At 50.7% G+C, this 227,744-nt stretch overlaps 1 protein-coding gene across 9 annotated transcripts; it reads left to right on the plus strand.

The window, feature by feature from the left end:
• Nucleotides 1-22,002: 22,002 nt before the first annotated feature.
• LOC146019720 (uncharacterized) lies at nt 22,003-143,812 on the plus strand. 9 transcript variants are annotated; one of them, XM_083152218.1, is made up of 38 exons: nt 22,003-22,081; nt 30,615-30,674; nt 39,330-39,383; nt 45,949-45,996; nt 47,873-47,920; nt 50,195-50,233; nt 50,829-50,870; nt 51,148-51,174; nt 51,862-51,903; nt 52,433-52,480; nt 53,328-53,354; nt 53,678-53,944; nt 55,485-55,526; nt 55,657-55,704; nt 56,008-56,034; nt 58,780-58,818; nt 59,291-59,350; nt 65,679-65,738; nt 69,278-69,337; nt 72,877-72,936; nt 81,318-81,377; nt 96,243-96,269; nt 97,733-97,780; nt 111,810-111,836; nt 111,912-111,944; nt 112,211-112,237; nt 112,331-112,357; nt 112,746-112,772; nt 117,890-117,919; nt 119,425-119,481; nt 119,782-119,862; nt 119,946-120,008; nt 120,467-120,523; nt 125,843-125,872; nt 126,128-126,211; nt 140,204-140,248; nt 141,215-141,268; nt 143,591-143,812. In XM_083152218.1, the coding sequence occupies exons 1-38, from the start codon at nt 22,027-22,029 to the stop codon at nt 143,608-143,610; spliced, it is 1,950 nt and encodes a 649-aa protein (XP_083008344.1). In that variant the 5' UTR covers nt 22,003-22,026; the 3' UTR covers nt 143,611-143,812. The 9 variants fall into 9 exon arrangements, with proteins under 9 accessions (XP_083008344.1, XP_083008349.1, XP_083008345.1 ...); XM_083152223.1 differs by lacking the exon at nt 126,128-126,211; XM_083152219.1 differs by lacking the exon at nt 112,746-112,772.
• Nucleotides 143,813-227,744: the final 83,932 nt, after the last annotated feature.

Below are 227,744 nucleotides of genomic sequence, written 5' to 3' on the forward strand. Positions count from 1 at the left end.
AAGCCCTCCATGGGATCCCCATGGACGAGTACAACAAGAAGACCATAGTAGAGTGGACTATGGCCCACCAAGATGTCATCAACAAACTCAAAGAGACCCTCACCCCCTTTCTCACTTACCCAGACTACAGCATACCTTTCCAGTTATACACTAACACGAGCAAGCAGGGGCTAGGAGTGGTATTGGCCCAGACCCAAGGTGGACAGGAGAGGGTCATCACCTATGCCAGCAGATGTCTGAGAAGAACAGAGTGAACGGGTAGACCCGAAGACACATTGCTGCGATACCAAGTGGTTATTCCCAGATAAGCCATCAGCGTCATTCTGCAAGCATTCCACGATCATTCAGGACACTTCGGGAGCCAGAAAACCGAGAACAATCCAACAAGATTTGGAGGAATGGTGCAGAGCCTGCGTGAACTGTGTGGCTCGAAGACCAGAAACTGTGCAAAATAAATCCCCACTCACTCCCATTGTTAGCAGCCAACTGTTGGAACTAGTGGAATTAGACCACGTGAAACTGGAGTCCAGTCGGTCCAGGTACAACTATGCCCTTACGACCATGGATCACTACACGAAGTTCGCAGTGGTACTTCCTGTCCGTGACCTCACAGCTAAAACCTCTACCGAAGTATTCTGACGAGCTTTTATCCGATCATATGGCTTCCGGCAACAGATCCTGACAGACCAAGGGCCATCATTCGAGTCAACACTCTTCCAGGAGTTGTGCCACATATACGGGTGTAGGAAGATTCAAATTACCCCATACCACCGCTAAGGAAATGGACTGTGTGAACAGATGAACCAGACATTCATAAACATGCTTAGGGCTGTATCAGCGGAAAGACAAGCCAAATGGTCCACACTACTGGAAGAACTGATGTTTATCTACAACAACACAAGTCACTGCTCCACGGGATATTCCCCGTACTTCCTCCTGTCCGGACGCCCTGGGAAGTTGCCAGCTGACCTACGCCAGAAGGTCCCAGTGCTTACCCACTCAGGGCAATACAAACACCTTGGGTACAAGAACACCAATCCAAACTAGAAGACGCAAGGGCATTGGTCAACCAGAAGTTGGAACAAGCAAGGAACTGCCATAAGACTAATTACAAGAATGCACAAGGCGATCCTATACCCATCGGCACCACAGTGTTCAAAAGAAACAACCGCTCCAAGAGTAAGTTAGATGCCAAATGGGAACCAGACCTGTATGTGGTGGCAGAAGAACTGCAGACCACGCTAGCAGTTTAACGCATAGTAAAACATGACAGCACCCACTCCCAACCAAACAAACTACCCCTTGAAGTGACAAGCAAAGAAAGTGATAACAACGAAGGGAACCCCCCCCTCAAGAATGTGCCAAAGCCAATTGGAACTATTGCTGAAAGTCGGTTGGCCCATGCCGTCCCCACCAGGTGCAACACCACAAGTCAGCCATGAGACCAGAGGAGACAGCCCTCCACCCTGGGAAGAGACACCACCAGTGGCTGAGATGAGATGCACGATCAGAGTACACAAGGTGTACTGCTGTTACAGTACAGGGAATAGAGCCACACATGCAAAATATCATTGTACCCATTAAATAATATAGTCTTGTAGAGTATGTAAGGAATACAGGTGGGCGTGGTTGCAACCGACACCTGATGTGAGTTAAAACCTGCATTAATGTATTGATTACGGACTAATAAGAAGCCTGAGGACAGGCATCCTTCAAGTAGGGGGATGTGTGGCACCCAAATCCTGGTTGCCCCCACCTTGTGGGATATGGGGACAGAGGAGAGACAATGTACGTGGCGGGTGCTGGGGACCCGGCCGTGACCTTGTTGTAAGGCAACTGCTACACCGGGAAAGCAGGAAGGGGATGCAGGACACTGACAGCACGCTTCCCTCCAGAATAGTGCGCAGAGAGAAGGGCGTGAACAGAGAGAGAGAGGCGGTGTGTGTGTGACACCTGAGTGGAGCTACGGGCTGGCACATGCAGGAAACAGCCCCATCTTGTGGCCTAAAGACAAACTGCAGAAGGCTGTTCAAAGTGTGAGAAGATATTCTCAATCCTTCTCCAGCATCCCAAAGGACAACACCCTCGTTACTTTCAGCCCCGGCTGCAGGAATCTAAAAACACTTGGGATTGTTATAAATACTTGAAAAACTGCCACAAACCCTGTGAACAGATGGGCCAACGGGGACTGTAGTCACGTGCACATGCTTTAGTGTATATTTGATGTTTGTTATTTATGTTTGAATCATTACTGAAGTAACTGCCTTGCTGACATTGTGGAGTGAGGTTTCGTGTATAAAGAAAGGGGTGCAGAGCCTAGACCCGGGTACGGTTGGTAGTGGGTACCCCTCCTGATGTACAGTTAAAGGGAAACTCAGCGTGTGGTTAGCACCTGGTTCTAATTTACTTACAGTACAGCAGACCCCTGATAGGAGGGCAAGAAAATTGATTAATTTGTGTAGTGAAGCCAGTGAATTAAAGAAGAATGGTTGTGTATCTTTTGAAAGTTGATTACAGAAACTGTGAATTCTGTCTTGAGTACTGAGGGCCCTGATGTAGTTGCGGTACTGTGGAATGTCCTTGACTATGACCGAGTATACGCTCAAGGAATGCCATCTGGAATTGATGGGAATTTCTTTGGAGTTCCCCTGCTTTAATGCTCCTGCATGGATATCACCTGAGTCAAAAATTTATTTTGCATAGTGTCCCGGGCCTTCAGAAATCTATCTAGAGTAGTATCTTCTTGTGCAAACATTGCAGCGTCCATTTCCTGCAATTTTTCACCAATGACATTGGCCATAACTCTGGCCATTTGTTTATTTTTATTCACTCACTTTCTTCTTGGTGGAACTGTATATACTAGAAAAGGGAAAAACAAAAAAGGACCATTATAATCGGCAGTAAACTTATATGAAATAGTAGTGGAGATAGCAAAAACGGGCTTGTGGTCTTTTCCCACCTGCTCAATAGCTACACTGCAAAAGATTAAAGGTATTTATGTGTTTTTTTTTTAAATAAAGGATGGAAAAGTGTGTGGTGGAATATTGCTATATGTGTTTGTGTTCTCTCTCTCTCTCTCCCTGTATATATATATGCCTGGAATCAAACATTGATGTGATAGCTATGTGTATTGTAGCCATTTTCAGCGATAGTGTTAGGACCTGCAGAAAAGTGGGGTCCCTTGAAGGGGGCTGCAGGCTTAAATGCATTGATCAATTCATGAACCAAATCTCCACTATTTATTATCAGTTAATTTAGTGTGTGCAGAGCCCATCCAATGTCTGTTTAAACAATGTGGTCACAAGCCATAGGGCACCCCAAAACTAGGAAAGGTGAGTGCCGATGTTAAGTGTATTTATTGTTTATTAGATGAATTTTATTAATTAGTCTTATTGTGGTCACATTCTCTCATGCACCCTGGTTTTAACTAAGATTCCATAGCTTATGTTAACCATTTCCCTAGATGATTAGTGACAGGTGTGTTGGTAGCTGCTCACCTATAAAAGCACAGTCTGCTGTGAGCTTCAGACCAGATAGCATGCCTGGTATCAAACATTGATGTGATAGCTATGTGTATTGTAGCCATTTTCAGCGATAGTGTTAGGACCTACAGAAAAGTGGTCCCTTGAAGGGGGCTGCAGGCTTAAATGCATTGATCAATTCATGAACCAAATCTCCACTATTTATTATCAGTTAATTTAGTGTGTGCAAAGCCCCTGCAATGTCTATATATATATATATATATATATATATATATATATATATATATATATATATATATATATATATATATATATATATATATATTGTGACAAGAACACTGGAGTAGTGTTTGAGGGCAGGTATATTTCTCCCAGGTTCTTGTCCTACACCTTTTAGAAACAGGTGTTTTGCCTCACAGAGGGCTAATCAGCAAGCAAGCTGTAAAAAGGCTGCCAGAGAGCAGTGTGAGGGGATTGCCTGGGAGATTGCAGAGTCTCTGTGTGAGAAGCAAACCTGCCTTTTACAAGTGAGTCCCCAGTGTTGACTGGGAAACTTTGTATTTTTCTTTAGTGACAGTTAGGAGCATCCTGTGTATAGTTAGTGCCGGACAGGCAAGGTATTTTCTTTTTATGTTTATTTTGTTTTCTGCTGAAATAAAACTGGTTGCGGCCAGTTGTACCACAAAGACTGGACTGGTGTGATTACTCAGCTGCTGTTGGCTGCCTTCTACCCCAGGAAAAGGCATCCAATTCCCCTACAGTGTTACAACTTGGTGGAGAATGCGAGCACTCCGTTCTGTGCATAAGTGAGAGCCGCAGCTGTGTGAGCCCTGCAGAAAACAGTGGTTTATGCAGATACAGCCTAGTGTGAAGTTGCTGAGAATTGCCTGAGGATTTTATATATGTCCTGGGTGAAAGCAGCTACAAAGCCACCTGAAAAATCTGTCAACATGGAGGAACTGCTTAAAGCCTTGCTGCAAGCTACAGCGGTACAGCGGGAGGCCACAGCAGCTCAGCGGGAGGCCACAGCAGCTCAGCAGGCGGCAATGGATGAACTTTGCAGGCAACAGCATCAGGATAGAGAGGCCTTAACCGAAGTGGTGCGAAGCCTGGCAACACGGATCGGTGATGTGGCCGTCAGTGCTCCAGCCAGCTCTAGTTCTATCTGGGCCAGTCACTTCCTGCAGAAAATGACAGAGACTGATGATGTGGAGGCCTATCTGACCACGTTTGAAAGGACTGCTGAGCGTGAGAACTGGCCGGAAGCACAATGGGCCAGTCTGCTAGCACCTTTTCTCTCGGGTGAGCCCCAAAAAGCATACTTTGATTTAAGCCCTGCAGATGCTCGGGACTATGACAAGTTAAAAACTGAGATTCTAACCCGCCTGGGAGTCACACTGTCCGTAAGAGCCCAACGGGTGCACCGCTGGGTATATGCCCTGGAGAAGCCTCCTCGCTCACAGATGCACGACCTTATTCAGCTAACCAAAAAATGGTTACAGCCAGAGACATTAACTGGTCCCCAGATGGTGGGAAGAGTCGTCATGGACCGCTATTTGAGATCCTTGCCTGTGGTCCTGCGCAAGTGGGTGAGCCATGGAAATTCGGATACTGCTGACCGGTTAGTGGACATGGCAGAGAGGTATTTGGCGGCAGAGGAATTACTGATGACCACCCAGCACCCCACAGATCCCCGACAGCGCCCTTCAGTGAAGACTGGTAAGACTGTTCCGTGGGAAAATGTTGCTGGGCGGTTAAGAGAGCGCAAGGCTGGAGAGACTGTAAACAGTGGCCCTGTAGACAGGCCAATGGGACTAGAAAGGTCTATGCTGCCCAAACGGGTTGATAATCGTGTGATTAAATGTTTCAGGTGTGGAATGCCAGGTCATGTTATTGCTAATTGCCCAGTTATGCAGGAACCCATGCAATGTGATGCTGCCTTTGAAAATCGCAGAATGTCTTTCTTTGCTAGATTAGCCTGTACTGTGGTGCCTTCTCCTAAGCTCGAAAGACAAATGTGTGATGTGTTCTTAGAGGGTAACCGGGTAGAGGCTTTGCTGGACTCAGGAAGTTTGGTTACCCTTGTGAAAGCTGGATTAGTGAATCCCTTAAAGGTCCAGCAAATACCTATTGGGGTTACTTGTATACATGGGGATACCCAACATTATGCCACTGCTGAAGTACATATAGAAACTTGTTGTGGGACAGCAATTGTGAAAGTAGGACTGGTCCCCTCTCTGGTGCATGAGGCCATAATAGGGAGGGATTTTCCTCATTTTTGGAAGCTGTGGGAATCTTGTTTAGCCACAGATGGGAGAAGTGAAGAGCCAGTAGTTAATGCCAATGATTTTGTGGATGTATGTGGGTCCTTTGAACCTTCTGACCCTTTACCTTTTGCTAGTTTGGCTGGGGAGGGGACAGATGGAGAGTCCAGTGAGGACCCTCTTGCTGGAAACGGAGAGGTAGTAGTGCCCGATCTGGAGGTAAAGAAGGATTTGTTTATGTCTGAACAGTTAAAGGACCCTACTTTATTGAAGGCCAGAGAAAATGTTAAGGCTGTTAATGGGGAACCCGTGGTACCAGGTGCCAAGATTTCTTATCCCCACATGGCTATTTGTAATGAGCTTTTGTACCATGTTGTCAAAAAGGGTGAGGAAGTGGTGGATCAGCTGGTAGTTTTAACCTTATAGGAGAACGATACTAGGTTTAGCCCATAGTCATGTTACAGCAGTACATTTAGGGGCAGAAAAGACCACTGAAAGAGTTTTACAAAGGTTCTTTTGGCCAGGGGTGTCTGAATATTGTTCTTCCTGTCCTGAATGCCAGTATCATGCCCCTAGACCTCATTTCAGGAGCCCACTAGTTCCCATGCCTATTATAGAGGTCCCATTTGACAGAATAGCCATGGATCTCGTGGGGCCCTTGTTAAAATCCGCTCGGGGCTATCAGTATATTTTGGTAATAATGGACTACGCCACTCGATATCCTGAGGCTGTCCCTTTACGCACTATCACCACCAAAGCGATAGCTAGGGAACTGGTGCAGGTTTTCAGTAGAGTGGGAATACCAAAAGAAATTTTGACTGACCAAGGTACTCCATTTATGTCAAGGGTCATGAAAGAATTGTGCAAATTGTTTAAGGTCACCCACCTCAGGACGTCTATCTACCATCTCCAAACTGATGGGTTGGTGGAAAGATTTAATAAAACGTTAAAAAGTATGTTGAAAAAGGTTGTTGACAAAGATGGGAGAAACTGGGATTGTTTGTTGCCCTACTTGTTGATGGCCATCAGAGAAGTTCCACAGTCCTCTACTGGGTTTTCTCCGTTTGATTTGTTGTATGGTAGACACCCCAGAGGGCTGTTGGACATTGCCAAGGAGACATGGGAAGGACAACCCACCCCTTATAAAAGCGTTATTGAACATATATCACAAATGCAGGATAGGATTGCAACCGTGGTACCTATTGTCAGAGAGCACATGGAACAAGCCCAAAGTGCTCAACAGAGGGTATATAACCGGAGTGCCAAGATACGGGAATTTGCTCCGGGGGATAGAGTTCTTGTGTTGGTGCCCACTGTGGAAAGCAAGTTCCTAGCTAAATGGCAGGGACCATTTGAGATTTTGGAAAAAGTGAATGAGGTCAATTATAAAGTATACCAACCAGGTAAGAGAAAACCTGAACAAATCTACCATGTTAACTTAATCAAACCTTGCATGTAAACAGAGGTCAGAATGCTCGGGGAACCAGATGGTTTCTAGCATTACAGGATTTCAAGTTTAAGGTCGAACATAGACCAGGTTCACAGTTGGCCAATGCAGATGCATTGTCCCGCACCTTCTGTTTGGGGGCTACAAGTGTTCCGGCCCCTAGGTCGAAACAGGGGAGGGGGATATGTGACAAGAACACTGGAGTAGTGTTTGAGGGCAGGTATATTTCTCCCAGGTTCTTGTCCTACACCTTTTAGAAACAGGTGTTTTGCCTCACAGAGGGCTAATCAGCAAGCAAGCTGTAAAAAGGCTGCCAGAGAGCAGTGTGAGGGGATTGCCTGGGAGATTTCAGAGTCTCTGTGTGAGAAGCAAACCTGCCTTTTACAAGTGAGTCCCCAGTGTTGACTGGGAAACTTTGTATTTTTCTTTAGTGACAGTTAGGAGCATCCTGTGTATAGTTAGTGCCGGACAGGCAAGGTATTTTCTTTTTTTGTTTATTTTGTTTTCTGCTGAAATAAAACTGGTTGCGGCCAGTTGTACCACAAAGACTGGACTGGTGTGATTACTCAGCTGCTGTTGGCTGCCTTCTACCCCCAGGAAAAGGCATCCAATTCCCCTACAGTGTCGGCGTCCACGTGTGACCGCGGTCCCTGCTTACAGCATTTGGTGCTGCACTACAAATAGAGGTAAGCTCACTCTTTTCATTTGTGTAAGCTGTTTTTTGATAAAAGCCCTGAAGGGCTGAAACGTCACTGGTCTTGGCTACGAGTCGTTTGTCAGTTTGAATAAGTCCTGAGTGCCGCTGCTATCCCCCTCTTATATATATATATATATATATATATATATATATATATATATATATATATATATATATATATATATATATATATATATATATATAGTGTAAGGATCACACTCTCCTCTAGATAACATCAACTGCTGGGGTGTCAGCCCAGGAGTCCAGTTCACCAATATAGCAAAGAATATGAGGACACTCACCGGTCTTCTTGAATAAACAGTTTTTTTAATCCATCTTACCAATTCAGTTTGAAGTGCAATGTGCATGACAGTGGGCCACTGACATGCACTTTGCACTTTAAACTGAATTGGTAAAATGGATTAAAAAACAGTTTATTCAAGAAGACCGGTGAGTGTCCTCATATTCTTTGATATATATATATATATATATATATATATATATATATATATATATATATATATATATATAACGGAAATAAGTGGAGTCACTCACCAGTCTTCAAGTAAATCACAGTGGGTTTAATCAGGCAGCATGGCAATAGCGGTGGGCATAGACCTTTCCGTCCGCCTCTGGGACCTTTTTCAAGATAACATACAGGGGCTAATGCCTCACTATTTATGCCAAACATGACCCGGAAGTGCTTTTACAGATTCAATTAATAATTTAATGTTTAAAATGCATACCACTAACTGTTTTATGTATATTGTTAGTGTGTGACACAAAGACATACTAGCGGGGAGTTCAAATGTAAAGTGCAAGTGCTTATTTGTAAAGTTTAAGGTGCTAAGAATCATAGTGCAGTGTAAAAACATACCTATGGTCCGCATGCTTGAAACGCACGCTACCGGACCCGGAAGTGACGTGTAGAGGTGAAAGTGCCGGCTCACGTGATGCACAGCATCAGTGTCTCCGGTTGCTATGGTTTTAGCTTGTGTAATGGTTACAATGTATGTGTATACTCCGTGGCCCGCATGCTTGAGACGCACGCTGTCGGACCCGGAAGTAACATGAAAGGCTAGCAGTGCTGGTTCACGCGATGCTTTGCTATAGGGCGGTATTCAATGTGAATACCGGCGACGTGCAGCGAATCCTGTTTAGGATTCGCTGCACATTCACCACTGTTCGCCGCGTTCCGGAGCCTCGCTGGCTCCGGTATTCAACGAGTCAGGGGCTCGCTGCCCCTGACCGCCGAATTTGAGCTCCTGCGGCGAATGCCGCAGGGAGCCTGAGGACGGTGGCAGGCAGGGAGATGGAAGTCTCCCTGCCTGCCCCAGAACGTTTGTGGGGGGGAGGTGGGCTCCCCGGGAGCCAGGCAGCACAGGCTGCCCCCCGGGGGTGCCAGCAGGGGACCGGGTATATTCACTACACCCGATCATGAATATGTAATGATCGGGTGAAGTGAATATATGAATATCTAATGAGCGGCTCGGCTCCGGCTCCGGCCCCCTGCTGGCTGGTCTGTGTAAAAAAAAAAATATATATATATATATATTTTTTTTTTAATTAAATATATATTCATGTGCTTACAGCACATGAATAAAAATAGCATACCCCTCCTCAGAATAAAATTCCTGATTTTTTTACACCAATTGTAAAAAACAAAACACTTTATTTTAAAAGTTCACCTTCCACTTCACCATAAAAAGATAGCGATTGCTACTCGGTGAATCATGGCGAAAAAAACCTTGAAATGTATTCGCCATCTGGTCATTGAATAGGGTGATTCACCGTTTTAGTCAGAAATTCGCCTTACAGCACAAAATCGCCATAAAAACCTGGCGAATCAGCCTCATTGAATACCGCCCATAGTGTCATCTTGTGTTAGATCTATCTCTGAGGTCACGTGTCGCGCCTCAGGAACTTCGTGTTATAGTGCTAATCAGGATCTATTTAGGAAATGTTTGTGGTACATAATATGTTATAGTGGAATAAAAATATTATGATTTGAACTCCATAAAAATGTCTATCATGTAATTTCAAATAGCATATGGTTTATATCAGCATATCAGGGGTCAATGGTTGGCATAGATATTGCATTCATATAAGCCATGTAGAATTACCTAAATAATAAAGTGTAATAATAAAAAGAAAAGGAAACTTATAAAATTGTGAAAAAAGGAAACTGATATAAAATAATAAAAATAATAATAATAATGCTAAATCAACATACATAATACACATAGGGTGACATTCTATGCTTTGAGATAAATGCGCATGTTTTTTTAGCGCACCACATCGCCGCTATTCGCACTTTTTCAAATCGCACTTTTCAGTCAAAATTCGCATATTTAATGTGATGCACATTGGAGGCTGAAAAGTGCAAAGAGGTGCGATTTGCGGCGAAGTGGTGCGATTTTAAGTACCAAAAAAGTGCGAGTTCTTCCGCCGGTCATGTGCGAGTTTTGGACCAACCGGAGTGCGATTTACAAAACTGTCTCCGCATGAGTAAGAACCCCACAACCTATTGGCCCACCTGTGTCCCCTCCATTATGCATCACACCCCCTATATAAAGGGGCATTGGCGCCATTTCACTCTTTGATAGGAAGTAAGGAGCATGGAGAGGAGCAGTGGCAGTGTGAGTACAGGAAGAGGTGTTGGTGGCAGAGGGAGCAGTGGCAGAGGGAGCAGTGGCAGAGGGAGCAGTGGCAGCAGCCAGCCAAGTGGGAGACCCAGCAGTGTGGCAGGCAGCATGGCCACAGCAAGGGCAGCCCCACACCAGGCCCAGGGCGTCCAGCCCCAGCAGGAGGAGGTGGAGGATCTGCTGGCATCCCCATCCTACAGCCAGGACCTTGACCATACCCCACACCAGCTGCAGGAGGGCCACATGTCAGAGGTGGAGGAAGATGGTGGTGAGAAGGAGGAAGACACTGGCATGGAGGAGGAGGGGTACATGGCTGGAGTTGAAAATGAGGAGGAGGAGGTGGAAGCTCTCCGCACAAAAAGTGGCCGAAAGGTCCGCTTTTCATATGAGGAAAATGCAGCACTTGTCCGGGCTATCCTGCCAGTGTTTGAGCGTTTGCTTGGCAAATCTCACCACAAGACCACTGCACAGCGCAAAAGGGCTATGTGGAAGGACATCACCCAGGCGGTGAACGCTGTCAGTCAGCACAAGTGCCTGGTCCGCAATGTGAAAAAGAGATTTAACGACATCAAAAGGCAGTTGAAAAATAAAATGGCCATGGAGTTGAAGGAGGCCACCAAGACTGGAGGAGGAAGCCCCACCACTGTGTGCTACAATTCATATGAGGTGAAGCTGAAGCGCATCATACCCCCTGAGGTCCTGCCTGGCATGCACATGGCGGATACCGATAGGCCGCAAACGCCATCTAGAGCTGGTAAGTGTGACTCCATGCAATGTTAAACATACATGCCAATGTTTTATAACTATAATGTTCACTTGTATTGTTATGCTAAGTAAAGTGCTGCTGTGGAACTACATAGCCCAGCAAGCTCATGCACAAGAAATTGGCTGCTCCTACTTTTAAATTGCTGATAATGCTGGGCCTTGTAGTTCCACAACTGCTCCTATTGATTAACACTGTAACTTTCTTTCTAGCAGCCTAACATGTATGTGGCCAAAAACCCAGAGGTGTACTGGTGGTTTAGCTGCCATGCCTACATAGCACAGATTATCCAATAGTTGTCATGTGTACAATAGTTTAATAATAATCTTAAAAAAAAATCTTTGCCTTTAAAAAAAAAAAAAGGTGGTGAAGAAATAATGCAGTCCTTATCCAAAGGGTATTGTCCATTATTGTCATTTCAATGCATGTTTGCAGAAAATGCTTAGCCATAGCAAGGTCCATAATGGCTGCCCATCTTTCCTTGCACAGATTGTCCATCCTGAAGTGCTGCGGCATCCAAGACCAGAAGGCCCGTTGCTGCAGAATCTGCGGAAGCAGGTAAATGATGCCAAAAAACGCCATTACACATACAGTACACACACCCATGTCACATGAACAATATCTCACACTACATTCATCTCCTGCTGCTACATTGCAACGGAACCTTTGTACCACCTCTTCTGCCCATTCCTCAGCATTCTGTACCTCTGTGCCCATTCCCCAGCAATCTGTGCCTCCTCCTCTGCCCGTTCCTCAGCGATTTGTATCTCTGTGCCTCCTTTTCTGCCCGTTCCATGTTTGGTTCCATACCAACACAGCTGGAGCATTTTTAGGGTGCCAACATCCATCCCATGAAGTTTAATACAGGGATACCAGGGCGCCGCAATGTTATGTGAGGAGGAATGGAGATCACCATAGTTTGTGGGTAGAATGATTACGGCATGGCACAGGCAGGACTGGCATGGGATCGGGTATATAGACAGGACTGGCATGGCATCAGGTCATTATCATGGGATCGGTGTCTATATCATGGGATCGGGGTCTATAGACAGGACTGACATGGGATCGGGGTCTATAGACAGGACTGACATGGGATCGGGGTCTATAGACAGGACTGGCATGGGATCGATATCTATAGAATGTACTGGCATGGGATAGGAATCTATAGATAAAACTGTCATGGATCGGGTTCTATAGACAGGACTGCTATGGGATTGGGTCTATAGACAGGACTGGAATAGGCATCTATAGACAGGACTGGCATGGGATCGGGGTCTATAGACAGGACTGGCAAGGGATAAGGGTCTATAGACAGGACTGGAATGGGATCAGGGTCTATAGACAGGACTGGCAAGGGATAAGGGTCTATAGACAGGACTGGCATGGGATCAGGGTCTATAGACAGGACTGGAATGGGATCAGGATCTATAGACAGGACTGGAATGGGATAGGGGTCCGTAGACATGACTGGCATGGAATAGGGGTCTATAGACAGGACTGGCATGGGTCTATAGACAGAACTGGCATGGGATAGGGGTCTATAGACAGAACTGGTATTGGATAGGGGTCTACAGACAGGACTGGAATGGTATAGGAGTTGATAGACAAGACTGGCATGGGATAGGGGTCTATAGACAGGACTGGCATGGGATCGGGGTCTATAGACAGGACTGGCATTGGATAGGGGTCTACAGACAGGACTGGCATGGGATAGGGGTCTATAGACAGGACTGGCATGGGATAGGGGTCTATAGACAGGACTGGCATGGGATAGGGGTCTATAGAATGGACTGGCATGGGATCGGGGTCTATAGACAGGACTGGCAAGGGATAAGCGTGTATAGACAGGACTGGAATGGGATCAGGATCTATAGACAGGACTGGCATTGGATAGGGGTCTATAGACAGGACTGGCATGGGATAGGGGTCTATAGACAGGACTGGCATGGGATAGGGGTCTATAGAATGGACTGGCATGGGATCGGGGTCTATAGAATGGACTGGCATGGGATCAGGTTCTATAGACAGGACTGGCATGGGATCGGGGTCTATAGACAGGACTGGCATGGGATCAGGTTCTATAGACAGGACTGGCATGGGATAGGGGTCTATAGACAGGACTGGCAAGGGATAGGGGTCTATAAACAGGACTGGCATGGATAGGGGTCTATAGACAGGACTGGCATGAGATAGGGGGTCTATAGACAGGACTGGCATGTGATAGGGGTCTATAAACAGGACTGGCATGGAATAGGGGTCTATAGACAGTACTGGCACAGGATAGGGGTCTATAGACAGGACTGGCATGGGATCGGGGTCTATAGACAGGACTGGCATGGGATCGGGGTCTATAGACAGGACTGGCATGGAATAGGGGTCTATAGACAGGACTGGCATGGGTCTATAGACAGAACTGGCATGGGATAGGGGTCTATAGACAGAACTGGTATTGGATAGGGGTCTACAGACAGGACTGGAATGGTATAGGAGTTGATAGACAAGACTGGCATGGGATAGGGGTCTATAGACAGGACTGGCATGGGATCGGGGTCTATAGACAGGACTGGCATTGGATAGGGGTCTACAGACAGGACTGGCATGGGATAGGGGTCTATAGACAGGACTGGCATGGGATAGGGGTCTATAGACAGGACTGGCATGGGATAGGGGTCTATAGAATGGACTGGCATGGGATCGGGGTCTATAGACAGGACTGGCAAGGGATAAGCGTGTATAGACAGGACTGGAATGGGATCAGGATCTATAGACAGGACTGGCATTGGATAGGGGTCTATAGACAGGACTGGCATGGGATAGGGGTCTATAGACAGGACTGGCATGGGATAGGGGTCTATAGAATGGACTGGCATGGGATCGGGGTCTATAGAATGGACTGGCATGGGATCAGGTTCTATAGACAGGACTGGCATGGGATCGGGGTCTATAGACAGGACTGGCATGGGATCAGGTTCTATAGACAGGACTGGCATGGGATAGGGGTCTATAGACAGGACTGGCAAGGGATAGGGGTCTATAAACAGGACTGGCATGGATAGGGGTCTATAGACAGGACTGGCATGAGATAGGGGGTCTATAGACAGGACTGGCATGTGATAGGGGTCTATAAACAGGACTGGCATGGAATAGGGGTCTATAGACAGTACTGGCACAGGATAGGGGTCTATAGACAGGACTGGCATGGGATCGGGGTCTATAGACAGGACTGGCATGGGATCGGGGTCTATGGACAGGACTGGCATGGGATAGGGGTCTATAGAATGGACTGGCATGGGATAGGGGTCTATAGAATGGACTGGCATGGGATAGGGGTCTATAGAATGGACTGCTATGGGATAGGGGTCTATAGAATGGACTGGCATGGGATAGGGGTCTATAGACAGGACTGGCATGGGATCGGGGTCTATAGACAGGACTGGCATGGGATAGGGGTCTATAGACAGGACTGGCATGGGATCGGGGTCTATAGACAGGACTGGCATGGGATCGGGGTCTATAGACAGGACTGGCATGGGATCGGGGTCTATAGACAGGACTGGCATGGGATAGGGGTCTATAGACAGGACTGGCATGGGATCGGGGTCTATAGACAGGACTGGCATGGGATTGGGGTCTATAGACAGGACTGGCATGGGATAGGGGTCTATAGAATGGACTGGCATGGGATAGGGGTCTATAGAATGGACTGCTATGGGATAGGGGTCTATAGAATGGACTGGCATGGGATAGGGGTCTATAGAATGGACTGGCATGGGATAGGGGTCTATAGACAGAACTGGAATGGGATAGGGGTCTATAGACAGGACTGGCATGGAATCGGGGTCTATAGACAGGACTGGCATGGGATCAGGGTCAATAGACAGGACTGGAATGGGATCGGGGTCTATAGACAGGACTGGCATGGGATTGGGGTCAATAGATAGCACTGGCATGGGATCGGGGTCTTTAGACAGGACTGCCATGGGATAGGGGTCTATAGAAAGGAGACCACCTGGGGCCTCCGAGCCTCTCATCACACACATACCAATATACAGGATGTCTCTCACATCCCCTGAGCGGGGTCTCTCATATGCTCTATGTACACATAACACGTGAACGTCACATTCCGTGACCGGCATCTGTCTGGCCACGTGTGAATACACACACACAGAAAGGGCTCACTAATAAGCCAAAGAGAGATCTGATGTCACAGGGTGGGGGGTCCGGAGCTGATCGCAGGACCAGTGAGAGTACAACAGGGGCTCCACTAGGTAGGGATGGCCATCCGTGTGGTTGCCATCGATGGCAGCATACTATTCGATGGTTTCACCCATCGAATATCATCCTTTTCTATGACCAATATCAGAACATGGATTTGGTGGGGCTCCATAGGTGTCAGGGAAGGAGATATGCTCCGTGCGAAGGGGAAGGGGTGTGTGTGTGTATGTGTATGTATGTGTGTATATATATATATATATATATATATATATATATTTATATATATAATATATGCCATCGATGTAGGTAAACTGTCTGGTTCTCCCTCATCGATGGCAAAAGTAATCTACATCAACCAAAAAATGTTAATTATGAATTATCGGTGGTCAATGGCCTGGGTCTGGGGAAGAGCACACTACTGGGGTAATAGGGGCACATATCAGAGTAGGGAGAGCACAGTACTGGGGTAATAGGTATTGGACTAGGGGAGAGCACAGTACCGGGGTAATAGGGGCACGCATCAGAATAGGGAGAGCACAGTACAGGGGTAATAGAAGCACGTATTAGAGTAGGGAGAGCATAGTACCGGGGTAATAGAAGCACGTATCAGAATAGGGGAGAGCACAGTACAGGGGTAATAGGGGCACGTATCAGAGTAGGGAGAGCACAGTACTGGGGTAATAGGTATTAGACTAGGAGAGCGCACAGTACTGGGGTAATAGGGGTACGTATCAGACTAGGGAGAGCACAGTACCGGGGTAATAGGGGCACATATCAGAGTAGGGAGAGCACAGTTCTGGGGTAATAGGGGTGGGTATCAGAGCAGGGAGAGCACAGTACCGGGGGTAATAGGGGCATGTATCAGAGTAGGGAGAGCACAGTACAGTGGTAATAAGGGCACGTTTCAGAGTAGGGAAAAGCACAATACAAGGGTAATAGGGGCATGTATCAGAGTAGGGAGAGCACAGTACCGGGGTAATAGGGGCATGTATCAGAGTAGGGAGATCACAGTACAGCGGTAATTGGGGCACGTATCAGAGTAGGGAGAGCACAGTACTGGGGTAATAGGGGCACATATTAGAGTAGGTAGAGCACAGTACAGGGGTAGTAGGGGCACATATCAGAGTAGGGGAGAACATAGTACAGGGCTAAAAAGGCCACGTATCAGAGTAGGGAGAGCACAGTACAGGGGTAATAGGGGCACATATCAGAATAGGGGAGAGCACAGAACATGGGTAATAGGGGCATGTATCAGAATAGGGGAGAGCACAGTACCGGTGTAATAGGGGCACATATCAGAGTAGGGAGAACATAGTACCGGGGTAATAGGGGCAGGTTTCACAGTAGGGAGAGCACAGTACTGGGGTAATAGGTCCAGGTATCAGAGTAGGGAGAGCACAGTACAGGGTAATAGGGGCAGGTATCAGAGTAGGGGAGAGCGCAGTGCTGGGGTAATAGGTATTATACTAGGGGAAAGAGCACAGTACTGGGGTATTAGACTAGGGGAGAGAGCACAGTACTGGGGTAAAAGGTATTAGACTAGGGGAGAGCACAGTACTGGGGTAATAGGTATTAGACTAGGGGACAGCACAGTACCATTGTAATAGGTATTAGACTAGGGGAGATCGCAATATTGGGGTAATAGGTATTATACTAGGGGAGAGCACAGTACCGGGGTAATAGGTATTATACTGGGGGAGAGCGCAGTACTGGGGTAATAGGTATTAAATTAGGGGAGAGAGCACAGTACAGGGGTAATAGGTATTATACTAGGAGAGAGAGCATAGTACTGGGGTAATAGGTATTAGACTAGGGGAGAGCACAGTACCATTGTAATAGGTATTAGACTAGGGGAGAGCGCAGTACTGGGGTAATAGGTATTAGACTAGGGGAAAGAGCACAGTACAGGGGTGATAGGTATTAGACTAGGGGAGAGCACAGTACTGGGGTAATAGGTATTATACTGGGGGAGAGCGCAGTACTGGGGTAATAGGTATTATACTGGGGGAGAGCGCAGTACTGGGGTAATAGGTATTAGACTAGGGGAGAGCGCAGTACAGGGGAAATAGGTATTTGACTAGGGGAGAGCACAGTACTGGGGTAATAGGTATTAGACTAGGGGAGAGCACAGTACAGTGGTAATAGGTATTATACTGGGGGAGAGCGCAGTACTGGGGTAATAGGTATTAGACTAGGAGAGAGCGCAGTACAGGGGTAATAGGTATTATACTAGGGGATAGCACAGTACTGGGGTAATATGTATTATACTAGGGGAGAGCGGAGTATTGGGGTAATAGGTATTATACTAGGGGAAAGAGCACAGTACTGGGGTATTAGACTAGAGGAGAGAGCAGAGTACTCGGGTAATAGGTATTAGACTAGGGGAGAGCACAGTACTGGGGTAAAAGGTATTAGACTGGGGAGGGTGGAGTAATGGGGTAATAGGTATTATACTAGGGGAAAGAGCACAGTGCTGGGTTAGACTAGGGGAGAGAGCACAGTACTCGGGTAATAGGTATTAGACTAGGAGACAGCGCAGTACTGGGGTAATAGGTGTTAGACTAGGGGAGAGAGCGCAGTACTGGGGTAATAGGTATTAGACTAGGGGAGAGAGCACAGTACTAAGGTAATAGGTATTAGACTAGGGGAGAGCACAGTACTGGGGTAAAAGGTATTTGACTAGGGGAGAGCACAGTACTGGGGTAATATGTATTATACTAGGGGAGAGCGGAGTATTGGGGTAATAGGTATTATACTAGGGGAAAGAGCACAGTACTGGGGTATTAGACTAGAGGAGAGAGCAGAGTACTCGGGTAATAGGTATTAGACTAGGGGAGAGCACAGTACTGGGGTAAAAGGTATTAGACTGGGGAGGGTGGAGTAATGGGGTAATAGGTATTATACTAGGGGAAAGAGCACAGTGCTGGGTTAGACTAGGGGAGAGAGCACAGTACTCGGGTAATAGGTATTAGACTAGGAGACAGCGCAGTACTGGGGTAATAGGTGTTAGACTAGGGGAGAGAGCGCAGTACTGGGGTAATAGGTATTAGACTAGGAGAGAGAGCACAGTACTAAGGTAATAGGTATTAGACTAGAGGAGAGAGCGCAGTACTGGGGTAATAGGTATTAGACTAGGGGAGAGCACAGTACTGGGGTAATAGGTATTAGACTAGGGGAGAGCACAGTACTGGGGTAATAGGTATTAGACTAGGGGAGAGCACAGTACTGGGGTAATAGGTATTATACAAGGGGAAAGAGCACAGTACTGGGGTATTAGACTAGGGGAGAGAGCACAGTACTCGGGTAATAGGTATTAGACTAGGAGAGAGCGCAGTACTGGGGTAATAGGTATTAGACTAGGAGAGAGCGCAGTACTGGGGTAATAGGTATTAGACTAGGAGAGAGCGCAGTACTGGGGTAATAGGTATTAGACTAGGGGAGAGCACAGTACTGGGGTAATAGGTATTTGACTAGGGGAGAGCGCAGTACTGGGGTAATAGGTATTAGAGTAGGGGAGAGCGGAGTATTGGGGTAATAGGTATTATACTAGGGGAAAGAGCACAGTACTGGGGTAATAGGTATTAGACTAGGAGAGAGCGCAGTACTGGAGTAATAGGTATTAGACTAGGGGAGAGCACAGTACAGGGGTAATAGGTATTAGACTAGGAGAGAGCGCAGTACTGGGGTAATAGGTATTAGACTAGGGGAGAGCACAGTACTGGGGTAATAGGTATTAGACTAGGGGAGAGCACAGTACTCGGGTAATAGGTATTAGACTAGGGGAGAGCGCAGTATTGGGGTAATAGGTATTATACTAGGGGAAAGAGCACAGTACTGGGGTATTAGACTAGGGGAGAGCACAGTACTGGGGTAATAGGTATAAGACTAGGGGAGAGCACAGTACTGGGGTAATAGGTATTAGACTAGGGGAGAGCGGAGTATTGGGGTAATAGGTATTATACAAGGGGAAAGAGCACAGTACTGGGGTATTAGACTAGGGGAGAGAGCACAGTACTCGGGTAATAGGTATTAGACTAGGGGAGAGCACAGTACTGGGGTAATAGGTATTAGACTAGGGGAGAGCACAGTACTGGGGTAATAGGTATTAGACTAGGGGAGAGCACAGTACTGGGGTAATAGGTATTAGACTAGGGGAGAGCACAGTACTGGGGTAATAGGTATTAGACTAGGGGAGAGCACAGTACTGGGGTAATAGGTATTAGACTAGGAGAGAGCGCAGTACTGGGGTAATAGGTATTAGACTAGGAGAGAGCGCAGTACTGGGGTAATAGGTATTAGACTAGGGGAGAGCACAGTACTGGGGTAATAGGTATTAGACTAGGGGAGAGCACAGTACTGGGGTAATAGGTATTAGACTAGGGGAGAGCACAGTACTGGGGTAATAGGTATTAGACTAGGGGAGAGCACAGTACTGGGGTAATAGGTATTAGACTAGGGGAGAGCACAGTACTGGGGTAATAGGTATTAGACTAGGGGAGAGCACAGTACTGGGGTAATAGGTATTAGACTAGGAGAGAGCGCAGTACTGGGGTAATAGGTATTAGACTAGGAGAGAGCGCAGTACTGGGGTAATAGGTATTAGACTAGGGGAGAGCACAGTACTGGGGTAATAGGTATTAGACTAGGGGAGAGCGCAGTACTGGGGTAATAGGTATCAGAGTAGGGAGAAAAAAAAGGGGGGGTTATACAGCGCTGGGTTTTTCTGAGTATAACAATGAAGAGAGTACTCTCTAAGAAAAAAAATTTTTTCTTAGAGAGTACTCTCTTCATTGTTATACTGTACAATAAATGTATTTTGTATTTTCATAAACCAAGTGTCTAATCGTCATCATTCAGAAAAACCCAGCGCTGTATAACCCCCCCTTTTTTTGCTCTATATTCTATACGGGGAGACTTACACCCTCCCTCATACAGCAGCTTTAATTGACTTTGAGGTTCACCTTCTTCTTTCTATCAGAGTAGGGAGAGCACAGTACAGGGTAATAGGGGCAGGTATCAGAGTAGGGGAGAGCGGAGTATTGGGGTAATAGGTATTATACTAGGGGAAAGAGCACAGTACTGGGGTATTAGACTAGGGGAGAGAGCACAGTACTCGGGTAATAGGTATTAGACTAGGAGAGAGCACAGTACTGGAGTATTAGACTAGAGGAGAGAGCGCAGTACCGGGGTAATAGGTATTAGACTAGGAGAGAGCGCAGTACTGGGGTAATAGGTATTAGACTAGGGGAGAGCACAGTACTGGGGTAATAGGTATTAGACTAGGGGAGAGCGCAGTACTGGGGTAATAGGTATCAGAGTAGGGAGAGCACAGTACAGGGTAATAGGGGCAGGTATCAGAGTAGGGGAGAGCGGAGTATTGGGGTAATAGGTATTATACTAGGGGAAAGAGCACAGTACTGGGGTATTAGACTAGGGGAGAGAGCACAGTACTCGGGTAATAGGTATTAGACTAGGAGAGAGCACAGTACTGGGGTATTAGACTAGAGGAGAGAACGCAGTACCGGGGTAATAGGTATTAGACTAGGAGAGAGTGCAGTACTGGGGTAATAGGTATTATACTAGGAGAGCGCAGTACTGGGGTAATAGGTATTAGACTTAGATTAGGGGATAGCACAGTACTGGGGTAATAGGTATTATACTAGGGGAGAGCGGAGTATTGGGGTAATATGTATTATACTAGGGGAGAGCGGAGTATTGGGGTAATAGGTATTATACTAGGGGAGAGCGGAGTATTGGGGTAATATGTATTATACTAGGGGAGAGCGGAGTATTGGGGTAATAGGTATTATACTAGGGGAGAGCACAGTACTGGGGTATTAGACTAGAGGAGAGAGCAGAGTACTCGGGTAATAGGTATTAGACTAGGGTAGAGCACAGTACTGGGGTAATAGGTATTAGACTAGGGTAGAGCACAGTACTGGGGTATTAGACTAGGGGAGAGAGCACAGTACTCGGGTAATAGGTATTAGACTAGGAGAGAGCGCAGTACTGGGGTATTAGACTAGAGGAGAGAGCGCAGTACCGGGGTAATAGGTATTAGACTAGGAGAGAGTGCAGTACTGGGGTAATAGGTATTATACTAGGAGAGCGCAGTACTGGGGTAATAGGTATTAGACTTAGATTAGGGGATAGCACAGTACTGGGGTAATAGGTATTTGACTAGGGGAGAGCACAGTACTGGGGTAATATGTATTATACTAGGGGAGAGCGGAGTATTGGGGTAATAGGTATTACACTAGGGGAGAGCACAGTACTGGGGTATTAGACTAGAGGAGAGAGCAGAGTACTCGGGTAATAGGTATTAGGGGAATTGGCTATAGGTACACATCTGAGTCTGTGGGCAGCATACTTGCTGTCTGGCTGGGGGTAGCTGACAGTGATACATTACACATCAGGAGGAGTATGGGTGGGTGGGACTACAGGGGGGGGGGTATATCTAGGTGTCAGGGACCCTGTTGCGTCCCTGCTCCCTGCACACTACTCTGTCTCTCCATGATGCTGCGTCTCCTCCTGATCCTGTGTGTCGTGGGCTGTAGCTTACAGAGAGGTGAGTGGGGTCTCCCCATGTGTGTGTGTGTGTATATATACATATATATTGTAATACACCAAGACTATATATATATTACACCAAGATGCTATATGTGTGGTGTGTGTGTATGATGAGAACTGGACGGTATCCAGTTTGGAACAGCTGTCGGGTCAGCTGAGATGTGTAGAGCCAATTGTTATTATGCTGTAAAACAACTTCAACTTTAACTGAGTGCTGGTCTACCTCCTTTCCCTCTGCAAGGTTGGGTAAGCAGTAGCGCACGCAGGGGGGGTTTCTGAGTACCCAGAAACCCCCCCAGGAGTCTAAGGGCCCTAGGCTGAAAGCTGAGGGTCCCCTCTTTCCATGGATACAAGAATTTTAAAAATCGTCCCTTGGGATCCGGAGATATCTGACTTCAAAACAGTGGTCCCCATCCAAGCCTGTTAATTGCTCTTCCCAGTCAGATATTTCAGGTTCTGTCTGACTTAGTGTTTTTCTGAGGCTATATTCCAAAAGCTGGGACTCTCCCCCTATGATGGACACTAGTAGCTTGTCTCTACTGTGCCCAGAACCAGAGATATCAGCCTTCCAGCAGCTGGTTACTTCTCCAGCTCCACACACCTGGTATGTAGTTTTATATTCTCGTTGGCAGATTGCTCTGCCTCCTGAACTCTGATCCCCTAGTCCCCAATACCATTTGGTAGGTGGGATTCTCTAGTTTTAATTCCATTATAATCTAAGAAATCTATTTCTGGGAACTGGAGATATCTGCAGTCAAGCAAGCTGTCCTCCCACCAGATAATTATGAATAATAAGCCCACTCCACTATACACCCCTCCTCTGCATATTAAACATCCTCTACCACCCTGGAAGTTATGTATCAGGGCCCCTTCATTCAGCCCAATGCCTTCTCACACCCCATCTCCCACCATCTGTGCAGTAAAGGGGTAATTAGTGGAAATTACTGATCCAGGCCCTACATGCTAAGCGGTTGATATAATAACCCCTACCAGTCACGGGACATCAAAACTTCCCCCACCCCTACCGCTGGAGGATCGTTAGGGGCCCCAATACATTGCTATGCCCAGGGGTCTACACTGCTGGTATGTATGTGTGTATGTGTGTATGTATGTGTGTATATTATTATTATTATTATTTACATACATTTGGTCTATCTATAATACTTTAACTGACCCGGCATATACTGGGTCACCTAAGTGTCCAACTCCGTGCTTTGCTCCGCCCCTCTGGAAACCCCCTTCTGAAAATCCTGCGTTTGCCACTGGTAAGTGCTACTATATACAGTACAGGTGGAGTATCCCGTATCCAAAATGCTCGGGACCAGGAGAATTTTGGATAACGGATTATTCCGTATTTCAGAATATTTTTATATTTCAATGATGTATCGGGAGGTATCTTGCATTTATGCTGTATAAACACATCAACCACATAAAATGCACACAAATATATTTTATTTGTTCAAAAAACAAGATTTCAAAACATGAAACAAAATTTGTGTCCTACCTCTGATATTGAATTTAAATGCAAAGCAATCATTGTCTTGCACATATGTAGTGCCAGTTACATATCATGTCCTCAGTAGTGCCAGTTACATATCATGTCCTCAGTAGTGCCAGTTACATATCATGTCCTCAGTAGTGCCAGTTACATATCATGTCCTCAGTAGTGCCAGTTACATATCATGTCCTCAGTAGTGCCAGTTACATATCATGTCCTCAGTAGTGCCAGTTACATATCATGTCCTCAGTAGTGCCAGTTACATATCATGTCCCCAGTAGTGCCAGTTACATATCATGTCCTCAGTAGTGCCAGTTACATATCATGTCCTCAGTAGTGCCAGTTACATATCATGTCCCCAGTTGTGCCAGTAACATATCATGTCCTCAGTAGTGCCAGTAACATATCATGTCCCCAGTAGTGCCAGTTACATATCATGTCCCCAGTAGTGCCAGTTACATATCATGTCCCCAGTAGTGCCAGTTACATATCATGTCCCCAGTAGTGCCAGTTCCATATCATGTCCCCAGTAGTGCCAGTTACACATCATGTCCCCAGTAGTGACAGTTACATATAATGTCCCCAGTAGTGCCAGTTCCATATCATGTCCCCAGTAGTGCCAGTTACATATCATGTCCCCAGTAGTGCCAGTTACATATCATGTCCTCAGTAGTGCTGTTACAGATGTCCCCAGTAGTGCCAGTTACATATCATGTCCTCAGTAGTGCTGTTACAGATGGCCCCAGTAGTGCCAGTTACATATCATGTCATCAGTAGTGCTGTTACAGATGTCCCCAGTAGTGCCAGTTCCATATCATGTCCCCAGTAGTGCCAGTTACATATCATGTCCCCAGTAGTGCCAGTTACATATCATGTCCTCAGTAGTGCTGTTACAGATGTCCCCAGTAGTGCCAGTTACATATCATGTCCTCAGTAGTGCTGTTACAGATGGCCCCAGTAGTGCCAGTTACATATCATGTCATCAGTAGTGCTGTTACAGATGTCCCCAGTAGCGCCAGTTACATATCATAGCCTCAGTAGTGCCAGTTACATATAATTTCCTCAGTAGTGCTGTTACAGATGTCCCAAGTAGTGCCAGTTACATATCATTTCCTCAGTAGTGCTGTTACAGATGGCCCCAGTAGTGCCAGTTACATACTGTATGATGTCATCAGTAGTGCTGTTACAGATGGCCCCAGTAGTGCCAGTTACATATCATGTCATCAGTAGTGCTGTTACAGATGGCCCCAGTAGTGCCAGTTACATATCATGTCATCAATAGTGCTGTTACAGATGGCCCCAGTAGTGCCAGTTACATATCATGTCATCAGTAGTGCTGTTACAAATGTTCCCAGTGAGTTTTTAGCAAAAAAAAATAGTTTTTGTCACTTTCTGAAGTGTATGGTTTTCGGAATAATTCAGATAACGGATATTTGGATCTATACCGGCAGGAGTATACGGTATAGATGTACAGGAATACCGTATACTTCTGCTGGTATAGATGTATGGGAATACCGTATACTCCTGCCGGTATAGATGTACGGGAATACCGTATACTCCTACCGGTATAGATGTACGGGAATACCGTATACTCCTGCCGGTATAGATGTACGGGAATACCGTATACTCCTGCCGGTATAGATGTACGGGAATACCGTATACTTCTGCCGGTATAGATGTACGGGAATACGTATACTCCTGCCGGTATAGATGTATGGGAATACCGTATACTCCTGCCGGTGTAGATGTATGGGAATACCGTATACTCCTGCCGGTATAGATGTACGGGAATACCGTATACTCCTGCCGGTATAGATGTACGGGAATACCGTATACTCCTGCCGGTCTCTCTGCAGTTATGGGACTGTGCTGCTGATTATCGATCTGTGCTCGGAGGTGCGGCGCTGGTCTCTGGCTCCGATGTCAAGATGAAAGCGTTATATTATCTCTAGCTGCTAATACTAAGTGGATACAAACTATGGATGTAATAGGGGGTCACAAATCAATTGCGGTTTCTGGTGATTTTTTAGTAATGGGAGTGTGGGATTTTTTAGTAAAAAAAAAAAAAAAGGGGGGACCCCTTTATTGGGGGAGTCCCCACCTCCCACAGGTACCGCATCCTCATGTTCTAAAATAATCACACCCTATTACTTCTAGCCCTATATGATTGGTTAACGATATGGACCATAATGATAATAACGATCACCCCTATATCATTACAGTTATATGTAGTGACTGCACTAATGTGTGTTATATATCACCCAGGTGTATACGGCCACTACATACTGTATCTTCCAACTGTCATTGGTAAGAAATCGGAACCAGTCGCATCCAGTGGGCATGGCTTCGGGCTGAGTGGGCATAGCCTAGTGTAGCGCCCCCATTTTTGCCACTTTAGGGGCATGCCCAGCATTTCCCTAGCAGCTGGCAACCCCCTTGCCTGCCCTACCTCCTTGCTGCTTGCTCCCACAACATCTCTTCAGTGATCAACGGCTGCTCTGATTCTCTGATCTCCGGCTCCCCCCAACTGCCCCCACTCCCCCCACCGGGACATTGTCACACATGGGAGGAACAGTGGGACGGTCTCCAAATACCAGGACTGTCCCGCTGTATATATGTAACATTAATCACTGACAGACCCTCTACACCAAGACAGACCATAGCCTAACCCTAACCTAACTACACAAAGACAGGCCGTATCCTGACCCACAGAACCCCAAACCCTCTACACCAAGACAGACTGTAGCCTGACCCTCACCCCAAACCCTCTACACCAAGACAGGCCGTAGCCTGACCCTCACCCCAAACCCTCTACACCAAGACACACCATAGCCTGACCCTCACCCCCAAATCCTCTATACCAAGACAGAGTGTAGCCTGACCCTCACCCCAAACCCTCTACACCAAGACAGGCCGTATCCTGACCCTCACCCCCAAACCCTCTACACCAAGACAGACCATAGCCTGACCCACACCCCCAAACCCTCTACACCAAGACAGACCATAGCCTGACCCACACCCCCAAACCCTCTACACCAATACAGGCCGTATCCTGACCCTCACCCCCAAACCCTCTACACCAAGACAGAGTGTAGCCTGATCCTCACCCCAAACCCTCTACACCAAGACAGGCCGTATCCTGACCCACACCCCCAAACCCTCTACATCAAGACAGACCATAGCCTGACCCACACCCCCAAACCCTCTACACCAAGACAGGCCGTATCCTGACCCTCACCCCAAACCCTCTACACCAAGACAGACCATAGCCTGACCCCCCCCCTTAAACCCTCTGCACCAAGACAGACCATAGCCTGACCCACACCCCCAAACCCTCTACACCAAGACAGACCATAGCCTGACCCTCACCCCAAACCCTCTACACCAAGACAGACCATATCCTGACCCTCACCCCAAACCCTCTACACCAAGACAGGCCGTATCCTGACCCTCACCCCAAACCCTCTACACCAAGACACACCATAGCCTGACCCTCACCCCCAAATCCTCTATACCAAGACAGAGTGTAGCCTGACCCTCACCCCAAACCCTCTACACCAAGACAGGCCGTATCCTGACCCTCACCCCAAACCCTCTACACCAAGACAGACCATAGCCTGACCCTCACCCCCAAACCCTCTACACCAAGACAGACCAAAGCCTGACCCACACCCCAAATCCTCTACGCCAAGACACACCATAGCCTGACCCTCACCCCCAAATCCTCTACACCAAGACAGAGTGTAGCCTGACCCTCACCCCAAACCCTCTACACCAAGACAGGCCGTATCCTGACCCTCACCCCAAACCCTCTACACCAAGACAGACCATAGCCTGACCCTCACCCCCAAACCCTCTACACCAAGACAGACGCCTGAGCCTCACCCCAAACCCTCTACACCAAGACAGACCATAGCCTGACCCTAACCTAACTACACCAAGACAGGCCGTATCCTGACCCTCACCCCAAACCCTCTGCACCAAGACAGGCCTTATCCTGACCCTCACCCCAAACCCTCTGCACCAAGACAGGCCTTATCCTGACCCTCACCCCAAACCCTCTGCACCAAGACAAACCATAGCCTAACCCTAACCTAACTACACCAAGACAGGCCGTATCCTGACCCTCACCCAAACCCTCTACACCAGGGCTGGGCAATAGTGGCCATCCAGCTGTTGATGAACTACACATCCCAGGATGCTTTGCATTAGTTTTGCTATGTGGCCATGCTGAAACTGATGCAAGGCATGCTGGTATGTGTAGTTCATCAACATCTGGAGGGCCGCTATTGCCCAGCCCTGCTCTACACCAAGACAGGCCGTATCCTGACCCTCTCCCCAAACCCTCTACACCAAGACAGACCATAGCCTGACCCTCACCCCCAAACCCTCTACACCAAGACAGACCGTAGCCTGACCCTCACCCCAAACCCTCTACACCAATACAGACCATAGCCTAACCCTAACCTAACTACACCAAGACAGACCGTATCCTGACCCTCACCCCAAACCCTCTACACCAAGACAGGCCGTATCCTGACCCTAACCCCAAACCCTCTACACCAAGACAGGCCGTATCCTGACCCACTCCCCAAACCCTCTACATCAAGACAGGCTGTATCCTGACCCTCACCCCAAATCCTCTACACCAAGACAGACCGTAGCCTGACCCTCACCCCAAACCCTCTACACCCAGACAGACCGTAGCCTGACCCTCACCCTAAACCCTCTACACCAAGACAGGCCATAGCATGACCCTAACTCTCTACACCAAGACAGGCCGTATCCTGACCCTCACCCCCAAACCCTCTACACCGACACAGACCCTATCCTGACCCTCACCCCCAAACCCTCTACACCAAGACAGGCCGTATCCTGACCCACTCCCCAAACCCTCTACACCAAGACAGGCTGTATCCTGACCCTCACCCCAAATCCTCTACACCAAGACAGACCGTAGCCTGACCCTCACCCCAGACCCTCTACACCCAGACAGACCATAGCCTGACCCACACCCTAAACCCTCTACACCAAGACAGGCCATATCCTGACCCTAATCCTAAACTCTCTACACCAAGACAGGCCATAGCATGACCCTAACTCTCTACACCAAGACAGGCCATATCCTGACCCTAACCCCAAACCCTCTACACCGACACAGACCCTATCCTGACCCTCACCCCCAAACCCTTTACACCAAGACAGACCGTATCCTGACCCTCACCCCAAACCCTCTACACAAAGACAGGCCATATCCTGACCCTAACCCCAAACCCTCTACACCAAGACAGGCCGTATCCTGACCCTCAGCCCAAACCCTCTACACAAAGACAGACTGTAGCCTGACCCTAACCCCAAACCCTTCATACCAAGACAGGCCGTATCCTGACCCTCACCCCAAACCCTCTACACCAAGACAGGCCATTTCCTGACCCTCACCCCAAACCCTCTACACCAAGACAGGCCATATCCTGACCCTAACCCCAAACCCTCTACACCAAGACAGGCCGTATCCTGACCCTCACCCCAAACCCTCTACACCAAGACAGGCCATAGCATGACCCTCACCCCAAACCCTCTACACAAAGACAGGCCGTATCCTGACCCTAACCCCAAACCCTCTACACCAAGACAGGCCGTATCCTGACCCTCACCCCAAACCCTCTACACCAAGACAGGCCATAGCATGACCCTCACCCCAAACCCTCTACACCAAGACAGGCCATTTCCTGACCCTCACCCCAAACCCTCTACACCAAGACAGGCCATATCCTGACCCTAACCCCAAACCCTCTACACCAAGACAGGCCGTATCCTGACCCTCACCCCAAACCCTCTACACCAAGACAGGCCATAGCATGACCCTCACCCCAAACCCTCTACACCAAGACAGGCCATATCCTGACCCTAACCCCACACCCTCTACACCAAGACAGGCCATATCCTGACCCTCACCCCAAACCCTCTACACCAAGACAGGCCGTATCCTGACCCTCACCCCAAACCCTCTACACCAAGACAGGCCGTATCCTGACCCTCACCCCAAACCCTCTACACCAAGACAGGCCGTATCCTGACCCTCACCCCAAACCCTCTACACCAAGACAGGCCGTATCCTGACCCTCACCCCAAACCCTCTACACCAAGACAGGCCGTATCCTGACCCTCACCCCCAAACCCTCTACACCAAGACAGACTGTAGCCTGACCCTCACCCCCAAACCCTCTACACCAAGACAGGCCGTATCCTGACCCTCACCCCAAACCCTCTACACCAAGACAGGCCATATCCTGACCCTCACCCCAAACCCTCTACACCAAGACAGGCCATAGCATGACCCTCACCCCAAACCCTCTACACCAAGACAGGCCGTATCCTGACCCTCACCCCAAACCCTCTACACCAAGACAGGCCGTATCCTGACCCTCACCCCCAAACCCGCTACACCAAGACAGACCATAGCCTGACCCTCACCCCCAAACCCGCTACACCAAGACAGACCATAGCCTGACCCTCACCCCAAACCCGCTACACCAAGACAGGCCATAGCATGACACTCACCCCAAACCCTCTACACCAAGACAGGCCATAGCATGACACTCACTCCAATTGTACTCTATGATGTAGCACACGCTGTCTTCTCACAAGGAATGTCTGAGGGGAGGGTGTCACTTCGCACCTTCCTAGCAGTCTTCCTGTTGGTACATCCATAGGCCTTCTTAGGATGCAGGTGAGAAAACACACAGCAGAGAGACAGGAGGAGAACAAGAGACAGCAGGAGAGACCGCAGTTAGAGACTTCCCATCTCCTGGCTTTGTGATATAGGTTATATTATATGAGGAACTATCGGGGACTGAGTGTCCATGCTGGGACTACTGCTTCTCCTATATACTGGCACATATGGTTTATGGGACCTCTGAATCTGTCTAATAAGTGACTATAGGTGGGCAGACTGGTACACCGGGCATGTCTGCCAATGCTTGGCCAGCTCTTGTGTCTTACTGATATCTTATATCATCTTCTGTGTACCCAGGTGTGAAACCTCAGAAGAGCGCAGGAGGGAATCCGCTGTACCCATCCGAGTATGCCAGGGGTAAGAACACACCATGCCCACCATTCATATATTACCCCCATCCTGGCACTTAAACCCTCAACCTAATACTATACTGCCTGATTCCAACATTATTCCCTGCCTAATACATAATGTACACTAATTATTATTTATTTATTAACAGTTTCTGATATAGCGCACACATATTCCGCAGCGCTGTACAGAGAATATTATTACCAGTTATTATATAGCGCACACATATTCCGCAGCGCTGTACAGAGAATATTATTACCAGTTATTATATAGCGCACACATATTCCACAGCGCTGTACAGAGACTATTATTACCAGTTATTATATAGCGCACACATATTCCGCAGCGCTGTACAGAGACTATTATTACCAGTTATTATATAGCGCACACATATTCCACAGCGCTGTACAGAGACTATTATTACCAGTTATTATATAGCGCACACATATTCCGCAGCGCTGTACAGAGACTATTATTACCAGTTATTATATAGCGCACACATATTCCGCAGCGCTGTACAGAGAATATTACCAGTTATTATATAGCGCACACATATTCCACAGCGCTGTACAGAGACTATTATTACCAGTTATTATATAGCGCACACATATTCCGCAGCGCTGTACAGAGAATATTACAGGTTATTATATAGCGCACACATATTCCACAGCGCTGTACAGAGACTATTATTACCAGTTATTATATAGCGCACACATATTCCACAGCGCTGTACAGAGACTATTATTACCAGTTATTATATAGCGCACACATATTCCGCAGCGCTGTACAGAGGATATTATGACCAGTTGTTATATAGCGCACACATATTCCGCAGCGCTGTACAGAGACTATTATTACCAGTTATTATATAGCGCACACATATTCCACAGCGCTGTACAGAGACTATTATTACTAGTTATTATATAAGGCACACATATTCCGCAGCGCTGTACAGAGACTATTATTACCAGTTATTATATAGCGCACACATATTCCGCAGCGCTGTACAGAGACTATTATTACTAGTTATTATATAAGGCACACATATTCCGCAGCGCTGTACAGAGACTATTATTACCAGTTATTATATAGCGCACACATATTCCGCAGCGCTGTACAGAGAATATTATTACCAGTTAGTTTATAGCGCACACATATTCCACAGCGCTGTACAGAGAATATTATTACCAGTTATTTATATAGCGCACACATATTCCGCAGCGCTGTACAGAGAATATTATTAACAGTTATTATATAGCGCACACATATTCCGCAGCGCTGTACAGAGACTATTATTACCAGTTATTACATAGCGCACACATATTCCACAGCGCTGTACAGAGCATATTATTACCAGTTATTATATAGCGCACACATATTCCGCAGCGCTGTACAGAGACTATTATTACTAGTTATTATATAAGGCACACATATTCCGCAGCGCTGTACAGAGACTATTATTACCAGTAATTATATAGCGCACACATATTCCACAGCGCTGTACAGAGACTATTATTGTTAATTAACATGGAGAAAAAAGAAGACTCTTTTTTGGGGGCACTCTTAGACAGTTATTTGCATATACATGTATGCAAATACAGATATACCTGTAAATTACCAAAATATGTGGAAAAATGTATTGTTGTATGTATTATTATTACTTTAAAAACTTAGCTTTTAATATTCTTAATTTTTAATATAGGTGGTAATACACACAAATTATGACAATAAAGTTAAAAGATGCACTGTGACTCACTGGTCGCGTCTGGGAAACCGCTAAATTTCGCTCAGGATTTGGGCGAAAGGGTGTAGCCTACTGCATATATCTTCGTATCACCTGTTGTCCTAAGTTGCGTCAACTACCAGGACTTGGTGTATGTTGTAGCTCTACGGAGAGAGGTAAAGTAAACTGAAAAATAGTTTGCTGGTGTCTATACCTCACCCAGATTTCTATAATTCACCATCATACATTTAGAGGATGGTGGTAAAGAAAATATGGGGAGAGCCTCCGCAAATGAAAGATAGAAGATTGGCCGTAGTACCTTCTGCTGCTCGTTCAGTCGAGCCGTATATTCACTGTTGCTAGATTCAGCATTGCAGTGCAGATATGCGGGCGATTTTGCGAGTGAGAGGATTAATTATCCTTTAGTAGGAAGTTTTAGAGAGTTTAGAGAGTGTTGCTAGAGAAAGAGAGAGATAAAGTAGTAAAACCAGATAGATTGGCAGTGTCTATACCTCACCCAATTTCTACTGTTCCACCATCACAAATTTGGAGGATGGTGGATGAGAGAGTCGGGGAGAGCCTCTGCAATAGAAATATAGTAAGAGATTGGCCAAAGTGCCTTCTGCTGCTCAATTGGATCCGGCTGCTCACTCACTGTTATTCAGTTGAACATTGCAGTGTCTTGATGCTGCCAGTTCCTGAGAGTGAGAGAGGCTGAATTACCCCAATTGTAGGGATTTGAGGGTTAAAAAGAGAAGGAGGAGGTAGGTGGAATATGGTAGAGATAATTTCACTATAAGAGGTGTTCTTAGTAGCGAAAATATGTGGTGTTCTAATGCATATATACGAAAACACCAACTCTTATGTGGGTTATATTATTTGCTAGCCCAGGATTTCATTGCAGGGTCCAATATTGCTTATTTTTATGTATCGCGCTCTATGCACACGGAGCAGATTTTTAAGAAAGTGGCTACACAGTCTCTACAAAGGCCACTGGACCGTGGCTACAATGAGGGGACAGTTATTATTTGTTTACCCACAAAAAACATGCTGCGTAGCTGAGCTGCAGACATATATACCACTAGTATCTTTCCAATGAAAATTTTTTTTTAGTGGTTTACAGACATGGTTTACAGCAAAAACTTTTTTTATAGTAGCTAGAGAGGACCTGCGGTTATAATATGCTGCCCCAACAGGGGTTCCACATAGGCAGAGAAACTTTTATAAGAGTAAACATAGGTGCATTATGAGCACTGTGCAGAGGGATAGAATAATAGACACACTGTGTCCCGTTTTTAAGGTTTATGTTGCCATAATACGTGCATTTAGCAACAAAATTACACAAAGGTCGACACAGAGCAGAGAAATGTACCAAAGAAAATAATAAATACACATTAGCATGTTTTTTGTGGGTAAACAAATAATAACTGTCCCCTCATTGTAGCCACGGTCCAGTGGCCTTTGTAGAGACTGTGTAGCCACTTTCTTAAAAATCTGCTCCGTGTGCATAGAGCGCGATACATAAAAATAAGCAATATTGGACCCTGCAATGAAATCCTGGGCTAGCAAATAATATAACCCACATAAGAGTTGGTGTTTTCGTATATATGCATTAGAACACCACATATTTTCGCTACTAAGAACACCTCTTATAGTGAAATTATCTCTACCATATTCCACCTACCTCCTCCTTCTCTTTTTAACCCTCAAATCCCTACAATTGGGGTAATTCAGCCTCTCTCACTCTCAGGAACTGGCAGCATCAAGACACTGCAATGTTCAACTGAATAACAGTGAGTGAGCAGCCGGATCCAATTGAGCAGCAGAAGGCACTTTGGCCAATCTCTTACTATATTTCTATTGCAGAGGCTCTCCCCGACTCTCTCATCCACCATCCTCCAAATATGTGATGGTGGAACAGTAGAAATTGGGTGAGGTATAGACACTGCCAATCTATCTGGTTTTACTACTTTATCTCTCTCTTTCTCTAGCAACACTCTCTAAACTCTCTAAAACTTCCTACTAAAGGATAATTAATCCTCTCACTCGCAAAATCGCCCGCATATCTGCACTGCAATGCTGAATCTAGCAACAGTGAATATACGGCTCGACTGAACGAGCAGCAGAAGGTACTACGGCCAATCTTCTATCTTTCATTTGCGGAGGCTCTCCCCATATTTTCTTTACCACCATCCTCTAAATGTATGATGGTGAATTATAGAAATCTGGGTGAGGTATAGACACCAGCAAACTATTTTTCAGTTTACTTTACCTCTCTCCGTAGAGCTACAACATACACCAAGTCCTGGTAGTTGACGCAACTTAGGACAACAGGTGATACGAAGATATATGCAGTAGGCTACACCCTTTCGCCCAAATCCTGAGCGAAATTTAGCGGTTTCCCAGACGCGACCAGTGAGTCACAGTGCATCTTTTAACTTTATTGTCATAATTTGTGTGTATTACCACCTATATTAAAAATTAAGAATATTAAAAGCTAAGTTTTTAAAGTAATAATAATACATACAACAATACATTTTTCCACATATTTTGGTAATTTACAGGTATATCTGTATTTGCATACATGTATATGCAAATAACTGTCTAAGAGTGCCCCCAAAAAAGAGTCTTCTTTTTTCTCCATGTTAATTAACATTTATTTCTGACTCTGGGGAGCACCTCCAACCTATAAATATAAAAGGATCTTTCACCCCTTTTCTCCTTTGAGAAAAGGAACTCCTTTTGAGATATCAGTGTGATAGGATTTGGATTTATATTACAATACTCACTCCACGCATTAAAAAATCTTTTCGACATTTTAAGTTTATACAGTGGAGTATCCAGTGCGGGACCCAAACAAAAACGTATCAGACTATTATTACCAGTTATTATATAGCGCACACATATTCCACAGCGCTGTACAGAGACTATTATTACCAGTTATTATATAGCGCACACATATTCCACAGCGCTGTACAGAGACTATTATTACCAGTTATTATATAGCGCACACATATTCCACAGCACTGTACAGAGAATATTATTACTAGTTATTATATAGCGTACACATATTCCGCAGCGCTGTACAGAGACTATTATTACCAGTTATTATATAGCGCACACATATTCCACAGCACTGTACAGAGATTATTATTACCAGTTATTATATAGTGACCACATATTCCACAGCGCTGTACAGAGATTATTATTACCAGTTATTATATAGCGCACACATATTCCACAGCGCTGTACAGAGATTATTATTACCAGTTATTATATAGCGCACACATATTCCGCAGTGCTGTACAGAGACTATTACCAGTTATTATATAGCGCACACATATTCCGCAGCGCTGTACAGAGATTATTATTACCAGTTATTATATAGCGCACACAAATTCCACAGCGATGTACAGAGAATATTATTACCAGTTATTATATAGCACACACATATTCCGCAGCGCTGTACAGAGACTATTATTACCAGTTATTATATAGCGCACACATATACTGCAGCGCTGTACAGAGACTATTATTACCAGTTATTTATATAGCGCACACATATTCCGCAGCGCTGTACAGAGACTATTATTACCAGTTATTATATAGCGCACACATATTCCACAGCGCTGTACAGAGAATATTATTACCAGTTATTATATAGCGCACACATATTCTACAGAGCTGTACAGAGACTATTATTATTAGTTATTATATAGCGCACACATATACTGCAGCGCTGTACAGAGACTATTATTACCAGTTATTATATAGCACACATATTCCGCAGCGCTGTACAGAGACTATAATTACCAGTTATTATATAGCACACACATATTCCGCAGCGCTTTACAGAGACTATTATTACCAATTATTATATAGCGCACACATATTCCGCAGCGCTGTACAGAGATTATTATTACCAGTTATTATATAGCGCACACATATTCCGCAGCGCTGTACAGAGACTATTATTTCCAGTTATTATGTAGCGCACACATATTCTGCAGCGCTGTACAGGGACTATTATTTCCAGTTATTATATAGCGCACACATATTCCGCAGCGATGTACAGAGGATATTATTACCAGTTATTATATAGCGCACACATATTCTGCAGCGCTGTACAGAGGATATTATTACCAGTTATTATATAGCGCACACATATTCCGCAGCGCTGTACAGAGGATATTATTACCAGTTATTATATAGCGCACACATATTCACCAGCGCTGTACAGAGAGTATTATTACCAGTTATTATATAGCGCACACATATTCTGCAGCGCTGTACAGAGACTATGATTACCAGTTATTATATAGCGCACACATATACTGCAGCGCTGTAGAGAGACTATTATTACCAGTTATTTATATAGGGCACACATATTCCACAGCGCTGTACAGAGACTATTATTACCAGTTATTATATAGCGCACACATATTCCGCAGCACTGTACAGAGACTATTATTACCAGTTATTTATATAGGGCACACATATTCCGCAGCGCTGTACAGAGGATATTATTACCAGTTATTATATAGCGCACACATATTCCGTAGCACTGTACAGAGACTATTATTACCAGTTATTTATATAGCGCACACATATTCCGCAACGCTGTACAGAGATTATTATTACCAGTTATTATATAGCACACACATATTCCGCAGCGCTGTACAGAGACTATTATTACCAGTTATTTTATAGCGCACACATATTCCGCAGCGCTGTACAGAGTATAGTTGAACATTCACATCAGTCCCTGTCCCAGTGGAGCTTACAGTCTATATTCCCTACCACATGTACACGCACACATAGACATTCTAGGGTTAATTAAACCCACGCAAACATGAGGAGAATATACAAACTCCACACAGTTAGAGCCATGGTGGGGATAGAACCCATGACCTCAGTGCTGTGCGGCATTAATGTAACCATTACACCATCCGTGCTGCCCTGTATATATAACACATGGTGGGGATAGAACCCGTGACCTCAGCGCTGTGAGGCAGTAATGCTAACCATTACACCGTCCGTACTGCCCCGTATATATATAACACATGGTGGGGATAGAACCCGTGACCTCAGCACTGTGAGGCAGTAATACTAACCATTACACCGTCCGTACTGCCCCCTATATATAACACATAGTGGGGATAGAACCCATGACCTCAGTGCTGTGAGGCAGTAATGTTAACCATTACACCCTCCGTACTGCCCTGTATATATAACACATGGTGGGGATAGAACCCGTGACCTCAGCACTGTGACGCAGTAATACTAACCATTACACCGTCCGTACTGCCCCCTATATATAACACATAGTGGGGATAGAACCCATGACCTCAGCGCTGTGCGGCAGTAATGTAACCATTACACCGTCCGTACTGCCCCGTATATATAACACATGGTGGGGATAGAACCCATGACCTTAGCGCTGTGAGGCAATAATGTAACCATTACACCATCCGTACTGCCCTGTATATATAACACATGGTGGGGATAGAACCCATGACCTCAGTGCTGTGAGGCAGTAATACTAACCATTACACCATCCGTACTGCCCCGTATATATAACACATGGTGGGGATAGAACCCATGACCTCAGTGCTGTGAGGCAGTAATGCTAACCATTACACCGTCCGTACTGCCCCGTGTATATATAACACATGGTGGGGATAGAACCCATGACCTCAGTGCTGTGAGGCAGTAATGCTAACCATTACACCGTCCGTACTGCCCAATATATATAACACATGGTGGGGATAGAACCCATGACCTCAGTGCTGTGAGGCAGTAATGTAACCATTACACCATCCGTACTGCCCCGTATATATAACACATGGTGGGGATAGAACCCATGACCTCAGCGCTGTGAGGCAGTAATACTAACCATTACATCATCCGTACTGCCCCGTATATATAACACATGGTGGGGATAGAACCCATGACCTCAGTGCTGTGAGGCAGTAATGCTAACCATTACACCATCCGTACTGCCCTGTATATATAACACATGGTGGGAATAGAACCCATGACCTCAGTGCTGTGAGGCAGTAATACTAACCATTACATCAACCGTACTGCCCCGTATATATAACACATGGTGGGAATAGAACCCATGACCTCAGCGCTGTGAGGCAGTAATACTAACCATTACACCATCCGTACTGCCCTGTATATATAACACATGGTGGGGATAGAACCCATGACCTCAGCGCTGTGAGGCAGTAATACTAACCATTACATCATCCGTACTGCCCTGTATATATAACACATGGTGGGGATAGAACCCATGACCTCAGTGCTGTGAGGCAGTAATGCTATAACCATTACACCGTCCGTACTGCCCCTACTATACTGCATAGTACCAACACTGCCCCCTACACTATTCCCTGCCTAATACATACTGTGTACTATACTGCCTGATACCAACACTGCCCCCAGCCTACCCCTATACTATCCCCTGCCTTATACATATACTGCCTGATACCAACACTGCCCCCAGCCTGCCCCTTTACTATCCCCTGCCTTATACATATACTGCCTGATACCAACACTGCCCCCAGCCTGCCCCTTTACTATCCCCTGCCTTATACATATACTGCCTGATACCAACACTGCCCCCAGCCTGCCCCTTTACTATCCCCTGCCTTATACATATACTGCCTGATACCAACACTGCCCCCAGCCTGCCCCTATACTATCCCCTGCCTAATACATATACTGCCTGATACCAACACTGCCCCCAGCCTGTCCCTGCACTATCCCCTGTCTAATACATACTGTATACTATACTGCCTGATACCAACACTGCCCCTGCACTATCCCCTGTCTAATACATACTGTATACTATACTGCCTGATACTAACACTGCCCCCAGCCTGTCCCTATACTATCTATATTACACATGTATAATATTTATTTGTAATGTGCAGGAGCAGCGTCCCCACAACAGGGTGTACCCGGACCGCTGGCAGCCAAAGCTGGAGGTATGTGGGTATATCCTCACTAGCCGCACCCTCTTTAGACCCCTGTGCCAGCCTCATCTCCTTCTATACTCAGCGTCTGTGCCCCATGTGGTTGCCCTGGATGTCTGTGCCCCGTGTTGCTGCCATTGGCATCTGTGCCACATGCGGTTTCCCTTGGCATCTGTCAATGTGCCACATGCATTTGCCCTTGCAGTCTGTGCCCCGTGCAGTTGCCGTTGGTGTTCTGTGCCCCATGCAGTTGCCGTTGGTGTTCTGTGCCCCATGCAGTTGCCGTTGGTGTTCTGTGCCCCGTGCAGTTGCCGTTGGTGTTCTGTGCCCCATGCAGTTGCCGTTGGTGTTCTGTGCCCCATGCAGTTGCCGTTGGTGTTCTGTGCCCCATGCAGTTGCCGTTGGTGTTCTGTGCCCCATGCGGTTGCCACGGGTGTCTGTGCCCAGTGCGGTTACATAGTAACATAGTAATTAAAGCTGAAGTAAGACGTTAGTCCATCGAGTCCAACCTATGTAACATGTAGCTACTGACGTGAGTAAGTCATATCTATAGGATTCCCTTAGTAGCTGCATCCAGTTATAGTCATATCTGTAGGATTCCCTTAGTGGCTGCATCCAGTTATAGTCATATCTATAGGATTCCCTTAGTGGCTGCATCCAGTTATAGTCACATCTATAGGATTCCCTCAGTGGCTGCATCCAGTTATAGTCACATCTATAGGATTCCCTCAGTGGCTGCATCCAGTTATAGTCATATCTATAGGATTCCCTCAGTGGCTGCATCCAGTTATAGTCACATCTATAGGATTCCCTCAGTGGCTGCATCCAGTTATAGTCACATCTATAGGATTCCCTTAGTGGCTGCATCCAGTTATAGTCATATCTATAGGATTCCCTCAGTGGCTGCATCCAGTTATAGTCATATCTATAGGATTCCCTTAGTGGCTGCATCCAGTTATAGTCATATCTATAGGATTCCCTCAGTGGCTGCATCCAGTTATAGTCATATCTATAGGATTCCCTCAGTGGCTGCATCCAGTTATAGTCATATCTATAGGATTCCCTTAGTGGCTGCATCCAGTTATAGTCATATCTATAGGATTCCCTCAGTGGCTGCATCCAGTTATAGTCATATCTATAGGATTCCCTCAGTGGCTGCATCCAGTTATAGTCACATCTATAGGATTCCCTTAGTGGCTGCATCCAGTTATAGTCACATCTATAGGATTCCCTCAGTGGCTGCATCCAGTTATAGTCATATCTGTAGGATTCCCTTAGTGGCTGCATCCAGTTATAGTCACATCTATAGGATTCCCTCAGTGGCTGCATCCAGTTATAGTCACATCTATAGGATTCCCTTAGTGGCTGCATCCAGTTATAGTCATATCTATAGGATTCCCTCAGTGGCTGCATCCAGTTATAGTCACATCTATAGGATTCCCTCAGTGGCTGCATCCAGTTATAGTCACATCTATAGGATTCCCTCAGTGGCTGCATCCAGTTATAGTCACATCTATAGGATTCCCTCAGTGGCTGCATCCAGTTATAGTCACATCTATAGGATTCCCTTAGTGGCTGCATCCAGTTATAGTCACATCTATAGGATTCCCTTAGTGGCTGCATCCAGTTATAGTCATATCTATAGGATTCCCTCAGTGGCTGCATCCAGTTATAGTCACATCTATAGGATTCCCTCAGTGGCTGCATCCAGTTATAGTCACATCTATAGGATTCCCTCAGTGGCTGCATCCAGTTATAGTCACATCTATAGGATTCCCTCAGTGGCTGCATCCAGTTATTGTCACATCTATAGGATTCCCTATAGTGGCTGCATCCAGTTATAGTCATATCTATAGGATTCCCTCAGTGGCTGCATCCAGTTATAGTCATATCTATAGGATTCCCTCAGTGGCTGCATCCAGTTATAGTCATATCTATAGGATTCCCTCAGTGGCTGCATCCAGTTATAGTCACATCTGTAGGATTCCCTCAGTGGCTGCATCCAGTTATAGTCACATCTATAGGATTCCCTCAGTGGCTGCATCCAGTTATAGTCATATCTATAGGATTCCCTTAGTGGCTGCATCCAGTTATAGTCATATCTATAGGATTCCCTCAGTGGCTGCATCCAGTTATAGTCACATCTATAGGATTTCCTTAGTGGCTGCATCCAGTTATAGTCACATCTATAGGATTCCCTCAGTGGCTGCATCCAGTTATAGTCACATCTATAGGATTCCCTCAGTGGCTGCATCCAGTTATAGTCATATCTATAGGATTCCCTTAGTGGCTGCATCCAGTTATAGTCATATCTATAGGATTCCCTCAGTGGCTGCATCCAGTTATAGTCACATCTATAGGATTCCCTTAGTGGCTGCATCCAGTTATAGTCACATCTATAGGATTCCCTCAGTGGCTGCATCCAGTTATAGTCATATCTATAGGATTCCCTCAGTGGCTGCATCCAGTTATAGTCATATCTATAGGATTCCCTATAGTGGCTGCATCCAGTTATAGTCACATCTATAGGATTCCCTTAGTGGCTGCATCCAGTTATAGTCACATCTATAGGATTCCCTCAGTGGCTGCATCCAGTTATAGTCACATCTATAGGATTCCCTCAGTGGCTGCATCCAGTTATAGTCACATCTATAGGATTCCCTTAGTGGCTGCATCCAGTTATAGTCATATCTATAGGATTCCCTCAGTGGCTGCATCCAGTTATAGTCACATCTATAGGATTCCCTCAGTGGCTGCATCCAGTTATAGTCACATCTATAGGATTCCCTCAGTGGCTGCATCCAGTTATAGTCACATCTATAGGATTCCCTTAGTGGCTGCATCCAGTTATAGTCATATCTATAGGATTCCCTCAGTGGCTGCATCCAGTTATAGTCACATCTATAGGATTCCCTTAGTAGCTGCATCCAGTTATAGTCACATCTTTAGGATTCCCTCAGTGGCTGCATCCAGTTATAGTCATATCTATAGGATTCCCTTAGTGGCTGCATCCAGTTATAGTCATATCTATAGGATTCCCTCAGTGGCTGCATCCAGTTATAGTCATATCTATAGGATTCCCTCAGTGGCTGCATCCAGTTATAGTCATATCTATAGGATTCCCTTAGTGGCTGCATCCAGTTATAGTCATATCTATAGGATTCCCTCAGTGGCTGCATCCAGTTATAGTCACATCTATAGGATTCCCTTAGTGGCTGCATCCAGTTATAGTCACATCTATAGGATTCCCTTAGTGGCTGCATCCAGTTATAGTCATATCTATAGGATTCCCTCAGTGGCTGCATCCAGTTATAGTCATATCTGTAGGATTCCCTTAGTGGCTACATCCAGTTATAGTCATATCTGTAGGATTCCCTTAGTGGCTACATCCAGTTATAGTCATATCTGTAGGATTCCCTTAGTGGCTGCATCCAGTTATAGTCATATCTATAGGATTCCCTTAGTGGCTGCATCCAGTTATAGTCACATCTATAGGATTCCCTTAGTGGCTGCATCCAGTTATAGTCATATCTATAGGATTCCCTTAGTGGCTGCATCCAGTTATAGTCATATCTATAGGATTCCCTTAGTGGCTACATCCAGTTATAGTCATATCTGTAGGATTCCCTTAGTGGCTGCATCCAGTTATAGTCATATCTATAGGATTCCCTTAGTGGCTGCATCCAGTTATAGTCACATCTATAGGATTCCCTTAGTGGCTGCATCCAGTTATAGTCATATCTATAGGATTCCCTCAGTGGCTGCATCCAGTTATAGTCATATCTGTAGGATTCCCTTAGTGGCTACATCCAGTTATAGTCATATCTGTAGGATTCCCTTAGTGGCTACATCCAGTTATAGTCATATCTGTAGGATTCCCTTAGTGGCTGCATCCAGTTATAGTCATATCTATAGGATTCCCTTAGTGGCTGCATCCAGTTATAGTCACATCTATAGGATTCCCTTAGTGGCTGCATCCAGTTATAGTCATATCTGTAGGATTCCCTTAGTGGCTGCATCCAGTTATAGTCACATCTATAGGATTCCCTTAGTGGCTGCATCCAGTTATAGTCATATCTGTAGGATTCCCTCAGTGGCTGCATCCAGTTATAGTCATATCGGTACTCTTTACCTAGAACGGCGCCCGTCGTGCTGATCGCGGGTACATTTATGTATGGCCGCGACGCGACCGACGCGATGCCCGCGATTTCCCATTGAAACCAATGTTAAACATGAAAATCGTGTCGGTCGCGTCGCGGCCGGCCATAAATGTACCCACGATGCCCGCGACGCGATGCTCACGATTTCCCATAGGAATCAATGTTAAAAGGCGCGATGGACCCGATTTTAATGTTAAATGCCTCAATCCACCCGATTTGGCGATAGGAATCAATGTTAAATGGGCCACAGAGCCCATTAACCCTTAAATGTCCCCCCCAATTTTTAACGCCACCCCACGATCCACGCCAACCCGAAGCGTGGCGAGCGCAGCGAGCCCGCGAGGGGCGGCGGTACGCGTCCTCCGACCTTTTCATGCCCTACTATCCACGTCGGCGTGGTGTGAGAATATAATAGTGTGGCGAGCGCAGCGAGCCACCGAGCCCGAAGCGTGGCGAGCGCAGCGAGCCCCGCGAGGGGACGCGGATACCTTCACAGTTATGCGCGTCCCCTCGCGGGCTTCACAGGTGTCCGTGGCGACGCGGACACCTGTGAAGCCCGCGAGGGGACGCGTCTACCTGTGAAGGTATCCGCGTCCCCTCGCGGGGCTCGCTGCGCTCGCCACGCTTCGGGCTCGGTGGCTCGCTGCGCTCGCCACACTATTATATTCTCACACCACGCCGACGTGGATAGTAGGGCATGAAAAGGTCGGAGGACGCGTACCGCCGCCCCTCGCGGGCTCGCTGCGCTCGCCACGCTTCGGGTTGGCGTGGATCGTGGGGTGGCGTTAAAAATTGGGGGGGACATTTAACGGTTAATTGGCCCTATTTGGGCTGTGTGGCCCATTTTACATTGATTTCTATGCCCAAATCGGGTCCATTGAGGCATTTAAGTGTAAAATCGCGGTCAATCAGGCTTTTTAACATTGTTCCCTATGGGAAAATCGCGGTCATCGCGGTCATCGCGGCCATCCCGATTTACCCGCGATGCCCGCGATTACCGCGATGACCGCGATTTTTACCCACGACGACCGCGATTTCAATCGCTGGCGCCGTTCTAGGTAAAGAGTACCGTCATATCTATAGGATTCCCTTAGTGGCTGCATCCAGTTATAGTCACATCTATAGGATTCCCTCAGTGGCTGCATCCAGTTATAGTCACATCTGTAGGATTCCCTTAGTGGCTGCATCCAGTTATAGTCACATCTGTAGGATTCCCTTAGTGGCTGCATCCAGTTATAGTCACATCTATAGGATTCCCTCAGTGACTGCATCCAGTTATAGTCATATCTATAGGATTCCCTTAGTGGCTGCATCCAGTTATAGTCATATCTATAGGATTCCCTTAGTGGCTGCATCCAGTTATAGTCACATCTATAGGATTCCCTTAGTGGCTGCATCCAGTTATAGTCATATCTATAGGATTCCCTCAGTGGCTGCATCCAGTTATAGTCATATCTATAGGATTCCCTTAGTGGCTGCATCCAGTTATAGTCATATCTATAGGATTCCCTTAGTGGCTGCATCCAGTTATAGTCACATCTATAGGATTCCCTCAGTGGCTGCATCCAGTTATAGTCACATCTGTAGGATTCCCTTAGTGGCTGCATCCAGTTATAGTCATATCTATAGGATTCCCTTAGTGGCTGCATCCAGTTATAGTCATATCTATAGGATTCCCTTAGTGGCTGCATCCAGTTGTAATCATATCTGTAGGATTCCCTTAGTGGCTGCATCCAGTTATAGTCACATCTATAGGATTCCCTTAGTGGCTGCATCCAGTTATAGTCACATCTATAGGATTCCCTCAGTGGCTGCATCCAGTTATAGTCACATCTATAGGATTCCCTTAGTGGCTGCATCCAGTTATAGTCACATCTGTAGGATTCCCTTAGTGGCTGCATCCAGTTTTGATGTATATTCAGTAACAGTAGTTGCTGTAATCTCCCCACCGGCAATGAGTTCCAGAATGTTACTGCTCTAATGGTGAAGAATCCTCTTCTTAATTCAGTACGGAATCTCGTTTCCTCGAGCCTCAGTACATGCCCGCGTGTCCTAAGTATAGGCCTGTTACTGACCAATCATCTCCCAGTTCCATATCATTCCCAATCCTGTATGTGAACCTTAGGGCCTGTGCCCTGTGCGGTTGCCCTTGACGTCTGTGTCCCGTGCGGTTGCCCTTGGCGTCTGTGCCCCATGCGGTTGCCCTTGGCGTCTGTGCCCCATGCAGTTGCCCTTGGCGTCTGTGCCCGTGCAGTTGACCTTAGCATCTGTGCCCCATGCTGTTGCCCTTGGCTTCTGTGACCCATGCGGTTGCCCTTGGTGTTTGTGCCCTGTGCCGTTGCCCTTGGCGTCTGCGCCCCGTGTAGTAGACTACTGCTCTAGCTGCTGAATAATAAGTCTGTTATTTCTGCACACAGGAAAGTACCCCCAATACCCAGCTCAGGGGTATCAGCAGGGTCCAACTGGTAAGTAGCACACTGGGTCCCAGTAATACATGTGCAGATTATAGGGCGGGCAGACTGGCTCCCAGTTATACACGTGCAGATTACAGGGCGGTCAGACTGGCTCCCAGTTATACACGTGCAGATTACAGGGCGGTCAGACTGGCTCCCAGTTATACACGTGCAGATTACAGGGCGGGCAGACTGGCCCCCAGTTATACACGTGCAGATTACAGGGCGGGCAGACTGGCCCCCAGTTATACACGTGCAGATTACAGGGCGGTCAGACTGGCTCCCAGTAATACACGTGCAGATTACAGGGCGGTCAGACTGGCTCCCAGTTATACACGTGCAGATTACAGGGCGGTCAGACTGGCCCCCAGTTGTACACATGCAGATTACAGGGCGGTCACCCTGGCTCCCAGTTATACATGTGCAGATTACAGGGCGGTCAGACTGGCCCCCAGTTGTACACATGCAGATTACAGGGCGGTCACACTGGCTTCCAGTTATACACGTGCAGGTTACAGGGCGGTCAGACTGGCCCCCAGTTATACACGTGCAGGTAACAGGGCGGTCAGACTGGCTCCCAGTTATACACGTGCAGGTTACAGGGCGGTCAGACTGGCTCCCAGTTATACACGTGAAGGTTACAGGGCGGTCAGACTGGCTCCCAGTTATACACGTGCAGGTTACAGGGCGGTCAGACTGGCTCCCAGTTATACACGTGCAGATTACAGGGCAGTCAGACTGGCTCCCAGTTATACACATGCAGGTTACAGGGCGGTTCAGACTGGCTCCCAGTTATACACGTGCAGGTTAGAGGGCGGTCAGACTGGCCCCCAGTTATACACGTGCAGATTACAGGGCGGTCAGACTGGCCCCCAGTTGTACACATGCAGATTACAGGGCGGTCACACTGGCTCCCAGTTATACACGTGCAGATTACAGACTGGCCCCCAGTTATACACGTGCAGGTTACAGGGCGGTCACACTGGCCCCCAGTTATACACGTGCAGGTTACAGGGCGGTCACACTGGCTCCCAGTTATACACGTGCAGATTACAGGGCGGTCAGACTGGCTCCCAGTTATACACGTGCAGATTACAGGGCGGTCAGACTGGCTCCCAGTTATACACGTGCAGGTTACAGGGCGGTCAGACTGGCTCCCAGTTATACACATGCAGGTTACAGGGCGGTTCAGACTGGCTCCCAGTTATACACGTGCAGGTTAGAGGGCGGTCAGACTGGCCCCCAGTTATACACGTGCAGATTACAGGGCGGTCAGACTGGCTCCCAGTTATACACGTGCAGGCTACAGGGCGGTCAGACTGGCTCCCAGTTATACACGTGCAGGTTACAGGGCGGTCAGACTGGCTCCCAGTTATACACGTGCAGATTACAGGGCAGTCAGACTGGCTCCCAGTTATACACATGCAGGTTACAGGGCGGTTCAGACTGGCTCCCAGTTATACACGTGCAGGTTAGAGGGCGGTCAGACTGGCTCCCAGTTATACACGTGCAGATTACAGGGCGGTCAGACTGGCTCCCAGTTATACACGTGCAGATTACAGGGCGGTCACACTGGCTCCCAGTTATACACGTGCAGGTTATAGGGCGGTCAGACTGGCTCCCAGTTATACACGTGCAGATTATAGGGCGGTCAGACTGGCTCCCAGTTATACACGTGCAGTTTACAGGGTGGTCAGACTGGCTCCCAGTTATACACGTGCAGATTACAGGGCGGTCAGACTGGCTCCCAGTTGTACACATGCAGATTACAGGGCGGTCAGACTGGCTCCCAGTTATACATGTGCAGATTACAGGGCGGTCAGACTGGCTCCCAGTTATACACATGCAGGTTACAGGGCGGTCAGTGATCATGTCGTCTCCTCCTCAGGTCTCCGTAATGGGTATGGAGGATTAGGTGTCAAACCCAGGAAGTCAGGTGAGTCTCATTTTATTGTCGCCCCATATTATTGTCACCCCATATCAATAGTGCCCCATATTATTGTCACCCCATATTATTGTCACCCCAGATTATTGTCACCCCATATTATTAGTGCTCCATCTTATTGTCACCCCATGTCATTAGTGCCCCATCTTATTGTCCCCCCATATCATTAGTGCCCCATATTATTGTCACCCCATATTATTAGTGCCCCATATTATTAGTGCCCCATCTTATGTCACCCCATAATATTAATGCTGCGTCTTATTGTCACCCCATTTTATTAGTGCCCTATTTTATGTAACCCCATTTAATTAGTGCCCCATCTTATTGTCACCCCATTTTATTAGTGCCCCATCTTATTGTCACCCCATATTATTAGTGTCCCATCTTATTGTCACCCCATATTATTAGCGCCCAATTATCGCCTTATTATCACAACATTTTATGATTGCCGCATATTACCTGTGGTTACCTGCTCCCCTGTCACACCCGTCTCATTGCTGTATTGTGATGTCATGTTACCTGCTCCTCTCTTACACCCGTCTCACTGCTGTATAGTGATGTCATGTTACCTGCTCCTCTCTTACACCCGTCTCACTGCTGTATAGTGATGTCATGTTACCTGCTCCTCTCTTACACCTGTCTCATTGCTGTATAGTGATGTCATGTTAACTGCTCCTCTGTTACACCTGTTTCATTGCTGTATAGTGATGTCATGTTACCTGCTCCTCTGTCACACCCGTCTCATTGCTGTATAGTGATGTCATGTTACTTGCTCCTCTGTTACACCTGTCTCATTGCTGTATAGTGATGTCATGTTACCTGCTCCTCTGTTACACCCGTCTCATTGCTGTATAGTGATGTCATATTTCCTGCTCCTCTGTTACACCCGTCTCATTGCTGTATAGTGATGTCATATTTCCTGCTCCTCTCTTACACCTGTCTCATTGCTGTATAGTGATGTCATGTTAACTGCTCCTCTGTTACACCCGTCTCATTGCTGTATAGTGATGTCATATTTCCTGCTCCTCTGTTACACCCGTCTCATTGCTGTATAGTGATGTCATGTTACCTGCTCCTCTCTTACACCCGTCTCACTGCTGTATAGTGATGTCATGTTACCTGCTCCTCTCTTACACCTGTCTCATTGCTGTATAGTGATGTTATGTTAACTGCTCCTCTCTTACACCTGTCTCATTGCTGTATAGTGGTGTCATGTTACCTGCTCCTCTGTTACACCCGTCTCATTGCTGTATAGTGATGTCATGTTACCTGCTCCTCTGTTACACCCGTCTCATTGCTGTATAGTGGTGTCATGTTACCTGCTCCTCTGTTACACCCGTCTCATTGCTGTATAGTGATGTCATGTTACCTGCTCCTCTGTTACACCCCTCTCATTGCTGTATAGTGGTGTCATGTTACCTGCTCCTCTGTTACACCCCTCTCATTGCTGTATAGTGATGTCATGTTACCTGCTCCTCTGTTACACCCGTCTCATTGCTGTATAGTGGTGTCATGTTACCTGCTCCTCTGTTACACCCCTCTCATTGCTGTATAGTGATGTCATGTTACCTGCTCCTCTGTTACACCCCTCTCATTGCTGTATAGTGATGTCATGTTACCTGCTCCTCTGTTACACCCGTCTCATTGCTGTATAGTGATGTCATGTTACCTGCTCCTCTGTTACACCCGTCTCATTGCTGTATAGTGATGTCATGTTACCTGCTCCTCTGTTACACCCGTCTCATTGCTGTATAGTGATGTCATGTTACCTGCTCCTCTGTTACACCTGTCTCATTGCTGTATAGTGATGTCATGTTAACTGCTCCTCTGTTACACCTGTCTCATTGCTGTATAGTGATGTCATGTTACCTGCTCCTCTGTTACACCCGTCTCATTGCTGTATAGTGATGTCATATTTCCTGCTCCTCTCTTACACCCGTCTCATTGCTGTATAGTGATGTCATATTTCCTGCTCCTCTTACACCCGTCTCATTGCTGTATAGTGATGTCATGTTAACTGCTCCTCTGTTACACCTGTCTCATTGCTGTATAGTGATGTCATGTTACCTGCTCCTCTGTTACACCCGTCTCATTGCTGTATAGTGATGTCATATTTCCTGCTCCTCTGTTACACCCGTCTCATTGCTGTATAGTGATGTCATATTTCCTGCTCCTCTGTTACACCCGTCTCATTGCTGTATAGTGATGTCATATTTCCTGCTCCTCTCTTACATACATCTTATTGCTCTGTATACCCATGTACAGGTCAAGGACAGATCCCTCAGTCTGCCAAGCAGAAGACAGGTAACTATATGACTTTACATCTGTATGTCCTTCCTCTGTATATGGTAGGGATAAATCTGCACCTCTACACTGTAGGAGTCATAGGCACCAGAACAGGCTTGGTAGCCTGCAGCTGATATAGAGATGCCAGGGAATCTGGTAACCTTAGATGGAATTACAATAGCGCTTGTGGTTCCAGGGTACAAAGTGTAAATGTTATGTCTCTAGGCAATGTCCACCTCACCATTCTCTTATCCCCTGAGCCTGGGTCACCCATACTTATTCCCCTTACCCTGGTGCTGTGTCACCCACCTTACAGGTGGCCACATATGGTGAGATGCTGCAACCATTATTATGGAACCGATGTAATCAGTAGCACGATTTGTCTCAAATGATGGGCAATCTTATAAAATTTGCCTTTTTTCGGAAGATTATTCTCACATTTTTGGAGCCAATTACACGGCTTTCATCACCCTGATGCCGGATTATTATACCCCTTCATTATCATCCCCATGCTGAATGCCCATGTCACCTCTTGGCGCTCATTCTGTACATGCACCCTATATGGTTTTATCTTCATGCTGCTAAAGCCTTGTGGTGTTTACATTCCTTCTAGGTTACGCAAATGGAAATTACCCCAGAAACATTCTTGGCCAAGGTAAGATCAAGAAGTCAGCAGACACTGGGGCAAGTAATTCACCAATAGTACATCCCACCGAACATACACTCCAACTAACCTATCCTGGTACCATACTATTACACCCAATACAGACATAGATCTATATACATGAGAGGACTATAAAGTTCTATTAACCTTCAGCATATTCAACAGCCTGTCAGTCCTGTCAGCATCTCCTGTATGTTATGTACAAAATAATTCTATGTGTGTGTGTGTATAATTCTAACTGCTATATATATATATTGATGTGTTACAGGATTAGGAACAAAGCAATACAAAGCAGGTATTAGCCCTTCTTATGTCTCCTATGTCTAGCCAAGTAGTCTCTGTAGCGGTGATACAGCAATGGGACATGTCTTTGTGCCTCAATAGGCTACATTTCTGGTGGTACAGAATTGGGACACATCATTGTTCCTCAATAGGAGAGATTTCCGGTGGTATTTTAATGGACACATTAATGTGCCTCAAAAGGGGAGGTTTCTGGTGGAACGGCAATGGGACTCTTTACTATGTCTCAAAAGGAGAGATTTCTGGTGGTAAGGCAATAGGGCACAATATTGTACCTCAAAATGAGAGATTTCTGGTGGTATATCAATGGGACACATCATTGTGACTCAAAATGAGAGATTTCTGGTGGTATATTTATGAGACAGACCAACATGCCTCAAAAGGGAAGATTTCTGTTGGTATGGCAATGGGACACAATATTATGCCTTAATAGGGGAAATTTCTGGATGTACGGCAATGGGACACATTATTATACCTAAATATGATAGATTTTAGTCAGAACAGGATTGCTGTAATGTTATAAAATCCAGATGATATGGTCACAACTCTATCGAGCCAGCAGAAGGTATTTTGGAGTAAAGTGTCCTGCCGGTGTCCTTTACCCCTAGGTGCAATGTTTTGTCTTATTGCTGCCTCTCTCTTCCTCACCTACACCCCTCTCATTCCCACACTATCTCTGCAGGGTACGGAGCTGGAGGATACCCAAACATGGCAGCACAAGGAGGTAATGTCCCAGCTATGGACTTGTTCTTCTCCATCCTGCCTCCCAACCCATCATACATAGCCATATGTAGTTGGTGAGGGTCACCAATAAGCCACTGAGCCCACAAACATTCCAGCCTACCATGTACTGTATAGACTATACTAGGCTTTAGGGTTTATACAGTGGCGTAACAATAGTGCCGCAGACCCCGCAACAATGGGGAGGAGCTGACTAAGTGTGGGCACCGGAGATCTGCGGGGCTATTGTTGCGCTGCCACCTGCCGCCGTATCTGTGGTGGTGGCCTCCTCTAGCATTCTTAAAAATAATCTGCTATTAGGGGGCGGACATTTTGTGAGGGACATTTTTCATAAGGAGGCAGGAGGAGCGCTGTGACGCAGACTAGTAGATCTGCGTGTCCCGGCCACAGACCAGACGCGGACGGGTAAGGCATAGATGGGTCTTAACCTGGCGAGAGGGAGCTAAATTTGTTTAGGCTACTGGGCTTATATAAACTGTGTATATGTTATTTACTTTCTTTTGCCTCTGTAGGATATGGGAATGGAGCTGCCAAGTATCCCAGTAACATCCCCCAGCAAGGTACCATTCTGCATAATACACACATTAATATATACTGTATATATATATATATATATATATATATATATATATATATATATATATATATATAGTTGGTGGGGTTGCGGCCTGGCACTCTCCACAACGTGACAACTGCCCCGGTGCCTTCACACAATATAGATATCTGAACAAAGTACAGGCGGCACTCGGAGGTCTTTGGCAAAAAAGTGTATTTGGAAAAATAAAGCTGACGTTTCGGAGCAGCGCTCCTTCTTCAAAAGCTGGTAGGTGAGATGTCTCACCTACCAGCTTTTGAAGAAGGAGCGCTGCTCCGAAACGTCAGCTTTATTTTTCCAAATACACTTTTTTGCCAAAGACCTCCGAGTGCCGCCTGTACTTTGTTCAGATATATATATATATATATATATATATACAGAGTACAACAACACTCACCATCCCTGCGAATGGGGTGCAAGCAGCACTTACCATTCCCAAGTTGGGGTGAAGTGGTCTGTGACCACATGCTCTAATAAATATAAATACAGGGACTCAACACTCTCCATAATGAACTAACTCACCTTAGTATACAATTAATCAAATAATCAAATAAATAATGGGGTTTTAGTTCATGAATTGATCAATGCATTTAAGCTTGCAGCCCATCGCCAAGGGACCCCATTTCACTGCAAGTCCTATACTAACAATTGTCTCTCAAGGGCCTCAATATATATATATATATATATATATATATATATATATATACACACAAACGGCGGGACATATAATATTATATAATCATATGGCTAGATCCTTTATGTACGATTATTGATTTTAGAAATGATTATAATTACAATTATTGTACTTTTAGGTTATGCAGGAAAACCCCCCAAGTCAGGTACTGGTATAATGGTTACTTCTTTTTGTATCTTCCCCCTATTTGGGTTCCGTGCATCCTGTCCAACCATTTCTCTCTAACCATCTATATGATGTCCTATAGAGTCTGCCTGACGAGCAGTACTAATGATCCTGTGTATAGCACAAAGGTGGTTATAGCACCGTATTCTAATTCCAGGGGAAGCAACCACGAAGGCTTCAGTGCCGCTTTCTCTAGTTATTTTCAGATGTGCTACTGACATTTGGGAACATGTATGACTCATGTGGCCCTCTCTGTAACCTTCTTTACAACCTATTCTCATCAGTCTGACACCCCCTCTTCAGGTTTCGGAGCCGGGAGCTATCCTCAGTTTGGAGCCCAGGCCGCAGGTTACGGAGCGGGGAGCTATCCACAGTATGGAGCCCAATCTGCAGGCTATGGAGCGGGAAGCTACCCACAGTATGGAGCCCAAGGTGCTGGCTATGGAGCGGAGAGCTACCCACAGTATGGAGCCCAAGCTGCAGGCTATGGTGCCGGGAGCTATCCACAGTATGGAGCCCAAGCTGCAGGCTATGGAGCGGGGAGCTATCCACAGATTGGAGACCAAGCAGGTATTGGGTCAAGTCTTCCCATTCCTTCAGTAACTGCTCTACCAACCACTGCATCTGCTCTCCGTGTGCCAGGCCAGTGGCATGCCATGTCCAGGTGAAGCCGAGAAATACAGTACAGATGGAGAGCATCTCATTGTTGCCTGGCTGGGCAGCGGGTCCCTGCCCGTCTCCGCTTTAGGGAGACAGAGACAGGCAGGGTTAGGGGGGGGGGGGTCAGGGCAGTGGTGAAGACCGGCTCTGTTGGCGGGAAAGGCAGCGGATGGCAGCGGGGAGCTCCGTCGTCACGGGGTGGGAGCTGGCAGGGGCTGGTGATAGTTTCGCCAGCCCCTGCAAGAACAAGGCCGGCTCCATCTGTATGTCCATTTGCAAAATCTGGGGACTGGAGGAGAAAATGGGAGTTATGAATTTCCTGCAGGGCCGGCTCTACCACTAGGCAGCTTTAGGCAGCTGCCTAGGGCGCCAGGTTCTAGGGTGGCGCCACCAAGTCTGCCTATCAAAAAATCAAGGATTTCTGTGAGGATCCTTGTTGTACTTAATGCAGGTGGTTCATGTGGAACCTCTACAACCTCACCTCCATACTTTCTCATGAGACATACTTCCTATGTTGCTGCCCTCTCTTCCTGTACTCTGTTGTGGGTGGCAAAGGGGAGGGTGCTGGGGGCCTCCAGAAAAAGCATGGGTTTTGCCCACCTACATGGGGGCTGGGAGGACCACTGAATTTTGGGAGGCTCCCTGCCATTCCAGAATGTTAGGCAAGCATGTATTAAGGGGTTGGAAAATGGTTATTGGTGGCAGTATGGGGGGGGGGGGGGCAATAGGTCGAAGTTTTGCCTAGGGCGCTGAGAAGCCTTACACCGGCCCTGATTTCCTGTGAGAATGGTCTTCATATAATCCCAATGGAACCATTGGAGATTTCCAACTAGACAGGTGGAGAGAGTGAATGTTGGAGATGGCTGTACATGGGGGAGAGAGATGATGGAGAAGGGTGTGAGAGGGGATATTACTATGTACTACCAACATGTAGAGAAAGGAAGTGACCTGGTATATGAAAGGATGAATGAGAGGAAGGATGGTGGCAGTAGCTTCATATGTAATTGGGGTCTGAGAGAAGTTCAGGGTCTCTGCATGGGTGGCATTGATGGGTTACGTATGAGTGAGGTGATGGTGACACATCCATTAACTCATAAGAACTGGTAAGATGTCTGGTGTTTGCTGAGAGATGGAAGCGGCGGTTCTGGAACCTCTTCCTCTGCCCAGCTCTATGTGGTCTGTGTCTGTGCTCTATGTGGTCTGTATCTGTGCTCTATGTGGTCTGTATCTGTGCTCTATGTGGTCTGTGTCTGTGCTCTATGTGGTCTGTGTCTGTCCTCTATGTGGACTTTATCTGTGCTCTATGTGGTCTGTGTCTGTGCTCTATGTGGTCTGTGTCTGTGCTCTATGTGGTCTCTTTAGTTAATGTATTATATACTTAGAGGACAACCTGACATGACACCACGTGTTACTGCTTTCATTGACCTCTGTTATGACTCTGTGTTGGCAGGTTATGGAGCAGGAAGCTACCCGCAGATTGGCGCCCAAGCTGGTACTGTCCTTGTTCCTTTTTCTCCTCTCTGGTCCTGTATCTGTAGTTTACTTTCTCCAACCTCGCTGACTCTTCTTCCATCAGCCATTCTTACATATGACAAGCAACTTTCATATCTTTCTGTCTTTAGGGTATGGAAACGGAGGTGGACAATACCCCAGCAATGTGCAGCAACCAGGTACCAGTCTTCTCACACTCTGCCATGCCTGGGTCACGCCAAGCACACAGCTCTGCATAATTCTGTGCCATTGATCTCAAATAACCTCTGACCTGTAGTTCACTAATTTGCTAGATGCGGGTGATTGGGGGAATCAGGCAAAGCTCATGTATATTAGGAGATCCCGCTGTTACAAGAGGTTATATCCGTGTTAATGGGAGAACTGACTACTCCTAAGATGTCAGTCTAAGATCATGTACTCTACAGACTCCATCTTCTCAGGGTGGATGGTGCCCTCACTGATTACATGTCTCTCCATTTTAGGATATGGGGCAAAACCTTCCAAAGCAGGTATAGCATGTATACTCATATAGAGTATCTACCATCTACGTCTGGGGAACCCTGTCCTTCCTCATCCCTCTCCATGTGTGTCACTCCCCTCACCTGCATATGACCCTATCTACCATCTCCCTCTGGTGTACTCTGACCTTCCTCATACCTCTCCATGTGTGTCCCTCCCCTCACCTGTCTATGGAGCTATGTACCATCTCCATGTGGGCAACCCTGTCCTTCCTCATCCCTCCCCATGTGTGTCATTCCCCTCACCTGTCTATGGAGCTATTTCCCATCTCCCTCTGGGGAACCCTGTCCTTCCTCATCCCTCCCCATGTGTGTCCCTCCCTCACCTGTCTATGGAGCTATTTCCCATCTCCCTCTGGGGAACCCTGTCCTTCCTCATCTCTTTCCATGTGTGTCCCTCCCTCACCTGTCTATGGCCCTGTCTACCATCTCCCTCTGGGGAACCCTGTCCTTCCTCATCCCTCTCCGTGTGTGTCCCTCCCTCACCTGTCTATGGTCCTACTGTATCTTCCATATCCTTCTGGTGAACCCTCTCCTTCCTCATCCCTCCCCATGTGTGTCATTCCCCTCACCTATCTATGGCCCTATTTCCCATCTCCCTCTGGCAAACCCTGTCCTTCCTCATCCCTCCCCATGTGTGTCCGTCCCATCGCCTGTCTATGGCCCTATTTCCCATCTCCCTCTGGGGAACCCTGTCCTTCCTCATCCCTCTCCATGTGTGTCATTCCCCTCACCTGTCTATGGAGCTATTTCCCATCTGCCTCTGGGGAACCCTGTCCTTCCTCATCCCTCTCCATGATTGTCCCTCCCTCACCTGTCTATGGTCCTATCTACCATCTCCCTCTGGTGTACTCTGTACTTCCTCATCTCTTTCCATGTGTGTCCCTCCCATCACCTGTCTATGGAGCTATGTACCATCTCCATGTGGGCAACCCTGTTCTTCCTCATACCTCTCCATGTGTGTCCCTCCCTCACCTATCTATGGCCCTATTTCCCATCTCCCTCTGGGGAACCCTGTCCTTCCTCATCCCTCCCCATGTGTGTCCGTCCCATCGCCTGTCTATGGCCCTATTTCCCATCTCCCTCTGGGGAACCCTGTCCTTCCTCATCCCTCTCCATGTGTGTCATTCCCCTCACCTGTCTATGGAGCTATTTCCCATCTGCCTCTGGGGAACCCTGTCCTTCCTCATCCCTCTCCATGATTGTCCCTCCCTCACCTGTCTATGGTCCTATCTACCATCTCCCTCTGGTGTACTCTGTACTTCCTCATCTCTTTCCATGTGTGTCCCTCCCTCACCTGTCTATGGCCCTATTTCCCATCTCCCGTCCATCCTCATCTCTCTCCATGTGTGTCACTCCCCTCACCTGTCTATGGTCCTATCTACCATGTCCCTCTGGGGAACCCCGTCCTTCCTCATCCCTCTCCATGTGTGTCCCTCCCTCACCTGTCTATGGCCCTATTTCCCATCTGCCTCTGGGGAACCCTGTCCTTCCTCATCCCTCTCCATGTGTGTCCCTCCCTCACCTGTCTATGGTCCTACTGTATCTTCCATATCCTTCTAGTGAACCCTGTGCTTCCTCATCCCTTCCCATGTGTGTCATTCCCCTCACCTATCTATGGCCCTATTTCCCATCTCCCTCTGGGGAACCCTGTCCTTCCTCATCCCTCCCCATGTGTGTCCGTCCCATCACCTGTCTATGGAGCTATATCCCATCTCCCTCTGGGGAACCCTGTCCTTCCTCATCCCTCTCCATGTGTGTCATTCCCCTCACCTGTCTATGGCCCTATTTCACATCTCCCTCTGGGGAAACCTGTCCTTCCTCATCTCTCTCCATGTGTGTCACTCCCCTCACCTGTCTATGGTCCTATCTACCATATCCCTCTGGGGAACCCTGTCCTTCCTCATCTCTCCCCATGTGTGTCCCTCCCTCACCTGTCTATGGTCCTATCTACCATGTCCCTCTGGGGAACCCTGTCCTTCCTCATCCCTCTCCGTGTGTGTCCCTCCCTCACCTGTCTATGGTCCTACTGTATCTTCCATATCCTTCTGGTGAACCCTGTCCTTCCTCATCCCTCCCCATGTGTGTCCGTCCCATCACCTGTCTATGGAGCTATATCCCATCTCCCTCTGGGGAACCCTGTCCTTCCTCATCCCTCCCCATGTGTGTCCGTCCCATCACCTATCTATGGCCCTATTTCCCATCTCCCTCTGGGGAACCCTGTCCTTCCTCATCCCTCCCCATGTGTGTCCGTCCCATCACCTGTCTATGGAGCTATTTCCCATCTCCCTCTGGGGAACCCTGTGCTTCCTCATCTCTCTCCATGTGTGTCCGTCCCATCACCTGTCTATGGAGCTATGTACCATCTCCATGTGGGCAACCCTGTTCTTCCTCATACCTCTCCATGTGTGTCCCTCCCTCACCTGTCTATGGAGATATTTCCCATCTCCCTCTGGGGAACCCTGTCCTTCCTCATCCCTCCCCATGTGTGTCACTCCCCTCACCTGTCTATGGCTCTATCTACCATCTCCATGTGGGGAACCCTGTCCTTCCTCATCCCTCCCCATGTGTGTAACGCCTCTCACTTGTGTATTGCCCTAAGTTCCATCTGCCTCTGTGTGTCCCTTCTCTCACCCTCCCGATGCCAGATCCTCCATTAACCATGCATGGTTCTACACTGACCTTATCGTTTACATTGTACCTATCAATGTATTGTAGTAATTTCTGTGTCTGTAGGTCACGGAGCTGGAGGTTACCCAAATAATGCTCAAGGAGGTACGCCCCACCCTGTGCCCCTCACCCCTTTTCTATTTTCCCTCCAGTCTGTTACATTGTCTCAATCTCTGCCTGTAGGTTCTATGCTTCGGCCAATCCTCTTCTCCCAGGATATAGTGGCTAAATTCTAGTTTAGTAAAAGTGTGGAGCTGACACAGGAAGTAGCGCAGTACAATTGCAGATGATAAATTAACGGGCATGCATCCAGCTCTCAGCGTCTCTGTAGTCTCTCCTCGCCCATTCAGTACCAAGCCATGGGCACACACGCTCCCACTATTGCCCCAGTGCAGCTACAGAGCAGACTGCCTGTGTGGCACCCCACTCAGGGACATCTGATAGGAGCACTCATTCCGAGGGGGCATTGCCTCAGTCTGTCACTGTGTACATTTCGCACCATCCCCTTGCGCTGTCTGCCTCCCTCCCCTGTCCCGTCTTCCACTACAGTATTCATAGACTTGTGTTTCTCCTGCAGGCTACAAAAATGGAAACGTGGGTTATCCCAATAACGTCCAGCAGCAACAACAACAACAAGGTAACATTCCTGTTATGTGCAGTGTTATCCCATCACCGTGTAATACTCCGTGACCACAAGATGTCACACTCCTGATTCTGTATCAGGAACACATGTGCTGCACACATCCGCATGGCTGACCATATTATTAACCCTCTGAGTTCCAAGGGAATTTGTCAAAATAGGTGTGAAAAGTGGCAAGCAAACCTTTTTATTAAACTCTGAGTGTCAATGTTGCTGTAAGAGATCCTCAAAATATCCATTAAAAATGCCAGCATTGCTCGGCTGTGCTCGCAGGCTTACACTCTATAGGGATTAGTAATGCAGTATTATTTGTGCAATCCCAACAGAACAGTCAGGAAGGTTGGCGGTTACTTACTTTCTGCAGCGATTCAGTATTGTGAGGGGATAAATGCTCCGGCAGCCGTCCACAACATCCCCTAACACTGGTAAATGCTCCGGCAGCCGTCCACAACATCCCCTAACACTGGTAAATGCTCCGGCAGCCGTGCCCATCATCCCCTAACACTGGTAAATGCTCCGGCAGCCGTCCCCATCATCCCCTAACACTGGTAAATGCTCCGGCAGCCGTCCTCATCATCCCCTAACACTGGTAAATGCTCCGGCAGCCGTCCACAACATCCCCTAACACTGGTAAATGCTCCGGCACCCATCCTCATCATCCCCTAACACTGGTAAATGCTCCGGCAGCCGTCCCCATCATCCCCAACGCTGGTAAATGCTCCGGCAGCCGTCCCCATCATCCCCTAACACTGGTAAATGCTCCGGCAGCCGTCCCCTTCATCCCCTAACACTGGTAAATGCTCCGGCAGCCGTCCTCATCATCCCCTAACACTGGTTAATGCTCCGGAAGCCGCCCCCATCATCCCCTAAGGCTGGTAAATGCTCCGGCAGCCGTCCCCATCATCCCCTAACACTGGTAAATGCTCCGGCAGCCGTCCACAACATCCCCTAACACTGACAAATGCTCCGGCAGCCGTCCTCATCATCCCCTAACACTAGTAAATGCTCCGGCAGCCGTCCCCATCATCCCCTAACACTGGTAAATGCTCCGGCAGCCATCCACAACATCCCCTAACACTGGTTAATGCTCCGGCAGCCGTCCCCATCATCCCCTAACACTGGTAAATGCTCCGGCAGCCGTCCTCATCATCCCCTAACACTGGTAAATGCTCCGGCAGCCGTCCTCATCATCCCCTAACACTGGTAAATGCTCCAGCAGCCGTCCACATCATCCCCTAACACTGGTAAATGCTCCGGCAGCCGTCCTCATCATCCCCTAACACTGGTAAATGCTCCGGCAGCCGTCCTCGTCATCCCCTAACACTGGTAAATGCTCCGGCAGCCGTCCCCATCATCCCCTAACACTGGTCAATGCTCCGGCAGCCGTCCCCATCATCCCCTAACACTGGTAAATGCTCCGGCAGCCGTCCACATCATCCCCTAACACTGGTAAATGCTCCGGCAGCCGTCCACAACATCCCCTAACACTAGTAAATGCTCCGGCAGCCGTCCACATCATCCCCTAACACTGGTAAATGCTCCGGCAGCCGTCCACAACATCCCCTAACACTGGTAAATGCTCCAGCAGCCGTCCCCATCATCCCCTAACACTGGTAAATGCTCCGGCAGCCGTCCACAACATCCCCTAACACTGGTAAATGCTCCAGCAGCCGTCCTCATCATCCCCTAACACTGGTAAATGCTCCGGCAGCCGTCCACAACATCCCCTAACACTGGTAAATGCTCCGGCAGCCGTCCCCATCATCCCCTAACACTAGTAAATGCTCCGGCAGCCGTCCCCATCATCCTCTAACTGCTCCGGCAGCCGTCCCCATCATCCCCTAACACTGGTAAATGTTCCGGCAGCCGTCCCCATCATCCCCTAACACTGGTAAATGCTCCGGCAGCCATCCTCATCATCCCCTAACACTGGTAAATGCTCCGGCAGCCGTCCACAACATCCCCTAACACTGGTAAATGCTCCGGCAGCCGTCCCCATCATCCCCTAACACTGGTAAATGCTCCGGCACCCGTCCTCATCATCCCCTAACACTGGTAAATGCTCCGGCAGCCGTCCACAACATCCCCTAACACTGGGAAATGCTCCAGCAGCCGTCCCCATCATCCCCTAACACTGGTAAATGCTCCGGCAGCCGTCCCCATCATCCCTTAACACTGGTAAATGCTCCGGCAGCCGTCCCCATCATCCCCTAACACTGGCAAATGCTCCGGCAGCCGTCCTCATCATCCCCTAACACTGGTAAATGCTCCGGCAGCCGTCCCCATCATCCCCTAACACTGGTAAATGCTCCGGCAGCCGTCCTCATCATCCCCTAACACTGGTAAATGCTCCACATCATCCCCTAACACTGGTAAATGCTCCGGCAGCCGTCCTCCTCATCCCCTAACACTGGTAAATGCTCCGGCAGCCGTCCTCATCATCCCCTAACACTGGTAAATGCTCCGGCAGCCGTCCCCATCATCCCCTAACACTGGTAAATGCTCCGGCAGCCGTCCCCATCATCCCCTAACACTGGTAAATGCTCCGGCAGCCGTCCCCATCATCCCCTAACACTGGTAAATGCTCCGGCAGCCATCCTCATCATCCCCTAACACTGGTAAATGCTCCAGCAGCCGTTCCCATCATCCCCTAAGGCTGGTAAATGCTCCGACACTGCTGTCCACATCATCCCCTAACGCTGGTAAATGCTCCAGGAGCCGTCCCCATTGTGAGGATACGAGTTCTTCAATCACTCAGACACCGAGCAGATGAAACCAAAATATGGTTTATTTTTATCACAGCACACACAGGTAGACAAACACAGGAACAAGAGGCAAATGTAGCATATAAACGTTATCGGGTAGCAGTCCAATGGCAGTCCTTGTAGCAGCAGTTCCAAATCACAAAACTATCACTCCTCCACACAGCAGTGATAGCAGATAAGTCCACACGATACCTAGACAGAGTACAACCTCTTAGTCCAGGACAGTCCATCAAATCTCCCTCCTGGCTTGTGTGCAAGTCATTTTAAAAACTTCTCAATTCCCACGGTGCACAAACCAAAAGTGGGCTTGCAGTGGATCTTGATTGGTGGATTCAAGAGTCAGGCATATCCCCCTCCCAGCTACTGCTGCTGCCCCCCCCCCCCCCTGCTGGGGTCGGTTCCAGTAAGTCTGCTAGTGACCAGAGATATGCAAGGGAGTATCAATACAACGAACAATAACCAGCTGATTACGTTGTGTGGTGGTCACCCCCTGTGGACAACCTTCTTGTTGATAGCAGGGGAATTGGATCACCCCCTGTGGACATAACATATGGGTGAATCCATGCAATGTTCTTTCCTGGCTATTTCCTGTCAGACCATATTTGGGCAAGAGCGATCTGATCTGGAAATACACACAGCTATGGGGAATATAGACATATATGGAGAACAAGAGGGTACCGACGGACTAAAAAGTACATTAATCACTACACCTACTAAAATATAATAATTACAGATTTACAGTGAGTCTGATAACCTCACACCCATCATCCCCTAACACTGGTAAATGCTCCAGCAGCTATCCTAATCATCCCCTAACACTGGTAAATGCTCCGGCAGTCGTCCCCATCATCCCCTAACACTGGTAAATGCTCCGGCAGTCGTCCCCATCATCCCCTAACACTGGTAAATGCTCCGGCAGCCGTCCACAACATCCCCTAACACTGGTAAATGCTCCGGCAGCCGTCCTAATCATCCCCTAACACTGGTAAATGCTCCGGCAGTCGTCCCCATCATCCCCTAACACTGGTAAATGCTCCGGCAGTCGTCCCCATCATCCCCTAACACTGGTAAATGCTCCGGCAGCTGTCCACATCATCCCCTAACACTGGTAAATGCTCCGGCAGCCGTCCCCATCATCCCCTTACACTGGTAAATGCTCCGGCAGCCGTTCCCATCATCCCCTAACACTGGTAAATGCTCCGGCAGCTGTCCACATCATCCCCTAACACTGGTAAATGCTCCGGCAGCTGTCCACATCATCCCCTAACACTGGTAAATGCTCCGGCAGCCGTCCCCATCATCCCCTTACACTGGTAAATGCTCCGGCAGCCGTTCCCATCATCCCCTAACACTGGTAAATGCTCCGGCAGCTGTCCACATCATCCCCTAACATTGGTAAATGCTCCGGCAGCCGTTCCCATCATCCCCTAAGGCTGGTAAATGCTCCGGCGCCATCCCTATCATCCCCTAACGCTAATAAATGCTCCGGCAGCCGTCCCCATCATCCCCTAACACTGGTAAATGCTCCGGCAGCCGTCCCCATCATCCCCTAACACTGGTAAATGCTCCGGGAGCCGTCCCCATAATCCCTTAACACTGGTAAATGCTCCGGCAGCCCTCCCCATCATCCTCTAACACTGGTAAATGTTCCGGCAGCCGTCCTCATCATCCCCTAACACTAGTAAATGCTCCGGCAGCCGTCCCCATCATCCCCTAACACTGGTAAATGCTCCGGCAGCCGTTCCCATCATCCCCTAACACTGGTAAATGCTCCGGCAGCCGTCCACATCAACCCCTAACACTGGTAAATGCTCCAGCAGCCGTCCCCATCATCCCCTAACTCTGGTAAATGCTCCAGCAGCCATCCTCATCAACCTCTAACTGCTCCGGCAGCCGTCCCCATCATCCCCTAACACTGGTAAATGCTCCGGCAGCCGTCCCCATCATCCCTTAACACTGGTAAATGCTCCGGCAGCCATCCCCATCATCCCCTAACAGTGGTAAATGCTCCGGCACCCGTCCACATCATCCCCTAACACTGGTAAATGCTTCGGCAGCCGTCCCCATCATCCCCTAACACTGGTAAATGCTTCGGCAGCCGTCCCTATCATCCCCTAACACTGGTAAATGCTCCGGCAGCCGTCCCCATCACCCCCTAACACTGGTAAATGCTCCGGCAGCCGTGCCCATCATCCCCTAACACTGGTAAATGCTCCGGCAGCCGTCCACAACATCCCCTAACACTGGTTAATGCTCCGGGAGCCGTCCCCATAATCCCTTAACACTGGTAAATGCTCCGGCAGCCCTCCCCATCATCCCCTAACACTGGTAAATGCTCCGGCAGCCGTCCCCATCATCCCCTAACACTGGTAAATGCTCCGGCAGCCGTTCCCATCATCCCCTAACACTGGTAAATGCTCCGGCAGCCGTCCACATCAACCCCTAACACTGGTAAATGCTCCAGCAGCCGTCCCCATCATCCCCTAACTCTGGTAAATGCTCCAGCAGCCATCCTCATCAACCTCTAACTGCTCCGGCAGCCGTCCCCATCATCCCTTAACACTGGTAAATGCTCCGGCAGCCATCCCCATCATCCCCTAACACTGGTAAATGCTCCGGCAGCCGTCCTCATCATCCCCTAACACTGGTAAATGCTCCGGCACCCGTCCACATCATCCCCTAACACTGGTAAATGCTTCGGCAGCCGTCTCTATCATCCCCTAACACTGGTAAATGCTCCGGCAGCCGTCCCCATCACCCCCTAACACTGGTAAATGCTTCGGCAGCCGTCCCCATCATCCCCTAACACTGGTAAATGCTTCGGCAGCCGTCCCTATCATCCCCTAACACTGGTAAATGCTCCGGCAGCCGTCCCCATCACCCCCTAACACTGGTAAATGCTCCGGCAGCCCTCCCTATCATCCTCTAACACTGGTAAATGTTCCGGCAGCCGTCCCCATCATCCCCTAACACTAGTAAATGCTTCGGCAGCCGTCCCCATCATCCCCTAACACTGGTAAATGCTTCGGCAGCCGTCCTCATCATCCCCTAACACTGGTAAATGCTTTAGGTTACCCAAATATTGCTCAAGGAGGTACGACCCACCCTGTGCCTCTCACCCCTTTTCTATTTTCCCTCCTCTCTGCAGCCCAATCTCTGCCTGTAGGTTCTATGCTTCGGCCAATCCTCTTCTCCCAGGATATAGTGGCTAAATTCTGGTTTAGTAAAAGTGTGGAGCTGACACAGGAAGTAGCGCAGTACAATTGCAGATGATAAATTAACGGGCATGCATCCAGCTCTCAGCGTCTCTGTAGTCTCTCCTCGCCCATTCAGTACCTAGCCATGGGCACACACGCTCCCGCTATTGCCCCAGTGCAGCTACAGAGCAGACTGCCTGTGTGGCACCCCACTCAGGGACATCTGATAGGAGCACTCTTTCCGAGGGGGCATTGCCTCAGTCTGTCACTGTGTACATTTCACACCATCCCCCTGCGCTGTCTGCCTCCCTCCCCTGTCCCGTCTACCACTACAGTATTCATAGACTTGTGTTTCTCCTGCAGGCTACAAAAATGGAAACGTGGGTTATCCCAATAACGTCCAGCAGCAACAACAACAACAAGGTAACATTCCTGTTATGTGCAGTGTTGTCACACACCGTGTAATACTCCGTGACCACAAGATGTCACACTCCTGATTCTGTATCCGGAACACATGTGCTGCACACATCCGCATGGCTGACCATATTATTAACCCTCTGAGTTCCAAGGGAATTTGTCAAAATAGGTGTGAAAATTGGCAAGCAAACCTTTTTATTAAACTCTGAGTGTCAATGTTGCTGTAAGAGATCCTCCAAATATCCATTAAAAATGCCAGCATTGCTCGGCTGTGCTCGCAGGCTTACACTCTATAGGGATTAGTAATGCAGTATTATTTGTGCAATCCCAACAGAACAGTCAGGAAGGTTGGCGGTTACTTACTTTCTGCAGCGATTCAGTATTGTGAGGGGATAAATGCTCCGGCAGCCGTCCACAACATCCCCTAACACTGGTAAATGCTCCGGCAGCCGTCCACAACATCCCCTAACACTGGTAAATGCTCCGGCAGCCGTGCCCATCATCCCCTAACACTGGTAAATGCTCCGGCAGCCGTCCCCATCATCCCCTAACACTGGTAAATGCTCCGGCAGCCGTCCCTATCATCCCCTAACACTGGTAAATGCTCCGGCAGCCGTCCCCATCATCCCCTAACACTGGTAAATGCTCCGGCAGCCGTCCCCATCATCCCCTAACACTGGTAAATGCTCCGGCAGCCGTCCACAACATCCCCTAACACTGACAAATGCTCCGGCAGCCGTCCTCATCATCCCCTAACACTAGTAAATGCTCCGGCAGCCGTCCCCATCATCCCCTAACACTGGTAAATGCTCCGGCAGCCGTCCTCATCATCCCCTAACACTGGTTAATGCTCCGGAAGCCGCCCCCATCATCCCCTAAGGCTGGTAAATGCTCCGGCAGCCGTCCCCATCATCCCCTAACACTGGTAAATGCTCCGGCAGCCGTCCCCATCATCCCCTAACACTGACAAATGCTCCGGCAGCCGTCCCCATCATCCCCTAACACTGGTAAATGCTCCGGCAGCTGTCCCCATCATCATCCAGGGGCAAACGCAGGATTTTCAGAAGGGGGTTTCCAGAGGGGCGGAGCAAAGTACGGAGAAGGACACTTAGGTGCCCCAGTAAATGTTTTGATGTCCCGCGGGTGGTAGGGGGTATTATATCAACCGCTCAGCATGTAGGGCCTGGATCAGTAATTTTCACTAATTACCCCTTTACTGCACAGAGGGAGATGGGGTGGGAGAAGGGGGCATTGGGCTGAATGAAGGGGCCCTGATACATAACTTCCAGGGTGGTAGAGGATGTTTAATATGCAGAGGAGGGGTGTATAGTGGAGTGGGCTTATTATTCATAATTTTCTGGTGGGAGGACAGCTTGCTTGACTGCAGATATCTCCAGTTTCCGGAAATAGATTTCTTAGATTTTAATGGAATTAAAAACTAGAGAATCCCACCTACCAAATGGTATTGGGGACTAGGGGATCAGAGTTCAGGAGGCAGAGCAATCCACCAACGAGTATATTAAACTACATAACAAGTGTGTGGAGCTGGAGCAGTAACCAGCTGCTTGAAGGCTGATACAGTATCTCTGGTTTTGGGAACAGTAGAAACAAGCTTCTAGTGTCCTTCAAAGGGGGAGAGTCACAGATTTTTGAATATATCCTCAGAAAAACTCTATTGTCATGACAGAACCTGAAATATCTGACTGGGAACAGCAATTAACAGGCTTGGATGGGGACCACTGCTTTGAAGTCAGATATCTCCGGTTCCCAAGGTCCGATTTTAAAAATTCTTGCACTCTTGGAAAGAGGGGACCCTCAGCTTTCAGACAATGGCCCTTAGACTCCTGGAGGGGTTTCTGGGTACTCAGAAACCCCCCCTGCGTGCGCTACTGTCATCTAACACTGGTAAATGCTCCGGCAGCTGTCCCCATCATCCCCTAACACTGGTAAATGCTCCGGCAGCCGTCCCCATCATCCCCTAACACTGGTAAATGCTCCGGCACCCGTCCACATCATCCCCTAACACTGGTAAATGCTTCGGCAGCCGTCCCCATCATCCCCTAACACTGGTAAATGCTTCGGCAGCCGTCCTCATCATCCCCTAACACTGGTAAATGCTCCGGCAGCCGTCCTCATCATCCCCTAACACTGGTAAATGCTCCGGCAGCCGTCCCCATCACCCCCTAACACTGGTAAATGCTCCGGCAGCCCTCCCTATCATCCTCTAACACTGGTAAATGTTCCGGCAGCCGTCCTCATCATCCCCTAACACTAGTAAATGCTTCGGCAGCCGTCCCCATCATCCCCTAACACTGGTAAATGCTTCGGCAGCCGTCCTCATCATCCCCTAACACTGGTAAATGCTCCGGCAGCCGTCCTCATCATCCCCTAACACTGGTAAATGCTTCGGCAGCCGTCCCCATCATCCCCTAACACTGGTAAATGCTCCACATCATCCCCTAACACTGGTAAATGCTCCGGCAGCCGTCCTCATCATCCCCTAACACTGGTAAATGCTCCGGCAGCCGTCCCCATCACCCCCTAACACTGGTAAATGCTCCGGCAGCCGTCCTCATCATCCCCTAACACTGGTAAATGCTCCGGCAGCCGTCCCCATCATCCCCTAACACTGGTAAATGCTCCGGCAGCCGTCCCCATCATCCCCTAACACTGGTAAATGCTCCGGCAGCCGTCCCTATCATCCTCTAACACTGGTAAATGTTCCGGCAGCCGTCCTCATCATCCCCTAACACTAGTAAATGCTTCGGCAGCCGTCCCCATCATCCCCTAACACTGGTAAATGCTTCGGCAGCCGTCCTCATCATCCCCTAACACTGGTAAATGCTCCGGCAGCCGTCCTCATCATCCCCTAACACTGGTAAATGCTTCGGCAGCCGTCCTCATCATCCCCTAACACTGGTAAATGCTTCGGCAGCCGTCCTCATCATCCCCTAACACTGGTAAATGCTCCGGCAGCCGTCCTCATCATCCCCTAACACTGGTAAATGCTTCGGCAGCCGTCCTCATCATCCCCTAACACTGGTAAATGCTTTAGGTTACCCAAATATTGCTCAAGGAGGTACGCCCCACCCTGTGCCTCTCACCCCTTTTCTATTTTCCCTCCTCTCTGCAGCCCAATCTCTGCCTGTAGGTTCTATGCTTCGGCCAATCCTCTTCTCCCAGGATATAGTGGCTAAATTCTGGTTTAGTAAAAGTGTGGAGCTGACACAGGAAGTAGCGCAGTACAATTGCAGATTATAAATTAACGGGCATGCATCCAGCTCTCAGCGTCTCTGTAGTCTCTCCTCGCCCATTCAGTACCAAGCCATGGGCACACACGCTCCCACTATTGCCCCAGTGCAGCTACAGAGCAGACTGCCTGTGTGGCACCCCACTCAGGGACATCTGATAGGAGCACTCATTCCGAGGGGGCATTGCCTCAGTCTGTCACTGTGTACATTTCGCACCATCCCCTTGCGCTGTCTGCCTCCCTCCCCTGTCCCGTCTACCACTACAGTATTCATAGACTTGTGTTTCTCCTGCAGGCTACAAAAATGGAAACGTGGGTTATCCCAATAACGTCCAGCAGCAACAACAACAACAAGGTAACATTCCTGTTATGTGCAGTGTTGTCACACACCGTGTAATACTCCGTGACCACAAGATGTCACACTCCTGATTCTGTATCCGGAACACATGTGCTGCACACATCCGCATGGCTGACCATATTATTAACCCTCTGAGTTCCAAGGGAATTTGTCAAAATAGGTGTGAAAATTGGCAAGCAAACCTTTTTATTAAACTCTGAGTGTCAATGTTGCTGTAAGAGATCCTCCAAATATCCATTAAAAATGCCAGCATTGCTCGGCTGTGCTCGCAGGCTTACACTCTATAGGGATTAGTAATGCAGTATTATTTGTGCAATCCCAACAGAACAGTCAGGAAGGTTGGCGGTTACTTACTTTCTGCAGCGATTCAGTATTGTGAGGGGATAAATGCTCCGGCAGCCGTCCACAACATCCCCTAACACTGGTAAATGCTCCGGCAGCCGTCCACAACATCCCCTAACACTGGTAAATGCTCCGGCAGCCGTGCCCATCATCCCCTAACACTGGTAAATGCTCCGGCAGCCGTCCCCATCATCCCCTAACACTGGTAAATGCTCCGGCAGCCGTCCCTATCATCCCCTAACACTGGTAAATGCTCCGGCAGCCGTCCCCATCATCCCCTAACACTGGTAAATGCTCCGGCAGCCGTCCCCATCATCCCCTAACACTGGTAAATGCTCCGGCAGCCGTCCACAACATCCCCTAACACTGACAAATGCTCCGGCAGCCGTCCTCATCATCCCCTAACACTAGTAAATGCTCCGGCAGCCGTCCCCATCATCCCCTAACACTGGTAAATGCTCCGGCAGCCGTCCTCATCATCCCCTAACACTGGTTAATGCTCCGGAAGCCGCCCCCATCATCCCCTAAGGCTGGTAAATGCTCCGGCAGCCGTCCCCATCATCCCCTAACACTGGTAAATGCTCCGGCAGCCGTCCCCATCATCCCCTAACACTGACAAATGCTCCGGCAGCCGTCCCCATCATCCCCTAACACTGGTAAATGCTCCGGCAGCTGTCCCCATCATCATCCAGGGGCAAACGCAGGATTTTCAGAAGGGGGTTTCCAGAGGGGCGGAGCAAAGTACGGAGAAGGACACTTAGGTGCCCCAGTAAATGTTTTGATGTCCCGCGGGTGGTAGGGGGTATTATATCAACCGCTCAGCATGTAGGGCCTGGATCAGTAATTTTCACTAATTACCCCTTTACTGCACAGAGGGAGATGGGGTGGGAGAAGGGGGCATTGGGCTGAATGAAGGGGCCCTGATACATAACTTCCAGGGTGGTAGAGGATGTTTAATATGCAGAGGAGGGGTGTATAGTGGAGTGGGCTTATTATTCATAATTTTCTGGTGGGAGGACAGCTTGCTTGACTGCAGATATCTCCAGTTTCCGGAAATAGATTTCTTAGATTTTAATGGAATTAAAAACTAGAGAATCCCACCTACCAAATGGTATTGGGGACTAGGGGATCAGAGTTCAGGAGGCAGAGCAATCCACCAACGAGTATATTAAACTACATAACAAGTGTGTGGAGCTGGAGCAGTAACCAGCTGCTTGAAGGCTGATACAGTATCTCTGGTTTTGGGAACAGTAGAAACAAGCTTCTAGTGTCCTTCAAAGGGGGAGAGTCACAGATTTTTGAATATATCCTCAGAAAAACTCTATTGTCATGACAGAACCTGAAATATCTGACTGGGAACAGCAATTAACAGGCTTGGATGGGGACCACTGCTTTGAAGTCAGATATCTCCGGTTCCCAAGGTCCGATTTTAAAAATTCTTGCACTCTTGGAAAGAGGGGACCCTCAGCTTTCAGACAATGGCCCTTAGACTCCTGGAGGGGTTTCTGGGTACTCAGAAACCCCCCCTGCGTGCGCTACTGTCATCTAACACTGGTAAATGCTCCGGCAGCTGTCCCCATCATCCCCTAACACTGGTAAATGCTCCGGCAGCCGTCCCCATCATCCCCTAACACTGGTAAATGCTCCGGCACCCGTCCACATCATCCCCTAACACTGGTAAATGCTTCGGCAGCCGTCCCCATCATCCCCTAACACTGGTAAATGCTTCGGCAGCCGTCCTCATCATCCCCTAACACTGGTAAATGCTCCGGCAGCCGTCCTCATCATCCCCTAACACTGGTAAATGCTCCGGCAGCCGTCCCCATCACCCCCTAACACTGGTAAATGCTCCGGCAGCCCTCCCTATCATCCTCTAACACTGGTAAATGTTCCGGCAGCCGTCCTCATCATCCCCTAACACTAGTAAATGCTTCGGCAGCCGTCCCCATCATCCCCTAACACTGGTAAATGCTTCGGCAGCCGTCCTCATCATCCCCTAACACTGGTAAATGCTCCGGCAGCCGTCCTCATCATCCCCTAACACTGGTAAATGCTTCGGCAGCCGTCCCCATCATCCCCTAACACTGGTAAATGCTCCACATCATCCCCTAACACTGGTAAATGCTCCGGCAGCCGTCCTCATCATCCCCTAACACTGGTAAATGCTCCGGCAGCCGTCCCCATCACCCCCTAACACTGGTAAATGCTCCGGCAGCCGTCCTCATCATCCCCTAACACTGGTAAATGCTCCGGCAGCCGTCCCCATCATCCCCTAACACTGGTAAATGCTCCGGCAGCCGTCCCCATCATCCCCTAACACTGGTAAATGCTCCGGCAGCCGTCCCTATCATCCTCTAACACTGGTAAATGTTCCGGCAGCCGTCCTCATCATCCCCTAACACTAGTAAATGCTTCGGCAGCCGTCCCCATCATCCCCTAACACTGGTAAATGCTTCGGCAGCCGTCCTCATCATCCCCTAACACTGGTAAATGCTCCGGCAGCCGTCCTCATCATCCCCTAACACTGGTAAATGCTTCGGCAGCCGTCCTCATCATCCCCTAACACTGGTAAATGCTTCGGCAGCCGTCCTCATCATCCCCTAACACTGGTAAATGCTCCGGCAGCCGTCCTCATCATCCCCTAACACTGGTAAATGCTTCGGCAGCCGTCCTCATCATCCCCTAACACTGGTAAATGCTTTAGGTTACCCAAATATTGCTCAAGGAGGTACGCCCCACCCTGTGCCTCTCACCCCTTTTCTATTTTCCCTCCTCTCTGCAGCCCAATCTCTGCCTGTAGGTTCTATGCTTCGGCCAATCCTCTTCTCCCAGGATATAGTGGCTAAATTCTGGTTTAGTAAAAGTGTGGAGCTGACACAGGAAGTAGCGCAGTACAATTGCAGATTATAAATTAACGGGCATGCATCCAGCTCTCAGCGTCTCTGTAGTCTCTCCTCGCCCATTCAGTACCAAGCCATGGGCACACACGCTCCCACTATTGCCCCAGTGCAGCTACAGAGCAGACTGCCTGTGTGGCACCCCACTCAGGGACATCTGATAGGAGCACTCATTCCGAGGGGGCATTGCCTCAGTCTGTCACTGTGTACATTTCGCACCATCCCCTTGCGCTGTCTGCCTCCCTCCCCTGTCCCGTCTACCACTACAGTATTCATAGACTTGTGTTTCTCCTGCAGGCTACAAAAATGGAAACGTGGGTTATCCCAATAACGTCCAGCAGCAACAACAACAACAAGGTAACATTCCAGTTATGTGCAGTGTTGTCACACACCGTGTAATACTCAGTGACCACAAGATGTCACACTCCTGATTCTGTATCCGGAACACATGTGCTGCACACATCCGCATGGCTGACCATATTATTAACCCTCTGAGTTCCAAGGGAATTTGTCAAAATAGGTGTGAAAATTGGCAAGCAAACCTTTTTATTAAACTCTGAGTGTCAATGTTGCTGTAAGAGATCCTCCAAATATCCATTAAAAATGCCAGCATTGCTCGGCTGTGCTCGCAGGCTTACACTCTATAGGGATTAGTAATGCAGTATTATTTGTGCAATCCCAACAGAACAGTCAGGAAGGTTGGCGGTTACTTACTTTCTGCAGCGATTCAGTATTGTGAGGGGATAAATGCTCCGGCAGCCGTCCACAACATCCCCTAACACTGGTAAATGCTCCGGCAGCCGTCCACAACATCCCCTAACACTGGTAAATGCTCCGGCAGCCGTGCCCATCATCCCCTAACACTGGTAAATGCTCCGGCAGCCGTCCCCATCATCCCCTAACACTGGTAAATGCTCCGGCAGCCGTCCTCATCATCCCCTAACACTGGTAAATGCTCCGGCAGCTGTCCACAACATCCCCTAACACTGGTAAATGCTCCGGCACCCATCCTCATCATCCCCTAACACTGGTAAATGCTCCGGCAGCCGTCCCCATCATCCCCAACGCTGGTAAATGCTCCGGCAGCCGTCCCCATCATCCCCTAACACTGGTAAATGCTCCGGCAGCCGTCCCCTTCATCCCCTAACACTGGTAAATGCTCCGGCAGCCGTCCTCATCATCCCCTAACACTGGTTAATGCTCCGGAAGCCGCCCCCATCATCCCCTAAGGCTGGTAAATGCTCCGGCAGCCGTCCCCATCATCCCCTAACACTGGTAAATGCTCCGGCAGCCGTCCACAACATCCCCTAACACTGACAAATGCTCCGGCAGCCGTCCTCATCATCCCCTAACACTAGTAAATGCTCCGGCAGCCGTCCCCATCATCCCCTAACACTGGTAAATGCTCCGGCAGCCGTCCCCATCATCCCCTAACACTAGTAAATGCTCCGGCAGCCGTCCTCATCATCCCCTAACACTAGTAAATGCTCCGGCAGCCGTCCCCATCATCCCCTAACACTGGTAAATGCTCCGGCAGCCGTCCCCATCATCCCCTAACACTGACAAATGCTCCGGCAGCCGTCCTCATCATCCCCTAACACTGGTAAATGCTCCGGCAGCCGTCCCCATTGTGAGGGTACGAGTTCCTCAATCACTCAGACACCGAGCAGATGAAACCAGAAGAATGGTTTATTTTCCACAGCACGCACAAATAGACAATAAACAGTGGCAAAGGTAAATTGCAGAGTAGAAAGATATTCAGGTAGCAGGCCCAAACAGACAGTCCTTGTATAGTCACAGTCCCAGATCAGTTCCACAGGGCAAACTATCACTTATCCCACACCGCAGTGATAGCATATAAGTCCACACGATACCTAGACAGAGCATAACCTCTTAGTCCAGGACAGTCCATCAATTCTCTCTCCTGGCTTGTGTGCCAGTCATTTTAAAAACTTCCTATTTCCCACGCTTCTCCATACCATCAGTGGGCTTGCACTCAATCCCTATTGGTGGATTCAAGTCAGGTTTATCCCCCCTCCCAGGTACTGCTGCTGCCCATCTGCTTCTGCCCCCTGCTGGGGTCGGTTCCAGAAAGTCTGGAAGTGGCCAAGATATGCATAGCAGAGTCAACACAAGATACAAAACACAGTCTGATTACATTATGTGGTGGTCACCCCCTGTGGACAACCTTCCTGTTGATAGTAGGGGAATTTGATCACCCCCTGTGGTGATTGTCCTTCAGCTATCCCCCTCATGTAAACAGCAGGAACAATAATCGGCTGATTACATTATGGGCTGATCACCCCCTGTGGTGGCCGGTTCCACAAAGTCTGCTAGAGCCCAGAGGTTTACAAAGAATTGTAAACCCCCCTGTGGAGATTGCCAATGGTACAATGCTTACATGAATAAAGTCCTGGGAAATACAGACATTACATTTGAGGTGGGATTATACAGCCTAATAATATATGATCTGGAACTACACACACATATAGGGGGTATATAGACATATATGGAGAACAAGAGGGTACCGACGGACTAAAATAGTACATTAATTACTACACCTAATAAAATATAGTAATTACAGATTTACAGTGAATCTGATAACCTCACATTCCTTCCCCTACTATTGTAGTCCCGGTACCCAGCTGTTCAGGAACCAATAACAACCTGGAATAGCGGGATGCAGAGCCGAGAATCTGGGGTTTGGATATACCACCTGAGTCCCACAGGGTGACATCATACCAAACCCATCTTGTAAAAGGCGGCTGGTTTGCAGAACCAGCAAGGGCATGATTACAGTCTAAGTCATACATTGGAACTAACAAGGGATGTAGCGATTCCTCTTCTTCGGATTCTGGGTACCCCCCCCTCTGCAACATTGTAACCTACTAATACTTTTGCCTCGGGCACAATGGGGCAGGGACCACTTTCCACCTCCCCCTCTTGCCCAAGGACCAGGGGCCAAACAGCAGGCCAATATAGGGGCTCTGGCCCTGGCACTTCCACCACCCCGTCATGTCCTTCCTCCCCCAAACCCAAACTAGGGGCATGGCAAATTTCAGTCCAGCATTTGGTCTCAATGTCCAGGGCTGAGGAGGGACCCTCCATCACCAACAATTCCGCTGGTGGCTGCAGGACAGGCTGTGTCAGCTCTGTCCCCTTAAAAGCCAGATGCTCACCTGCAGCTACTTCTGCGCACAGCTCCTTCTCCGCGATAGCCTCCTTCCCCAGCTGAGTATGCTGGGCAGCCCGAAACACGACGTCATCTGTGACTGGTGGGCTGGTGGCCTGGATGTTGTCGGATACTCCTCTAACCACGGCGATCTCTTCTTGGACGCAGTCCTCATAGATCCCCTGGCAGCAGGATAATAGCTCTGCATCTCCCACCTCAGCAAAAGGGAAGCAGTAGTGCAGCTCCTCCCGGGGTGCCTGGCTCAGAGGCCTCACTTCCTTCACGTTGGGGATAACCTCCCCCTGCAGAGAACCCTGAGCAGCTTCCTCCCTAGGATGGGGGAGAAGCAATTGCAAACGGTGCCTTTCATCACGCCCCCTGCGACACTGATCTTGCCATGCTGGGGTATCCAGGAGCCCCCGATCAATCGCCTCTTCCTCTGCCACCACGAAGCACTCCTCCAGACACTGCAATTGTTCCCACACACTCAACTGTGCACCGAAATGGAGGATCCAAGCTCGATAATCAGCAAATGCATTTGTAGGATCTCCCTGATCGTGAAGGATCTGCTGAAGGATTTCCCCGCGAGTGCAGGATCGGATGGGTATACCTCGCAGCTGACATTCTGCTATCAGCTCCTCCATACTCATTTCTTCAAGGGCAGTTAGGGGCCCCCCTGACAACGACCCTTCTCTTGCAGTAACACTTAATTCTGTGGCAGACCCCTCGGTTGTCTGCCCAGATTGCAGTAGCCCCCTTCTAGACCTTTCCTCTGGTTCTATCTGGGGCATCAATGTATTCTGGACTTGTCCTTCAGCCTCAGAATATTGTCCTCTTTGTAGCATCTGGGTAACTGTAGCAATCACTTCCTCTGTAAATTCTACAAACTCTGGCTCTCCCAACAGATTCCAAGAGGTGGCCTCACCTTTACAGTGCAGAAATGCATCCCCCAGGTAACACAACTTGTCCTGTATGCTGGATACTCTCCACCCGCTGATCATCTGCTGAGCGTCTTCCCAGTACTTCCAGATATAATGCATTTTCCTGACAATAAATAACAGATCCGGCTTCCCAGCCTGCCGATACACTGAAGAACCTCCGTCCCTGAGCTGCTCTGCTCCAGGGGTCTTGAGGCATCGATTTTCTTTCCTTGGAAACATTTTCCCTTTCCACAGGAATGACACCTGCTCACTTGCTGAACATCACCTTATTGCATTTTCCGTTTCCTTACATATGGTCTGATCCTCTGTTCTCTGCGCTTTCTGTGCTCGATGGTTGGTGTCTGAATGATCCCACTGTCGCTGCCGCCAAATGTGAGGGTACGAGTTCCTCAATCACTCAGACACCGAGCAGATGAAACCAGAAGAATGGTTTATTTTCCACAGCACGCACAAATAGACAATAAACAGTGGCAAAGGTAAATTGCAGAGTAGAAAGATATTCAGGTAGCAGGCCCAAACAGACAGTCCTTGTATAGTCACAGTCCCAGATCAGTTCCACAGGGCAAACTATCACTTATCCCACACCGCAGTGATAGCATATAAGTCCACACGATACCTAGACAGAGCATAACCTCTTAGTCCAGGACAGTCCATCAATTCTCTCTCCTGGCTTGTGTGCCAGTCATTTTAAAAACTTCCTATTTCCCACGCTTCTCCATACCATCAGTGGGCTTGCACTCAATCCCTATTGGTGGATTCAAGTCAGGTTTATCCCCCCTCCCAGGTACTGCTGCTGCCCATCTGCTTCTGCCCCCTGCTGGGGTCGGTTCCAGAAAGTCTGGAAGTGGCCAAGATATGCATAGCAGAGTCAACCCAAGATACAAAACACAGTCTGATTACATTATGTGGTGGTCACCCCCTGTGGACAACCTTCCTGTTGATAGTAGGGGAATTTGATCACCCCCTGTGGTGATTGTCCTTCAGCTATCCCCCTCATGTAAACAGCAGGAACAATAATCGGCTGATTACATTATGGGCTGATCACCCCCTGTGGTGGCCGGTTCCACAAAGTCTGCTAGAGCCCAGAGGTTTACAAAGAATTGTAAACCCCCCTGTGGAGATTGCCAATGGTACAATGCTTACATGAATAAAGTCCTGGGAAATACAGACATTACATTTGAGGTGGGATTATACAGCCTAATAATATATGATCTGGAACTACACACACATATAGGGGGTATATAGACATATATGGAGAACAAGAGGGTACCGACGGACTAAAATAGTACATTAATTACTACACCTAATAAAATATAGTAATTACAGATTTACAGTGAATCTGATAACCTCACACCCATCATCCCCTAACACTAGTAAATGCTCCGGCAGCCGTCCTCATCATCCCCTAACACTAGTAAATGCTCCGGCAGCCGTCCCCATCATCCCCTAACACTGGTAAATGCTCCGGCAGCCGTCCCCATCATCCCCTAACACTGGTAAATGCTCCGGCAGCCGTCCCCATCATCCCCTAACACTGACAAATGCTCCGGCAGCCGTCCCCATCATCCCCTAACACTGGTAAATGCTCCGGCAGCTGTCCCCATCATCATCCAGGGGCAAACGCAGGATTTTCAGAAGGGGGTTTCCAGAGGGGCGGAGCAAAGTACGGAGAAGGACACTTAGGTGCCCCAGTAAATGTTTTGATGTCCCGCGGGTGGTAGGGGGTATTATATCAACCGCTCAGCATGTAGGGCCTGGATCAGTAATTTTCACTAATTACCCCTTTACTGCACAGAGGGAGATGGGGTGGGAGAAGGGGGCATTGGGCTGAATGAAGGGGCCCTGATACATAACTTCCAGGGTGGTAGAGGATGTTTAATATGCAGAGGAGGGGTGTATAGTGGAGTGGGCTTATTATTCATAATTTTCTGGTGGGAGGACAGCTTGCTTGACTGCAGATATCTCCAGTTTCCGGAAATAGATTTCTTAGATTTTAATGGAATTAAAAACTAGAGAATCCCACCTACCAAATGGTATTGGGGACTAGGGGATCAGAGTTCAGGAGGCAGAGCAATCCACCAACGAGTATATTAAACTACATAACAAGTGTGTGGAGCTGGAGCAGTAACCAGCTGCTGGAAGGCTGATACAGTATCTCTGGTTTTGGGAACAGTAGAGACAAGCTTCTAGTGTCCTTCAAAGGGGGAGAGTCACAGATATTTGAATATATCCTCAGAAAAACTCTATTGTCATGACAGAACCTGAAATATCTGACTGGGAAGAGCAATTAACAGGCTTGGATGGGGACCACTGCTTTGAAGTCAGATATCTCCGGTTCCCAAGGTCCGATTTTAAAAATTCTTGCACTCTTGGAAAGAGGGGACCCTCAGCTTTCAGACAATGGCCCTTAGACTCCTGGAGGGGTTTCTGGGTACTCAGAAACCCCCCCTGCGTGCGCTACTGTCATCTAACACTGGTAAATGCTCCGGCAGCTGTCCCCATCATCCCCTAACACTGGTAAATGCTCCGGCAGCCGTCCCCATCATCCCCTAACACTGGTAAATGCTCCGGCAGCCGTCCTCATCATCCCCTAACACTGGTAAATGCTCCGGCAGCCGTCCTCATCATCTTCTAACACTGGTAAATGCTCCGGCAGCCGTCCCCATCATCCCCTAACACTGGTAAATGCTCCGGCAGCCGTCCCCATCATCCCCTAACACTGGTAAATGCTCCGGCAGCTGTCCCCATCATCCCCTAACACTGGTAAATGCTCCGGCAGCCGTCCTCATCATCCCCTAACACTGTTAAATGCTCCGGCAGCCGTCCCCATCATCCCCTAACACTGGTAAATGCTCCGGCAGCAGTCCCCATCATCCCCTAACACTGGTAAATGCTCCGGCAGCCGTCCCCATCATCCCCTAACACTGGTAAATGCTCCGGCAGCCGTCCTCATCATCCCCTAACACTGGTAAATGCTCCGGCAGCCGCCCTCATCATCCCCTAACACTGGTAAATGCTCCGGCAGCCGTCCCCATCATCCCCTAACACTGGTAAATGCTCCGGCAGCCGTCCTCATCATCCCCTAACACTGTTAAATGCTCCGGCAGCCGTCCCCATCATCCCCTAACACTGGTAAATGCTCCGGCAGCAGTCCCCATCATCCCCTAACACTGGTAAATGCTCCGGCAGCCGTCCCCATCATCCCCTAACACTGGTAAATGCTCCGGCAGCCGTCCTCATCATCCCCTAACACTGGTAAATGCTCCGGCAGCCGCCCTCATCATCCCCTAACACTGGTAAATGCTCCGGCAGCCGTCCCCATCATCCCCTAACACTGGTAAATGCTCCGGCAGCCGTCCCCATCATCCCCTAACACTGGTAAATGCTCCGGCAGCCGTCCCCATCATCCCCTAACACTGGTAAATGCTCCGGCAGCAGTCCCCATCATCCCCTAACACTGGTAAATGCTCCGGCAGCCGTCCTCATCATCCCCTTACACTGGTAAATGCTCCGGCAGCCGTCCTCATCATCCCCTAACACTGGTAAATGCTCCGGCAGCCGTCCCCATCATCCCCTAACACTGGTAAATGCTCCGGCAGCCGTCCCCATCATCCCCTTACACTGGTAAATGCTCCGGCAGCCGTCCCCATCATCCCCTAACACTGGTAAATGCTTCGGCAGCCGTCCTCATCATCCCCTAACACTGGTAAATGCTCCGGCAGCCGTCCTCATCATCCCCTAACACTGGTAAATGCTCCGGCAGCCGTCCCCATCACCCCCTAACACTGGTAAATGCTCCGGCAGCCCTCCCTATCATCCTCTAACACTGGTAAATGTTCCGGCAGCCGTCCTCATCATCCCCTAACATTAGTAAATGCTCCGGCAGCCGTCCTCATCATCCCCTAACACTGGTAAATGCTCCGGCAGCCGTCCCCATCACCCCCTAACACTGGTAAATGCTTCGGCAGCCCTCCCTATCATCCTCTAACACTGGTAAATGTTCCGGCAGCCGTCCTCATCATCCCCTAACATTAGTAAATGCTTCGGCACCCGTCCTCATCATCCCCTAACACTGGTAAATGCTTCGGCAGCCGTCCTCATCATCAACTAACACTGGTAAATGCTTTAGGTTACCCAAATATTGCTCAAGGAGGTACGCCCCACCCTGTGCCCCTCACCCCTTTTCTATTTTCCCTCCAGTCTGTTACATTGTCTCAATCTCTGCCTGTAGGTTCTATGCTTCGGCCAATCCTCTTCTCCCAGGATATAGTGGCTAAATTCTGGTTTAGTAAAAGTGTGGAGCTGACACAGGAAGTAGCGCAGTACAATTGCAGATTATAAATTAACGGGCATGCATCCAGCTCTCAGCGTCTCTGTAGTCTCTCCTCGCCCATTCAGTACCAAGCCATGGGCACACACGCTCCCACTATTGCCCCAGTGCAGCTACAGAGCAGACTGCCTGTGTGGCACCCCACTCAGGGACATCTGATAGGAGCACTCATTCCGAGGGGGCATTGCCTCAGTCTGTCACTGTGTACATTTCGCACCATCCCCTTGCGCTGTCTGCCTCCCTCCCCTGTCCCGTCTACCACTACAGTATTCATAGACTTGTGTTTCTCCTGCAGGCTACAAAAATGGAAACGTGGGTTATCCCAATAACGTCCAGCAGCAACAACAACAACAAGGTAACATTCCTGTTATGTGCAGTGTTGTCACACACCGTGTAATACTCCGTGACCACAAGATGTCACACTCCTGATTCTGTATCAGGAACACATGTGCTGCACACATCCGCATGGCTGACCATATTATTAACCCTCTGAGTTCCAAGGGAATTTGTCAAAATAGGTGTGAAAATTGGCAAGCAAACCTTTTTATTAAACTCTGAGTGTCAATGTTGCTGTAAGAGATCCTCCAAATATCCATTAAAAATGCCAGCATTGCTCGGCTGTGCTCGCAGGCTTACACTCTATAGGGATTAGTAATGCAGTATTATTTGTGCAATCCCAACAGAACAGTCAGGAAGGTTGGCGGTTACTTACTTTCTGCAGCGATTCAGTATTGTGAGGGGATAAATGCTCCGGCAGCTGTCCACAACATCCCCTAACACTGGTAAATGCTCCGGCAGCCGTCCCCATCATCCCCTAACACTGGTAATAGCTCCAGCAGCCGTCCCCATCATCCCCTAACACTGGTAAATGCTCCGGCAGCCGTGCCCATCATCCCCTAACACTGGTAAATGCTCCGGCAGCCGTCCCCATCATCCCCTAACACTGGTAAATGCTCCGGCAGCCGTCCTCATCATCCCCTAACACTGGTAAATGCTCCGGCAGCCGTCCACAACATCCCCTAACACTGGTAAATGCTCCGGCACCCATCCTCATCATCCCCTAACACTGGTAAATGCTCCGGCAGCCGTCCCCATCATCCCCAACGCTGGTAAATGCTCCGGCAGCCGTCCCCATCATCCCCTAACACTGGTTAATGCTCCGGAAGCCGCCCCCATCATCCCCTAAGGCTGGTAAATGCTCCGGCAGCCGTCCCCATCATCCCCTAACACTGGTAAATGCTCCGGCAGCCGTCCTCATCATCCCCTAACACTGGTTAATGCTCCGGAAGCCGCCCCCATCATCCCCTAAGGCTGGTAAATGCTCCGGCAGCCGTCCCCATCATCCCCTAACACTGGTAAATGCTCCGGCAGCCGTCCACAACATCCCCTAACACTGACAAATGCTCCGGCAGCCGTCCTCATCATCCCCTAACACTGGTAAATGCTCCGGCAGCCGTCCACAACATCCCCTAACACTGGTAAATGCTCCGGCAGCCGTCCCCATCATCCCCTAACACTAGTAAATGCTCCGGCAGCCGTCCTCATCATCCCCTAACACTAGTAAATGCTCCGGCAGCCGTCCCCATCATCCCCTAACACTGGTAAATGCTCCGGCAGCCGTCCCCATCATCCCCTAACACTGACAAATGCTCCGGCAGCCATCCTCATCATCCCCTAACACTGGTAAGTGCTCCGGCAGCCGTCCCCATCATCCCCTAACACTAGTAAATGCTCCGGCAGCCGTCCTCATCATCCCCTAACACTAGTAAATGCTCCGGCAGCCGTCCCCATCATCCCCTAACACTGGTAAATGCTCCGGCAGCCGTCCCCATCATCCCCTAACACTGGTAAATGCTCCGGCAGCCGTCCCCATCATCCCCTAACACTGACAAATGCTCCGGCAGCCGTCCTCATCATCCCCTAACACTGGTAAATGCTCCGGCAGCCGTCCCCATCATCCCCTAACACTAGTAAATGCTCCGGCAGCCGTCCTCATCATCCCCTAACACTAGTAAATGCTCCGGCAGCCGTCCCCATCATCCCCTAACACTGGTAAATGCTCCGGCAGCCGTCCCCATCATCCCCTAACACTGGTAAATGCTCCGGCAGCCGTCCCCATCATCCCCTAACACTGACAAATGCTCCGGCAGCCGTCCCCATCATCCCCTAACACTGGTAAATGCTCCGGCAGCTGTCCCCATCATCATCCAGGGGCAAACGCAGGATTTTCAGAAGGGGGTTTCCAGAGGGGCGGAGCAAAGTACGGAGAAGGACACTTAGGTGCCCCAGTAAATGTTTTGATGTCCCGCGGGTGGTAGGGGGTATTATATCAACCGCTCAGCATGTAGGGCCTGGATCAGTAATTTTCACTAATTACCCCTTTACTGCACAGAGGGAGATGGGGTGGGAGAAGGGGGCATTGGGCTGAATGAAGGGGCCCTGATACATAACTTCCAGGGGGGTAGAGGATGTTTAATATGCAGAGGAGGGGTGTATAGTGGAGTGGGCTTATTATTCATAATTTTCTGGTGGGAGGACAGCTTGCTTGACTGCAGATATCTCCAGTTTCCGGAAATAGATTTCTTAGATTTTAATGGAATTAAAAACTAGAGAATCCCACCTACCAAATGGTATTGGGGACTAGGGGATCAGAGTTCAGGAGGCAGAGCAATCTGCCAACGAGTATATAAAACTACATAACAAGTGTGTGGCGCTAGAGCAGTAACCAGCTGCTGGAAGGCTGATACAGTATCTCTGGTTTTGGGAACAGTAGAGACAAGCTTCTAGTGTCCTTCAAAGGGGGAGAGTCACAGATATTTGAATATATCCTCAGAAAAACTCTATTGTCATGACAGAACCTGAAATATCTGACTGGGAAGAGCAATTAACAGGCTTGGATGGGGACCACTGCTTTGAAGTCAGATATCTCCGGTTCCCAAGGTCCGATTTTAAAAATTCTTGCACTCTTGGAAAGAGGGGACCCTCAGCTTTCAGACAATGGCCCTTAGACTCCTGGAGGGGTTTCTGGGTACTCAGAAACCCCCCCTGCGTGCGCTACTGTCATCTAACACTGGTAAATGCTCCGGCAGCTGTCCCCATCATCCCCTAACACTGGTAAATGCTCCGGCAGCCGTCCCCATCATCCCCTAACACTGGTAAATGCTCCGGCAGCCGTCCTCATCATCCCCTAACACTGGTAAATGCTCCGGCAGCCGTCCTCATCATCTTCTAACACTGGTAAATGCTCCGGCAGCCGTCCCCATCATCCCCTAACACTGGTAAATGCTCCGGCAGCCGTCCCCATCATCCCCTAACACTGGTAAATGCTCCAGCAGCTGTCCCCATCATCCCCTAACACTGGTAAATGCTCCGGCAGCCGTCCTCATCATCCCCTAACACTGTTAAATGCTCCGGCAGCCGTCCCCATCATCCCCTAACACTGGTAAATGCTCCGGCAGCAGTCCCCATCATCCCCTAACACTGGTAAATGCTCCGGCAGCCGTCCCCATCATCCCCTAACACTGGTAAATGCTCCGGCAGCCGTCCTCATCATCCCCTAACACTGGTAAATGCTCCGGCAGCCGCCCTCATCATCCCCTAACACTGGTAAATGCTCCGGCAGCCGTCCCCATCATCCCCTAACACTGGTAAATGCTCCGGCAGCCGTCCTCATCATCCCCTAACACTAGTAAATGCTCCGGCAGCCGTCCACAACATCCCCTAACACTGGTAAATGCTCCGGCAGCAATCCACATCATCCCCTTACACTGGTAAATGCTCCGGCAGCCGTCCACATCATCCCCTAACACTGGTAAATGCTCCGGCAGCCGTCCCCATCATCCCCTAACACTGGTAAATGCTCCGGCAGCCGTCCTCATCATCCCCTAACACTGGTAAATGCTCCGGCAGCCGTCCCCATCATCCCCTAACACTGGTAAATGCTCCGGCAGCAGTCCCCATCATCCCCTAACACTGGTAAATGCTCCGGCAGCCGTCCCCATCATCCCCTAACACTGGTAAATGCTCCGGCAGCCGTCCTCATCATCCCCTAACACTGGTAAATGCTCCGGCAGCCGCCCTCATCATCCCCTAACACTGGTAAATGCTCCGGCAGCCGTCCCCATCATCCCCTAACACTGGTAAATGCTCCGGCAGCCATCCCCATCATCCCCTAACACTGGTAAATGCTCCGGCAGCCGTCCCCATCATCCCCTAACACTGGTAAATGCTCCGGCAGCAGTCCCCATCATCCCCTAACACTGGTAAATGCTCCGGCAGCCGTCCTCATCATCCCCTTACACTGGTAAATGCTCCGGCAGCCGTCCTCATCATCCCCTAACACTGGTAAATGCTCCGGCAGCCGTCCCCATCATCCCCTAACACTGGTAAATGCTCCGGCAGCCGTCCCCATCATCCCCTAAAACTGGTAAATGCTCCGGCAGCCGTCCCCATCATCCCCTAACTGCTCTGGCAGCCGTCCCCATCATCCCCTAACACTGGTAAATGCTCCAGCAGCCGTCCCCATCATCCCCTAACTGCTCCGGCAGCCGTCCCCATCATCCCCTAACTGCTCCGGCAGCCGTCCCCATCATCCCCTAACACTGGTAAATGCTCCGGCAGCCGTCCCCATCATCCCCTAACACTGGTAAATGCTCCGGCAGCCGTCCCCATCATCCCCTAACACTGGTAAATGCTTCGGCAGCCGTCCCCATCATCCCCTAACACTGGTAAATGCTCCGGCAGCCGTCCCCATCATCCCCGTCCCCATCATCCCCTAACACTGGTAAATGCTCCGGCAGCCGTCCCCATCATCCCCTAACACTGGTAAATGCTCCGGCAGCCGTCCCCATCATCCCCTAACACTGGTAAATGCTCCGGCAGCCGTCCCCATCATCCCCTAACACTGGTAAATGCTCCGGCAGCCGTCCCCATCATCCCCTAACACTGGTAAATGCTTCGGCAGCCGTCCCCATCATCCCCTAACACTGGTAAATGCTTCGGCAGCCGTCCCCATCATCCCCTAAAACTGGTAAATGCTCCGGCAGCCGTCCCCATCATCCCCTAACACTGGTAAATGCTCCGGCAGCCGTCCCCATCATCCCTAACACTGGTAAATGCTCCGGCAGCCGTCCCCATCATCCCCTAACACTGGTAAATGCTCCGGCAGCCGTCCACAACATCCCCTAACACTGGTAAATGCTCCAGCAGCCGTCCCCATCATCCCCTAACACTGGTAAATGCTCCGGCAGCCGTCCCCATCATCCCCTAACACTGGTAAATGCTCCGGCAGCCGTCCCCATCATCCCCTAACACTGGTAAATGCTCCGGCAGCCGTCCCCATCATCCCCTAACACTGGTAAATGCTCCGGCAGCCGTCCCCATCATCCCCTAACACTGGTAAATGCTCCGGCAGCCATCCCCATCATCCCCTAACACTGGTAAATGCTCCGGCAGCCGTCCCCATCATCCCCTAACACTGGTAAATGCTCCGGCAGCCATCCCCATCATCCCTTAACACTGGTAAATGCTCCGGCAGCCGTCCCTATCATCCCCTAACACTGGTAAATGCATCAGCAGGTAATGATTCTTACTGGCTGATGCGCATATGTGGCCACAGAGATGGCGGAGGAATCCGCTGGGATACATCTTCACATCCTGGACCAGGGCTCTGGGAACATGCACCAGGCTGGCGTTGCTTCTCAGTCAGTTTGCGCAACATTGTATGAGGCCTGAATTGTGAATGGGCCAATTACAGAAAAAAATACAGCAACCAACTGTAGCGTGAATAGGCCCCATAGTGCGAGAGTGATATACTATATTTATATATACACAATAAGACTCTCCACTAGCCTCCAAACTTTCAAGCGTTCCCTATAATATTTATATACCAAACGCATAACCCTCTGAGGCACTTATGTATTATATAGCTTCCCTTCTGGACCTGTAACTTGGTGGGACTGCTGTGCTATTACTGGTGCCTGTCCCTGTGTTTCCCTGCTATATCCCTATAGATTGTTAGCTTGCAGAAGGGCCCTCCTACCTCAAGTCTGTCTGTTACCCAGTTTTTCTATCACTGTCTATTATTGTAAAGCGCAACGGAATCTGCTGCACTATATAAGACACTGTAACGGAATCTGCTGCGCTATATAAGACACTAACGGAATCTGCTGCACTACATAAGACACTGTAACGGAATCTGCTGCGCTATATAAGACACTGTAGCGGAATCTGCTGCGCTATATAAGACCCTGTAACCGAATCTGCTGCGCTATATAAGACACTGTAACGGAATCTGTTGCGCTATATAAGACACTGTAACGGAATCTGCTGCGCTATATAAGACGCTGTAACGGAATCTGCTGCGCTATGTAAGACACTGTAACGGAATCTGCTGCGCTATATAAGACACTAACGGAATCTGCTGCGCTACATAAGACACTGTAACGGAATCTGCTGCGCTATATAAGACACTAACGGAATCTGCTGCGCTATATAAGACACTATAACGTAATCTGCTGCGCTATATAAGAAACTGTAACAGAATCTGCTGCGCTATATAAGACGCTGTAACGGAATATGCTGCTGTTATGGTCCGGGGACTCTCTTGCCACCCCTACCTCCGTTGCCTCCAACCGGAATTGGCGGACGTGTGCAGAGGGCTAAGCTTCACCAATAATAGCCGCGTTCGTGAGAGCCCGTTAGTCAGGCTCCCACCTCGATGCCACCTGGTCTTACGTAGGGACAACACGACCGCCAAGGCTAGTGGAGTGCAAGGGTAAAACTATCTAAACCCACAGAAGGCAAGGAGGCCCCGGATACCCACGGGGTAGCCACGCAAGGGACAAGGCAGATCCAAGGGGTATATCAGACGTAACAATACGAAAAGGTGGAATAACTGTATAACAGTGGTAATAATGGCAACAATGCCCAGAGGGTGGAATAGAACAATATAAGGTACTAGCAACAATGCTTACAAGATGGAATATAATAATATGAGATACAAGCAACAATGCTGACAAGATGGAATATAATAATATGAGATACAAGCAACAATGCTGACAAGATGGAATATAATGATATGAGATACAAGCAGCAATGCTGACAGGATGGAATATAATCAAGGAACAAAAGGTAAGGACTTATCCGAATCACAGCAAGGATCACGGCACGGGGTACTGTAACGGAGCTGCTGGAACCAGGAACACAAAGGCTGCAGGGCACACCAAAGCTATAACCGGCGTCTGTTCCCAGCAGACGCCGGCTATTTATTTGAATTTGCCGCCTGTGACTGTGCGGACGTCAGCTGCGCTGACGCCGCACGCTGTCTGGAGACTCGGGGACGTTGCCTAGCAACGCCCCGATGCCTGGCAGCCGGAGCAACAGAGCCGGAAGCTCGGGGCGCTGCTAGGCAACGCCCCCGACGCTCCCCCGGCGCTCCATCTCCGCCGCCCGTCCCGGACGTGACAGAACGCAGTGACGCTCTGGGACGGCGACGGCTGACAGTACCCCCCCCTTGAGGAGAGGTCAACCGACCTCCAAATCCTGGCTTCAACGGATTTTGCCTATGAAATAACTCTTTTAAGGATGGGGCATGAAGGTCCTTGTCCAGAACCCAGGACCTTTCCTCAGGTCCATAGCCCTTCCAATGGACAAGAAAAAATAAACGACCGCGGGTGATTTTCGAATCAAGGATACTATGAATCACAAACTCCTTGATGCCTTGCCGAATGACCGGTGCTGGCCTGTAAGCACAAGGCCGATGGGCAGGTTTAAGTAAAGAGGCATGGAACGTGGGATTGACCTTCAGAGAGCGTGGAATCTGGAGTCGGAAGGCCACAGGATTGATTCTCCTAACGATTTTGTAGGGACCAATAAAGCGAGGACCCAACTTCTTGGATGCCTGATGGATATTGATATTTCTGGTGGATAACCACACCCAATCTCCGACTTTAAACGAACAAGGTCTCCTGTGACGGTCGGAAAAGCGCCTTGCGGCCGTGGTCGCAGAGAGGAGAGCCCTACGGACCATAGCCCAGGTGCCCCTCCTACTGGTCACCCACCTGGGATTACCTGTTCTGGCGGGAACAGGATCAAAAGAATTAGCCCGAGGGTGGAAACCATAGTTACAGAAAAAAGGAGACATCTTGGTGGCAGAATGCCAGCCGTTGTTATAGGCGAATTCTGCAAATGGTAGGTTCTCCACCCAATCCTGTTGGGACTTAGATACGTAACATCGCAGGAACTGCTCGAGTGTCTGATTCACACGTTCCGTCTGCCCATTGGATTGTGGGTGATAGGCCGAAGATGGACTGAGCTTAATCTGTAACGCAGAGCAAACAGACCTCCAAAACTTGGCCACAAATTGAACGCCCCTATCTGACACAATATCTGTAGGAAGGCCATGCAAGCGAAAAATGTGGCATACAAACAAGGAGGCCAACCTTTCCGCGGAAGGTAAACCGGTCAAGGGGACAAAATGTGCCATTTTACTAAACCGGTCTACCACCACCCAGATAGAGTCACAACCCCGAGATTGTGGTAGATCGGTTATAAAATCCATGGAGATATGTGACCATGGCCTCCTGGATATCGACAAGGGAACCAACTGACCAATCGGAGAACAACGGGGAGTTTTATTTCTGGCACAGACGTCGCAGGCAGACACCCATTCCTTGACATCTCTCCTCATGGTGGACCACCAGACAGCTCTTGATAACAAGGATAACGTCTTATCAATGCCCGGATGTCCCGCCGATCTACATTGATGAAACTCGAAATTTTTTTTCTTGCGGAGCTCTAAAGGCACAAAAAGTCTACCCTCTGGAATGGCCTTAGGAGCCGAGGCTTGTGCCAAAATGACTTGGTCCAGAAGGCTGTGAGTAAAACCGGCAATAATACAAGAGGCAGGAATAATAGGCTCCAGCTGTAAATGGGGGTCTTGGACAGCAGAAAAACTTCTCGAAAGAGCATCGGCAACGACATTCTTTGACCCTGGCCTGTAAGTGATAATAAAATTAAATCGGGCAAAGAATAAAGTCCACCTCGCCTGCCTGGCATTGACTCTTTTGGCTGATTGGAGGTATGCCAGATTTTTATGATCTGTTATGATGGTAACCTGGAACCTAGCCCCCTCCAGCCAATGTCGCCATTCCTCTAAGGCTGCTTTAATGGCGAGAAGTTCCCGATTGCCGACGTCATAATTACATTCCGTTGCGGAAAACTTCCGAGAAAAAAAAGCACATGGATGTAAGAAACCGTCCTGCCCATCCACCTGTGAAAGGACTGCCCCAATCCCTACCTCTGAGGCATCTACCTCAACAACAAAGGGCAATTCAGGATTGGGATGCCTCAAAACCCCGGCGGAGAGAAAGGCTGCCTTCAACTTAGTAAAGGCTTTGACAGCGGCGTCGGACCAGACCGAAGGATTGGCGTCCTTCTTGGTTAATGCAACTATGGGGGCTACAATATCGGAGAAGAATGGAATGAATCTCCTATAATAGTTGGCAAACCCCAAAAACCTCTGGGTGGACTTGAGGTTTGATGGTTGTACCCAATCCTTAATGGCCTGAAGCTTTCCTGGGTCCATTTGAAAACCCCGAGGGGAAATAATGTATCCCAGAAAAGAAATGCTCTCCACCTCAAACTCGCATTTTTCCAACTTAGCATATAAATTGTTCTCTCTCAATTTTTTGAGAACTGCGCATACATGCAAGCGGTGTTGCTCCAGTGATGGGGAGTAAATCAAGATATCATCCAGATACACTACGACAAAAACTCCCAAAAACTCCCTTAAGACGTCATTAATAAAATCCTGGAACACAGCAGGTGCATTAGCGAGACCAAACGGCATTACCAGATACTCATAGTGTCCAGAATGCGTATTGAACGCCGTTTTCCACTCATCACCTGCTTTGATGCGAATTAAATTGTACGCCCCCCTCAAATCAATTTTAGAAAAAATGGATGCCTTACGTAGTTGATCGAAGAGGACAGATATGAGTGGAAGAGGATACGAATTTTTTACTGTAATGGCATTAAGCTGTCTAAAATCAATACACGGGCGTAAGGAGCCGTCTTTTTTCCCCACGAAAAAGAAGCCGGCTCCGACGGGTGACTTTGAGGGCCTAATGAACCCTTTTTTGAGGTTTTCCTCAATATACTCCTCTATCGCCTTCTCTTCAGGGAGAGACAAGGAGTATAGTCGCCCCTTGGGAAGTTTGGCCTCAGGAACAAGATTAATGGCGCAATCATAAGGTCTATGAGGGGGTAAGACGTCTGCTTCCTTTTTGGAAAACACGTCAGAGAATGACCAATAAGGTTCAGGTACCTCCGAAACTGAGGGAGTCACCATGCGGACTGGAAGAGCCAGACAATTATGAGAACATTGTTCACCCCAACTTACAAGTTCCCCTGATTGCCAATCAAAACGTGGGTTGTGTAATTTGAGCCATGGCAAGCCCAGTACTACGGGTGTAACAGGGCTATGAAAAATAAAAAAAGATAAGAGCTCAGAATGGGTGACCCCAACCTGGACCAGTAGGGGGACGGTACGCTGTGTAATAACCCCACTGGGCAAGCGATTGCCATCTAAGCCATAGACCGAAATCTCTGGAGATACTGGTATGAGAGCAATCCCCTGTTCCAGAGCTAACTGTGAGTCCAGAAAATTACCCGCAGCTCCACTATCAATAAATGCCTGGCCATCCCACCTATGAATTTCAGACAAAATACATATGGGAATTAATAAGGAATTACTGGGAGATATAAGAGATAGGCCTGACAGGATGTCTCCCTGCATCCTCAGGCCTTGGCATTTCCCGGACGCTCAGGACAGGAATTCACCAAGTGTCCCCGGACCCCGCAGTAGAGACAGAGGCCCTGGGAACGCCGTCTCGCCTTCTCCTGTGGAGATAAGCGAGCTGCGCCCAGCTGCATGGGTTCCCCGAGGTCGACGGTGGAGTCCTCGGAGACACTGGGCAATGGCGCCAAACCTGCCCCCCGTTCTGAACGTCTCTCACGGAGCCGGCGATCCACCCTGATAACCAGCTGCATCAGATCGTCTAGTGACGTGGGTGTGGGATACTGAACCAGAGAATCCTTTATGTGGTCAGACAGCCCTACCCTAAATTGGGAGCGTAACGCTGGATCATTCCACCCTGAATCATTGGCGTATCGCCGGAATTCAGAGCAATAAGCTTCTGCCACCTGGCGACCCTGTTTAAGAGATCTAAGATGAGCCTCTGCTGCGGCTGCCTTATCTGGGTCATCATATAAAATCCCCATTGCCTGGAAAAAGGACCCCACAGACCGAAGAGCCGGAATGTCTGCCTTCAGCCCAAAAGCCCATGTCTGTGGATCCCCCTGGAGCAAGGAAATCACCAACCCCACTCTCTGTAGTTCAGACCCGGAGGAAAGGGGCCGTAACCGGAAATATAATTTGCAGCTCTCCCTGAAATTAAAGAACTGATTTCGGTTCCCAGAGAACCGATCGGGAAGACTCATCTTGGGTTCCTTAACCGACACAGCCATTGGAGGAGCTGCTCTGCGAACCTCTTCCTGAGACTCTACCCTGAGAGTAAGATCCTGCAACTGCTGAGTGAGGAGGTGTAACTGATCAGCAAAAACCTGGGCCGGAACCCCCACATTGGGATCCATGCTAAACCAAGAAACACACAACCACTGTAGAGGGAATATGGTTGTGTTACTATTCTTTGTGGCCGGTTATAATGTTATGGTCCGGGGACTCTCTTGCCACCCCTACCTCCGTTGCCTCCAACCGGAATTGGCGGACGTGTGCAGAGGGCTAAGCTTCACCAATAATAGCCGCGTTCGTGAGAGCCCGTTAGTCAGGCTCCCACCTCGATGCCACCTGGTCTTACGTAGGGACAACACGACCGCCAAGGCTAGTGGAGTGCAAGGGTAAAACTATCTAAACCCACAGAAGGCAAGGAGGCCCCGGATACCCACGGGGTAGCCACGCAAGGGACAAGGCAGATCCAAGGGGTATATCAGACGTAACAATACGAAAAGGTGGAATAACTGTATAACAGTGGTAATAATGGCAACAATGCCCAGAGGGTGGAATAGAACAATATAAGGTACTAGCAACAATGCTTACAAGATGGAATATAATAATATGAGATACAAGCAACAATGCTGACAAGATGGAATATAATAATATGAGATACAAGCAACAATGCTGACAAGATGGAATATAATGATATGAGATACAAGCAGCAATGCTGACAGGATGGAATATAATCAAGGAACAAAAGGTAAGGACTTATCCGAATCACAGCAAGGATCACGGCACGGGGTACTGTAACGGAGCTGCTGGAACCAGGAACACAAAGGCTGCAGGGCACACCAAAGCTATAACCGGCGTCTGTTCCCAGCAGACGCCGGCTATTTATTTGAATTTGCCGCCTGTGACTGTGCGGACGTCAGCTGCGCTGACGCCGCACGCTGTCTGGAGACTCGGGGACGTTGCCTAGCAACGCCCCGATGCCTGGCAGCCGGAGCAACAGAGCCGGAAGCTCGGGGCGCTGCTAGGCAACGCCCCCGACGCTCCCCCGGCGCTCCATCTCCGCCGCCCGTCCCGGACGTGACAGAACGCAGTGACGCTCTGGGACGGCGACGGCTGACAGTTGCGCTATATAAGACGCTGTAACGGAATCTGCTGCGCTATATAAGACACTGTAACGGAATCTGCTGCACTATAGAAGACGCTGTAACGGAATCTGCTGCGCTATATAAGACGCTGTAACGGAATCTGCTGCGCTATATAAGACACTGTAACGGAATCTGCTGCGCTATATAAGACGCTGTAACGGAATCTGCTGTGCTATATAAGACACTGTAACGGAATCTGCTGCGCTGTATAAGACACTGTAACGGAATCTGCTGCGCTATATAAGACATTGTAACGGAATCTGCTGCGCTATATAAGACGCTGTAACGGAATCTGCTGCGCTATATAAGACGCTGTAACGGAATCTGCTGCACTATATAAGACACTGTAACAGAATCTGCTGCGCTATATAAGACACTGTAACGGAATCTGCTGCGCTATATAAGACGCTGTAACGGAATCTGCTGCGCTATATAAGACACTGTAACGGAATCTACTGCGCTATATAAGACACTGTAACGGAATCTGCTGCGCTATATAAGACGCTGTAATGGAATCTGCTGCGCTATATAAGACGCTGTAACGGAATCTGCTGCGCTATATAAGAGGCTGTAACGGAATCTGCTGCGCTATATAAGACACTGTAACGGAATCTGCTGCGCTATATAAGACACTGTAACGGAATCTGCTGCGCTATATAAGAGGCTGTAACGGAATCTGCTGCGCTATATAAGACGCTGTAACGGAATCTGCTGCGCTATATAAGACATTGTAACGGAATCTGCTGCGCTATATAAGACACTAACGGAATCTGCTGCGCTATATAAGACACTAACGGAATCTGCTGCGCTATAAAAGACACTGTAACGGAATCTGCTGCGCTGTATAAGACGCTGTAACGGAATCTGCTGCGCTATATAAGACGCTGTAACGGAATCTGCTGCGCTATATAAGACATTGTAACGGAATCTGCTGCGCTATATAAGACACTAACGGAATCTGCTGCGCTATATAAGACACTAACGGAATCTGCTGCGCTATAAAAGACACTGTAACGGAATCTGCTGCGCTATATAAGACGCTGTAACGGAATCTGCTGCGCTATATAAGACGCTGTAACGGAATCTGCTGCGCTATATAAGACGCTGTAACGGAATCTGCTGCGCTATATAAGACACTGTAACAGAATCTGCTGCGCTATATAAGACACTGTAACGGAATCTGCTGCACTATATAAGACACTGTAACGGAATCTACTGCGCTATATAAGACACTGTAACGGAATCTACTGCGCTATATAAGACACTGTAACGGAATCTGCTGCGCTATATAAGACGCTGTAATGGAATCTGCTGCGCTATATAAGACACTGTAACGGAATCTGCTGCGCTATATAAGACACTGTAACGGAATCTGCTGCGCTATATAAGACACTGAAACGGAATCTGCTGCGCTATATAAGACGCTGTAACGGAATCTTCTGCGCTATATAAGACACTGTAACGGAATCTGCTGCGCTATATAAGACACTGTAACGGAATCTGCTGCGCTATATAAGACGCTGTAACGGAATCTGCTGCGCTATATAAGACGCTGTAACAGAATCTGCTGCGCTATATAAGACACTGTAACGGAATCTGCTGCGCTATATAAGACACTAACGGAATCTGCTGCGCTATAAAAGACACTGTAACGGAATCTGCTGCGCTATATAAGACGCTGTAACGGAATCTGCTGCGCTATATAAGACGCTGTAACGGAATCTGCTGCGCTATATAAGACACTGTAACGGAATATGCTGCGCTATATAAGACGCTGTAACGGAATCTGCTGCGCTATATAAGAGACTGTAATGGAATCTGCTGCGCTATATAAGACACTGTAACGGAATCTGCTGCGCTATATAAGACTCTGTAACGGAATCTGCTGCGCTATATAAGACACTAACGGAATCTACTGCGCTAGATAAGACGCTGTAACGGAATCTGCTGCGCTATATAAGACACTGTAACGGATTCTGCTGCGCTATATAAGACGCTGTAACAGAATCTGCTGCGCTATATAAGACACTGTAACGGATGTTGCTGCACTATAGAATACACTGTAACGGTATCTGCTGCGCTATATAAGAGACTGTAATGGAATCTGCTGCGCTATATAAGAGACTGTAATGGAATCTGTTGCGCTATATAAGACACTGTAATAGAATCTGCTGCGCTATATAAGACACTGTAACGGAATCTGCTGTACTATATAAGACACTGTAACGGAATCTGCTGCGCTATATAAGACACTGTAACGGAATCTGCTGCGCTATATAAGACACTGTAACGGAATCTGCTGTACTATATAAGACACTGTAACGGAATCTGCTGCGCTATATAAGACACTGTAACGGAATCTGCTGCGCTATATAAGACACTGTAACGGAATCTGCTGTACTATATAAGACACTGTAACGGAATCTGCTGCGCTATATAAGACACTGTAACGGAATCTGCTGTACTATATAAGACACTGTAACGGAATCTGCTGCGCTATATAAGACACTGTAAATAAATAAATACATCACTTGTGTTTGTGTTTCAGGAAAAGCGTCAAAATTAGGAAAAGCAGGTATGTGATCTTCGGCAAAAGGGGCAAGAGGGCTACACCGCCACCCAGTAACGTTCTCCTACACCATCACCTCGCAATGTTCTTCTAAACCATCACCTGGTATTGTTCTTTCACCCCTCCACCTGGTACCGTTCTTTCACCCCGCCACATGGTACCGTTCTTTCACCTCACCACCCGGTACCGTGCTTTCACTCCCCCACCCGGTACCGTTCTGTCACTCCCCCACCCGGTACCGTTCTTTCACTCCCCCACCCGGTACCGTTCTTTCACTCCCCCACCCGGTACCGTTCTTTCACCTCACCACCCGGTACCGTTCTTTCACCTCACCACCCGGTAGCGTTCTTTCACACCACCACCCGGTACCGTTCTTTCACACCACCATCCGGTACTGTTCTTTCACCTCACCACCCGGTACCATTCTTCCACATCGCCACCTGGGAACTTTCTTTCACAATGCCGCCCGGGACCGTTCTTCCACATCACCACCCGGTACCGTTCTTTCACCCCACCACCCGGTACCGTTCTTTCACTCCCCCACCCGGTACCGTTCTTTCACCTCACCACCCGGTACCGTTCTTTCACCTCACCACCCGGTAGCGTTCTTTCACACCACCACCCGGTACCGTTCTTTCACACCACCATCCGGTACTGTTCTTTCACCTCACCACCCGGTACCGTTCTTTCACCTCACCACCCGGTACCGTTCTTCCACATCGCCACCTGGGAACTTTCTTTCACAATGCCGCCCGGGACCGTTCTTCCACATCACCACCCGGTACCGTTCTTTCACCCCGCCACCCGGTACCGTTCTTTCACCCCGCCACCCGGTACCGTTCTTTCACCCCGCCACCTGGTACCGTTCTTTCACCCCGCCACCCGGTACCGTACTTTCACCCCGCCACCCGGTACCGTTCTTTCACCCTGCCACATGGTACCGTTCTTTCACCCCGCCACTCGGTACCGTTCTTTCACCCCGCCACTCGGTACCGTTCTTTCACCCCGCCACTCGGTACCGTTCTTTCACCCCGCCACTCGGTACCGTTCTTTCACCCCGCCACTCGGTACAGTTCTTTCACTCCCCCACCCGGTACCGTTCTTTCACTCCCCCACCCGGTACCGTTCTTTCACACCGGTACCCGGTACCATTCTTCCACACCGGTACCCAGTACCATTCTTCCACACCGGTACCCGGTACCATTCTTCCACATCGCCACCTGGGAACTTTCTTTCACTCCGGCACCCGGTACCGTTCTTCCACATCACCACCTGGTAACGTTCTTTCACACCGCCACACGGTCATCTACTTTTACTTTCATCTTCTTCAAGCTGCCACTAGGTCATCAGCTTCTGCCCCCCCCCCACACCATCAGAACCCCCCCCACACACACACGCACAGACACTAGGTCTACTTCATCCAGCCAATAGGTCATCAGCTGCTTAATCTCTCCTTATTATTGTTGTAGGATACGGGAATGGTGCGGGAATCTTTCCAAGTTCTGCAGCTCTACAAGGTACAACTCTGTCCATATATTATCATGATGACATCATATTGTGCTGTGATCTGTGACATCCTAATGACATCCTGTAGGCCTTTTTTCCACTCATTGTATATAGGATATACCACATTGGCCATTGGGCCTTATTCTAGTTCACTCTTAGAGGCAAATTCCTTCTCAGGTGGACAAAACCATATGCACTGCAGGGGGGCAGATGTTACTTGTGCAGAGAGAATTAGATTTGGATGAGTAATTTTGTTTCTGTGCAGGGTAAATAGTGACTGCTTTATTTTTACAATGCAAAATAGATCTCACTTTAAAGAAAAACCCCACCCAAATCTAACTCTCTCTGCACATGTTACATCTGCCCCACCTGCAGTGCACATGGTTTTGTCCATTTGAGAAGGAATTTGCCTCCAATAGAGAACTAGAATAAGGTGCATAATCTCTGCAGGTGGCTTTGTGTCCTCATGAAACCTGTGCACTATTACGTTATAGTGACGTCCGTCATACAACCAGCGCTCAGCGGCCACACTCCGCAGTTATGGTGTAACCCGGGCCCCTAAGTGCCCACAGGGCCCAGCATGTAATTCAGTCCCTGCAGATACATCTGTCATACAACCAGCGCTCAGCGGCCACACTCCGCAGTTATGGTGTAACCGGGGCCCCTAAGTGCCCACAGGGCCCAGCATGTAATTCAGTCCCTGCAGATACATCTGTCATACAACCAGCGCTCAGTGACTACACTCCGCAGTTATGGTGTAACCCGGGCCCCTTAGTGCCCACAGTGCCCAGCATGTAATTCAATCCCTGCAGATACGTCCGTCATACAACCAGCGCTCAGCGGCCACACTCCGCAGTTACGGGATAACCCGGGCCCCTTAGTGCCCACAGGGCCCAGCATGTAATTCAATCCCTGCAGATACGTCCGTCATACAACCAGCGCTCAGCGGCCACACTCCGCAGTTATGGTGTAACCCGGGCCCCTTAGTGCCCACAGGGCCCATCCTGTAATTCAGCCCCTGCAGAGATGTCCGTCATACAACCAGCGCTCAGTGACCACACTCCGCAGTTACGGGATAACCCGGGCCCCTTAGTGCCCACTGGGCCCAGCATGTAATTCAGTCCCTGCAGAGACGTCCGTCATACAACCAGCGCTCAGTGACCGCAGTTATGGTGTAACCCGGGCCCCTTAGTGCCCACAGGGCCCAGCATGTAATTCATCCCCTGCAGAGACGTCCGTCATACAACCAGCTCAGCGACCACACTCCGCAGTTATGGTGTAACCCGGGCCCCTTCGTGCCCACAGGGCCCAGCATGTAATTCAGTCCCTGCAGATACGTCCATCATACAACCAGCGTTCAGTGACCACACTCCGCAGTTACGGGATAACCCGGGCCCCTTAGTGCCCACAGGGCCCAGCATGTAATTCAGCACCTGCAGAGATGTCCGTCATACACCCAGCGCTCAGCGGCCACACTCCGCAGTTACGGGATAACCCGGGCCCCTTAGTGCCCACAGGGCCCAGCATGTAAATCAGCCCCTGCAGAGACATCCGTCATACAACCAGCGCTCAGCGGCCACACTCCGCAGTTATAGTGTAACCCGGGCCCCTTAGTGCCCACAGGGCCCAGCATGTAATTCAGCCCCTGCAGAGACGTCCGTCATACAACCAGCGCTCAGTGACCACACTCCGCAGTTATGGTGTAACCCGGGCCCCTTAGTGCCCACAGGGCCCAGCATGTAATTCAGCCCCTGCAGAGACGTCCGTCATACAACCAGCGATCAGTGACTACACTCCGCAGTTATGGTGTAACCCGGGCCCCTTAGTGCCCACAGGGCCCAGCATGTAATTCAGCACCTGCAGAGATGTCCGTCATACACCCAGCGCTCAGTGACCACACTCCGCAGTTACGGGATAACCCGGGCCCCTTAGTGCCCACAGGGCCCAGCATGTAATTCATCCCCTGCAGAGACGTCCGTCATACAACCAGCGCTCAGTGACCACACTCCGCAGTTACGGGATAACCCGGGCCCCTTAGTGCCCACAGGGCCCAGCATGTAATTCAGCCCCTGCAGAGACGTCCGTCATACAACCAGCGCTCAGTGACCACACTCCGCAGTTACGGGATAACCCGGGCCCCTTAGTGCCCACAGGGCCCATCCTGTAATTCAGCCCCTGCAGAGATGTCCGTCATACAACCAGCGCTCAGTGACCACACTCCGCAGTTACGGGATAACCCGGGACCCTTAGTGCCCACTGGGCCCAGCATGTAATTCAGTCCCTGCAGATACGTCCGTCATACAACCAGCGCTCAGTGACTACACTCCGCAGTTATGGTGTAACCCGGGCCCCTTAGTGCCCACAGTGCCCAGCATGTAATTCAATCCCTGCAGATACGTCCGTCATACAACCAGCGCTCAGCGGCCACACTCCGCAGTTACGGGATAACCCGGGCCCCTTAGTGCCCACAGGGCCCAGCATGTAATTCAATCCCTGCAGATACGTCCGTCATACAACCAGCGCTCAGCGGCCACACTCCGCAGTTATGGTGTAACCCGGGCCCCTTAGTGCCCACAGGGCCCATCCTGTAATTCAGCCCCTGCAGAGATGTCCGTCATACAACCAGCGCTCAGTGACCACACTCCGCAGTTACGGGATAACCCGGGCCCCTTAGTGCCCACTGGGCCCAGCATGTAATTCAGTCCCTGCAGAGACGTCCGTCATACAACCAGCGCTCAGTGACCGCAGTTATGGTGTAACCCGGGCCCCTTAGTGCCCACAGGGCCCAGCATGTAATTCATCCCCTGCAGAGACGTCCGTCATACAACCAGCTCAGCGACCACACTCCGCAGTTATGGTGTAACCCGGGCCCCTTCGTGCCCACAGGGCCCAGCATGTAATTCAGTCCCTGCAGATACGTCCATCATACAACCAGCGTTCAGTGACCACACTCCGCAGTTACGGGATAACCCGGGCCCCTTAGTGCCCACAGGGCCCAGCATGTAATTCAGCACCTGCAGAGATGTCCGTCATACACCCAGCGCTCAGCGGCCACACTCCGCAGTTACGGGATAACCCGGGCCCCTTAGTGCCCACAGGGCCCAGCATGTAAATCAGCCCCTGCAGAGACATCCGTCATACAACCAGCGCTCAGCGGCCACACTCCGCAGTTATAGTGTAACCCGGGCCCCTTAGTGCCCACAGGGCCCAGCATGTAATTCAGCCCCTGCAGAGACGTCCGTCATACAACCAGCGCTCAGTGACCACACTCCGCAGTTATGGTGTAACCCGGGCCCCTTAGTGCCCACAGGGCCCAGCATGTAATTCAGCCCCTGCAGAGACGTCCGTCATACAACCAGCGATCAGTGACTACACTCCGCAGTTATGGTGTAACCCGGGCCCCTTAGTGCCCACAGGGCCCAGCATGTAATTCAGCACCTGCAGAGATGTCCGTCATACACCCAGCGCTCAGTGACCACACTCCGCAGTTACGGGATAACCCGGGCCCCTTAGTGCCCACAGGGCCCAGCATGTAATTCATCCCCTGCAGAGACGTCCGTCATACAACCAGCGCTCAGTGACCACACTCCGCAGTTACGGGATAACCCGGGCCCCTTAGTGCCCACAGGGCCCAGCATGTAATTCAGCCCCTGCAGAGACGTCCGTCATACAACCAGCGCTCAGTGACCACACTCCGCAGTTACGGGATAACCCGGGCCCCTTAGTGCCCACAGGGCCCAGCATGTAATTCAGCCCCTGCAGACGTCCGTCATACAACCAGCGCTCAGTGACCACACTCCGCAGTTACAGGATAATCCGGGCCCCTTAGTGCCCACAGGGCCCAGCATGTAATTCATCCCCTGCAGAGATGTCCGTCATACAACCAGCGCTCAGTGACCACACTCCGCAGTTACGGGATAACCCGGGCCCCTTAGTGCCCACAGGGCCCAGCATGTAATTCAGCCCCTGCAGACGTCCGTCATACAACCAGCGCTCAGTGACCACACTCCGCAGTTACGGGATAACCCGGGCCCCTTAGTGCCCACAGGGCCCAGCATGTAATTCAGTCCCTGCAGATACGTCCGTCATACAACCAGCTCAGTGACCACACTCCGCAGTTACGGGATAACCCTGGCCCCTTAGTGCCCACAGGGCCCAGCATGTAATTCAGCCCCTGCAGAGACGTCCGTCATACAACCAGCGCTCAGTGACCACACTCCGCAGTTACAGGATAACCCGGGCCCCTTAGTGCCCACAGGGCCCAGCATGTAATTCATCCCCTGCAGACGTCCGTCATACAACCAGCGCTCAGTGACCACACTCCGCAGTTATGGTGTAACCCGGGCCCCTTAGTGCCCACAGGGCCCAGCATGTAATTCAGCCCCTGCAGAGACGTCCGTCATACAACCAGCGCTCAGTGACCACACTCCGCAGTTACGGGATAACCCGGGCCCCTTAGTGCCCACAGGGCCCAGCATGTAATTCATCCCCTGCAGACGTCCGTCATACAACCAGCGCTCAGTGACCACACTCCGCAGTTATGGTGTAACCCGGGCCCCTTAGTGCCCACAGGGCCCAGCATGTAATTCATCCCCTGCAGACGTCCGTCATACAACCAGCGCTCAGTGACCACACTCCGCAGTTATGGTGTAACCCGGGCCCCTTAGTGCCCACAGGGCCCAGCATGTAATTCATCCCCTGCAGACGTCCGTCATACAACCAGCGCTCAGTGACCACACTCCGCAGTTATGGTGTAACCCGGGCCCCTTAGTGCCCACAGGGCCCAGCCTGTAATTCATCCCCTGCAGAGACGTCCGTCATACAACCAGCGCTCAGTGACCACACTCCGCAGTTACAGGATAACCCGGGCCCCTTAGTGCCCACAGGGCCCAGCATGTAATTCAGCCCCTGCAGAGATGTCCGTCATACAACCAGCGCTCAGTGACCACACTCCGCAGTTACAGGATAACCCGGGCCCCTTAGTGCCCACCGGGCCCAGCATGTAATTCAGCCCCTGCAGAGATGTCCGTCATACAACCAGCGCTCAGTGACCACACTCCGCAGTTACGGGATAACCCGGGCCCCTTAGTGCCCACAGGGTCCAGCATGTAATTCAGCCCCTGCAGACGTCCGTCATACAACCAGCGCTCAGTGACTACACTCCGCAGTTATGGTGTAACCCGGGCCCCTTAGTGCCCACAGGGCATAGCATGTAATTCATCCCCTGCAGACGTCCGTCATACAACCAGCGCTCAGTGACCACACTCCGCAGTTATGGTGTAACCCGGGCCCCTTAGTGCCCACAGGGCCCAGCCTGTAATTCAGCCCCTGCAGATACGTCCATCATACAACCAGCACTCAGTGACCAAACTCCGCAATTACAGGATAACCCGGGCCCCTTAGTGCCCACAGGGTCCAGCATGTAATTCAGCCCCTGCAGACGTCCGTCATACAACCAGCGCTCAGTGACTACACTCCGCAGTTATGGTGTAACCCGGGCCCCTTAGTGCCCACAGGGCATAGCATGTAATTCATCCCTGCAGACGTCCGTCATACAACCAGCGCTCAGTGACCACACTCCGCAGTTATGGTGTAACCCGGGCCCCTTAGTGCCCACAGGGCCCAGCCTGTAATTCAGCCCCTGCAGATACGTCCGTCATACAACCAGCACTCAGTGACCACACTCCGCAGTTACGGGATAACCCGGGCCCCTTAGTGCCCACAGGGCCCAGCATGTAATTCAGTCCCTGCAGACGTCCGTCATACAACCAGCGCTCAGTGACCACACTCCGCAGTTACTGGATAACCCGGGCCCCTTAGTGCCCACAGGGCCCAGCATGTAATTCATCCCCTGCAGACGTCCGTCATACAACCAGCGCTCAGTGACCACACTCCGCAGTTACAGGATAACCCGGGCCCCTTAGTGCCCACAGGGCCCAGCCTGTAATTCATCCCCTGCAGAGACGTCCGTCATACAACCAGCGCTCAGTGACCAAACTCCGCAGTTACAGGATAACCCGGGCCCCTTAGTGCCCACAGGGCCCAGCATGTAATTCAGCCCCTGCAGAGATGTCCGTCATACAACCAGCGCTCAGTGACCACACTCCGCAGTTACTGGATAACCCGGGCCCCTTAGTGCCCACAGGGCCCAGCATGTAATTCAGCCCCTGCAGACACGTCCGTCATACAACCAGCGCTCAGTGACCAAACTCCGCAGTTACAGGATAACCCGGGCCCCTTAGTGCCCACAGGGCCCAGCATGTAATTCAGCCCCTGCCGATGTCCGTCATACAACCAGCGCTCAGTGACTACACTCCGCAGTTACAAGATAACCCGGGCCCCTTAGTGCCCACAGGGCCCAGCATGTAATTCATCCCCTGCAGACGTCCGTCATACAACCAGCGCTCAGTGACCACACTCCGCAGTTATGGTGTAACCCGGGCCCCTTAGTGCCCACAGGGCCCAGCATGTAATTCAGCCCCTGCAGAGACGTCCGTCATACAACCAGCGCTCAGTGACCACACTCCGCAGTTACGGGATAACCCGGGCCCCTTAGTGCCCACAGGGCCCAGCATGTAATTCAGCCCCTGCAGAGACGTCAGTCATACAACCAGCGCTCAGTGACCACACTCCGCAGTTACGGGATAACCCGGGCCCCTTAGTGCCCACAGGGCCCAGCATGTAATTCATCCCCTGCAGACGTCCGTCATACAACCAGCGCTCAGTGACCACACTCCGCAGTTATGGTGTAACCCGGGCCCCTTAGTGCCCACAGGGCCCAGCATGTAATTCATCCCCTGCAGACGTCCGTCATACAACCAGCGCTCAGTGACCACACTCCGCAGTTATGGTGTAACCCAGGCCCCTTAGTGCCCACAGGGCCCAGCCTGTAATTCATCCCCTGCAGAGACGTCCGTCATACAACCAGCGCTCAGTGACCACACTCCGCAGTTACAGGATAACCCGGGCCCCTTAGTGCCCACAGGGCCCAGCATGTAATTCAGCCCCTGCAGAGATGTCCGTCATACAACCAGCGCTCAGTGACCACACTCCGCAGTTACAGGATAACCCGGGCCCCTTAGTGCCCACCGGGCCCAGCATGTAATTCAGCCCCTGCAGAGATGTCCGTCATACAACCAGCGCTCAGTGACCACACTCCGCAGTTACGGGATAACCCGGGCCCCTTAGTGCCCACAGGGTCCAGCATGTAATTCAGCCCCTGCAGACGTCCGTCATACAACCAGCGCTCAGTGACTACACTCCGCAGTTATGGTGTAACCCGGGCCCCTTAGTGCCCACAGGGCATAGCATGTAATTCATCCCCTGCAGACGTCCGTCATACAACCAGCGCTCAGTGACCACACTCCGCAGTTATGGTGTAACCCAGGCCCCTTAGTGCCCACAGGGCCCAGCATGTAATTCATCCCCTGCAGACGTCCGTCATACAACCAGCGCTCAGTGACCACACTCCGCAGTTACAGGATAACCCGGGCCCCTTAGTGCCCACAGGGCCCAGCCTGTAATTCATCCCCTGCAGAGACGTCCGTCATACAACCAGCGCTCAGTGACCACACTCCGCAGTTACAGGATAACCCGGCCCCTTAGTGCCCACAGGGCCCAGCATGTAATTCAGCCCCTGCAGAGACGTCCGTCATACATTCAGCGCTCAGTGACCAAACTCCGCAGTTACAGGATAACCCGGGCCCCTTAGTGCCCACAGGGCCCAGCATGTAATTCAGCCCCTGCAGAGATGTCCGTCATACAACCAGCGCTCAGTGACCACACTCCGCAGTTACTGGATAACCCGGGCCCCTTAGTGCCCACAGGGCCCAGCATGTAATTCAGCCCCTGCAGAGATGTCCGTCATACAACCAGCGCTCAGTGACCACACTCCGCAGTTACGGGATAACCCGGGCCCCTTAGTGCCCACAGAGTCCAGCATGTAATTCAGCCCCTGCAGACGTCCGTCATACAACCAGCGCTCAGTGACCACACTCCGCAGTTATGGTGTAACCCGGGCCCCTTAGTGCCCACAGGGCCCAGCCTGTAATTCATCCCCTGCAGAGACGTCCGTCATACAACCAGCGCTCAGTGACCACACTCCGCAGTTACAGGATAACCCGGGCCCCTTAGTGCCCACAGGGCCCAGCATGTAATTCAGCCCCTGCAGACACGTCCGTCATACAACCAGCGCTCAGTGACCAAACTCCGCAGTTACAGGATAACCCGGGCCCCTTAGTGCCCACAGGGCCCAGCATGTAATTCAGCCCCTGCCGATGTCCGTCATACAACCAGCGCTCAGTGACTACACTCCGCAGTTACAAGATAACCCGGGCCCCTTAGTGCCCACAGGGCCCAGCATGTAATTCATCCCCTGCAGACGTCCGTCATACAACCAGCGCTCAGTGACCACACTCCGCAGTTATGGTGTAACCCGGGCCCCTTAGTGCCCACAGGGCCCAGCATGTAATTCAGCCCCTGCAGAGACGTCCGTCATACAACCAGCGCTCAGTGACCACACTCCGCAGTTACAGGATAACCCGGGCCCCTTAGTGCCCACAGGGCCCAGCATGTAATTCAGCCCCTGCAGAGACGTCCGTCATACAACCAGCGCTCAGTGACCACACTCCGCAGTTACGGGATAACCCGGGCCCCTTAGTGCCCACAGGGCCCAGCATGTAATTCATCCCCTGCAGACGTCCGTCATACAACCAGCGCTCAGTGACCACACTCCGCAGTTATGGTGTAACCCGGGCCCCTTAGTGCCCACAGGGCCCAGCATGTAATTCATCCCCTGCAGACGTCCGTCATACAACCAGCGCTCAGTGACCACACTCCGCAGTTATGGTGTAACCCAGGCCCCTTAGTGCCCACAGGGCCCAGCCTGTAATTCATCCCCTGCAGAGACGTCCGTCATACAACCAGCGCTCAGTGACCACACTCCGCAGTTACAGGATAACCCGGGCCCCTTAGTGCCCACCGGGCCCAGCATGTAATTCAGCCCCTGCAGAGATGTCCGTCATACAACCAGCGCTCAGTGACCACACTCCGCAGTTACGGGATAACCCGGGCCCCTTAGTGCCCACAGGGTCCAGCATGTAATTCAGCCCCTGCAGACGTCCGTCATACAACCAGCGCTCAGTGACCACACTCCGCAGTTATGGTGTAACCCGGGCCCCTTAGTGCCCACAGGGCCCAGCCTGTAATTCATCCCCTGCAGAGACGTCCGTCATACAACCAGCGCTCAGTGACCACACTCCGCAGTTACAGGATAACCCGGGCCCCTTAGTGCCCACCGGGCCCAGCATGTAATTCAGCCCCTGCAGAGATGTCCGTCATACAACCAGCGCTCAGTGACCACACTCCGCAGTTACGGGATAACCCGGGCCCCTTAGTGCCCACAGGGTCCAGCATGTAATTCAGCCCCTGCAGACGTCCGTCATACAACCAGCGCTCAGTGACTACACTCCGCAGTTATGGTGTAACCCGGGCCCCTTAGTGCCCACAGGGCATAGCATGTAATTCATCCCCTGCAGACGTCCGTCATACAACCAGCGCTCAGTGACCACACTCCGCAGTTATGGTGTAACCCAGGCCCCTTAGTGCCCACAGGGCCCAGCATGTAATTCATCCCCTGCAGACGTCCGTCATACAACCAGCGCTCAGTGACCACACTCCGCAGTTACAGGATAACCCGGGCCCCTTAGTGCCCACAGGGCCCAGCCTGTAATTCATCCCCTGCAGAGACGTCCGTCATACAACCAGCGCTCAGTGACCAAACTCCGCAGTTACAGGATAACCCGGGCCCCTTAGTGCCCACAGGGCCCAGCATGTAATTCAGCCCCTGCAGAGATGTCCGTCATACAACCAGCGCTCAGTGACCACACTCCGCAGTTACTGGATAACCCGGGCCCCTTAGTGCCCACAGGGCCCAGCATGTAATTCATCCCCTGCAGAGACGTCCGTCATAGAACCAGCGCTCAGTGACCACACTCCGCAGTTATGGTGTAACCCGGGCCCCTTAGTGCCCACAGGGCCCAGCATGTAATTCAGCCCCTGCCGATGTCCGTCATACAACCAGCGCTCAGTGACTACACTCCGCAGTTACAGGATAACCCGGGCCCCTCAGTGCCCACAGGGCCCAGCATGTAATTCAGCCCCTGCAGATACGTCCGTCATACAACCAGCGCTCAGTGACCACACTCCGCAGTTACGGGATAACCTGGGCCCCTTAGTGCCCACAGGGCCCAGCATGTAATTCAGCCCCTGCAGAGACGTCCGTCATACAACCAGCGCTCAGTGACCACACTCCGCAGTTACAGGATAACCCGGGCCCCTTAGTGCCCACAGGGCCCAGCATGTAATTCAGCCCCTGCAAAGACATCCGTCATACAACCAGCGCTCAGTGACCACACTCCGCAGTTACAGGATAACCCGGGCCCCTTAGTGCCCACAGGGCCCAGCATGTAATTCAGCCCCTGCAGAGACGTCCGTCATACAACCAGCGCTCAGTGACCACACTCCGCAGTTACAGGATAACTCGGGCCCCTTAGTGCCCACAGGGCCCAGCATGTAATTCAGCCCCTGCAGAGACGTCTGTCATACACCCAGCGCTCAGTGACTACACTCTGCAGTTATGGTATAACCCGGGCCCCTTAGTGCCCACAGGGCCCAGACTGTAATTCAGCCCCTGCAGAGACGTCCGTCATACAACCAGCGCTCAGTGACCACACTCCGCAGTTACAGGATAACCCGGGCCCCTTAGTGCCCACAGGGCCCAGCATGTAATTCAGCCCCTGCAGAGACGTCTGTCATACACCCAGCGCTCAGTGACTACACTCTGCAGTTATGGTGTAACCCGGGCCCCTTAGTGCCCACAGGGCCCAGCCTGTAATTCAGCCCCTGCAGAGACGTCTGTCATACAACCAGCGCTCAGTGACCACACTCCGCAGTTACGGGATAACCCGGGCCCCTCACTGCCCACAGGGCCCAGCATGTAATTCAGCCCCTGCAGCGACGTCCGTCATACAACCAGCACTCAGTGACCACACTCCGCAGTTACAGGATAACCCGGGCCCCTTAGTGCCCACAGGGCCCAGCATGTAATTCAGCCCCTGCAGATACGTCCGTCATACAACCAGCGCTCAGTGACCACACTCCGCAGTTACGGGATAACCTGGGCCCCTTAGTGCCCACAGGGCCCAGCATGTAATTCAGCCCCTGCAGAGACGTCCGTCATACAACCAGCGCTCAGTGACCACACTCCGCAGTTACAGGATAACCCGGGCCCCTTAGTGCCCACAGGGCCCAGCATGTAATTCAGCCCCTGCAGAGAGATCCGTCATACAACCAGCGCTCAGTGACCACACTCCGCAGTTACAGGATAACCCGGGCCCCTTAGTGCCCACAGGGCCCAGCATGTAATTCAGCCCCTGCAGAGACGTCCGTCATACAACCAGCGCTCAGTGACCACACTCCGCAGTTACAGGATAACCCGGGCCCCTTAGTGCCCACAGGGCCCAGCATGTAATTCAGCCCCTGCAGATACGTCCGTCATACAACCAGCACTCAGTGACCACACTCCGCAGTTACGGGATAACCCGGGCCCCTTAGTGCCCACAGGGCCCAGCATGTAATTCAGTCCCTGCAGACGTCCGTCATACAACCAGCGCTCAGTGACCACACTCCGCAGTTACAGGATAACCCGGGCCCCTTAGTGCCCACAGGGCCCAGCATGTAATTCAGCCCCTGCAGAGATGTCCGTCATACAACCAGCGCTCAGTGACCACACTCCGCAGTTATGGTGTAACCCGGGCCCCTTAGTGCCCACAGGGCCCAGCATGTAATTCAGTCCCTGCAGAAATGTCCGTCATACACCCAGCGCTCAGTGACCACACTCCACAGTTACGGGATAACCCGGGCCCCTTAGTGCCCACAGGGCCCAGCCTGTAATTCAGCCCCTGCAGAGACGTCTGTCATACAACCAGCGCTCAGTGACCACACTCCGCAGTTACGGGATAACCCGGGCCCCTTAGTGCCCACAGGGCCCAGCATGTAATTCAGCCCCTGCAGAGACGTCTGTCATACAACCAGCGCTCAGTGACCACACTTCGCAGTTACGGGATAACCCGGACCCCCTTAGTGCCCACAGGGCCCAGCATGTAATTCATCCCCTGCAGACGTCCGTCATACAACCAGCGCTCAGTGACCACACTCCGCAGTTACGGGATAACCCAGGCCCCTTAGTGCCCACAGGGCCCATCCTGTAATTCATCCCCTGCAGAGACGTCCGTCATACAACCAGCGCTCAGTGACCACACTCCGCAGTTACGGTGTAACCCGGGCCCCTTAGTTCCCACAGGGCCTAGCATGTAATTCAGCCCCTGCAGAGATGTCCGTCATACAACCAGCGCTCAGTGACCACACTCCGCAGTTATGGTGTAACCCGGGCCCCTTAGTGCCCACAGGGCCCAGCATGTAATTCAGCCCCTGCAGAGATGTCCGTCATACAACCAGCGATCAGTGACCACACTCCGCAGTTACGGGATAACCCGGGCCCCTTAGTGCCCACAGGGCCCAGCATGTAATTCATCCCCTGCAGAGACGTCCGTCATACAACCAGCTCAGTGACCACACTCCGCAGTTACGGGATAACCCGGGCCCCTTAGTGCCCACAGGGCCCAGCATGTAATTCATCCCCTGCAGAGACGTCCGTCATACAAACAGCGCTCAGTGACCACACTCCGCAGTTACGGGATAACCTGGGCCCCTTAGTGCCCACAGGGCCCAGCATGTAATTCAGTCCCTGCAGATACGTCCGTCATACAACCAGCGCTCAGTGACCACACTCCACAGTTACGGGATAACCCGGGCCCCTTAGTGCCCACAGGGCCCAGCATGTAATTCAGTCCCTGCAGATACGTCCGTCATACAACCAGCGCTCAGTGACCGCACTCCACAGTTACGGGATAACCCGGGCCCCTTAGTGCCCACAGGGCCCAGCATGTAATTCAGCCCCTGCAGAGACGTCCGTCATACAACCAGCGCTCAGTGACTACACTCCGCAGTTACGGGATAACCCGGGCCCCTTAGTGCCCACAGGGCCCAGCATGTAATTCAGCCCCTGCAGACGTCCGTCATACAACCAGCGATCAGTGACCACACTCCGCAGTTATGGTGTAACCCGGGCCCCTTATTGCCCACAGGGCCCAGCATGTAATTCATCCCCTGCAGACGTCCGTCATACAACCAGCGCTCAGTGACCACACTCCGCAGTTACGGGATAACCCGGGCCCCTTAGTGCCCACAGGGCCCAGTATGTAATTCAGCCCCTGCAGAGACGTCCGTCATACAACCAGCACTCAGTGACCACACTCCGCAGTTACAGGATAACCCGGGCCCCTTAGTGCCCACAGGGCCCAGCATGTAATTCATCCCCTGCAGAGACGTCCGTCATACAACCAGCGCTCAGCGGCCACACTCCGCAGTTATGGTGTAACCCGGGCCCCTTAGTGCCCACAGGGCCCAGCATGTAATTCAGCCCCTGCAGAGACGTCCGTCATACAACCAGCTCAGTGACCACACTCCGCAGTTACGGGATAACCCGGGCCCCTTAGTGCCCACAGGGCCCAGCATGTAATTCAGCCCCTGCAGAGACGTCCGTCATACAACCAGCGCTCAGCGGCCACACTCCGCAGTTATGGTGTAACCCTGGCCCCTTAGTGCCCACAGGGCCCAGCCTGTAATTCATCCCCTGCAGAGATGTCCGTCATACAACCAGCACTCAGTGACCACACTCCGCAGTTACAGGATAACCCGGGCCCCTTAGTGCCCACAGGGCCCAGCATGTAATTCAGTCCCTGCAGATACATCTGTCATACAACCAGCGCTCAGCGGCCACACTCCGCAGTTACAGGATAACCTGGGCCCCTTAGCACAGCGCCTTTGTTGGCTGTGTACTGAGATAAGAAGCTCTTGGGTCATCAGGATAATGGAATTATTTATTAGTAATTACCCCTTATTTATTTTTCCATTCTCTAGGCGGGATTGGGAAACCTTCCAAGGCTGGTATGTACATTCTTACCCCCCCCCCCCCATACCTCTCGTTATACCGTTGGTAATACTCTTCTACCTTCTCTGTAGGTGTCGGATACCCAAGTAACATCTACACACAAGGTAACGTTACTGTCCCTAATCCAGGTTTTGTGGTGTGGCTTACACTGGGGTAGGGAACGGCAGAGGCTGGCCGCTGCCAATGTACACGGCCTATGAAGGGGTCTCCCAGAAATGCCCATTTACTGACTGCAGAGACATGGCTTGAATGTTTCCGAATGGCGCACACAGTAGACGACGTGATTGGGGTGGCATGCAACTTGTAATCAGGCTTGAAGGGTTACAGGGAATGGCTGTGTTACCTCATCTTCTCATATTGTCTCCTGTAGGTCTGGGATCAAAATCCGCTAAAGCCGGTAAGTTATTGGCTCCGCATCGCATTTATTACGTGTTTGTGGTTATATCACATCATATGCTGACTGCATTGTTTCCTCAATGTCTGTGGTTAGGTCCTTACAAGCAACCCTACTCTAATGGTAAGTCACCTCCCACTGTATGTTCCTATATGTGTGTGAGACCCTCAGCTCCTCCAGTATCTGTGTGAGACCCTCAGCTCCTCCAGTATCTGTGTGAGACCCTCAGCTCCTCCAGTATCTGTTGAGAGACCCTCAGCTCCTCCAGTATCTGTGTGAGACCCTCAGCTCCTCCAGTATCTGTTTCAGACCCTCAGCTCCTCCAGTATCTGTGTGAGACCCTCAGCTCCACCAATATCTGTGTGAGACCCTCAGCTCCACTAGTATCTATGTGGGACCCTCAGCTCCTCCAGTTTCTGTGTTAGACCCTCAGCTCCTCCAGGGTCCTACGTGTTTGTGGTTATATCGCATCATATGCTGACTGCATTGTTTCCTCAATGTCTGTGGTTAGGTCCTTACAAGCAACCCTACTCTAATGGTAAGTTACCTCCCACTGTATGTTCCCATATGTGTGTGAGACCCTCAGCTCCTCCAGTATCTGTGTGAGACCCTCAGCTCCTCCAGAATCTGTTTGAGACCCTCAGCTCCTCCAGTATCTGTGTGAGACCCTAGGCTCCTCCAGTATCTGTGTGAGACCCTCAGCTCCTCCAGTATCTTTATCAGACCCTCAGCTCCTCCAGTATCTGTGTGAGACCCTCAGCTCCACCAGTATCTGTGTGAGACCCTCAGCTCCATCAGTATCTGTGTGAGACCCTCAGCTCCTCCAGTATCTGTGTGAGACCCTCAGCCTTCCAGTATCTGTGTGAGACCCTCAGCTCATCCAGTATCTGTGTGAGACCCTCAGCTCCTCCAGTATCTGTGTGAGACCATCAGCTCCTCCAGTATCCGTGTGAGACCCTCCGCTCCTCCAGTATCCGTGTGAGACCCTCAGCTCCTCCAGTATCCGTGTGAGACCCTCAGCTCCTCCAGTATCCGTGTGAGACCCTCAGCTCCTCCAGTATCCGTGTGAGACCCTCAGCTCCTCCAGTATCTGTGTGAGACCCTCAGCTCCTCCAGTATCTGTGTGAGATCCTCAGCTCCTCCAGTATCTGTGTGAGACCCTCACCTCCACCAATATCTGTGTGAGACCCTCAGCTCCACCAGTATCTATGTGAGACCCTCAGATCCTACAGTATCTGTGTGAGACCCTCAGCTCCTCCAGTATATGTGTGAGACCCTCAGCTCCTCCAGTATCTGTATCAGACCCTCATCTCCTCCAGTATCTGTGGGAGACCCTCAGCTCCTCCATTATCTGTGTGAGACCCTCAGCTCCACCAGTATCTATGTGGGACCCTCAGCTCCTCCAGTATCTGTGTTAGACCCTCAGCTCCTCCAGGGTCCTACGTGTTTGTGGTTATATCGCATCAGATGCTGACTGCATTGTTTCCTCAATGTCTGTGGTTAGGTCCTTACAAGTAACCCTACTCTAATGGTAAGTTACCTCCCACTGTATGTTCCCATATGTGTGTGAGACCCTCAGCTCCTCCAGTATCTGTGTGAGACCCTCAGCTCCTCCAGTATCTGTGTGAAACCCTCAGCTCCTCCAGTATCTGTGTGAGACCCTCAGCTCCTCCAGTATCTGTGTGAGACCCTCAGCTCCTCCAGTATCTGTGTGAGACCCTCAGCTCCTCCAGTATCTGTATCAGACCCTCAGCTCCTCCAGTATCTGTGTGAGACCCTCAGCTCCACCAGTATCTGTGTGAGACCCTCAGCTCCATCAGTATCTGTGTGAGACCCTCAGCTCCTCCAGTATCTATGTGAGACCCTCAGCTCCTCCAGTATCCGTGTGAGACCCTCAGCTCCTCCAGTATCCGTGTGAGACCCTCAGCTTCTCCAGTATCCGTGTGAGACCCTCAGCTCCTCCAGTATCCGTGTGAGACCCTCAACTCCTCCAGTATCCGTGTGAGACCCTCAGCTCCTCCAGTATCCGTGTGAAACCTTTAGCTCCTCCAGTATCCGTGTGAGACCCTCAGCTCCTCCAGTATCTGTGTGAGACCCTCAGCTTCTCCAGTATCTGTGTGAGACCCTCAGCTCCTCCAGTATCTGTTGAGAGACCCTCAGCTCCTCCAGTATCTGTTGAGAGACCCTCAGCTCCTCCAGTATCTGTGTGACACCCTCAGCTCCTCCAGTATCTGTATCAGACCCTCAGCTCCTCCAGTATCTGTGTGAGACCCTCAGCTCCACCAGTATCTGTGTGAGACCCTTAGCTCCACCAGTATCTGTGTGAGACCCTCAGCTCCACCAGTATCTATGTGAGACCCTCAGCTCCTCCAGTATCTGTGCTAGACCCTCAGCTCCTCCAGTATCTGTGCGAGACCCTCAGCTCCTCCAGTATCTGTGCGAGACCCTCAGCTCCTCCAATATCTGTGCGAGACCCTCAGATCCTCCAGTATCTGTGGGAGACCCTCAGCTCCTCTAGTATCTGTGCGAGACCCTCAGCTCCTCCAGTATCTTTGTGAGACCCTCAGCTCCTCCAGTATCTGTGTGAGACCCTCAGCTCCTCCAGTATCTGTGTGAGACCCTCAGCTCCACCAATATCTTTGTGAGACCCTCAGCTCCACCAGTATCTGTGTGAGACCCTCAGCTCCTCCAGTATCTGTGTGAGACCCTCAGCTCCTCCAGTATCTGTATGAGACCCTCAGCTCCTCCAGTATCTGTGTGAGACCCTCAGCTCCTCCAGTATCTGTTTGAGACCCTCAGCTCCTCCAGTATCTGTGTGAGGCCCTCAGCTCCTCGAGTATCTGTGTGAGACCCTCAGCTCCTCCAGTATCTGTGTGAGACCCTCAGCTCCACCAGTATATGTGTGAGACCCTCAGCTCCTCCAGTATCTGTGTGAGACCCTCAGCTCCTCCAGTATCTGTGTGAGACCCTCAGCTCCTCCAGTATCTGTGTGAGACCCTCAGCTCCTCCAGTATCTGTGTGAGACCCTCAGCTCCTCCAGTATCTGTGCGAGACCCTCAGCTCCTCCAGTATCTGTGTGAGACCCTCAGCTCCTCCAGTATCTGTGTGAGACCCTCAGCTCCTCCAGTATCTGTATCAGACCCTCAGCTCCTCCAGTATCTGTGTGAGACCCTCAGCTCCACCAATATCTGTGTGAGACCCTCAGCTCCACCAGTATCTGTGTGAGACCCTCAGCTCCTCCAGTATCTGTGTGAGACCCTCAGCTCCTCCAATATCTGTGTGAGACCCTCAGCTCCTCTGGTATCTGTGTGAGACCCTCAGCTCCTCCGGTATCTGTGTGAGACCCTCAGCTCCTCCGGTATCTGTGTGAGACCCTCAGCTCCTCCAATATCTGTGTGAGACCCTCAGCTCCACCAGTATCTGTGTGAGACCCTCAGCTCCTCCAGTATCTGTGTGAGACCCTCAGCTCCTCCAATATCTGTGTGAGACCCTCAGCTCCTCCAGTATCTGTGTGAGACCCTCAGCTCCTCCAGTATCTGTGTGAAACCCTCAGCTCCTCCGGTATCTGTGTGAGACCCTCAGCTCCTCCGGTATCTGTGTGACACCCTCAGCTCCTCCGGTATCTGTGTGACACCCTCAGCTCCTCTGGTATCTGTGTGAGACCCTCAGCTCCTCCGGTATCCATCTGAGACCCTCAGCTACTCCAGTATCTGTGCGAGACCCTCAGCTCCTCCAGTATCTGTGCGAGACCCTTAGTTCCTCCAGTATCTGTGTGAGACCCTCAGCTCCTCCAGTATCTGTGCGAGACCCTCAGCTCCTCCAGTATCTGTGCTAGACCCTCAGCTCCTCCAGTATCTGTGCGAGACCCTCAGCTCCTCCAGTATCTGTGCGAGACCCTCAGCTCCTCCAATATCTGTGCGAGACCCTCAGATCCTCCAGTATCTGTGGGAGACCCTCAGCTCCTCTAGTATCTGTGCGAGACCCTCAGCTCCTCCAGTATCTTTGTGAGACCCTCAGCTCCTCCAGTATCTGTGTGAGACCCTCAGCTCCTCCAGTATCTGTGTGAGACCCTCAGCTCCACCAATATCTTTGTGAGACCCTCAGCTCCACCAGTATCTGTGTGAGACCCTCAGCTCCTCCAGTATCTGTGTGAGACCCTCAGCTCCTCCAGTATCTGTATGAGACCCTCAGCTCCTCCAGTATCTGTGTGAGACCCTCAGCTCCTCCAGTATCTGTTTGAGACCCTCAGCTCCTCCAGTATCTGTGTGAGGCCCTCAGCTCCTCCAGTATCTGTGTGAGACCCTCAGCTCCTCCAGTATCTGTGTGAGACCCTCAGCTCCACCAGTATATGTGTGAGACCCTCAGCTCCTCCAGTATCTGTGTGAGACCCTCAGCTCCTCCAGTATCTGTGTGAGACCCTCAGCTCCTCCAGTATCTGTGTGAGACCCTCAGCTCCTCCAGTATCTGTGTGAGACCCTCAGCTCCTCCAGTATCTGTGCGAGACCCTCAGCTCCTCCAGTATCTGTGTGAGACCCTCAGCTCCTCCAGTATCTGTGTGAGACCCTCAGCTCCTCCAGTATCTGTATCAGACCCTCAGCTCCTCCAGTATCTGTGTGAGACCCTCAGCTCCACCAATATCTGTGTGAGACCCTCAGCTCCACCAGTATCTGTGTGAGACCCTCAGCTCCTCCAGTATCTGTGTGAGACCCTCAGCTCCTCCAATATCTGTGTGAGACCCTCAGCTCCTCTGGTATCTGTGTGAGACCCTCAGCTCCTCCGGTATCTGTGTGAGACCCTCAGCTCCTCCGGTATCTGTGTGAGACCCTCAGCTCCTCCAATATCTGTGTGAGACCCTCAGCTCCACCAGTATCTGTGTGAGACCCTCAGCTCCTCCAGTATCTGTGTGAGACCCTCAGCTCCTCCAATATCTGTGTGAGACCCTCAGCTCCTCCAGTATCTGTGTGAGACCCTCAGCTCCTCCAGTATCTGTGTGAAACCCTCAGCTCCTCCGGTATCTGTGTGAGACCCTCAGCTCCTCCGGTATCTGTGTGACACCCTCAGCTCCTCCAGTATCTGTGTGAGACCCTCAATGGGTGGTGCTGTGGGCACAGCTGTCCCGGGTCCTGGTCTCTGGAAGGTCCGCAAACCCCCCCCCCCCCAACTCCCTCCACTGTGCTGCGCTTAGTGCGCTGAACAAATGCTGTACAGGCTATTGAGCCAATCAGAGCTCGCGCACCGGCAGCCAATCAGAGCAGCGGCCAATACGCAAGCTCTGATTGGCTCACCAGCTGTGCTGCATTTTAATTGCCCACCGTCATCCTGAGTTGAAGGAACCTGTGCTCCGGGACCTCCAGGCTACAGCTCAGCAGAAGAGGAGATGGGGGAGCTGGAGCCGGGTTACGGTAAGACAAGTTAGGAGGGGGCCCAGACTGGTGATGAGTCCTGGGCCCCAAAATTTCTGATGGCAGCTCTGACTATCTGTGTGAGACCCTCATCTCCTCTGGTGTATATACTGTAGGAGACCCTCACCCGAGGCTATTGCTACACTGTATATATGTGTTGTAATATCCTAGGTTCTCCTGTGCGCTGCGAGAATGTATAGTTATGGGATCATCTCATTGCGCTAATGACTGGGAAATGTCTCTTTCTATTTAGGTTTGTCAAGTTTTCAAGGCAATGGAAAAGGTTAGTCCGGGTGTAATAAATGTCAGTAATATGTAATATGTCAGTAATGTCCCATGAAGGAAAATAGAAAAAGACAGCGCCCCCTAGGGGGTAATGCTGGTAGCGCTTGACTGAGTTGTTTCACTAAGCTGGTGCTAGATCCCTGGATGTGGGGTGAGCAAAAGAAAAAATACAAATGGCAGCGCTAATTAGATAAAAATTCTAAAACCAATTGGACCGGTTTCACAATTTAAAAACACAATTTATTAAACATTCAGTGACCAGATGGGTGATAAAATTTGACAGTATATTTATATCACTGGGCAAATAATAATAAAACCTTACTAGATAAAACACTGTTTTGGTGCTAGTGCACTAGACTTATAGTTAGTATATTCCTGGTATTCTGAGATGGTGAGTTGGGGGATCTGTCCGTTCCTATTTAACCCTTTAGGGCACTCCCAAGATGAATAAATAAGGGGTGTTTACCGTCCACCTTAGGGCACAATCTCGCGCTTGTTGTTGGCTTCCGAACAGGTGTGTAAGCTGGTCCAAGTTGGTGTCCGGTCCACCGTGGAGGATGGTTGGCGCTGAGGGATTGATGGAATTGGCTCCTGTGCTGGAAACGTTGGAGGATCGGTAATGAGGGCTGGTTCGGATAGGTCCCAAGAGCCAATTCCATCAAGCCCTCAGCACCAACTAGGGTTCCCACCTCACTCATCATGGATTCCTGGAGACTCCCCCCCCCTCATTAATGCGCGCGCCGAAGTCGCGTGCGCCCCCGGAGAAGTGGGCGTGGTCCAATAATAGGGGCAATGCCTATTCAATACAGTGGGCGTTGCCCCTGTAATAGCAGTGGGCGGGCAGCGGCGACGGCTGGCCTGCTGGAAAAAATCAAATACTCACAGCGTTATGTAGGTGCAGCGGCGGTGCGGCACGGATGGGGGGAGTCGGTACTGGCTAGTGTGGCCATTTGGGAGAGGATGGAGGCTTTTTCAGACACCCAGATTACGGGAGAATCCCGGAATCCTGGATACTGGAAAAGCCTCCTGGAGGGTTGCCACCCAAAACGGGAGAATCCCGGAAATCCGCGAGAGGTGGCAACCCTGGGGCCAGCCATCCTCCACGGTGGACTGGACACCAACTTGGACCAGCTTACACACCTGTTCGGGAGGCCAACAACAAGCGCGAGATTGTGCCCTAAGGTGGACGGTAAACAACACCCCTTTATTATTCATCTTGGGAGTGCTCTAAAGGGTTAAATAGAAACGGACAGATCCCCCAACTCACCATCTCAGAATACCAGGAACTATGGGACTATAAATCTAGTGCACTAGTCACAGAATGTTCTGGTCACAGAATGTTTAATAAATTGTGTTTTTAAATTGTGAAACCGGTCCAATTGGTCTTAGAATTTTTATCTTATTAGCGCTGCCATTTGTATTTTTATTTTTCTCAACCCAGTAATGTCCCATATCTGCGGTTATTTTCTACGTCTGTAAAATATTGCTGCATTCTCTCTGTAGGGATAAAGTCTCCGCTCAGCGCCAACCTCGGTCCTGGAGGAGAAAGCTCCAACCTTGGTGAGTAAATCTGTCTCTCTCACATGATAGAACGCGTGCGATCCTGCCACCAAGGGGGATCGGCTGCGACTTCTCCCCTCGTGTTAACAACTGAAATGTCGACACGCTCAGAATGCTGTCAGGTTTCGGTGCCGTCGGATGGGTTAGCATATCACACACACACCCTTCACAAAGATGGCGTTACAAATCCTATTGCCCCTCACTAGCAGAGGTGTAAGGGGGCGAAGGTGATTTCTCCGGTGTCACTAGGTTTATCTCATCTTAGTAAATAGCCCTGTGTTCTATCTCTCTCTCCCATAGGTGCATATGGACAGCTCCCATACAGATCCCAGCCCCTGGCTGCTGATGCTCTGGGATACGACCCCAAGTCTGCGAAGGCTGGTAATGTGCCGATATCTTATAGACCCCACTTCCCATTACTGGATTGCCCAGTGTGTGATGTATTTGCTTTGTGTTCCCACTAGGGGGAGTGAAGTCTGCGTATGGTTCCCAGACAGGGTATCCTGATCCTGCCAGCAACACATACGGTGAGGACACTTCTGTCACCTAAACTCGTACATTGGGGGAAATCCATCAATATGTCTACTAGCCCTATGGCAGGTGCTTTCTCTCCATCTGACCATGGCCTGGGGGCGCAGCCGCTTGCACTGACATTGCAATGGTATGCCCACTGCCCGCTGTGAGAGCTGCCAGCCACGGCCATTCCTGATGCAGTGCGTCTCTATTGCAGCGGTGCCCTGTGTATCACATGCGCCATAGGTGTTTCTAGGGATTTTTGAGCATGTGCGATTCCAAAAAATCCACAGTTACCTGACCATCGGCATTGGGCGCTCCTTATGCACATTTTGCTTTTCTTTTTTAAATATATAGTTGCTCTCGATTTATTTGGGGGTGCTCCAAGGCCGCAGTAGGCAACAATGTATGTTATATGACTGTCACTGATAGTTATGTACGCTCTCTCTCTCTCTCTCTCCCCCTCTCTCAGCCGGAGAAGCTCAGACCCCGTACAGTGCTCAGTCCATTCCTCAGAGCGCTCTGGAAGGTATTGGTCTCATGCTCATACAACTCCCCTTCTGCCTCACTCTCTAAATGTCTATTGCTAAAGGTGAAATGCGTGGGTATGTAGCTCCTGTGCTAGAGGTGAAATGCGTGAGTATGTAGCTCCTGTGCTAGAGGTGAAATGCGTGAGTATGTAGCTCCTGTGCTAGAGGTGAAATGATTAAGTATGTAGCTCCTGTGCTAGAGGTGAAATGATTAAGTATGTAGCTCCTATGATAGAGATGAAATGCATGAGTATGTAGCTCCTGTGCTAGAGGTGAAATGCGTGAGAATGTAGATACTTTGCTAGAGGTGAAATGCGTGAGTATGTAGCTCCTGTGCTAGAGGTGAAATGCTTGAGTATGTAGCTCCTGTGCTAGAGGTGAAATGATTAAGTATGTAGCTCCTATGATAGAGATGAAATGCATGAGTATGTAGCTCCTATGATAGAGGTGAAATGCGTGAGTATGTAGCTCCTATGATAGAGATGAAATGCATGAGTATGTAGCTCCTGTGCTAGAGGTGAAATGCGTGAGAATGTAGATACTTTGCTAGAGGTGAAATGCGTGAGTATGTAGCTCCTGTGCTAGAGGTGAAATGCTTGAGTATGTAGCTCCTGTGCTAGAGGTGAAATGATTAAGTATGTAGCTCCTATGATAGAGATGAAATGCATGAGTATGTAGCTCCTGTGCTAGAGGTGAAATGCATGAGTATGTAGCTCCTATGATAGAGGTGAAATGCGTGAGTATGTAGCTCCTATGATAGAGATGAAATGCGTGAGTATGTAGCTCCTGTGCTAGAGGTGAAATGCGTGAGTATGTAGCTCCTGTGCTAGAGGTGAAATGCGTGAGTATGTAGCTCCTGTGCTAGAGGTGAAATGCGTGAGTATGTAGCTCCTATGATAGAGATGAAATGCGTGAGTATGTAGCTCCTATGATAGAGGTGAAATGCGTGAGTATGTAGCTCCTGTGCTAGAGGTGAAATGCGTGAGTATGTTGCTCCTATGATAGAGATGAAATGCGTGAGTATGTAGCTCCTGTGCTAGAGGTGAAATGCGTGAGTATGTTGCTCCTATGATAGAGGTGAAATGCGTGAGTTAGTAGCTCCTGTGATAGAGGTGAAATGCGTGAGTATGTAGCTCCTGTGCTAGAGGTGAAATGCGTGAGTATGTAGCTCCTGTGCTAGAGGTGAAATGCGTGAGTATGTAGCTCCTGTGCTAGAGGTGAAATGCGTGAGTATGTAGCTCCTGTGCTAGAGGTGAAATGCGTGAGTATGTAGCTCCTGCGCTAGAGGTGAAATGCGTGAGTATGTAGCTCCTGCGCTAGAGGTGAAATGCGTGAGTATGTAGCTCCTGCGCTAGAGGTGAAATGCATGAGTATGTAGCTCCTATGATAGAGGTGAAATGCGTGAGTATGTAGCTCCTGTGCTAGAGGTGAAATGCTTGAGTATGTAGCTCCTGTGCTAGAGGTGAAATGCGTGAGTATGTAGCTCCTGTGCTAGAGGTGAAATGCTTGAGTATGTAACGCCTATGATAGAGGTGAAATGCGTGAGTATGTAGCTCCTTTGCTAGAGGTGAAATGCTTGAGTATGTAACGCCTATGATAGAGGTGAAATGCGTGAGTATGTAGCTCCTGTGCTAGAGGTGAAATGCGTGAGTGTGTAGCTCCTGTGCTAGAGGTGAAATGCGTGATGATGCAGTTCCTATGCTAGAGGTGAAATGCGTGAATATATACAGTACCTTCTTTGCTAGAGGTGATATGTGTAGGTGTATGGTTGATTTCCCTAATGTGAAATGCGTGAAATGCTTCACATTCTGAATAATGGTAACTCTGTTAGCATCACATCCCCCATACCTGCAGCGGTAGGGATCGCAGCTGGTAGTTGAGGTACCAACACCAATCCTTTCTGCAAATACTGTACGTAATGATAAATAGGCCCCAATATCTGCTACTCCCTCTTCCTATGTCCCTCCAGACAGACTCTGATCGTCCTGACTTCATGTATCTTTCTCGGCTTCCCTGCCAAGGACTCCCTGCCGTGGCCATCTTCTTCTCTCTGCCTCCTATCTTCCTCTCTCGGCCTCCATGCTTCGTCCTCTGATCCTCTTATATTCCTCTCTTGGGCTCCCTGCCTCCTATCTTCCTCTCTCGGGCTCTATGCCTCCTATCTTCCTCTCTCCGCCTCCGATCCTTCTATCTTCCTCTCTCAGCCTCCATGCCTCAGCCTCTGATCCTCCTATCTTCCTCTCTCAGCCTCCCTGACTTCTATCGTCCACTCTTGGCCTCCCTGCCTCCTATATTCCTCTCTCTGCCTCCCTGCCTCCTAACTTCCTCTATCAGCCTCCGATCCTCCTATCTTCCTCTCTCCGCCTCCGATCCTTCTATCTTCCTCTCTCAGCCTCCATGCCTCAGCCTCTGATCCTCCTATCTTCCTCTCTCAGCCTCCCTGACTTCTATCGTCCACTCTTGGCCTCCCTGCCTCCTATATTCCTCTCTCTGCCTCCCTGCCTCCTATCTTCCTCTCTCCGCCTCCGATCCTTCTATCTTCCTCTCTCAGCCTCCATGCCTCAGCCTCTGATCCTCCTATCTTCCTCTCTCAGCCTCCCTGCCTCCTATCTTCCTCTCTCGGCCTCCTGTCTTCCTCTCTCCGCCTCTGATCCTCCTATCTTCCACTCTCAGCCTCCGATCCTCCTATCTTCCTCTCTCCGCCTCCGATCCTTCTATCTTCCTCTCTCAGCCTCTATGCCTCAGCCTCTGATCCTCCTATCTTCCTCTCTCAGCCTCCCTGACTTCTATCTTCCTCTCTTGGCCTCCCTGCCTCCTATATTCCTCTCTAGGCCTCCCTGCCTCCTAACTTCCTCTATCAGCCTCCATGCCTCAGCCTCTGATCCTCCTATCTTCCTCTCTCAGCCTCCCTGACTTCTATCTTCCTCTCTTGGCCTCCGATCCTCCTATCTTCCTCTCAGGGCCTCGGATCCTCCTGTCTTCCACTCTCCTCCTCCGATCCTCCTATCTTCCTCTCTCGGCCTCTGATCCTCCTATCTTCCTCTCTCGGCCTCTGATCCTCCTATCTTCCTCTCTCGGTCTCCGATCCTCCTATCTTCCTCTCTCGGCCTCTGATCCTCCTATCTTCCTCTCTCGGCCTCCTATCTTCCTCTCTCGGCCTCCTATCTTCCTCTCTCGGCCTCTGATCCTCCTATTTTCCTCTCTCGGCCTCTGATCCTCCTGTCTTCCTCTCTCGGCCTCTGATCCTCCTGTCTTCCTCTCTCGGCCTCTGATCCTCCTGTCTTCCTCTCTCGGCCTCCGATCCTCCTGTCTTCCTCTCTCGGTCTCCGATCCTCCTATCTTCCTCTCTCGGCTTCCGATCCTCCTATCTTCCTCTCTCGGCCTCCGATCCTCCTATCTTCCTCTCTCAGCCTCCGATCCTCCTATCTTCCTCTCTCGGCCTCCGATCCTCCTATCTTCCTCTCTCGGTCTCCGATCCTCCTATCTTCCTCTCTCGGTCTCCGATCCTCCTATTTTCCTCTCTCGGTCTCCGATCCTCCTATCTTCCTCTCTCGGCCTCCGATCCTCCTATCTTCCTCTCTCGGCCTCCGATCCTCCTATCTTCCTCTCTCGGTCTCCGATCCTCCTATCTTCCTCTCTCAGTCTCAGATCCTCCTATCTTCCTCTCTCGGCCTCCGATCCTCCTATCTTCCTCTCTCGGCCTCCGATCCTCCTATCTTCCTCTCTCGGCCTCCGATCCTCCTATCTTCCTCTCTCGGTCTCTGATCCTCCTATCTTCCTCTCTCGGCCTCCGATCCTCCTATCTTCCTCTCTCGGCCTCCGATCCTCCTATCTTCCTCTCTCGGCCTCCTGTCTTCCTCGCTCGGCCTCTGATCCTCCTATCTTCCACTCTCAGCCTCCGATCCTCCTATCTTCCACTCTCAGCCTCCGATCCTCCTATCTTCCTCTCTCGGCCTCCTATCTTCCTATCTTCCTCTCTCGGCCTCCTATCTTCCTCTCTCGGCCTCCGATCCTCCTATCTTCCTCTCTCGGTCTCCGATCCTCCTATCTTCCTCTCTCGGTCTCCGATCCTCCTATCTTCCTCTCTCGGCCTCCGATCCTCCTATCTTCCTCTCTCGGCCTCCGATCCTCCTATCTTCCTCTCTCGGTCTCCGATCCTCATATCTTCCTCTCTCGGTCTCCGATCCTCCTATCTTCCTCTCTCGGTCTCCGATCCTCCTATCTTCCTCTCTCGGCCTCCGATCCTCCTATCTTCCTCTCTCGGTCTCCGATCCTCCTAACTTCCTCTCTCGGTCTCCGATCCTCCTAACTTCCTCTCTCGGCCTCTGATCCTCCTATCTTCCTCTCACGGCCTCTGATCCTCCTATTTTCCTCTCACGGCCTCTGATCCTCCTGTCTTCCACTCTCGGCCTCCGATCCTCCTATCTTCCTCTCTCGGTCTCCGATCCTCCTATCTTCCTCTCTACGCCTCCGATCCTCCTATCTTCCTCTCTCGGTCTCCGATCCTCCTATCTTCCTCTCTCGGCCTCCGATCCTCCTATCTTCCTCTCTCGGTCTTCGATCCTCCTATCTTTCTCTCTCGGTCTCCGATCCTCCTATCTTCCTCTCTCGGTCTCCGATCCTCCTATCTTCCTCTCTCGGCCTCTGATCCTCCTGTCTTCCACTCTCGGCCTCCGATCCTCCTATCTTCCTCTCTCGGTCTCCGATCCTCCTATCTTCCTCTCTCAGCCTCCGATCCTCCTATCTTCCTCTCAGGGCCTCCGATCCTCCTATCTTCCACTCTCAGCCTCCGATCCTCCTATCTTCCTCTCTCGGCCTCTGATCCTCCTGTCTTCCACTCTCGGCCTCCGATCCTCCTATCTTCCTCTCTCGGTCTCCGATCCTCCTATCTTCCTCTCTCAGCCTCCGATCCTCCTATCTTCCTCTCAGGGCCTCCGATCCTCCTATCTTCCACTCTCAGCCTCCGATCCTCCTATCTTCCTCTCTCGGCCTCTGATCCTCCTATCTTCCTCTCTCGGCCTCCGATCCTCCTATCTTCCTCTCTCGGCCTCCTATCTTCCTCTCTCTGCATCCGATCCTCCTATCTTCCTCTCTCGGCCTCCGATCCTCCTATCTTCCTCTCTCGGCCTCCTATCTTCCTCTCTCTGCATCCGATCCTCCTATCTTCCTCTCTCGGCCTCCGATCCTCCTATCTTCCTCTCTCGGCCTCCTATCTTCCTCTCTCGGCCTCCTATCTTCCTCTCTCGGCCTCCTATCTTCCTCCCTCTTGCCTCCGATCCTCCTCTGACTGTTATCACTTGTCTGTAATGTCTCCACAGAGGAAATTGCTCCATCTGCTTCTGTAGAAGGTATGTGATGACAGTAGTATAACACACGCATGCTCTTGTATGTCACACGTGATCATTATACATGTTTGAAAACAAGGTCTCATGCATGTTCCAGGTGCAGCCAAGAGAGCCCTACATTTATTCCGTGTTACATGTATGTGTGGCATGCTACTAACATGCTTATCTGTCTGTTACCAGTCTATATGTCCCCCCGTGTCTGTGTGTTATTGTCATTATGAATGCACACGTGTACATATATGTTCTTGGATCCTTCAGGAACTCAGAGTATCAGAGAGGGGGCCACTACTCCCCCGATTACGCCCGCCTCGCCCAGCACCCAGAACCAGAAACCTCTGAAAGGTACAGACAGGAACCATTATCAGGGGAAGGCAGACCGGTCACAGAGAGACTGCTGATTAACACCGAGAGATTGCTCCGCCCACTGCGCTTACATATATCCTGCCATAACCCATGCACCGCTGCTATACATCACTAGTGGTCACACTGCTCCGCCCACTGCGCTTACATTCACACTGCTCCGCCCACTGCGCTTACATATATCCTGCCATAACCCATGCACCGCTGCTATACATCACTAGTGGTTACACTGCTCCGCCCACTGCGCTTACATATATCCTGCCATAACCCATGCACCGCTGCTATACATCACTAGTGGTCACACTGCTCCGCCCACTGCGCTTACATATATCCTGCCATAACCCATGCACCGCTGCTATACATCACTAGTGGTCACACTGCTCCGCCCACTGCGCTTACATTCACACTGCTCCGCCCACTGCGCTTACATATATCCTGCCATAACCCATGCACCGCTGCTATACATCACTAGTGGTTACACTGCTCCGCCCACTGCGCTTACATTCACACTGCTCCGCCCACTGCGCTTACATATATCCTGCCATAACCCATGCACCGCTGCTATACATCACTAGTGGTTACACTGCTCCGCCCACTGCGCTTACATATATCCTGCCATAACCCATGCACCGCTGCGATACATCACTAGTGGTCACACTGCTCCGCCCACTGCGCTTACATATATCCTGCCATAACCCATGCACCGCTGCGATACATCACTAGTGGTCACACTGCTCCGCCCACTGCGCTTACATATATCCTGCCATAACCCATGCACCGCTGCTATGCATCACTAGTGGTCACACTGCTCCGCCCACTGCGCTTACATATATCCTGCCATAACCCATGCACCGCTGCTATACATCACTAGTGGTTACACTGCTCCGCCCACTGCGCTTACATTCACACTGCTCCGCCCACTGCGCTTACATATATCCTGCCATAACCCATGCACCGCTGCTATACATCACTAGTGGTTACACTGCTCCGCCCACTGCGCTTACATATATCCTGCCATAACCCATGCACCGCTGCGATACATCACTAGTGGTCACACTGCTCCGCCCACTGCGCTTACATATATCCTGCCATAACCCATGCACCGCTGCTATACATCACTAGTGGTCACACTGCTCCGCCCACTGCGCTTACATATATCCTGCCATAACCCATGCACCGCTGCTATACATCACTAGTGGTTACACTCCTCCGCCCACTGCGCTTACATATATCCTGCCATAACCCATGCACCGCTGCGATACATCACTAGTGGTCACACTGCTCCGCCCACTGCGCTTACATATATCCTGCCATAACCCATGCACCGCTGCGATACATCACTAGTGGTTACACTGCTCCGCCCACTGCGCTTACATATATCCTGCCATAACCCATGCACCGCTGCTATACATCACTAGTGGTCACACTGCTCCGCCCACTGCGCTTACATATATCCTGCCATAACCCAAGCACCGCTGCTATACATCACTAGTGGTCACACTGCTCCGCCCACTGCGCTTACATATATCCTGCCATAACCCATACACCGCTGCTATACATCACTAGTGGTCACACTGCTCCGCCCACTGCGCTTACATTCATCCTGCCATAACCCATGCACCGCTGCTATACATCACTAGTGGTCACACTGCTCCGCCCACTGCGCTTACATTCACACTGCTCCGCCCACTGCGCTTACTCATATCCTGCCATAACCCATGCACCGCTGCTATACATCACTAGTGGTCACACTGCTCCGCCCACTGCGCTTACATATATCCTGCCATAACCCATACACCGCTGCTATACATCACTAGTGGTCACACTGCTCCGCCCACTGCGCTTACATTCATCCTGCCATAACCCATGCACCGCTGCTATACATCACTAGTGGTCACACTGCTCCGCCCACTGCGCTTACATTCACACTGCTCCGCCCACTGCGCTTACTCATATCCTGCCATAACCCATGCACCGCTGCTATACATCACTAGTGGTCACACTGCTCCGCCCACTGCGCTTACATATATCCTGCCATAACCCATGCACCGCTGCTATACATCACTAGTGGTCACACTGCTCCGCCCACTGCGCTTACATATATCCTGCCATAACCCATGCACCGCTGCTATGCATCACTAGTGGTCACACTGCTCCGCCCACTGCGCTTACATATATCCTGCCATAACCCATGCACCGCTGCTATACATCACTAGTGGTCACACTGCTCCGCCCACTGCGCTTACATATATCCTGTCATAACCCATGCACCGCTGCTATACATCACTAGTGGTCACACTGCTCCGCCCACTGCGCTTACATATATCCTGCCATAACCCATGCACCGCTGCTATACATCACTAGTGGTCACACTGCTCCGCCCACTGCGCTTACATATATCCTGCCATAACCCAAGCACCGCTGCTATACATCACTAGTGGTCACACTGCTCCGCCCACTGCGCTTACATATATCCTGCCATAACCCAAGCACCGCTGCTATACATCACTAGTGGTCACACTGCTCCGCCCACTGCGCTTACATATATCCTGCCATAACCCATGCACCGCTGCTATACATCACTAGTGGTCACACTGCTCCGCCCACTGCGCTTACATTCACACTGCTCCGCCCACTGCGCTTACATATATCCTGCCATAACCCATGCACCGCTGCTATACATCACTAGTGGTTACACTGCTCCGCCCACTGCGCTTACATATATCCTGCCATAACCCATGCACCGCTGCTATACATCACTAGTGGTCACACTGCTCCGCCCACTGCGCTTACATATATCCTGCCATAACCCATGCACCGCTGCTATACATCACTAGTGGTCACACTGCTCCGCCCACTGCGCTTACATTCACACTGCTCCGCCCACTGCGCTTACATATATCCTGCCATAACCCATGCACCGCTGCTATACATCACTAGTGGTTACACTGCTCCGCCCACTGCACTTACATTCACACTGCTTCGCCCACTGCGCTTACATATATCCTGCCATAACCCATGCACCGCTGCTATACATCACTAGTGGTTACACTGCTCCGCCCACTGCGCTTACATATATCCTGCCATAACCCATGCACCGCTGCGATACATCACTAGTGGTCACACTGCTCCGCCCACTGCGCTTACATATATCCTGCCATAACCCATGCACCGCTGCTATGCATCACTAGTGGTCACACTGCTCCGCCCACTGCGCTTACATATATCCTGCCATAACCCATGCACCGCTGCTATACATCACTAGTGGTTACACTGCTCCGCCCACTGCGCTTACATTCACACTGCTCCGCCCACTGCGCTTACATATATCCTGCCATAACCCATGCACCGCTGCTATACATCACTAGTGGTTACACTGCTCCGCCCACTGCGCTTACATATATCCTGCCATAACCCATGCACCGCTGCGATACATCACTAGTGGTCACACTGCTCCGCCCACTGCGCTTACATATATCCTGCCATAACCCATGCACCGCTGCTATACATCACTAGTGGTCACACTGCTCCGCCCACTGCGCTTACATATATCCTGCCATAACCCATGCACCGCTGCTATACATCACTAGTGGTTACACTGCTCCGCCCACTGCGCTTACATATATCCTGCCATAACCCATGCACCGCTGCGATACATCACTAGTGGTCACACTGCTCCGCCCACTGCGCTTACATATATCCTGCCATAACCCATGCACCGCTGCGATACATCACTAGTGGTTACACTGCTCCGCCCACTGCGCTTACATATATCCTGCCATAACCCATGCACCGCTGCTATACATCACTAGTGGTCACACTGCTCCGCCCACTGCGCTTACATATATCCTGCCATAACCCATACACCCAGGGGCGTAACAAGAACATTGTGGGCCCCATAGCAAAATCTTGCGAGGGCCCCCCCATCATTGGCACTATAGTGCCCCTTAAAGGGCAGAATAAAGAGAGAAACACAAAGAGGGTGTTGGGGAAAGGGAGAGAGGAAAACAGAAGGGAATGATGGGTGGTCACGAAAGAAAGAGAGACAGAGTACTTCATATAAAAAGAGGGAGGAGCATAAGAGGTAGAAAAAGAGAGGAAAGAAACTGGGGAGGGGAAAAAGAAACGAGGAGAAAGGGATGGCAGAGAGAGAAAAAGGAGAGCAAGCAGGGGAGAGGGAGCACAGGAAGTAGAAAAAGAGTTGAAAGAGCAGGGAGCACAGGGGAAAGAGAGTGGGGAGGAAGGGGTTGGGGGGAGCATGGGAGGGAGAAAAAGAGGAGAGAGATCGCAGTAGGGAAAAAAGAAAGGAAAGGAAACAGGGAGAGCTAAGCACCTTGTACAGTGCTCCCTAATTTACCCCCTCCGCACAGCCCCCATCACTGCAGTAAGAGCTATACACAATGCTGTCAGGTATATAAACCAAGTGCCCGCTCCTATGCTCACCGCTGCTGCTGCCATAGTACGTTCTTCTCCCTGCATACGCCAGGCCTCTATCCTATGCTGTACAGGTGGCACCGCTGGGCCTCCTGCTCTCCTCGGTGACTTGTTCCGTTGTTCACTGCTGCTGCCGCCAGATTACCTTCTCCCTGCGTATAGGCAGCAATGCGTACAGACGCTGCCGCTGTGCCTCTGTTGCCCGCTGTACTATACATGAGGCGCTTCTTTCCTCACAGCTCCCTGCGACTTGCACACCGCTGCTGCCACCGGACAAACCTCTCCCTTTGTACAGGCAGTGATGCGTACAGGACAGGTGCTGCCTCTGTCCTCCATTGTACTGTACAGGCGGCGCCACTGGTCCTCCTGCTCCCCGCTCCTTGCACACGGCTACTGCCTCCAGACCTCCTGCTCCCCGCTGTACATGGGGAGCAGAGTGTGAAAAAAAAACTACAAGAGGGTGCAGGGGAGTGCCTGCCGGGCCCCCCAAGCCCCCGGGCCCCATAGCAGGTGCAACCCCTGCACCCTGGGTAGTTACGCCACTGCATACACCGCTGCTATACATCACTAGTGGTCACACTGCTCCGCCCACTGCGCTTACATTCATCCTGCCATAACCCATGCACCGCTGCTATACATCACTAGTGGTCACACTGCTCCGCCCACTGCGCTTACATTCACACTGCTCCGCCCACTGCGCTTACTCATATCCTGCCATAACCCATGCACCGCTGCTATACATCACTAGTGGTCACACTGCTCCGCCCACTGCGCTTACATATATCCTGCCATAACCCATGCACCGCTGCTATACATCACTAGTGGTCACACTGCTCCATCCACTGCGCTTACATATATCCTGCCATAACCCATGCACCGCTGCTATACATCACTAGTGGTCACACTGCTCCGCCCACTGCGCTTACATATATCCTGCCATAACCCATGCACCGCTGCTATGCATCACTAGTGGTCACACTGCTCCGCCCACTGCGCTTACATATATCCTGCCATAACCCAAGCACCGCTGCTATACATCACTAGTGGTCACACTGCTCCGCCCACTGCGCTTACATATATCCTGCCATAACCCATACACCGCTGCTATACATCACTAGTGGTCACACTGCTCCGCCCACTGCGCTTACATTCATCCTGCCATAACCCATGCACCGCTGCTATACATCACTAGTGGTCACACTGCTCCGCCCACTGCGCTTACATTCACACTGCTCCGCCCACTGCGCTTACTCATATCCTGCCATAACCCATGCACCGCTGCTATACATCACTAGTGGTCACACTGCTCCGCCCACTGCGCTTACATATATCCTGCCATAACCCATGCACCGCTGCTATACATCACTAGTGGTCACACTGCTCCGCCCACTGCGCTTACATATATCCTGCCATAACCCATGCACCGCTGCTATGCATCACTAGTGGTCACACTGCTCCGCCCACTGCGCTTACATATATCCTGCCATAACCCATGCACCGCTGCTATACATCACTAGTGGTCACACTGCTCCGCCCACTGCGCTTACATATATCCTGTCATAACCCATGCACCGCTGCTATACATCACTAGTGGTCACACTGCTCCGCCCACTGCGCTTACATATATCCTGCCATAACCCATGCACCGCTGCTATACATCACTAGTGGTCACACTGCTCCGCCCACTGCGCTTACATATATCCTGCCATAACCCAAGCACCGCTGCTATACATCACTAGTGGTCACACTGCTCCGCCCACTGCGCTTACATATATCCTGCCATAACCCAAGCACCGCTGCTATACATCACTAGTGGTCACACTGCTCCGCCCACTGCGCTTACATATATCCTGCCATAACCCATGCACCGCTGCTATACATCACTAGTGGTCACACTGCTCCGCCCACTGCGCTTACATATATCCTGCCATAACCCATGCACCGCTGCTATACATCACTAGTGGTCACACTGCTCCGCCCACTGCGCTTACATATATCCTGCCATAACCCATGCACCGCTGCTATACATCACTAGTGGTTACACTGCTCCGCCCACTGCGCTTACATATATCCTGCCATAACCCATGCACCGCTGCTATACATCACTAGTGGTCACACTGCTCCGCCCACTGCGCTTACATTCACACTGCTCCACCCACTGCGCTTACATATATCCTGCCATAACCCATGCACCGCTGCTATACATCACTAGTGGTCACACTGCTCCGCCCACTGCGCTTACATATATCCTACCATAACCCATGCACCGCTGCTATACATCACTAGTGGTCACACTGCTCCGCCCACTGCGCTTACATATATCCTGCCATAACCCATGCACCGCTGCTATACATCACTAGTGGTTACACTGCTCCGCCCACTGCGCTTACATATATCCTGCCATAACCCATGCACCGCTGCTATACATCACTAGTGGTCACACTGCTCCGCCCACTGCGCTTACATTCACACTGCTCCACCCACTGCGCTTACATATATCCTGCCATAACCCATGCACCGCTGCTATACATCACTAGTGGTCACACTGCTCCGCCCACTGCGCTTACATATATCCTACCATAACCCATGCACCGCTGCTATACATCACTAGTGGTTACACTGCTCCGCCCACTGCGCTTACATATATCCTGCCATAACCCATGCACCGCTGCTATACATCACTAGTGGTTACACTGCTCCGCCCACTGCGCTTACATATATCCTGCCATAACCCATGCACCGCTGCTATACATCACTAGTGGTCACACTGCTCCGCCCACTGCGCTTACATTCACACTGCTCCGCCCACTGCGCTTACATATATCCTGCCATAACCCATGCACCGCTGCTATACATCACTAGTGGTTACACTGCTCCGCCCACTGCGCTTACATATATCCTGCCATAACCCATGCACCGCTGCTATACATCACTAGTGGTCACACTGCTCCGCCCACTGCGCTTACATTCACACTGCTCCGCCCACTGCGCTTACATATATCCTGCCATAACCCATGCACCGCTGCTATACATCACTAGTGGTTACACTGCTCCGCCCACTGCGCTTACATATATCCTGCCATAACCCATGCACCGCTGCTATACATCACTAGTGGTCACACTGCTCCGCCCACTGCGCTTACATATATCCTGCCATAACCCATGCACCGCTGCTATACATCACTAGTGGTTACACTGCTCCGCCCACTGCGCTTACATTCACACTGCTCCGCCCACTGCGCTTACATATATCCTGCCATAACCCATACACCGCTGCTATACATCACTAGTGGTTACACTGCTCCGCCCACTGCGCTCACATATATCCTGCCATAACCCATGCACCGCTGCGATACATCACTAGTGGTCACACTGCTCCGCCCACTGCGCTTACATATATCCTGCCATAACCCATGCACCGCTGCTATACATCACTAGTGGTCACACTGCTCCGCCCACTGCGCTTACATATATCCTGCCATAACCCATGCACCGCTGCGATACATCACTAGTGGTCACACTGCTCCGCCCACTGCGCTTACATATATCCTGCCATAACCCAAGCACCGCTGCTATACATCACTAGTGGTTACACTGCTCCGCCCACTGCGCTTACATATATCCTGCCATAACCCATGCACCGCTGCTATACATCACTAGTGGTTACACTGCTCCGCCCACTGCGCTTACATATATCCTGCCATAACCCATGCACCGCTGCTATACATCACTAGTGGTCACACTGCTCCGCCCACTGTGCTTACATTCACACTGCTCCGCCCACTGCGCTTACATATATCCTGCCATAACCCATACACCGCTGCTATACATCACTAGTGGTTACACTGCTCCGCCCACTGCGCTCACATATATCCTGCCATAACCCATGCACCGCTGCGATACATCACTAGTGGTCACACTGCTCCGCCCACTGCGCTTACATATATTCTGCCATAACCCATGCACCGCTGCTATACATCACCAGCAGTCACACTGCTCCGCCCACTGCGCTTACATATATCCTGCCATAACCCATGCACCGCTGCTATACATCACCAGCAGTCACACTGCTCCGCCCACTGCGCTTACATATATCCTGCCATAACCCATGCACCGCTGCTATACATCACTAGTGGTTACACTGCTCCGCCCACTGCACTTACATTCACACTGCTCCGCCCACTGCGCTTACATATATCCTGCCATAACCCATGCACCGCTGCGATACATCACTAGTGGTCACACTGCTCCGCCCACTGCGCTTACATATATTCTGCCATAACCCATGCACCGCTGCTATACATCACCAGCAGTCACACTGCTCCGCCCACTGCGCTTACATATATCCTGCCATAACCCATGCACCGCTGCTATACATCACCAGCAGTCACACTGCTCCGCCCACTGCGCTTACATATATCCTGCCATAACCCATGCACCGCTGCTATACATCACTAGTGGTTACACTGCTCCGCCCACTGCACTTACATTCACACTGCTCCGCCCACTGCGCTTACATATATCCTGCCATAACCCATGCACCGCTGCTATACATCACTAGTGGTCACACTGCTCCGCCCACTGCGCTTACATATATCCTACCATAACCCATGCACCGCTGCTATACATCACTAGTGGTTACACTGCTCCGCCCACTGCGCTTACATATATCCTGCCATAACCCATGCACCGCTGCTATACATCACTAGTGGTTACACTGCTCCGCCCACTGCGCTTACATATATCCTGCCATAACCCATGCACCGCTGCTATACATCACTAGTGGTCACACTGCTCCGCCCACTGCGCTTACATTCACACTGCTCCGCCCACTGCGCTTACATATATCCTGCCATAACCCATGCACCGCTGCTATACATCACTAGTGGTTACACTGCTCCGCCCACTGCGCTTACATATATCCTGCCATAACCCATGCACCGCTGCTATACATCACTAGTGGTCACACTGCTCCGCCCACTGCGCTTACATTCACACTGCTCCGCCCACTGCGCTTACATATATCCTGCCATAACCCATGCACCGCTGCTATACATCACTAGTGGTTACACTGCTCCGCCCACTGCGCTTACATATATCCTGCCATAACCCATGCACCGCTGCTATACATCACTAGTGGTCACACTGCTCCGCCCACTGCGCTTACATATATCCTGCCATAACCCATGCACCGCTGCTATACATCACTAGTGGTTACACTGCTCCGCCCACTGCGCTTACATTCACACTGCTCCGCCCACTGCGCTTACATATATCCTGCCATAACCCATACACCGCTGCTATACATCACTAGTGGTTACACTGCTCCGCCCACTGCGCTCACATATATCCTGCCATAACCCATGCACCGCTGCGATACATCACTAGTGGTCACACTGCTCCGCCCACTGCGCTTACATATATCCTGCCATAACCCATGCACCGCTGCTATACATCACTAGTGGTCACACTGCTCCGCCCACTGCGCTTACATATATCCTGCCATAACCCATGCACCGCTGCGATACATCACTAGTGGTCACACTGCTCCGCCCACTGCGCTTACATATATCCTGCCATAACCCAAGCACCGCTGCTATACATCACTAGTGGTTACACTGCTCCGCCCACTGCGCTTACATATATCCTGCCATAACCCATGCACCGCTGCTATACATCACTAGTGGTTACACTGCTCCGCCCACTGCGCTTACATATATCCTGCCATAACCCATGCACCGCTGCTATACATCACTAGTGGTCACACTGCTCCGCCCACTGTGCTTACATTCACACTGCTCCGCCCACTGCGCTTACATATATCCTGCCATAACCCATACACCGCTGCTATACATCACTAGTGGTTACACTGCTCCGCCCACTGCGCTCACATATATCCTGCCATAACCCATGCACCGCTGCGATACATCACTAGTGGTCACACTGCTCCGCCCACTGCGCTTACATATATTCTGCCATAACCCATGCACCGCTGCTATACATCACCAGCAGTCACACTGCTCCGCCCACTGCGCTTACATATATCCTGCCATAACCCATGCACCGCTGCTATACATCACCAGCAGTCACACTGCTCCGCCCACTGCGCTTACATATATCCTGCCATAACCCATGCACCGCTGCTATACATCACTAGTGGTTACACTGCTCCGCCCACTGCACTTACATTCACACTGCTCCGCCCACTGCGCTTACATATATCCTGCCATAACCCATGCACCGCTGCTATACATCACTAGTGGTTACACTGCTCCGCTCACTGCGCTTACATTCACACAGCCACGGCACTGATATACATTCCTCCCCACCCCATGCTGTTACACTGCTCTGGCCACATCGCTGATATACATCCCTTCCCACCCCATGCTGTTACACTGCTCCAGCCACAGCGCTGATATACATCCCTCCCCACCCCATGCTGTTACACTGCTCCAGCCACAGCGCTGATATACATTCCTCCCCACCCCCTGCTGTTACACTGCTCTGGCCACAGCGCTGATATACATTCCTCCCCACCCCATGCTGTTACACTGCTCTGGCCACAGCGCTGATATACATCCCTCCCCACCCCATGCTGTTACACTGCTCCGGCCACAGCGCTGATATACATTCCTCCCCACCCCATGCTGTTACACTGCTGCCACAGCGCTGATATAGATCCCTCCCCACCCCATGCTGTTACACTGCTCCGGCCACAGCGCTGATATACATCCCTTCCCACCCCATGCTGTTACACTGCTCCAGCCACAGCGCTGATATACATCCCTTCCCACCCCATGCTGTTGCACTGCTCCGGCCACATCGCTGATATACATTCCTCCCCACACCGTGCTGTAACACTGCTCCAGCCACAGCGCTGATATACATCCCTTCCCACCCCATGCTGTTACACTGCTCCAGCCACAGCGCTGATATACATCCCTCCCCACCCCATGCTGTTACACTGCTCCGGCCACAGCGCTGATATACATCCCTCCCCACCCCATGCTGTTACACTGCTCCGGCCACATCGCTGATATACATCCCTTCCCACCCCATGCTGTTACACTGCTCCAGCCACAGCGCTGATATACATCCCTCCCCACCCCATGCTGTTACACTGCTCCAGCCACAGCGCTAATATACATTCCTCCCCACACCGTGCTGTTACACTGCTCCAGCCACAGCGCTGATATACATCCCTTCCCACCCCATGCTGTTGCACTGCTCCGGCCACATCGCTGATATACATTCCTCCCCACACCGTGCTGTTACACTGCTCCAGCCACAGCGCTGATATACATCCCTTCCCACCCCATGCTGTTACACTGCTCCGGCCACAGCACTGATATACATACCTCCCCACCCCATGCTGTTACACTGCTCCGGCCACAGCCCTGATATACATTCCTCCCCACCCCATGCTGTTACACTGCTCTGGCCACAGCCCTGATATACATTCCTCCCCACCCCATGCTGTTACACTGCTCCGGCCACATCGCTGATATACATCCCTTCCCACCCCATGCTGTTACACTGCTCCGGCCACATCGCTGATATACATCCCTTCCCACCCCATGCTGTTACACTGCTCCAGCCACAGCGCTGATATACATCCCTTCCCACCCCATGCTGTTGCACTGCTCCGGCCACATCGCTGATATACATTCCTCCCCACACCGTGCTGTTACACTGCTCCAGCCACAGCGCTGATATACATCCCATCCCACCCCATGCTGTTACACTGCTCCGGCCACAGCACTGATATACATACCTCCCCACCCCATGCTGTTACACTGCTGCTGCCACAGCGCTAATATACATTCCTCCCACACCATGCTGTTACACTGCTCCGGCCACAGCACTTATATACATTCCTCCCCACACCGTGCTGTTACACTGCTCCAGCCACAGCGCTGATATACATCCCTTCCCACCCCATGCTGTTACACTGCTCCGGCCACAGCGCTGATATACATTCCTCCCCACCCCGTGCTGTTACACTGCTCCGGCCACATCGCTGATATACATTCCTCCCCACACCGTGCTGTTACATTGCTCCAGCCACAGCGCTGATATACATCCCTTCCCACCCCATGCTGTTACACTGCTCCGGCCACAGCGCTGATATACATCCCTCCCTACCCCATGCTGTTGCACTGCTCCGGCCACATCGCTGATATACATTCCTCCCCACACCGTGCTGTTACACTGCTCCAGCCACAGCGCTGATATACATCCCTTCCCACCCCATGCTGTTACACTGCTCCGGCCACAGCACTGATATACATACCTCCCCACCCCATGCTGTTACACTGCTGCTGCCACAGCGCTAATATACATTCCTCCCACACCATGCTGTTACACTGCTCCGGCCACAGCACTGATATGCATACCTCCCCAGCCCATGCTGTTACACTGCTGCTGCCACAGCGCTAATATACATTCCTCCCACACCATGCTGTTACACTGCTCCGGCCACAGCACTGATATACATTCCTCCCCACCCCATGCTGTTACACTGCTGCTGCCACAGCGCTGATATACATTCCTCCCACACCATGCTGTTGCACTGCTCCGGCCACATCGCTGATATACATTCCTCCCCACACCGTGCTGTTACACTGCTCCAGCCACAGCGCTGATATACATCCCTTCCCACCCCATGCTGTTACACTGCTCCGGCCACAGCGCTGATATACATCCCTCCCTACCCCATGCTGTTGCACTGCTCCGGCCACATCGCTGATATACATTCCTCCCCACACCGTGCTGTTACACTGCTCTGGCCACAGCGCTGATATACATTCCTCCCCACCCCATGCTGTTACACTGCTCCGGCCACAGCGCTGATATACATCCCTCCCCACACCATGCTGTTACACTGCTCCGGCCGCTGATATACATCCCTCCCCACCCCATGCTGTTACACTGCTCCGGCCACAGCGCTGATATACATCCCTCCGCACCCCATGTTGTTACACTGCTCTGGCCACAGCCCTGATATACATCCCTCCCCACCCCATGCTGTTACACTGCTCTGGCCACAGCCCTGATATACATCCCTCCCCACCCCATGCTGTTACACTGCTCCGGCCACAGCGCTGATATACATCCCTCCCCACACCATGCTGTAACACTGCTCCGGCCACAGCGCTGATATACATTCCTCCCTACCCCATGCTGTTACACTGCTCCGGCCACAGCGCTGATATACATTCCTCCCCACCCCATGCTGTTACACTGCTCTGGCCACAGCCCTGATATACATTCCTCCCCATCCCATGCTTTTACACTGCTCCTGCCACAGCGCTGATATACATCCCACCCCACCCCCTGCTGTTACACTGCTCCACAGCGCTGATATACATCCCTCCACACCCCATGCTGTTATACTGCTCCATCCCCACAGCGCTTATATTCAATCCTCCCCACCCCATGCTGTTACACTGCTCCGGCCACAGCGCTGATATACACCAAGATTTCTGTCCCAGACCCCTCTCACCCAATGTATTGTGTGTCTCCCATGTATTACCATAGGTGGATATCAGCAGCTGGGAGCTGGACAAGGACCATGGACATACGGTACAGACATGTTATGCACATACACATATATGTATAAGGGTCCTATATGTTATATACTGTATGTGGACATACAGTATGAGGTCATGTAAGGATATTACATGTATACAGTATCGGGATGGCACGATAAGTGTTTAGTGTAGAGGCTGATGGGTACTTGTGTACTTTCACGGCTCCCATCGCATGCCATCGCATGCCATCGCATGCCATATGTAGTGGCATGCGATGGCATGAGATTTTTGCCGTTTTTAAGCATTTTATTTTAAAAAATCGCATGCGATCACATGCGATATTTAACAGAAATGCATCCAAATGCATTGAAATTAGTATCAAACATGTTCAATGGCCCCCAAATGTCATTTTTCAGGCTGTACCACCCCCACTATCAACGCGAACCCGAAGCGTGGCGAGCGCAGCGAGCCCGCGAGGGGCGGCGTTACGCGTCCTACGACCTTTTCATACCCCCACTATCCACGTCGGTGTGGAGTTGAGAATAGAAAGTGTGGCGAGCGCAGCAAATTACCGAGCCCGAAGCGTGGCGAGTGCAAAGAGCCCCGCGAGGGGACGCGGACACCTGTGAAGCCCGCGAGGGGACGCGTATACCTGTGAAGGTATCCGTGTCGCCTCGCGGGGCTCGCTGCGCTCGCCACACTTTCTATTCTCACTCCACGCCGACGTGGATAGTGGGGGTATGAAAAGGTCGTAGGACGCGTACCGCTGCCCCACGCTTCGGGTTCACGTTGATAGTGGGGGTGGTACAGCCTCAAAAATGACATTTGGGGGCCATTGAACATGTTTGATACTAATTTCAATGCATTTGGATGCATTTCTGTTAAAAATCGCATGCGATTTTTTGCTATGCGATGGACATCGTGGGAGCCGTGATTCTACACAAGTACCGGCTGATGTAATGCAAAGGTCTACAACAGTGATGTCATTCTAATAATGGTCACATGTCTGTTTGTCCAGCCCCCGAGGAGCCAGCATATGGACAGAATGGATACTATGGAAATGGCTACAGAGGTGAGAAGGGGGCTCAGTCTGGGGGAACGGGGATGTTCCTGTATCTTGTGGGAGGTCGGCATTATTAGACCTGAAGCAAATGCTGGGGTGACCTATCAGGGGGCCACGTGTATGAAAGATGGTCAGGACAGAGGTAACGAGCAGAGGCTGGAATTAAGAATGGAGACCAGAAGCATAGAAACAAGAGGCTGGAGGTGGAGGCCAGGAACACAGAGGCTAAATCATAGGGGTCAATTCACTAAGATGGGCGTGTTCTGTGTCACATGGGATGTTGCTATGGGCAACCAATAAGATTCCATTATCTTCTAGAACAGGGCTGGGCAACACCGGCCCTCCAGATGTTGATGAACTACACATCCCAGCATGCCTTGCATCAGTTTCAGCATGGCCACATAGCAAAACTAATGCAAAGCATCCTGGGATGTGTAGTTCATTAACATCTGGAGGGCCAGTGTTGCCCAGCCCTGTTCTAGAAGATTCTGGTTGGTTTCCCATAGCAACATCCCATGTGACATAGAACACGCCCATCTCAGTATATCTTCACCATAAGCTGGGTCCATATAGAGTCTGCGAGTACAGAGGCCAAACGCATGGAGATGGGAGGCTGAGATAAGAGACCTGGTCATGGAGGCTGATATGGGGTGAAAGTTGGTATCGGTTAAAGACTGGTATGGTCGTGGAGGCTGGTATGGGCGTGGAGGCTGGTATGGGAGTGGAGGCTGGTATAGGGTGGAGGCTATTATGGGGTGAAGGCCGGAATGGAGGCTTGTTTGGATGTGAAGGCTGATATGGGTGTGGAGGCTGATATGGGCGTGGAAGCTGGCATGGAGGCTGATATGGGGTGAAGGCCGGTATGGGGGGGGGGGGGGGGGGGCGAGGCTTGTTTGGATGTGAAGGCTTCTATGAATGTGAAGGCTGGTATGGGCGTGGAGGCTGATATGCAGTGAAGGCTGGTTTGGGCACGGAGGCTGGTATGGGTGTGGAGGCTGACATGGGGTGAATGCTGGTATGATGTGGAGGCTGATATGGGTGTGGAGGCTGATATGGGGTGAAGGCCGGTATGGGGGGGGGCGAGGCTTGTTTGGATGTGAAGGCTTGTATGAATGTGAAGGCTGGGATGGGCGTGGAGGCTGATATGGGCGTGGAGGCTGGTATGGGCGTGGAGGCTGATATGCGGTGAAGGCTGGTATGGGCGCGGAGGCTGGTATGGGCGTGGAGGCTGATATGCGCGTGGAGGCTGGTATGGGCGTGGAGGCTGATATGCGGTGAAGGCCGGTATGGGGTGGAGGCTGGTATGGGTGTGGAGGCTGACATGGGGTGAAGGCTGGTATGGGCGTGGAGGCTGGTATGGGGTGAAGGCTGGTATGATGTGGAGGCTGATATGGGCGTGGAGGCTGGTATGGGCGTGGAGGCTGATATGGGTGTGGAGGCTGACATGGGGTGAAGGCTGGTATGGGCGTGGAGGCTGGTATGGGGTGAAGGCTGGTATGGGGTGAAGGCTGGTATGATGTGGAGGCTGGTATGGGCGTGGAGGCTGGTATGGGCGTGGAGGCTGATATGGGCGTGGAGGCTGGTATGGGCGTGGAGGCTGGTATAGGCGTGGAGGCTGATATGGGGTGAAGGCCGGTATGGGGGTGGAGGCTGGTAATGGCATGGATGCTGATATGGGCATGGAGGCTGATATGAGGTGAAGGCTGGTATGGGGTAGAGGCTGGTAATGACATGGTGGCTGATATGAGCATGGAGGCTGATATGGGGTGAAGGCCGGTATGGGTGTGGAGCCTGATATGGGGTGAAGGCCGGTATGGGGTGGAGGCTGGTAATGACGTGGAGGCTGAGATGGGCATGGAGGCCGGTATGGGGGTGGAGGCTGGTATGGGCGTGGAGGCTGGTATGGGCATGGAGGCTGGTATGGGCGTGGAGGCTGGTATGGGGTGGAGGCTGGTATGGGCGTGGAGGCTGGTATGGGTGTGGAGGCTGGTATGGGCATGGAGGCTGGTATGGGCGTGGAGGCTGGTATGGGGTGGAGGCTGGTATGGGTGTGGAGGCTGTTATGGGCGTGGAGGCTGGTATGGGTGTGGAGGCTGGTATGGGGTGGAGGCTGGTATGGGTGTGGAGGCTGGTATGGGCGTGGAGGCTGGTATGGGCGTGGAGGCTGGTATGGGCGTGGAGCCTGATATGGGGTGAAGGCCGGTATGGGGTGGAGGCTGGTAATGACGTGGAGGCTGATATCGGCATGGAGGCTGATATGGGGTGAAGGCCGGTATGGGGGTGGAGGCTGGTATTGAGAGTGTCTTACAATGTTGTTTCCCCCCCACGCAGGCTGTGCCGGGAAGTGCTGATTGGTGACAGGACTGTGGCTCATGATGATCTAAACTGACCTCATGGAGGGGTGGGCGCTGTATATAGGGGGAGGATTCACAAATAAAATGTTTTTAAAAGTTTCAAATGTCTCTGCAGTATTCGTATGATCTCTGCTTGATTCATGCCTTAATAAACATACAGTATATGTGACCCCAGACATGGCCCCAATGGTCACTGCTTGGACAGGACATGCAAAGACCTTGAGAAAGACGGCAGCAGCCGGTGACACATGTTGGCCAGCAGTGACTGAGGACTTTGATGTGAGCTGTCTCCCTGCCTATGCAGTCATTGGCCAATGTGACCGTTTCTTCAGGTGATTGTTTTACTCATTGTTTTTATACATTTTTTTATCTTGTGGTTTAATAAATTTTTTGGACTACGAATGAGACCATTGTTTTCCCTTCCTCCCTCAATGTATACCACTGCCTGTGGGAATTGGGATGAGGTACTGAAAGGATCAGAGGTCTCCCATAACAAAGATACCATTATATGCTGTAAACAACACTTTGCCTTAGTGAGTACAGTACGCATCTAAGCAGGTGTCATCTTTGATCTGGTACTGAGAGCGTTAATACACTAAGGGGCGCATTTACCAAGATCGCATTTTACAATGCGATCTGGGCGGAATATTACCGCCCAGGATCGCATTGTAAAATGCGATCATATCGGGGCAATGTACCATTTTTAAGGGTGCAGGGACATGGCTCCGATAGGAGCCCGTCCCTGCGAAGCCCTAACCCGGAAGCCGGGGGGTCTGCGCATGCGCGGTTATGCGCTGACCCCCGCCGACCTCTCTTACCGCACTGCCCTACTCGGGCAGTGCGATGTGTAGCCATAGGCTACAACGGGCTATTGCCACATTACAATGGCGATAGCTCAGGGCTGCGATGCCGGGCTGCCCGATGTTAATACGTCGGGCAGCTACGCATCCCCCATAGAAATCTATGGGGGATGCGGCCGGCGGCGCTGCAGGGAGGATCGCAGCAGGGATCGGAGATTGCTGCTGCGGTCCCCCTTTGATACATTTAGGAGATACTTAATATTTGCGGCTAAACCCCGAAAACGTGCGTTTTCGGGGATTTAGCCGCAAATATATTTTGATAAATGGGCCCCTAAGTGGTGACCCCTAAAAGAAACCGTTACGTGTTTGACCCTATGTCCTATGAGAGTGAGTACGGTACGCACCCCTCATTAAATATATTGTTTACTGTTGGGTACCATTCAGCATGTGGTGATTCGAATGATCGACCAGCGAAAAGGTACCTATATAGGTGTATTATTATTCTTCACCTTCCTGAGTTGGGGACGGCCCTCTATTCTAAAGTCACTGGGATACAGTTGTACTATTTTTATATTGAAGTACTTCCTCTGATTTATTGTATCTTATTTCACATATACATTGAATCCTGACTGACTATCAATTAAACTGTGACAACAAATCCAGCGCCGACAAGTTTGCTCTTCTTCTGCTAGGACATGCAAAGCTAGGCCCAAAATATATCCTATTGTTACACTGGCTCCTTTAGGGCAGGCTACGCATACCTCCTGTCCATTGGCTAAAATAACCCACCGATCCAGAAACAGCGGAACCTGCACAGGCCTACACAGATACCCAAACACCATGGATGGTACAAGGAAACCAGCGGGGCCCAATCAGAGTGCACTTACAGTGTAGCACTTACTCTGTAACCTCTTATGGGCGGGGCCCTTCATCATCTTCTCCTCATCCTGCACTTCTCAGGTCTCCAGAACTCCACCAACCAATTATTGCATACCATATATTCTATTGCAGTGGTTCTCAAACTGTGGGTCCTGACCCAGCATGGGATCAGATTAATGTATCTGTGGAGAGGGGTCAGGGGATAACTCATTAAGTTAACACCCTCTGATTCCCTCTTTCACCCCATTTTCCCCTTTTACACCCCCCCCCCCATTACCCACTGCCTCCCTTTTACATTAGCGGTCACTTCACTGACCACACATGTGGCGGCCATTCTGTGGTAACTTGCTGGGGTCCTGTAATAATTTTTATTGTCTGATGGGGTCCCCGAGCAAAACAGTTTGAGAACCCCTGTTCTATTGCATACGTTACCATTTATCAGTTACCAAGTACAATCATTTGTTTAGCATTTACTACAATAAATCCCGTTGTGCTTTTACCTCTGTCGGTTTCTGGGTGCACTACCATGCTTCTTATGTACAAAGGTCTATTCAAGCCTCCCCGATTCATACATCGGTCCGGGCATACGTCTGAGGCCTTCGTCAGGTCGACAAAGACCCCAGGCGTGACAGTAAGCACTAGCCTAATGGATTCAGCCACAGGCCAAGCCCTGTCCTCCAGCCCAGTTCAACAACTGGCAGCCCGCTTAGACCAGCAAGAAGCGGCCCGGGGTCAGGTGATCCACTGTCTCCAAGATCTGTCTTCCAGGCTGGATAAACTTCAGACCACTTTGAGTGGCCCAGAGACTGTCCGTTCTTCCTCCGATTCCTACAGCTGCTCCTCGTCTTCATCTCTCCAATCCTACAATATTTTATGGATCTCCTAAAGCTTGCAGTGGTTTCCTGAATCAGCGTGAAATCCATTTAGAATTACAGTCCGGTAACTTTCCTACAGAGAGAACAAAAGTTGCATATATTATCTCTCTTTTGTCCAGCTCAGCCCTGGAGTGGGCATCACCGCTGTGGGAGAGGTCTGATACCATCTTGTCCTCTTACAAGAACTTTGTGACAACATTCCGTCGCATCTTCGACGAGCCTGGGCGTGTAACTTCTGCATCCACTGAAATTCTCCACCTCCGGCAAGGAACCCATTCCGTGGGACAGTATCTAGTTCAGTTCCAGATCCTGGCTTCTGAACTTTCCTGGGATGACGAGGTCCTGTATGCAGCATTCTGGCATGGTCTGTCCGGCCGACTAAAAGACGAACTTGCTACTCGTGATTTACCATCTAAGTTAGACGATCTCATCTCTTTCCGTATCAAATTGGACTTACGCTTTTGAGAGAGGGCTCTTGAACGCAGTCAAAATTATCATGTCAGTCTTCTACAGCTCCTACACCACCTTCTCTGGCGCCTCAGGCAGGAAGAACCTATGGAGGTTAACCATTTCCTTTACGTCACCGCAAGTCACAGTTATGCCTTTACTGTGAGGCTCCTTCTCACATGATTACTGCCTGCCCTAAGCGTAAGGAAAAGTCCGCCTCCTAGCCCATCAAGGAGAGGGTCGGCTAGTAGTGATTAAAGCCTCTCCATCTTCGTCCGATTGTATCTTACCAGTGTCCCTACAAGTTGGCCAGCAATTCAAGATGGTCTCTGCCCTTCTAGATTCCGGAGCGGCTGGGAACTTTGTAACGGCTGAACTGGTCCAGCGGTGGGCCATACCCACTGAGTTGTTTATCTTACTGCTATGGATGGCAGTAGGAATTCTGATGCAACAGTTTCCTGCAGGACATTTCCTCTTCAAGTGTAAAGTGGGGGTTCTGCATCATGAACTTTTGTCATTCCTCGCGATACCTAGAGCCACATATCCACTGGTTCTGGGTCTGCCCTGGCTCTGCCTCCACAATCCTCAAATTGATTGGAGGACTTCGCTAGGATCCTTCCTGTTCTGGTACCTGTCTCCAGAAGGTACTTCCAGCTTGTAATGCTAGTATGGAAACAGCATATCTTCCACCCCCTCAGTACAGGGAATACACAGATGTCTTCAGCAAGTCTGGTGCGGATACTCTACCCCCTCATAGACCATGGGACTGTCCTAGTGATCTCATGCCTAAAGAACCTCCGAGAGGTTGGACATATCCATTATCTCTTCCAGAGACTCAGTCCATGGCCGATTACATCAAGGAAAACCTTGCCAAGGGATTCATCTGACCATCTAACTCCCCTGCTGGTGCTGGATTCTTTTTCCTTAAAAAAAGATGGAGGCTTACTTCCTTGCATAGACTATAGAGGCCTCAATGACATCACCGTGAAAAACAGGTACCTTTTACCATTGATTACTGAATTGTTTGATCGTGTCAGTGGAGCTACAGTATTCAGCAAGCTTGATCTTAGAGGTGCGTACAATCTCATCCGTATACAAGAGGGTGACAAGTGGAAGATGGCATTTAACACCAGAGATGGACAGTGTGAGTACCTCGTCCTGCCTTTTTTCAGCAATGCCCCAGCTGTAGTCCAACACTAGCAAAAGAAAAGGGTACTTAGGGGAAAGGGGAACGGGGAAGTTGCTTTTGCACAGGTAGGTACTTGATGTACCCAGGAATGGCCCTAATTCTTTAATAATTAAACAATTTATTCATAATTATGATTTTTGTTGTTGGAGGTGCTGCCAAGGACAATAGTGTACAATGGAAAAACAAGAAAGAAATGGATTGTCTCTTTGGGCCTTATTTTGGTTCATTCTTTCTGACAAAATCCTTCTTAGATGGGCAAAACCATGTGCACTGCAGGTGGGGCAGGTGTTACTTGTGCAGAGAGAATTAGATTTGGGTGGAGTTTTACTTCAAAGTGAGATCTATATTGCAGTGTAAAAATAAAGCAGTCAGTATTTTCCCTGAACAGAAACAAAATTACTCACCCAAATCTAATTCTCTCTGCACATGTTACATCTGCCCCCCCCCCCCTGCAGTGCACATGGTTTTGTCCATCTAAGAAGGATTTTGTCAGAAAGAATGAACCAAAATAAGGCCCCAAATGTTTTTCACCTTTTTCGGGACAATCTCTAGACACGTTGTATATTTAGATGACATTCTCATCTTTGTAAACAATCTTGAAGATCATTGCTACTGGGTTAAAGAGGTACTGTCCCGTTTACGAGCTAACCCTTTATATTGTAAACTAGAGAAATGTGTCTTCAAAGTGAAGTCTATACCGTTCCTAGGGTACACTATCTCCGGTTCCGGTCTCCAAATGGACCCAGGCAAACTGCAAACTGCAAAAGATTGGCCCATTCCCAAAACTCTGAAAAGCATTCAGCGCTTTCTGGGAATCACCAATTATTACAGAAAATTAATTCACAACTTCTCTACTCTTGTGGCACCCATCACTGCCTTAACAAAGGGACTAATGCAGCTAAGTGGCCGGCAGATGCTATCCAGGCCTTCCATCTGCTAAAGCAGAGGTTCACTTCAACTCCTGTGTTAAAGCAGTCTGACACCACTCTGCCCTTTGATCTTGAGGTCGATGCCTCCTCCATGGGAGTTGGGGCAGTGCTTTCACAGAAAGCGCCAGATGGACATCTTCACCCCTGTGGGTTCTTCTCACGTAAGTTCTCGCCCACAGAATGCAACTATGCCATAGGTGATCAAGAACTACTCGCCATCAAGTTGGCATTGAAAGAGTGGAGATATCTTCTGGAAGGTACTTCTCATGAGATCACAATAATCATAGACCACAAGAATCTTCTGTATCTCAAGTCTGCTCAATGCCTGAATCCACGTCAAGACAGGTGGGCACTTTTCTTTTCCAGATTTCGGTTCATGCTGTCGTTCTGTCCCGGGTCACAAAATTGTAAAGCTGATGCCCTTTCCCACTCATGGGAGAAAGAAAGTGAGTCAAGTTCCACTAATCAACATTATTGATCCAGTGGCCTTCTCCGCTGTAGGAGTAGAAGAACTCACGCCTCCTCCAGGGAAAAGCTTTGTTAAACCAGCATTAAGAAAGAAGCTGCTATTATGGGTGCATTCTTCCAAGTTCACTGGCCATGCAAGCATTCAGAAAACTTACAAGTTTATCACCAGATTCTACTGGTGGCCTTTCCTCAAACAGGACATACACGGCTTTATTTCTTCTTGTGCCAAGTGTGCCCAGAACAAGATCAGACTCCATCCGGGCAATTGATGCTGTTATCAGTGCCATATTGTCCTTGGACTCACATCTCAATGGACTTTGTCACTGACCTACCAGAGTCTGACAATTTCAACACCATCTGGGTAATAGTTGACCGATTCACCAAGATGGCTCACTTTGTTCCCCTCACTGGTCTTCCCCTCACTGGTCTTCCATCAGCTTCCAAGCTGGCTCAACTATTCGTGAAAGAGATATTCAAGCTTCATGGACTGCCACTAGAAATAATTTCCAATAGAGGAGTCCAATTCGTTGCCAAATTCTGGTGAAGCTTGTGCTCTCTTCTTCAAGTCAAGCTCAAGTTCTCAACAGCCTGTCATCCTCAGACAAATGGTCAGACAGAGAGGGTGAATCAAGACCTTGAGTCTTTTCTTCGTATTTACATCTCTTCTTCTCAGGACGACTGGGCTCAACTTCTTCCATGGGCAGAGTTCTGCCATAATAACCAATATCACTCTTCTTCCACAGTCACTCCATTCTTTGCCAACTACAGGTATCACCCTCAAGTCCCTGACTTCAGTCTACAAACAGCTTCCTCTGTGACAGCCGTGGATGTGACCATCTGGCAATTCAGCAAAACCTGGAAACTCATCTGCTCTTCACTCCTAAAGGCTTCAAGCAGGTACAAAAAAAATTGCTGATAGGAAGTGTAGGGCGGTGCCAGTTCTCCAGCCAGGGGATCGTGTGTGGTTGTCAACAAAGAATCTAGGAATGAGAGTGCCCTCTATAAACTTTGCTCCCAGATATATTGGTCCTTTTCCTGTTAAGCGAGTCGTCAACCCTTGGGCCTACAAATTAAGATTCCCTCCGTACTTGAAAGTGCCAGCAACATTCCACATCTAGTTGCTAAAACCTCTGGTTTCAAACTGCTTTCATTCCAAGCTCCCCAAAGCACCTAAAGTACGTACTCAACGTGGAATGGAGTATGAAGTTTATAAATTCTGGACTCTTGCATCCATTATGGTCATCTGCAATACCTAATTGATTGGAGGGTTATGGACCCAAAGAATTGTCCTGGACCAATGCAAGAGATGTCCATGCTCCAAAAACTTGTCCAAGCCTTCCACTTCAAGTTTCCACGGAAGCCAAAGAGGTGTCCTGGGGCCACCCCTAAAAGGGGGAGTGCTGTCATGCAGGGACGGATACAGAGGGGGACAAAGCCCCTAGGCCAGTGGTTCCCAAACTGTGTGCCTAGGCACCCTGGGGTGACTCAGGACACTTGCAGGGGTGCCTTGGGTTGGTAGACCAGGATCAATTCATATTATTTATGGTCAATGTACCAGGCAAAACCAGTGCTGGTGGCTGCCAATCATAATATATGTGGACAAACAGAAGCAAATCCTGTCCCTCACCAGATAACTTTGACCTACAAATACAATGCACTTAATTTAATATTTTTTTCTGAATTTATCGATAAGAAGCATTTGGCCTAGGGGTGCCTTGAAAATGTTTTGATGCTCTAGGGTGCCGTGATTCAAAAAAGTTTGGGAACCACTGCCCTAGGCTATAAAACACTTACAGGGCATGTCACCCCTCTCCCCAAATACGGGATAGTGTGTATTTACAGCTACCTAGATATATATGTGTGCAGGTGACAGCTGTGCAGCCCTGATAGTGCTCCGTTTATTACTGGTCACTACCACAATGATTATTTACAGTAATAATGTCCCTTTCCTACAGAGCCCTGTCTCCCCCAGTCCAGCACCAGCAGCCACACACTCTCTGCTGCCACTCATGTACTCAGCGCCTAACAGAAGACATTTAAATATTCCCTCTGGACACAACCACTGCTCTGCCTCCTGGGGGCATCACCAGGCCCTCCTGACTAATACAAGCCTATCGCATTGGCCATACCCCCAGGGCCGGCTCTACCACTAGGCAGCTTTAGGCAGCTGCCTGGGGCACCAGGATCTTGAGGGGCACGATCAAATCTACAAATCAAAAAATCAAGGATGTCTATGAGGATGCTTGTTGTCCTTGGTGGTGGCTGTGGAACTTCTAAGACCTCTATACTTTCCCTTATACTTCCTACATTGCTGCCCCCTCCTCCTTGTACTCTGTTGTGGGTGGCAAAGGGGAGGGTGCAGAGGACCTCCAGGGAAAGCAGGGGATTGGCCACCTTCCCGGGGGGAGGGGGGATTGGAGGACCACATGATTTAAAAAAATATATGGGGGGGGGGGGGGCAGAGGTAGGGGGGAGTGAGTTTAAGTTTTGCCTAGGGTGCTGAGAAGCCTTACACTGGCCCTGCATACCTCACCCTTCCACCATGGTACTGTCCTCAGATGCCAGGTCCCCCCTGGAAGTTAATGAGGTTGCTATGCTGCAGAAATGTCTGCTACAGGGAGGTATGTACACGTTCCTGTCATAGCTGTTCACGTTGTAGTATTGATTCATGGGTAACAGACAAAATAGTGACAACCAGGGTGATTTAGAAGTAACGGGACCCAATAAGGGGAGGAGTCAGGACTGGAAAGGGGAGGCGTGTCAAGTTTAACCGTAAACCACCCCCCCTTGAAGAAAGGTCTAGATCCGCCCCTGCTGTCACGATCCGGGTAATGAGACAGACTTTCTTACCAGCTAAGTGTACCTGCATCTCAGGCCAGGATGCAGCCGGCATCCTTTGTGCAGTACAGCTGCACTGCAATCACCTCCCGGTTCTCCAAGCGCTGCTATGTCTGCAGCAGTGCGGCATGTCTCCCTTCTGACGCTTCTTCTCAATCTCCCAGTCCGCCGCCATTGCTCCCGGCCACAAGCATGGTACATACAAACAGTCTGTCCCACCATAGTCTGACATGGGGGCTGCCATGTTCTTTCTAGTCACATGTCAGGCTGAGCCAATCATGCGCTAGTCTAATTCCCTGTCATACCTGCCCAGCCAATCATGGCTTCCCAGTGGGTATAAGTATGCTGGGAGATCACAGACTGATGCTAGTGCTTCAGTTGTCTCCTGTGATTCAGTTGTGTCTCTCTGCTGCTGCCGTGTGCTTAGTTATAGGTAGTCCAGCTCCTGTGATCCTGTGTCCAGCAAGGGATACTCACCTCAGCAGTGCCCAGCCTAGTTCCAGTAGATGTTCTACCATCGCTCCGCATTCCAGTCGATATACTACCATCGCTCCGCATTCTAGTCGATATACTACCATCGCTCCGCATTCCATTCAAAGTATTCTACAGCCCAACGTATTGCCCTCTGTTTGGTTATTTGGCTCATAGCCATCGATGGACTGCATCAGTGCGCCGCACTGCAACTACAACTCCTGTTTCCATAATTATTGCATGCCAAATATTCTATTGCATACGTTACCATTTATCAGTTACCAAGTACAATCATCTGTTTACCATCTACTACAATAAATCCGGTTGTGCTTTTACCTGTCTGTTTCCTGTCTCTGGGTGCACTACAGTGCTTCTTATGTACAAAGGTCTATTCAAGCCTCCCCAATTCATACATTGGTCCGAGCATACGCCTGAGGCCTTCGTCAGGTCAACTCAGACCCAAGACGTGACACTCCCTATGGTGTGTCCCATAGCTCCAGCTTCCCCTCCAGGGCTGGTCCATGAAGCTGCTCAGCTGCTGCCTCTCCTCTGTCCATACCTCCCCCTGGTGCCAATCACAGCTCCAGCTTCCCCTCCAGTGATGGTCCATGAAGCTGCTCAGCTGCTGCCTCTCCTCTGCTCCATACCTCCCCCTGGTGCCTCCCACAGCTCTGGCTCCCCCTCCAGGGCTGGTTTATAAAGCTGCTCAGCTGCTGCCTCTCCTCTGCTCCATACCTTACCCTGGTGTCTCCCACAGCTCCAGCTTCCCCTCCAGGACTGGTCCATGAAGCTGCTCAGCTGCTGCCTCTCCTCTGCTCCATACCTCCCCCTGGTGCCTATTACAGCTCCAGCTTCCCCTCCAGGGCTGTTCCATAAAGCTGCTCAGCTGCTACCACTCCTCTGCTCCATTTTGCCCCCTGGTGCCTCCCACAGCTTTGGCATCTCCTCCAAAGCTGGTCCATGAAGGTGCTCAGGTGCTGCCACTCCTCGGCTCCACACTGCCCCCTGGTGACTCTCATAGCCCTGCTTTCCCTCCATGGATAGGTCCATGCAGAAGCACAACCCTAAAACATTTTCATCCTCAAAATGATCGAAAGAGTGTGATATTGTGCAGACTCCGGTCTTCCTTTCCTCCAGAGGGGCTCTGCACACTGGATACATGCAGGGGGTTTGCAGCAAACAAACACTGCCTGGCAATCTCCAGCTCCGCTCCATCACCAGTGTACAGGGGTGTAACTAGAACTTTGTGGGCCCGTAGCAAAATTGTGAAAGGGCCCAATTATACAGAGAAATCATACATGGGGAGGTTTTTTTTTTGGGGGGGGGGGGGGAGGGGGTCACAAATACAGTCACAGAAGTAGGGGGTGTATATTGTCTCATACACAGGATAAGGGGTAAAGGATGTCACATGTGTATATGTAGGGGTACAGGGGACACACGCTGGGGGTGAGCAGGATGTGGGGAGCAAGGTGTGTCACACACACATAAGGCTAGAGGGTGGGGGGTAAAGGGGTGGTCACACTGTGGGGTGACCTGCAGGGTGTCCGGGAGGCCCACAGATCCAGGCACTGGGCGGTGGTGAAACCGGATAAAATAACTCACACAAATCTAACTCTCTCTGTACATGTTACATCTGCCCCACCTGCAGTGCACATGGTTTTGCCCATTTTGAGACCAAATTTGTATTGCGATCAGATCTGAATAACCTCCCATGTCCTTACACAGCAATTCCACGGGAAGCGGCCACCAGATCTACACATAAAATATACAGTGTCCACTATTTATTATTTATTTATTACCAGTTTCTTATATAGTGCAGCATATTCCATTGCACTTTACAATAGGAGACAGTGGTAAGGTAAGGTACGAGGACCCTGCTCGCAAGCTTACAACAGGGTTGCCGACCCTCCCGGAATTTGCGGGAGTTTCCCGAAAATCGGGTCCTTCCTCCCGGCCCCCGGAAGGGTGGGCAACCCTCCCGGAATCAGGGGGACCCCCACTGAGCCCCCCAATCGCCGCATTTATATGCCGCAATCCGCGGGTCTCAGGGGAGGGGGCGGAGCTAAAACGGCACAATCGTGTCGTTTTAGCCCAGCCTCCTCCATGGATAACAGTTATTTCGGCGATTTGTCGTAATGGGGGAGGGGCTTAATGACGTTACAGTTAAGCCACGCCCCCAAAACGCGTAATGCAAGATTCCTCTCCGGGCTTCTCCCGGAGTGGATTTTTTGAAAGTCGGCAACCCTGGCTTACAATCTATAGGGAAATAGGCCTTAATTCCACCAGACACCTGTTGGGGGAATCATTCCCCCTAGGGCAGAGCTTCTAAGGCACCACAACAGTCACCACCAAGCACAGATATACCTACTCCCTGGACTGTTGGGGTGCCTAGAAGACCGCGTTTAGGAACCTGTGTCCTACGGTGTCCCTTGGAGGCCTATCAAGGGGTGGCCAATGAGGACTGTGGGGACTATGATGTTGTCGCCAAGGCCCTCCTCCAATGCTTTTTTATCACTCCTGAGTCAGGAAAAAGTTCCCGGACATGCCTAAGAATCCTGGCAGCACCCACCAGCAGTTTGCCACCCAGCTGCGGCAGTACTTGGTGAAGTGGGTGAAGGATTCAAAGGCCATGACATGGGACATCCTGATTGACCTGATCTGCAGGGAGCAGTTCTACCGCAGGTGTGCCCAGGAAGTGAAGAAGTGGGTGCTAGATCGGCAGCCACCCAGTGTAAAGATGGCTGCCCAGCTAGCAGACAAGTATGTGGCAATTTGGTCACAGGGGTTGAAACAGCCAAGTAGCAGCCCACTACAAAGGACTGTACCACTGGGGGACACCCCTCTTCGCCCCCAAAAGCAAGCACCTTCCAAACCGGGTGCTCTTTGCCAGCAATCGCCCCACAGCGTCCCTGCAAGTAATCAGGGATCATCGGAGCCTCGTCTGGTCAAGAAGTGCTACAGCTGTGGGAAAATCGGACATCTGAGGATGAACTGTCCCACGCTGCCGGCACCCAAAATTTGCACTACAATTCCGAGTGCTGGGGCCCAGCTTGCTTGCTTAACCCGTGGAGATGAGTCCACAGAGACTGTACCCCCTCCAGTCAGTCCGATGGAGTGTGGCGGGAAACAAGTGAACTCAGAGGAGAGGGTCACCTGCATGGTCATGCGGCCTCTACAGAATATGTGGCGGCACCTACAGGAGGTCCAAGTGTGGCCCCTGCAGGGAGAAGGCCTGAGAGACTCTGGGGCCTCAATCACTGTGGTGAGCCCCCGACTTATTGATCCTGCTGCAGTATTGCAGGGTCACACTGCCAACGTTACAATGGCAGATGGAGCAGAGTGTGATGTACCCATGGCAAGAGTCTACCTGGACTGGGGAGCTTGAAAAGAGTTGCGAGATGTTGCCGTCATGGATGGCCTCCCAACAGATGCAGTCCTGGGGAATGATCTTGGTGGTGGAATCTTTACTACATTTGCTAACGCCATCGCTTGGCGTCAAGCTGCCAGACTACAGTCCTTACCATCGACACCAGCACAGCCCAGCCCAGAGGAACAGACCACAGCGGCCAGACAACTGCCAGCACAGCCAACCACAGCATCAACCAGCCCAGAGGAAGACCACAGCAGTTATATCAGCTCATCTCCCCAGCATGCCTTTTGCCTCTGGTGTGCCTATGTCCCCTAGCAACATAGAGGATGTGTGTGCCAGCTTGTTGAATCCTGTGGGGGTACCCAGACCCAGCGATGCTCCTATTCCTAGTGGTTTGCCAACTCCAGTGGTGAGTATGAGTGACCACACTGACCTGTCCATGACTGACCCCAACCAGAATGACCCTAGAAATCCCAACCTAGATCCCCCTGTAGAGTGTCCCCCTTTAGGAGAAAGTTTGGGCCGCTGGCAGGGGGTTAGGGAAGCTCAACTCCCTGACTCATCCCTGGCAGGCATCAGGTGCCAAGCTCACAGCGGCCTTGATGGGGTGGGGGCAGGGAGTGTGCCCTGGCAGAAATGGTTCAGGCCCAGGGTAGTCGGGAAGGTAGAAGGGGATACACCAGACAGGATAAGTTCCCCGAGACATAAGTCCTTTGAGGAGGACAGGAGGGTAGGTCTGACAGTTATTGCAGATGGGTACCCGGGAGAAGTGACAGAGGTGCAGTGCCTGGGGGAAAGTGTGGGAGGAGACAGGGGTAGGCCCAGACCAGTGAAGGTAGAGGTGACCAGAGGCTGTCCCTGGTCACAACCCCCAGACAGGTACTTACCTTAGAAACTGTAACACCCAACAGACTGGTTGTCCCTCCCAAGACAGTGGACTGTACACCTGCTTGTGAGTTGGCATTCCAGTCACTGAAGGAGGCTCTGGTACCAGCTCCAGTGCAGATGCTGCATATTTATTACCAGGACATTGTGGTACGGACTATTGCGTCACTGCACGGACTGGGAGCAGTACTGAGCCAGGAGGATCCATTTTGGCAGGAGCACCCTCTGGTTAGTGTGAGCCGGATACTGCTATGGTGGGAGGTGGGGTATGCCACAATTTGGACACACTGGGTGGCAATGGTGTGTGTAGCGGACCAGCTTTGGCACAGATGGTGCAACTGGTACGCCACAGTGGTGAAGGAACATCCATCTGATGAAGGTTTGCAACCTACCTTGGGGAAAAGACAGACTGTTGTGGTGGAGCCTTGAACTTGATGGTGACATTTGGGATATTGTACACCAACCAGGACAGACCTACTGCAATCTGGATGAACTGTCTAGGCTGGAGCCAACACCCCCAGTGACCCCAAATGGAATGCGGAACCAGGAGCCAATTCGTTGGGACATGGCCCTCTGGTTTCTAGCTTGGATGGGGTGGAGAAGTGTGGCCAAAGACCCCGGCACACATGGGGAATGGCGGCCATGGATCTGAAAGCTTTATTCCCTTTAGCCCCGGTGCCATAATGGACAAAGGCTTGGCGCCAAATTCAAGTGCTAGAGTGTTGTGTGTTTTTTTTCATTGGCTCTGCGGCACCGGTCCCCCTCCAGTTGCCGCGGACAGCCCTATGTGCTCACCACCAGGACCACCTAGGAGTGGGAGGCTGCAGGGCGCTGGGAGCAATGGAGGGCAGAGAGCCGGGTCCCGGAAGGCGCTGCCCGGCTTACCTATATGCCGCAGCTCCACTCCATCTACAGGGAGTTGCGGCAGGACTGGGATCAAGGGGGTGGACGGGCGCCGCCGCTGGGAGTCCGGACACTCCGGTTCCAGGCGTGCGGCACCAGCAGGGGGGGTGCATGGGCATTGGTGTGCTGCAGCCCCGAGTCAGCTCTGGCGGCTGCAGCAAGAAGGTCTGTTAACCCCTGGCATGCCAGGAGCAGAAAGCAGTGACTGCGCAGCGCTGCCTCCGTGTGCCAGGGGGGAAGGCAAGATGCCAGGAGCAGGGGTGTGTGTGTGTGCCGTAGCCCAAGTCAGAGGCTGCGGCTGGCAGAAAAAAGGATTAACACTTAGAGCCAAGTGGCTAGGGGAAATCGGCTGTGCGCCCATGCCCTGAGCACTGGGGGGGGGGGGGGAATGTGCCCACTGCAAGCATACTTGCCTACTTTAAATTCTCCTCTCCATGAGAAGCTCGGAGAGGAGTCTGTAGGCATCACATGTGGGGGTGGGGGCCTGATGTAGACGGCATCAAGCCCCACCCCAAGCACTGGAACTCCCCCCGATTTGTGGGGCCTCGTGGAGGGGCGGGGCTAAATGACACTATTTGCATATTTAGCCCCGCCCCTCACGGCGAATAGCCGAGAATCACTGTAATTCAACAATGCGGCCAGGTAGCTGCAGGGGAGATCCGGAGGGTGAGACAGAATCCGGGAGGATTGCCCACCTTTCCGGGGGCCAGGAGGGGGACCCGGTTTTCGGGACCTTCCCGGCCAATCCGGGAGGGTAGGCAACCCTGACTGCAAGCCCCTTCAGCCAGCAGAGTGTTAAGGAAGCCCAGTGCTGAGCACTTGGCACCAGAGCCGGCCCTAGCCTAAATTACGCCCTAGGCAAGATTTTGACTGTTGCCCCCTAGCACCGCCACTAGTTCCGTCTCTGACCCTGCTCCCCTTTCCCAAGATCATCAACCCTCATCATAGCAGTCATCATTTTGGTGCTCCTACCCGCAATATTTTAAATAGAAACAGCGCACCCATTCGGTGCGGAGCCCAAACAGGGGTGTGTTCTTGCTGGGAAGGGGCATGGCCATACAATAGTACCCCCAATTCAAATTATGCCACACAGTAGTGCAACTTTATTCACATTATATCATGCGATGGTGTCCCTTATTCACGTTACATCACACAGTAGTACCACTTTACCTTATGTACATTACTCCTCATATTATTCACATTATACCATTAGAAAAAAATCCTGAGAAAATATTGTATTTTAAGCACCTCCATGGCCACACTGCAACCCAGCATAAAGCAGGGTGTGCTGGGCAGAGGAGAAGAGCTGCAGCTGTTGCTGTCACTTAAGGGGACGGGGCCCGGGGTCCCCAATGGGGGCCTTCCATCAGACTTTGGCCTGGGTAATTTGTACCCCCTACCCCTTTTTCTCGGCACCCCTGATAGTACCACACAGTAATGCCCCTTACACATGACACACCTTATTAATGTCCTTATAACCATAATGCCCCTTACACATTATGCCAACCTTTATTAATGCCCTTCATACACATAATGACACACATAATGCCCCTTACAGATATGTCACACATTATTAATGCCCTTATACACATGACACACATTATGCCCCTTACACATATGTCACACATTATTAATGCATTTATACATGACACACATAATGCCCCTTACACATATGCTGAACACTATTGCACAACCCACCCACCCGCAGACAGGATTCGCACAGCCGCTAACAGCCTCACTCACACACACAAAATAGGCATGCTGCATATCATTTTAATCAGCAGAAGCTGCTGATGCCCCTAGGCATTCCAAATGCCCTAGGCAATTGCCTAGTTGGCCTATGCCTTGGCACAGTGTGAAACAGAAATATTGTAAATGTATTTAAAATATGTTGTGTGGCTTTTGGAGCCTGTGCAGTGCACAGTGTAACACATCTGTGCTTTAAATGTATTTTAAAGGAAAAGTGCACTTACTGTAACTGCTGTGTCCCAGGGGAATCCAGAGTCCTGTGTGGGCTGCTGGGTTCCACCCACTCTTTACCCCAAAAACGGAATGCTTTCCCAGACAGCCTCCAAGCTGGGATCTGTAGGGAAGGTAGCAGGGAACAACAGCTTTCTAACAAGATCATGGGGCTCTCTGTTGGCGGGCAGAAGACCCGGGCAGGGGATCAGGGCTGCCCATCTCTGGAGCTCACGTCTGGGCTAGAGATGGTTGGCTGGTCCCCTGGCAGGCTTCTGGAAGTATGTTGGAGGGAAACCTTCCACCTAGCCAGACAGACCGGCACCTTGGTGGTACCTGGTCCCCCAGGTGGGCTGTGGGTCAGAGGAGTAACCACTCCCCTCTGTCCATAGGGGTCAATGCTGACTGTGCATGTGCCCAGCACCTGCATGGCTCTGGCACTTAAGCTGATTGGTTGGAGACCACAGGGTTGGCTTACCCCCTGTGATAATGTGTATTGGAGTTACATAAAAGGAGGGCTTCCGCCCTGTGTAAAGATGTACTTCTACCTGACTTCAATGCTGTAACATCTGTATGCTGTGCCCCTAGGGATAGGAGAGGGCTCTTTTCAGATGTACTGTATTGGCAAATAAACACCTTTCATCTTGCGACCAACAGAATTACTGCAATAATCCCGTTCTCCGGCTGTTCTGGGTATAGTATCAGCGTCTCCGAGTTCTGCTCTGCCAGCTACCGAAGCAGAGGCCTGGTCCGTGACCAGTGGGGAACCAACCGATGGGGGTGTGTCAGCAGCGTGTCGACACACACACTCCAGCAGGTAGTACTCAGGTGCCAGCGTTTGGGCCTGAGGAGGTAACGGTGATTCCAGGCATGAAAGTAGAGTCTGGTGGAGTCAGTAACAGGCGGTTGCTGGCGGTAACAGGGAATCCCCTATTGGCCAGGTCCCGTGAGACCAGGAACCGCCATCTGTGGACCGAAGGGCGTAGGCATAGCGTAAGGGCAGGCGTCCGGTCACACCGGGTATATCACCTGTATCCTTAGGCCCTTATTCTGGATTATTCAGAGCGGCCTTGGCTCCTTGGTGCTGGGCTGGGGCATTAGCATATGTGTACGCCCTGCATTGCATTATTGTTCCCATGACGCACGTGTGGGAGGTGGACAGCTGACATAGCCGGATGCCTGCCCAATTCCCTGCATTCCTGCGCACATGTGTACGAGTGGCCACCCTTACATATGCGGGCACCTTCGCCATCAGTCGATGGTCGGTGACCATGGAAAGATGGGTGAGTTTCCCACTGGCATGCGGATGGATGTTCACATAAAACATCCATTCGCAAGCCTTGCAAACGAATCCTGCTTGCAAATGGGTGGCGCCAGTTAACCATTCGCAAGGCAGGGTAAAGGTGACTCACCAGGATGTTAATTCAAATTTGAGTGAGTCAACCAGAATAAGGGCCTTAGTCCAGCTTTATACCTGCCTGCGGGGAGGGGTAGGTGGTTCTCCTGCCCACGTCCTAGCCACGGTGTCAATGGGGTGGCGTTAAATCTTTTAGCCCTGCCCACTGTGACCCCGGCGTTTCCCCACATGGGGGGCGGGGCCTGATGACATTTTGGAAGGAGACTACGTGCAATCTCCAAGACCGATACATCTGTAACTTTATTTCTTCCTAGGGTATTACGCTCACAGTAGTATGGTTGTTGGCGCTGTGGGAGTATACATGGCTGTGATGAGTACACGGTGACAAGCAATGTCGTGTGTGGGGGAGCAGCGGACAATGCGCAGCGTGGCTGATATGCTCCATTCTCCTGCTGGTACGGAGGACATCGCTAATGATATACTGTAGTGGGTACACACTAGATGATATGTGTGAGCGGATGTGTGTGTTTGTGATGGCTGAGGGATGTACACAGCTGTACCTGGGATGTGTACATGTGTGTGTATATAAGTGCGGATGTGTGTGTATATGAGTGTAAGTCTGAGTACAGACTGTACGGAGGGATGTACACAGCTGTACCTGGGATGTGTACATGTGTGTGTGTGTGTGTGTGTGTGTGTATATAAGTGTGGATGTGTGTGTATATGAGTGTAATTGTAAGTCTGAGTACAGACTGTACGGAGGGATGTACACAGCTGGACCTGGGATGTGTACATGTGTGTGTGTATATAAGTGTGGATGTGTGTGTATATGAGTGTGAGTACAGACTGTACGGAGGGATGTACACAGCTGTACCTGGGATGTGTACATGTGTGTGTGTGTGTATATAAGTGTGGATGTGTGTGTATATGAGTGTGAGTACAGACTGTACGGAGGGATGTACACAGCTGTACCTGGGATGTGTACATGTGTGTGTGTGTGGTGGCTGAGGGATGTACACAGCTGTACCTGGGATGTGTGCATGTGTGTGTGTGTGTGTGTGTATATAAGTGTGGATGTGTGTGTATATGAGTGTAAGTCTGAGTACAGACTGTACGGAGGGATGTACACAGCTGGACCTGGGATGTGTGCATGTGTGTGTGTGTGTGTGTGTGTGTGTGTGTGTGTATATAAGTGTGGATGTGTGTGTATATGAGTGTGAGTACAGACTGTACGGAGGGATGTACACAGCTGGACCTGGGATGTGTGCATGTGTGTGTGTGTGTGTGTGTATATGAGTGTGAGTACAGACTGTACGGAGGGATGTACACAGCTGTACCTGGGATGTGTACATGTGTGTGTGTGTGTGTGTGTGTGTGTGTATATAAGTGTGGATGTGTGTGTATATGAGTGTAATTGTAAGTCTGAGTACAGACTGTACGGAGGGATGTACACAGCTGGACCTGGGATGTGTACATGTGTGTGTGTATATAAGTGTGGATGTGTGTGTATATGAGTGTGAGTACAGACTGTACGGAGGGATGTACACAGCTGTACCTGGGATGTGTACATGTGTGTGTGTGTGTATATAAGTGTGGATGTGTGTGTATATGAGTGTGAGTACAGACTGTACGGAGGGATGTACACAGCTGTACCTGGGATGTGTACATGTGTGTGTGTGTGGTGGCTGAGGGATGTACACAGCTGTACCTGGGATGTGTGCATGTGTGTGTGTGTGTGTGTATATAAGTGTGGATGTGTGTGTATATGAGTGTAAGTCTGAGTACAGACTGTACGGAGGGATGTACACAGCTGGACCTGGGATGTGTGCATGTGTGTGTGTGTGTGTGTGTGTGTGTGTGTGTGTGTGTATATAAGTGTGGATGTGTGTGTATATGAGTGTGAGTACAGACTGTACGGAGGGATGTACACAGCTGGACCTGGGATGTGTGCATGTGTGTGTGTGTGTGTGTGTATATGAGTGTGAGTACAGACTGTACGGAGGGATGTACACAGCTGGACCTGGGATGTGTGCATGTGTGTGTGTGTGTGTATAAGTGTGGATGTGTGTGTATATGAGTGTGAGTACAGACTGTACGGAGGGATGTACACAGCTGCGTATTTGGCTGAGCCCCAGCACAGGACATATAACCCGGGCTGGCAGCAGACCCTCTCCTAGGACTCTGTGACCTTCCCAGGCGTCGGCAGTGAGCTCTGTGTGTCAGACCTGTTGGTCATGATGGCCGTTCATGGGGCTCGGTGGACAGTCCAGGTCTTGAGGAGACAAATGGGGACAGGATCCCACGGGGAAGGGCCGGGAGGTGGTGAGTACCTCGGACTGCACCCCACTAACACACCGACAGCCGATCCCATCCTGGGGTAGGCAGGCAGGGGTACTATCTCCCCCAGGGGTACCATGGTGGGCAGGCAGGGATACTCTCACCCCCAGGGGTACTGTGGTGGGCAGGCAGGGATACTCTCACCCCCAGGGGTACTGTGGTGGGCAGGCAGTGGTACTATTACCCCCAGGGGTACTGTGGTGGGCAGGCAGGGGTACTATCACCCCCAGGGGTACTGTGGTGGGCAGGCAGGGGTACTATCACCCCCAGGGGTACCATGGTGGGCCGGCAGGGGTACTATCACCCCCAGGGGTACTGTGGTGGGCAGGCAGGGGTACTATCACCCCCAGGGGTACTGTGGTGGGCAGGCAGTGGTACTATCTCCCCCAGGGGTACCATGGTGGGCAGGCAGGGATACTATCACCCCCAGGGGTACTGTGGTGGGCAGGCAGGGGTACTATCACCCCCAGGGGTACCATGGTGGGCAGGCAGGGATACTCTCACCCCCAGAGGTACCGTGGTGGGCAGGCAGGGGTACTATCACCCCCAGGGGTACCGTGGTGGGCAGGCAGGGATGCTATCACCCCCAGAAGTACTGTGGTGGGCAGGCAGTGGTACTATCACCCCCAGGGGTACCGTGGTGGGCAGGCAGGGGTACTATCACCCCCAGGGGTACCGTGGTGGGCTGGCAGTGGTACTATTACCCTCAGGGGTACTGTGGTGGGCAGGCAGAGGTACTATCACCCCCAGGGATACTGTGGTGGGCAGGCAGTGGTACTATCACCCCCAGGGGTACTGTGTTGGGCAGGCAGTGGTACTATCACCCCCAGGGGTACTGTGTTGGGCAGGCAGTGGTACTATTACCCTCAGGGGTACTGTGGTGGGCAGACAGGGGTACTATTACCCTCAGGGTTACTGTGGTGGACAGGCAGTGGTACTATCACCCCCAGGGGTACTGTGTTGGGCAGGCAGTGGTACTATCACCCCCAGGGGTACTGTGTTGGGCAGGCAGTGGTACTATCACCCCCAGGGGTACTGTGTTGGGCAGGCAGTGGTACTATTACCCTCAGGGGTACTGTGGTGGGCAGACAGGGGTACTATTACCCTCAGGGTTACTGTGGTGGGCAGGCAGGGGTACTATCACCCCCAGGGGCACTGTGTTGGGCAGGCAGGGGTACTATCACCCTCAGGGGTACCGTGGTGGGCAGGGAGGGATACTATCACCCCCAGAAGTACTGTGGTGGGCAGGCAGGGGTACTATCACCCCCAGGGGTACCGTGGTGGGCTGGCAGTGGTACTATCACCCCCAGGGGTACTATGTTGGGCAGGCAGAGGTACTATCACCCCCAGGGATACTGTGGTGGGCAGGCAGTGGTACTATCACCCCCAGGGGTACTGTGTTGGGCAGGCAGTGGTACTATCACCCCCAGGGGTACTGTGTTGGGCAGGCAGTGGTACTATTACCCTCAGGGGTACTGTGGTGGGCAGACAGGGGTACTATTACCCTCAGGGTTACTGTGGTGGACAGGCAGTGGTACTATCACCCCCAGGGGTACTGTGTTGGGCAGGCAGTGGTACTATCACCCCCAGGGGCACTGTGTTGGGCAGGCAGGGGTACTATCACCCCCAGGGGTACCGTGGTGGGCAGGGAGGGATACTATCACCCCCAGAAGTACTGTGGTGGGCAGGCAGGGGTACTATCACCCCCAGGGGTACTGTGGTGGGCAGGCAGTGGTACTATCACCCCCAGGGGTACTGTGGTGGGCAGGCAGGGATACTATTACCCTCAGGGTTACTGTGGTGGACAGGCAGTGGTACTATCACCCCCAGGGGTACTGTGTTGGGCAGGCAGTGGTACTATCACCCCCAGGGGTACTGTGTTGGGCAGGCAGTGGTACTATCACCCCCAGGGGTACTGTGTTGGGCAGGCAGTGGTACTATTACCCTCAGGGGTACTGTGGTGGGCAGACAGGGGTACTATTACCCTCAGGGTTACTGTGGTGGGCAGGCAGGGGTACTATCACCCCCAGGGGCACTGTGTTGGGCAGGCAGGGGTACTATCACCCTCAGGGGTACCGTGGTGGGCAGGGAGGGATACTATCACCCCCAGAAGTACTGTGGTGGGCAGGCAGGGGTACTATCACCCCCAGGGGTACCGTGGTGGGCTGGCAGTGGTACTATCACCCCCAGGGGTACTATGTTGGGCAGGCAGAGGTACTATCACCCCCAGGGATACTGTGGTGGGCAGGCAGTGGTACTATCACCCCCAGGGGTACTGTGTTGGGCAGGCAGTGGTACTATCACCCCCAGGGGTACTGTGTTGGGCAGGCAGTGGTACTATTACCCTCAGGGGTACTGTGGTGGGCAGACAGGGGTACTATTACCCTCAGGGTTACTGTGGTGGACAGGCAGTGGTACTATCACCCCCAGGGGTACTGTGTTGGGCAGGCAGTGGTACTATCACCCCCAGGGGCACTGTGTTGGGCAGGCAGGGGTACTATCACCCCCAGGGGTACCGTGGTGGGCAGGGAGGGATACTATCACCCCCAGAAGTACTGTGGTGGGCAGGCAGGGGTACTATCACCCCCAGGGGTACTGTGGTGGGCAGGCAGTGGTACTATCACCCCCAGGGGTACTGTGGTGGGCAGGCAGGGATACTATCACCCCAGGGGTACTGTGGTGGGCAGGCAGTGGTACTATCACCCCCAGGGGTACCGTGGTGGGCAGGCAGGGGTACTATCACCCCCAGGGGTACTGTGTTGGGCAGGCAGTGGTACTATCACCCCCAGGGGTACTGTGTTGTGCAGGCAGTGGTACTATCACCCCAAGGGGTACTGTGGTGGGCAGGCAGGGATACTATCACCCCCAGGGGTACCGTGGTGGGCTGGCAGTGGTACTATCACCCCCAGGGGTACTGTGGTGTGCAGGCAGGGGTACTATCACCCCCAGGGGTACTGTGGTGGGCAGGCAGTGGTACTATCACCCCCAGGGGTACTGTGTTGGGCAGGCAGTGGTACTATTACCCTCAGGGGTACTGTGGTGGGCAGACAGGGGTACTATTACCCTCAGGGGTACTGTGGTGGGCAGGCAGTGGTATTATTACCCTCAGGGGTACTGTGGTGGGCAGACAGGGGTACTATTACCCCCAGGGGTACTGTGGTGGGCAGGGAGTGGTAGTATTACCCCCAGGGGTACTGTGGTGGGCAGGCAGGGGTACTATCACCCCCAGGGATACTGTGGTGGGCAGGCAGTGGTACTATCACCCCCAGAGGTACTGTGGTGGGCAAGCAGTGGTACTATCACCCCCAGGGGTACTGTGTTGGGCAGGCAGTGGTACTATCACCCCCAGGGTTACTGTGGTGGACAGGCAGTGGTACTATCACCCCCAGGGGTACTGTGTTGGGCAGGCAGTGGTACTATCACCCCCAGGGGCACTGTGTTGGGCCGGCAGGGGTACTTTCACCCCCAGGGGTACCGTGGTGGGCAGGGAGGGATACTATCACCCCCAGAAGTACTGTGGTGGGCAGGCAGGGGTACTATCACCCCCAGGGGTACTGTGGTGGGCAGGCAGGGATACTATCACCCCCAGGGGTACTGTGGTGGGCAGGCAGTGGTACTATCACCCCCAGGGGTACCGTGGTGGGCAGGCAGGGGTACTATCACCCCCAGGGGTACTGTGTTGGGCAGGCAGTGGTACTATCACCCCCAGGGGTACTGTGGTGTGCAGGCAGGGGTACTATCACCCCCAGGGGTACTGTGGTGGGCAGGCAGGGGTACTATCACCCCCAGGGGTACTGTGTTGGGTGGGCAGGCAGGGGTACTATCACCCCCAGGGGTACTGTGTTGGGCAGGCAGTGGTACTATTACCCCCAGGGGTACTGTGGTGGGCAGGCAGAGGTACTATCACCCCCAGGGTTACTGTGTTGTGCAGGCAGTGGTACTATCACCCCCAGGGGTACTGTGGTGGGCAGGCAGGGGTACTATCACCCCCAGGGGTACTGTGTTGGGCAGGCAGTGGTACTATCACCCCCAAGGGTACTGTGTTGGGCAGGCAGAGGTACTATCACCCCCAGGGATACTGTGGTGGGCAGGCAGTGGTACTATCACCCCCAGAGGTACTGTGGTGGGCAGGCAGTGGTACTATCACCCCCAGGGGTACTGTGTTGGGCAGGCAGTGGTACTATCACCCCCAGGGTTACTGTGTTGGGCAGGCAGTGGTACTATCACTCCCAGGGGTACTGTGGTGGGAAGGCAGTGGTACTATCACCCCCAGGGGTACTGTGGTGGGCAGGCAGTGGTACTATCACCCCCAGGGGTACTGTGGTGGGCAGGCAGTGGTACTATCACCCCCAGGGGTACTGTGGTGGGCAGGCAGTGGTACTATCACCCTTAGGGGTACTGTGTTGGGCAGGCAGTGGTACTATCACCCCCAGGGGTACTGTGGTGGGCAGGCAGTGGTACTATCACCCCCAGGGGTACTGTGGTGGGCAGGAAGTGGTACTATCACCCTCAGGGGTACTGTGTTGGGCAGGCAGTGGTACTATCACCCCCAGGGGCACTGTGTTGGGCAGGCAGTGGTACTATTACCCTCAGGGGTACTGTGGTGGGCAGGCAGTGGTATTATTACCCTCAGGGGTACTGTGGTGGGCAGGCAGGGGTACTATTACCCCCAGGGGTACTGTGGTGGGCAGGGAGTGGTACTATTACCCCCAGGGGTACTGTGGTGGGCAGGCAGGGGTACTATCACCCCCAGGGATACTGTGGTGGGCAGGCAGTGGTACTATCACCCCCAGAGGTACTGTGGCGGGCAGGCAGTGGTACTATCACCCCCAGGGGTACTGTGGTGGGCAGGAAGTGGTACTATCACCCTCAGGGGTACTGTGTTGGGCAGGCAGTGGTACTATCACCCCCAGGGGCACTGTGTTGGGCAGGCAGTGGTACTATTACCCTCAGGGGTACTGTGGTGGGCAGGCAGTGGTATTATTACCCTCAGGGGTACTGTGGTGGGCAGGCAGGGGTACTATTACCCCCAGGGGTACTGTGGTGGGCAGGGAGTGGTACTATTACCCCCAGGGGTACTGTGGTGGGCAGGCAGGGGTACTATCACCCCCAGGGATACTGTGGTGGGCAGGCAGTGGTACTATCACCCCCAGAGGTACTGTGGCGGGCAGGCAGTGGTACTATCACCCCCAGGGGTACTGTGGTGGGCAGGCAGTGGTACTGTCACCCCCAGGGTTACTGTGTTGGGCAGGCAGTGGTACTATCACCCCCAGGGGTACTGTGTTGGGCAGGCAGTGGTACTATCACCCCCAGGGGCACTGTGTTGGGCAGGCAGTGGTACTATTACCCCCAGGGGTACTGTGGTGGGCAGGCAGTGGTACTATCACCCCCAGGGGTACCGTGGTGGGCAGGCAGGGGTACTATCACCCCCAGGGATACTGTGGTGGGCAGGCAGTGGTACTATCACCCCCAGAGGTACTGTGGTGGGCAGGCAGTGGTACTATTACCCCCAGGGGTACTGTGGTGTTCAGGCAGGGTACTATCAACCCCAGAGGTACTGTGGTGGGCAGGCAGTGGTACTATTACCCCCAGGGGTACTGTGGTGGGCAGGCAGTGGTACTATCACCCCCAGGGGTACTGTGTTGGGCAGGCAGTGGTACTATTACCCCCAATGGTACTGTGGTGGGCAGGCAGGGGTACTATCACCCCCAGGGTTTACTGTGTTGGGCAGGCAGTGGTACTATTACCCTCAGGGGTACTGTGGTGGGCAGGCAGTGGTATTATTAACCTCAGGGGTACTGTGGTGGGCAGGCAGGGGTACTATTACCCCCAGGGGTACTGTGGTGGGCAGGCAGAGGTACTATCACCCCCAGGGGTACTGTATTGGGCAGGCAGAGGTACTATCTCCCCCAGGGGTACCATGGTGGGCAGGCAGGGATACTATCACCCCCAGGGGTACTGTGGTGGGCAGGCAGGGGTACTATCACCCCCAGGGGTACTGTGGTGGGCAGGCAGTGGTACTATCTCCCCCAGGGGTACCATGGTGGGCAGGCAGGGATACTATCACCCCCAGGGGTACTGTGGTGGGCAGGCAGGGGTACTATCACCCCCAGGGGTACCATGGTGGGCAGGCAGGGATACTCTCACCCCCAGAGGTACCGTGGTGGGCAGGCAGGGGTACTATCACCCCCAGGGGTACCGTGGTGGGCAGGCAGGGATGCTATCACCCCCAGAAGTACTGTGGTGGGCAGGCAGGGGTACTATCACCCCCAGGGGTACTGTGGTGGGCAGGCAGTGGTACTATCACCCCCAGGGGTACCGTGGTGGGCAGGCAGGGGTACTATCACCCCCAGGGGTACCGTGGTGGGCTGGCAGTGGTACTATTACCCTCAGGGGTACTGTGGTGGGCAGGCAGAGGTACTATCACCCCCAGGGATACTGTGGTGGGCAGGCAGTGGTACTATCACCCCCAGGGGTACTGTGTTGGGCAGGCAGTGGTACTATCACCCCCAGGGGTACTGTGTTGGGCAGGCAGTGGTACTATTACCCTCAGGGGTACTGTGGTGGGCAGACAGGGGTACTATTACCCTCAGGGTTACTGTGGTGGACAGGCAGTGGTACTATCACCCCCAGGGGTACTGTGTTGGGCAGGCAGTGGTACTATCACCCCCAGGGGTACTGTGTTGGGCAGGCAGTGGTACTATCACCCCCAGGGGTACTGTGTTGGGCAGGCAGTGGTACTATTACCCTCAGGGGTACTGTGGTGGGCAGACAGGGGTACTATTACCCTCAGGGTTACTGTGGTGGGCAGGCAGGGGTACTATCACCCCCAGGGGCACTGTGTTGGGCAGGCAGGGGTACTATCACCCTCAGGGGTACCGTGGTGGGCAGGGAGGGATACTATCACCCCCAGAAGTACTGTGGTGGGCAGGCAGGGGTACTATCACCCCCAGGGGTACCGTGGTGGGCTGGCAGTGGTACTATCACCCCCAGGGGTACTATGTTGGGCAGGCAGAGGTACTATCACCCCCAGGGATACTGTGGTGGGCAGGCAGTGGTACTATCACCCCCAGGGGTACTGTGTTGGGCAGGCAGTGGTACTATCACCCCCAGGGGTACTGTGTTGGGCAGGCAGTGGTACTATTACCCTCAGGGGTACTGTGGTGGGCAGACAGGGGTACTATTACCCTCAGGGTTACTGTGGTGGACAGGCAGTGGTACTATCACCCCCAGGGGTACTGTGTTGGGCAGGCAGTGGTACTATCACCCCCAGGGGCACTGTGTTGGGCAGGCAGGGGTACTATCACCCCCAGGGGTACCGTGGTGGGCAGGGAGGGATACTATCACCCCCAGAAGTACTGTGGTGGGCAGGCAGGGGTACTATCACCCCCAGGGGTACTGTGGTGGGCAGGCAGTGGTACTATCACCCCCAGGGGTACTGTGGTGGGCAGGCAGGGATACTATTACCCTCAGGGTTACTGTGGTGGACAGGCAGTGGTACTATCACCCCCAGGGGTACTGTGTTGGGCAGGCAGTGGTACTATCACCCCCAGGGGTACTGTGTTGGGCAGGCAGTGGTACTATCACCCCCAGGGGTACTGTGTTGGGCAGGCAGTGGTACTATTACCCTCAGGGGTACTGTGGTGGGCAGACAGGGGTACTATTACCCTCAGGGTTACTGTGGTGGGCAGGCAGGGGTACTATCACCCCCAGGGGCACTGTGTTGGGCAGGCAGGGGTACTATCACCCTCAGGGGTACCGTGGTGGGCAGGGAGGGATACTATCACCCCCAGAAGTACTGTGGTGGGCAGGCAGGGGTACTATCACCCCCAGGGGTACCGTGGTGGGCTGGCAGTGGTACTATCACCCCCAGGGGTACTATGTTGGGCAGGCAGAGGTACTATCACCCCCAGGGATACTGTGGTGGGCAGGCAGTGGTACTATCACCCCCAGGGGTACTGTGTTGGGCAGGCAGTGGTACTATCACCCCCAGGGGTACTGTGTTGGGCAGGCAGTGGTACTATTACCCTCAGGGGTACTGTGGTGGGCAGACAGGGGTACTATTACCCTCAGGGTTACTGTGGTGGACAGGCAGTGGTACTATCACCCCCAGGGGTACTGTGTTGGGCAGGCAGTGGTACTATCACCCCCAGGGGCACTGTGTTGGGCAGGCAGGGGTACTATCACCCCCAGGGGTACCGTGGTGGGCAGGGAGGGATACTATCACCCCCAGAAGTACTGTGGTGGGCAGGCAGGGGTACTATCACCCCCAGGGGTACTGTGGTGGGCAGGCAGTGGTACTATCACCCCCAGGGGTACTGTGGTGGGCAGGCAGGGATACTATCACCCCAGGGGTACTGTGGTGGGCAGGCAGTGGTACTATCACCCCCAGGGGTACCGTGGTGGGCAGGCAGGGGTACTATCACCCCCAGGGGTACTGTGTTGGGCAGGCAGTGGTACTATCACCCCCAGGGGTACTGTGTTGTGCAGGCAGTGGTACTATCACCCCAAGGGGTACTGTGGTGGGCAGGCAGGGATACTATCACCCCCAGGGGTACCGTGGTGGGCTGGCAGTGGTACTATCACCCCCAGGGGTACTGTGGTGTGCAGGCAGGGGTACTATCACCCCCAGGGGTACTGTGGTGGGCAGGCAGTGGTACTATCACCCCCAGGGGTACTGTGTTGGGCAGGCAGTGGTACTATTACCCTCAGGGGTACTGTGGTGGGCAGACAGGGGTACTATTACCCTCAGGGGTACTGTGGTGGGCAGGCAGTGGTATTATTACCCTCAGGGGTACTGTGGTGGGCAGACAGGGGTACTATTACCCCCAGGGGTACTGTGGTGGGCAGGGAGTGGTAGTATTACCCCCAGGGGTACTGTGGTGGGCAGGCAGGGGTACTATCACCCCCAGGGATACTGTGGTGGGCAGGCAGTGGTACTATCACCCCCAGAGGTACTGTGGTGGGCAAGCAGTGGTACTATCACCCCCAGGGGTACTGTGTTGGGCAGGCAGTGGTACTATCACCCCCAGGGTTACTGTGGTGGACAGGCAGTGGTACTATCACCCCCAGGGGTACTGTGTTGGGCAGGCAGTGGTACTATCACCCCCAGGGGCACTGTGTTGGGCCGGCAGGGGTACTTTCACCCCCAGGGGTACCGTGGTGGGCAGGGAGGGATACTATCACCCCCAGAAGTACTGTGGTGGGCAGGCAGGGGTACTATCACCCCCAGGGGTACTGTGGTGGGCAGGCAGGGATACTATCACCCCCAGGGGTACTGTGGTGGGCAGGCAGTGGTACTATCACCCCCAGGGGTACCGTGGTGGGCAGGCAGGGGTACTATCACCCCCAGGGGTACTGTGTTGGGCAGGCAGTGGTACTATCACCCCCAGGGGTACTGTGGTGTGCAGGCAGGGGTACTATCACCCCCAGGGGTACTGTGGTGGGCAGGCAGGGGTACTATCACCCCCAGGGGTACTGTGTTGGGTGGGCAGGCAGGGGTACTATCACCCCCAGGGGTACTGTGTTGGGCAGGCAGTGGTACTATTACCCCCAGGGGTACTGTGGTGGGCAGGCAGAGGTACTATCACCCCCAGGGTTACTGTGTTGTGCAGGCAGTGGTACTATCACCCCCAGGGGTACTGTGGTGGGCAGGCAGGGGTACTATCACCCCCAGGGGTACTGTGTTGGGCAGGCAGTGGTACTATCACCCCCAAGGGTACTGTGTTGGGCAGGCAGAGGTACTATCACCCCCAGGGATACTGTGGTGGGCAGGCAGTGGTACTATCACCCCCAGAGGTACTGTGGTGGGCAGGCAGTGGTACTATCACCCCCAGGGGTACTGTGTTGGGCAGGCAGTGGTACTATCACCCCCAGGGTTACTGTGTTGGGCAGGCAGTGGTACTATCACTCCCAGGGGTACTGTGGTGGGAAGGCAGTGGTACTATCACCCCCAGGGGTACTGTGGTGGGCAGGCAGTGGTACTATCACCCCCAGGGGTACTGTGGTGGGCAGGCAGTGGTACTATCACCCCCAGGGGTACTGTGGTGGGCAGGCAGTGGTACTATCACCCTTAGGGGTACTGTGTTGGGCAGGCAGTGGTACTATCACCCCCAGGGGTACTGTGGTGGGCAGGCAGTGGTACTATCACCCCCAGGGGTACTGTGGTGGGCAGGAAGTGGTACTATCACCCTCAGGGGTACTGTGTTGGGCAGGCAGTGGTACTATCACCCCCAGGGGCACTGTGTTGGGCAGGCAGTGGTACTATTACCCTCAGGGGTACTGTGGTGGGCAGGCAGTGGTATTATTACCCTCAGGGGTACTGTGGTGGGCAGGCAGGGGTACTATTACCCCCAGGGGTACTGTGGTGGGCAGGGAGTGGTACTATTACCCCCAGGGGTACTGTGGTGGGCAGGCAGGGGTACTATCACCCCCAGGGATACTGTGGTGGGCAGGCAGTGGTACTATCACCCCCAGAGGTACTGTGGCGGGCAGGCAGTGGTACTATCACCCCCAGGGGTACTGTGGTGGGCAGGAAGTGGTACTATCACCCTCAGGGGTACTGTGTTGGGCAGGCAGTGGTACTATCACCCCCAGGGGCACTGTGTTGGGCAGGCAGTGGTACTATTACCCTCAGGGGTACTGTGGTGGGCAGGCAGTGGTATTATTACCCTCAGGGGTACTGTGGTGGGCAGGCAGGGGTACTATTACCCCCAGGGGTACTGTGGTGGGCAGGGAGTGGTACTATTACCCCCAGGGGTACTGTGGTGGGCAGGCAGGGGTACTATCACCCCCAGGGATACTGTGGTGGGCAGGCAGTGGTACTATCACCCCCAGAGGTACTGTGGCGGGCAGGCAGTGGTACTATCACCCCCAGGGGTACTGTGGTGGGCAGGCAGTGGTACTGTCACCCCCAGGGTTACTGTGTTGGGCAGGCAGTGGTACTATCACCCCCAGGGGTACTGTGTTGGGCAGGCAGTGGTACTATCACCCCCAGGGGCACTGTGTTGGGCAGGCAGTGGTACTATTACCCCCAGGGGTACTGTGGTGGGCAGGCAGTGGTACTATCACCCCCAGGGGTACCGTGGTGGGCAGGCAGGGGTACTATCACCCCCAGGGATACTGTGGTGGGCAGGCAGTGGTACTATCACCCCCAGAGGTACTGTGGTGGGCAGGCAGTGGTACTATTACCCCCAGGGGTACTGTGGTGTTCAGGCAGGGTACTATCAACCCCAGAGGTACTGTGGTGGGCAGGCAGTGGTACTATTACCCCCAGGGGTACTGTGGTGGGCAGGCAGTGGTACTATCACCCCCAGGGGTACTGTGTTGGGCAGGCAGTGGTACTATTACCCCCAATGGTACTGTGGTGGGCAGGCAGGGGTACTATCACCCCCAGGGTTTACTGTGTTGGGCAGGCAGTGGTACTATTACCCTCAGGGGTACTGTGGTGGGCAGGCAGTGGTATTATTAACCTCAGGGGTACTGTGGTGGGCAGGCAGGGGTACTATTACCCCCAGGGGTACTGTGGTGGGCAGGCAGAGGTACTATCACCCCCAGGGGTACTGTATTGGGCAGGCAGAGGTACTATCACCCCCAGGGGTACTGTGTTGGGCAGGCAGTGGTACTATTACCCTCAGGGGTACTGTGTTGGGTGGGCAGGCAGTGGTACTATTACCCCCAGGGGTACTGTAGTGGGCAGGCAGGGGTACTATCACCCCCAGGGGTACTGTGTTGGACAGGTAGTGGTACTATTACCCCCAGGGGTACTGTGGTGGGCAGGCAGTGGTACTATTACCCCCAGGGGTACTGTGGTGGGCAGGCAGGGGTACTATCACCCCCAGGGGTACTGTGGTGGGCAGGCAGTGGTACTATTACCTCCAGGGGTACTGTGGTGGGCAGGCAGGGGTACTATCACCCCCAGGGATACTGTGTTGGGCAGGCAGTGGTACTATTACCCCCAGGGGTACTGTGGTGGGCAGGCAGGGATACTATCACCCCCAGGGGTACTGTGTTGGGCAGGCAGTGGTACTATTACCCCCAGGGGTACTGTGGTGGGCAGGCAGTGGTACTATTACCCCCAGGGGTACTGTGGTGGGCAGGCAGGGGTACTATTACCCCCAGAGGTACTGTGGTGGGCAGGCAAATGTACTATCACCCCCAGGGGTACTGTGTTGGGCAGGCAGTGGTACTATTACCCCCAGGGGTACTGTGGTGGGCAGGCAGGGGTACTATCACCCCCAGGGGTACTGTGTTGGGCAGGCAGTGGTACTATCACCCCCAGGGGTACTGTGGTGGGCAGGCAGTGGTACTATTACCCCCAGGGGTACTGTGGTGGGCAGGCAGTGGTACTATTACCCCCAGGGGTACTGTGGTGGGCAGGCAGAGGTACTATCACCCCCAGGGGTACTGTGTTGGGCAGGCAGTGGTACTATTACCCCCAGGGGTACTGTGGTGGGCAGGCAGTGGTACTATTACCCTCAGGGGTACTGTGTTGGGCAGGCAGTGGTACTATTACCCTCAGGGGTACTGTGGTGGGCAGGCAGGGGTACTATTACCCCCAGGGGTACTGTGGTGGGCAGGCAGTGGTACTATTACCCTCAGGGGTACTGTGTTGGGCAGGCAGTGGTACTATTACCCTCAGGGGTACTGTGGTGGGCAGGCAGTGGTACTATCAACCCCAGGGGTACTGTGTTGGGTGGGCAGGCAGGGGTACTATCACCCTCAGGGGTACTGTGTTGGGCAGGCAGTGGTACTATTACCCCCAGGGGTACTGTGTTGGGCAGGCAGTGGTACTATCACCCCCAGGGATACTGTGTTGGGTGGGCAGGCAGTGGTACTATCACCCCCAGGGGTACTGTGGTGGGCAGGCAGTGGTACTATCACCCCCAGGGATACTGTGTTGGGTGGGCAGGCAGGGGTACTATCACCCTCAGGGGTACTGTGGTGGGCAGGCAGTGGGGCACAGCTCTGTGCGGAGATGACATTGGTCAGCATATGAACAGGTCAACAGAAGTTTTTAAAGTTTTTTCTTCATTCGCTTTACTTTTTCCTACTTCCTGTCTGCATTGGCTCTGAATGGGATTGATAATGTGTGGCGACCATCTTTCAGTGTTGACGCTGTCAACATACTTCGGCCAGGTGGCATTTATGGACTCGCTAGGCAGCGAATCAGGCCCACAGTCGAGACAGCAAACACGGTAACAGCTTGGCAGATCCTGAGTTACACAATGGCAGGTTTTCCAGCCAGCAACACATAGGCTTCACCATATGGGAGCACTTCAAAGATCCCAAACATAGGCCCTTATTCAGGTCTGATCGCAGTACAAATTTGTTCTCAAAATGGGCAAAACCATGGGGGTTATTCTAGATCACTCTTTCTGACAAAATGTTTCTTAGATGGACAAAACCATGTGCACTGCAGGTGGAGCAGATGTAACGTGCAGATAGAGTTAGATTTAGGTGAGTTATTTTGTTTCTGAGCAGGGTAAATACAGACTGCTTTATTTTTACACTCCAATTTAGATTTCAGTTTTAACACACCCCAACCAAATTGAACTCTCTCTGCACATGTTACATCTGCCCCACCTGCAGTGCACATGATTTTGTCCATCTAAGAACGGGTAACGAAAGCCTGGAGGGTCCCGCAAATTGGGGGCCACTCCCGCCCCCGCAAGTCTACCAAATTATTGCCACGGCCCCTGCTCCCCCTTCAAATTGTGAATTTTGCGGGTCCGTGGGGAAGGGGCGGGGCTAAAATGACACGAATCGTGTCATTTTACGCTGTTTAGCCCCTCCCCCATCCACGGACCCTTATCCCGGAGAGGAGTTTACAAAGTCAGCGTGTATGGTACACATTACTCACATACACATATAGATTACTAACACACTTGCACACACACACAGTACTCACATACACATATAGATTACTCACATACACATACAGTACTCACATACACATATAGATTACTCACATACTTGCACACACACAGTACTCACATACACATATAGATTACTCACATACACATACAGATTACTCACACACTTGCACACATACAGTACTCACATACACATACAGATGGAACATATAAATGACAGTATGTTACAGTGTGACACACGCTCCCACCACGCTACATGTCAGTGAATCTCATACCTCCCAACAGTCCCGATTTCAGCGGGACAGTCCCGATTATCAGGGCCTGTCCCGCTGTCCCACCCGCAGATGGCAGTGTCCCGTGGTGAGGGGGGGCTGTTGGGAGTCCCCCTTGTCGGCTGCTAAACAGCGGGGAATAAACGCTGTGCGCATGCGCACAGCGTCTATTCCTGCAGCCATGGGGCTGGGGGCATGGCTAGAGGCTCACAGAGCCTCTGGATCATGCCCCCATAGCGGCGAGTATAGGCCACACCCCCGAAATTAGGCCACGCCCCCGCAATTAGGCCACATGCGCATCGGCAGTGTCCCGCATCCTACTCGGGCAAAGTTGGGAGGTATGGAATCTGTTTATCTGGTTCCCAAATAGAACTTGGCATAATCACAGCAACCTGACACCCGTTCGTCCGACCGTCGCTGGTCCTGTTAACCCTGTGGGCAGAAGGTTGACATGAGTTTATATATATTATTATTACAGCTGTGGGTGATATTATTACAGCTGTGGGTTGATATTATTACAGCTGTGGGTGATATTATTACAGCTGTGGGTGATATTATTACAGCTGTGGGTAATATTATTACAGCTGTGGGTGATATTATTATTATAGCTATGGGGTGATATTATTATTATAGCTGTGGGGTGATATTATTACAGCTGTGGGTGATATTATTACAGCTGTGGGTTAATATTATTACAGCTGTGGGTGATATTATTACAGCTGTGGGTGATATTATTATTATAGCTGTGGGGTGATATTATTATTATAGCTGTGGGGTGATATTATTATTACAGCTGTGGGGTGATATTATTACAGCTGTGGGGTGATATTATTACAGCTGTGGGGTGATATTATTATTACAGCTGTGGGTTGATATTATTACAGCTGTGGGTGATATTATTACAGCTGTGGGTGATATTATTATTATAGCTGTGGGGTGATATTATTATTATAGCTGTGGGGTGATATTATTACAGCTGTGGGTGATATTATTACAGCTGTGGGTTGATATTATTACAGCTGTGGGTGATATTATTACAGCTGTGGGTGATATTATTACAGCTGTGGGTAATATTATTACAGCTGTGGGTGATATTATTACAGATAGGGTGATATTATTATTACAGCTGTGGGGTGATATTATTATTATAGCTGTGGGGTGATATTATTACAGCTGTGGGTGATATTATTACAGCTGTGGGTTGATATTATTACAGCTGTGGGTGATATTATTACAGCTGTGGGTGATATTATTACAGCTGTGGGGTGATATTATTATTATAGCTGTGGGGTGATATTATTACAGCTGTGGGGTGATATTATTACAGCTGTGGGGTGATATTATTATTACAGCTGTTGGTTGATATTACTACAGCTGTGGGTGATATTATTACAGCTGTGGGTGATATTATTATTATAGCTGTGGGGTGATATTATTATTATAGCTGTGGGGTGATATTATTACAGCTGTGGGTGATATTATTACAGCTGTGGGTTGATATTATTACAGCTGTGGGTGATATTATTACAGCTGTGGGTGATATTATTACAGCTGTGGGTAATATTATTACAGCTGTGGGTGATATTATTACAGCTAGGGTGATATTATTATTACAGCTGTGGGGTGATATTATTATTATTACAGCTGTGGAGTGATATTGTTATTACAGCTGTGGGGTGATATTATTATTACAACTGTGGGGTGATATTATTATTACAGCTTTGGGGTGACATTATTATTACAGCTGTGGGGTGATATTATTATTATTATTATTACAGCTGTGAGTGATATTATTACAGCTGTGGGGTGATATTATTACAGCTGTGGGGTGATAATATTAGTATTACAGATGTAGGGTGATACAGCTGTGGGGTGATATTAATACAGCTGTGAGTGATATTATTACAGCTGTGGGTGATATTATTACAGCTGTGGGGTGATATTATTATTACAGCTGTGGGGTGATATTATTACAGCTGTGGGGTGATAATATTAGTATTACAGATGTAGGGTGATACAGCTGTGGGGTGATATTAATACAGCTGTGAGTGATATTATTACAGCTGTGGGTGATATTACAGCTGTGGGTGATATTATTACAGCTAGGGTGATATTATTATTATTATTACAGCTGTGGGTGATATTATTATTATTACAGCTGTGGGGTGATATTATTATTACAGCTGTGGGGTGATATTCTTATTGCAGCTGTGGGTTGATATTATTATTACAGCTGTGGGTTGATATTATTATTACAGCTGTGGGGTGATATTAATACAGCTGTGGGTGATATTATTATTACAACTTTGGGGTGATGTTATTATTACAGCTTTGGGGTGACATTATTATTATTATAGCTGTGGGGTGATATTATTATTACAGCTGTGGGTTGATATTATTATTATTACAGCTGTGAGGTGATATTAATACAGCTGTGAGTGATATTATTACAGCTGTGGGGTGATATTATTATTATAGCTGTGAGTGATATTATTACAGATATGTGGTGATATTATTACAGCTGTGGTGTGATATTATTACAGCTGTGGGGTGATATTATTACAGCTGTAGGGTGATATTATTATTACAGCTGTGGGGTGATATTATTATTATTACAGCTGTGGGGTGATATTATTATTACAGATGTGGGGTGATATTATTATTACAGCTGTGGGGTGATATTATTACAGCTGTAGGGTGATATTATTACAGCTGTGAGTGATATTATTACAGCTGTGAGTGATATTATTACAGCTGTGGGGTGATATTATTATTACAGCTGTGGGGTGATATTATTACAGCTGTGGGGTGATATTAGTACAGCTGTGGGATGATATTATTATTACAGCTGTGGGGTGATATTATTACAGCTGTGGGGTGATATTATTATTACAGCTGTGGGGTGATATTATTATTACAGCTGTGGGGTGATATTATTATTACAGCTGTGGCGTGATATTATTACAGCTGTGGGGTGATATTATTATTACAGCTGTGGGGTGATATTATTACAGCTGTGGGGTGATATTATTACAGCTGTGAGGTGCACATTACCCTCTCATCACCCCCTCTTCTGCCCCCCAGCTCGTACCTGGAAGATCCTCACCTTTGTAGTGGCTCTGCCAGGTGTGGGGGTCTGTATGCTGAACGCCTGGCTGAAGATGCAGAATGAGCCGCATCATGTCCCGGAATTTGTCCCCTATGACCACCTGCGTATAAGGACAAAGGTAAGAAGTATATCCCATACGGTATATACCTGCACACGTGGCGCGAGTACAGTGATGCGGTGTGATTTGTAGTGCTGTTGAACTACAGGTCCCAGCAAGCCGTGTTGTATACAGAGTGCTTGGTTATTGTGGAGCAGGTAGAGCTACAAGTGACAGCATTGCCATGGACAGCAGAGCATTCAGGCATTCTGTGGAACAATAAGCACCAGCATGATCTGTGTCCAGGCTCACCCTTATAGAACGCCGGGAAACATATGGGGGAAATTTACTAACACATATAGGCAGCGGCGTAGCTTTGTTTTGGGTGCCCCCCGCCGATAATGGGGGGATGCCCCCCCTCCCCGCTCGTCCGTCCGGCCCCCCTCCCCCCATTGCCGCATGCTTACCTGTCCGCGTCCCGGCTCCCCTCCTGGCTTCAATAAATTCTATCCAGACGGACCACGATAAAATGGCCGCCCCCATACTGCAGACAGTTTCAGAGAACAGTCTGCTTTATGGGGCGGCCATTTTATCGTGGTCCGTCTCCATAGCATTGATTGAAGCCAGGTGGGGAGCCGGGACGCGCGGACAGGATAGCATGCGGGGGATGGGGGCGATTACTATAGCACCGCAGCCCCCCCGGCGCCCCCATATGCACAGCGCCCCCCCGCGACCGCAGGGGCTGCGGTGCTATAGTTACGCCACTGCATATATGCCTGTATTTGGCGCATTCCTATGGAAACACGACTGCCTACACAGATTTTTGGCATTTACTATGCCTGAAATATGACTATTCATATTCTTTTGACAGGCGTATTCCTAATCAGGAACACGAATGTATACGCCATCAAAAGAATATGAGTAGGAATCACCATTCAGTCAAATGGTGATTCCTAATTTATTAATCGGCTGTATGTAATATACGGTAACTGCCGCGAAAATACACCTGGAAAATACAACTCATTATCCAGGTGTGGCAGAAGCCTGCACGGATCAGTCAGATCCGTCATATCAGTCAGATCCGTCATATCAGTCAGATCCGTCATATCAGTCAGATCCGTCAGATCTGTAAGATCAGTCAGATCCGTCATATCAGTCAGAGCCTTCAGATTAGTCAGATCCGCCATATCAGTCAGATCCATCATATCAGTCAGATCCGTCATATCAGTCAGATCCGTCATATCAGTCAGATCCATCATATCAGTCAGATCCGTCATATCAGTCAGATCCGTCAGATCCGTCATATCAGTCAGATCCATCACATCAGTCAGATCCGTCATATCAGTCAGATCCGTCATATCAATCAGATCCATCATATCAGTCAGATCCATCATATCAGTCAGATCCGTCAAATCAGTCAGATCCATCATATCAGTCAGATCCGTCATATCAGTCAGATCCATCATATCAGTCAGATCCATCATATTAGTCATATCATTCAGATCCGTCATATCAGTCAGATCCATCATATCTGTCAGATCCGTCAGATATGTCTTATCATTAAGATCCGTCATATCAGTCAGATCCATCATATCAATCAGATCCGTCATATCAGTCAGATCCAACATATCAATCAGATCCGTCATATCAGTCAGATCTATCATATCAGTCAGATCCATCATATCAGTCAGATCCGTCTTATCATTCAGATCAGTCATATCAGTCAGTTCCGTCATAGCAGTCATATCAGTCAGAGCAGTCATATCAGTCAGAGCCGTCATATCAGTCAGATCCGTCATATCAGTCAGATCCGTCATATCAGTCAGATCCATCATATCAGTCAGACCCGTCAGATCTGTCATATCAGTCAGATCCATCATATCAGTCAGATCCATCGGAATCAGTCATATCAATCAGATCCGTCATATCAGTCAGATCCGTCATATCAGTCAGATCTCTGCAGGCTGCAGTGTAAAAAATATTTTTAAAAAATGTATAATTTTAATAAACTGTCCTGGTTTTAAAAATTCAGGAAACCAGCACCAGGCTCAAGGGACGGTTCTGGTTCCCAAAATACGGGGGACAAAAGAAGTAGGGGTCCCCCATATTTTGACATCCAGCACTGGGCCCAACCAGCCAGCAGTCCCCCCCCCCCCCCCCTCCAGGATTAGCCCTGCCCAGGCTTAAGCCCGGGGCCTTTCCCCAGTGCCCCAGAGCGGTGGGCACTGGGCTGATAGCAATGATATAAAATTAAGAATTAACTATTGGGTTCTGCTGTGGAACTAGGAATTCCAGCAAGCCTCCCCTGCATGCTGGGACATGGAGAACCACAAGTCCCAGAATGCGGGACATTAATGGCCATGCCTGGGAATCTTAGTTCCACAGCAGAACCAAAAGCCAAATAAACACACACACCAGAAAAGTGTAACTTTATTACACATGCCATACATACTGTACCGTACTCATCTATCCTGACATGAAGGTCCCCTTGTCCAGTAGATAATACATAAGGGTTACCTGTAGAAGGAAATTAGACGTACAAGTTCCTATGGCGTGGATCGGTCCTCTTCTTTCCCTGTAGCATGCCCATACTTGGCAAAAAAACAAACAGCTATTATCACATACCCACGTACTAACTGGCAGAAGCGCTGAATGTAGACAATAGGCTATTAGCCACCTGGGCTGTGTAATAAAGTTATACTTTCCTGGTGTGGGAGTTTATTTGGCTATTGGTTCTGTTGTGGAACTAAGAGTCCCAGCATGGCCATTAATGCCCTGCATGCTGCGACATGTGGTTCTCCAAGTCCCAGTATGCGGGGGAGGCCACAGCCGGACCCAATAGTTAATTATTTTACACTATTGCAATCACCCCTGTGCCAACTGCCCTGCAGCACCGGGGACAGCCCCGGGCTTCAGCCTGGACAGGGTTAATCCTGAAGGTGGGAACCCCTTCATTGGGGGTTCCCCACTCCCCCAGGGTCCCTGCCCAGGGCTGAGCAGTCAGGGAGATAATGGTTTGGCCACGGGACCTTATACAATAATTGTCCCCCAGCTAGGTGACATGAGGGAGATTGCTAGACTAATGAGGGAGAGAGGGAGAGTGCTGTTATGTCAGGGAGTCTCCTACAGAATGCAGGAGGGGAGGTAACTATGATGTAACAGTGTAATGTGGGCTAGGTGACATGAGGGAGATTGGTAGACTAATGAGGGAGAGAGGGAGATTGCTGCTATGTCAGGGAGTCTCCTGCAGAATGCAGGAGGGGAGGTAATTATGATGTAACAGTGTAATGTGGGCTAGGTGACATGAGGGAGATTGCTAGACTAATGAGGGAGAGAGGGAGATTGCTGCTATGTCAGGAAGTCTCCTGCAGAATGCAGGAGAGGAGGTAACTATGATGTAACAGTGTAATGTGGGCTAGGTAACATGAGGGAGATTGCTAGACTAATGAGGGAGTGAGGGAGATTGCTGCTATGTCAGGGAGTCTCCTGCAGAATGCAGGAGGGGAGGTAACTATGATGAAACCGTGTAATGTGGGCTAGGTGACATGAGGGAGATTGCTAGACTAATGAGGGAGAGGGAGATTGCTGCTATGTCAGGGAGTCTCCTGCAGAATGCAGGAGGGGAGGTAACTATGATGTAACAGTGTAATGTGGGCTAGGTGACATGAGTGAGATTGCTAGACTAATGAGGGAGAGAGGGAGATTGCTGTTATGTCGGGGAGTCTCCTGCAGAATGCAGGAGGGGAGGTAACTATGATGTAACAGTGTAATGTGGGCTAGATGACATGAGGGAGATTACTAGACTAATGAGGGAGAGAGGGAGATTGCTGCTATGTCAGGGAGTCTCCTGCAGAATGCAGGAGGGGAGGTAACTATGATGTAACAGTGTAATGTGGGCTAGGTGACATGAGGGAGATTGCTAGACTAATGAGGGAGAGAGGGAGATTGCTGCTATGTCGGGGAGTCTCCTGCAGAATGCAGGAGGGGAGGTAACTATGATGTAACAGTGTAATGTGGGCTAGGTGACAAGGGGGAGATTGCTAGACTAATGACGGAGAGAGGGAGATTGCTGTTATGTCAAAGAGTCTCCTGCAGAATGAAGAAGGGGAGGTAACTATGGTGTAACAGTGTAATGTGGTCTAGGTGACATGAGGGAGATTGCTAGACTAATGAGGGAGAGAGGGAGAGTGCTGTTATGTCAGGGAGTCTCCTACAGAATGCAGGAGGGGAGGTAACTATGATGTAACAGTGTAATGTGGGCTAGGTGACATGAGGGAGATTGGTAGACTAATGAGGGAGAGAGGGAGATTGCTGCTATGTCAGGGAGTCTCCTGCAGAATGCAGGAGGGGAGGTAATTATGATGTAACAGTGTAATGTGGGCTAGGTGACATGAGGGAGATTGCTAGACTAATGAGGGAGAGAGGGAGATTGCTGCTATGTCAGGGAGTCTCCTGCAGAATGCAGGAGAGGAGGTAACTATGATGTAACAGTGTAATGTGGGCTAGGTAACATGAGGGAGATTGCTAGACTAATGAGGGAGTGAGGGAGATTGCTGCTATGTCAGGGAGTCTCCTGCAGAATGCAGGAGGGGAGGTAACTATGATGAAACCGTGTAATGTGGGCTAGGTGACATGAGGGAGATTGCTAGACTAATGAGGGAGAGAGGGAGATTGCTGCTATGTCAGGGAGTCTCCTGCAGAATGCAGGAGGGGAGGTAACTATGATGTAACAGTGTAATGTGGGCTAGGTGACATGAGTGAGATTGCTAGACTAATGAGGGAGAGAGGGAGATTGCTGTTATGTCGGGGAGTCTCCTGCAGAATGCAGGAGGGGAGGTAACTATGATGTAACAGTGTAATGTGGGCTAGATGACATGAGGGAGATTACTAGACTAATGAGGGAGAGAGGGAGATTGCTGCTATGTCAGGGAGTCTCCTGCAGAATGCAGGAGGGGAGGTAACTATGATGTAACAGTGTAATGTGGGCTAGGTGACATGAGGGAGATTGCTAGACTAATGAGGGAGAGAGGGAGATTGCTGCTATGTTGGGGAGTCTCCTGCAGAATGCAGGAGGGGAGGTAACTATGATGTAACAGTGTAATGTGGGCTAGGTGACATGAGGGAGATTGCTAGACTAATGAGGGAGAGAGGGAGATTGCTGTTATGTCGGGGAGTCTCCTGCAGAATGCAGGAGGGGAGGTAACTATGATGTAACAGTGTAATGTGGGCTAGGTGACAAGGGGGAGATTGCTAGACTAATGACGGAGAGAGGGAGATTGCTGTTATGTCAAAGAGTCTCCTGCAGAATGAAGAAGGGGAGGTAGCTATGGTGTAACAGTGTAATGTGGGCAAGGTGACATGGGGGAGATTGCTAGACTAATGGTGGAAAGAGGGAGATTGCTGCTATGTCAGGGAGTCTCCTGCAGAATGCAGGAGGGGCGGTAACTATGATGTAACAGTGTAATGTGGGCTAAGTGACATGAGGGAGATTGCTAGACTAATGAGGGAGAGAGGGAGATTGCTGCTATGTCAGGGAGTCTCCTGCAGAATGCAGTAGGGGAGGTAACTATGGTGTAACAGTGTAATGTGGACTAGGGGACATGAGGGAGATTGCTAGACTAATGAGGGAGAGAGGGAGATTGCTGCTATGTCAGGGAGCCTCCTGCAGAATGCAGGAGGGGAGGTAACTATGATGTAACAGTGTAATGTGGGCTAGGTGACATGAGGGAGATTGCTAGACTAATGAGGGAGAGAGGGAGATTGCTGCTATGTCAGGGAGCCTCCTGCAGAATGCAGGAGGGGAGGTAACTATGATGTAACAGTGTAATGTGGGCTAGGTGACATGAGGGAGATTGCTAGACTAATGAGGGAGAGAGGGAGATTGCTGCTATGTCAGGAAGTCTCCTGCAGAATGCAGGAGGGGAGGTAACTATGACTTGTGGCTATCAATGTGTCTTTCTTATCTTGCAGCGTTTCCCTTGGGGGGATGGAAACCACTCCTTATTTCACAACCCACACACCAACCCACTTCCCATGGGATATGAGGATCCAAAGCACTGACATTTCTGGGGCATCACTGTCTGCGAGTGTCCTGACTGAGGGGCATCACTCTCTGCCAGTGTCCTGACTGAGGGGCATCACTCTCTGCCAGTGTCCTGACTGAGGGGCATCACTCTCTGCCAGTGTCCTGACTGAGGACACATTTCAGACTCTTTGCCAGCAATAAATTGTTTTTCTGTTGCTACAAATCCTGACTCTTCTGCATTCATTCTACAACATTGTCCTTGTTACCTTCATGCTGGGGCTTCTCAGTCTGCCCCTCATTACATGATGATTGACACTCCGAGCTCCCGGCATTCCCGGGATCTGTAGCCTGAGTGCTAGCACTGAGGGGTTCTGGGAAATGTGTGTTTTCATTACAGACATTGTTCCTGGAGGGTCAACGAGGGACGGTGAAGGCTATTTGTGTACGTGTGACCAGGGGCATAATGAGCACTTTGTGGGCCCCATAGCACAATCTTAAAAGGGGCCACTCATTACAATGCCCCTTAGGAATGTGGCAGAATAGACTGAGGGGAGTGAGAAACAAAGAAAGAGTTGGGTAAAGAGAGACAATGGAGAAAGACGGAGTGAGAGAGGGTGTCAGGGAGAGAAAGGGGGAAAGAGGGTGTCAGGGAGAGAAAGGGGGAAAGAGGGTGTCAGGGAGAGAAAGGGGGTGAGACAAGGAGATAAAAATGATAGAGAGTGACAGGGAGAGAGAAAGATAGAGAGGATGTCAGGGAGAAAAAGGGGGAGAGACACAGGGGGTGGGATTTAATATGATGAGAGATTCAAACCAGTTTGATTTTGCAGTGTAAATGATTGCCACTTTAAAACCCCCTGGAGATTTCTTACCAAATAACTCACTTTCTGAATATCTCATCCTATTAAATCTCACCCAGAGTGTCAGGGGCGGGATGTACTAAAGGGAAAATGCGGTAAAACCCCCGTTTTACCACATTTTCCTATGTATCATCACCGGTTCGCCCCGTTTTCGCTGGCCAGGGTTTCGCCACCCAGAGGGTGGCGATACCCTATAGAAGCCTATGGGCTTCTTTCGCCGCCCGCCGTCCGCCGTCCGCGTGCCGTCCCCCCCTCCCGTCCTCCTTTAACCTCCTCCTCCCCCTGGTGTGACAGCCGGGAGGACATCCGGCTTCAGGGGGGAGGAGGAGACGCAGGGGGACGCTGGCAGCCGCCGGGAGGTGACGGAGACCCCCGCAGCCCACATCACAGGTATCGCGGGGGTCTCCATTACCGCAGCCCGATGCTGGCCGCATATGTTAGTACATATGCGGTAGCATCGCGGCGGCTGCCGTGCGAAGGGCGGAGATGTATGTTGATACATCCCGCCCAGGGAGAGAAAGGGGAGAAACAGGGAGTGAGAAGGAGTGTCAGGGAGAGACAGTAAGTGAGAGAGGGTATCAGGATGAGAAAGGGGGAGACACAGCGTGAGAGGGGATGTAAGAGGGAGAAGGGGGAGAGAAAGGAAGTGAAAGAGATCGGGTGAGGGAGATAGAGACAGCACCAGGTAGGGTCTGTCAGAAAGAGAGTGGAAGTGTGGGGAAAGACGTGGGAATTAGAGAGCTAGAATGGAAAGAGAGAGCAGGGTAGAGGAAGAGAGGAGAGGGAGGGAGAGAGGAGGGGTGAGTAGAGAAGGAGGGTGTGGGAGTAAAGGAGAGGGAAAGTGGAGGAGAGGGGAAGCGGCATAGAAGGAGGGGAGGAGAGGGGGAGTGGAGGTGAGGGTGAGCAGAGGAGGGGAAGCAGAGGAGAGGGGGAGGGGAAGGTATAGCGGATGAGAGGGGGAGTGGGAGCGGAACAGAGGTGGAGCAGAGCAGATTGAGATAGGAGACATGGATTTTATTTGAAGAAGCTGTTAAAATATCACTGGCAATGCTGCTTCTTCTGCTCCTGCTCTTGGCGTATGGTCCCCAGCTCACGCTCCCTGGCGCCCGGTCTGCTGCACAGTCTGCCCAATGCTGGATCTTGTTGTGCCCTGGTATATGGTCTCCCTCTCCCTGGTGCCCGGTCTGCTGCACAGTCTGCCCAATGCTGGATCTTGTTGTGCCCTGGTATATGGTCTTCCTCTCCCTGGTGCCCGGTCTGCTGCACAGTCTGCCCAATGCTGGATCTAGCTGTGCCCTGGTGTATGGTCTCCCTCTCCCTGGTGCCCGGTCTGCTGCACAGTCTGCCCAATGCTGGATCTTGTTGTGCCCTGGTATATGGTCCCCAGCTCACGCTCCCTGGTGCCGGGTTGCTACACAGTCTGCCCAATGCTGGATCTAGCTGTGCCCTGGCGTATGGTCCCCTGCTCCCTGTTCTGCTACACAGTCTGCCCAATGCTTTATCTTGCTGTGCCCTGGTGTATGGACCCCAGCTCACGCTCCCTGGCACCTGGTGTGCTGCACAGTCTGCCCAATGCTGGATCTTGCTGTGCCCTGGCGTATGGTCCCCTGCTCCCTGTTCTGCAACACAGTCTGCCCAATGCTGGATCTTGCTGTGCCCTGGTATATGGTCTTCCTCTCCCTGGTGCCCGGTCTGCTACACAGTCTGCCCAATGCTGGATCTTGCTGTGCCCTGGTATATGGTCCCCAGCTCACGCTCCCTGGTGCCGGGTTGCTACACAGTCTGCCCAATGCTGGATCTAGCTGTGCCCTGGCGTATGGTCCCCTGCTCCCTGTTCTGCTACACAGTCTGCCCAATGCTTTATCTTGCTGTGCCCTGGCGTATGGACCCCAGCTCACGCTCTCTGGCACCTGGTGTGCTGCACAGTCTGCCCAATGCTGGATCTTGCTGTACCCTGGTGTATGGTCTCCCTCTCCCTGGTGCCCGGTCTGCTACACAGTCTGCCCAATGCTGGATCTAGCTGTACCCTGGTGTATGGTCTCCAGCTCACGCTCCCTGGTGCCCGGTGTGCTGCACAGTCTGCCCAATGCTGGATCTTGCTGTGCCCTGGCGTATGGTCCCCAGCTCACGCTCCCTGGTGCCCGGTGTGCTGCACAGTCTGCCCAATGCTGGATCTTGCTGTGCCCTGGCGTATGGTCCCCAGCTCACGCTCCCTGGTGCCGGGCTGCTACGTCTGGCCAATGCTGGATCTTGCTGTGCCCTGGTGTATGGTCTCCCTCTCCCTGGTGCCCGGTCTGCTACACAGTGTGCCCAATGCTGGATCTAGCTGTGCCCTGGCGTATGGTCCCCAGCTCACGCTCCATGGTGCCGGGCTGCTACACAGTGTGCCCAATGCTGGATCTAGCTGTGCCCTGGCGTATGGTCCCCAGCTCACGCTCCCTGGTGCCGGGCTGCTACACAGTCTGCCCAATGCTGGATCTTGCTGTGCCCTGCCGTATGGTCCCCCGCTCCCTGGTGCCCGGTCTGCTACACAGTCTGCCCAATGCTGGATCTTGCTGTGCCCTGCCGTATGGTCCCCCGCTCCCTGGTGCCGGGCTGCTGCACATTCGCCAGCTCTCCTCCTTCCGTGCTCGGTCCACCGCTTACGCACTCTCGAGCTGGGCAGTCTGACCCGTGGCAAAATGTCAAAATAATTAATTGGAGGAGAAGGGAAGCGGCGTAGAAGGAGGGGAGGAGAGGTGAAAGAAAAAGGGTGCAGGGGATTGCCTTGGGCCCCCCCCCCCCCCCCCAAGCTGCCGGGCCCCATAGCAGCTGCATCCTCTGTGTCCTCTGTAGTTACATCACTGGATAGATAGATACAGAAGGAGCAGCTCCCACCGAAGCCACGTTTTGACGAAGCCCTCCGCCCGCTGCAGGTCCCCCGATGCCCCCAGCAGCTGCCCCCAGCTCCCCCCGATCCCTGCCCTTCTCCCTGTAGTAGAGAAAGGCAGGGAAAGCGCTCCCCGCTGCCGTGTTGATGGGGACACACGTGCATTTGAGACCTTTTGGGCTGAGACGCTCGATCAGCAGTATCTGATGGGGAGATGGTGCCAGTCTGTAGCTCCATGGAGAGCAGAGAGACGGGCGCTCTGGTGTACAGGGTGGCCAACACCATTAGTCAGGGTACAGTGTGGCCATGGTGCTGGTGTGTGCTGGTCACCGGTAATCGCCCGGGGGACCGGTAATTATGGGATGCTGGTATTTGCGGGCAAGGGTCCGGTGATTGAAGGGTTTCGGTACATGTCCTTGTGTTTGCCCTGTGACTGCAGGGGGATCGGGTTTTTGTGCACTGTAAATGGTGTTCGCAGAGGGGGTGGGGGGTGCTGTTGGTGGGGGAGGAACTGCAGTGAAGGAAGAAAACATGGGTGGGGAGGGGCGATCTTGGCAAGTGCTGCGCTGATAGGCTATTAGCCCTGATCTGTCACTCTGTATAATGCTGGGTGGAGTCATACAGTGACTCCGCCCAGCGTTATACACACAGTCCCAGAGTGACAGCTCCGGGTTATTATATAGGAGATATATATGACCAGGGCTGCCATCAGACATTGTGGGGCCCAGGAAGGCCCCCCCCCCCTATTGTTTAAAAATATATATTTCAGTCAGATATTTTGCCCACTTCCCAGCAATGTATATATGTTTATATCCCACTGCCCAGCAATGTATATATTTTTCTATGCCCACTAATGTATATATTTTTATATGCCCTCTGCTCACCAATGTATATATTTTTATATGCCTACTGCCCAGCAATGTATATATTTTTATATGCCCACTGCCCAGCAATATATATATTTTTATATGCCCACCAATGTATATTTAAACACCACTGCCCACCAATGTTTGGGCAGTGGGCATGCATAACCTAACCTAACCCCGCCCCCCCCCACCCCCCCCCCCCTGGTGGGGGCTTTTAATGAATTAAAGTTTTAATACTTTAATAATCAGTCTAGACACTCCGGTCCAGTGAGTCCATGCAAGGACTGGGGCGTGCCCGAGTGGCTGGCATGTCCTCTCTCTCCAGGCAGTGTCATTACATCACACCGCGCGGTGGGGGCTTCCTGTGTGGAGGCTCCAACTCTCGGGGGCCGGCTTGTTCGTTCCTGCAGGATGTGACTGCGCAGTGGGCAGTCAAAATGTGCCGCGGCCCGCAATGTACTCGGAGCCCGCTGGGCTCACTGCCGGACCCAGCTGCAGCCTGCATAATTAATAACTAGCCACTGGACGGCGGATAATAAATGAGGGGGCATGGGCCGGCTCAGCGGTGCGGCGGCCGCGGTGTACAAGGAAAGTGAAGTGGCGGGGGTGCTGCTTGATGAGGATAGAGCTGCCCTTACCCTACCCTCTGTCAGAGCGGCAGGGCCCGGGACTCAATTACCCCCAGACCCCCCCTGTCGGCGGCCCTGAATAAATGAACTATTACAAATACACGGTGGAGATTTAGTTCATGTATTGATCAGTGCATGTAAGTCTGCAGCCCCCTTCACAGGACCACACTTTTCTGCAGGTCCTACCTATTGCTAAAAATAATGACCATAAACTGGTATGGATCATTGGACAGACAGTCATTAGCCCTATTATTAGATGGCAGGGAAGTCCGCAGTCCACACACAAATGCTTCCCCTTCCCGCCCAAGATCTTCAGACGTCTCACTTCCGGCGGCTCACGTCCACTGACCGCTAATGCAAGTAAGCTTGGGAGGAGGGGTGCCGGGCAAAGTGGGCCGACGGTGGCGGAACCATTCCGCCTCCAAATTGGAACTGACAGAACGCAGTTCCGCCCCGTTCCGGCCCACTTTAACCCCTGGTCCTGACTAAGAACCTGCGATGGCTGCAAAAGGCGACAGACCAGGATTTCTGTGCGTAATGGCCTGTTATAGGCAGCGCACCTGAGGACAGATGATTGCCCAATTTGGTTCCGATCTGAAACTTCTAAAACATCTGAACGTAAAAGGACAGAAATACGTACGTAACCAAAATACGGATCTATAGAAAATTGGTTGATAATGTTGAAATGAATGGGGATTTCCGGACATATTCTATCGATGGCGTATTTATTCGTATTGTTTGGAACTACCGGAACAAACAAACAGAAAAAATAGGAATCGTATACATTTCAGCCTTAGTAAATTATACGATGTGTGAAATACGGATGTATTTCACATCGAATGGATAAAATACGACCATTCGTACTCATTCTATCCTAGAAAATTTACCTCTATGTTTCTATAGAATTACTGAGCGATTGCATTGCGTAGTATAAGAAGGGTTGTGTTTATTGGGTAACCCACCCCTCCCCCATAGACCACTGCCTGGCTCTCCATATACAGTAAGAAGGGTTGTGTATATTGGGTAACCCATCCCTCCCCCATATACCACTGCCTGGCTCTCCATATACAGTAAGAAGGGTTGTGTATATTGGGTAACCCATCCCTCCCCATAGACCACTGCCTGGCTCTCCATATACAGTAAGAAGGGTTGTGTATATTGGGTAACCCATCCCTCCCCCATATACCATTGCCTGGCTCTCCATATACAGTAAGAAGGGTTGTGTATATTGGGTAACCCATCCCTCCCCCATAGACCACTGCCTGGCTCTCCATATACAGTAAGAAGGGTTGTGTATATTGGGTAACCCACCCCTCCCCCATAGACCACTGCCTGGCTCTCCATATACAGTAAGAAGGGTTGTGTATATTGGGTAACCCATCCCTACCCCATATACCACTGCCTGGCTCTCCATATACAGTAAGAAGGGTTGTGTATATTGGGTAACCCATCCCTCCCCATAGACCACTGCCTGGCTCTCCATATACAGTAAGAAGGGTTGTGTATATTGGGTAACCCATCCCTCCCCCATATACCATTGCATGGCTGTCTCTTTATCTCTGTGGTTTCCTCTTGTACATGTGTCTTCCTTCCTCTTAAATGCTTATGTGCAACTTCCTGCCCAGTGCCAGGTGCCATGGAGTGCGGGCATCTAGGGTGAGACTAGTGACACGTCATATCCCAGCTGATGCACACACATGACACACGCACAGCAGGTTATATGCCTACAGCTGTTAGCGTGTGACTACACAGAAAGTTGTACCAGTGCGGGTGCCACCACCCAATACGCTGATCCCCCACGTGTGACATCACAGGTGCCACCATCCTATACACTGATCTCCATGTGAAATCACAAGTGCTGCCTTACAATACTCTGATCCCCAAGTGACATCACAGGTGCCACCTTCCTACTGTACATGCTGATCCCCCACGTGTGACATCACAGGTGCCACCATCCTATACATTGATCCCCCATGTGTGAAATCACAGGTGCCACCATCCTATACACTTATCTCCATGTGACATCACAAGTGCTGCCTTACAATACTCTGATCCCCATGTGACATCACAGGTGCCACCTTCCTACTGTACATGCTGATCCCCCACGTGTGACATCATAGGTGCCACCATCCTACTGTACATGCTGATTCCCCACATGTGACATCACAGGTGCCGCCATCCTATACACTTATCTCCTCGTGTCACATCACAGGTACCGTCTTCCTATACAATTATCTCCCTGTGTGACATCACAGGTGCCGCCATCCTATACACTTATCTCCCCATGGGACATCACAGGTGCCGCCATCCTATACACTTATCTCCCCGTGTGACATCACAGGTGCCGCCATCCTATACACTTATCTCCCTGTGTGACATCATAGGTGCCACCATCCTATACACTTATCTCTCTGTGTGACATCACAGGTGCCGCCATCTTATACACTTATCTCCCTGTGTGACATCACAGGTGCCGCCATCCTATACACTTATCTCCCTGTGTGACATCACAGGTGCCACCATCCTATACACTTATCTCCCTGTGTGACATCATTGAGCCGCCATCCTATACACTTATCTCCCTGTGTGACATCACAGGTGCCGCCATCCTATACACTTATCTCCCTGTGTGACATCACAGGTGCCACCATCCTATACACTTATCTCCCTGTGTGACATCACAGGTGCCGCCATCCTATACACTTATCTCCCTGTGTGACATCACAGGTGCCACCATCCTATACACTTATCTCTCTGTGTGACATCACAGGTGCCGCCATCCTATACACTTATCTCCCTGTGTGACATCACAGGTGCCGCCATCCTATACACTTATCTCCCTGTGTGACATCATTGAGCCGCCATCCTATACACTTATCTATCTGTGTGACATCACAGGTGCCGCCATCCTATACACTTATCTCCCTGTGTGACATCATTGAGCCGCCATCCTATACACTTATCTCTCTGTGTGACATCATTGAGCCGCCGTGCATTGGGCTATGTAGGCAGAAGGTGCAGTTACAAAGAGTGAATGTGCCGCAATGTGGGGCAGATGTATTAAGCCTGGTGCAGTGATAAGTGAAGATAAAGTGAAAGGAGATAATGCACCAGTCAATAAGCTGAAAAGTGACAGTTAGGAGTCCATTGGCTGGTGCATTATCACTGCTTTCTCATTTCATCAGGCTTAATACATCTGCCCCTGTGTGTGGATGAGCCCCCGTGTGACCCCCCATTACGCTGCACCTCAGCAGGGGGTCCTCCAGCTTCCAAAAAAACATTTGAAGTGCTGCTAATTTAGGATCCCATTGTTCGGTCAGTGGTTCCTGTATGGACGCGTTCCGGCTGTATCTTATGTGCTGGTCTCTGCAGGGGGTAACATACGTGTAATCAGAGATCCAGGACATCCGTGATAGGGCTGCTCTCATGTCCCTGTGTCCTGCAGCAGCGTATACAGGGCCCTATTCAGGACTGGCAGCTGGTGGGATCAGTAGCGCAGTCTCCCGATTATCCTCATTCTGTGCATGTGCATAATGGGCCCTGTGATCGCAGCGCAGTATACAATACACTTATTTATTTATTTACAGTGTCATATATAGCGCAGCAGATTCCGTTACAGAGTCTTTTATAGCGCAGCAGATTCCGTTACAGCGTCTTATATAGCGCAGCAGATTCCGTTACAGCGTCTTATATAGCGCAGCAGATTCCGTTACAGCGTCTTATATAGCGCAGCAGATTCCGTTACAGTGTCTTATATAGCGCAGCAGATTCCGTTACAGTGTCTTATATAGCGCAGCAGATTCCGTTACAGTGTCTTATATAGCGCAGCAGATTCCGTTACAGCGTCTTATATAGCGCAGCAGATTCCGTTACAGTGTCTTATATAGCGCAGCAGATTCCGTTACAGTGTCTTATATTGCGCAGCAGATTCCGTTACAGTGTCTTATATAGCGCAGCAGATTCCGTTACAGTGTCTTATATAGAGCAGCAGATTCCGTTACAGCGTCTTATATAGCGCAGCAGATTCCGTTACAGCGTCTTGTATAGCGCAGCAGATTCCGTTACAGCGTCTTGTATAGCGCAGCAGATTCCGTTACAGCGTCTTATATAGCGCAGCAGATTCCGTTACAGCGTCTTATATAGCGCAGCAGATTCCGTTACAGTGTCTTATATAGCGCAGCAGATTCCGTTACAGTGTCTTATATAGCGCAGCAGATTTCGTTACAGTGTCTTATATAGCGCAGCAGATTTCGTTACAGTGTCTTATATAGCGCTGCAGATTCCGTTACAGTGTCTTATATAGCGCAGCAGATTCCGTTACAGTGTCTTATATAGCGCAGCAGATTCTGTTACAGTGTCTTATATAGCGCAGCAGATTCCGTTACAGCGTCTTATATAGTGCAGCAGATTCCGTTACAGTGTCTTATATAGCGCAGCAGATTCCGTTACAGTGTCTTATATAGCGCAGCAGATTCCGTTACAGTGTCTTATATAGCGCAGCAGATTACGTTTCAGCGTGTTATATAGCGCAGCAGATTCCGTTACAGTGTCTTATATAGCGCAGCAGATTCCGATACAGTGACTTATATAGCGCGGCAGATTCCGTTACAGCGTCTTATATAGCGCGGCAGATTCTGTTACAGCGTCTTATATAGTGCAGCAGATTCCGTTACAGTGTCTTATATAGCGCAGCAGATTCCGTTACAGTGTCTTATATAGCGCAGCAGATTCCGTTACAGTGTCTTATATAGCGCAGCAGATTCCGTTACAGTGTCTTATATAGCGCAGCAGATTCCGTTACAGTGTCTTATATAGCGCAGCAGATTCCGTTACAGCGTGTTATATAGCGCAGCAGGTTCTGTTACAGCGTCTTATATAGCGCAGCAGATTCCGTTACAGCGTCTTATATAGCGCAGCAGATTCCGTTACAGTGTCTTATATAGAGCAGCAGATTCCGTTACAGTGTCTTATATAGCGCAGCAGATTCTGTTACAGTGTCTTATATGGCGCAGCAGATTCTGTTACAGTGTCTTATACAGCACAGCAGATTCCATTACAGTGTCTTATATAGCGCAGCAGATTCCGTTACAGTGTCTTATATAGCGCAGCAGATTCCGTTACAGCGTCTTATATAGCGCAGAAGATTCCGTAACAGCGTGTTATATAGCGCAGCAGATTCAGTTACAGCGTCTTATATAGCACAGCAGATTCCGTTACAGCGTCTTATATAGCGCAGCAGATTCCGTTACAGCGTCTTATATAGCGCAGCAGATTCCATTACAGTGTCTTATATAGCGCAGCACAATCCGTTAGTGTCTTATATAGCGCAGCAGATTCCGTTACAGCGTCTTATATAGCGCAGCAGATTCCGTTACAGTGTCTTATATAGCGCAGCAGATTCAGTTACAGCGTCTTATATAGCGCAGCAGATTCCGTTACAGTGTCTTATATAGCGCAGCAGATTCCATTACACAGTGTCTTATATAACGTAGCAGATTCCGTTACAATTGTCTTATATAGCGCAGCAGATTCCGTTACAGTGTCTTATACTGTATAGCGCAGCAGATTCTGTTACAGTGTCTTATATAGCGCAGCAGATTCCGTTACAGTGTCTTATATAGCGCAGCAGATTCCATTACACAGTGTCTTATATAACGTAGCAGATTCCGTTACAGTGTCTTATATAGCGCAGCAGATTCCGTTACAGTGTCTTATAAAGTGCAGCAGATTCCGTTACGGTGTCTTATATAGCGCAGCAGATTCCATTACAGTGTCTTATATAGCGCAGCAGATTCCGTTACAGTGTCTTATATAGCGAAGCAGATTCTGTTAGTGTCTTATATAGCGCTGCGGATTCCGTTACAGTGTCTTATATAGCGCAGCAGTTTCCATTACAGTGTCTTATATAGCGCAGCAGATTCCATTAGTGTCTTATATAGCACAGCAGATTCCAATACAGTGTCTTATATAGCGCAGCAGAATCTGTTACAGTGTCTTATATAGCGCAGCACATTCCGTTACAGCGTCTTATATAGAGCAGCAGATTCTGTTACAGCGTCTTATATAGCGCAGCAGATTCCGTTACAGCGTCTTGTATAGCGCAGCAGATTCCGTTACAGCGTCTTATATAGCGCAGCAGATTCCGTTACAGTGTCTTATATAGCGCAGCAGATTCAGTTACAGCGTCTTATATAGCGCAGCAGATTCCGTTACAGTGTCTTATATAGCGCAGCAGATTCCATTACACAGTGTCTTATATAACGTAGCAGATTCCGTTACAATTGTCTTATATAGCGCAGCAGATTCCGTTACAGTGTCTTATACTGTATAGCGCAGCAGATTCTGTTACAGTGTCTTATATAGCGCAGCAGATTCCGTTACAGTGTCTTATATAGCGCAGCAGATTCCATTACACAGTGTCTTATATAACGTAGCAGATTCCGTTACAGTGTCTTATATAGCGCAGCAGATTCCGTTACAGTGTCTTATACTGTATAGCGCAGCAGATTCTGTTACAGTGTCTTATATAGCGCAGCAGATTCCGTTACAGTGTCTTATAAAGTGCAGCAGATTCCGTTACGGTGTCTTATATAGCGCAGCAGATTCCATTACAGTGTCTTATATAGCGCAGCAGATTCCGTTACAGTGTCTTATATAGCGAAGCAGATTCTGTTAGTGTCTTATATAGCGCTGCGGATTCCGTTACAGTGTCTTATATAGCGCAGCAGTTTCCATTACAGTGTCTTATATAGTGCAGCAGATTCCATTAGTGTCTTATATAGCGCAGCAGATTCCAATACAGTGTCTTATATAGCGCAGCAGAATCTGTTACAGTGTCTTATATAGCGCAGCACATTCCGTTACAGTGTCTTATATAGCGCAGCAGATTCTGTTACAGCGTGTTATATAGCGCAGCAGATTCCGTTACAGCGTCTTATATAGCGCAGCAGATTCCGTTACAGTGTCTTATATAGCAGCAGATTCCGTTACAGTGTCTTATATAGCGCAGCAGATTCCATTACAGTGTCTTATATAGTGCAGCAGATTCCGTTACAGTGTCTTATATAGCGCAGCAGTTTCCGTTACAGTGTCTTATATAGCGCAGCAGATTCTGTTACAGTGTCTTATATAGCGCAGCAGATTCCGTTACAGTGTCTTATAAAGTGCAGCAGATTCCGTTACAGTGTCTTATATAGCGCAGCAGATTCCGTTACAGTGTCTTATATAGCGCAGCAGATTCTGTTACAGTGTCTTATATAGCGCAGCAGATTCCGTTACAGTGTCTTATATAGCGCAGCAGATTCCGTTACAGTGTCTTATATAGCGCAGCAGATTCTGTTACAGTGTCATATATAGCGCAGCAGATTCCATTACAGTGTCTTATATAGCGCAGCAGATTCCGTTACAGTGTCTTATATAGCGCAGCAGATTCCGTTACAGTGTCTTATATAGCGCAGCAGATTCCGTTACAGCGTCTTATATAGCGCAGCAGATTCCGTTACAGTGTCTTATATAGCGCAGCAGATTACGTTACAGTGTCTTATACAGCGTAGCAGATTCTGTTACACTGTCTTGTATAGCGCACCAGATTACGTTACACTGTCTTATATAGCGCACCAGATTCTGTTGCGCTTTACAATTGGAAACAACAGTGATTAAACAAACCGGGTAGATAGAAACTGACATGGAGGTAGGAGGGCCCTGCTCGCAAGTTTACAATCTATAGGGATAATAGAAGGGATACATAAGGATAGAATTCAATAACATGGCAGTCCCATCAGATTACAAGTCGGTCCTGATGGGATGCAAATAGATATAAGTCCTACTGGAGGTTGTGTGGGGGTCCTGAATATGATAGGCTTGTCTGAAAAGGTGAGTTTTCAGGGAATGCTTGAAAGTTAGGAGGCTAGAGGAGAGTCTTAGTTTGCGTGGAAGGGCATTCCATAGGGTGGGTGCTGCCCGACAAAAATCCTGCAAGTGTAAGTGGGAGCGAGTAATGAGTGTGGATGAGAGACGCAGATCTTGTGCAGAGCGGAGAGGTCGGTGCGGATATATTCTGAGATAAGCGAAGAGATATAAGTCGGTGTAGTCAGTAATGGCTTTATATGTAAGTAGAAGTATGTTATATTGAATGCGGTAATATACAGGCAACCAATGGAGGGACTGGCAGAGCGGATCAGCAGATGAATGTCTTACAAGGATCAGTCTCGCAGCTGCATTCAGCATGGATTGTTGCGGTGAGAGTCTTTTCTTAGGAAGACCAGTTAGGAGACCATTGCAATAATCAATATGTGATATAATGAGTGCATGGATTAGAGCAGTGGTAGCCAACCCTAGCCCTCGAGAGCTACCAACAGTTCACATTTTCCAGACAACCTAGCTGCTGCACAGCTGCACTCATTAATCACTGACACATTTTAAAAGATCCACAGATGGCACTAATTAGCTCACTTGTGATTCTGTGAGGAGGAGACCTGCAAAACATGCACTGTTGGTAGCTCTCGAGGACTAGGGTTGGCTACCCCAGGATTAGAGATTTAGTAGTGTCTTGTGTAAGGTACAGACACATTTTGGACATGTTTTTTAGATGCATGTAACACGATTTAGAGACAGGTTGAATGTGGGGAATGAAGGACAGGTCAGAGTCGAGGATGACCCCTAGGCAGTGATCTTGTGGAGTAGGATTAATTGTTGTGTTCTCAGCAGTGATAGAGATATCAGGGTGGTGACTACTCCTGGCTGGTGGGAATGTAATTAATTCTGTTTTGGAAATGTTGAGTTTGAGGTGGCGAGATGACATCCAAGATGAATTTGCAGAAAGACATTCAGAGACACGGAGCAATACTGATGGTGACAATTCTGGGGAGGAAAGATATATTTGAGTATCATCAGCGTACAGGTGATACTGAAATCCAAAAGAGTTGATTCGTTTCCCAAGTGAGGAGGTATAGATTGAGAAAAGCAGAGGCCCTAAGACTGAGCCTTGTGGTACGCCAACGGACAGAGGTAGTAAGGAGGAGGTAGAATCAGAGAAGCGAACACTGAAAGAGCGATTAGATAGGTAGGATGAGAACCATGAAAGGGCTGTGTTCTGAAGACCTAGAGATTGTAGTGTTTGTATGAGAAGAGAGTGGTCAACAGTGTCAAAGGCAGCTGAGAGATCTAGAAGAATAAGAAGTGAGGAATGGTATTTAGATTTAGCAGTGGCCAGATCATTGACTACTTTAGTCAGTGCTGTCTCTGTGGAGAGCGAAAGCCTGACTGAAGTGGGTCCAATAAGTTGTAGGAGTTAAGAAAGTGTGTGAGGCGAGTGTAGGCAAGTCTCTCAAGTAGCTTCAAATGGGATGCGGACATTTGGTCTACTGCATGATGGTCAACAGTCATTAGGTCGACATGGGAAAAGGTCAAAAGGTCATTAGTTCGACAGGTCATTAGTTTGACATTGTCTTGGTCGACAGTCAAAAGGTCGACATGAGGTTTTTCACTGTTTTTAGCACAGGCTGCGGAGGGGAGATGATGGGAGTATGACTCCTCCCTGGTGTTATCCGATACACAGCGGGTAATGAGATAATAGCACAGGCTGCGGAGGGGGAGATGATGGGAGTATGACTCCTCCCTGGTGTTATCTGATACACAGCGGGTAATGAGATAATAGCACAGGCTGCGGAGGGGGAGATGATGGGAGTATGACTCCTCCCTGGTGTTATCTGATACACAGCGGTAATGAGATAATAGCACAGGCTGCAGAGGGGGAGATGATGGGAGTATGACTCCTCCCTGGTGTTATCTGATACACAGCGGGTAATGAGATAATAGCACAGGCTGCGGAGGGGGGGATGATGGGAGTATGACTCCTCCCTGGTGATATCTGATACACAGTGGGTAATGAGATAATAGCACAGGCTGCAGAGGGGGAGATGATGGGAGTATGACTCCACCCTGGTGTTATCTGATACACAGCGGGTAATGAGATTATAGCACAGGCTGCGGAGCGGAGATGATGGGAGTATGACTCCTCCCTGGTGTTATCTGATACACAGCGGGTAATGAGATTATAGCACAGGCTGCGGAGCGGAGATGATGGGAGTATGACTCCTCCCTGGTGTTATCTGATACACAGCGGGTAATGAGATAATAGCACAGGCTGCGGAGGGGGAGATGATGGGAGTATGACTCCTCTCTGGTGTTATCTGATACACAGCGGGTAATGAGATAATAGCACAGGCTGCGGAGGGGGAGATGATGGGAGTATGACTCCTCCCTGGTGTTATCTGATACACAGCGGTAATGAGATAATAGCACAGGCTGCAGAGGGGGAGATGATGGGAGTATGACTCCACCCTGGTGTTATCTGATATACAGCGGTAATGAGATTATAGCACAGGCTGCGGAGGGGAGATGATGGGAGTATGACTCCACCCTGGTGTTATCTGATATACAGCGGTAATGAGATTATAGCACAGGCTGCGGAGGGGGAGATGATGGGAGTATGACTCCTTCCTGGTGTTATCTGATACACAGCGGGTAATGAGATTATAGCACAGGCTGCGGAGCGGAGATGATGGGAGTATGACTCCTCCCTGGTGTTATCTGATACACAGCGGGTAATGAGATAATAGCACAGGCTGCGGAGGGGAGATGATGGGAGTATGACTCCTCCCTGGTGTTATCTGATACACAGCGGGTAATGAGATTATAGCACATGCTGCGGAGGGGGAGATGATGAGAGTATGACTCCTCCCTGGTGTTATCTGATACACAGCGGGTAATGAGATTATAGCACAGGCTGCGGAGCGGAGATGATGGGAGTATGACTCCTCCCTGGTGTTATCTGATACACAGCGGGTAATGAGATTATAGCACAGGCTGCGGAGGGGGAGATGATGGGAGTATGACTCCTCTCTGGTGTTATCTGATACACAGCGGGTAATGAGATTATAGCACAGGCTGCAGAGGGGGAATGATGAGAGTATGACTCCTCCCTGCTGTTATCTGATACACAGCGGGTAATGAGATTATAGCACAGGATGCGGAGGGGAGATGATGGGAGTATGACTCCTCCCTGGTGTTATCTGATACACAGCGGGTAATGAGATAATAGCACAGGCTGCGGAGGGGAGATGATGGGAGTATGACTCCTCTCTGGTGTTATCTGATACACAGCGGGTAATGAGATAATAGCACAGGCTGCGGAGGGGGAGATGATGGGAGTATGACTCCTCCCTGGTGTTATCTGATACACAGCGGTAATGAGATAATAGCACAGGCTGCGGAGGGGGAGATGATGGGAGTATGACTCCTCCCTGGTGTTATCTGATACACAGCGGGTAATGAGATAATAGCACAGGCTGCAGAGGGGGAGATGATGGGAGTATGACTCCTCCCTGGTGTTATCTGATACACAGCGGGTAATGAGATAATAGCACAGGCTGCGGAGGGGGAGATGATGAGAGTATGACTCCTCCCTGGTGTTATCTGATACACAGCGGGTAATGAGATTATAGCACAGGCTGCGGAGGGGGAGATGATGGGAGTATGACTCCTCTCTGGTGTTATCTGATACACAGCGGGTAATGAGATAATAGCACAGGCTGCGGAGGGGGAGATGATGGGAGTATGACTCCTCCCTGGTGTTATCTGATACACAGCGGGTAATGAGGTTATAGCACAGGCTGCGGAGGGGAGATGATGGGAGTATGACTCCTCCCTGGTGTTATCTGATACACAGCGGGTAATGAGATAATAGCACAGGCTGCGGAGGGGAGATGATGGGAGTATGACTCCTCCCTGGTGTTATCTGATACACAGCGGGTAATGAGGTTATAGCACAGGCTGCGGAGGGGGAGATGATGAGAGTATGACTCCTCCCTGTTGTTATCTGATACACAGCGGTAATGAGATTATAGCACAGGCTGCGGAGGGGAGATGATGGGAGTATGACTCCTCCCTGGTGTTATCTGATACACAGCGGATAATGAGAAAATAGCACAGGATGCGGAGGGGAGATGATGGGAGTATGACTTCTCTCTGGTGTTATCTGATACACAGCGGGTAATGAGATTATAGCACAGGATGCGGAGGGGAGATGATGAGAGTATGACTCCTCCCTGGTGTTATCTGATACACAGCGGGTAATGAGATAATAGCACAGGCTGCGGAGGGGAGATGATGGGAGTATGACTCCTCCCTGTTGTTATCTGATACACAGCGGGTAATGAGATAATAGCACAGGCTGCAGAGGGGGAGATGATGGGAGTATGACTCCTCCCTGGTGTTATCTGATACACAGCGGTAATGAGATAATAGCACAGGCTGCGGAGGGGAGATGATGGGAGTATGACTCCTCCCTGGTGTTATCTGATACACAGCGGGTAATGAGATTATAGCACAGGCTGCAGAGGGGGAATGATGAGAGTATGACTCCTCCCTGTTGTTATCTGATACACAGCGGGTAATGAGATAATAGCACAGGCTGCGGAGCGGAGATGATGGGAGTATGACTCCTCCCTGGTGTTATCTGATACACAGCGGGTAATGAGATAATAGCACAGGCTGCAGAGGGGGAGATGATGGGAGTATGACTCCTCCCTGGTGTTTTCTGATACACAGCGGGTAATGAGATAATAGCACAGGCTGCGGAGGGGAGATGATGGGAGTATGACTCCTCCCTGGTGTTATCTGATACACAGCGGGTAATGAGATAATAGCACAGGCTGCGGAGGGGAGATGATGGGAGTATGACTCCTCCCTGGTGTTATCTGATACACAGCGGGTAATGAGATAATAGCACAGGCTGCAGAGGGGGAGATGATGGGAGTATGACTCCTCCCTGGTGTTATCTGATACACAGCAGGTAATGAGATAATAGCACAGGCTGCGGAGGGGAGATGATGGGAGTATGACTCCTCCCTGGTGTTATCTGATACACAGCGGGTAATGAGATAATAGCACAGGCTGCAGAGGGGGAGATGATGGGAGTATGACTCCTCCCTGGTGTTATCTGATACACAGCGGGTAATGAGATAATAGCACAGGCTGCGGAGGGGGAGATGATGGGAGTATGACTCCTCCCTGGTGTTATCTGATACACAGCGGTAATGAGATAATAGCACAGGCTGCGGATGGGAGATGATGGGAGTATGACTCCTCCCTGGTGTTATCTGATACACAGCGGGTAATGAGATTATAGCACAGGCTGCAGAGGGGGGATGATGAGAGTATGACTCCTCCCTGGTGTTATCTGATACACAGCGGGTAATGAGATTATAGCACAGGCTGCGGAGGGGAGATGATGGGAGTATGACTCCTCCCTGGTGTTATCTGATACACAGCGGGTAATGAGGTTATAGCACAGGCTGCGGAGGGGGAGATGATGGGAGTATGACTCCTCCCTGGTGTTATCTGATACACAGCGGGTAATGAGGTTATAGCACAGGCTGCGGAGGGGAGATGATGGAAGTATGACTCCTCCCTGGTGTTATCTGATACACTTGTGAATTTTGAACTGCCATTTTATTCTAAGTGCCATTTTAAATAAGTGCAGAGTTATATCCAAGAAGCAGTTACATCCAGGAAGGGGTTAAACCAGGTTGCAATAGGCTTCTGTCCCTTCTGTTTTTTTTTTTTTTTTTTCCCTCTTGCTTGAAGCCCAGGTGCCTGACCTGTTAAAGGGTCCACAAAGTGCAGATAGTGTGCTGCATGATCTGAGAGTGGGGCCACTGAGGAAAAAGTGCAACTGGAAGAAATTACAGAGGAAGCGGACAGATACAGGTGTGAGGACACCAGGAGTGTGACACAGCTGCAGGAACAGATAAGTATCAACTTTCTTATATTTTGATAAAAATTAACTTGTAGTGTGTAATTGCATTGTAATTTAACTCTCTACTGTATACTAGGGGGTTAGTCGCAGGGAGGTAGATAAAATGGGTGGGGCCCTGATTGAGAATCTCACTCAGTGCATGTTGTGCAAGATGTATGCGCACCTGGAGCAAGAGTCCCAGTGCGAATACATCTGCACGAGATGTGAGCGAACGTCCGCCCTGGAAGCCCAGGTCACTGATCTAGAGCGGACCGTTCGGCGACTGAGGGATATTTCCAATCTTGAGCAAAGCCTAAATAGAACGGTGGAGGAGTTGCAGATGGGGTCACTGGTAGAGGAGGAGGATCAGGTAGCCAGCTGGGTCACGGTTAGAAGGGGAAATAAGAGGGACAGGAGGGACAGGAACGACATCTCGGATCTATCACACCCGAACAAATTTGCCCGGTTGGACGAAGTTTCGGGGGAGGATGGAGACGAAATGACGGAGCTGGAGGAGACGGCTCCCTCTAGCAACCAGAGGAGCGGTCCCTCTAGCTCAAACGGGATGACAGTTAGTGAGGTACCAAGGCAGATAGTGGTGGTAGGGGATTCCATCATTAGGAGAACAGACAGGGCAATCTGCTATCGGGACCGCGATCGCCGCACGGTCTGTTGCCTCCCGGGTGCTCGGGTACGGCACATCGCGGACCGAGTCGACAGATTGTTGGGAGGAGCTGGGAGCAACCCGACGGTCTTGGTGCACATCGGCACCAACGACAAAGTCAATGGTAGGTGGGATGTCCTCAAGAAAGAGTATAGGGAATTAGGTAAGAAATTAAAGGCGAGGACATCTAGGGTAATTTTCTCGGAAATATTACCAGTGCCACGCGCTAGCTCAGGGAGGCAGAGGGAGATCAGGGAGGTAAATGTGTGGCTTAAGGATTGGTGTAGGAAAGAGGGATTCGTGTTCATGGAACACTGGGCGGACTTCTCGGTCAGGCGCCATCTTTTTTGCCGTGATGGATTGCACCTGAACGAGGAGGGGGCTGCGGTGCTGGGGGGAAGGATGGTTAGAGGGTTGGAGGAGATTTTAAACTAGGCGACGGGGGGGTGGGGGCAGCAAGACATTATGGGACCATCAGGGAGAGAAGCCAGACTGGGATCAGGAATCATATGGGGGAAGGAGATGATGGGGGGGACGGAGACATAGACAATGTCCTGGGACATAACAAGGGTATAATCGGGGGTAACTCTCAGGGTGCATCAGGAATGTCATGTAGTAAAATGTTATGTTGTAACAGTCACGTTACCCCATTACAGTTCTTAGGTACAGATGATCTTAGTATACGGGAAGGAGGGAATGACAGAGGAAGAATTCCCGGAACTATGGAGAGGGCAGGCAGTGTGCATGGTGGGGAGGCCTGTAGAGAGTCTATTGAAGGGGAGAGGGGAAAGAGGAAGCTAGTAAAGAATTCAAATGGGTCCTGGGGTGAAACTAATCACAATATTAGAGCCATATCTAAAAATAAACATAAATTAAAATGCTTACTGGCTAATGCAAGAAGCTTAGTGAGTAAAATCGGGGAGCTTGAAACGGTGATCAGTAGGGATGACTACGACATCATTGGTATTACAGAAACATGGTGTAATGAGTCGCATGACTGGGCATTAAACATGGAGGGATATACACTCTACAGGAAAGACAGGGAAAATAGAAGGGGCGGGGGTGTGTGCCTATATGTAAATAATAACTTAACATCATGTGAGAAAAATATGAGCACAGACCTGGAAGACGACAACTCAGAGACAGTGTGGGCAGAGATAACCGACAATAATAAGAAACCAAAAAACAAATTTATAATAGGGGTATGCTATAGACCACCAAATATAAATGAAAGGGAAGAGTCTCTTCTTTTAAACCAAATCAAACAAGCATCAAATCAGGGTCAGGTATTAATTATGGGGGATTTTAATTTACCCGACATTGATTGGGAAAACGAAACAGGTAAATCAGCAAGAAGCAATGGGTTCTTAAGCTTACTTAAAGACCAGTTTATTACACAAACGGTGGAAACTCCAACTCGTGATGAGGCACTCTTGGACTTAGTATTAACAAATAACACAGACTTAGTTTCAAACACAAAAGTAATTGAACAATTAGGGAACAGTGATCACAATATGGTTTCACTGGAAATCAACTTCAGTAAATTACATCAAAAAGAATCTGCAAAAATACTAAACTTCAGAAAAGCGAACTTTGAATTATTCAGGGAAGCCCTTACAGGAATTGGGTGGGAAACGGTTATGGAGGGAAAAAATGCAGAGGAAATGTGGGATACTCTAAAAAAGGTGCTTGATTCACTAACTATTGAATACATTCCTAAAGTAATTAAAGGTAAATTCAACAAAAAAAAGCCACCATGGTTGGACAAAGAAGTAAGGTCAGCTATCAACAATAAAACCAGAGCCTTTAAATTCTATAAAAATAACTTGAATGAGGAGGCGTTCGCAAAATACAAAGAATCAAACAAAACTTGTAAAGGGGTAATCAAAGCAGCTAAAATATTATATGAAGAGTGCATAGCCACTGAAAGCAAAACCAACCCAAAGAAGTTTTTTAAATACATAAATAGTAAACGTTTAATTAAGGAAAACATAGGCCCACTAACTGATACTAGTGGAAAAAGTGTTACTGAGGACAAGGGAAAAGCAAAACTATTAAATGAGTTCTTCTCATCAGTATTTACTAAGGGAGAGCAGACTGTGGAACGAACATTTACCACAAACGGGACAAATAAGCCAGATCTCATTGTGGATTTCACGCCGAAGGAAATAATACTGAGGCTAAGCAAACTCAAAACAAATAAGTCACCAGGGCCAGATGGGATTCATCCGAGGGTATTAATGGAATTAAGGGATGAACTAGCTACCCCCCTACATTATATTTTTAGCAAGTCACTATCGTCAGGTATAGTACCAAAAGATTGGAGAATAGCAGAGGTAGTGCCAATATTCAAAAAAGGAAAAAAGGAAGATCCCGCTAATTACAGACCCGTTAGTTTAACATCAATTGTGGGTAAACTATTTGAAGGATTTTTAAGGGATGGTATCCAGGAATATTTAGATAATCACCGTCTACTCAGTACTAACCAACATGGGTTCGTGAAAAATCGTTCATGCCAAACTAATCTACTAGGGTTCTATGAAGAGGTTAGCAAAAACCTTGATAATGGAAATGCTGTAGATGTGATTTTCCTAGATTTCGCTAAAGCATTTGATACTGTCCCACACAATAGATTGATTAATAAAATGGAGAACCTAGGATTGGGTGAAAATATCTGCAGATGGGTAGGGAATTGGCTATGTAATAGAGAACAAAGCGTGGTTGTGAATGGTGCCGTATCAGATATGATACCGGTACTAAGTGGAGTGCCCCAGGGTTCGGTTTTGGGGCCCATTTTGTTTAACATTTTTATTAACGATATTGGGATAGGGTTACTCAGCAATGTATCCATCTTTGCGGACGATACAAAACTTAGCAAAGTCATCAAATCACCAGAAGATGTCACCATGCTTCAAAATGATCTTGCAATTCTAGATGAGTGGGCTAAAAAATGGAAGATGAGGTTCAATGTAGATAAATGTAAGGTTATGCACCTTGGGAGACACAACCAGTGTGCAAGTTACAACCTTAGCGGAGAGGAACTGGGTAATTCCATACTTGAAAAGGATCTAGGAGTCCAAATAGACAGCAAACTGGGGTGTAGTGCCCATTGTAATGTAGCTACAAAAAAGGCCAACAAAATTCTGGCATGTATTAAGAGGGGAATGGAAACTAGGGACTCAAGGGTAATTATGCCTCTATATAAAGCATTGGTGAGACCTCACCTAGAGTACGGAGTACAGTTCTGGGCCCCACACTATAAAAAGGACATCATAGAATTAGAAAAAGTCCAAAGGCGAGCAACAAAGCTTATATGGGGAATGGAGAATTTAAGCTACGGGGAGAGATTAAGCAATTTAGGACTATTTACATTGGAAAAGAGACGTTTAAGGGGGGACATGCTCAACATGTACAAGTTTATCAAGGGCCAATATAAGGAACTGTCACACACCCTATTTTCTACTAGAAAGGAATCTAGGACGCGAGGGCATGAGTATAGATTAGAAGAAAAAAGATTTCATTCAGCTAGTAGAAAGAATTTCTTTACGGTCAGAACAGTCAAACTCTGGAACTCTCTTCCCAGAGAGGTGGTAACGGCTGGCTCATTAAATGCGTTCAAGGCAAAGTTGGACAAACATTTATTGGAGAAAAACATCCATGGGTACAAATAAGAAATATAATTTGTCTGTAAAATACCAGAACCTACCAAATCAGCAATGGATATCTATACCAGGTTGAACTAGATGGACGCAAGTCTTTTTTCAGCCTTACCTACTATGTAACTATGTAACATCGGGTAATGAGATTATAGCACAGGCTGCGGAGGGGGAGATGATGGGAGTATGACTCCTCCCTGGTGTTATCGGGTACACAGCGGGTAATGAGATAATAGCACAGGCTGCGGAGGGGAGATGATGGGAGTATGACTCCTCCCTGGTGTTATCTGATACACAGCGGGTAATGAGATAATAGCACAGGCTGCGGAGGGGGAGATGATGGGAGTATGACTCCTCCCTGGTGTTATCTGATACACAGCGGGTAATGAGGTTATAGCACAGGCTGCGGAGGGGGAGATGATGAGAGTATGACTCCTCCCTGTTGTTATCTGATACACAGTGGTAATGAGATTATAGCACAGGCTGCGGAGGGGAGATGATGGGAGTATGACTCCTCCCTGGTGTTATCTGATACACAGCGGGTAATGAGATAATAGCACAGGCTGCGGAGGGGGAGATGATGAGAGTATGACTCCTCCCTGGTGTTATCTGATACACAGCGGGTAATGAGATTACAGCACAGGCTGCGGAGGGGAGATGATGGGAGTATGACTCCTCCCTGGTGTTATCTGATACACAGCGGGTAATGAGATTATAGCACAGGCTGCGGAGGGGAGATGATGGGAGTATGACACCTCTCTGGTGTTATCTGATACACAGCGGGTAATGAGATAATAGCACAGGCTGCGGAGGGGAGATGATGGGAGCATGACTCCTCCCTGGTGTTATCTGATACACAGCGGGTAATGAGATAATAGCACAGGCTGCAGAGGGGGAGATGATGAGAGTATGACTCCTCCCTGGTGTTATCTGATACACAGCGGGTAATGAGATTATAGCACAGGCTGCGGAGGGGGAGATGATGAGAGTATGACTCCTCTCTGGTGTTATCTGATACACAGCGGGTAATGAGATAATAGCACAGGCTGCGGAGGGGAGATGATGAGAGTATGACTCCTCTCTGGTGTTATCTGATACACAGCGGGTAATGAGATAATAGCACAGGCTGCGGAGGGGAGATGATGGGAGTATGACTTCTCTCTGGTGTTATCGGATACACAGCGGGTAATGAGATTATAGCACAGGCTGCAGAGGGGGGATGATGAGAGTATGACTCCTCCCTGGTGTTATCTGATACACAGCGGGTAATGAGGTTATAGCACAGGCTGCGGAGGGGGAGATGATGGGAGTATGACTCCTCCCTGGTGTTATCTGATACACAGCGGGTAATGAGATAATAGCACAGGCTGCGGAGGGGGAGATGATGGGAGTATGACTCCTCTCTGGTGTTATCTGATACACAGCGGGTAATGAGATTATAGCACAGGCTGCGGAGGGGGAGATGATGGGAGTATGACTCCTCTTTGGTGTTATCTGATACACAGCGGGTAATGAGATAATAGCACAGGCTGCGGAGGGGGAGATGATGGGAGTATGACTTCTCTCTGGTGTTATCGGATACACAGCGGGTAATGAGATTATAGCACAGGCTGCAGAGGGGGGATGATGAGAGTATGACTCCTCCCTGGTGTTATCTGATACACAGCGGGTAATGAGGTTATAGCACAGGCTGCGGAGGGGGAGATGATGGGAGTATGACTCCTCCCTGGTGTTATCTGATACACAGCGGGTAATGAGATAATAGCACAGGCTGCGGAGGGGGAGATGATGGGAGTATGACTCCTCTCTGGTGTTATCTGATACACAGCGGGTAATGAGATTATAGCACAGGCTGCGGAGGGGGAGATGATGGGAGTATGACTCCTCTTTGGTGTTATCTGATACACAGCGGGTAATGAGATAATAGCACAGGCTGCGGAGGGGGAGATGATGGGAGTATGACTCCTCCCTGGTGTTATCTGATACACAGCGGATAATGAGATAATAGCACAGGCTGCGGAGGGGGAGATGATGGGAGTATGACTCCTCCCTGGTGTTATCTAATACACAGCGGTAATGAGATAATAGCACAGGCTGCGGAGGGGGAGATGATGGGAGTATGACTCCTCCCTGGTGTTATCGGGTACACAGCGGGTAATGAGATAATAGCACAGGCTGCGGAGGGGAGATGATGGGAGTATGACTCCTCCCTGGTGATATCTGATACACAGCGGGTAATGAGATAATAGCACAGGCTGTGGAGGGGGAGATGATGGGAGTATGACTCCTCTCTGGTGTTATCTGATACACAGCAGGTAATGAGATTATAGCACAGGCTGCGGAGGGGAGATGATGAGAGTATGACTCCTCTCTGGTGTTATCTGATACACAGCGGGTAATGAGATAATAGCACAGGCTGCGGAGGGGAGATGATGGGAGTATGACTCCTCCCTGTTGTTATCTGATACACAGCTGGTAATAAGATTATAGCACAGGCTGCGGAGGGGGAGATGATGAGAGTATGACTCCTCCCTGTTGTTATCGGATACACAGCGGGTAATGAGATAATAGCACAGGCTGCGGAGGGGGAGATGATGGGAGTATGACTCCTCTCTGGTGTTATCTGATACACAGCGGGTAATGAGATAATAGCACAGGTTGCGGAGGGGGAGATGATGGGAGTATGACTCCACCCTGTTGTTATCTGATACACAGCGGGTAATGAGATAATAGCACAGGCTGCGGAGGGGGAGATGATGGGAGTATGACTCCTCCCTGGTGTTATCTGATACACAGCGGGTAATGAGATTATAGCACAGGCTGCGGAGGGGGAGATGATGGGAGTATGACTCCTCTTTGGTGTTATCTGATACACAGCGGGTAATGAGATAATAGCACAGGCTGCGGAGGGGGAGATGATGGGAGTATGACTTCTCTCTGGTGTTATCTGATACACAGCGGTAATGAGATAATAGCACAGGCTGCGGAGGGGAGATGATAAGAGTATGACTCCTCTCTGGTGTTATCTGATACACAGCGGGTAATGAGATTATAGCACAGGCTGCAGAGGGGGAGATGATGGGAGTATGACTTCTCTCTGGTGTTATCTGATACACAGCGGGTAATGAGATAATAGCACAGGCTGCGGAGGGGGAGATGATGGGAGTATGACTTCTCTCTGGTGTTATCTGATACACAGCGGTAATGAGATAATAGCACAGGCTGCGGAGGGGGAGATGATGGGAGTATGACTCCTCCCTGGTGTTATCTGATACACAGCGGGTAATGAGATAATAGCACAGGCTGCAGAGGGGGAGATGATGGGAGTATGACTCCTCCCTGGTGTTATCTGATACACAGCGGGTAATGAGATAATAGCACAGGCTGCGGAGGGGAGATGATGAGAGTATGACTCCTCCCTGGTGTTATCTGATACACAGCGGGTAATGAGATAATAGCACAAGCTGCGGAGGGGGAGATGATGGGAGTATGACTCCTCTCCGGTGTTATCTGATACACAGCGGGTAGTGAGATTATAGCACAGGCTGCAGAGGGGGAGATGATGAGAGTATGACTTCTCTCTGGTGTTATCTGATACACAGCGGGTAATGAGATAATAGCACAGGCTGCGGAGGGGAGATGATGGGAGTATGACTCCTCCCTGGTGTTATATGATACACAGCGGTAATGAGATTATAGCACAGGCTGCGGAGGGGGAGATGATGGGAGTATGACTTCTCTCTGGTGTTATCTGATACACAGCGGGTAATGAGATTATAGCACAGGCTGCGGAGGGGAGATGATGGGAGTATGACTCCTCCCTGGTGTTATCTGATACACAGCGGTAATGAGATTATAGCACAGGCTGCGGAGGAAGATGATGGGAGTATGACTCCTCCCTGGCGTTATCTGATACACAGCGGTAATGAGATTATAGCACAGGCTGCGGAGGGGAGATGATGGGAGTATGACTCCTCCCTGGTGTTATCTGATACACAGCGGTAATGAGATTATAGCACAGGCTTCGGAGGGGAGATGATGGGAGTATGACTCCTCCCTGGTGTTATCTGATACACAGCGGTAATGAGATAATAGCACAGGCTGCGGAGGGGAGATGATGAGAGTATGACTTCTCTCTGGTATCTGATACACAGCGGGTAATGAGATTATAGCACAGGCTGCAGAGGGGGAAATGATGAGAGTATGACTCCTCCCTGGTGTTATCTGATAAACAGCGGTAATGAGATAATAGCACAGGCTGCGGAGGGGGAGATGATGAGAGTATGACTCCTCCCTGGTGTTATCTCATACACAGCGGGTAATGAGGTTATAGCACAGGCTGCAGGGGGAGATGATGGGAGTATGACTCCTCCCTGGTGTTATCTGATACACAGCGGTAATGAGATAATAGCACAGGCTGCGGAGGGGAGATGATGGGAGTATGACTCCTCTCTGGTGTTATCTGATACACAGCGGGTAATGAGGTTATAGCACAGACTGCGGAGGGAGATGATGGGAGTATGACTCCTCCCTGGTGTTATCTGATACACAGCGGGTAATGAGATTATAGCACAAGCTGCGGAGGGGGAGATGATGGGAGTATGACTCCTCCCTGGTGTTATCTGATACACAGTAGTAATGAGATAATAGCACAGGCTGCAGAGGGGGAGATGATGAGAGTATGACTCCTCCCTGGTGTTATCTGATACACAGCGGTAATGAGATTATAGCACAGGCTGCGGGGCATGGGAGGGGGTGTGTGTGTGCTATGTTCTCTGTACCCAGCATTAGGCCACAATGGGGTCGGTGTGAGTTTGCCGCCAGTCTCACTGCTGTCATTAATGATTAATAGAGGGAAATCACACCCCCGTGAGAACGCTGTCATAACTTATGTGTGTATAGGTATAACATTATATACTGCAGATATATGTATATCTGTATATTCCACCTGGGAAGGTTGGCAATCCTCCAGCATTTATCAGGCAGCCTACGCACCCCCCTGCCGTGCTGCACTAATACCGGTTTTCGCGGGTCCGCGGCAAGGGGCGGGACTAAAATGATGCGAATCGCGTCATTTTAGTCATCAACCCCCGTCCCCACACCTTGACCTGGAGATCCGGCTGTCCTCTCCGGGCTTCTCCTGCAGAGCCGGCCCTAGCCTAAATGACGCCCTAGGCAAGATTTTGGCTGGTGCCCCCTAGCACCGCCACTAGTTCCGCCTCTGACCCTGCTCCCCTTTCCGAGCACCATCAACCCTCATCATAGCAGTCATCATTTTGGTGCTCCTGCCCGCAATATTTTAAATAGAAACAGCGCACACATTCGGTGCGCAGCCCAAACAGGGGTGTGTTCTTGCTGGGAAGGGGCATGGCCACACAATAGTACCCCCAATTTAAATTATGCCACATGTGCCACTTTATTCACATTATATCATGCGATGGTGTCCCTTATTCACGTTACATCACACAGTAGTACCACTTTACCTTATGTACATTACTCCTCACATTATACCCTTAGAAAAAAATCCTGAGAAAATATTGTATTTTAAGCACCTCCGTGGCCACACTGCAACCCAGCACAAAGCAGTGTCTGCTGGGCAGAGGAGAAGAGCTGCAGCTCCTGCTGTCACTTAGGGGGAGGGGGCCTGGGGCCCCAATTGGGCCCTTCCATCAGACTTTGGCCTGGGTAATTTGTGTGGTACCCCTTTATCTCGGCACCCCTGATAATACCACACAATAATGCCCCTTACACATGACACACATTATTAATGTCCGTATAACCATAATGCCCCTTACACATTATGCCAACCTTTATTAATGCCCTTCATACACATAATGACACACATAAATGCCCCTTACACATATGCCGAACACTATTGCACAACCAACCCACCCGCAGACCGCACTCGCACAGCCGCTAACACTGTGACCTCTGCCTCTGCTTGAATACAGATGTTTCCTCATACATCTTGCCTCAATAGGCCATGCAGCTCCTGGCCAGCTCTGCTAACATTGGCTGCATTTTTTGCTGAAAATTCGTCTTATTTGCATTGTTGTGTGACCAGGACACACAAGGAGCTTCTGATGATTAAAATGATATACAGCTTGCCTATATTCTGTGTGCGACTGTGGCTGTACCTGCATACAGAATGCTATGTTATGTTACAGTGATTTCCATGAATACACTATGTCATATGCAGATACAGCCTCACTCGTTCTGAATCTGGCCAGGATTCAGAACGGGCCTGCCTGTCAATCTAGAGCAGTCGCTCAGAAGCTCCTGCTCATATGTGGCCTCGGATGTGAGCAGCGCATTCTGAGCGACGCTGGCCGCCGCCCTGATGTCCCACAACGCCGCCGCCCCCCCTTGACACGACGGTCGCTGCCCCGTTCACACGCCGGACACCGCCCCCAATGACGCACCGGCCACCGCTGGAGCAGCAGGAGACCGGCGCCCCCCCATGACGCCGGACACCGCCGCATCCCCTGATGACGCCGGGCGCTGGACACCTCAGGACTAGCCGGCCTATCCCGCCGCGACCTCACTCTTCATTATGTGGACGCTGCGGGACAGAGAGGAAGCGACGCTGGACCCTGGAGTTGGTAAGTATTTTTTTCCCACTGCACCACCAATGTATTGCCCATCTTGGGGGGGGGGGCCTTCCCCACATACCCACAACCACTGTGCCACCAATGAGATAAATATTCCCCATCGGGAGAGGGGGGGGGTGCATAGCCACTGACCACCAATGAATTTTATATTCCACATCTGGGGAGGGGGGCCATATCCACTGGCCAGCAATGTTTATTTATAAGCTGTGCCATTAGGGGGGCAGGGGGATGGGATTACACTGTGCCATCAATGTTTTTATTTGCATGTGTATGGGGGATGCAGGCCTTATTGCATAATGGCACGGTGGCACAATGCACATCCCTACTGCCCTCCCTAATGTTCATATGTAATAACCACCCCACCCCCTCCCATATATAGAAAAAAACCTGGTGGCACAGCTTATAAATAAACATTGCTGGCCAGTGGATATGGCCCCCCTCCCCAGATGGGGAACATTAAATTCATTGGTGCCCAGTGGCTATGCCCCCCTCCCCAGATGGGGAATATTAAAATCATTGATGACCAGTGGCTGCTGGGAAACAGGTCTGCTTGCAGTAAAAGCTAGAATACTATGATCTGGGATTTCCTGATGTAGACTTGAATGGGTCTGCATGACAGAGAGTTTGACAGGTGACACACCCCCAGGCTTTATTCCAACCCCTTATTTACATTTTAATACTTTTTTTTATTCCCCTGAAGTTTCTGTGAGAGATTTGAAATCTCTCATGCTGAATCTGCCATTATGAATCTCTGGCACAAATCTCTGCGTATGTAGGCCCCTTAAGGCCGGCTCTGTTCTCCCGGAGAGGCAATTTTAAAAGGCGGCAAGTATGATGTATAATAGTATAGTGTAAGCAGAGCCAGGATATATAATGCAGCAAATTCCCATCATGAGAACACTGACCACTCTCAGGGGCAAATTCCTTCTCAAATGGACAAAACCATGTGCACTGCAGGTGGGGCAGATGTAACTTGTGCAGAGAGAATTCGATTTGGGTGGGGTTTTTCTTCAAAGTGAGATCTATAATGCAGTGTAGAAATAAAGCAGCCAGTATTTACCCTGCACAAAAACAAAATAACTCACCCAAATCTAGTTCTCTCTGCACCTGTTACATCTGCCCCACCATCCACTGCACATGGTGTTGTCCATTAGAGAAGAAATTTGCCTCTGAGAGTGAACCAAAATAAGGCCTATAATACGCACAGCGCCCCCTCCAGTGTCAGACTGGGCATGAAGGACCCCCTGGGGAAATGCACTGTTAGGGGCCCATGTTTAGGGGTGTGGCCAGGCAATATAGGGAGTATAAGATGTGGGCCCCATAATGCATTAGCAATGTTTAATATAATGCACCAGATTAATATCTGCAATCATGCACTATAGAAAACGCAGAATAATACATAGTACAGTGCTCCCAACTTTATTCATCCCCAAATTATGGCCTGCCACGGCGAAAGGGTGCTACTAAGGCATACCTCCCGAAAACCGCGGGAATGTCCTGGTTTTCGGGGACATTCCTGCATCCCTCCCGTGGCCGTCAGTGTCCCGCAGCGAGGGGGGGGGGGCTGTTGGGAGTCCCCCCTGTCCGTTGCTGAGCAGAGGTGTATAAACGCTGTGCGCATGCGCAGCAGCCAGGGGGCTGGGGGCATGGCTAGAGGCTCAAAGAGCCTCTGGGTCATGCCCCCATAGCGTCACAACAGGGGTGTTACCTCGCGGGAGAGACGCAATTATAGACCACGCCCATTTAATTAGACCACCCCCCCTGAAATGAAATTTTCAGAGTGCCTACGGCGCGGATTCATCTGTCCCTCCTCCGTACCCAGAGAAGTTGGGAGGTATGTGCTAAAGGATGGGCCTGCCATGGCCCCTGGTTTTATTATTTTGGGGGCGTTTCCAGCACACTCTAGCTACTGGGCAGCCCCAGGCCCCCTCTCTGCCCTGAAATGAACCTCTCCCCTCCCTCACCATGTCACACCTTCTCCCTCTCCTCACACGAACCTCTCCCCTACCTCACCATGTTACACCTCCCCTCTCACCCCACGTTTACCTCTCCCCTCCCTCACCATGTTACACCGCCCCCCCTCTCATTCCACATGACCCCGCCCCTCTCTGCACATGATACACCTCCCCCTCTCCCCACGTGTACCTCTCCCCTCTCTCACCACATGTAGCTCTCCCCTGCCTCACCATGTTACACCCCCCCCTCTCCACACAGGAACCTCTCCCCTCCCTCACCATATTACACCTCCCCCTCTCTCCAGAAGCTCCCCACTCCCTCCCCAGAACCTCTCCACTCCATAACATGTCATACCTCCCCCTCTCTCACCACGTTACACCTCCTCCTCTCACCCCACGTGTACCTCTCCCCTTCCTCACCATGTTACACCGCCCCCTCTCACCCCACGTGTACCTCTCCCCTTCCTCACCATGCTACACCTCCTCCCTCTCCTCACACGAACCTCCCCCCTCTCTCCCCACATGTAGCTCTCCCCTGCCTCACCATGTTACACCCCCCCCTCTCCACACAGGAACCTCTCCCCTCCCTCACCATATTACACCTCCCCCTCTCTCCAGAAGCTCCCCACTCCCTCCCCAGAACCTCTCCACTCCATAACATGTCATACCTCCCCCTCTCACCCCACGTGTACCTCTCCCCTTCCTCACCATGTTACACCGCCCCCTCTCACCCCACGTGTACCTCTCCCCTTCCTCACCATGTTACACCTCCCCCTCTCTCCCTACAGGAACCTCCCCATTGCACACACTCCTTTTTTCCTCTCCCTCCATTTTTCTCTCCGCCTCCCATCTGCCTCCATTCTCTCTCCCCCTCGCACCCTTCTCCTCTTCATCTCCCTCCATCTTCTCTCCTCCTTACACCCCTCCACCGTCTCTACCCCTTATACTCTATTCCCCGCGCTCCATCCTCTCTCCCCTTTGCACCCCTCCCCCACCTCCTGCATCCATCTCCCCTGCCCTTATCCTCTCTGGAGTATTCATTCAATAATCTATCTGCTCAGTCATTAACTATTCATGGCAGGAAGCTGAGTGACCACAAGATTCATTCTGCAGCCACGTCGTCCATTGTGAACAGAAGAGCTTGCAGTCATCACTAATGGGATGCTGGCTGTAACGCAGAACGGCCCACGTGTAACCAGGTGTGCCAGAAGCACTTCCTGAGGCTGGACACTCATCTCCCTGCACCAGCTGGATTATGCCCACCTCAATGACCTTAGCAGGGTAGGGGGGCATGACCTTAGCAGGGTAGGGGGGCATGACCTTAGCAGGGTAGGGGGGCATGGCCTTAGCAGGGTAGGGGGGCATGGCGTTATGGTAGGGGGGCATGACCTTAGCAGGGTAGGGGGGCATGGCCTTAGCAGGGTAGGGGGGCATGGCCTTAGCAGGGTAGGGGGAACATGACCTTAGCAGGGTAGGGGGAACATGACCTTAGCAGGGTAGGGGGAACATGACCTTAGCAGGTTAGGGGGTATGACCTTAGCAGGGTAGGGGGGCATGGCCTTAGCAGGGTAGGGGGGCATGGCCTTAGCAGCGTAGGGGGAACATGACCTTAGCAGGGTAGGGGGAACATGACCTTAGCAGGGTAGGGGGTATGACCTTAGCAGGGGAACATGACCTTTGCAGGGTAGGGGGAACATGACCTTTGCAGGGTAGGGGGAACATGACCTTTGCAGGGTAGGGGGAACATGACCTTTGCAGGGTAGGGGGAACATGACCTTAGCAGGGTAGGGGGTATGACCTTAGCAGGGGAACATGACCTTTGCAGGGTAGGGGGAACATGACCTTTGCAGGGTAGGGGGAACATGACCTTTGCAGGGTAGGGGGAACATGACCTTTGCAGGGTAGGGGGAACATGACCTTTGCAGGGTAGGGGGAACATGACCTTTGCAGGGTAGGGGGAACATGACCTTTGCAGGGTAGGGGGAACATGACCTTAGCAGGGTAGGGGGATCATGACCTTAGCAGGGTAGGGGGAACATGACCTTAGCAGGGTAGGGGGGCATGGCCTTAGCAGGGTAGGGGGGCATGACCTTAGCAGGGTAGGGGGGCATGGCCTTAGCAGGGTAGGGGGGCATGGCCTTATGGTAGGGGGGCATGGCCTTAGCAGGGTAGGAGGGCATGGCCTTAGCAGGGTAGGGGGGCATGACCTTAGCAGGGTAGGGGGGCATGGCCTTAGCAGGGTAGGGGGAACATGACCTTAGCAGGGTAGGGGGAACATGACCTTAGCAGGGTAGGGGGAACATGACCTTAGCAGGTTAGGGGGAATGACCTTAGCAGGGTAGGGGGGCATGGCCTTAGCAGGGTAGGGGGGCATGGCCTTAGCAGCGTAGGGGGGCATGGCCTTAGCAGCGTAGGGGGAACATGACCTTAGCAGGGTAGGGGGAACATGACCTTAGCAGGGTAGGGGGAACATGACCTTAGCAGGGTAGGGGGAACATGACCTTAGCAGGTTAGGGGGTATGACCTTAGCAGGGTAGGGGGGCATGGCCTTAGCAGGGTAGGGGGAACATGACCTTAGCAGGGTAGGGGGAACATGACCTTAGCAGGGTAGGGGGAACATGACCTTAGCAGGTTAGGGGGAATGACCTTAGCAGGGTAGGGGGGCATGGCCTTAGCAGGGTAGGGGGGCATGGCCTTAGCAGCGTAGGGGGGCATGGCCTTAGCAGCGTAGGGGGAACATGACCTTAGCAGGGTAGGGGGAACATGACCTTAGCAGGGTAGGGGGAACATGACCTTAGCAGGGTAGGGGGAACATGACCTTAGCAGGTTAGGGGGTATGACCTTAGCAGGGTAGGGGGAACATGACCTTTGCAGGGTAGGGGGAACATGACCTTTGCAGGGTAGGGGGAACATGACCTTTGCAGGGTAGGGGGAACATGACCTTTGCAGGGTAGGGGGAACATGACCTTAGCAGGGTAGGGGGAACATGACCTTAGCAGGGTAGGGGGAACATGACCTTAGCAGGGTAGGGGGGCATGGCCTTAGAAGGGTAGGGGGGCATGGCCTTAGCAGGGTTGGGGGGCATCTGCACGTGCACTCTGTAAATAACAGGGGCTCAGCTTATTAAACAGGTACTGGGCAGAATTGGACGCGATTAGGTGTATGATGCCTGCAAGCTGCCTGCCTAGGCACTGAGTATTTAGTGATATACAGAACTGTACCCATCTTCTGATGCCCCACCTCCTGTCTGCACGTTTGGGTACTCAGCATCAATATGAGAAGGCATTCACACCTCTAGGTGGCCTTATATAGCTTCTCCTAGCATCCTGCAGTGGGTGGCACTACATAAACACCTCTATTCCAGCATCCTGCCTATGGTAATAGTGCCCCTTATACACATAACACCAACAGTAATAGTGCCCCTTATACACAATGCCCACATTAGTAGTGTCCCTTATACACATAACACCAACAGTAATAGTGCTCCTTATACACAATGCCCACATTAGTAGTGTCCCTTATACACATAACACCAACAGTAATAGTGCCCCTTATACACAATGCCCACATTAGTAGTGTCCCTTATACACATAATCATAGGCCAATCTAGAGGGTGGTCCGGGGGTGCACAGGACCACCCATTAGTACATTTTGTAGCTGAGGGATGGGGCTTTCCAACAAGCCCAGCCCCGTGTCTCTAGCCCCCTGGGAACCGGAGATATAAGGCCAGGCAAAGCTGAAACGTTTTCCCTATAGGATAACATGGGACCCGCTAATTCCGACCTCCACCCAGTTCAATGGCTGCCAGTTCCCCCTTCGGCATCACTGAAGCTCGAGGTTGATCTCAGTCGAACCCAAATCGCTGGGCCTTCAATCTGATACCAGGCTGGATCCATATGGGTTAATTGGTTCCAGGGATATTGAGGTTAAACCATTTTTTTTTTTTTTTTCATTTCTTAAATGTAATTTCATGACTGTTTATGTTCTTTGAGGGCAGATTTCTCTGGAACCAAACAGCCCAGTTTCACGGGACCAAAATCATTCAAAGCAACTCAAAAGTTCTTCAATATGATACTGGTCTCATGTAAATGGGTCAGTTGGTTCCGAAGATATAGCTGGTTGGTTAAAGGGGGGTAGGGAGAGGGGAGTGGTTGTCTCTCCCCCTCACACCAGAAAATGCAGGGACTAGGCTGGTGTATAAGGGGTCAGCCTGGGAATGTCCCTGCATGATCCTGGGACCATATTCCCAGGTAAATCCCTGCATTTTCTGTTGTGAAAGGGGTATTATTTCAAACAGCCATGACTGCAGTGCTCTGAAAACAGCTGGGCAGCCCCCTGCTCTCTGCCCAGCTGTCAATGACTGTCACCCCTGCAGCTTCCGCTCCAATTCTTCTCCCCACTTTCACCTCAGCCCGCCCCCCCTTTACTCATGTGATGCCGGCGCCCGGCGTGCTCCCCCATACCTCCCAACTGTCACGATTACAGCGGGACAGTCCCGATTTTCGGGTCCTGTCCCGCTGTCCCACCCGCGGCAGGCATTGTCCCGCTGCGGGGGGTGGCAGTTGGGAGACCCCCCAATCTAATAGAATAGACGCTGTGCGCATGCGCACAGCGTCTATTCTCGTATGAAAATGAGGTTGCGGCTAATTAGCATAAGCCGCACCCTCATTTGCATACGCCCCGCCCCTTTTCGGGCGTATGCAAATTACCGCTGCGCGAGTGTCCCTATTTCCCCAACACAGAACTTGGGAGGTATGCTCCCCCGACATCATGCACAACAACAGCGCGCACAATATTTAAAATGTCCTCTCGGCTAGAGGGGACACCAGGAGGGGAGTGGGAGCGTTCTCTTCGCTGCGCTCTGCTCCTCTCCCCATAGAAGCAGCTGCACCGCTCTCCATCTCTCCCTGCAGCAGCAGCGAAGGCTCATATAAGGATTTACAGTAAGTGGCACTTTTGGGGGCATTGCTTAAGGGACGCTACAAGTGGCGTTATGTGGGGGCATTACGGTGTGCAGCATCATGTGTAAGGGACATTATGTGTGCTGCATCATGTGTAAGGGGCATTATGTGTGCAGCATCATGTGTAATGGGTACTATGGTGTGCGGCATCATGTGTAATGGGTACTATGGTGTGCGGCATCATGTGTAATGGGTACTATGGTGTGCGGCATCATGTGTAATGGGTACTATGGTGTGCGGCATCATGTGTAATGGGTACTATGGTGTGCGGCATCATGTGTAATGGGTACTATGGTGTGCGGCATCATGTGTAATGGGTACTATGGTGTGCGGCATCATGTGTAATGGGTACTATGGTGTCATCAAGCAAGAACCCCCTAGCAATGAGCACGTAGGTAAGCAACACTTATGTGGCAAATATGTAATGGGCATTACGGTTTGTTATATAGTATGTAGTGGGCATCATGATGTGTGGCACAATGTGTAATTGGCATTATGGCGTGTGGCTTTATGTGTAATGGGTATTACGGAGTTTGCTAAAATGTGTAATGGGCATTAGTGTGTATGGTCTAAAGTGTAATACCACACCCCTTTTTGTGATGCCACGCCTCCTTCCCATGAGACCACGCACCCTTTTTGACGCGCAGCTACGCCGCGCAAAGTTCCCCCTGCTGTTATGTCTAGATCTGGGACCACCCATTACCATAATTCTAGATTCGCCTATGCACATAATGCCCACATTAGTAGTGTCCCTTATACACATAACACCAACAGTAATAGTGCTCCTTATACACAATGCCCACATTAGTAGTGCCCCTTATACACATAATGCCCACAGTAGTAGCAGTGATGTAGCGTGTTCCCACAGTGCCCGGAGCATGTGTGTGCTACGGCGCCCCCTCCAATCCAAGGGCAGTATTGCCATACGATTATGCCATTCAAAATGAGACAAAATTCACTTTATGCCACACAGAATTAGACAAAATTCACACAGAAGGAGACAAAATTCACAGTGAATGAATAAAAATCACATTATGCTGCACGGAATGAGCCAAAATACAGGGAGAGACAGCGGGGGATGTGGGTACAGGTACAGTGGGGGTTGCGGGCACAGGGACAGTGGCAGAGGGGAATGTGGGCACAGGGACAGTGGGGAGAGTGAAAGGCAGCAGGGAATGCGGGACAGGTACATCAGGGACATGGGGACAGTGACAGAAGGGACAGTGGGCTGGAGCAAAACTACTCACTTTTCAATAATAGAGGGCTGCAGCGGCGGCAGGAGGAGGGAATGCAGGCTTCCCAGAGGGGACCGGGTATACACCCGCAGCATTAAGAAAGCTGGGATGGCAGTACTGGATATTTATTACTGCTAGGACAGCAGTGGGGATTATATATATATATATATATATATATATATATATATATATATATATAGTTTTAATTATACATAAACACACCTTTATTGACACTTACTGTTTAAACAAGGGATGCAAACAGTTAAACTGTCTGCTTCGAACACATTCTGCTCCGTGCAACAGCAGGAAAGACGGAGGGAGGGCTCGGTAACTTGAGTGGACTGCAGGGAGAAGTTCTTTGCCTCTTGAAGTTGTAAAGGCCCCCATACACTAGGGCGACTTGTCCTTAGGACAAGTCCCCCCGACTTCCCCCTGAGCTTCCCCGGCTGCTCCCCGGGGGAGCTTGATTAGATTGGCACTTGATGTGCCATTTTTTACATGTGATAAATCGTCTCGATTTATCACATGTAAAAAACCCGGGGAGCGGGGGGGGGGGGGGGGGGGGCTACAGAGCAGGGCTGCTGGTGGGAGAAGGGGGTCTGGGGACGCTGCGGGGGACACAGGCGGCATAGAGGGAGCCGGGAACTGTCAGTGCTAGAAAAAAAAGCCTATACAATGAATGGGCAGCCTGTGATTGGCTGAGCGCTCTCTCAGCCAATTGCTGACTGGCTGAGAGAGCGCTCAGCCAATCACAGGCCGTCCATTCATTGTATGGGCTTTTTCTTTTATTCAGTACTGACAGCTCCCGGCTCCCCCTGCCCGGCTCTATGCCGCCTGTGTCCCCCGCAGCGTCTCCAGCCCTCCCTGCTCCCTCCACCGCCGCGCCGCCCCACTAGGTCCCAAGTTGGGTGGTCGGACGTGCAGCAGGTTCGACCACCCGATGCAGATCCGATGCGCACGGGACCGCGCATCGGATCTGAGGGGACATCAAAACTAGCCGATTTTGGTCCGATTTCGGCCAGATCCGATTGATCTGGCTGAAATCTGACCAAAATCGGCTAGTGTATGGGGGCCTTTAGGAACAGAAAACGGACTCCGGAGTTTAAGGCTGTCCTGTCAGTGAGTGAGCAGGCATGCTGCCTGAATGCACTGCTCGGAAGGAGGGGGGGCGGAACTATATCTTCAGGCTGCCGGCGCTGTGCTGTCCAGAGTGTGACAGGTACAGCGGCAGCAGAAGCAGCGCACAGCCACAGTAGTGGGGATGCAGAGCAGAGAGCTCATCCCTGCACTGCATTGAGCGAATGCCCGGCGCCAACATCAGAGCAGGCGCCTGGAGCATGAGCTCCACCAGAACCACCCTAGCTACGCCTCTGAGTAGTAGTGTCCCTTATCATACCCTCCAACATCTGTGCGGCAGAAATCGGTACACATTCGGGAAGGGGGTGTGGCCACGGGTTAAAGTGGGCGTGGTAACGGGTAAAAGTGGGCGTGGTCACCCCCCCTTTCCGAATGTGCATTTTTTTTTTTTTCTAAAGCCAGCCAGTCCTAGAGCCAAACAAAAGCTGCAGCCTTCATGTATACCACATCGTGTAGTTTACACAGCCTGCTGCTGCCACCTACCTTATCTTCCCCCAGTCCAGCACAGCCTCAGTCCCCGCCTCCGCGATGTGCGGTAGCGGAAGGGATGAGTGCTCTCGTCTCACAGCAAGAGGGAGCAGGGCTGGCATACCCTCACTGTTATAGCAGCGCCTGTCATTCGCGGCACCTCCGCACGTGTGTGTGGACTCAGAACCCCCGGCAGGCGGCAGGGCCACAGCCATGTTAGCAGGGGGGAGGCGGGCACGCTGAGACTGCTGAGTCCCCCCGCAGGGCACATCGGGAGACGTAGTCTCCCCCCTCACGACTCACACTGCAGGAACTAGAGCAGCCAGCGTTGAACAAGCACTTGGAACTACAACTCCCATAGAAGGAAGAGCCGGCTTTAAAAAATCGGTACATTCGGTACAGTTCGATTTAGCCGGTACAGACCATTAAAAAACGGTACTGTACCGGCTAAATCGGTACAGTTGGAGGGTATGCCTTATACACATAATACCCACAGTAGTAGTAACCAAAGAAATTTGCATAACCCACATAATGCCCACAGTAGTACACATTGCCCATGACTGCGCTGATTAATGAAATATATGACACTTGTATATTTGTGTGTGACTAAGGGAGGGATATAACGCATATGTACTGAGGCTGGATGTATGAGGCATATCACGCTGCACGGTGTACTGAGGCTGGATGTATGAGGTATATCACGCTGCACGGTGTACTGAGGCTGGACGTACGAGGTATATCACGCTGCACGGTGTACGGAGGCTGGATGTATGAGGTATATCACACTGCACGGTGTACTGAGGCTGGATGTATGAGGTATATCACGCTGCACGGTGTACTGAGGCTGGATGTATGAGGTATATCACACTGCACGGTGTACTGAGGCTGGATGTATGAGGTATATTACGCTGCACGGTGTACTGAGGCTGGATGTATGAGGTATATCACGCTGCACGGTGTACGGAGGCTGGATGTATGAGGTATATCACGCTGCACGGTGTACTGAGGCTGGGTGTATGAGGTATATCACGCTGCACGGTGTACTGAGGCTGGATGTATGAGGTATATCACGCTGCACGGTGTACTGAGGCATATCACGCTGCACGGTATACGGAGGCTGGATGTATGAGGTATATCACGCTGCACGGTGTACTGAGGCTGGATGTATGAGGTATATTACGCTGCACGGTGTACTGAGGCTGGATGTATGATGTATATCACGCTGCACGGTGTACTGAGGCTGGATGTATGAGGTATATCACGCTGCACGGTATACGGAGGCTGGATGTATGAGGTATATCACGCTGCACGGTGTACTGAGGCTGGATGTATGAGGTATATTACGCTGCACGGTGTACTGAGGCTGGATGTATGAGGTATATCACGCTGCACGGTATACGG

The sequence above is a fragment of the Crinia signifera genome, chromosome 7 (genome assembly GCF_055691185.1).
Source record: "Crinia signifera chromosome 7, ASM5569118v1, whole genome shotgun sequence".
Classification (NCBI taxonomy): Eukaryota; Metazoa; Chordata; class Amphibia; order Anura; family Myobatrachidae; genus Crinia; species Crinia signifera.

Excerpts from the sequence above, each read along its gene's own strand:
- LOC146019720 (XM_083152218.1), top strand. The coding sequence starts at position 22,027 with ATGATGCTGCGTCTCCTCCTGATCCTGTGTGTCGTGGGCTGTAGCTTA. Across the intron at positions 47,921-50,194 it reads TGTCAAACCCAGGAAGTCAG|GTCAAGGACAGATCCCTCAG; the intron begins GTGAGTCTCATT and ends ACCCATGTACAG. Across the intron at positions 50,234-50,828 it reads GTCTGCCAAGCAGAAGACAG|GTTACGCAAATGGAAATTAC; the intron begins GTAACTATATGA and ends CATTCCTTCTAG.